The sequence below is a fragment of the Ursus americanus genome, chromosome 14 (assembly GCF_024610735.1).
Source record: "Ursus americanus isolate L20-20 chromosome 14, mUrsAme1.1.p, whole genome shotgun sequence".
NCBI classification, from domain to species: domain Eukaryota; kingdom Metazoa; phylum Chordata; class Mammalia; order Carnivora; family Ursidae; genus Ursus; species Ursus americanus.
Window position 1 is genome coordinate 50,877,175 of NC_142140.1, and position 246,358 is coordinate 51,123,532.

A 246,358-nucleotide genomic window follows, 5' to 3' on the forward strand; every position below is an offset into this window, starting at 1 on the left:
CAAGGTCCAAACGGGACACAGAATTCACCCCCCCACCCCATAGTTCAAATGAAGAGGCTTTAAGGAGGGACTGGCTTGAAGAAGTGTGGACAGAGGTAAGGGAGCCCACAAGGGCTGGGGACAGCCAGGAACTGGCAATAGCAGAGAGCCCTCACCACCCTTGAGTTGAAGCAATGGTGGGGTCAGAGCCAGGGAGAGCTGGAGCCATGGAGGAGGGGGTGCCTGGCAGGAGCCGTCATGGTGGAGGGACACCGCCACTCACCAGAGATGCGACACCAAATCAGAAAGGGAATGAGGAAGAAGTACCCTCCCCTCTTTCTCCTCCCCGCTCTGGGTTCCTGCAGGTGCCTGTTGTTCAGAGAATCCAGGGAGCCTGGGAACTGGGTGATACTCGGGAGAGAAGGGTAGAGAATGGGTCTGACAGGGGTAGAGCGGGCAAATGGAGAACGACGTTCTCAGGATGCTCGTAACGTAAATAAACAAGCAACAAATAGCCGTGAAAGGCACTCTGGGATCTACTTTAGCTCGGGAGGTCAGGGCTTGACAGCAGCGACGCTATGTAAATAGTTCTTAGAGCCGGCCAGATATCATTCTGGATCCTTTAGCTGCAGCAACTAACTTGATCCTTACAAAAAGCCCCTGATAGATACTGTGATTATTCCCCTTTCACAGATGAGGTTTTCCAAGGCTGTAAGAGTTCATTGTGGAAACCTGTGTGTGTGGGGGGGTCTCAGATGGTCCCCACTACACATTTTGTGGGGACCCTAAATCTGGCCCACTGGTTTTCAGTTGTGAAAATAGAACTACCTCATTCATTCGTTAATTCATCTGACATTTCTTGAGGGCTTACAAAGCTAAATAAAACTGGTTTTTGTACTCGAGCAGTCTTGTGTGACGAAACAGGTAAAGACAGCTTGTTCAGACCATTTCCATGTAGCAATCAAGAATTTTATTTGGCTGTATATAAAATAAAATGCTGCAGTGGCCCAAGGACTTTTTTCCCCTCATGGTCAGTCGCAAAATGGCTGCTGCAGCCCCAGACATCACATCTGCATTTCAGGCAAGAAGAATTTCAAAGGACAAAGGTCTTTTGAGACCCGTGCCCTTATGTTTCACTGGCCAGCATTGGTCACATGGCCATACCTCCCTGAAGAGGAGCCCAGGAAATGTAGTTCTGAAAGCTAGAGAAGAAGACATGAGTGAATAGTGGGTGGGCAACCAGCTGTCTCTGAGACACTCTGTCTCAGGTGTCTGTTACAATGTCTGGAACGTAACAGACACTTAATAATTAGTTGTTAAATGAATGAATAAATGAGCTACAATATGGCAGACCATTCCATGAACAATGGAAGTAGAGATAAAGACTCTAATCCAGAGTTGGCAGAGGGTAGGGGGCAAAGAGGGAAAGGAAGGGGGCTCCCAGTGCGGGGAGGTAGTTACAGTTAATCTTCTGGTAGACCGAGGAGTCCTCAGCCAGTCTGTCCTGAAATTGCCAATACCCTATTCCCACGATTACTTTGTTTTCTTGACTCCAGTCCTTCTTCGGACTTCCTTATGTTTATCTTTATGTTCAGATGATCCCCAGGCTTATAGAAGGGTAGACGAAGGAACGATAATGTTAGATTAAATAGATTCTCACACAACGCAGAGACTTCGCCTTTCTCCATATTCTCCCTGATGGCATTTTATTGGCTTTGATAGCTGTGGAAGCTTAGTTCGGGATTTTTCTGGCAAAATTCCCAGAGAGCAGGGTTTATCTAAACTACCTAATGTGCAGCATTTGCAAATAATTATTAATAGATGTTTGCATTTTCATTCTTTATGAATGCTGCTGTGGGGTGATTCTGTAATTCAAGAGGGACGTGGTAATGTGGCTCGCTATCCCCTCCCACACCGCCCCTCCCTCGGTCTCCTCCATCTTGGCTGATGGCAGCTCTGTCCTTAGGCTGCTCATGTCAAAATCCCCAAGGAGTCCTTGACTCCTGCCCTTCGCTGCCACCCCACGTCCAATCCATAAACAACACCTGTCTGCTTTGCCTTGAAAATAAATGCAGAAATAACTCTCCACAGCACTCATCTAGTCATGGCTCCCATGGTGTCTCACCTGGACCAGTGCAATTGCCTTTTTTCGGTCTCCCAGCTTCTCTTTTCCTTCTCTCTGCTCAGGCAGCCGGGGAAAGACTTCGACAACTTGAGTCAGTTCTCCTCTTTTCAGCACCCTTCATGGTCCCCACCTTCCTCAGAATAAAAGCCAAAGTCCTCACTGCAATCCAGAAGGCTCTGCACAATCTACCCTCACCTACTTATCTGTACACACCGAGCATGTTCCTGCCTCAGGACCTTTGCACTTGCTGTTCCCTCAACTTGGAATTCTCTTCCACAGATTTTTGATGGCTCCTTTCTTCACTTCCTTCAAGTTTCTGCTTGAATGTTACCTGACTAAGGAGGCTTCCTTGGCCATCCTGTCTGTAACCCACCGCGCTTTGGTCCCCATGCCTGACTTCATGTTTCTACACTACATTTGCCATATTAAGTACTTATTTCTTTATTGGCCATTTTCCCCAGTTAGAATGTCAGCTCAGTGAGGGCAGGGATTTGAGACCCTGTGGTTCAGGGCTGTGTCCCGGGTGCCTAGAACAGCTCCAGGCACGCAGTAGGTGCTCAAGAAATATATTTAATATATGAGGCAGAACGTATTTGAATAGCCAGTCAGTAAAGACACTTGGAAATATGTATCAAGGATCTTATAAATGCAGCAAATCTCCATCTGACCCAGTAATTCCACCCACGGGACAAGAGGACAATATCTTTGCCCTCAAAACACCAAGACACAATGTTATTCATTGCCCTCTTACTTTTAAAAGCATGTAGTTGGAAACACTATTAAAAGTTTGCAAAAGGGAACTAAGTAAGTAAATGTAGCCTTTAAAAGGATGCTTATAATATGATGCCAAGTGAGAAGGTGGTAGAGGAAACCTTCTCTGTTCCAGAATACTTAGTCCCGGGAAGAGCTGTTCAGAATGAACCCACTGAAACTCAGAATCCAGGTGGGACTTTGTCTTCATAAACCGAAGTTTGTCTTTCAATCATGTTGAACAAAATGTAAGTAATGATTGCAAATATGCTTTCATTCTTTTTTCTTTTTTTTAAAGATTTACTTATTTATTTTAGAGAGGGGGGAGGGGCATAGGGAGAGGGAGAGAAAGAATCTCCAGCAGACTCCATACTGATCATGGAGCCCAATGCAGGGCTCCATCCTAGGACCCTGAGATCATGACCTGAACTGAAATTAAGGGTCTGACACTTAACCGACCGAGCCACCCCTGGCGTCCCTGCTCTCATTCTTTCAATTAACAAAGAACGAGTCAACGGTCAACACATTTTTGCATCGGCGTCATTTCCTGTTGAAATTGTGTGGTCGAACAATGGACCACCTTTCATCTCATCTTTGTCTTTCGTCATGTGATCGGGCAGGGAGTCACTTTTGCACACTGATGCGAGGTCTTCCTCAGTTTCCCCAGAGGGCCTTTAAAATGACGTCCTCATTAGCTCATTCTCGTTTGAAGCCTTCCTCCCTGTCATCCGCTCGTTTTCTGCTTTGAACTTGGTAACTGGCCTCACAGGTTTGTCATTCGGCAGCGGCACCCCTCTACACTGCAAGTGGTCCCCCACATCACTTGCACTGACTTCATGAAATCCTGCCGTCTTTTGCAAAGGTTTCCAATTTTCATGTTGCGATTGATTCACGTCATTTCAAATTATATCATCGGAGTTCAGACAGCCGTCAACAATCTGAGATAAACATTGGCAAACACATCGATCTGATGGGCTCCAAAGCGATGTTTGTGCTAGTCTCTGGAACGGATCATTGTGAAGGTATCGGTTCATTAGTGAACGCGTTTATGTTAGAATGACTTTTGCTTCCCTAAGCTCCTAACTGTGTGGATATCTGGATAATGAACCATATAATGAATACTCCGATGATGAGGAACTATTGTATATAAAACATCTTTACACTATAATTACCTCTGTCCGTAAAATAAAAATATGGGGCGGGGGAGAGGGGGGGCACCAGACAGAAATACAACAGAATACCCCTAGTGTTTGTATTGGGTTAGTCACAGGACAGTGGCTTCACATATTTTTTTTATTTTATTTTTATTTTTATTTTATTTTATTTTTTAAGATTTTATTTATTTGACAGAGAAAGACAGCCAGCGAGAGAGGGAACACAAGCAGGGGGAGTGGGAGAGGAAGAAGCAGTCTCACAGCAGAGGAGCCTGATGTGGGGCTCGATCCCATAACGCCGGGATCACACCCTGAGCCGAAGGCAGATGCTTAACCGCTGTGCCACCCAGGCGCCCCGCCACATATTTTTTTTTAAACACGGAAATTACTGTACTTTTGAAAAACATTTTAAAGCAAATTATAAAAAGTTGAAAGAAAAGGCTCACGCTTACCTGGGGGTACGGGAATCTCTTTGGTAATGAACACGAGTCCAGGTTGGAGGCAGGGAGAGTTAGCAACCCCAAGATGCAGGCTCTGAGTCTGTCCAACATGCTGTGTGCATTATCTCATTTAATTCTCACAGCGGGGGCGCCTGGGTGGCTCAGTTGTTGGGCGTCTGCCTTTGGCTCAGGGCATGATCCCGGAGTTCTGGGATCGAGCTCCACGTCAGGCTCTTCTGCTGGGAGCCTGCTTCTTCTTCTCCCACTCCCCCTGCTTGTGTTCCCTCTCTCGCTGGCTGTCTCTCTCTGTCAAATAAATAAATAAAATCTTTAAAAAAAAAATTCTCGCAGCCACCCATTAAGTGTAATCGCCCCGTTTCACAGATGAACACACTGAAGCCAGAGAGGTTGAACAACTTGCTCAAAGCCACACAGCTCAACCACATCTCGTGCTGCCTTGTAAACATCTGTGAGCCCAATTCAGTCTCTTTCTTAGGGTGACTTGGGTGTTTTCTTGATCTGGGAACTCAGAACACTTTGAGACCCATTCTTTTTTTTTTTTTTTAAGATTTTATTTATTTATTTGACAGAGATAGAGACAGCCAGTGAGAGAGGGAACACAAGCAGGGGGAGTGGGAGAGGAAGAAGCAGGCTCATAGCGGAGGAGCCTGATGTGGGGCTCGATCCCATAACGCCGGGGTCACGCCCTGAGCCGAAGGCAGACGCTTAACCGCTGTGCCACCTGGGCGCCCCTTGAGACCCCTTCTTGAGCGTTCAGGTAGGAGAGTGAAGTGATTTCTGTCAGCATGGGATGAAAGTATTTTCTGCAACAAAAGGCACAGGCGAGGCCAGGGGAAGGAATAAAAAAGACATAGAAGAGAGGTTTAATGTTCTGTCAAGTCAACCCGGATGGTCTCTCTGTGGGAAAACATGCATTTGAGCAGCCTGAACTCTATGCATTTATGTTTCTCTCTGTGTGTAATTCTTAGATGGAACTTTTATTCCCTTCCAATGAGTGTTGTTGAGATCTCTTTTTCTGCAACCTTTTCTTTCTTTTTTTTTTTTTTAAAGATTTTATTTATTTGACAGACAGACAGCAAGAGAGGGAACACAAGCAGGGGGAGTGGGAGAGGAAGAAGCAGGCTCCCAGCAGGGAGCCCGATGTGGGGCTCGATCCCAGGACCCTGGGATCACGCCCTGAGCTGAAGGCAGATGCTTAACAACTGAGCCACCCAGGCGCCCCTATCTGCAACCTTTTCTTGTCTGTCTCCGATGGGCCCTTCCCTCTGTTTGCCTTCCTTTATATTTTTTTTAAAGATTTTTACTTATTTATTTATTTTACACAGAGAGAGACAGCCAGCGAGAGAAGGAGCACAAGCAGGGGGAGTGGGAGAGGAAGAAGCAGGCTCCCAGCGGAGGAGCCTGATGTGGGGCTTGATCCCAGAACGCCGGGATCTCGCCCTGAGCCGAAGGCAGACGCTTAACGACTGCGCCACCCAGGCGCCCCTGCCTTCCTTATTTTTGGAGCACCGGATGCCTCCTTGGAACACGAGATGCAATCTCGCCCAACATGCAGTAACTATCGTCGAGGAAGCCCACACTCGTTTTTTCCTCCCCTGTGCCTCGTGCAGCCCGTACGGGGCGTCATTTATCCCTTCCATGATTCCCCGGGGTGCGTCCCACTCTCATCCCCATTTTGCAGAAAAGGAAACTGAAGCTCAGGGAGAATAAGTGTTCGTTCCTCCTAATGTGTGGAGGAATGGTACTCTTACTGTTGCTGTGTTGTTCCTGAGTGCGGAAACCGTCTTCATGGCGGTGAAAGTCATGGAGCTCGGAAGTGCGGAGCTGGACACTCACCCAGACCGACGCCGTCCAACAGAAAGACAACAGCAGTCACATGTGTAACTTTCGATGTTCAAGTAGTCACGTTAGAAGAGGTAAAAGGAGACAAGTAGAGTTAGTTTTAATAATATATTTTATTTAACCCAACATATTGAAATGTCATCATTTCCACCTGTGTGGAATATAAACAGTACTAACGAGGTATTTTGAATTTTGTTTCTTGTACTAAGTCTTCGAAATCTGGTATGTATTCTTATACTTATATCTCAATTTGGATCAGTCACATTTCATATGCTCTAGTGGCCGCATGAGGCTTGAGGCTACACTGTGGAGTGAGCGAGTCCAAATCTTTTGACAAGTAGTCCTGGGATTTTTTTCTTTTTTAAGATGTTCTTTCTTTCTTTCTTTATTTTAGAGAGCGAGAGAGCACGAGCAGGGCTTGGGGGGAAGAGCAGAAGGAGGGGGAAAGAATCTCAAGCAGACCCCACGCTGAGTGGGAGCCCAATGTGGGGCTCCATCTCACAACCCTGAGATCATGACCTGAGCCGAAACCGAGAGTCAGATGCTTAACCGACTGAGTCACCCAGGCGCCCCAGTTCTGGGAGTTTTCTATTATATAATGGAGCTAGGACAGCACATATATCGGGGTTCCTGATTTGTATTCAACTTTCATCCTACAAGCCCCTTACATATTTTTTTGTAGAAGGAAAGAATGAAGAAAGAGAGAGAGGAGAAGGGGAATAAGGAGGAGGAGAGGAAGGAAGGAAAGAAAGAAGAGAGGGTGGGAGGAAGGAAGGAAGGAGCTTTCTTTGGCCGCACAATATTTGAAAGAGCTTAACAGACTCTGTCCAACTCCATTGTCTTTGGGTTCCCCCCAGAAGCAGATCTGGAAGCAGAGATTCAACTGCTTTGGGGGTAGCTCGCAGGACACACTGGCCGAGGAGCAGAGAACTGAAGAACCTGTAATGGATAGGCCATCAGGCAAGTCACCGGGAACAACTGGTACCCAGTTACCAGTGGGGACCCTAGTGGGCAGCAGAGAGCACAGTCCTCAGAGCTACCGTAGCCTAGGACCAAGGGAGCTGGGGTATTTATCTACCAACTTCCATCAGTCACGGGTTGAAGGAGGCCCCCAGGAGCATTCATTTCCCAGCATCTCAGCCTGCGGCATGGACCCTGGTGGCCAGAAGGAGCCTCCCCGCCCCCATCCGGGGCTGGCAGTGGGAAGTCAGACCTGCGTGCCCTGAAGTGGTCAGGTTCGGGCTGGACGGTGCCAGCCTCACCCATGACACACCTGCCTTCTCCTAATTCAAAAGCTCTTCTTTTTCATCACAAGCCCTCCTTAACGTTAAGCTTGTTAACTTTGTGACAGTCGGGGCGCCATATGGGACGTGAGATTATTTAGCTGTTGTCATCTCAGTGACAGAAAAGGCAGAACAGCTATGGAAGGACATCACAGATGTATGCATATATTTACGTGTAACCCTGTAGACACGTGTGTGTTCCCATTCATGTTGTCGCCAAGCTTAACTCTTACCACATTCTCTGTTGTTATGTGCGTGCTTCCTGCTCTCTTTTTCAGTCATTGGTCGAAACAGAAGAAAATAAAAGGGGTAAGTCCACGTTGCCCAGGGAAGTAATGCTGCTATGATTCTAATCAGATATAAGGACCGGATTCTTCCCATCTCTGTCCCCGGCCCCTGTCCCTCTCTCTCCCTATTACGACATTGTTTATATTTGGTCCTGGTTTATCCTTTGCTGCTTCTTAAAAAAAAATCCGGCAACTGTTTCTAAATTTTCACGTATTCTGTCTCTCTCTTATAAAGATAGTCCACATTCTGCACTTCTCCGAAACTTGCCCGGTTCACTTTTTGAGGCAATGGGGTCCGATTTTGACCTCTCTTGGTTGCTGGGGCTGGAGCAGTGAATAGGATAGGCAGGACCTGGAGGTCTCAGAACTCAAAACATTTTAGGGGACATGCTGTGACTTTATGGGAGAAAAAGTCTTGAAGGTGATTTAAAAGCAGTAGCTGTGTGTTTTGGGTACTTGGACTGCCAATCTCAGGGATGGCCGATCATTTGAAACAGTGAAGGACTCACCAGTGAGCGTGTGTTTCAAATACGAACCCACCCAAATCCAGAGCCCACACCCCCCAGCTCCTCTGTGGAGCTCTCACACTCAGGGCCACCATCCATCTGCCCTGATCGCACTGGGGCCAGGCTCTGGACAACCAGGGGCAGCCTCATGTCCCAGAGCCCTGAAGTTATTCGAACTCGCCAATCCTAAGCTTGCTTACCCCACTCTGCTTCTTTCTTCCCGAGGAAACCACAACAGAGGTCCTTGCCCACATTTTGCCTTTGCTCCTTTCCCCTCTGAGCAATCTGGTGATTCCCCCTGTGGCCTGAGTGACATGGCGACATGGCGTCCCCCCTCCTCTTGGCCTCTGTGCAGAGAATGAGCTCTCTATCCAATGGCAGTCAGCTCCTGACCGTTGGCCTCACCATATCTGAATAGTAATAAAGCCTATATTTTATTTTTATTTTATAAAGTCAGGTGCTTTAATGAGGGCACATGTGAAATGCAGTGAGAGCATTTTTTTAAAAAAAGATTTATTTATTTATTTATTTATTTATTAGACAGAGAGAGACAGCCAGCGAGAGAGGGAACACAAGCAGGGGGCAGGGGGAGTGAGAGAGGAAGAAGCAGTCTCCTAGTGGAGGAGCCTGATGTGGGGCTCGATCCCGGAATGCCGGGATCACGCCCTGAGCCGAAGGCAGACACTTAACGATGTGCCACCTAGGCGCCCCCAGTGAGAGCATTTTTTAAAAAAGTTTTATTTATTTATTTGAGGGAGAGAGGGGGAGTGAGAGGGCACGAGTGGGGGTTGGTGGTGGTGGTGGTACGGAGCAGCAGAGGGAGAGGGAGAAACCGGGGCTCGATCCCATGACTCTAGGACCCTGACCTGAGCTGAAGGCAGACGTTTAGTTTAACTGACAGAGTCATCCAGGCACCCTAGTGGGACATTTTTATTTATTTAATGTATTTGTTTATTTTTAAGTAGGCTCCACACCCAAGGTGGGGCTCAAACTCACAACCCCGAGATCGAGAGTCGCATGCTTCACCTAAAACCTATATTTTAAAATAGGAAATGTCCAACATGGGCTGACAGCCCTGTTGGCCCCATCACCTCCCTTACCTCATTCTTGTCTCCCTTTGCTCCCATCCGCGCCAGTCACCACCCTCACAGTCCTTTGCTGCTGGGGTTCCCTCAGCCTGGCCCCCTGAGGTCTGCACCTCTATTCCTTTCTTTCCAAGGGTCTCAGTTTAAACGCTACCTTCTCAGAGCTCTCTTTCGGAAATAACTCCCCTCCTTTTCTGACTCCCTACCTGCTCCATTTTTCTCCCCCCCCTTTTTTTAAAGATTTTATTTATTTATTTGACAGAGATAGAGACAGCTAGCGAGAGAGGGAACACAAGCAGGGGGAGTGGGAGAGGAAGAAGCAGGCTCCCAGCGGAGGAGCCCGATGTGGGGCTCGATCCCAGAACGCTGGGATCACACCCTGAGCTGAAGGCAGACGCTTAACCGCTGTGCCACCCAGGCGCCCCTCCATTTTTCTTCTAAAGACGATCTCTACCCGCCATTTGCTAGACTTACCCCAGTTCACTCATTTTTTCCCAGGGTTTTCCTGCCCTAAAACATGAATTTCGTATTTGTTCTGTTCATGGCTGTAGGTATCCCTGATGCCTGGCATAGGGCCTGATACAGAATAGATGCTCAGTAACCATTTGTTGCATGGATGAATTTCAACGGACTTGACCATTTTTCTCCAGTGTTGCAGGTGAAGCAGCATGTTGGCTCTGTCATCTGTGACTTTATCTCCAGATGTGGCAGAACTTGTTCTTTTTCAAGTTGAGGGGGACCTGGCTCAGCTCTCAGTCCAGAAAAACCAAGACGGGGTTTCCCTGAGCATATGTGGTTCATTTGATTCAATTTCCCTTCGTTAACGTCTCCGGGTACACATGAATATATAAGTAAGCGTTTAATCAAGCTCCTGACTTACAGAGGGGGTTAGATGCTGAATATAATTCGTAATTGCCTGAGAATATAGTAAGCTTGAGTACTTTTGTTTCCATAATTAAATGTGAGGTTCCCGTCGCAATGCGAATCAAGAATGCTTCAAGTGGTTGATAAGAAGAGTATTTTTCCTTTTGGAAAAGTTCAAACATATGCAAAAGAAGAGAGACTAGAATGATAGCCTACCATATTCCTACTACCCGTCTTCAATAATTACCAACTCACGGCTCAACTTATGATACTGTATCTAAACTTTTAACATAAACTTACTTTGCAAATTAAAGCAAACGTTTGGTTTAATTACAGCAAATTAAAGATTTGCTGTAATTTGCTTTACCATAACCCTGGGTTATGGTAAAGCAAACCTCAGACATCGCATGATCTCATCGGTAAATATTTTAATATGTACTTCTAAAAAGCGAAGGACTCTCCACCTTGAGGACATTATGCTAAGTGAAATAAGCAAGTCATAGAAGGACAAATACTGTATGACCCCACTTTATAAGAGGTCCCTAGAGGGGTCAAATCCATAGGGACAGAAACTAGGACGGCAGATGCCAGGGGCTGGGGGAGGGGGATGGGAGTTCGTGTTCAGTGGGGACGAGTTTCTGTTTGGGACAATAGAAGAGATCTGGAGAAGGATAGTGGGGGTGGTCGCACAACAATGTGATTGTACCCGACGCCACTGACCTGTGCACTTAAAAATGGTTCAGAAGGTCAATTTTATGTGATGCGTGTTTTACCCTAAAAGAAGAATGAGTCATTTGAAAAATCATGACCTTACTGCCGTTATCATATATGTGGCAGAACCAGGGTGGTATCTTTCAGTCCTTATTGGGCTCTATGGTTGGCAACATTTGACGCCGGACCCCCCATCCCTGGGGTTTTTTGGCACCACGCATCACATTTTCCTCCTGCCTCCTTGATGGTGACTTCTCAGCCCCCACTAGAGGCTTCTGCTTCTCTGCTCTGCCTTTAAATGTCAGCCCTTCTCGGGAATCCTTCCGAAGACCTCAATCCTCTCCAGGTCCATAGTCCCGAATTATTCCGCCGACTGCCAGGGCATTCATACCGTGTGTAATCTGATGGTCCCTGTGCTAGTTGCTGGCGCTGCCGTAGTTACTGCGGACTAGGTAGCTTAAAGCAACAGAAAGAGATTCTCTCACCGTTTGGGAGCAGCAGGGCCACACACTCTCCACAGGCTCAGGGGAGAATCTGTTCCTTGCCTCTCTCTCAGCTCCTGGTGTTTCTGGCAATCCTTGGGATTCCTCAGTGTATGGAGGCTTCACGCCAGCCTCTGCCTCTGTCTCCATGTGCCATCCCCTCTGTGTCTGTCTTCTCTTTCTCTTGTCTAAGGACACTTGTACTTGGGTTTAGGGCCCACCCACATAATCCAGCATAAGCTCATCTCAAAATCCTTTAACTTGATGGCACCTGCGGAGATAACTTTTTCCAAATAAGATCACATTTTCAGGTTTTGGAAATCAGGATGTGGGCATATCTTTAAGGGCTACCGCTCACCCCATGATAACCCCCAAATATGTGTCCCTGTTGCAATTTCTTTCCTGAGTCCGAAGCCATATAGACAGAAGGCAAATCTGATTCCCATGAGTCTCCCAGTCTAATCGTGAGCAAATAGCAGACAAACTCAAACCGAGGGGCGTTCTACAAAATCCCTGACCAGGTACTCGTACAAATATCAAGATTGTGAGAAACAAGGAAAGAAACCATCACAAAGAAAGGGGAGTAGGGAGACCAGATGACTCAATAGCATGTGGCATCCTGGTTGGGATCTCCAAACAGGAAAGGTTATTGGTGGAAAAACTAGTGAAATTTGAGTAAAGTTAGGGTTTAGTTAATAGCATCCTACCTGGGCGCCTGGGTGGCTCAGTCAGTTAAGTGTCTGACATCAGCTCCGCTCACCATCTCCAGGGTCATGGATTGAGTTCTGCATCAGGCTCCCCGCTCAGCAGGGAGTCTACTTCTCCCTCTCTGTCCCTCCCCCTGCTTGTGCTCTCCTATGCACACGTTCCCGCGCTCTCTCTCTTTCTCACATTGTACCGGTGTTGGTCTCTTAGTTATGGGTTATGTAAGATGTTTTTTGGGTTTTTTTTAAAGATATTATTTATTTATATGACACAGAGAGAGAGAGACAGCCAGCGAGAGAGGGAACACAGGCAGGGGGAGTGGGAGAGGAAGAAGCAGGCTCCCAGCGGAGGAGCCTGATGCGGGGCTTGATCCCAGAATGCCGGGATCACGCCCTGAGCCGAAGGCAGACGCTTAACGACTGAGCCACCCAGGCACCCCTGGGTTATGTAAGATGTTAACATGAGGGGAAGCTGGATGAAGGGCATATGGTAAAACTCTTGTACTACCTTTTCAGGCTTTTGGTAGATCCGAAATTCTCCCAACATAAAAAGTTTGTTTAAAAAAATAAAAATAGGGGCGCCTGGGTGGCACAGCGGTTAAGCGTCTGCCTTCGGCTCAGGGCGTGATCCTGGCGTTCTGGGATCGAGCCCCACATCAGGCTCCTCCGCTATGAGCCTGCTTCTTCCTCTCCCACTCCCCCTGCTTGCGTTCCCTCTCTCGCTGGCTGTCTCTATCTCTGTCAAATATATAAATAAAATCTTTAAAATAAATTAAAAAAAAACCCTATATTGAAATCAGTCTGGGTCAGTGACATTCACAGACTCAGATCCCAGGTATGGAAAGTTGACTTACAGTGATTTTTAAATATAGACTTTATTTTTTGGAGCAGTTTTAGATTCACAACCAAATGGGGCAGAAGGTACAGAGATTCCCCATATACCCGCCTCCCCGCACACACAGAGCCTCCCCCATCATCGACATCCCCGCAGAAGGTACACTCATTCCAGCTGATGAACATGCACGGACACACCGTTATCACCCAAAGTCCTTAGTTTACATTAGGGCTCACTCTTGGTGTACATTCTGTGGATTTCGAGAATTGTGTAATGACGTGATCCATCATTAGTCTAGTCTCAGAGTAGTTTCGCCACCCTAAAAATCCTCTGTGCTCCATCTATTCATCTCTACTTCTCCCCTAACCCCAGAAACCAGCGATCTTTTTACTGTCTCTGTAGTTTTGCCTCTTCCAGAATGTCATATGTGTGCAATCGTGCAGTCTTCAGCTTGTTCAGACTGACTTATTGAACTTAGTCATACGTTGACTAAGTCATACGTCTTTTCATTTCTCAAGAGCTCATTTCTTTTTAGCACGGAATAACATCCCATCGTCTGGGTGTCGCACAGTTTATCCATTCACCTACTGAAGGACACCTCGGTTGCTTCCAGGTGTTGGCGTTTATGAATAAAGCTGCGTATTGGCATCCGTGTGCAGGGTTTTGTGTGGATAGAAGTCTTCAGCTCCTTTGGGTAAATACCAATGAATGCCATTGCTGGATCCTGTGATGAGAGTAAGGTGGGTTTTGTAAGAAACCACTACACTGTCCTCCGGAATGACGGCACCATTTTGCATTCCCACCGGCAGTGAATGAGAGCCCTGTTGCTCCACATTCTCGCCAGCATTTGGTGTTGTCAGTGCTCTGGATTTGGGCCACTCTAACAGGTGTGTAGGGGTATCTCCTTGTTTTAATCTGCATTTCCCTGATGACGTATGACGTGGGGAATCTTTTCATATGCTTGTTTGCCATCTGTGTATCTTTGTCCAGGTGTCTGTTAAGGTCTTTGGCTCATTTAAAAATCAGGTTCACATTCTTATTGTTGAATTTTAAGAACTCTTTGTATAGTTTAGATAACAGTCCTTTATTAGACATATGTTTGCAAATATTTTCTTCCCTTCTGTGGATTGTCTTCTCATCCCTTGACAGTGTCTTTTGCAGAGTGGAGAGTTTTCATTTTAATGAAGTTCAGCTTTTTAATTCATTCCAAGGTCATCTAGATTTTCTCCTCTGTCATCTTTCAGGAGTTTTACAGTTTTGTATTTTATATTTAGTCTGTGATCCATTTTAATTTATATGAAGAGCATAAGATCTGTGTTTAGATCTCTTTCATTCTGTGGATGTGTATGTCCAGTCGTTCCAGCACTACTCATGGAAAAGACAGGTTTTCCTTGTATTTCCTTTGCTCCTTTGTCAAAGATCAGTTGGTCTATTTCTGAGCTCTCTCTTCTGTTTCATTGATCTTATACTGTCTTGATTACTGTGGCTTTACAGTAAGTCTTGAAGTCGGGTAGTGTCAGTCTTCCAACTTTGTTCTCCCTCAACATTGTTCATGTTGGCTATTCTGGGTCTTTTATCTCTCTCGATAAACTTTAGAATCAGTTTGTCAATATACACAAGATAATTTGCGGTAATTTTTTAAAAAAGATTTTATTTATTTGAGGGGGAGGGGCAGAGGGAGAGAGAATCCTCAAGCAGACTCCCCACTGAGCTTGACTTGCTGCAATTTTGATTAGGATTGCGTAGAATCTGTAGATCAAGTTGGGAAGGACGGGCCTTGATTATATTGAGTCTTCCTATCCATGAACATGGAATATCTTTCCACACTGGTGGTGATTTTTAAAAATCTATTTACCATTTCTTGATTGTTTATCGTGTACCAGTCATTGTGCTAAGTGCTTAGCTGCTTGATCTTCATTAATCCTTACAGCAACCTGTGGGGTAAGGAGATTTGTCTCCTTTTTACACACGAGGAAGCTGTAGTTCAGAGAGGCCAAGAGCTTTTCCAGAAACACACAGCTAGGAAGCACTATAGTTAGGATTTGAACCCAGGTCTGCATCCAGAATTAGGCTCTGTCCTATTTGTTTTTAGAAATGTGTAGGACATGTACTGCTCTGTAATGTCATGTCTGGAATGACGGCCACATTCCATCTCTGGATTCACTCTTCCTGCCTACATCATGACCCACAAATGTCTGGATAAGATTTGTGTTTTGTCATTTATACCCTCTATCTCCCAAAGATCTTGGTAGTCATTCCCCGACTGGTATCCAGACCAGAAGTCCCAGACCAAATGTCTTTTGGCTGATCCATTTTGCAACTCAACATGACTGGATTAGCTGGTAATTGTTTTAGCAGCCAAATGAATGCGATTTGCAGTTATTTATTTGGGGCACTTATTTCAGAGATGCTAGCCCTGTTCAATTGAATAACATTCTCAAAGCCAGTATGGTAATGCTGCTGCTGATTGATAAATTAAACCTCCAGCTGGCAGATGTGTTAAAGATTAGAACCAATGGCTGAGACTGATTTCTGGATGCCTGCTATTAAACTGCTTCTGTCTATGATGCTAATGAGATTCTATATCATTCTACCTGGCCAACATTAGTAATTTGGGTTAACGGGGAGCAAGTTACTACCTACTACAGTTATTTGAGGAGCCTATGAAGATTTCTTGCCCAGCCATCCCCATTTGCTAGGTGATACTAGGATTCTAATATTAGAGATTCATTCCTTTGGTAAATGAATTTTTTTGTTCTCTGTAAAGTGAATCCATAAGGATAATGTACTTGGAGCCCTGTCACACTTTAGGGTGCCCGAGTTGAGTTCTTTCCAGAAAAGGGTGATTGAGCAATTGAGGGGTTTGGAGGACTTGGGAAGATTCTGAGGAAGAAGAGGTATACTCAGACATGTCAAACTTCATAGTCTAGGTGAGTTTTGGGAATGCCATTTGATGAGAGGAAAGAGCAGACTCTTCTGCCACTTGGTGGGGAGCATTTGGAAATGTGTGTGGCTATATTTGTTTGTCACAAGATTGGGGGTACCACTGACACTTAGTGGGCATGTACAAGGCATCCTAACAGCCCACAATGCACAGGACAGCCCCAAACAAAAAAGAATTTTTCCACCAAAAAATGCCAACAATGTCCCCTTGACAACTCTAGAGAATGCCAAGATAAGGATGGTAAATCTGCCCCTTCCAGAGTAGTGACTGCCAAACCCGGCTATACCCCCAAGGACTTGCTGAATGAGAATTCGGGTAGAAGGGAGGGCCCAGGAGTCCAAATTTTACAACACTTTGCAGGTGGTTCTGATATGCAGCTGGCTTGTCTGCTGTCCAGGCATGAGTTAGAACATTCCAGAGGACCGTTCTTTGTCTTCTAGTTAAAAAAAAGAAAAGAAAAGAAAAAAAGACCAGTGTTTGTTGTAAGGACTTCACAGTCAGAGTACACAATGAGAATTACAGGTCACCATGACAAGTGGTGCCACTTGGAATCTACATTCAGAAGCATTACAAACATTTTCTTTTGAAGTATAGCACACGCAGAAATTTGCATAACTCATAGATGTATAATTCCAGTGTGTGTGTGTGTGTGTGTGTACACTGTGTGTGTATATATATATACACACCACCTCCTCTTTATCCATTTGTCTATTGATGGACACTTGGTTGCTTCCATATCTCGGCTATTGTAAATAATGCTGCAGTGAACATAGAGGTGCATGTATCTTTGCATGTGTCCATGTATGAACGATCTAGAATAAGAATTATACACTATGTTCTATGTGGGTGGCTTTTTTTGCTCAGCACCATGACTGTGAGATGGGCCCATGTGTTTGTGTGTAGCTGGGGATCACCCATTCTCGCTGCTGCGTGTACGAATGTTCCGCAGCGCATTAACCATTTTCTATCGAGAGACATTTGAGAAGTCCCCAGTTTTTAGCCAGTACGAATGTGCTGCTATTCACATTCTAAGGTGTGGCTGTCAGTGGACATATGTCCTCATTCCCCCTGGGCATGAACCCAAGATTGCCAATGCCAGACCACGGGGTATTCATATATTCAGTATTGGTAGAAATGGCCAGTTTTCCAAAGTGGTTGTACGAGATTAGACTCCACCTAACAGAATACAAGTCAGACGTGGTTTCAGATTCATGGCAGTGACCTGGGTAAGTTTTTAAACCTCTCTCAGCCTCAATGTTCTTATCTGTAAAATGGGGCTTCTGTGAAGACTCCATAGAATCTTTACCCTGATAAGGACTTTATCAATGAGAGGTCAGTCTTTCCTGAAAAACTCTGAGGTCTTTAGAAATCCGTTTAGGTAACACTTATGCCATGAAACTCAACTGTCTTCTCAGGAAAGTCCATAAAAACAAGTTATTGTAAGTTTGCTTTGCACAACACGGTCTTCCTACATGACTGGCCTTTGGCATCCACGCACCTGGGATTACTTCTTGTTTCCCAATGGCTATCATTTGCCCTTGAGATATGAAACAACATCAAGTACAAAAATCATTACTATTTGTAGAGAATCCTATACGCCCCATCTCCTTGCAACTATAGTTACTCTTGGTTTTATCATTTTGTCCATATTTTGACAAGTTAGAAAATCTTGAAAGTGCTGTAAGTAACCTGTAAGGGATGACTCATAGGCACAGAATGGGGAATTTATATAAAGATGTATCTTTTCTAGAATGTTCCAAAGAACTCAAATACTGATGTGGGGGGGGGGGAATCAACTCAAATTCAACTAGGTAAGGCTCAAAAAAAACCAAAACCAAAACCAAAACCTTTGCCTTCTTCATCCTGTTCCCCAACCCCTGCCCTCACCCCTGCCTTCCAAGTCTGTACATGGCTTTCTAAAAATTCAGTGGTTTCTTGGTACATCGATACTTTGAAAGACAGTTTGGTACCATTTTATAAACCTGAAGGTAGGCATACCCTGGGACCCAGAAATTCCATTACTAGGGCTATTCCTACAGAATGCATGCTCATAGGCACAGAGTATCTGAGGCAGGAATGTTTAAAGCCCCAACTGGAAACAATCCAGATGTCCATCAACGGGATAATGGATAAACAGAGTGTGGCATACTCTTTCAATGGAGTACTATGTAGCAGTGAAAGCGAATCAATCACAGCTACAGGTGACGACAAATGAAGTTTAAAGACACGTTAGACCAAGAAGCCAGACGTCACAGGATATATACTGTATGATTCCATTTATGTAAGAATCCAAAAAGATGCCAGGTAGAACTGTACTGTCTGGGAAGGCACAATCAGGTAGTAAAGGTATAAAGAAAAGCAAGGTTATTAACAGTAGAAAGTCAGAATAGTGATTATTGCTGGGGGAAGACCTGTGTGTGTGTGTTCCTGGGAAGCTGGCAACGTCCCCTTCGTAGCCCTGGACCTGAGTATTAGTTTCAAGAGCATTGGTTTCCCAGCAAAGCCTACGACTGTACATTTATGCTTTAGGCATTTTTCTGCGTGCTTGTTCAACTTGTCAATATGAAAAGGGGAATGGGAAATAAACTGCAGTGGTTCTGGAGGGGAAGTGAACAAACCCACAGAGGCTGGGTTTCCAGTGTGAAATATACCACCCAGAAGCCCTATCCAGCCAACTAGGACCTGGTTTAGTTATCTGCTGCTGGCCGTTAAGGTTTGCCACCTCTGGAGTCAGTGTCTCTGTGACTTGAAACTTGGACAGAAGTGCCCCCAAATCGTTCTCCTCAAAAATGTGTCTTTTGCTAAACGGACCAGATTTGTTTTGAGACCGACTAATTGCACTCTTGGACACGAATCTCCTTCTCTTTTTTATCATGAAGTTTCTTCCTCCTGACCTCCTTGCAAGATGCTTGAGAGCGTCCGGTTGTCTGCAACCGAAACGGAACCCATTGGAAAACAAGGTTTCCTCCCAGGGGAGGAAGAATCTGTCCTCCCAACTTCCCCCTCTGCCTCCCGACCATCCGGCTCTCCCCTCTTCTCCCCCACAAACTCCGCTGAGCCGGGTCCCCTCGCGCCTCCGCGATTGGTCGCGGGCCATCATGTGTCGACATTCTGGGTGGGTCTTTCTCCCGTTAAACTCATCAATCGCTCCTCTTTGGAGCTTCGCTGGCCGGTGGTTTAGACCTTTGAGCCCATTTTCCCTCTTCCTTCCTCTTCCCCCACCCCTCCACACCAGTCTTATTTTAGCAAAACCTAGAGGAGAAGGAGGAGGAGGAGGAGGCATTGGGGGTGGGGGGAACGCTAGGCATTGCAGCATCCGGGAGCAGCTACTTAGTGGCTAAGCGAACGGCGCATACCTCTCTCTCCCCCCCTCTCTCTTTTTCCCCTGTTGGGAATTTTCAGGATTTCATTGCTGCAATTTAACCCCAAGATGAGGCACGATTGAGCGAAAGGCTGCGCGCACACGCACACTCACACTCCTTCGTGAGCAGAAGAGGCAGCCGCTGGTGATTCAGGAAGAAAAAAAAAAAAAAAAATTCACCCGGACCCTGCGGCTTCAAGACTCCTTAAGAGCCCTCCGGAGCGTTTCCCTCCCCCTCCCCTTCTTTCCTTTCCCGTTAATATTCTTTCTTTTAATTTAATTTTATTTTTTGGCTACAGATCTTTCAGCCTTTTGAAGGTCTAGGAACTCAAGCAAAACAGAAAGGGGGATTTTTTTTTTTTAATTTTGGGGGCTGCCCTCCCCCCCCCCGCAAAGACCTGGGTTTTATTTTTATTTTTCAATAAAATTTTTTCCTAATGGGCCGAGCGCACTCCTTTTGCAAGATGCCAGCCTGACCCGGACCTCGGAGGAATTTGAAGCTTCCACTGCGTCCCGGGGGGGCGTCCTTTGCAAACCGTTCGCGTCTTAAAGGGGGTGTGCGTTGTGTGTGTGTGTTTTTTTTTTTTAACTGTCTTTTTTTTTTTTTTTTTTTTTTTTTTCCGGAGTGGGTGGACTGGGGATTGCCTGGATTCCTTCCTCGGTTATTTTTTGCCTCGCTTCCCTCTCCCCTCCCCCTCCCCGGCCCCCGCGCCCCGCCCCCGCACCCTCCTCCGCCCCTCCTTCTCCGGGGTCAGCCAGGAAGATGTCCCGAGCCGCTATCCCCGGCTGGGGCCGGGCAGCCGCCTTGTGAGCCCCCGACCCGAGGCGCCGAGCCGCCGCCGCCCGATGGGCTGGGCCGTGGAGCGTCTCCGCAGTCGCAGCTCCAGCCGCCGTCTTCACAGCCCCGGCAGCATCGGCAACGGCAGCGGCGGCGGCGGCGGCGGCGTCTTCCGCATCGTTCGCCGCAGCGTAACCCGGAGCCCTTTGCTCTTTGCAGAATGGCCCGCTTCGGAGACGAGATGCCGGCCCGCTACGGGGGAGGAGGCTCCGGGGCAGCCGCCGGGGTGGTCGTGGGCGCCGGAGGCGGGCGAGGAGCCGGGGGCAGCCGGCAGGGCGGGCAGCCCGGGGCGCAAAGGATGTACAAGCAGTCAATGGCGCAGAGAGCGCGGACCATGGCCCTCTACAACCCCATCCCCGTCCGACAGAACTGCCTCACGGTCAACCGGTCTCTATTCCTCTTCAGCGAGGACAACGTGGTGAGAAAATACGCCAAAAAGATCACCGAATGGCCATATCCTTTGCCCGAACCCGGCAGCGAACCCCGGCAGCTGCGCTCCCCCTCCTCCCTCCGCTTCCCCTCTTCCAGGCTGGGAGAGAGACCCGGGGGTTGATGGGAGGTGGGGGGGTCTTCCAGGGGATGGGAGAGGGGGCACCGGGGAGGAGTGTGGAGAATCTCTCCACCCCGAGCTGGGTTGAGCTACTGTGGAGGCTTGGGGTGGGGGAGCCGGGGGAGTGGATTGCTCCTAAGGACCGATTCCAGAATGAGGGCTGGGCCCTGGGGTCGTAACAGGGGCCTGGGTGGGAGCTTCAGAGCCAGTTCTGGATGGGTCAGAGTTTTCCCAAATGAGCATGGACCCGGCCGGGGCCTGGGCTCTCCGGCCAGGGCAGGAGAACCATGGGGGCTTTGGCTGGGTTTCCTTAGGTGGCCCTCACTGGAATCCACGGGAGCCTCCAGGCTGGAGCCCGAACCCAGCTCGCTGGCTTCTCCACCCCTGCCTTCCCCCGAAGAGGGGGCCGCTGTCTTAGGGCAGAGCGCTTAGGGGTTCCCAGGGCCAAGAGCCAGTGGAAGAACATGTGGCCTTCACACGGAGGGGAAAGCACTGGCCAGAGCTCGTATGCTGGGGTGGGCCACTGGCCCCGATCTGGGAAAGGCAGTGGTGGGTTGGGGCACACTTACTCTTCCCTATGCCTGCGGGTCCCATTTCCTTCAACTACTGCTCGGGGGCCTCATCATCGTTGGGGTGTAGAAAACATCCCATTTGCCCCATCTGGGCCCCTGACCTGGAAGACCCAGATGGACTATTTCAATAAGAAAGACAGGGCGAAAGGAAATGAGGTGGCAGGGCCTTCCCAGGGTATGGTGTCAGGCCTTGGGTTGGATTCGGCTTCTCCCACCCTAGGGAACCGGGAGGGGACACCAGGAGAATCAGCCTCCATGTGGACACCTCCAGGCAGGTAAATGTCTTTTTTTTTTTTTTTTAAATCAAAGATCCAGAGGAAGAAGGTGAAGACCACATTTTCCTCTATTGAGATGCTATCGAAATGCAGATCCCCTTGTGTTTCTTTAAATCTGTGCCTGCTTGAAATAAACCTTGAGGAGGGCTTAACATCTGTTGAGATGTAGGCAGGCAAGGATGGGTAATTAGTCGGGCTTTCTAGCAGTTATCTAAGCATGACCCAGATTCCAAGTGGGGGGACGCACCCTGCTCCCCAGGCTGGCTGGCCACTGTGCCATGCCCAGATGTGCTGCTCCTCCGCTTGCTTCCAACTGGCTGCCCTCCGTGTACAAGTGAACGGGGCTGGATGGGCCCCTGGGGCTCAGCAAGGAGCCCCCATTCCTTTGTGTTTGGTTTCCACTGTGATATACTCAACAGGGCTGGGCCCCAGGTGGTCCTGGGGTTGCTTATTTGAGGAGCTCTGTGGCTGGTGGATTCATTTTTAGGGGAACTCAAAATTGAGCAAGCTTTTGGCTTCTAGGTGCTGAAATTGTAAGAGGACTCTGAGGTTTTGGGGCGTGGGAACAGCCTACTTTGAGGGTGGTGAAAATTAGGAGGTTCAGCTGGGGTCTTTCTGGAGGCGCACACCTCTAAGCCTGATGTCGTCTTGATTGGTGCACGAACCAGGAGCCTGGCCTTTGCCTCCCAAGGTCCAATCTTGTGAAGACCCACTGAAATGCTCAGGGGTCTTGTGATCACTCTGCCTGCCTCCCCACCCTCCACCTCGGGAGTGGTGGGGGCTTGGAGGGTGGCAAGGTGTCCATGTGTCCATGCTCAGATAACTCCAGGGGGTGTCCAGCAGGGAATCACTGGGCCGACAGGTTTCCATGTTGAAAATGGCTTTAGTTTGCCTTCTGGAGCCTGGATTTGGAGTCTTCTAAGAGGAGAGGAAGGAGGTGGGAGTCCTAATGTTGTGTCCTCAGCTCACCCCGTCCAGACTGAATCCTGCAGATCAGAGAGCTGTTGGAAAGTGAGGGGCTGGCCAGGGGCCCCTCAGAAGGAAGACTCTCTGGGGAGGGATGCAGGTGAATTGGGAGTGTTCCGTTGGTACTTTCGGTTTTCTTTGGCTTTCTTGCTGTGTGATGAGTTTGCGCATTTTGTTCTCTGCAAACAGTTTTTATTCTCTTTTTGGCCCGAGGCAGCAAACACATTATACAGCCCCACTCTGGAAGGGAAGGCTCTCCATCCCCCCAATCTGTCACCAAGCAGGGTAATCCAGGTCTAAGCTTTCTGGGGGGTGGGAGGATGAGAGGAGAGAGGGCAGAGAACTGGGGGGGGGGGGGCGCTGGATAAGGGACCCGGGGCCAGTGCAAAGAGATGGACTGTGGAAATGCCGATGAGCCAGGGTACCAGGGCAGATGTTGGCTTCTGTATCCAAACACTTGCGCCATTTAAAATACTGTCTTTTAGTACTTACACTGAACTTTTAGAATAAAGTCTAATATATGCAGACAAAAGTACGCAAGTCAAGTCCAGATTCATACGTGTTCACAAAGTGACCACAACCATTGCAACGAGTCCCAGGACAAGAAAGAGGATGTGACCAGTTCCCCAGAAGCCCCCCTCCGGTCCCCCTCCCCCCCATTCACACCACAGGGTTAACCACTACCCTGACTTCTAAGCCCACGGGTTCCTTTTCCTCCATTTGGACTTCCCGTCAGTGGAGTCACAGGCTGTGTTCCTTTGTGTTTGGTTTCTTTTGCTCAGCAGCCTGCCGGGGGGGATTCACCCCGGTTCCTGCAAGTGGTTGTGGGGTTGCTGCTTCTCGTTGCTCTCTGCCATTGTACTCGGTGACTCTGCCACAGTGTACTTGTCCCCTCTACTTGTGAGGGCCATCTGGGTAGTTTCCAGATTGTATCATTACAAACATTCTGGTGCATGTCTTTGGCTGAACTTTTTTTTTTTTTTTTTCCCGCATTTCTTTTGGTCCGTCCCTAGGAATGACACTGCCCCTGCCAATTTTTCATGCATGTAGCAGGGCGAGTATCTGGAAACGGCATCCACTAGGGGTGCCGCTGAATATGGAAAGCACCTTCTTCACTGTCTCGTGGAGGAGGAGTGAGCGAATGTTCCGTGAACTTGGCTGTATGCTCCTAGGGCTTAAGACTGTTACTTCCAAATGCAAATTCCAGCATGGCACACTGGTGGAGGGCGCAGCCTTCGAGTCTCCATGGCCTCGGGTACTCCGCCACTACTTCGCCTTACCCTTTTGCACCCTACTCTCACGGCGCCTCCAAGCTTGAAACCAGCAATGAGAATTCAGGGTTCTCCTTCATTCTAGTGTTCTCTTCTTAAGCAAGAAAACCCAAATGGAAGTCTTTGATGTTCAGATTTACATTGCTGTCTCTTTTTCTTGGAGTGTGCTGGGCAGCGGGCCGTGTGGACCACACACCTTGGTTCCACGTTTACATTGATCGGGAGTCTCATTTCAGTGTGGCCGTGATGGGCTCCGGTGCTGGCTTCTAAGGAGCTCAAATCTGTCAGCTCAATAAGGCGCATCTGTCAACCTTACCAGAGCCCCCACTTAACGCCACTCACTCCTTCTGATGTGCTACCAAACGCCATTGTGAATGTCATCTTCCCCCAGTCCTGCTGATGCCAGCAGATCTCCCACTGAGCACGATGTAAGAATTGGGGCCGTGGCAAGAGCCGCGGACCCAGGTCTGTGTGCTGTTACACTCGGTCTCCTGAATGACACGCGGGATTCCAGCTTTTCACCCGTGTTTTTGGCAATCTGAACAAGGAGCCGAGTCCCATCACATCAGGTAACCTTCGGACATTGGCCGATTGGTGTTCCCCAGTTTTTTTAAAAGAGGAATGTTCTGTGTGGGAACCAGAGGGAGGCCTGGGAGAAGTTGGAGCATGTTATCAGCCTCTGCTCATCCTGAAAAGTAGAATGTGCTAGAAGATACTACTATAGAGGGCAAGACAGTATGACCCCTATGATACTTCTACTAGCCCAGCACGGCTGGTAATTCCAGAAGAGCAAAATTCTGGGAAGTAAGAATTAGCATGACTTTTCCATTGGGATTTTTTTTCCCCCACAAAGGTGCAAGCCCTCCTCTGTAATCCCCAAACCCCAAAAGCTCTGAAAACCAAAAGAGCAGATCACATAGGGGTAAAATCCTACCTTGAGCTGACCCGAGTTTATAGTCTTTTCACACAGTCTTCATTTAGCCCACGTGGTGTGCATTTTGATGGGTTTGCTGCAGAAATGTTCGATATGTTTGATTATGGGGTGCTGCTCCAGCTCCCCGCTGGGAGTGTTATGTATGCCTTGTAGTGTCTCCCAAACTTTCATGTGCGTGAGGATTGTCTTGTTAACATGGCAATTCTGGCCCAGCAGGTTTGGGGTGGGCACGGGGTTCTGCTTTACCAGGAGGCTCCCAGGGATTGCCCTGACACTGGTGCGGGTTCCACTGGGAGTAGCCAGGTCATATCATAAATGCATCCTGGGACCTTTTCCTTCTTTTTCTCCAAGATCGGGTTTATTGAGGTATAAATTACTGAGAGCAAAATTCACCCTTTGTGCCTACAGTACTGTGAGTTTTGACAGATGCATGCAGTCACGTAGCCACCACCAAAATCAAGATAGGGAATGGTTTCGGGGTGCCCGGCTATCTCAGTGGGTGGAGTGTGCGACTCTTGATCTCAGGGTTGTGGATTCGAGCCCCAGGTTGGGTGGAGAGATTACTTAAAAGTCAAATCTTAAAAAACAAAGATTAAACCGTTTCATCATCCCAGGCTATCCCGTAAGGCTTTCTGAGTCAGCACTACCCACGACCCTTGCAAGCACTGATCTGCTCTCCATCCTTATGTTTCTGCCTTTCCCAGGAGGTCATATAAATAGAATCATACTGTATGTAGCCTTTGGAGCCTTGCTTCTTTCATCCAGCCCTTTGAGATCCATTCATGTTGTTGCGTGTATGAGTGGTTCGTTTCTTTTTCGTGCTGAGTAGTGTTCCATGCGATGGCTGGACACTGTTCACCCATTCCCCAGCTGGAAGACATTTGGGATGTGTCCAGGTTGGGCGATTGTGACTAGGGCCGCTATAAACATTGGCAGATGGATTTTAGTGGGAACATTGGGAACGTATGTTCCATTTCTCTTGGGTAAGTAAATACCCAGGAGTCGGATTGCTGGGGTGTGCGGTAAGTATACGTTTAACTTTATAAGAGATCGCCAACTGTTTTTTTCACAGTGGCTATGCCCATTTTACATTCCCATCCTCGTTGTCCCTTTCAAAGCACCAAATTCTAAACTCCAGAGCGCGTCTGGCTTCTCGGGTTTAGGTAAAGGATTGTGGGTGTGTGTAGACAGTGCCGGAAATGGTAGCATTAAGTACCAGTCGGAGAAATGGCGAAGGGTGAGGAAGGGGGTCTCTTGCTTGGAGCGCGGTGGTTCTGCCATTCATGGTAAAAAGTCAAGCTCTGAGGCCGTGACGCTCGTGCCTGTCACCCTGTTCCCCACTGCAACCCCACCACGCCTGGCACAAAGAAAGTGCTCCAGAAATGTTCGTACAGTGAGTGAAACGCCTCTCGCCATTTATTTGCCCATCCTGTAGATGTGCTTTGGCTGCCAGCATTTTAGGGTTTCAGTGGGTTTTAGGTACAGGGGTTGTGGGGGGTGGGTTCAGGAAGGGTATGTGTGAATGAGGTTATCAGACCAGAGAAGGTCTCTGAAGTTAGAGGGCTTGGGAAGTTGGGGAGCCATGGGCCCTTGAGAGTGAAGTCTTCCTTCAGGGGCTTGGGGGGATGTCTGTTGGGTGCTGGGGGCTTGTATAACACCCCTTCCCCACTGGCCCCCCAGTAGCAAGCACACATATGCACTCCCTCAACAGTGGAAGTGCACCACTGGGAAAGTGGGTTCGAGCCAGAGGTCGTCAAAGCCCCAAAGCCCTGCAGTTAATACATTTTGGAGAATGCTAACTCAGCTCTTTGGGAAGGATCGGTGTGTTGCCCTGAAATATGACAGAGGAGCGAGAAAGTCGGCCAGGCCCAGGTTCGAGTGGCTCCCCGCCCTGGCTGTTTTGGGCATCAGAGTCTCAGTGTGCGTGGTGAGGATACCGCTTCTGATAGCCTCTCCCTCGGAGGACTCCTGGGGAGGGTATGTGGGTTCACACGTGGTGCATGCTTAGGTCAGCATCGGGCACGAAGAAGCTCCGAAACACATGAGCTGTGATGTTGGAGAGTACTTTTTCCCCTGATGGTCTTTTCTGGAAACTTTGGCTGAAAATCGGGTTCTCTGGGTAGGAGTGGGAGCAAAGGGCCCCTCCGTGACTGGCCAGTTTGGATTTGTTAATCTGAGTGTGGCACTCTTTAAAGCACCCTCAGTTGTTCTGTGTTCTCTGTTCTGTCTGGAAGCTTTAAGGGGGGAAAATTCATGCCCACTTGACCTATTTTTCTATTCCCTTCGGTCTAAGATAAAATTAATTGTCTTCCTCTCCCTTGATCCCTCCCTTTGTGGGTGACAAGGTGAGGGAGTTTTATAGCGTGTAATTAGCTTCCCTGTTCTCCCTCCCACCCCATCTCCTTCTGAGCTGGCCAAGAGTCCAGCCCAGGATGGAGACCACATGCCTTAGGACAGCTGCTGTGGTCACCCCAGGCAACTAGTGAGGGTTTAACAACAGAACCTGCTCAGCTTTGGGGTTAGAATGTGTCGTCCCCCTCAATTCCTGTCTTTCTTAATTCTCACCTCTTACCTCCTAGGAGAATAGAGAAGGCAAAGAACATACCAGGAGAGGGAACCAGGGGGTGGGCTCTGCAACTTGGGTTTCCAAAACCACTGGGCATTGGTCCTTGTCTGGATAGGATGACCAGATGTCCCAGTTTGCCTAGGACTGTCCTGGTTTTGGCATCTCAGGAAATACTCCCAGTAGTTCTGGGCAAACCAGGACACTGGTCACCCTACTGGTGAGTTCTTAACACCCAAGAAGGGAGAGAGGATGGGAACAAGAGATGGTGCCAGTATGTGGGAAAGGAGGAGATAGGTGGCTTTTCCCCTCTGAAAAGCTGGGACTTTTTACTGGAACGAACTGTGCTTTTGGAAGCCGCCTATTTAAGGCAGCTAATGCGAGAGAGATCCCGGCTCTGAAGCGAAATTTCTGAGTTAAGTCCAGATCAAGTTTTGTCGTCTCTCTTGGGTCAGAGAGGGCTTTTCTCTTCCGTTCAGACTGGGAACATCCTCGGATCTTCCGTGGAGGTGCTAAGGGCTCAGGCGGGACCTGGAATTCGGAATTAGCGGTCCCTCCCCTGAATGACACTATTCGAGAGGCAGGGCCCCCTCTCCAGAGCTGTGAGGGAAACTCAGCTTCGTCGCCCACCTGCCAGTAAATAATATTCACGCTGTTAAGTACTGTTCTCCTTTTAGGTCTGTGTGTAAAAAATATATATAATTTTAAACCAATTTCTAAAGTATTTTTATACAAGTAGCTTTTGCAGGAGGGCTAAGTCTGATTTCAAGAATAAATTGACAGATGCGTCTCGGAGGAAGCCCTGGTGCAGACCTAGAACTTGCTGGCTGGCGGGAGGGTAGGGAGGGTAACGTGGTTTCCGACCTTCTAGAACCCACCATGCTTTTACCCCATTGACCTTTATTGTTTTCCTTATTAAGGATAACGGGCGTGGGAGGCTGTGCCAACTTTCACTTGCTCCCCTGAAATGTTTGTGGCACATCATGGAGTCCATGTAGGAATGTTCCTGTCTGAGCAAGAGCATCAAAGAGTGGAGGCGGAGAAGAGGCAGGGAAGGGGAGGTGACTTAGGGTGGAGGCAAAGCATACAGGGCTGGAGGATAGGTGACCCGCGCTGCACATCTCAGCTCCGGCCCCTAGCCGTGGAGCCTCAGTCTCCTCATCTATAAAATGGGCAGAGCAGCCCTACACCCAGGGAATTCTGGGAGGATTAAAAGATACTGTGCTCAGAAACCATGTGGTGCGAATGATAACGCTGTGAAAAGAATGGCCTTCAGACCCCAGGACAGTGAGGGTGGGGTTTGTGTGACCACTGCTCTGGAAATGCTGGTGGACCAGGTACCTGGAACGGTGGTCCTCCAAGCGTGGTCCCCAGCCCTCCAGCGTCAGCATCCCCTGCTCTAGGGCAGAAGTGCTCACCCTTGAGCACGCATCAGCATCACCTGGAGGGCTGTTTAAACACAGGGGGCCGGGCCTCAGCCCCGGAGTTTCTGATTTAAGAGGTTTGGGGTAGAGCCTGAGAACTCCCATTTCTAGCACGTTCCCGGGCGGTGGTGCTGCGGCTGCTGGTCTGGGAGCACACTTGGAGAAACCCTGAGCTAAACAGGATCAGTAACGGCCGCCTGTGGTCTCCGACCTCCCTTTTCCCCCTGCTCCTCCCCCACTGCATTCCCCAAAGGCAACCACTGTCTCTTGGACGCTGTCTCTTGGATTGTGTGTCTTCCTCCCTTCCTCCTTCTTTTCTTCCTCTCTTACAGGTTTTATCCCATATTTACATACACCTTAACATAAATTTAGTTTTCCTGGTTTCTGGTTTCTGAACTTGGTAGCCTTCTGAAACTTGTACTTGCCTTTTCCACCCAACTGTATGTTTCTAAGATTCACCTGCTGTTCAGCATAGCTGTAGGTCTTTTCCTTTTCTCTGCTTAATATTGCAGTCGGTGATGCTACAACGATTTATCCATTTCCCGGGGTGATGGACGTGTGGGACGTTTCCAGCGTGCGTGTGTGCGTGAGTGCGCGTGCACGCATGTGTGCTTGCTGTTTTGAACAGTGCTGCTGTGATGAATACATGATTTTTGAATGAATGAATTCAAGGTGTCGGTTTTAGTCTGTGTACTTGGGAACCTAGCTTCACCTGGAATCAGCTGAGATTCGTTAACGTCTATGGAACACCAGCCCTCTGACAGGCTCTGGCCAAGCTGGTTCTCAGTTTCCTCCTCATTCCAAGGGCTGGGTCAGCCAGACAGCCCCCATTCCTTCCTAGAGAGTTGGGGTCTTGAACAAATTGGAATAGTCAAAAATGTTTATGGACTTGATTATCTCTGGAAGAGTTGTCAGGATGCAGAAATTTTAACAGTCTGGCCCGTTCCTAAACGCGGTGCCGTCTTTTAAGTTACGGATCACGGAGGGATGTCTGTGGCTTCTGGGAAGGAAGGTGATCCCATGCAGTTAGTATCAGCTGAGTGGGTGGATGGATGGATGGATGGATCTGTGGATGGTTGGACAGACAGGCGGATGGAGGGGTGGGATGAAAGAAGGAAGGAAGGGAAGGAGGGAGAAAGGAGGAAAGAGGAAGATGAATGATGTGGGATATCTGGGTGATCAGATGGCTAAGTGGATGGGTCAGGTGGACGGGCGAGTAGATTGCTGGATGACTGTTGGGTGCATGTTTGTGGTTGAGTAGACGGACAGACGACTGCACGGGATTGAAGGGTGGGGAGGTGGATGGGTGGACGGATAGGTGATGGTGAAGATAAGGGCGTGTGTGGCAGGGTGGTTGTCCGTGTTGGGTGTCTGGGATATTAGGGTTCTTACTGGGTCGTTAATGACCAAGTCCCTCCACTTGCCACCTTCATGGTACCTTTCTCAGCATCAAATGCATCTTGCATGCTTTTTGTGAAAAGCAGTGAGATTGTGTGTCTCCTTGAGGGTAAGGGACAGTGCTTTCCCTTCCTCATACCCCCCAACAGTTCCTGGGCTACGTCATGCATAAATGTTTGTTAACTGAGTAACGATGAGGAAAAGAAACGGTGTTGTTGACAAAGATTATGAAAATTCGGGGAACACCTGGTTTTGTTTATTTCCACACTGGGACTGGAAGTGGAATTGCTTGGATTTTACCCCATCAGTGAATAGTGGTGGGCTGGTGGGATAGCTCTCTTCTGAGCAGATTAGATAAATGCCCCCGATTCCTACTCACTGACCAGAGATTACAGATTATAGACGCACCACGGTCTGGTCGGTCTGGTCGCTGCTTTCTCTTTGTCTCATCTCTTCTATTCTCTGCCCCTTCCGCTCTGTCTCAGCTCCACTGGCCATTTTTGCCCACACCCAGCTCATTTGCATCCGAAGGCGAAGGCGTTTGTGCTGGCTGTTCTCTCCACCTGTCTCCCCGTGGCTGACTCCTCTTTATTTAGGTCTCAATGCAAGACTTGCATCTTCCAAGAGGCCTACCCTCTTCATTTATTGAACACCTGAAGTACAAAGAAGGATATAAAATATATGTATAGCCTCCTATGCAAAGGGAATCTCTGGAGACGTTTTAATGTATTTCATTCTGTCCCCTTTTATAAGCTTTTGCGAACATATTTCCATGCCTCTAGATATCCTTGGAAAGTATCAGAGCTCCCATGTACCGTTGCACAGGCTGTACATTGCACAAGGGTATCATATCTCATAGACATCATGGAGCTGTACATTTATTATTTCAATTTCCCAGCTGATGAAAGCTTAGTATCTTGTTCTAGAAAAATGAAGATATTATGACAACTTTTTGACAGATGGACCTAACAACTTGAAAAAGGGGTGTCTTATTTAAATTCACACAGTGGTGCTGTATGGGTTGGCAGCAACCCCAGAAAAGACTGCTGTTAATATCTGACAGTACTCCGCTTTAGGGACGTTTCCTACTTCCTGTAACCGCCTCCAGTTGTTTGTTTGTTTTGCTTGTAAACAACAGTGCAACGAACATCTTTGTGTCTCTGTGTCCAAGGCTCTGATTATTTTCAGAATAAAATGCTGGTTTACGTAAAGTGCTGAAGTCTGGAGACTGTCACCTGCACTGTCTTTGAATCTGTAGAAGAGATTTTGAGACCAGGTGACACCAAGTTCAGGAAGTGGATGGGGAGGGGCAGGGAAAGAACTGCTATTTGGTTTGGCATTTTTCCTAGGCTGCATGGAAAGAGTGCTTTCGAACCGGGGGTGATTTCGCCCCCCAAGGGACTTTTGGCAGTGTCTGGAGATGTTTCTGGTTGTCGTGACCATGGAGGGCAAGGTGCTACTGGCATGCAGTGGGCAGAAGCCAGGGCTGCTGCTGACTGGCTGTCCTCAAATGCACAGGACACCCCCATCTGTCCCCCCCTCACCCCTCCAGTAAAGAATCATCCAGCCCAAGGTGTCAGTAGAGCTGAGATTGAGAGGTCCTGATGTAAAAGGTGTCACAGATTTCCTGGAGGGGAGTGGGTGGATTTCGGGTTTTTGGGTGACTTAAATTGAATTTACAGTTTCTCTTCCTCGCTGGGTGTCTAAGCCAGCTTTCTGTGAACTTTAGATCCCACACGATCAGCAACAGGCTTGCTACCGCCAGATTCGTTGATGTAAATATAGATGAGTATATAGGAGGAAATCTCAGCCGGAGTTGGAAAATGTTGGAATGAAAGCTGCTGCGGCCTTTCCTTCTCCTTCCCTCTCCTTCTGTTGCCCAGTTTTTAAATCGTGTCTCACTTCTCTGGGCTCCTGGTGTGGTGGGTGCTGCTGGTGTAGACCGTGGTTCTCTATTCCCTTCGTCCCCGCATCCCGGGCTGGCCTTGTGCATGAGCAGGAGACAGAGCCTGGGACAGATTAGCTGAGAGACGAGAATGGGGAGAGGAGTGCCTTCATTCATTCATGGTGAATTCATTCCTTTATAAATGTTTATTGAGCACCTACTATGTGCCAGGCGAGTGGGGGAAGGTGAGGTCAGGAAGGTGACAGGGTATGATTCTTTCCTGAGGACAGAGTCCTGGAAATGGCACTGCTGGGGCGTATGTCAGGCTTCGGGGCCAGATTGCAAGGAGCAGGAAGGCCGTGTCCTTTCAAACACGGAGGTCCCCTTTCCTCCATTATGTGGCGCCACCGGCTCGCCCTTGATTTCGCCTTGTCACTAGATAAGCGAAAAGGGGTATCCCCCTTGGGTACAATGTGTACCTTCGGGAACTGAAGAAGTAGAACGTTTTCCAGGTCTCTGTGGGCTGTCTGCGTTTCCTTCATGACGTCCCTGGTCGCATTCTTCGCTCTGTCTTCTCTAGAGCTATTCCGCACGGGTATCTTCTGGGAGAGTGTGGCGGGTGTAGACACTGAGAGCTTCTGTGGCTCTGTGTTGGGTCTGAGGCAGCCCAGTGTCGTGGTTAAGCGGGAGGGCTGTAGAACTAGTCTCCTTGGGTTCCTCTTTCCAGTCGCATCATCCTGGGTGAGTTGCTTAACCTCCTGAGGCCTCGGCTTCCTCGTCTTTGAAACGCATGTAACGTTAGTGCCCACCTCACGGGGTTGTCGTAAGGCTTGGGCGGCAGCTAGGACAGTGCTTGGCGCACGGTGGGTGCTGAATAGGTTAGGCTGCTGTTCATGGGGCCTGGCACGGGCGGCCCGTGCGTCCGGAGATAGTGTGTGTTTCTGCGTACCTCTGTTGGAGTCTCCGGGCGCAGTAGCCCCACGTGATTTCGAGCAAGCTCTCCGAGCTCTAACGGACCAGACAGAATCCTTCATTCCCCTCCGCCCCCCACAACTTGATGAGAAGCAACTGGACCATTTTCCACATTCATGATGGGTGGGCCCTCTCCTCCCCTCTCTGCTCATTCATGTCATGGATTTCACTGGAGCTGTGGAAAAGAAGTGCCATATTCCAGGAGGACATGGGCACTGTGTGCCTTCGGGACAATGGTTAGTAGCTTCTCTTTCTGGAGAGCTTAGGAGTCTCAGGCTGTGTGATGACTCCTTTGACTGACTTAATCTCTGTACCAGCCCCAAGAGCTCAGTGGGTTTGTTTTTGCCCCCACTTTACAGAGGAGTACATTGAGGTCCAGAGAGCTAAAGTCGCTTGCCAAGGTCACACATCTAGGGAGAGGGGAAAGCTCGCTGGACAGGTATGAGCACAGCAGGGGACAAAGGCCCAGAGGGCCAAAAGCTCAGGTTGTGTCCGGGAAGGCATTCATGCTCCAGATAAGTTGGCGTGCCCGTGGGCAAGAGCTGGCACACGGGGGTAGTGAAGGGACAGTTTGAGGTCTCCCAGGACTGGGTTTCTCTCTGTCAGTGGTGTGGCCTTTGGGAAGCTACCTAACTTCAGAGATCCTTGGTTTCTTCATCTGTACAATGTCTGTGGGTAGAATAGTGTTTAAGTCCCAGGAAGGTTGGAAGGATGACATCGATGGTGAATGTCAAAAATCGTGCTTGGCACAGACTACATGCTTAGGAAGTGGCAGGAGCTCTTCATTTCCTCCTTGGTCTGGGCCCTGGGACACAGACAGACACAAACAGACAGAGACGGCTGCCCTGATGTGGCTGACTTTCTAGCTGGGAAGACAGACCAAGGACCGGATCGAGGACACTGTTTAAGTGTATTGAGTGCTGTGGTGCAGAAGTGAAGCAGGGATGGGAAATGGAGCAGGACGGTGAGGGCAGAGAGTGTTGGTGCTGAGCCAAGCCAGGAGGACACCCAGGAGGGGGTGTGGGCACGAGTCTGGGGAGCAGGGAAGGTGAGGAGCAGGTGGGGTGAGGCTGGAGGCCTGTTTCAGAGGTGGCTCTGTCTAGGGAGTGAAAGGGGTTGGGTGGAGAGACCCAAGGGAGGGCTGGTGAAAGGGACAGATGAGGGGCCCTGAGCTGGTGGGCAATGCTGGGGAAGGAAGGATGGAGAAGACCCAAGGGATTCCCTCATTTCTTCCTCTCTTGGAAAAGCGTTTCTCATTCTTAAAGACGCAGGCAAGGGGATCGGACTCTAGGTTATCTTTGTCTCTAGGTTATTTAGGAAGGTTCTAAGGCACCGTTTTTTCCCTAACCTGTTTGAGGACTCATTTCTCTCTTTCCTTGGAAATTGTATAGACCCGTGCTGCCCAGTACGGTGGCCACTAGCCACGTGTGGCTATTTTGACTTAAAGTTAATTTAAATAAAATAAAATAAAAGAGTCAGACCCCCAGTTGTAAGAGCCACATTTCAGGTGCTAGATTGCCACAGGTGGCTAGTGGCCACCATACTGGATGGCACAGATCTAGAACATTCCATCACTGTGGGAAGTTCTGTAGACATGCTGTTTAGAACCTGCGGTAGCAGCATCTCCTGGGAGCATGTTAGAAATACAAAATCTCGGGGCGCCTGGGTGGCTCAGTCGTTAAGCGTCTGCCTTTGGCTCAGGGCGTGATCCCAGAGTCCCGGGATCGAGCCCCGCATTGGGCTTCTCCGCTGGGAGCCTGCTTTTTCCTCTCCCACTCCCCATGCTTGTGCTCCCTCTCTCACTGGCTGTCTCTCTCTCTGTCAAATAAATAAATAAAATCTTTAAAAAAAAAAAAAAGGAATACAAAATCTCAGTCCCCACCCACCCCCGTAGCTTTTCAGTCCCAATCTGCTTCTCAACAAGATCCTCAGCTTGGCTAGACTCGGAATCACCTAAAAGTTTTGGAAATGCTGATGCTCTGAACCCCACCCCCACAGATGCTGGTGAGGTTGGTCCAGGGCTGCCCCTGGTCCTAGGGATCTTTAAAAATTTCCAGGTGATTCTAAAGTTCACCTTGGATTGGCAGAAAGTCCGTCGGGTGGTTAAGAACTCTTGGAAGGCAGGTAGATTGGAATTGGAGCTGTGTGACCCAAGGCAAGCCACTTATCCTCTCTGAGCCCCAAGTTCCAGGACGAGCTGGCACCTCCCTCCCGGGGCTGTGAGGAGCAAATGAGGGGATGGTTCAAAGTGCTGAGCAGGGGACCTGGGATGCGGATAGCGAGCACTCCCTACTTAAATGTGTTAATCCCTTAACATTGAGGTCAGCAGCCTTAGAGCTAATAGTTGGAGTGGAGGAAATGAAACTCTATTTTTAATGGTTTTTCAAAATTGAGTTAAAATTCACCTAACATAAAATTAACCACTCACCATTCTGAAGTGCACAGTTCAGTGGTATTTAGTACGTTCGCACAGGTGCGTGACCATCACCTCTGTCTTGTTCCAAGACATTTTCAGCACCCCAAAAGGAAACCCCAGTCCTCATCAGGCCACTCCCCACTCCCCTGCCTTCCCCCACCCCCCTGCCCTACCCCTGGCTATGGCTCCTCTGGTCCTGTCTCTTGGATTGACCTATTCTGGTTTTAGAGTTTTGGAGTCTCTCCCCTCCCCCCCCCAACCTGGCATCCAAGGGAAACTGTGTCAGGGTCTTCCTGGCCCTGGGGGTTGCCGCCCCCACCTGTGGCCTCCTCGGGCACCCTGCGCCTGCCATCAGCCCAGGTGAATGCCAGCAGCAGGCCCATGTTCTGCTCTCCTGGGGCTGCCACAAATGAGAGGTTTCATCCCAGCTGGATTTCTCCTAGTTAAATATTTCATAAAGAAGACCTACAACTTGTGACACTGGGAGCGTTTGATAGTGAAGTTAATGAGGGGGAGAGAGTCGCAGGCCGCCCACAGGTCCCTGTCTGAGACCCACCATCCCGTGTCCCCCAGCTGTGGCCTCCCTCTGTCTTTAGCACCGTGTCTGGCACGGAGCAACCACTTGACAAATGCGTGTTCAAAGGGTGTGTGTGTGTGTGTGTAGGTGGAGGAGGAAAGGGAGGGAGAGAGAGATGAGGAAGAAAGGAAAAGAAAGATGGACAGGACGGTCTGGGGGGGGGCAGAGGGATCTGAGGAGCAGAGACTGAAGTGCAGGGAGGCCATGGAGGGTGGGGGGGAGGGTCAGAGAGACACTAAGGAAGCCGGTGGGGAGGGAGAGGAATGGGAAATCCAGAGAAAGCGAAGAAAGAAACAAGAGGAGAATATTGTGTCTTGTATCTCTTCCCCTCCCCATGACCCTTGACAACCTTTTCCTCCCTCTGTCTCTCCATTTTTCATTTCCTGACTCTTGCTTTCTTGCCCAGTCTTCATCCTTTTTCATTTCCTGTGTCCCTCTTATCTTCTCATTTTCTCTCTGGGTGTTTGTCCCCTTTCCCTTTCTCTTCATAAACCATCCCTTGTGTACGTGTCTTATTGTGTCTCGTCAGTCTTTGACCGTGTGTGTGTGTGTGTGTGTGTGTGTGTGTGTGTGTGTGTGCGCGCGCGCGCGCACGCGCGCGCCTGAAAGACCAAACCTAGGGAAGAATGTAGGCACGTAAGTGGACATTTTGAAGACCAGCCATGAAGCAGACGTCCATTTTGCACGGGTCAAGAGCCGGAGCCACCGACCCCTCAGATTCCCCCATAGGCCCTTTCTGCACCACAGAACACCGGTGAGGACTGTGTGGGAATCATTAGCTTGCTTTTTCTTTGTGGTTTCACCACCTAGGTGTGCGTCCCTACGCAACGCAGTTAAATGTTTGGTGGTTTTGAACTTCGTATAAATAAACTTAGGCGATATGAATGGTTTTGTGTTTGCCTTATTGGCCTGCAATTATATTTGTAAGATTCATCCTCATTGCGGTCTCTGTGGCTCCTTCGTGGTCCTCTTTGTTCACTGACGACGAACATGTGAGGTTGGTTTCCTTCTGGGCCCCGTCAGGAGCCACATCGCTTGTTGTGTGTGCATTTTTCTGTGTGCGTGCGGGAGTCTCCTGAGGATAGAGGCCTTGGTGCAAAATTTCTGGATATTAAAATTAGTGCATCTTCAGTTTGACTAAATATACGAAAGTGTGTCGCCAAGTGCTTGTGCTCACTTACGCTCGTGCCAGCAGGGACGGAGGGCTCAGGTCGCTCCACGTCCTCATCCACACTTGCTGTTGTCAAACTTGAGCTGCAGCCCTTTTCGAGATCCGTCATTTCTGCTTGTGATTTGTCTGTGCTCCCCGATTACAAAATGGGGATTTGCCTTGTACTGTATTTATTGGGTATTCAAGTTCCTTCTCTCATGAAGAGCCCTACCCGCCATGTCTACTTTTTTATTGGGTTGATTTTTTTTTTTCATATTGGTCTGTAGATGACCCCTGGCTAGTCTAGAAATAGGTCGTTCATCGTGATATGCTGCACAGCGTCTTCTCTTGGCTTGCCTTTTGATCCTTTTTTACGAGGTCTTTTGACCACAGTGGTTCTTAATTTTAATGGGGTTGAAGTTCGAAATCTTCTCCTTTACCGTTTGTGGGTTTTGTCTGTTATAGAAGAAAACCGTCCCTACCCTGAGGTCATGGAGATGCTGTATATTATTTCTTCAAGTTTTATAGTTTTTCTCACCGTCTGTCTTCAGTCAACTTGGAATTGATTTTTGCATATAGCGTGTGGGAGAGTCCAGTTTCCGTGAGAGTCGTCCCAGCACCATTTATTCCAGCGACTCGCCTCATGGTCTGTGAGACAGCCTCGCTGACTGTTTAACTTCCTACTCCCTTTGGTCTGATCTGTTTCTGTGCTCAGCTAATCAAGCCGCAAATACATTTCGAGTGCCGGTTCTGTACTAGGCCCCTGGTTTACAGCGATTAACACAACAGATGTGCTTTCACGGAGCTCACAGTCTGGCAAGGACGACAGATGACTAGTTGTGGCTACTTAATTGACAATCACAAGGCTATAAGGCCTGCAAGAAGGGACCACTCTAGCTGGCTCTGAGAGGAGCACGTAAAACCACGCCCCCCCCCCCCCCCCCCGGGGAAGTGCGGTAAACTGAGTCCTTAGCGCAGCTCTGCTAGAGTGGGGGTAGGGAATGGTGGGAAAGATGTTCTAACCAGAGGAAACAGCACATGAAAGGTCCTGTGGCAAATGTTCAGTTTAGGAAGGTGCTATTTATGCTAAAGGCACCATCCGGCCACTGAAACAGCAGTACGAGATTTTGTCTGTGAACGGCCCCACTGGCTGCTTTGTGGAGAATGGATTGGGCCCTGGGCGAGAATGAAAAGCCAGGAGACCAGTGAGGAAACGGCCGTGGGCCTTCAAGGAAGAGACCGTGTGCCCTGGACTGCGGTGGTGGTTGTGCAGATAGAAATCGTTGATGGCACTGAGAGCTGTTCTGAGCTGGCGTGATCTTTCCCCCCTCTCTCTTCCCTCTCTCTGTCTCTGTACCTTTTCTGGTTGAGTTTTCTGGGTGAGGAAAACAGTTTGTGTTCATGCCAAGGGTATGTGCTCTGGAGGACGTATTTGCCACAGATGGTCTTTGGAATTCTAGCCAGGAGAGTAGCTGGACAGCCCCTGGCCCCCAGGGTTTTCTGGAAATAGTTCAACAATGGCCATTTATTAATAACAATGAAAACAACGAGTTTTGATTGTCTTTGCTTCAAAACACCATTTAGTTATTGCTTCATTTGTCACCCCCAACCCACCCTAGGAGATGCGTGGGGGAGAGAGACAAGGATTTTAATCTCAGTTTTATTATAGAACGAGGGGAAGTTAATTGGCGCTCTTGAGATTACACAAAAGATGTTGGTTTGGGGATTGGAATCCAGTCCTTGACTTTCGGGCCCATCCCGTTAATGCAAGGTTAACACCAGCTCCCCAAGCACACGCCTGCAGACCATTTCCTCCTGGGTGCGCCTGAGTAATTTACAAGACCTCAGTTTCCTTGACTGTAAAGGGAGCATTAAAATAAAATACCTGGTCGGAACTTTAGGCCTGACAGACAGGGAGGACTCATCACGTTTACCTACGTGAATCCATTAGTGCTTTTTGGTTGCCAGGAGCAGAAAACTCAAAGGGGCTTAAGCAACAAGAGAGGAGTTTAATAGCTCATGCACGGAAGAGACCAGGGAGTGACTGGCGTCCAGGGCCAGTCTGGATCCAGGGATCGGATGACATCATTAGGCCTTGGTTTCCGGGCTGTGCTTTCTGAAGCTGGCTCCATTCTCCCTGTGGCCAGGACATGGCTGCAGTTCCAATGGTTTGGTCCTCCCAAAATATCCAAAGTAATTCTCTTTCTCTGCAATTTTCCCAGCATTCCCAGCGCATGACTTACTGCTTTTGATTGGCTCTGCTGAGGTCATGTGCTCAGGCCTGAACCAGTCTCTTGGGGAAAATGGGAAGTGGGAAAGCGGTGCTCTGATTGGCTTAGGCTTGAGTCACATGATCTGTCCTGGTGTTGGGGGTGGGCCAACCTCCAGGACTGGGTAGGAGTCATCCCTTTAAAGGTGTATCTGTGTATGTTAAGGGCTAGAGCAGAAGTAGTGAACCTCTCTCTTCTTTCTGCCAGCATTCTCTTGGCTAGAATTTCATCCCATGGTGTATCAGTGAGGGTGTCAGTAGGAAACAGAAGGCACCCTTCAAGAATTGAATTAAGAGATGTGGACAGGGGTGCCTGGGTGGGGCAGTGGGTTAAGCATCAGACTCTTGGTTTTAGCTCAGGTCGCGATCTCAGGGTCAGGAAATCACCCTGTGTAGGGACACTGCCCTCAGCAGGGAGTCTGCTTAAGATTCTCTCTCCTTCTACTGCTCTCTCCCCCTTCAAATGAATAAATTAATTAACTTAAAGAAAGAGAGAGAGAGATGTGGGCAGTTGACCAAAACAGAGAGGAAAGAAGGAAGGGAGACAGGAGGAGAGAGAGAGAGGGAGAGATCACAAAAGCTGCCTGACTCAAGCTGTAACCCTCAGGAAATGGGCAGAATAAATATCCCAACTTCATGGCCTCCCCCCGTCTCCTGCCATGGCTCCCCATTATCCAAACCCAACTGGAAGCCAGAGGGTAGGGAGTTCAATGAGGCTGTCTCCGCAGTCAGCCCCCCCAGGCATAGCAGAAAGAGGGAGGGAGCATGAACTCTGGGTAGCTGAAGACAGCCAGCACCTGTGGCCTATTTAACTGCAGGGGAGCCTGGGACAGTTAGTCCGTGTGCGCATCTAGGAGGACAGGGTTTTGTGGACCCATCGCATTGTCTTTTTCACAAGGAGAAATCGGGTTCCTGGCTGTCAGAAATCTACTTTGCTGCTTTATGAGTGTTGTTATTGGTGGCGGTGGTGATCCCTGGGTGCTCCGTGCCCTCCTGGCTCGTTTTCTTTTCTCTCCCTCACTCTTCTCACTCTGAGTGGAAGTCTTTTAATCTTCTAAAGGAGTTCCCTTCTATGCCAGGCTTGAGTGTGGGGTCCTCTGCTTAGAGAGCTGGTCGTTGGGGTCTTGGCAGGCAGTCTGTACCCCTGGCAAGGCCCTCGGCTTAACCTGAGGCTGGGGTGGAGGGAAGTGCCTGGATGGGGCAGCAAGGGAAGCTTCCTGCCTGAAACAAGTGACCACCTCGTGGGACATGAAGCCTAGGAGAGGCCCCTCAGGCTGAGCCCGGGGAGGTGGACTCGGGTTCCATGGGCAGGAAGCAACTGGAGGAGTTGCTTCCTGCCCGCCCTCTCTTTAGAGCCTGTCTTGGCAGCCAGAAGTAGCTGCACAAATGAAATTGTAGTCTGGACGTGCTAACAATGGCTCTTGCCCATCCTTCCCCAGTCCAGTCCAGCTGTGTTAGCAGTGGCTCCCAGTATCCAGCCCCCTCCAGGATCGGCCCAGCGGCTGTAACAATGGCCTGTTCCCTCCCAGCCTTGCCTACTTCTTTGAACCCTTGTGATGATACGGCCGTCACTGGCCTGCCTTCCTCCATTCAAGTTTAACTGGCCTGTCCTCCCCTCGGCAGAGAGCGGAAGAGCAGGCCCTCATTGCTTCTGGCAGCCAACCAGCCAGGTCCCAACCTTCCAATCACCCCACTCTGCAGTGAGGAGTGCGGTGGACAGACCCACGTCCCTTAGGGCCATGTGCTGGCTCTGCTTTCATGAGCGCATGGTTCCTGGTTTTCATCACCTTCCCACTTCTGCCACATCCCTGCTTCCAGCAGGGATGGCGGCACGGGTTCAAATCCCAGCCTGACCACTTGGGCTTGACCACACAGGCAAGTGACTTCACCTCCCTGTGCCTCTGTTCGAAAGTTCTGGACAATATGCAAGAGCCTCAGTTGCATCAAATAAGTTCGTCCTCTCGGTGCCTGGAGGGGTAGGTGGCACCGTCATCATCCCAGGTGACAAAGGAGAAAACCAGGACAGAGAGCAGTTTAGTAACTCTTCTGGGGTCTCACACTCTAGGAGCAACCGATGTGGGATTTGAACCAGGCTGTTTGGCTCCAGGGTCTGTTCTTAATCAATAAGAACAATAATGATAATGACCTAATTCAGTGAGATATTGAACAGATTGAATACAATAACGTGGGCAAAAACGCTTAGTCCACTGCCCCACATAGAAGAAGCACTCAATATAGTTGTTATATTAGTGGGTTTATGATTTTATGTTATGTAGTTGTATGTTAATATATGCTATAAGGACTTAATGTGTTAATATGTAGTTCTGTGTTTTTGCTATAGTACAGGGGCCAGCAACCTTTCTCTGCATAGGGCTAGACATTAAAGATCTGAAGCTTTGTGGGCCGCAGGGCTCGATCAGGGCCGCTCAGTTCTGCTGTTGTAGCGAAGGCATCTATGGACGATAAGTAAATGAACAGGTGTGGCTGTTTTCCAATAAAGTTTTATTTAAAAAACATGCCACAGGCCATAGTCTGCCAAGGTCTCATCTAGTATATGTTAGTATGTATCAGCCATTTTTCCATATTGCTCTGTTTATAACCTTCTTTTCTTACAAAGCCAGCTTTTCTTTCCCTCCTTTGCTCCTATCTTTCAGCAAAGCATGTCAGGCCATGGGGACATGTGGGCTGTCCTAATACTAGGTTTGTTTGTCTGATAAGACATGGGGAGTGAGGGTAGCAGAGACTCTAAGCTCAGGCCTCTCTCCCTCTTCTCTCCCTCCCTTATTCCTTTATTTAGTTATTTTTAAATTCGTCTATTATTGGGCTCCTGTGTGGTTCAGTTGGTTAAGCGTCTGCCTTCAGCTCAGGTCATGATCCCAGGGTCCTGGAATCGAGTTCTGCATCGGGCTCCCTGCTCGGAGGGGAGCACGCTTCTCCCTCTCCCTCTGCCCCTCCCCCTGCTCATGCCTTCCCTCATTCTCTCTCTCTCTCTCTCTCAAATAAATAAAATCTTTTTCAAAATTTGTTTATTATTATTTTAGAGAGAGAGGGTGAGAGCGAGTGGGGGAGGGGCAGACGGAGAGGGAGAGAGAATCTGAAGCAGGCTCCACGCCCAGCTCGGAGCCCAACACAGGGCTTAATCTCACAACCCTGAGATCATGACCTGAGCCAAAAACAAGAGCTGGACACTTAGCTGACTGAGCCACCCAGGTGCACCATCCCTCCCTTATTCCTGAGCTCTGGAAGTCACCACTCTCCTTGCCCATTGCTGATTTTCTCTGCCTCGGGGAAACCCACAAGGATCTCTGGGCTCCTCTCCCCACAGTCCCCCCTCACTCACCCAGCCCCTGCCACCCTGGCCTTTCTCTGACTCAGACACACCAGGCACAGTTTTATCTCCGGGTCTCCACACTGGCTTTTCCCTCTGCCTGCATCCTCCTTCCTCAGGTAACCTCGTGGCTCTTCCCTCTTCTCCTCTAGAGCAATACCTGCACGTAGTAGATGGTCAATGAATGTGTCAAATGAGGGTGTTGTATGTGTCGGTTATTTTTACTGCTGATTGCATTCAGTGGTGTGGAAATCCCACAGTTGGCTTATTCAGTTTCCTGTTGGTGGACGTTTGGATTTATTCTCATTTTGGCCATTGCTAATAAGGCCGCTGTGAAATTCTTGGACCTTCCCCCAACTCTTCACTTGCAAATCCTTATAAATCCTTTAGGTTTTGCATGAAATGGGGCATCTTCAGTGAGCCTTTCCTGACCTCGTCCCCCCCCGCCCCCGGTGCTTTCATCATTCCTCATAGCACTTGTCACAATGTCCAATGGTGCGTATATGGTGCAGGGATGCCGGTGACGTTCTGGCCACAACTGTCTGCTTCCAGAGTGAAGCATGGAAGGCAAAACAAACCCAGAACAAAACCCCACAAAATCTGTAGAACAGCTCAAGGCAGGGGCTTAGTTCTCAGGTTTCCAAGGACAGAGAGATGAGGATTTGTCTGGGGAAGGAGTTCAGGGGCTGCCTCTTGGACAAAAGAGCTCTGGGCTCCTCATTCATCCATAAATCTGCAAGCACGGGATGGAAAGAAAACCGTCCTGAGGTCTCTGAACCCACGGAGCTCCCTGTCCGTTGTGAAGACAGTGGGGCTGACAAGTCATTGTCAAACGATGTCACGTGATGTCACATGATGACAAATTGTCATGAAAGCTGGCTAGCGTTATGGGGAGGTGGCTTAGATCACATGCCCAGTCCACGTCTCAGGGCATCTCGACCCTTGCGGCAGGGCGGCTGTCATCAGGGCCACACGTGAAGGCGGGTGACAGTTGGGGCAGGGAAAGGTTGAGCCAGGGATGATGTCACCTCCGTGAGCTCGGAGCTCTGCCTGCAATGTCCTCTGTCATATCCTTAGCACTTCGAATGCTGCCTGGCGTGTAGTAGGTGCTTAGTTCATCCGATGCACACAGCACAGATGAACAATAAAGAATACACAACAGAGAATAATCGTAGTGTCTCCCTCACAGGGCTGTACGCTCGGCTCGTGAATACCAATCGAGTGTATGCATGAGCAAGGCACTGGTCTAGACACAGGAGGCAGATGGAAGTCCTTTACCTCCTGGGCCTGCATGCTCATCGGGAGAGACTTAAGATGAACAAGAAGCAAAATAACGAGTTAATTGCGGAGTACGGTAGAAGATTATACGGGCAACGGGGAGAAACAGCAAGGGAAGGGGATGGGGAGGCCGGTTGCTGTGTTGGATAAGGCCTCCCTGAGAAGGCGGCGTTTGAACTAAGACTCGAAAGAGGGGAGGAGGAAGCCCTGGGGATGTCTGGGGGAAGAGGGCTCCTCTTCCGATGCAAAGGCCCTGAGGTAGGGTCATGCTGGTCATGGTGGAGGAACTTCGATGAAGCTGGTGTGGCTGAAAGGAAGGAGCAAAGGGGAGGTTGGGAGGGCAGGGAGATGACAGGGCAGTTGGGCAGGGCCTTGGGGACTGTGGGGATGACTTTGGCCTTTGCTGTGAGTGAGGTGGGGGCTGTGGAGGGTTCCCAGCAGAGGAGGAGTGCGACCTGACTCCGATGTTCGTAGGGTCCTCTGACCACTCCAGAAGGATTGGGGAGGAAGTGACTACTGGTCCAGGCAGGTAGGGTAAGACCAGAGTGTTGGCTGTGGACATAATGAAGAGTGTTTGGATGCTGGCAAAAATTTTAAAAATGTGGTAAAATATGTATAGCATAAAAATTGTCATTGTGGAGCGTACAGTTCAGTGGCCTTCAGTACTTTCACGTTGCTGTGCCCCCATCACCTCTAGACTCACATTTCATCCCCCAGAAATAACCGCTCTACCCGGTAGTAGTCACTCCCCACTCCCCCTCCCTCCAGTTCCTGGCAGCCACCAGTTCTGAATATAATCTGAAGGTTGACCAGTAGGATTTCTGGATGGATAGGTGGTGAAGGCTCAGTGAATTAATGTGCAAACAGCACTGGGGTGACACATAATAGGTGCTCATAACTGAAATGGCCGTGACGCATTGGCAGTGACGGCAAGTGCTTTCCAGAAGCCTTGCTCTAAAGCTAAACTGACTTACCATCTATTTGGAATTCCCAAGTACTTGCTGGGTGTGTGGTAGAGTCAGAATCTGTCCTATTTCCAGTTCAACCCCAGGGTTGGGGTGGGCAAGGAGTAGTCGGAAGGGCCAAGCCGGCACCATCCGTTCTGGAACACCATCCAGCTCTGGTCCAGGTTTCCCAGAACCGTGCAGGAATATGTCCAGGGAGGGACAGTGCAGCTGATGGGAGTCCTGGCAAGCCCTGGTCTTGGCTTCCTGGGGCTGTTGTAACACCAACCAGCATTTGCCGGACCTTCGACCTGAGCCAAGATGGCGGCTTTCAGGGACAGAACAAGAAGCATTCAGGTTCCCTTCATGGTTGTTCTCCCACTTCCCTGTGTGGCTTCATATAAATCTCCTCCCCATTCTCTGTTACTGTCAACCTCTCTGAAAGTAGTGTGAGGCTCCCCCACCCCTTTCCTGATGTTGGTGATGTGTCGTGGTTTCTAAAGATGAGACCTCTCTGCTTATGCTGTGGTGTTCACTTTCTGGCTCCTTTTAGCTCTCCCTCAGCTGGTGTATTATTTTTCCTTGCTCCTTCTCCCCCCGCCTCCACCGATCTTCCTCCTCAGTGTTATCTAAGTTTTATTCTCAGCTTCTGTCATGTGCAAGGCCGAAGCATCTAAAGAGCATGGGACCGTGTGGTCCTGACCTCTGATCCCTCATCTGCCACCTTTGACGATGCTTGACTTTGGGCAAGTCATTTCGTCTTCCTGAGCAGAACTCCTTCACCTGGCTCAGCTAATAATTCTGGTTCTTCTGTGGGCACACAGTAGAGTGTTCTTTCTCCCACCTCCTTGAAGTTAGGTGTGGCCACATGACTTGCTTTGGCCAACGGGATGTGAGGACAAGTGACCCATGTCACTTCCGGGCAGAAGGTTGAAGAGCCGTGTATGTTTTACCGTGTTTCCTTTTGCCTGCCTCTGCCATCACGCATGCACAGAAATGGAGCCTCCTTCAGACTAGGCACTGGAGAGAGGGAAGCATAGAACAGAGTCCCCATCCCACATGCAGTGGGCACATAGCATGAGCAAGAAAATAGTTCAGGGTGCTTTCAGCCACTGAGATTTGGGAGATGTTTGTCACTACAGCAGGATGTAGAATACCGGGGCTAGAATACCTCATCCTCTGTGCGCTGGGACTAATGTCTAAGCACAGTGTTCTCATAAGGGTTATGTATACTCGCAAGGATTTATTTTTTTAATTTTAATTTTTTTTTTTTTTAGAGAGGAAGCAGGAAGGGACAGAGGGAGAGGGAGAGAGAGAATCTTAAGCAGGTTTCATGCCCAGTGTGGAGCCTGACACGGGGCTCAATCCTATGATCCTGAGATCATGACCTGAGCCAAAGCAAGAGTCGGTTGCTTAACCGCCTGAGCCACCCCGATGCCCCAATGTGCATATAAACTAGCCAATAAATATTCCCCTTTGCTTTCTTTCTGTGGGGCCTCTAATTCCTCTCCCTGTTTTTCAATCTTGAAAAAAGTTATGGGAAGGAATTGTTTGACTTTTCCTTCAAGCAGAGGAGTGGTTTCTAAAGCCCTGAGCACTGATTCGCTCACCCTCAACCTCCTTCCTATGACCTTCTCTCTCTCCTTCCCTGATCCCTTAGTATCTGCCGAGCGGTGAAGGAATTCCTGTTTTAACTCATCCAAGTTTGAATTCTCACCGTCTTCATCTTCCTTTTCCCCACCTTCCCTTTGCCTGTTCTACTCCCGTCCCTCCCACTGGGTAGTTTATACTCAGGTTCTAGAACCTGCAGTGTTTCTCTGTTCTCTTTGGTTTCTTGCTTGCTTCTACCCCCTGGGAATCAGCCGTAGTAGCAAATTAACAAATAGTTCTGAAGCGCCTCAAGCTTGAAGACTTTTTCTTCTGCTCACCTAAGCAGGATCCTGGAGCAATTGCAAACGTCTCGTGCCCTACTGTAAATCTTTCTTCTTCGTTGCGAGAGACTCAGTCAGGGTCAGTGAAGACCCAAGCAGAAGGTCTTGGCCGAGGCTCCCTGATGTTCCGGCTGTGCTGGGTGTTGTCGTATTGATTAAGCTCCTGGGACCGCTGCCAGCAGCCTCTAGGATTAAATCAATAGAGTTTGCAAAAGTAAAAGCTTCTTTTGGAGGCACAGAAGATGTTGGTTTAGTTTTTTTTTTTTTTTTTTTTTTTAAAGATTTTATTTATTTACTTGACAGAGAGAGACAGCCAGTGAGAGAGGGAACACAAGCAGGGGGAGCGGGAGAGGAAGAAGCAGGCTCACAGCGGAGGAGCCCGACGTGGGGCTTGAACCCAGAATGCCGGGATCACGCCCTGAGCCGAAGGCAGACGCTTTAACCACTGCGCTACCCAGGCGCCCCTGGTTTAGTTTTTTAATGATAAAGCTTCAAGGAGAATCTTTACAGGCGACAGGGCCAGCAGAGGAAAGGGCCAAGCAGACCTAAATATTTGGGGATGTGTCCGGGGAGCATGTGAAGGAGCTGCATTGGGGGTTTGGGACTTTCTGGAAAGTCTGTTTGACTTGGTTTGGCAGTGCAACAGCCGAGAGAGCTGGAAGAGAGGGTGGAAGGTGCAGAAGGAATTGCTGCTGAGAGGTAAAGAGAAATAAAGCAGATGTGGATTCATTTGCTCATTCAACGGACATTGATTGGGGTCCTGCTAGGTGCCTGGCACTGGAAGGGTTGCTGAGAATGTAATGGGGAGCCAGTTCTATGACCAGTATTCCTAGGAGGGAAGAGAAGGGGAGAGACCCAGGAGAAGGTCATGTGAAGACAGAGGCAGAGGATGGAGTGATGTGTCCACAAGCTGGAGAACACCCAGAGCCCCTAGAAGCTGAAAGAGGAGAGGAGGAATCCTACCCTAGAGCCTTTCGAGGGGGCTTGGGCTTGCTGATACCTTAATTCTGGGGTTCTAGCCTATATAACTGTGGAAGTTGAGATTTCTGTTCTTTCAGGCCACCCAGTTTGTGGTAATTCACCATGGCAGCCCTAGGGAATGAATACAGACACTTCTGTAAGGTTGGAGGTGCCTGTCAGAAGGCACAGCAAGACACAGCCATTGCCAGAACCTGACGGTATAGTGGGGAGGATATGGGATGAAGAAATACCCCAAGTCGTCCTTCTTCCCTCCAGTCTACTGCTGGTGTTTCCCATTGACCAAACCTTCCCAGAAGGCCGGAGATGAGACAAGCACCAGCCTTGCCTCTCCCAGGACACCGAACAGAACGATGAGTGGATATGTGGGGGAAAGGGCATCAGGAGAGTGGCCAAACACATCCCAATGCATGAGGACTTTAGAAAGTGAATATGGGTAGAGAAGAGAAGATTACCTAGGGTCGAGCCCCAGAGAGACCGACGTTTAGAGATTGAGTAGAAAAGGAGAGACAGGAAGGTAGTAGGAAACATAAAAGGAAGGTGTGGCCGAGAAATCTGAGCCTAAAAAGGTGGTCCTGGGGTTTTGCAGCCTGGAGGTCTTTGGTGATTCTCACTAGATGAGTTTTGGTAAAGTGATGGGGCTAGAAGACAGCTTGGAGGAAAAGGCAGAAGAAAAAATCGAAGTGAGGAAGTGGAAGCAACACATGGAATCAACTCCTTCTTTATGAAGGGGAGCAGAGAAATGGGTTGTGACTGGAGGGAAATTTGGAGACAAGGATGGGGTTTCTAATGATGGGAGAATATTAATTTCCCTAAATTGGCTCATTCCTAGCAGTGCACCAGTATGCCCTGGTATCTTCTCCCATCTAGGATGCTACAATTCTCAAATGCTCATTTTGAGGTTTAAGATCACGAATTTACCCAGATCGTTGATCTCATTCAGAAATGTACCTCTGTGCAAGCACCTGAAAGGCCACTGGTTGGGTTCATCCAGGCTCTTTCCAGAAGGGAAGGAAATGGCAAGGACATGATAGATAGCCAACCTGTATAAGGTTGGCAAGGAAGGAAACGAAGGCAGGAGAGGGTGCCGAGAAATGGTGGGGTCAGCGAGTGGCAGGGTTTCATGGGAGGGATGTTTCCTTGGAGATGTTTCCTTTAGGAGAGCTAGTAAGCTGGGAGGAGGAGAGTGGTGGCTAAAGAGAAGGATGCTGGGAAAGGGTATTGATGGCCGGTGTTGCTTCTAGTAATGCATGGTTGGCGTGCCTTGGAGTTCATAGGGATCATTGATGAAGAGGTAGGGGTGTCTGCCAGTGATTAAGAAGGAAGGGACCAGCAAAGACAGTGGTCTTTCCAGTGGAAATTGAAGGTCATAGAAAGTAACCAGCTCCATCACTCTTACTCCCAGCTTTTGTTTTCCTGTGGGCCTCGGTATCTTGGCTGCTGGGACTGCCTTTAACTTTGGACTTCCTGCTGAGTCCATTGGCACTGGGGGGTACCTTCATGGTCTGTCTGATAAAGAAGGGGAGAATTTCTTGGGGGCCTTCTTGTCGACTGCACCTGGTTTAGAGAGGGTCTTCTTCACCTCACCTGGCTTCTTGGGTATTCTCACCATACCTGGATTCAGAGGGTCCTTTGTCTCACTTGGTTTTTTGGGGCCCTTCTCCTTGGCCCCACTGGGTTTCCTTGGGGCAATCATGGCAGACAACAACTTGGGCTGGATTTTCCTTTTGTTCTTGGGGACTAATTTGAAGCTGCCGGTGGTCTTCTTGGCCTTGGAGTTGATGGCCTTCAGGGAGTGTCCAGGTTTGAGTTTAAGCCAAATGTTGAAGAAATGCGCCGAGAAGATGCCAAGGACATGGTGGATTTCACTGACCACTGCACATAGGGTGACAGTACCACACATGGGGAGAAGGACTTGCCTGGACAGAGGGAACATCCCAGGGAATGGGATTGTGTGAGCAGGTTATTCATCACAGCTTTGCTTGTAATAGAGACGAACTGGAAGCATTTAAGGGAATATGAAATGATGATGCATTAATTCACAAGAATACTGCACAGTCTTTTAAAAGAGAGAGATCCAATGTGTCAATGGGGAAAATGGGTCCAGCGCGGTGAGAGGCATTTTCGTAAAAGGAAAGTGTGATTTCTTATGTTTGTTTTCATTCATTCGGTAGTATTTATTGAGCACTTGCTATGTGTTGGCCACTAGATGCTGGGGACACAGCTGAGAACAAGCCCCTAATGGGGCTGACATTCCAGTAAGAGATCAACGTAAGAAGATAAATAAATAAAATGCATAGTTTGGTGTGATAAGTTGCTAAAATAATTAACAAAAAACAAGCAGGGAGGAGGAATGGCAGTGTTGGTGGGGCTGAGACTTTAGACCTAGTAGCCAGGGAAGGTCTCACTGGAAAGATAATGTTTTAGTACCACCTGATGGATGCAAGGGAGTGAGCCCTGCCCATGTTTGGGGGAGGAGTAACTCAGGAAGAGGCAGCAGCCGGTGTAAAGAACATGTGTAGGGAAAAATCTGAAAAACAGCAAACTGCTAGTGGTGGTTATCCCTGGGCAGTGGGCTAGGGTAAGGGCTTTTCACTTTCTAAATGATACAATATAAATTTTAAAACTAAAAAAAAAAAAAAACCCAATAAAAGCGGTTGTTATTTAAAAAGAAGGATCTTAAGAGCTGCCTGGGTGATGTTTGTGTTCATGGCTCAGAGGAAAGTCAGTGAGTAAAGACATATAATGGGAACTCTGAGAATCAAGGAGAAAGAAAAGAAGCAGAGCCAACAACAATTTTTTTAGGAATTGAAGAAATTTTTTAGAGATTCTCTATATCATGTAGGATAATTAACCATCTTAAAGTGAACAGTTCAGAGGCATTTAGTATATTCACATGGTCCTGTGACCACCACCTCCATCTAGCTGCAAAACATTTCCTACCCCCCAAAAGGAAATCCTGTCCCCATGAAGCAGTTGCTGTTGATTTCCTCCCGTCCCTCACCTCCTGGCAAACGTGACTCTGCATTTTGTCTTTATTAAGTCACTGATTCTGGGTAGCCAAAAGGTTGAAACAGCCATCCGTGGGTGAATGGTTAAACGAACTGGAGTACATCCACACAATGGAATACTACACAGCCATAAAAAGGAACAAAGTACCTGTACACACCCATACGTGGATGGCCCCCAAAACATGCTGCTGAATGAAAGATGCCAGACACAAGAGATCCCGTGTTGTGTAATTGCATTTATATGAAATACCTGCAGGAGATTTTTGCAACATTTATTTTGAGCCTGGTATTTGTAGAACAGATCGTGTACATTCACTGCATCCTGTTTTTGGAATGATTTCAGTTTTGAGAGAAGGCTCAGTCAGCCATGAAGGGAGTAGGTGTTGATGGCCTCCAGGGAAGGAAGGGACCAAAACTTAGATGGGTAAAAAAAGAATAGAAAACGTTAATACTACTGGTAGGTGTAATTGTCATAAACATAATAATATAAGCATTGATTGCATCATCACAAGGAGATGAACCCCATCTCATGTTTTTATAAGCATGTTAAGTTTTCTTAATATTAAGTTCCATAGCAGAAACCAGAGTAAATAATAACTAAACACACATTTATGGAGTACATACTATATGCCAGGTCCTGTTCTAAGTGTACTGGGTGTGTCCATTCATTCTATTCTCCACAGCCCTATGAGGTGGGCACAAGTTTTTGTATTTTATGTATGAGGAAACAGGCTCAGAGAAGGAAACTCTTTTGACCAACGTCAGAACCATGCCTGACCCCCAAACCCTTTTAACTACTCTGCTCTACGATTTCTCTTGTAGGTATTTCCATTTTTCTGAGCAGAAGCATGATCCAGCTGCCCTGGATAGATTTATCTCTTCAGAACCAAAGTGTTGAAATGTCTTAGGTTATATTAAAAAAACAAATGACACATCACACCTATTTGGTGTCTGGTTTTTAATTTTCTTTTCATTTGATTTTCCTGGTGACATAATGAATCTTTTTTTTTTTTTTTGGTCTCTGCTCTAGATGTGAAATATAGGTCTTTATAAATGTCTCAGAGAGTGTTAATACTTGATGCTGGGTTTGCTTGCCCTGCCCCAGTCTTTCCACGTCTGGGTGGATGTGAAATTAAGCTTCACCTCTTGCTGCTGGCCATGGTGCTGAAAAGTTCCCCGGCAGCGCCCAGAGTTGCCCTTGGTTGTATGTTGTCACTGCTAGAATCTCTAGCTGATGTGCTGGTGGAAAGTTCTTTTCTAAGCTTGATTTTTGGTTGGTACGTGCGTTGGAGAGTCAAACCCCGTGTCTGAGAACTGAATACCATCTGGATTATTGGAAGTTAAAGTTGTCATTAACATAACCCACTTGGGATGGGCTTATGAGGGCGTGGATTAGCATGTAGTAGTTGCTCATTACTACATTAAATTGTGGCAGTTGGGACTCAGTTGAGGTCTACTCCATTTGGTCTCATCCATATGGTTAACACCCCAGGTGTACCCCAACTCAAATTTTTAAATAAAGACAAAACTATCCACCTTCTAATAAGGGTAAGCTGCTGAGTGGTCTTTGGGGACCACCAGCTTGCAAGCATGGATCTTGGGGTGAGCGCTAGCTCTTCCAGTATTTCCTGTGTGATCATGAGTAATTTACTTAACCTCTCTGAGCCTTTATCTCCTTATCTGGAAAATGGGGCTTGCAACCCACCTTGTGGAACTGTTGCAAAGAATTCACTGAAACGAGTGTAAAATGCTTAGCACGGTGTCTGCCCAATGAAGCACTCGATAAATGCAGCTGTAATTATGGTTGTTGTGCCTGTTAATGGCCCCATAACAGTTTATCATATTGCCGAGTTAAATGCTGGCGTTTGTTTAGCGAAGCAAGGAGTATGTCCTAAACCCATACATCTAGGGCTCTGGTACCTCCTGCTCTTTTCCTGGTAATTGTGATGAGCATGGAACTAACATGAAAATAAGGTCTGTTTGGCTTCTCTCCACAAGTTTAACTGCTTGGTTGACTCACTGAAGTATCTGTTTCCTCAGAACATCAGGCAGCCCCTATAGCAGAGAAGACGTCTTGATGAGTTAACAAACCCAATTTGATTTTCACAACAACCACAGGAAGTTGGGAATGAGATAGGATGGGGGCACCATAAAGAGAAGAATGAATTACTTAGACATTCTGCAAGGTCTTGCTAAGGGGCTGGAACCATCAGCCATGCCTACTTTGCAAACTGATTTTCCTTGATGTTCTGGATCCCAAGAGCAGTCCCTGTTAGCAGATGCAGCCCTTCTTCCTTGGGAAGAATCACTTGGTCATTTCCAGTGTCACACACAGCCCCTTTCTGGGGCCTCTGTGGTCCTGATCAATCTAATTTGGGAGGGGGGGAGCTTTGTGCCTGCAGGGCTGTTTGCTATCCTGACTTCAACAAGCCATTTCAGGAGCCAGCTTTTCCTCCCATCAGGGATGCTTCTCTCCTTTCATCTCTTCTCCCCACACTCCCTCCCCTTGGCCTCTTCGGCTGCCTGATTATTCTGGATCCCGCTGACACAGGTGCTTTCTCCCCGAACCAATCGGGGAGCAGGAAGGCTCAGCTCAGCTAGCAGAGGCATTGCTCACCGCAGCTGTGAGTTAGAACCCAGGCTTTCTAAATTGGGAGGAACAGGCACGACTCAGGGTTGGGCTGAGAAAGCCTCACCTCCCCCTGCCTGGACTACCTTTGACTTCTGCCTGGGGTGAGGCATGGGTTCTTCTTCCATGCCAAGAACCCAGTACCCCATCTTTGTGTCTGTGTGCTGACCACATCAATGCATATTTCAAGAAGTTGATTGTGTTCTTAACATGCCTACCGAGACTTGGCATGCAGCAGAGTGGGGGGACAGGATACAAAAACCAGGACCCACGCACCTTTCCTTCCTCATACAGGTGTTTATTGAGCATCTACTATAAAAACAGATGCTCTCTTAGGTGCAGAGAAAAACGCGGTGAACAAAGTAGACAAAAATCCCTGCTTGCATAGAGCTTACAGTCTAGTAGGGGAGACAGTGAACAAGATGAAGAAGGAAAATAGAGCAGATGTTTGACTGGGGACAGGGTCCAAGGAAAAAAATAAGCAGGGCAAGGGGGTAAAGGCCTCACTGGGAATGTGACCTTTGAGTAAAGACTTAAAGGGAGTGATGGAGGGAACCATGTGAGTCTGTGGGGAAAAAAATATTCCAGGAGAGAGAACAGCAGGTACAAAGGCCCTGAGGTGGGACGTACCTGGTGTTTGGGGGAGGCCGGTGTGGCTGCCACAGAGAGAACATGGGGAGACTGAGGTATGAGGGCAGGGAGGTGATGAGGGCAGGTCATACAGGGTCTTGCTGGCTGCTAGGAAGACTGGCTTTTCTTCTGAGTGACATGGGAGCCATGGGAAGGCTGTGACTCCTTCCACATCAGTTAAGCTGGAATTTTCTGCATATTTGTGTCATGCCAATTTGCTCTTATTCCATCAAGATCTCAGGTTTCTTACTAGCCCCCTTGCCTGCATAGGGCCAGAAGACTGGTCCAGGATTCCTGAAGTCTCCTTCTGGGTCAGAATGTGGAGAAGAAAGGGGAGCCCCCACCTCTCTTGAGATGACTCAAAGCCCCAATTACCTGGTCTCCTCCTACCCCTGAAATAGATCTAAGGCAAACTTCACTGTGCACACAGATCCCCTGAAGATCTTGCTAAAATGCAGATTCTGACTCAGCAGGTCCACACGGGGGCCTGAGACTTTGCGTTTCTAAAGGACGCAGCTGATGCGCCGTTCAGTAGCAAGGGTATGAAGTCAGTGTTGCAGATTCTCATGAGAGGCGGGTCTGTGGACTTCGGCAGGGTCCGTGTGTGCGTGGAGGGAGAAGGGTTAATATTTGATAGCCAGTATTGCCATCTTTGACAAGAAACAGCAATAAGGTAGGAGTGGGCAGCCTCTTTTCCATTCTTCCCATGCTAAGGCTTCATCACTCTACCTGGAGAGCTCTGGGCCTGAAATCCAGGAGACACTGGGCAATTGAAACTGATAATGCAACCCGTAAAAGTGCTGCTTGCCGCCAGTCTCCTGGGACTCTTCCTGGAACCTCAGCTCAAGTCTGATGGAGAGGAAGTCACATCCCAGCTGTTTAGGGACAGGAGGCCACACACCCCCTCCCCGCCCAGGAGTGAGCCGGCAGCTCCATACAGAAGTGAGCAAGGAGCTAGTTGGCAGGGAAGGGAAGTGAAATCATCAGATTCAAATCATGGCTTCAGAAGCCTCGGCAAGGGGAGGCCAGGGAAGGGCTTGGCGTTGCTTCTCTGTATACAAATATTGTCTCTTATTTTCTGGGCTGCGGGGTGAGGCAGAATGGCGTATTTGTGCAACATAGCCCAGCTTTGTTCTCTGTGCTCCTAATGACTGTCAGCTCGGAGGCAGGAAGCCAATCAGAGGCACTCGTCGGCAGGGCCGGCTTTTGTTGGCTCCCCAAATTGCCCTGAGTGTCAGATTTGCTTTTCAGAGTGTGCACGGAGCGCGGCTCAGCTGCTTTCAGCTGGAGGCAAAGGCCGAAGCCCGTGACAACGAAGGCCTGGTTTTCCTGGTTTGCTCCCAGGTTGTCCATTCCAGACTTTCCTTTCCCACCTGGAAAGCGTGTATGTGCTCCAGCTCCACCAGCCTGTAAGATCCCTTGGTTTTATGGAGCTTCCGAAAGGCCAAACCTAACCCTGGGGCCAAAGGACAGAACAAGGCAAGTTAGGCTCCAAAGGACAAAGCTGGAAGGAGCTCAGGGGTTTAACATGGCCACGTTCACCGAAACATGCGCTTTGATCCTTCCGCAGAACAGTGTATTCCGGTGTTCCCTGGGGACACTTAGCAATATCCGGAGGTCACTGCTGGTTGTCGTATGGTTTGGTTGTCGTGACTGGAGAGGAGGAGATGCTGTTTCTCATCACCCCCACCACAGAGAATGACCCGGCCCCAAGTTTCAGTGGTGCCGAGGTGGGGGAGCTCTACTCCAGACTAACCAGTACCCTGTGGCTTTTTCCCCTCTGACACCCACTTCTCTACACCCAGATTGACTGGGGGGGTGCCTCTGTGGGTCTGGCAGGGGGACAGGGGACATTCTGGTTCACCAGCTGATCAGCACATCAGGCCCTAATGTCAAGTGAACAGGACAGACCCTCTCCAAGTGCAAACCCTCCGGCAGGACACCCTGGCAGCCTTGGCCACCCGGAGGAGCGTTCCCAGGATTCGGGAAGGAGTTTGCACCTGGAGGGAGAGGGAATGCCACCTCTGGAAATGGCCACACAGACTACCCCTTCCCTCCATCAGATCTTGAAAGGTCAGCTTCTCAGAGGCCTGCCCTGCCCACCATATTATTTTTTTTTGAGGTGAATGTCACATAACAATATTAATCATTCTTAAGTGACTAATTCAGTGGCATTTAGTACATTCAGAGTGTTTGTTGTCCATTATCTATCTAGTTCCAAAACATTAAGCAGTCACTCCCCAGCCCCCTCCCCCGGCCCTTGGCAACTGCCCGTCTGCTTTCTGACTCCGGGGATTTGCCTGTTCTGGACTTGTTGCATACACCGAATCATGCAGCGTGTGGTCTTTCGTGTCGGGCTTCTTTCACTCGGCATCCTCCACACTGTGGCGTGTGTCAGTACTTTATCTTTATGGCCAAGGAAGATTCTGTTGTCGGATGGACCACAGTTGGTTCAGCCATTCATCCGCTGAGGGACGTCTGGTGTGTTTCCACCTTTCGGCTGTTTGAACGGTGCTGCTACGAACGTGCATTTCGGTACCTGCTTTTCAGTTCTCCGGGGTGTATACCGAGGCCATAGAGATTGCGGGATCCTATGGTAATTCCGTGGGTTTGAGGAATCACAGAGGAACTTGAGGAATCACCCAACTGTTTTCCACAGAGGCCGCACCATTTTACGTTCCCTCCAGCAATGCACCGAAGTTCCAATTTTTCACATGCTTGCCAACACTTACTGTTTTTTGCGTGGTTTTGGTTTTTCAGTTTTTGTTTGGATTCTAGTGGCTGTGGGGTGGTAGCTCGTTGTGGGTTTGGTTCTCGGTTCTCTGACAGTGGAGGCTCTCGGACGTCTTTGTATACGTTGATTGGCTACTTGAATATCTTCTCTGGAGAACTATCTACTCAGGCCAATTGCCCATTATTTAATTGGATTGCCTTTTGTCGTGGAGTGACAAATGTTCTTGATATATTCTGGATGCCAGACTTATCAGATACATGATTTGCAAATATTTTCTTTCATTCTGTTGGTTGTCTTTTCACTTTCTCGGTGATGCTCTTTGATGTACAAAAGTGTTTAATTTTGAGGATGTCCAGTTTGCCCGTTTTTTCTTTTTTTGTTCATGATTTTGGTGTCAGATCTGAACACTGTACTTTATTATTTTTTTTAAGATTTACTCATTATTTAAGAGAGAGAGAGAGCATGTGAGCAGGGGGAGGGGCAGAGAGAGAGGGAGAGAGGAATCTGGAGCAGACCCCCTGCCAAGCGCAGAGCCTGATGTGGGGCTTAATCTCACAACCCTGAGATCATGACCTGAGCCTAAATCAAGAGTTGGATGCTTAACTAACGAGCCACCCAGGTGCCCCTGACCACCCTCCTTTAAATTGCAACCCCAGCCTCCTTTCCTGCTTTTTCTCTGCATAGCGCTCACCACCTCGTAACGCTCTATACGTGTGGCTATCTCACACGCTCACTTCTCCTCCACGAGGGTAGAGATTTTTTGTTTCTTTTACTGTAAGCTGTGTCCCCAGGGCCCAGAACAGGGCCTGGCACCCAGTAGGTGCTGAGTTAATATTTGCTCTATGAACGTTGGAGGTGAGATGGGGGAACAATGTCTACATTTTCCTTAAAAAGTCACCTGCTGGGTCTGTAGAGCAGTGACACTACTCCACAGGACACTCGCACGGGGGATGCATGTTATTATACACTTGCCCAGACCTCCGAATGTTCGACACCAAGCATGGAGCATGATGGAAGCTCCGGACGTTGGGTGATAATTATGTGTCAGTGTAAGTTGATTGATTGTAACAAATGCACCACTCTGATGGAGAATGTTGATAATGGGGGGGGCTGTGCATGTGTGGGGGCGGGGTGTGTGTGGGGGGAATCTCTCTACCTTCCGCTGAGTTTTGCTGTGAGCCTAAACAAGCTGGAAAGATTTTCCTTAATTCCTCCATACTCCCTTTGAATATATGATTTTAGCCACCATCATAGCAAACTGCATCGTCCTTGCTCTGGAGCAGCACCTGCCTGATGATGACAAGACCCCAATGTCTGAACGACTGGTGAGTGCTGTCTCTCTTTCGCTTTAGAGGCGAATGGCCGTGGCTATGGGAGCAGAGGGCAGAGTGGGCTCTCAGTCTTGGAGCCAAGCGCTGGATCACGAGCCCCCCCACCTGGGAAGCCTAAATTTCACGAGCACCAATAATCTGGAGAGAGAGATGCCTTCACGACTCACCCCCCAAGACCTGGCAAACCCGATGCTGCCCGGGAGGGCAGTGGGTGACAGGTGTTCACATTGTCCGTAGAAACATCATATGAGAAACAAAATTCTTTTTTTTTTTTAACGATTTTATTTATTTATTTGACAGAGAGAGAGACAGCCAGCGAGAGAGGGAACACAAGCAGGGGGAGTGGGAGAGGAAAAAGCAGGCTCATAGCGGAGGAGCCTGATGTGGGGCTCGATTCCAGAACGTTGGGATCATGCCCTGAGCCCAAGGCAGACGCTTAACGACTGCACCACCCAGGCGCCCCGAGAAATAAAATTCTTGTGAAAGGTGTTTGACTATACATGGAAATGAAGAGAACAGTACAATGAACCCCTTCATGAACCCCTCACCCAGATTCAACTGGTGTCAAGACTTTGCCTTATTTGTTTCCTCTGTCCCCTTGCATTTCATTGGTTTGTGTTTCCCGGCCAAAATGGTTGAAGGCAAATCCCAGACAACTTACCAGCTCACTGCCATATACTTACTTAAGTCTGCATTGCTAAAAGTATGAGCATTTTCTTCCATTACCACAGTGACATTTTTACACCCAACACAACTTACGGTGGTTCCTTGGAACCATCTAAGACCCAGTCAGGAATCAGATTTTCTCAGAAATAGCATTTTTCAGTCGGTTTGGTCAAACCAGGATCCAAACCAGGTCTAGATTTTGTTATGTTGCTTAAACCATATATATATATATATTTTTTAAAGATTTTATTTATTTATTTTTGAGAGAGAGAGAGAGACTATAGCACAATCAGGGGGAGGGCAGAGGAAGAAGCAGACTCCCCACTGACCAGGGAGCCTGACATGGACCTCAATCCCAGGACCCTGGGATCATGACCTGAGCCAAAGGCAGATGCCCAACTGATTGAGCCACCCAGGCATCCCTGCTTAAACCTTTTAAACTAAAGCAGCTGTTTTCCCTCCTGCCCTTGACTTATGGCAGAAACCAGTGCGGTGGCCCTAAAGCATGTCCCACATTCTGATGTTAGCCTGGTTGCTTGTGTATGGTGTCATTTGGCTTGTTCTTCTATCTTCTGTGTCTCGTGTTATGGATGTCAGCTCTGCGGGACATACATAGTCCTCATTCAGTGTTACTCATTGGTGAAAGTCAGCAGAGCTGTAAACTAGCACTAAGATCCTTGTCAATCCCCCTATCTATCCCCAGACCCACTGGTTCCTCCCCTGGCATTCTGCCAGTGCAACAAAGGAGACTTTTTTTCCTTTCTGTCACCTTTTCAGAGCCAGCTGTAATAGCTCAAGTGTAGGTAGAGGGGGATGTAAGAATCCACTCGTTCCTAATCCACAAAGTATAGATGGTTCTCAAGACATCTAACTGTTAATAGGTATGAATTATAACATGTATTCTAAAACATATCACTAACCTATCAAACTTATGATTCCAAGTTTTGGGGGTTTTTGGGGGGTTTTTTTAAAGATGAAGCTAAGTAAAGAGAGTCAGCTAGAAAAATAGGAAGCAAATAGTAGTACCATGGCAAGCTGATAGGGAAAGAATCACGAAGGCGGAAAGGATTGAAGCTTGAGAAACTTCGTAAAAGATTGGAAACCATCCACATAGGGGCTCTGATGGAGTGGAGCTTTTAGCTTAATTTCAAATACTATAGACTATCAGCTGGAAGCCGGAAACTGTCAGGAGGTTCAGGGAGGAGTTGGGGACCAGGACACTGGCCATTTGCCAGTAAACGCGGAAGTATTTCTCCAGTATTTTAGCAACCTGAGTGGCTGCGCTGGTGCGTACCAGCTGCGAATCTTCACGAGTGTCAGATCCGGGGGTGAGGGAGGTTGGTGGACAGGGTCCAACCTCAAAGGCCTTGAGGGATGCGTGTGACAAATACACTGAATCAGTGCTTTCCAGTAGAATTCTCCGCAGTGATGGAAATGCTCTCCATCTGCACTGTCTGATATAGTAGTCACTGGAATGTGGCTAGTGTGTCTAAGGAGCTGAATTCTTATTTTATTTCATTTGAATTAATTTACAGTTAAATAGCCACATGTGACCAATGCCTGCTATACTGGACGCCAGAGATCCAAACAAACAATTCTGTTTGGCCAAGTGATATGTGAGGTTGGCCAGAAGGAAAGAAGGAAGGTGTCTTCTCCATGCTTCTGCTTCTCTTGCAAAAGCATTCAGGCAAGAGAACTCTGGAAAGGATGCATTAGGGGGCAGTGAGTGCTGGAGGGTAGGAGAGGTGAGGAAAAATGGGTAGAGATCTCTGGGTGGGCCGGGTCCCCAGTCGTGCCACCCTCTGTCCAGCCAAGATCTTGACCTTACCTTCTCTCCCTTCCAGGATGATACAGAACCATACTTCATTGGAATTTTTTGTTTCGAGGCTGGCATTAAAATCATCGCCCTGGGGTTTGCCTTCCATAAAGGCTCTTACTTAAGGAATGGTTGGAACGTGATGGACTTCGTGGTGGTGCTAACAGGGTAAGTGTCAGCGGCTGTGTTTCTTAGAATTATCTTGAACTCTGAAGACTTTGGAAACATCATGGTTGGTGTGTCCGGGCTGGGCTCGGGAAGGCTGAGTCCCCCTGTGCTTCTTCACCCTGCCTCTGCCTTCTCGCTCCCCATCTCCCTACCCTGGCTGCATGTTGCTGCAGATGCTTTGGTTACAGTTAGAATAATGGCTTATTAGAGTTGACTGCTTCCAGTGAGCTTTGTGTGCATTCTCTCATTTAATCTCACAGCAACCCGGTGAATTAGGAAATATGAATATTCCCATGCGAACACAGAGAGATCCGAAGCACAGATATGAACTTGCCTAAGATCACCCAGCTAGTGGAACTAGAATTTGAGCCTAAAATTATGTGATTCCAGAACTCGAATTTTTAACTGTTGTGCATATGTGGTCCTTTTGCCTCACTTGGGGATGCCTTTATTCAGGTTGGTCTGGATTTCCAACCGGTAAATGTTTGTTGAGGATTTCTGGGTGCAACGGGTTTTGGTAGGGCTGTGGAGAAAACCAAGCTAGATAAGGTACAGTGACTGCCTTTGAAGAGTTTTCGGATCTGTATATAGCGCACCGTAGTTGAAAGGTGAGTGTGTATGCACTTTCCGCCAAGGACCCTTTCTATAAAGTAACACTAGCTGTTATGACAATAGAATAAACTCGGTAATGTCTTACAACAGAAATTTATTTTTCACTCACTGAAAGTCCAAAACAGTTGTTCCTTGTTGGCAGGGCTCTCTCCTCCAAGCAGTGATTGAGGGAACCCTGGCCCTTGCCACATTGTGGCTCCTCATCATTGACTCACAGCTTCCAAGAACTCTGTGCTTATCTCCAACAAACCACAGAAGGGAAATGAGCATGCAAAGTGATACTAGGGAGGTTTTATGGGCCTGGCACATGCCTCTTCCTTTCCTATTCTTTTGGCTAGAATTTATTCACATGACACACATCACTGCAGGGGAAGCTGGGGAGCATTAGACTGTGCTTGGAAGGAAAGGAAGGTGGATTTGCTGAGGGGTCCCCTCTGTCAGGGACCCCAAAGTCCTATAACAGATGCCAGTGTAGACATTACCATTTCGTGCTGATTTCTGGCTCCTCTGCCCATCCACTCCTCTCCTCCAAGCTAAGACTGGCTTGTCTTCCAAGACTCCTATTCATTCCTCATAGTTCCCCTCTGTGGGGTCACAGCTGCCCTCTGTGGGGTCACAGTTCCCCTCTGTGGCATCATAGCTCCCCTCTGTGGGGTCACAGGTCTCCTCTGTGAGGTCACAGCTGTCCTCTGTGGAGTCATCACAGTTCTCCTCTGGGGTCACAGCTGTCCTCTGTGGAGTCATAGCTCCCCTCTGTGGGGTCACAGGTCTCCTCTGTGGGGTCACAGGTCTACTCTGTGGGGTCACAGCTCCCTTGTGTGGGGTCACAGCTCTCCTCTGTGGAGTCACAGCTGTCCTCTATGGGGTCATAATTCTCTTCTAGGATCAGATTTCTCCTCTAGGCTCTGTTGCTATTCCAGATCCTGCCTCTCCTGGCAGATGTCATGGGTCTTAGCACCCATGCTGTGTTGGCTGGGCTCCTGCAATTCAGGTTTTGAGCACATTTGTTGTTTCATTGCAATGTTGCTTTTCCCAAAAGGAGCTTTTTCATATTGGGCTGTTTTGGTAGAGGCATTCAGATGTGAGTGGTCTGTTGTGGGGACCCTGGGCTAGCTCTAGTGGGCTTGAGTGCTCCTTGAGGGTCCTCTGTTGGTTGCGCCCATAGTCCTGTGGCTTGGGACCTTGGCATGTTCCAAAGACATGTTGTGGTTTTGGGCACCTTTTTCTTACCTTGGTAGGAAACTTGTCTGTGAAACATTCTAATAGCTGACTTTGTTGTTGTTGTTGTTGTTAAAAGTGCATAACAAAGGGGTGCCTGGGTGCCTCAGGCCATTGAGTATCTGACTCTTGATTTTGGCTTGGGTCCTGATCATGGGATCATGGGATTGAGCCCCACATTTGGCTCCACACTCAGTGGGGAGTCTGCTTGAGATTCTCTCTCCCTCTGCCCGTCCCCACCACACTCACGCTCCCTCCCTCCCTCTCTCTCTTTAAAAATAAATAAATAAATCTTTTTTTAAAAAGTGCATAACAAAATATTTAGACATTCAAAAAGTAGAGAATAATATAACAAATATTCGTGTATTCAAATATTCATTCAATGAATATTTTTTTGTGCACCTATTATGTGCCAGGCTCTGGGACACAGCAGTGAACAAAACAGATAAAAGTCCCTCCTTTTGTGCAACAGATAGTCAAGTGGTGAAGAAAAACTAAATGAATAAGTGAATGAATAAATATCTAGTGTGTTAGGGGGCAATGAGGGCTACAGAGAAATAATCAATCAGAGAAAGGATGGGACGTGTTATGAGCAAGAGGGCTGGAAGCCAGGGAAGACTTTATCGGGAAGGCAGTATTTGAATGAAAACCTGAAGGAGGTGAGTGAATGAGCCTTGAGGATAGCTAAAGGAGGGCAGTGACAGGCGGAGGGAATAAATAGCACATGCAAAGGTCCTGAGGCCAGACTGTATCTGGTATGTTTGGTGAGCAGTGAGAAGGCCAGAGTGGCTGGAACAGAGTAAGTGAGGAAGAGGTGAGGACAGGGAATTGATGGAAAAGCAGCCTACCATGAAAATGAAATCTTTCTTTTTCTTTTTCTTTTTTTAAGATTTATTTATTTATTGGCAGGGGAGACATAGAGAACTGGTGGCGGGTGGAGGGGCAGAGGGAGAGAGAAACTCAAGCAGACTCCACGCTGAGCATGGAGCCTGATGTGGGGCTCTATCTGACGATCCTGAGATCATCACCTCAGCCAAAACCAAGAGCTGGATGCACGACCAACTGAGCCCCCCAGGCGCCCCCAAACGAAACCTTTCTCATACAGTGTAAGTCCCCTGTGTTCTCTTCCCTGGTTTTGTTCCTTTCTCTTCCCCATGCAGAAACACTTCCTGAGTTTTGTGTTTATCATTTCCTGTTATGTATTTGCCCTTTTATATATGTGTAAATAAGGGTATAAGGAATACATAGTACCTATTTTATATTTTGACTACGTAAGAAACATATATGCTGCGTTCTGGCACTGTTTTAAGTTTCTCTGTCAGCGTTTCCTTCGACAGCCTTTCTTCTGCACTCACCGTGAGATTAATGTGATTGACAGGACGAGGTCTCACTCAGCCATTTTCCCTGCTGCATAGTATTCTGCAGTAGGAATATTCTACCATGTATTTATCTCTTTGGGTCATTTCCAGCTTTGGGCTCTTTTGAACCAAGCTGTCACCTCACTCTTGCTAGTGGATTTCTCCAGGGCTTCTGCCTGGGAGTGGAACTGCTGAGTGGCGTACTCCACAGCCCCGGCTTCACGAGGCATTGCCAAATGGCTCTGCAAAGTGGCTGTGCCAATTTATACTCCGTGGGGGCTGGCTCTTGCTGGCAGGGGCTGGCTTGACCTTGCTGGCAGTAAGAAGCCCTAAGAAAATATCCCTGGTTCTTTATAACATGGTTCTTGGAACATCCAGAGAAGCACGTATACCATTTAGTAGGTAGTAAGTCTCAGTAGATGGTCATTAAGTTGAAAGGCGGCCGGGGTGGTAAGTTAGTTAGCCACTGGGCCGTTTGCATCTGCTCCTTGATTACAACAAGGTGATCTTTTCCCCTAGTTTTTTAACATCTGATGAGGCTCTAGAGGAGAAATTCTTCATTGGAGACAGATAGGTCCTAAGGATGAAAGCCTTAGAATGAATGGGATCCGTGGACCCTCTGAAATTGCATGCAAAAATGACGTGTATCTGTATATTTTTCTAGTCTGTAATTTTCATTAGATTCTCAGGGGGTCCTGCTCCTAACACCGCAAGGAGCCACCGCTGTGTTTCTTTCTTACCCCTTTTCCTATCCCTCTACATTTTTCCTGCCTTCTTTTCTCTTGCTTGTCTCCCTGTTGCTTCTCCCGTAATCAGCCACCCTTCCTTATTGTCTCCAGTTCTGTCTCCTTCAAATCAAGCACATAGCTCAAATTTCATTACTTCAAATTCCAGGGGGCTGTTTGGTCTCCTGTTGGGCTGTAAGCAAGGAACAGAGAGTAGGGACTGCAAGCCCCACAAACTCAGCCTTCTGTGTGGGGTGGCGCTGCCAGGCAAATGCTGTGTACTCTTCGTTCCGCGTTCTAGGGGGAGGGGACCTGAGTGTATGAATCTGACACTGAGATGACATGGCCTTAATGAGCACTTTCTGATTAACTCATTGTCTTCTCATATTGCTAAGCAAACCGCAGCATTAAAACACCAGTTCATTTTTCATGGATTGATAAGGTTCTCACCTTCTTGTGTAAAGTTTGGCAGAAAATATCGTACCCATGGAGTTTGGTTTGTTCTGTGTAGTTCAAGGCCTCCGAGAAATTCTAACTTTGCAATTTTATCAAACCCCTTTAGGGGCGCCTGGGTGGCACAGCGGTTAAGCGTCTGCCTTCGGCTCAGGGCGTGATCCCAGCGTTGTGGGATCGAGCCCCATATCAGGCTCCTCCGCTATGAGCCTGCTTCTTCCTCTCCTACTCCCCCTGCTTGTGTTCCCTCTCTCGCTGGCTGTCTCTATCTCTGTCAAATAAATAAATAAAATCTTTAAAAAAAAAAAACCCTTTGAAGTGTGCTTCTATTGTATTCGAAGGTCTGATCGTTAAATTGAAATCGTGTAAGAGGAAGATTTCAGAAGCTTGGCTGTATTTCTGAGATGACAGAGCTTTGACTGTAATGCTCAAACATATGTATAAACATCTGGGAGGTCGAATAATGCAATCGTGCATGTTAACAAAGGAGATTGTGGACACGACCAGGGTAGGGATGAAGACTGTTGTTTTTGTATTCGCAGGCTTAGCCCTGTACCTGGCCTAGGTGTTCAGTAAAATAAATGGCTGCAAAGCGGGAATACTTCTGAGAATCAGAGTGTTCTGGCAAATGCACTAGGCTGTTTATGGAGATGGGACCGTTGTATTGATATAGTCAAACAGCCCGGGAGTCTATGACAGATACTCTGACATCAAATAAGGCATGGGACAGAGGAACTCTGGGTCCTTGCCAACTCTGACATTTCATGACTCTGTAAAAATGATGGCTCCTTTTTGGAAGGTCCTACCAACTGCCCCAGCCGTTGGGAAGTTTTGTTGAGGATCAGAAGTGAGGAAAATACCCAGCCACTCAGGTGACATCAGGAAAGGATGTTGGCTTTGGTTTCATGGCATCACTGAATTTTAGGACTCAATGGACTCTGGCAGGTCGAAACCCTTTATTTCACTCACAAGGGAGTTAAGACACAGAGAGGCTAAGTTGTTTGCCCAAAGTCAAACTTACACTGAGATGGTGGCAAATCAGGAAACTTCCAGAATCTGAAGCTGTGCTCACATCAAGGAGCCTAGAACCCCAGTTTGGGGGCAGTGGGAGTGGTATAGATGACTAATGCCCCCCCCAACTGAGTTTTTGTCATCAGAGCCTTGCCTTTTCCTTCCTTCCATCCCCCAAGTACCCAGCCTGTGGCCCCTTTCCAGAGAGATAGAAAGGGAGCCTCAGATAGTAATCCTAGTTCCCCTTTACACAGCTGAAGAAACTGGGGCCCAGTAGGGTCATAAGGACTTGACCAGAGTCACACACCTCACACTGTCTTCCCTTTGATCAATTGAACAAACACCTGTCACCACTCTTCACTCTCTCCTCCTTCCTTCACCTCCCATGTTGCTGTTCTGAGTTGCCTGAAAATAAAAACAGCATTCTAAACACAACAACAAAAACAACACAGAGTTGGTGCTCTAACTCATGAGACCAACAACAGCTCCTATAAATACCAGCTGCATTTTATTTTAATGTCTCTCTGCATTAATTTCTTCTCCGGTGGATCAGTCACCCTTGGTTTCAGAAGAGTTCCCTACTATGGCACAAATACTTCTTATCATTCAGAGAGTTTTATCATTGAGAAAGCATTGATCTTTTTATTGTTCAAAGCATTTGGTTGTCATGGTATTTGCTGAATAGTGTTCCACCAGGAACAGCCTCACTTCCTAGCAGCGGGGGTTAGCTTCTCCATCTTGTAGTATGGTGACAGTGATAGTAATGATGTTGGCTGCCATGCTTGTTATTCCCATCATTTATTAAGCATTTACTATGTGCCAGCACTATATTAACAATTTCATGTGTGTTATCACATTTCAGTTCCACAAGCCTTTTTTAGAGATGAATCCGAGGCTCAGAGAGGTCGAGCTACTTGCAAGGGGTCCCCCAGCTAGTAAAGGATGGATCAGGATCTCAACCACTCTACTGGGATGGTGCCCTAAAACTAGGATAACCTGAGTTATCCTCAGTTAAGTTCAAAGACATATATTCAGCCCAGTATCCTTATAAACATAATACCTGTTATTAATAGCGATGGCAACATTGACAAATTAGAACTTAGAAGGCACTTACAACATGATATACTATACATGGATGTATCCTCAGTTAATCTTTACAGCCCTCTGAAATAAGTACCACTATTACCCCCACTTTACAGATGAAGAAACTAAGGCTCAAAGAGGCTAAACACCTTGCCCAATGTCACCTACCTCATAAGTGGTAGATCTAGGATTTAAAGTCAGGTCAATCTGGAGCGAGAATCCATATTCTTGTGTCCTACACTATTTCTTTAAAATAAAATTTACTTTTCTTCCCTATCTTGGACTCCACTGTAGCAGGGAAAAAAATAGGCAAAAGAGATGTCCACAAATGGGAGACTGGCATAGACCAATGATTAAGACCTGGGCTTCAGAGTCCAAGGGAGCTCTGCCAGTGATGAACTCGAGAATGTGCACGGATCCCTCCAAACCTCAGTTTTCTCACCTGGAAAAAGGGATTGTGTCTGCCTCCTCAGGCTGTGGTAGGGATTGGAGAAGGCAACATTGTGGCCGACACCATGAACCGAGCCCCTGGACTATTCTTAGTTCTTCATAAATGGGAGTTGATGAATTGAAGGAAAGGAAATTAGAACATATTCCTTTGGAGGTGTGGTAGATCCTGCAAATGCCCCACTCCATATTTGTCCCACTCACCTCCAAGTTTACCTGTGATGAGAAGTTCCCATGCAAGCTAACCTCTTTGTACCTCCCGTACTCTCATCTTTCTGCATCTGTGCTGGAGGGTCTTCTCCAGCATTGCAGGAGTTTGTTCAGCCCACATGACAGACGTTTAACACCCCCGGAGCAGCCCTTAAGCAGTGAGAGAGGCAGTCAGTGTATAAATAGGCCTGGCTTCCCCGTTGCTCAGTGAGAAGACTTGGAGGTGTGTTCTACCTCTCAAAGGGCCTTCCACAGAATTGAATTCCAGTTGCTCACGATGATACCCATTCATTAGCGCACCCTTTACTGACTTCTTGCTTTCTAGTTTATCCCTTTTAATTCCACGGATCATCTCCCAAAAGTCCTCGTCTTGGAGCCATAATAGTTAGAAGCCTAGCGGGTTAGAGATTTCAGCACCCTGGACAGCGCACAGCACGCCTCACCAGATAAAGACGTCCTCCTTTCTCCCTCCGCCCCTGACTGGAGTGGGGAGGGGCTGAGTGAGGACCAGATGGCCAGGTGACATTGCTCCGTACTGAGCTTCTTGGCCAGTTTCCTTGTGTGGCTGGAGAAGACCTTGCCATCCATCTCTCAGCAGGTTTAGAGGCTTATTGAGGTTTTGTCCTCTTGAATTGCTATGACAAACACCAGCCTGCCTCCAGTGAGGCATCTGGCCACTGCCTCTACAGTTTGCAGGGCTAAATGACTCCTCTCTTCTCACCAGGGCAGGGAGGCGGCTGCCTGGCGGGCAGAGGAAATCTCAGCGGAACGGGAAGCAAGTGGGTGCCTGGGGCTGAGGCAGAGGCTGCCAAGTGAGAGACACTGTGCTTTGCTTTATGCAGGGAGGAGATACATTGGAGATGCTCTGTTGTGACAGAGGTTGTAGAAATTGGACAGTCCCCTCTCTGGGCAGGACCTGGGCCTGTCCCAGAGACGACAAGCCCTCGCCTTTGGTGGGGTCATGTAGTAGTAGAATGGTAAAGCTGAGGTTTGGCGGGCGGGGTCTAGAAAAATCAGAGCCCCATTTTTTTGACTTCTCTGGCTATAATGAGCCCTTTGGTGATGTCCACCAATCTCAAAGGTGTAAATACCTTCTGTACTGATGTTCCCCAGACTTAAGTTTTCTGCCCGGAGCTTTCTTGCAGTCCCCGTGTGGGGAGGAGTCCACGGACATCTCACACTCAAGATGTCCAAAACTGAACTCCTGTGCCTCCTTCTCATGTCGCTCTTCCTGTCTTTTTACATCATCGGATGGCAGCTCCGTCCTTCCCGGGGCTCTGGCTAAAAATCTTGACACCTCCTCCCTCATGGTCCATCCTTTCGAAAATTCTGGAAGTTCTGTCTTCTTCCACCTCCGCTGCCACCACCCGGGCTGAGGCATCATCATCTCTCAGCTGGCTTGTTGGAGCAGGCTGTGCCCAGGTCTCTCCACGTATGCCCTCCTCCCCCACAGTCCGTTATCAACACAAGCAGCCAGAAGAATCCTTTTAACACATAAATGAGATCAAATCACTCTTCTGCTCACATCTTCCTCATGGTTCCTGTTTCGCTCAGTGTAAAAGCCAAAGTCCTCACCACAGCCCACAAGGTCCTGCATGATCTGCCCCCGTCACTTCCCACCCTCATCGGCAGCCACCCTTGCTCGCTTGGCACCAGCCGCGCGAGGCTCCTCACTGCTTCTTGAGCACTTCAGGCACGTTTTTCCACCTCGGGGCCTTTGCACTTACAGTGCCCTGTACCTGGTATGCTCTTCTCAATCCATGTCCTCATCTTGAAGACTTCACACCAATGTCCCCTGGCTCCTTATCTACAATCCCAACACTTCTGACACTTCCTGTCCTCTGTCTTCTATTTAGATTTTTTTCTGTGCACTTGCCGCTTTCTGACAAAGTAGATATTTCACTTTATTTTCTTCCAGTCTCCTCCACTAGGTAAGCTTCCTGTGGACAGGGATTTTGTTTCTTCTGCTCATGGTGCTATGCCCCCATGCCTAGAATAGTGCCAGGCACACAGTAGGTGCTCAATAGGTGTTTTTGACAGAATGACTGAATAGATGGTACTTATAACCTGCCGATGTTGAGGGAAGTCTTGGAGTACAATAAATTGAGGCACAGAAGCCCTTCCCAAGTGCCCCTGCATTTCACCTGGTATAGATCTGATCGTGCAATTTTGGAGGGCAGTTGGAAGTGTCACCTTAACTATTATATGTACTGTGGCTATGATAAGCCTGCCCATTGGCAGTAGTCCTGCCCCAGGAATTACGGCGTGTCTTATGTGTTGAGCTCTCAATGGACTAAAACTCCTCTGGAATCACCTTTTTAGCTACTTTGCACTGATAAAGTGGCACAAGCATGAACAGGTTTGTGTGTGTGTCGGGGGGGTGATATGAGCAGCAGTGTGTTCTCAGGTCTACTGTGTATGGTTATGCAGGTTGCACACTGAACCAGACAGCTGGAGTATATTTTCTAAGTGTGTAACTTGTCTACATGTAAACTTTCGGAGACATCACAGGCTGAAATGTATCAAATACTTCATGCTCGGGAGTCCCTTCCACCCTAAGAAGCTTTGATTTTAGGAGTCGTGTTTTTTTTTTGTGGTACCGAAGAGACACGGTTGGTGCCGAAGCTCCTGGGTTGTTTTGTTTTCGCTGTACACAGGCATATTTGGAGGCCACCCACAGAATTTCAGGACGTGAAACTCTGGCAGTAGGAACAGAGGCAGGAAGGAGACCTAAACCCTAAACCTCAGTCCTGCTCTGGGTACTAAAATGTGGCTGGTGCTGCTTTCCTTTGCTTCACGTTGGTATGCCAGGGACGTGACGCTGAACCGTTATAAGACTGAGTGGACAGGAGGGATCAGACTGAGAGGTCTTTGTAAACTAGACTGATGACTTTTGATTCATGGGAAATAGCCCTGAATGTTTTCAAAGCAGAAAGTGCAGAGCGTGTAGCAGAACTGCATTCTATGCAAATCTGACTTATACAAAATCATTGTTATGTAATTGGCACACATAGAAAAAGAAAAAGGATGACTATAATAATTAAATAGTGAGGTCATTTCTACCTCTCATTGCATTTAGTGAGTTTTTTCCAGGGAATGAGCATGATTCATGTTCGTCCTAGAACCCAGTCCATCAGCTGGGAATGTTTTCTCTTCAAGTAACAGAAGAGACATCTAGAAGGGACTTTATCATTAAGTAGATGTTTTTGTTACCTGACTTAGAAATCCACAAATCTGTAGACTGGGATTAGTTCAATGGCTCAGTGATGTCCTCCCACCCCCCGCCCCCATTGAGTTGAATTTCGACCTCATGATTTGTTGCCCCAAGGTGGCAAAATGGCTGCCATATCTCCTCCTCTCACGACCTCATTCAAAAGCAGGAAAGTAATGACTGGGAGAGAAAACTCCCACTGGAGGCTTTTCATTTTTATCTAGGAGAAACAAATCTTGCCTGGAAGTTCCCAGCAGATTTCCTTCCACATCTGATTGGCTTATACCAATCACATGACCATTTCCAGCTTCAGGGCAGACGAGAAACATGAGTGTCTGGTGTTTTTGCCATTTTATGGGAGGCTAGTTCTACTTGCAAGAAAGATGGGGAAGAGGGAGCTGGCTGTTGGGACAGTTAGTGGTATCTGTCACAAGAAGCATCCCATTCACATTCTTTTATATCACATATTACTGTCCAGGTTATACACGCTTATTACTGCCCAGGCTTAAATATGCAAAACTATACATATTGTACTTTATGGATGATTTAAAGGTTGTTGAGGGTGTTTTTTGAGTCTACACAATTCTTCCTTTGTGCACTTAGTTCAGAATCAGAATTTAACTCTCCCATGTAAGACAGGACATCACTTTGGGGATGTGGGTTCAATTCCTGGCTCTCCTGCTCAGAAGATGTGTGACTTCGGGCAAATGATTTACTCTTCTTAGTCTTTATTTTACTTATCTGTTAAATGAGGCTCATGTTAATACTAACCTCATTGTGTTGAGGTGAAGATTTGATAGATAATTTTTAGCAATAAAATGTAGTCAAGAGGAGGGAGTGGGGAGGAGGATTCCTGTGGTGGAGGAAGTCCTAGAATTGGGGTGATTCCATGTCTGGGATGATTTGGGGTGATAATGGAAATAGGAAGGGAGGGATGGATTTAAGGACTCGTTCCCAGAAAAAAGAACATTCCAGAACATGATAATCAACCAACTATTGACTGGTATATTGGTAGTGCCATTGCAGGGGCCCAGGGTGCTTCTAGTGAGAACTTATTTCAGTCATGCTGAGGTCCCTGCAAGACATCAAAGTAGAAATGTCATTTAGACAGATGTGGACACGGTTAAAGCCTGCCTGCCCGGTCTGGCCTTGAGAGTCATCCACAAAGAGTGTGGTTAAGGCCAGAGAGTGCCTGAGCACTGCAGGCGTGGTGGTGTAAGGGACAGGAACACAGGGTCGAGGAAGCACCCACACCAAGGGACCAGAGGGAGGAAGAGGGTCAGGGAAGGAAACAGAAGATTCCGGGGACAGACAGGTGGTTAGCAAGAGAGGCAAGCCACAGTCAGCCACGTCAGTTGCAGCTGAAGAGAGATGAAAGTTTTGGGGGCTTTGTAATTAGGGGGAAAAGAGAGACTCTAAAGGGTTGTCCATAAGGGGGATGGGGATGCGTCAAATCTTGGTGGCAAAGGTCTGATTGAAAAGCAAAGGAAGAAGGAAAAACTTTGGTAGTTTCTACCACCTGTGCCAGGGTTTGAGGGTTGGGTGACCTCATTTGGGGACCAGCTTGATTTCCTGGGTCTTTTTCCTCTCCTTTACAGTTTTTTTGGTTTTGGTTTTGTTTTGTTGTTGTTGTTTTATCGGAAGAGTGAAATAAATAGTGGGCGTGTTTAGAAAGATGAAGAAAATGGGCATTACATATTATTATGTATCTCTTCCCAAATAAAACTCTGGTTACATCATACTGAAACATCTGGACGGATCTTCATGAAAGGAGAGGGCGCGTTTGGGGTGGTTTTACCCGGTGATAATAGGAAATTCACCTGAGAGGCTCAATCATGCCGAACTAAGAGATGAGGCAGCGGGCAGCAGAAATTGAGGCTCAAGCCCGGCGTGACTTCTCGGCAGTGACATGTCTGGTGGATCTGGGTTTCAGAGGGGAGTCCTACATCAAAAGGTGCTCAGGTGGCACCTTCAAGTTGCAACCTTGCTTTGCCAGTCAGCTCCTCCTTGTGCAGGCGGCTCTGGAAGAGGGGGGAGCCAGTATGCACGGCGGCTAGGACCGCAGGCTCGGGAGTTCGAACAGTTCCAACACACAGCTCCGTTCCCCGGCGGTGTGACCTTGGGAAGGTGACAGTGTCTCCCCGGAATCTCAGCTCGCTCCTCTGGAAGACAGGCTAATGTGCCCTAGCTTGCGGAGTTGTTTGGAAGGGCTCATGAGTTCATGTCCGACATGTGGTGGGGGGGAGTTTATCGATGGTATTTCCTGAGGGATGGTTTAAAGAGAAAGGAAGAAGGGCCTCGGTGCTTTTGTGGGCCTCAGCTTGCTCATCTGTGAAATGGGAATAAGAGTTGTACCTACCTCAAAAGGTAGGATTCCAGGCGATAATCCGTGTAAAGCACTTAGAAACTGGCGCGGAATGAGTGCTCAGTGCTGTTAGCGATTCTAACGCTGATAACTGTAATTATAATGATGATAATAATTATGAGTGCTTCTCCAAGCCCAGTTCCACAGACCAGTTAGTTCGCTGGAGAGAACATTGGCTCCTGATAATTTGGCACGCAACATCTAACCCCCGCTTCCAATCTGGGGAGAACCCCCCACCCCTTAGTGCGTAGTACTCCTGGATCACAGGGCTCCACGCTCGCTCACGAACCGAAGGTTTCAGGAAGGGGGAGTCGTCCTCTCTCCACCCCTTGGTAATCAGGGCGTGTGATTCAAACTCAGCCAGTCACACGCTCCCCGACCCAGGAATTGGAAAGCAGAATGTTTCGGACACGAAGGGAGGGTTCCGGCTTCCTTCCTGGCAGCCTGCTGCCGTGGGGGCTGTGGGTCTGGCTGCATTGCTCCTGCCCACTTTCCAAGTCCCCTCCTCTGGACTCCGGCTGATTTCTGGCTAAATTTCCTCCGGCATTTCCTAAAATGCCGAAGACAGACAGCCGGTTTCTGGTGTTTGCAACCGAGAACTCAGACTGACGCTGGGACAAACATTTGAAGGCCAGTAGTTTGTCGATCCCAGGAAACAGAGATGGAGAGTAGAGGGGCGAGAGAGTGAAGAGAAGACAGCCGGTCAAGTGTATTAGCGAATAAGTTAGTGCCGTTGGCAGCTGGCGCTTGCTTCCTCTCTCGAGAACTTTGGGAGGCAAGGAGCGCACTCCCCTCAGGTTAGCTCACCTACGGAGCGAGGGGGCTGGGCTGGGAGACCCTCCTGGGGCATGAGCTCGCTGGCTTTTCCTGCTTGCCCTGCACTCAGACCTAGCATGCCTCTGTGGCCAGAACATTCTAGATGTTCAGAGTGAGTGACGGGGGACACGGGCACAGCACCCACCGTGTCTGTCTTGACGGCTACACTCAGCTGGTTCCGCCACGAGCTGTCGCTCAGCTCCTTAGCTTTCCTGGTGAAGCATTTTGGGGGTCAGTTCATCTTCAGTCTGCAGCAATGAGAGGAAAACAGAGCTCACCCTGTTGGCCCCACGTGGGAAGTGAGAACGGCTGCTCTGTAGGGAAGGGATAAAGGAGGGGCAGCTGAAAGCCAGACCCTAGGCCTTTGGGGAGTTTGGGCTCCATTGATATTCTGAAGGAGAGGACTCTCTCCATCCCAGCCTGAGGGGCGCCGGACTTCTGCGCGGAGAAGAACAGGTCAGAGCGAATAAAAGGCATAGAAAGTTGAAGCAGAGGAGCCAGACAGGATCCTGGTGGGATCCAGGGCCCAGGATTGGGGATGAGTTAGCAACATTTTGCATTGTCTTTGGCTGGCGGCAATGAGTAGCATTTGTTCCAGAAAGGGAGAAATGAGCAAACTTGGGCTTCTCTTACTGTGAGGTGAGAATTGCATTAGCGGGGTAGTCTCTCCACGGAGGATGGCACGGCAGCCCATGTGTTCACACCTGGGTAAGGGAGAAGGGCGGTTCCTACGTTCCTGTTGCGGAGTCTTGTGTGGCTCAGAAATGGCGAGTAACAGAAGAGCCAACCTGTGCTGGCTTAAACAAATGGGGGCTTAGTTTTTGCCATGTTACAAAAAGTTGGCAGTGGGTGTTGGTTGGCATGGGCTGGCATCTCTTGGCCAATCTTTTGGCTTTCTCTTGGCCTTTGCCTCATGGTTGCAAAATGGTTGCTAGAGCTTTTAGCATTGTGTCCACTTCCCAGGCAGGAATAAGCAGGGACAAGATGACCCCATGCAGCTCTGCCAACTTTTGCATCAGGCAGAGCAAAATCTTTCCCAGAAACTATCCACCAAGCTTCTACTTACATCTCATGGCCCGAAATAGGCGCATGGCCACATCTAGCTCCGAGAGAGCCTGGAAAAGTGTTTCACTTTTCTAACCATTCTAGACAGCGTTCTAACTTTTGATTTTGTATATGGTTGAAGGGTATATTTAAAGTCAGAGCATTTTATTTTATTTTATTTTATTTTATTTTATTTTATTTTATTTATTTTTTTAAAGATTTTATTTATCTGTTTGACAGAGACAGCCAGCGAGAGAGGGAACACAAGCAGGGGGAGTGGGAGAGGAAGAAGCAGCCTCCCAGCGGAGGAGCCTGATGTGGGGCTCGATCCCAGAACGCCGGGATCACGCCCTGAGCCGAAGGCAGACGCTTAACGACTGCGCCACCCAGGCGCCCCAAGAGCATTTTATTTTAAAACTGACTTCGTTCACCTTATCATCACCTCTTCTGTATGCTTCTTCGTATCAGTAATATATTGTCATGATAGCGCCATGTGACAAACAGTGCCAAAACCCAGGGCCTTCAAGTGATGGCATTTATTTAGCTTATGGTTCTGAGGGTGGGCAGTTCAGCAGGGTGCCTCACCTGACCTTAGATCAGCTCGTTCATGCATCTGGGGTCAGCTCCAGGGCAGTGGGGTGGCTCTCCTGTTTGCGTGCTGGCTGTCCGTAGGCTGGTCTAGGATGGCCTTGGCTGGGACCACTGTGCTCCACTCCACGTGGTCTTACCCTCCAGCAGGCTAGTGTGGGCCCGTTCAGATGGCAGAAGCAGGGTTCCTAGGAGAAAGAGGGAGTACACAGGCCTCGGGAGGGCTGGTCCCAGGAATGCGACGTCCTCACTTTGGCCACTGACGGGCAAAGCAAGGAGTGAGGCCAGTCCAGATTCAAGGGCTGGGGCAAGAGATCCCATCTCTTGGTGGGAGACGTAATACATCATATTGCGAAGGGTGTGTATCTAAGAAGTTATTCACTGGGACCATTGAGACCCTGATTTTTGTCCCCTGAGGACTTCTGCCCTGACTTCTGGTAGTCATTGGTGCCACACCTTCCCCTTCCTTTTAATTCCTGACTCGTAGCAAGAAACGGGGATGACGTGTTGTTATTACCATGTCAGTCACACAGTGAAAAGGAGAGAAAGTGTCAGCAGAGGCTCTGTTGAGAGCCCAGGGCCCATCATACGGCCACCTGGGAACTAAAGGTGGGGAAGATCACACAGCTTTGATCATCCCGACTTGGTATCTGAGTTCTGAGCCCTCATGGGCAGTTGAAGCGAGGGAACAGATTTCTTGCCTGCTATGTACGCCCGGCACGGTTCACAGCCACGCAGCCTGGCAACTTGTGTCAAATGGGCTTTTGATTTCCCCTCCCTCCCTCCCTCCCTTCCTTCCTTGAAATACCACCAGCTCCTGATAAGGGCTGGATGGAAACCTTCTCCAATTCTATCAGCTCAGGAGGGCAGAGGCCAGACAGGCGGGCATCTGTATGGAGACCTTTTCTCCAGCCCTTCTTCACGCCCTAACTCTGTTTTGCTTCTGCCTACTTTTTATGCATTCCCCCACCTGTCTTCCCTCCTGAAACTCCGGCTTGATGAGAACCCAGGCCAACAGGGGAGGTCAACCTCAGAGAAAGGAAATTGGCCTTAGTTGAGCACCTGCTATGGGTCATGCCCCTTACACACCTCATCTCCTTCAAGCCTCCCTACTGCTCCATGAATATTACCGCAGTTGAGGAAAACTAGATCCAGAGAGGAAGAGTCACTTGTCCGAAGTCACACAGATGGGAAGTTCGAGACCAGGACTCGGATACAGATCCACCCCGCTGTAGAGCCAGACTTCCTTCTGTTCACAGTTGCATTTTAGAGGGAGAAAATAGGGAGAGGGATGCCAGCCTCCTCCATCAGCAGCATCTGCTGACCTTTGCAGATGCTGTTGCCTGTATCTAGAATGTGCTCTCTCCTCTGACTCAGATGTAATATTTAACGTATTTAACACTGGAGTGACATGGGCACTGACCAGTTAGAAAGGAAGCTCCCCTTTTGTGCCAAGTGTAAACCTTTAGTTTGTTGTACCGTAGGAAGGTCCAGGGGACTTGGAAGGGGACTGAGGTGCCACAGGGGGCATTCATGGGACTCAAGGGAGTACATATTTACTGATACTAACTGTCTCTTCCTCTGGAAAGCCTTCCTGACCTCCCTACACCATGCCTAGTATCAGGCCAGTGTAGGTCCCCTCTTTATGGGGTCTGGTGACATCTGTGTACTGAGTTAATCACCTATCTTCTTCCTCTGGGGAGCAAAGACTGAACTCAGAGTCTAGTACAGAACCTGAGAATGGTGTTCAGTAAGCATCTCTGGATGGATGGATGGATGGATGGATGGATGGATGGATGAATGAATGAATGAATTAGTAGCTGGCGGTAGAAAGAACCATGCCCTTTGGCAGATTTGCCCAGGCGTAGCTGAGGGAAGGACAGCAGGAAGCGCGGGACATCTTTAATTTCGGTCGTGTTGTTCTGAAGCCCAAGAGAATGCCGAAGACGCAGGAGCAGCAAAGGTTCCGCTCTCAGTCTGGCCTCACACGGGGGTGCTGTGCCGGCCAAGGGCATCCTGGGGTTCTGAGAACGGAAGGGGTTGGGAGAACAGCCCCTAATTTTACATTTCCTAGTCATTTGTAAAGGAATGGACAATGCTTGCATGTTTTTAAACTGTAGGTTCAAAGCAGAGCCGTCATCGAGAGCTGGACCCCAGAGTCATCCTGACATGGGCTTCCTCGGTGTCCATCTTAGGGACCTGGGGTCGTTAGAGATAAGCACTGACATTCACTGAGAGCTTCCCATGTGCCCAGTGCTGTCCTCAACATTGAGTAGGTTACCTCATTTAATCCTCCAAGTATATCCCTCTCGGTAGGGGCTGCCCTTGTCCCCATTATACAGCTGGCAAAACAAGAACAGGCCGGAGGAGGGCGCGTGGCCAGGCAGGAAGCAGAGTGAACCTGGGCAGCTGGGTCCTTCGCGCTCGCCCCCACTGCTCTGCTGGCCTCTGGCGAACCTTCTTGTCTCTCTGAGCCTCAGCTTCCGCATCTGTAAAATGGGGCTGGCTGTACCTCGTTCGCAGGTGTCAGTAGTAATGGTGACCACAGGTGAAGTGCTGGCTGTGGCTGTGCTCTCTGCTGCAAGGACCTTTACAAGGACCATCCCATTCAGTCCGCACATCCCATGAGGTGCAAGCTCTCATCCCCATTTCACAGATGAGAAAACAGAGGCTCGGAAAAACTAGAGGATTTGCCTCAGGCCACATGGCTGGGAAGTGGAGGCATTGGGATTCAATGACAAGCCTGACTCTTAAAGCCACAGTCAATAAACGGAGCAGAGGATGTGGATTCCAGGATTATCGGATGCCGGAATCAGGGAGGTGAAGACTGCTTCCAGGCTGCGTGACTTGTCTCCAAGAGGTCGCGGCTGGTGGACCTGCCAGGGCGAGTTTAGCTAGATACCGGGCAACATTTTTCTTGCAATAATAAGAATTCCTCTAATTTACTGTGCATGTGCTCTGTGCCAGGGGCCGCCTGAGCCCCTTGCATCAGGCTTGTCCGCTCCCCTGTTTGAGGAGGAGACAGCAAGTTCCGGGCGGACGATCTCATCTGCACCCTTGGCCAGACCAAGGCCACCCTTAGCCCAACTCAGGCCCTGAGCCAAGGCTCTTGGTACAAATCAGTTTCCATGGCTCTAGGGGTCCATCTCGAGCTGACACGTGAGGTGCTGAGTCAAACATCACTCCTACAAAAAGCTTTCGTCATCGTTACCCAGACCTGCAACCCTCTTTGTCTCAGAAAAATCCATCCAGGGGCACCTGAGTGGCTCAGTCAGATAAGCATCTGCCTTTGGCTCAGATCATGATCCCAGGGTCCTGGGATCGAGCCCAGGGTCGGGCTCCCTGCTCAACAGGGAGCCTGCTTCTCCCTCTGCCTCTGCTGCCACTCCCCCTGCTTGTGCTCTCTCTCTCTCTCTTTCTCTCTCTCTCTCTGTCAAATAAATAAATAAAATCCTTAAAAAAGAAAAAGAAAAATCTGTTCAGGTGCTGGAGCCCCAAGCCTCAGGGTCTCTCCACGCCTCTTTTTCTCAACCCCCCACACCCAGTCTATTAGCGAATCTTGTTGGCTCTATCTTCAGAATCCACCAGAAGTCCACCCGCTTCTCACCACCTTTGTGGCCCCCTCTGGTTGGGCCCCTGTCAGTGCTCTCCCGGTGTCCTGGTCTCTTAACTTTCCCCCCTTGCCCTCTCCCCACAGTCTGTCCCCCTGACAGCAGCCAGAGGGCGCTTGTGAGCACCCGAGGCAGGCTGTGTCCAGCCTCTGCTCCTAACCCTCCATGGCTCCCACTTCACTTGGAGAAAAAAACCTAAGTCCTCCCTGTAACCCACAAGGCCCCGCAAGCTCTGCCCCATCCCCTGCCTGCCCCCATCTCCCCCTGCTGTCCTCCTCACTCACTGAGCTCCAGCCGCATGGCCTCCTCGTTGTCCCTTTTTTAAAAATATTTTTAAAACTTATGTATTTGAGAGAGAGAGAGAGAGAGAGCACACAAGCAGGGGGAAGGGCAGAGGGAGAGGGAGAAGCAGACTCCCTGAGCAGGGAGCCCAATGCAGGGCTCTATCCCAGGACCCTGGGATCATGACCTGAGCCAAAGGCAGATGCTTAACTGACTGAGCCACCCAGGTGCCCCTACTTGTTTTCCCTTAAACACATCAGGCACAGTCCAGCCTCAGGGCCTTTGCGCAGGCTGTCCTTCCGCCTGGGACGCTCTTTCCCCCACATCTTCGCCTGACTCTGTCCTCATTTGCTTTGCTCAAATATTCTTCAGAACTATAACTTGCTCGCTCCTCTCCTGACATTCCCACTCCCGCTTCTCGGCTCTATTTCCCTCCACACTCCTGTTGAGAGGCTCCTGGACCACATTTATTTGTTATTGGTTGGTCATTGTCCAGCTCCGCCACCAGCATCTCAGCCCCATGAGGGCAGGGACTTCTGTCTGCGTCCCAGAGCTAGAACTGCACTTGGCGCATAGCAGGTGCTCAGTAAATAATCCATGACATGAATTTTCCCAGTAAAATGCTCCAGGGGCTTCAAGCCCCTGCCCCAATTAGTGCCTCCGCGGCGCTCGCCCTTCTGTGCCCACATACGCTGTTGTCTCCTCCTGGCTACCTTGTCTCATTGTTCTTCCTTAAAAAAAAAAAGTTTAATTGCGGTGAAATACACCTAACGTAACACGTACCCTTTTAGCAATTTTTAAGTGTCCAGCTCAGTGGCATTAAGTACTTTCGTATTATCATGCAGCCATCCCCACTCTCCACCCCCCAGATGTTCTCATCTTCCCAAACTGAACATCTGTCCCCACAAGAAACACTGACCCCCCTCCCTCCCTCAGCCCCTGGCGCCCACCGCCTGCCTCCTGTCTCTATGGTTCTGACTCCTCTAGGGACCTCCTGTGAGTGGAATCACACAGTATTTGTCCTTTTGTGCCTGGCTTCTTTCACTCGGGATGATGTCCTCCGGGTTCACTGATGCTGGAGCAGGTGTCAGCATTTCCCTCCTTTTTAAGGCCGAGTCACACTCCATTGTATGGACATACCACATTTTGTTTATTCATCCATCAGTGGGAACTAGGGTTGCTTCTACCTTTTGGCTACTGTGAGTAATGCTGCTGGGATACTTGCATGAGTGTGCGAGTGCCTATTTGAGTCCTCGCTTCCGGCTCCTTGGGGTGTAGACCAGAAGTAGACTTGCTGGATCGTTGTTCTTCCGTTGTTTAAAAATCAAGATTGAACTCACTGTGGCCCCGGAGGTTTCACTGGCTACAGCTTTTCTCCGACCTTTTGGAACTAGAAAGAGGGGTGGGGGGCAGAGAGCTCTTGCTTCAGCTGTTTTTCAACATACATGGGGAGGAAGATGGGTGAAATCCTTTCCTCCCCACCCCACCTGCTCTGGTATCTCAGGGTACCCCTTGTTTGGGGAAGCGGCTGTGGCATCTGAGACACAGTATCACAAGTGGCTGGGAGCCCAGAGAAACCAGGACAGGCACGCTGGGGACATGGACTGGAGATGGAGCTAATTTTAGTGGCTGGAGAGGCTGCAAGAAGAGAGAGAGAGAGTGTGTATGTGTGTGTGTGTGTGTGTGTGTGTGTGCGCACGCATGCGTGCACGGTGACAGAGGCCTCGTGGGGGAGGAGTTCCTAGATAAGTCAGCTTGGACAAAGTAAGATAATGGGCAGGAGACCAAGACCCAGCCCAGGGGGTGGTGAGCACGTCTGAAGGCGTGAGCCCCAGGATCAAGGTGCAGGGTTAGTGCTAGTTGACATTCAGAATACAATCGATTGTATTTAGGGAGGCTTGATCTGCGGGAGGCACTGTTCACCCATGTCATCCTGACGGCCATTCTGTGGGAAGGTTATTGTTACTGTCTCTCTTGTATGAGCAGGGAAACAGGCACAGAATTAAGTACCTTCCCCCATTAAAAGCAGGGAATGAGCCAAGCAGAGAGGTGAAAGTACGGGGTCAAGGGAAAAACAAAGACATATAAGTAAGAAGGCTCTTAGGGCGTAGGAGTTGGCTCCGAAATCCTTGAGGATGGTCAGGTTGAAGGAAAGAATACAGGTGGCAGAAAGTGGCTGAGCACTGGATTTGGGAATCAGGGTAGACGTGGGTGAAAACCCTGGCTCTTCTACTCACTGGCTGTGGGGCCGCTCTGACCCTCAGTTTCCTCATCTCTGAAACAGGATGATACCACTTGTCTTTCAGCATTGTTGTGAGGATGTAGTTGCCCAGTAGGGGGGCTGCTCCAGGGTAAATTCTCAGTATATGGTCATCATGGTTTTCCTTATGCTTGGGGACAATATTGGCAAGTAAAGGGAAATGGGGGGGGAGGGGCAGCGGGAGAGGGAGAGAGAGAATCCCAAGCAGCCTCCACGCCCAGCGCAGAGCCCAGTGCAGGCCTCAATCTCATGCCCCTGAGATCATGCCCTGAGCCGAAATCAAGAGTCGGACGCTTAACTGATGGAGCCACCCATGTGCCCCAATGGGGAAATTTTTTATTCATTCAGAAATTGCTTACTGAGTTCCTGTTGTATGGCAGGCCCTCAGGATACAGTGGTCAACAAGACAAGCCTGGTTCCTGCCCTTTGTAGAGCCTCGGTATAGCCATACCTCACGCCTCAGCTTAATCATTCTCTGAAATTGTGCGAACACCAGCAACTAGCACTTCGTATGAGCCAGGCACTATTCTGAGGCCTTTTAAAATAGTAGCTCATTTCAGCTTCACAAAGAGCCTGTAATGTAAGAGCACAGAGAGGTTAAGGAACTTGCCCAAGGCCACACAGCGAGGAAGCAAGCGGTGGAGCCGAGAGTCACATGCAGGAGTGTGGTTGCAGAGCCTGTGTTCCTTACCACTGTGCTTTCCTGCCCCACTGATAGAAATAACCATTGGTCACATCGAACATTTGCTATGTTGCCATGTCCTTCACACACACCTCACTGGGCCTTTGCAACAATCCAGTGAGGCTGATTTTTAATGATCCCCGTTTGATGGAGAGAGAAACTGAAACACAGAGAGGCTCTAAGTACCCTGTTCAAGATCCTGCAATGAGCACTCGGGGGTTGCAAATTTGGGGTGGCCTTGGACCCCACATCCCAGCCTCCAGTGGCTTGTAGAGGGAAGGCTTTAGTCGGCGCCCGCATTCTGTTTTCTCCGCTTCTCTACGAAGATGAACACCCTAAGCCCCTTTGCTGTAAACTGCGGGATATAATTAGTTAATGGAAGGTAAATGCTTCAGAGATGGAAATTGCTGGGCTTTTTTCCCTCTCGGCATTGTTGCCTGCATGCTAACACAGCACCATGTGTCTTCTGTCAGACATTTTAGACAAATTCTATTTTCCTCAAAATATTTTGCCAAAGAAAGTAGCAGGCGGGAAAGACAGTCGGAGACACAGGCAGGGAGAAGAAATCCTTCTCTTGGGTGTAACTCGAACAGCAGAGTGGTTCAGAGCACGCATCTCAAGTTTGGCAGGTGATAGTTGGGGACTGACTTCTCAGCAGGCTGTGTGCCTCGGTTTACCCATTCGTCACATGAGAAGGATAATCAGATCCGCCTCTCACCGGCTTCGTGACTCTGTCGCTAGCTGTCTCATCTGCCGTCAGCCACGCCCAGCCCGTTGTCCGTCTCAGGGATTAGATTTCTCATCCCCGCGAGCCCTACCTGATCCTTTCCAACCGGCTGCTTCTCTTACAGTGGATTGTTTTCCCGCAGCAGGATTTCTCCACCTCAGGGCTGTTGACATTTTGGCCTAGAGAATTCTTTGCTGTGCGGGGCTGCCCTGTGCCTTGTGGGATGTCAAGCAGCATCCCTGGTCCCCACTCGGGAGATGCCAGGAGCACCGCCCGCCTCCCCCAAGTGGCGACAACCAAAGATGTCTCTAGATACAGCCAAATGTCCCCTGGGGGTCAGAGTCCTCGTGTTGAGAATTGCTTTATAGATATTTTCAGGCCTGTTTTATACTTTCTTCAATGTAACATGCAAAGAATTCTTTCATAATTAGTGTCTCATAACTGAAATATCTAAATTCCTCGTGGCTTTTCTTTCCGTCTCGTTGCTTGGAGTGTTTCCTCTTCTTGGTTATGAAGCTCCTTCTCCTTGCGATGATGTTGGGGAGGATTCTCTGGGGCCCGAGATAAAGGTGTAGCCTCCCTGGAAGATACCCATTACTTCCTTCCAGGTGTCTGAGGTGCTCCCCTCCCAAGGCCATCTTCAAGTTTGGGATCCCCCACATGATGAGAATTTAGGGCGCCGGTGTTTGCAAAGCCAGCTTCTGGTTATAAATTCGCAGACTTTTCTTTTTCTCCTTCTCTGCTGAGAGCCAAAGTAACTGTCTTGAAAATCTCTGGGGACGAGAGAATGGAGTAAATTGGCTCCAGGTTTCTTACCCTAAAGCGGTAGCTCCTTGGGGCCCCATCCTAATTCCGGGGGGGTCTCCTTTTAGATTCTCAGCCTCTGTGGGCCTTGGGCTTTGCCTTTCGCCCCTGCTCCCCAGGAGGCCGTGAGCCCTGAGGCGGCGGTTTTCTGGGTGAGGCAGGTGCTCTCGGAGCAAAGTGGTTTGGATGCTCTGTCTGCCTGCTTCCCGGAGGCTGCTGGATTCGCTGAAGTTTGAGGCTGGTAAGTATCTGCTGAAATTGTCGGGCCTTCTGTGCTTCCACACAGGGGTCTTTAGATTTTGTGCAGGATTTGTGATTGTTTTCGGCAAGAGGGCCGGGTCGCCTGCGGTGTGACCAGGAGCAGAGGTCTGCCCTGTGGATTGTATGCAAGAGCGGAGCCTGGAGCGCGGTCTTGGGTGGCCGTGGCTGTGCTGAGTGCTGCCGAGAGGGTGGCTGAAAGGGAGGGAAGAGCAGTGGCATCTTGGTTAAGCGCATTCCCTGTAGGACAGGGCGAGGCGGCTGTGCGGTGGAGAAGGCCGGGGAAAGGGGGCAGGTTTTCTTGGGTGGTGTTTTAGATTTTAGCCAATAGTGGCCCAAAGCCTCATTTCTTTCTTGGGGTAGCTCTGAGTACCCAAAACTCCACATTGCTCCACGTGGAGTTTCTAAAAGGAAGTTCTCTTTGGGACTCAGTTTTGGCCTAGGCAGCCCTGACTGCTCCATTTCACCTCCTCCCCCATCCCCCCCCCCCGAAGATACACAGTGCATGCGCGCGCGCGCGCACACACACACACACACACACAGACACACACACACACACACACACCCAGCCCCATCGACTTAATCTATGAGCTTAGGTGCTAAAACTTGTCCCCATTCCTGGCCAGACAGTAAAGAAACGAACTCTCTAGCCTTCCATCACACATTCTGCCATTAAGGTGCGCCGCATACTGACTTGCACTCCTTTCTGTCTTGTCCTCCATTCTCTGAGCTGCTTGGAGACAGGGACCAGCTGTGTCTGTTTCTGAATTCACTGTGACAAGCAGGCAGGACATCTGAAAATGGGATGAATGGAGTTGCTTTCTCTTAAGATGTAACTAGAACAGGAATCTTATCAGCCTAAAGCAACTTCAGGGTCCCCAGGACCACCTTCAGATTTGATGATTTGCGAGAGGGGCTCCCAGGACCCAGAAGAGCTGGGATTCTCACAGTTACAGTTTGTTACAGGGAAAGGATACAGATTAAAATCTTCAAAGCAGGAAGAACGAGGGCAGAGTCTAGGAGAGACCGGGCGGGAGCTTTGTTTCCCGCTCCAGGGGAGTCTGAGTGCTCATCAGCAATGATGGGTGGCAACATGTATGGTGTACTGCCAAACAGGGACCCTCACTCTAGCCTTGGTGTCCACGGTTTTTCCTGGGGCTCAATCACAGAGGCAGGGAGCACCCATGTGATGGACTTTAACTGCTCGACCACCAGCACCCCTGGGGATCAAACAGATACAGCACGCCCCACGGCCCCAAAGGAAGACAAGCAGGCATTCACCATACATCACATTGTCATCATGGACTACCTGGCATGGCCCAAGGCCCCAAAGATGCAAAAACACTCACATCAGGCAGGATATTCCAAGGTTATCCCCCAGGAGCCAGTCAAGGGCCGGTCCTTTGGAACACACATGGTTTGGATTATAGAATGTAGATCTTACCAAGTCACTCGCCTCATACAGTCCTCCCAGGGGGATCGTTGCTCGTAGGAGTGTACTTGAGACCCTGTGTCGTGTGGCTTTTGCCCATTTTGCCAGTGTCCTCTCTCCTCTCCAACACCATCAAACTGCTTTAAGATCTTCTAGTACCCTGTGCTGTCTCTCACGGGCGGCCTTGAGCGTATTCATCCTTCTCTGCAGAATACTTCCTCCTCTTCCTCTAACTCTCTTGCCTTCCGGTCCCAGAATCGGCATCATTTCCTCCAAAATCCTTCCCTGAGCCTCCAAGTCCGTATTAGGAAGCCTCCTTTTTCTCTGAGAATACCCTTCTACCAGATTTCTTATCCTGTTATATTACCACGGAGATTTTAATGATCTCCTTTCTTCCCATGAGACTGGGGTTCTTGAGAGCAGGGTCCTACCTGATCAGTCCATTGTCACATCTCCAGTGCCTGGATCACCCTAGGTACACAATGTTTCTAATATTATGTGGTAATGCTATGTTCCTGTAACAAGAGTTCTCAAAAGAACAGTGGCTTGAAACAATGGAGGATGTCACTTCTCCCTTCCAGAATAGCTCTGAGCTGAGCCATACAGATTGGCAGGGAACCTCTGACGCACAGAGTCATTCAGGGATCCGGGTTCCTACCCTCTTTTTGCTCTACCACCACCAAGGGTGTTTGGCCTCGTTCGCACAAAGCTGATGGGCAGAAGAAAAGGTGGAGGGGTGGGTAGCCCCATCTCTGAAGTCTCAGACCCGGAAGTGGCCTGTGTCACTTCTGCTCACAAACCATGGCTGGAAACTTGGTCATGTGATCACACCTTGCTGCCAGGGATGCTGGGAAATGTAGTTTTGTTGGGTGGCTAAGGGCCAGGCTAATATTCTACCACCATAGAAGACAGTAGGGAGGGGTGGTTTTTGATGGGTATTCAGTGGTTAATACCATATTATTTAATCACCCTGTCAAACAGGATGTATCTCATATGGAGTTGCTTCAAAATGAATGGACAGTATTGGGGGCAGAGGCACCTCACCTCATTTTTCTCTGCCTCTGTTGGTTTCCTAGAGCTGCTGTGACAAAATACCACAGACTTGGTGGCTTAGAACAACAGAAGTTTATTTTCTCACAGTTCTGGAGGCTTGAAATCTGAAATCAAAATATCAGCGGGGCCGCGCTCCCTCTGAAGGCTCCATTTTTTGCCTCTTCCAGCTTCTGGTGGCTGCAGGCATTCCTTGGCTTGTGGTCACGTTTATAAGTATACATGTGGCTGCATTTAGCGCCGCCCCCCCCCCCCGATAATTCAAGAACAAATTCCTCCTCTGAAAGCCTTTAAAGTAATCACACCTGCAAAGACCCTTTTTCGCGATGAGGTCACATTTACAGTTTCTGGGGATTAGGATGTGGACTTGTCTTTTGAGGGGTCGCCATTCAGCCCCCTATGCCCAGAATGCCCTTTGGAACACAACTTCTGACCTCTGGGGGCCCGCCTTATATTTAATGCCAGGAACACCCTGCCCCCAGCATTGGCTGGGGAAGGTGACTACCTGGGAAAGGTGACTTTCTGGAGGCTTCATTCTACTTGCAACGTGCCAATCACTGTTTTACAGACTTTACAAGACTTAACCGATTTCATTCATGGTTTTATCCACGGAGAGATTGAAACTCTGTGCGGTTAAGTAACTCACCCCAGGACGCACAGTAAGTGACAGAGACAGGATTTGAAGGGGTGTGATCTAACTCTACGTGTGTGTTCTAACACTCACCACTGTTGTCCCCAATACTTTCTGAGCTTCCTCTGTGCTAAGTGCCAGGAAGGAAAAGAACACGGGACCAGGAGAGCCTGCAACAGAGCTGGGGTGGGGTCTGCACCTTGGTCTAAAACGCCCTGGGTCTTGTTTAACTCCTTGTGCTGAATTTGCTAGAGAAGCCCAAGCCAGTTCAGTCCCAGAAAGCCGGGCATTTGCAGGCCGAGCTGAACAGGAGCAGAGACTCCACTGCTTGGTTGTATGGAGCCTGCCTTGCTGCTTCCAGAATGGGCTCCGGGTGGACTGTTCCATTCGGGGAGCCAGGTGCCTCCATCCTGAGCCCTCAGCCACTCTCTCCTGCTGTCGTCACAGCCATCGGGCATGCAGAAACCCGGGCGTGACAGCTTTCCTTCCCTGTCCCTGCCCAGTGGAGTGGAAACCCCCCCGGGACCCGGACGCCGAGCGTGTGCAGGCGGCACAGAGCACCGCTAACGCAGGGCTTCTCTCCAGCCCTCCGGAAGCAAGCGGACAGACCGGCATCTGGCTGCCCGCCAATGTCCAGCGCGTTCTTGGCAGTTGCTTTCTGACCTGGACGAGTGGCTGCCCGCTCAGGGAGGGGACGATGGTCTCTTCTGAAAGACCATGAGCTTTGAGGTGGTCATCGAAACCATCCTTGGAAACATCCTTAGCGCTGCGCTGTCGGTTCAGTCACCTCCAGCCATATGCGGCTACATGACACAAAATTGAACATTTTAATCCTGTCTGGATGAACAGTTCAGTGGCATCCAGTCCCTTCACTCTGTTGTAAACCGTCACCACCATCCATCTCCAGAACTCTTTTTATTTTGCCAAACTAAAATTCTGTCCCCGTTAAATATTAGCTCCCTGTTCGCCCTCCCCCAGCCCCTGGCACCCTCCCTTCTCCTTTCTGCTTCTGTGAATCTGACGACTAGGGACCTGGTGTAAGTGGAATTATACAGTGTTTGTTTTTTTGCGAAGGGTTTCTTTCACCTAACGTTATGTCCTCGAGGCTCATCCATGCTGTGGCAGGTGTCAGAATTTCCTTCCTTTTAAGGCTGACTAATAGTCCGTTGTATGGTTATCCCACATTTTGCTTATCCATTCCTCTTCTGACGGGCACCTGGCTTGCTTCCACCTTTTGGCTGCTGCAAACAATGCAGCTATGAACACGGGCGTACGAGAATCTGATCGAGTCCTTGCGTTCGGTTCTTTTGGAAATCTACCCAGAAGTGGGCCTGCCGGATCATACGGTGATTCCATGTTTCCTTTTTTTTTTTTGAGGAACCACCATTCTAAAATTTTAATTAACGAAAATAAGTTAAATCTAAAATTTGGTTTCTCGGGGCACCTGGGTGGCTCAATTGGTTACGCGTCTGCTTTTGGCTCAAGTCATGATCCTGGGGTCCTGGGATTGAGCCCCGCATCGGGCTCCCTGCTCAGTGGGGAACCTGCCTCTCCCTCTCACTCTGCTCCCCCCATTCCGGGTCTCTCTTGCTCGCTCTGCTCTCTCAAATAAATAAATAATCTTCAAATAAAGTAAAATAAAATTCGGTTTCTCGCTCACACTAGCCACATTTCTAGGGCTCAGTAGCCACACATAGGCGGTGGCTATGGGGTTGCACAGCGCAGAGAGAGAACACTTCTGTCCCTGCAGGAGGCTCTTTCAGCCCTGCTCCCGAGGCCCATGGGAACCAGCACAAGCAGGAGAAAGTCACAAGCCAGACTCCTCGCACCTGCCAGGATGGCTGTCACGGCACAAACAAAAGACAACGAGTGCCAGCGTGGCTGTGGAGACTTCGGAGCCCTTGCCCCGGCTGGCAGGGATGCAGAAGGGTGCACCCGCTACGGAAAACAGTGTGAAAGTTCCTCAAAAACTTAAAAATAGAACTATCATATGATCCGACGATCCCACTTCTGGGTATTTATCCACAAGAATTGAGATCAGGATCTTAAAGAGATATTAACACGCCAGTGTTCATTTCAGCCCTGTTCACAGCGGCCAAGGTCTGCAGCAACTGAAGTGACTGTTGACAGCGGAGTGGGTCGAGGAAACGTGATCGACGCATACAGCAGAATATTATTCCGCCTGAAAAAAGAAGGAAAATCTGCACTAGGCAACCACACGGATGAATCTGGAGGACATTGTGCCGAGTGCACTAAGCCTCGGACGGGTGGTTGCCAGGGGCTGGGGCGGAGGGGGGGGGGGTGCGGGGAGTGGCTAGTCAACGTGCCGAAAGTTTCAGCCAAGCGAGATGAATGAGCTCCAGGAATTTGCTCTACAACTTCGCGCCTAGAGTCCACAGTAATGCATTGTACACTTAAAAATTGGTTAAGAGGGTAGACCTCGTGTTAAGTGTTCTTACCTCAATGAAAATAAAATAACAACAGCAACAAAAAGAATTCTTAGAGCAAACCAGAAGGACACGGGCCAAGCTGATGAGAGACTCATCTTCTAGCTCCAGAGATCTGTCGCTCACTTGCGAGGTGACCTGGGACAGGCTTCTCAGCCCCTCTGGAATTTTTTCCTCATTAGTAAAATCAGGAGACTGGGCTCCGAATGCCGAGGCCCCGTCCGGTTCTAAATGTATCGCTCACCGGCTCTGGACACAGAGAGGAGAACCTCTTCGGTCCAGCTCTGACCTGTAGGCACTTCTGCCTTCACCTTGGAGGGTTCAGAGGGAGCTTCCAGGGGCCTTCTGCGATTGTGTCAGTGCCATTCCTCACGCGCCTTTTAACATCTGTACCACCTGCCTCCACCCCACTCCACACCCTCTCTCTGTCTCAGAGAAAGAGAGAATTTTCCGTGCCCCCAATTCTGTCCTTACGCCTGCTTCCCTCTCTAGCCACTGTCCTGACTCTCTCCAGCTTCCTGAGAATGTGGCCCACATTCTGTGTCCGTGTCATCCCAGCACCCTGTGTTCCCACACTCCCCAAAACACTTTGGGATGGAGAAAAGTCCCCGGTGTGTAGGCCAGTTGTCTTATTCAGGCATCTCAGAACTTCTCGTTCTTGAACATTCAGAGGCGTGCTGACACTCTCTCTTTTCAGCTCAGTGATGTTTCTTGGCTTGCCTTTCTTCTTTTCTAACGACTCCTTCCCAGCCCCCATCATGGGGTCATGAGGGTCTTTTGTCCACCTAGGGGACACCCTTCTCATAGCACACAGATCCCCAAGCCATGTCTGACAGCCTTAGGGTTTAAACCCTTCATTACCTTCAAGGTACGGTCCACAAACTCCTTAGCGTGGCTCCCAGAATCAGCCTTACCTGGTCTCCACCTGCTCTTCCATTTCCCTCCCGTTGCTTGTTCCTTGTGTTCTCTCCCATCCCCCACACACGCAGCCTTCTCATACCTCCAGGCATGTGCTCATGCCGAGCCTGCCCCCTAGGTCACCCTCCTCACTTCTTCGTTCAGGGGTTATTACCACTCCCCGGAGTTGAGCTCCATTCCCTTCGTCATGGCCCAGAGCAAGTGCTCCATACACAGAGCAGAAGTTAAGAGCCCATACTCAAGCCAGGCTGCCTGGGTTCAAATCCCAGCTCTGCCACTTACCACCTGTGTGTCCTTCAGCAAGGTACACTCCTCTTTGGGCCTTAGTTTCCTCATCTGTAGGATGGACATAAATAAGAGTAGTTTCCTCATAAAGTTCTTTTGAAGATGAAATGAAACAATGTGTGGAATAGTATTAGCTATTATTAGTATGACGTTTAATACAGGATTTTGAAAGGAAAGGAACTACGTCACATTTCTATTTATAATCTGTGCCCCTGATACTAAGAAAAGTGACCAAAAAAAGAAAAGAAAAATGACTAACAAGTAGTCGGTGCTCAATATAAGTTAATTAAATGAAACTGGATTATCACCTGTATGCTGACGACACCTGTTAGGGTAGGCTAATGGCTGTAACAAACCACCCCCAGATCTCAGTGGCTTGAAGGATTATTCCTTGCTCATGTCATAGTTGGATCAGAAGGGAGAGGTTGGGCTGTGCTCCATGTGGTCACGCGGGGATCCAGGTTCTATCCACCTTGTGGTTCTGCTGTCCCCAAGGGCCATGGAGTCCTTCTCTCAAATCTTCTACAGTTGGATGCAGATAAGAGAAGAGAGAGTAGAGGGTCTACATGTCCTTCACTTCCATCACTTCCTCCCACATCCCCTTGGCCACATTGTCTTATCACCCTCTCTTGATGCAAGCAGTGGTGGGAAACATAACCTAGCAAGAAGCCCAGACAGAAAAGAATGTGAAAACCAGAGAACATCTAGTCAGTCTGCGTTGTGACCCCCGTCCCCAGGCCCGTGCTTAGTTTTCTCTGGGGAGCTCCATGGCTGAGCAGCAGGCAACTCAACTCACTTAAATCCCCAGCCTGTTTTCCTTCCCCTTCTACTCGGAGGCACCACACCCAACCCACTCACCCAGACCAGGAACTTGGACACCATCATTGCCTTCTTTCTCCCCCTCTCTCGCCTCGTCCATATGAAATCTATCAAGCCCACCTCCTCAATGTGTCTGGGAGGCATATGTCCATTTTCCTGCATCCCTGCCCTTCCTGAGTTTGGGGTTTTCATCCTTCACCTGGACCACCTGGACCTGTGCCCACCACCCCTTTGGGCTTCCACTGACAACATCCTTCCCCCTTCCCCCTCCCCCACTGTCTGAACTTCCGGCCAAACTATTTTCATCTAATATTTAAGTTTAGTCAAATCACTTCCCACTTCAGAAACTGAAATCACAGTCTTCAAACCCTTTTAAATCAATGGAACCCTTTCTACCAAATTAATCTTATCTTTAAATAAACTTCTAATTTTAGGGGCGCCTGGGTGTCTCAGTCCGTTAGGTGTCCAACTCCTGATTTTGGCTCAGATAATGATCTCAGGGTCATGAGATCGAGCCCCACGTCAGGCTCCCTGCTCAGCACGGAGTCAGCTTGGGGTCCTCTCTCCTCTCCCTTTGCCCCTACCGCCTCGCTCATGCACACATGCGCTCTTCTCACTCAAAATAATAATAATAATAATAATAATAATAATAAAAAATAGGGGTGCCTGCATGGCTCAGTCATTTGGGTATCTGACTCTTGATTTTGGCTCAGGTCATGATCTCAGGGTCACGAGGTCAAACCCTACGTCAGGCTTCTGGCTCAACACAGAGTCTGCTTGTCCCTCTCCCTCCCCCCATTTGCATGTGCTTGCTCGCTAGCTCTCAATGAAATAAATAAATAAAATATTTTTAAAAAATAAAAAAATAAACTTTGAATTTTAGAATAAATTTGGGTTTATGGAAAGGTTGCTGAGATAGTACAGAGAGTTCCTGTCTACCCTTCCCCTGGTTTCCCCAAGGTTACCGTCATACATTATTGCATATCCTTAACAAAACTAAGAAATTAACTTCAGTTCATTACTATTAGCTGAACTTCTGAAGTGTTACTTGAATCTCAATAGGTAAAGCAATAAAAAAGGAGCTTTGAAGCAGAAAAGGATTTCCAGAAAGTTCCACCTGCCCAGTCTACACCTCACTTCCCCTTGCCCACGAGGTGGCCCCTGAGGTACCTTTGAGGAACCCAGTTTGAAGTCAGTAACCTCGGGACAAAAGACAAAAGGCTTCATCGTGGCCACACTGGCCCTTGCCTAACTCACAGCCTTCTTTCGCACTGTCTTCCTTCTTTCAGTCATTCAGCAAATACTTACTGACCATCTGCTCTGTGCAAGAACTTTTTCTAGGTGCCAGGAACACAATACAGTTTCCAGAAATCGTGAAGCTGATAATCTGGTAGAGGGGAGAAAAACCATGGACAATAAACTTAACAAATGAAATACAGAGGAAATAAATCATGATGAGTGCTATAGCGAAAAATATAGCCAGGAAGGAGCGGAGGGAATGTTGGGGTAGGGGTGCAACTTTGATTAGGATGGGCTGGGAAGCCCTGACTGAGGAAGTAAAAGTATTGTGCCACCTGCTTCGGTGTCAAGAATAGACTGAAGGGATTGTGGAGGCGGGGACACTCATTGGGAGGTGACTGGGAGGATGGATTTGCCATTGACTGTGGTGGGAAGAGGGTGGGGGGGCAAATGAGGAGCTGAGCTTCGGACATGCTGAGTTTTCCTTGCCTATGAATGAGGGGAGCTGTTGTGTTGGGGTTGAGTATTTGGAGTCTGAAGTCCAGGCAGAGAAGACAGGGCTGGAGATACAAATGTGAGAGTTATCAGGGCCGCAGAGGTTTTTAGCTGTGAAAGTGGATAAGGAAGTGGATGTAAGGGGCACCAAGCACTGAGCCCGGGCTGGCTCTCCATCGTTAAGGAGGCTGGTGAGACGAGGACAGAGCAGCACAGGAGACAGAGAAGGAGCAAAGGAAGGGAGTGCGGATCCTGGACACCACAGAAGCGAAGCGTGAAGGCATTTTGAGTAGGAGGGAATGATCGATAGCCTCCACCAAGGCCAATGGGTGGATTCAGATGAGAAATGAGAATCGCCCGATGGGTTTAGCAGCATGGAGGTCTTTGGTGAGCCTCGCCAGAGCTGCTTGGAGCAGAGGGAGCAGCAGAGGCCCTTGGAGGGATTACTCATGGTTCTCTTAAAGAGTTTTGCTGTGCTGGGGCGCCTGGGTGGCTCAGTCGTTAAGCGTCTGCCTTCGGCTCAGGGCGTGATCCCAGCGTTCTGGGATCCAGCCTCACATCAGGCTCCTCTGCTGGGAGCCTGCTTCTTCCTCTCCTACTCCCTCTGCTTGTCTCTCTCTCACTGGCTGTCTCTGTGTCAAATAAATAAATAAAATCTTAAAAAAAAAAGTTTTGCTGTGAAGGGGAGAGGGGGAGAGGTGGGGTGTTAGCTGGTGGGAAAACTGGAGTTCAGGGGTTTTCTTTTCCAAAGAAAAGAGATCTAACAGCAGATTTTTGTGCTGTTGGGAATAACCCAGTAGGAAGGAGAAACACAGAGATGCCAGAAAGGAGAGTGTTGGCGGGAGGGCGATCTCCCGGTGGACCGGAAGGGATGGCATTTGGTGTGAAGGGTACACAGGTCATCTGTAGCCACCCCAGGGAAGGCACTGCGTGGTTACAAGTGTTGGGGCTGGGGAGGAGACGTAAGGTGGGGGCCCATGGCAGTTCTGTTCTAATGCTTCTATCTTCTTACAGTTTATCAAGGAAGGTTCTTTTTTTTTTTTTTTTTTAGAGGGAGGGAGGGGGAGGAGGGGGAGAGAGAGAGACCCTTAAGCAGGCTCCACCCCCAGCACGGAGCCTGACATGGGGCTTGATCTTATGACCGTGAAATCCTAACCTGAGCTGAAATCAAGAGTCGGACGTTTAACCGACTGAGCCACCCAGGTGCCCCTCAAGGAAGGTTCTTAAACAACAAAGTCTAGTTCGTTCAATAATTATTTGTGGGGTGGGTACTCCGGATCAGGCTGGCGCTGGTAATACAGCTGCTAACAAAGGCACGGCTGAGCGCCTGCTGTATTCCTCGTTCAAGTCCAGCAGAGATGCCACATGTGGATGCCTGGGACAGTTAGACCAGCCACCACGAGCAATGTTCATTTCTTCCTCTCCCCCGTCTCCCACCACCTCATCTGCCTCTTCCTGGATTTTAAGTCTTTTGACCCCCCACTCGTTCCAGAACTCTCTTCACCCCACTCCCTACCATGATTGCATCCCCACCCCAAGGCCAGCACGCTATCTATCATCCGGGAAAGCAAAGTTCCAAAGAATCAAGATTGTATCAATGGGCCCGTCTCCGTGGCAACAGTCATGAATGAGCCAAGCAAGGTAACCCTGGAGATGGCGTGAATGAGAAGTGGTCCGTTGCCACAGAGACGTGCTGAATGGAAAGGCCCCCACTAGCAGGGATACGTCACTGAGACGGAACAGTCGGCGTGAAGTCGGTGTGCCTATTTTCAACTCGGAGTTACAAAAATACATTTTTAAAAAGCTCACGATCCACCTCGTTCCTCTCCTGTGCCTCCCACCCCTTCTTTACCCTTCATCCTACCGCTCAACCTGGGCTCACCAGGCCTCCTTCTAGGCCCTCGAGGACACCCTGGGCATTGCCGCCTCACCACGCAACTCCCTCCCCGGGCCAAGTCTGAACTCCTTTGACCAATCCCATCTGACCTTTTGAGACCACCAAGGTCCTCAGAAGCCAGGAGCTGACGAAAAGAACATGAACTATATTTGGGGGGCAAGAACAGTCCATAAACTGGACCAATTCAGCCCCCATCTGTGAAAGTTACCTCGTTGGTTAGACCGGTTCTCCATCAGGGAGCCAACCTCCTACCCCCGCATAGAGGTGCAGTCTGATCCCGCGGGCGATGTCCAGCACGCCCTCAGCACCGTGTGGAAGGAGCAGGAGACACAAATCATGGAGGTCGCCGCTGTAGACCGACTCAGACACGTGGCAGTCGGTGTCCAGAGAAAACTTACCGTCCGCAGCAAATGCACTATGGTTTCCTGAATCGCGTACTAGGTGCGTACGTTCTCTTCCGCAAAACCAGCAGAGAACTGTCCTTGTCTTAGCCCATTCAGGCTTCTGTGACAGAATCCCGTAGACTGGGTGACTTATAAACAACAGCAATGGATCCTTCACAGTTCTGGAGACTGGTTAGTCCAGGATCAAAGCACTAGCAGATTCGGTGCCTGGTGAGAGCCCTCACCCTGCTTCACAGATGGGTCCCCTTGGGGTCTCTCCGTCCCCGTGACCTAATCACCTCCCAAAGGCCCCATCTCTAAACACCATCACGTTGGGGGTTAGGATTTAGAAAAACGCAGGTGAGCAAAATATTTTCCTGATGGGAAACATGAGGCCCAGAGAGGTTACGTGACTCACCCAAGCGGCAGAGCCGAGATTCAACATCACGCAGTCTGGATGCAGAACTTAGGCAGAAAAAACAACGTGACCAGAGCTGTGTGCGTGCACGTGTGCGTGCGTGCACGTGTGCATGCGTGCGCGTGCGTGCGCGTGCGTGCATGAGTGCACGCGCGTGTGTGCATGTGCTTGTGTGCTGGCAGAGGAGAGCAGCCAAAGAAGATCTGCAGGTCAGCGGGGACCAGTCCATGTTTTGAGGGGTTGGGACTTCAGCCTTAAAGCGCAAGGGAGCCATGGAAGGGTTCAGACAAGGAGTGGATGGGGTCAGATCTTTATTTAGAAGGGTCACCCTGGTTGCAACGTGATGGCGGGAATGCAGGTGTATGGAAGGAGTCCCCCTGCCTAGGTACAGGGATGTCTACTCACCTTCTCTGCCCAGCACAGTATCGAGGGACAGACTGACATGGCCAAGTCGAGAGGTCCCACTTAGAGGTCAGACAGCAGATATGGGATCAGCCTCTTGTCCTGCTCAAACCCCGAACTGAAGTGGCCCCACTAATGTAGGGGTCCGTTTCCCTGCTGTGTAAAGCTATCTTGTAGAAGACGTCCGTCCGGTGGTGCTGGTGCGGGCAGTGAGAGAGGAGGGCAGTGCAGATGAATCCTGACTCTGCCACCTCCTGCCCGTGTGACCACGGCCAAGTCAGCAGCCCTTCTGTGCCTCAGTTTCTTTTTCTATAAAATGGGCCCAGTAATAGCCTCAGGGGGTTGCAAATGTTGTCAAATACGTAGAAATCATTATAACGGTGAGGATGATGACGATTCTGTTTCCAGACCACCTGGGCTCAAATCAGCTCCCTTTCTTTGCAAGCTGTGTGACTTGAGGCAGGTTCCTGAACCTCTCTGGGTCTCATGTGTTTCATTTCCTCAATGGGGATAATAACACTCCTCCTTCCTAGAGTTCTGAAGAGAATTAACTGATATAATCCATGTGAAGCTCTTAGAAGAGGGCTCGCCTCCTTGTAAGTGTTCAATAAATATTAGAGAGTGTTCATGACGGGAATAATAATGCCTTCAGATCACCCCCATCATCATCCCTGAGGGCCTCTCTCTCCCTGCCTCTCCATGTCATCAGTTTTCTTGGATGGGATTCCACACATGTCCCCTTGGGGTGGCCACGTTTAGCGTCAGCAACCTGCCCCTGGGTACCGTTAGCTCATTTCTGGAAAGCACTTTGGAGCTGCACGTGCTTTGCAGATTGGGGGGATCACTGGGCTTGCACGATCTCGAAGCCAACATTAGATCCTTGTGCCGGGCAGGTGGAGGGCAGGCAGGGTAGAGCTCGCGTGCTTTCTTCCCCGACCGCCTCTGCTTTATGCTGGGCCGTTACCTGTCCTGTTTGAGGCAGCCTGGGCCCCTTCCCGCTTTCAGCCTTCTTGAGACAGGACGTCTTTCTGATGGAGGCAGACGCCTGGCGCTGTCATTTCAGCACAAGAAGCTTGTCCTCAAAGTCAGCAGGAGTCATCGGAAGGGCACTGTAGCTCTTTTTTTTTTTTTTTAAGATTTTATTTATTTATTTGACACAGAGAGAGACAGCCAGCGAGAGAGGGAACACAAGCAGGGGGAGTGGGAGAGGAAGAAGCAGGCTCCCAGTGGAGGAGCCCGATGCGGGGCTCCATCCCAGGACTCCGGGATCACTCCCTGAGCCGAAGGCAGACGCTTAGCGACTGAGCCACCCAGGCGCCCCACCGTAGCTCTTTGGACCCCAACACGCGTTTCCGCAGGTGGCGTGAGCCTGGATCCGGTGCGGGGCTCAGCTCTGCCCTCAGGTGGCCTGCCCATCCTCCTGAGCTTTAGGCGGGAACTGTGATGACTCCTTCTTTCTCAGACACATATGTAGTACTTACTGTGAGCCTTACCGTTTGTGCATAAATGTGTGAGCCTGCGAAGCTGTTCTGAGCACTTTGCAAATATCAACATGTTTCATCCTCCTGACAACCCATTGGGTAGATGATAAGACTGGGGCACAGAGAGGTTAACTTACCCCGCTTCCCCAAGATCACACAGCCGGGGAGTGAAGGGGCCAGGATTGATCACATGTACCTTACCCCCCCCTTCTAACAGTCACCAGTCCCAATTCTGTGGGCCCGGCAGTGTTCACGCACCATAGACAACACGGTGTATGTTTCTGAAACAGACTAAATGAACAGCTTTGCTTTAGGACCCCCTTACCCTTGTCCAGGATACGTCGACCCTGTGATGTGGGCTTGGACAAAACAAATTCCAGGGACGGATGGCCTGGGTTCAAATCCTGGCTCTCCCACTTCCCGTCTGAGCGCCTTCTCTGAACTTACTGTTTTATCTGTAAGGTGGGGTTAATTATGGTCTCCACTTTGCTGAACTGCTCTGAGTGCTCAGGTGGGTTTATACACATAAAGGTTGTAGGATTTTCTGGGCACAGAACAAGCACTTGACTCAAATCAATCCCTCCCTCTCTGTTTACCTATCTGTTGATTTACTGAGCAGCTGCTGTGTGCCAGGCACTGTTCTAGGTGATCGGGAGACCTATGACCTTATGATCTGGCAGGGTGGGGGTCACAAACAACAGCGGTGTGCTAGAAGGGGAAGGGCGCCACTGGAAAATGGTAAAGTTGGGTAAGGAGGTTGGCAGTGTTGGGCGGGAGTGCAGGATGCTGTGTTCACTGGGGTGGTCAGAGTAGGCGTTACTGGGAAGGTGACATTTGAGCATTTGAACAGACTGAGGTGTTGGCACATATTACTACCATTTGGAGGCACTAATATGAGTTTGAATTTAATGTAAGGCAAGTCTCACTCATTTCTTTCTTTTTTTCTGTTTTTCTTTCTTTATTTCTTGAGAGAGCGCGTGTGTATGCGAGCAGGGTAAGTGCAGGGGGAGAGGGAGGGAATCTTAAGCAGACTCCGTGCTGAGTGTAGAGCCTGACGCAGGGCTCGGTCTCATGACCCCTGAGATCACAACCTGAGCCGAAACCAAGAGTCAGGCACTCAACCAACGGAGCCACCCAGGCGCCCCCTCACTCACCCCATGTAGTTGTCCTGAGATCCAAAACTTGGCTAAGGAGCCTGGTCTCTTGGGCTCCTTCTTGTTCCTGCATCTCACAGATCTTTATTAAGACCCCGGCCTGGGGAACCCACCCCCATTGGGAGAAGGGGCTTTCTCCCCTGCCTGTCTGCCAGATTGTGGGGAAGGTATGAAAGAAAGGATTCAGTCATCTTGAAGCTGGTCAGAGGGTGAGGAGCTGACGATATTTGCTTGCAGGGAGAACAAGAGCCGTGCTGAGGGAAGAGACTGTGTTAGTTAACACCAGCTGCCATAACAGATAAAACCCCAAACCTCCAGCTTAAGAAAATACATGAGAGAAAAATAAACTTCTTCTAAAGTGCAAGTGGTGAGTGATGGGTTAGGGTGGAGGGGTAGGTGGGCCAAGTATGGCTGTACTCCACAGTCGCTCAGGGATCCGGCATGATGGAGGCTCTGCCTTTTTCAACGTGTAATTTCCAGTGTTGCTCTAAGAGTCTGCTCCCAGCCAGCAGGTTGGGGGAAAGGGAGAGTGGAGTGAGAGGTATTTGTGGGCTTGGCCAGGAAGTGATGAACCTCCCTTCTCACCCCATTCCATTGGCCAGAATTTAGTTACATGGCCCCACCTGGACGCAAGGGAGACTGGGAGATGTAATTCCTGGCCTGGCAGCCATTTCCCAGCCACCCTACGGAAGGAGAATGTGAATCTTCCCTCAGCGCTCCGTGCTTGTACCATGTTTGTACCAGGAATTGAGGCCACTTCCCACCCACCCTCCAACTCTCTATGTACCAGGCACTGTTCTAAGTAGTTTGCACATACCAGCTCATTTCGTGCAACAGCCCTATTCAGTGGGCACTATTATTAGCCACACTTACAGGTGATAAAACTGAAGCCCAGAATAGTTATGTAACTTGCCCAAGATCACACAGCTAGGAAGTGGCAGAGATGGAACTGGAATCCAGGCAGTCTGGCTGCAGAGCCTCAAGCTTAGCATACATTTATTATAGTTAGAAGGAGGCTGAGGGGCCCAAAAGACATCATCCACTGTTTGGTCACTAAGAAATCAGCCACTTGTAAAAATGAGTTCTGACTCAAAATATCTCACCCCAGGGCGACCATGGCCCACTGGGTCCACATCCTGTTACTCAGGTTCTAGATCAGAGTTTCTCAGCCACAGCACTCTTGACATTGGGACCGGATCATTCTGTGTGTTCTGTGCGTCGTAGGGTGCATAGCAGCACCCCTGGCCCCCGCCCGCTACACACCTGCAGCACCGCCCCCACCCCGTCCCGATCATCAAAAACGTCTCCAGACATTTCCATATGTCCCCTGGGAGATGAAATTACCCCTGGTTGAGAACCACTGTTCTAGACCGTTACATGCTATCCTACAACGTAGTGCGAGTTCAAGGCAGACCCACTTTGAAATTGCCAACCTTGTAAAACAATAGGTAGGGTTTCATAAAGCCAGTGGTGGCAAGCTGCTGAAATCTCACCCCAAGACTTGAACAGGCAGGACCTGGGTGGTGGTCATCTGGTTAAAAACTGACGAGGACAAGGACTCCACCAGCTCTGTGAAAGAGAATGGTTTGAATATCAAAGGCTCAAGGCAGGGGTGATTGGTGAAACCCCTTGAGAATTTGAAAATAAAAATCATCCTCCTGAAAATTCATGGCGCGGAAGTCAGATGTGAAGTGCGGGCTGTTACGTGCGCTCAGGCCGTTTTGCGGAGGAAACTGCACGTGTGCACACACAGCACATCCCGCTTGAGTCCATGCTGCAGCTTCTGTGCGTCCTGCTGACCTTAGGGGTGAGGCAGGAATCCCTGGGTTACGTTTTTGTGGTGAATATCATCACCGCTCACTTGTCGTGGGTCCTTACCTCACCGTCACCACACTGTGACTAGGTGCTTCTATTATCCCCATTTCACGGAGGAGGAAACTGAGGCACAGAAAGACAGACTAACTCTTCCAGGGCTGTGCAGAGCCACGATTCAGACCCAGCCAGGCTCCATGGCCACCCTGACCCTGAGGGGCCCCCACTCCTGGAATCTTCCATTTGCCCCCGCCGGCCCTTCGCTGTTGACTAGAGGCAACATGGCTCCCCACTCTTCCGTTAGCTTGGGAAACGTGATCATGGTTTGTGAATTCACAGGGGAGCTTGGGGCTTTGTGGGAAAAACGAAGCGGAAGGGTGGAGACTGGAGGAGAGTTCTGGCATGATGAGGAAACTGCCTTTGCCAGAAGGAAGTAAGGAAGGAGATTGCTGGGGCTCGTGTAGAATGCAGGGTGCCGTGAGTCTGTGTAAAACAAGAAACAGAGGCGTGCTCACTAGGGGGTTGGGCCGATGCCTTGGAATGAGAACTTGAGGACTTGTTTTCTGTTAAGACAAAGAACGAAGTGACTCAGGTCCGCCCTGCTCCTGCTTCCCCCAAGCCCCACATCTCTTCTGCTTTTTTCCCTTCTCGCTTTTGGATCCGGACTTCTGCTGACTCATCTCTCTGAGCAAGGAAGGAGGGAGGAAGTCAGAATTGTTCATTGACCGTTTTCTTTCTTCAGTGACTCAGCTGTGATTCACATTTTAATTAATGGGGGAGAAAAATCTGATCAGCCTAAGGCATGTGTCCAATAACCCATACCTCCAGGCTGGTTGTAATAAGAATACCCCCCAAACGTAGGATGCCCTGAATTAAACTATGGCTTGTTTCCTCCGTGAGTCCTGAGGACTCCTCCAAGGTCTCCAAGCTCTGGGTCCCCAGTGGGGGCCCCTGATCCAGAGGCAGCTGCTCTGAGTCCCGAAGCAGCGGGTCTCATTCCTGCAGAGTTAGTCTGAGGTCAGGATGAGAAATGGAGTCTCGAGCCCTCCTGGGACAGCAGAAGGATCATGGGAGTGGAATAGCATTTCCTGAGTTGGTCTTTGGCTATAATCCCAGGCTGAAGCCCTGCCTCTCCCTTCCCCCACCCATACCTCAGGGCCTGAGATTTGTCAGACCTAATGGCAGCGACAGTTTCAGAGTTTGGTTTGCCCAGAGAACACGAAATGTCCAAATCATCGTGGCTCCTACTTCCTGAGGGCTTACCATGTGCCAGGCCACGTGCTCCACACATTTCACGAATGGCCACATTGAATCCTCCCACTGTCCGCAAAAAGAAGAAAGCTTTTATATAATCCTCTCTCCTCCCTATGAGGAAACTGAGGCTTGGGAATTTGCCCCAAGTAGACAATTAGTAAATAATTGGTCGGGATACAAACCCAGCCCCTTCCCACCTGAGAGCCAGAGCTCACATCTGCTCTACTCTTCTGCGTTCCACTCAGCTGAAAAGAAAAATTGAAGCTGACAGCTCAGTCAACAAATACTTGCTTATGAAGGCCTAGCATGTACAAAAGGTCCAGCAGGGAGCAAGAAACAGATCTGTGGCCTCATGGGGCTGACATTTTAGCTGCACAAGTGTGTTAGTCACTGTGTATTAGATAAGTTAAGATGCTAATACGTGTATTGGGTAAGTGCTGGCTGCTGTCACAAAGAACTCCCGAGATGCAGAAGAGCTCAAATGTGATAGAAGTTAGTTCTTGTGCGCTCAAAGTCCAAAATCTGTATTTGTAAACAGTGGGTGGCTCTCCTCCAGGCAGGGAGGCAGAAGCCCAGGCTCCTTCCATATTGTGACTCCTCATCTTCAACCCAGGGCTCCCAGGGTCTCTGTGCTCCTTGCATGAAGCCACAGAAGGGAAAAGAGTGGAGGAGGGCACCCAGGGCTTGTTTCTGGACCTGGCCTAGAAGTAGTCCACATGGCTTCTGCTCTCCTTTCACTGGCCAGAACTTAGTCACGGGGCCATGTCTACTGCAAGGCTGGGCTATGCAGTCCAACGGAGTGCCCAGGAAGAAGAGACCGAGAACAATGGGAACTGAGCGCCACATCTTCCTGGATCTTCCCCTCATGAGTCCTACCTTAGGACAGCTTTCAGATACCCCTGTCTTCTACTTCCTCTGTTCCTTGGGCTTCCTGCGGTGAGGAATTGCTCTTGCTTTGCAGTGCGGGAGGCAAGAACCTGGTGGTTGTCTTTCCCGCAACTTGAAGACTTACTTGGAAAAGGCAACAGAGTATCCCTGCCCCTTGAGGTTAGGAGACCTAGCATCAAGTCTTGCTTCTCCAGAAACCTTTGTCTCCGAAACTGGGGGATTTCAGAACACTCAGATAGGCGGCCTTCTTGGATCATCCATTCTTCCCACCTTTTAATGGTCAAGGTCTCCCCAGGAAACAGAATTCACCCACCAGATGTTTCAAATGCAGAGCGGGTCATGAAGAAACTCCTTAAAGAGGTGGGGGCAGGTAAAGGAAACCAGTAAGGGGTGTTGAGATCCCATGAGGGAAGCCGTTGCTGTCCCGACATTTTTGGAACTCAGCCGAGGCAGGGCCACATGGGAAGGACGAGGCTCAGAAATGGGGAGGGAGGGTGGAAGCAATACTCCCGCCTCTCTCCCTCACCTTCTGCTGGTGCCTCCCATTAGCAAACCCAACCGGGAACCAGAGCAAAGCATTCTGGGAGATAGAGTCCACAGGGGTCAGCCTTGCAGGACACGGCACAAGCTGGAGAACGGACCTGGGGGGCAAACGGAGTAATAAGCGTGCGCCGGTGTGTGACTGACTGCATACGCGTGTTCGTGTAGTCTGCTCTATCACGCGCCTCCGAGCTGCACAGGACAGCACAGTAGCCAGTAGCCGCATGTAGCTATGGTATAAAATATGAATGTAAATCAATTAAAATTAGCTCAAATGAAAAATTCAGTTGCTCAGCCACATTTTAAGTGCTCACTAGCCACATGTGGCAGTTGGCTGCCCTATTGAACCGCTCAGAATAAAACGTTTCCACCATCACGGCAAGGCTCCCATGTACCCTGAGCCCCTGCAGGTTGTGGGACAGAAGAGGAGTCAGGGGTGAGGCTGGACAGTGAAGGAGGCAGTTCTGAAGGCAGGCAGGGCTGTGGGTCCGTGGGGAGGAGGTTCTCTGAATCAAGGAGTGGAGGGAGGAGCAGGGAGGTTGAGCGAGCTGCTTGCCAGGATGGTGCCTTACCCCGTGGGACAGGGTCGAGTCAGAAAGCTTCAGTTCAAGGTCGGCTCTGACACTTAGTGGTGTATGATCTCAGAGAAGACACTTGGCCTCTTAGAACCTCGGTTTGCTCATCATCGAAATGGGTGTCAGCCTACCTGCCATGGTGACGATGCCCATGAACGGGGCTATGGAGTAGGACTGTATAAGGTGTTAGCTGTCGCCATGTTGGGAAATGATCAGTGAGGTCAGAATGGCCTCGAGAGGACCCGAGGAGGTTCCTTTCTCTCCTGCATGGTGGCTCTTATTCAGATCTTCAATATCCCTCAACATGTCTTCCTCTTTAGTCACTGTCTTATTAAATTCACCCCACATCTGCTTCCAATCTTCTTCTGATTCCTTGAGATCTTGCCAGCTTTTATGAACTCCCTTCCTTTCAATTTCCTCAGGATCATCAACTTTTTTTTTTTTCCCTCCTCCTCTGTCTTAGAGAAATCCAGGGCCCTTTACTTTTCCAAGCCTGGGGTGTGTTGCAGAGTAATTAGAAACGTATGGGAGGTGGGATCAAAACCCAGCTTGGCCATGTACCAGCTGTGTGGGCTTGGAGCAGTGACTCAACCTCTCTGATCTGGAAAGTAGAAGGAATGACAGGCCCCACTTTATAGGGTCGTCACGGGATTGATTAAAACCTTGCACACTCCCTGGCCCCCAGCAAGTGCTCCGTCAACGCTACCTTCCTTCTGATTCTGCTTTTCCAGCTTTAGAGTGAAGTAGAACATACCTGCAGAAAAGCGCACATACCCAGGTACGGCTGGAGTGATTTTCCAAAACTGAGCACATGCATGTAACCAGCACCCAAATCAAGCAACAGAATATGCCCAACCTCCAGAAACCCTCTCTTTGCCCTCCAGTCTCCGGTCACCCCACCCTGACATGGGACAGCGTGGATTAGTCTCGCTTATTTTTGAATTGTAAACACATGGGATTACGTGGCGCACTCGTTGGCTTCCTTCCCCGGCTGTTGCATGTGTGAGATCCGCCCATGTTGTTGCCAGAGCGGAGCAGAGTTCAGGGTCACGGCTGCGTGTGCTGCGCCGTGATGGGCATGTGAGTGCTGTGCGCTTTGCAGCTCTTACGGAGAACTGTTGACGCTCTCATGCTCGTCTTTGGCAGGAGGTGTTCCCGGGACTGGGGTTTCTGGGTCATGGGAGGAGTCCGTTTAGCTCTGGCGGAATCTGCCCGAACGGTTCTGTGCAGTGGTGGGACCGGTCTCAGCTCCCACCAGCCGCGGGCGGGCATTGAGCTTTTGTCTTTATTTTGATCTGGGAGCGCCTCTCCCTCCGGAGGTGCTCGCTGAATGTCTGGGAATTAAATTGAAAACGTACTCGTCCATTTCCTCGAGAGCTTTACTCCATCAAATGTCTCATTTGGACCTTCAGGCTGTCCTTCCGTGCAGACTTGGTACACTTGGCTTGCAAACTTGGACAGATCCCCTCGATGGGGAAGGCTCCTGGCCCCCTTGAGTCACCACGTTATCTTCCCTGCTCTCGTTCCAGTGTCTCGGGGCCAGGTTTCCCTTCCACTGCTTCCTCCAGCCTTGCGATCCGGCAATCGCGACGGTGCCCTTCAGAGGGCCCACGAGCTGCCAATCCTCCGAACCCACTAGTCTCGGCTCAGCCACCGACCCCTTCCCCTCCCCAGCAAACTCTTCCCTCTGGAGGGCCCATCTTTTCTAGAATCACTTACCTCTCTCCTTCTGGGGTTTTTACATCTGCTCCTGCTCCTTTTTATTTAAGAAAACACTGCACTTTAAGAGAGCTTCAGGAATCACCCAAAATAGAAACGTGTCCTTTTGTGTAATCTTCTACTTTAAAAGACAAATAAGTGGAAGAACGGCTCTGTGCGGAGGTTAAGGTGCTCAAGAGAACCTTGCACTGGCGGTCAGAGCTTCCCCTTCACGGGAGAAAACGCAGGAGAATATCTGTGTGGCCTGGGGTAGGGGAAGGACTTCCTTTTTTTTTTTTTTTTAAGACTTTTTTATTTATTTATTCGACAGAGATAGAGACAGCCAGCGAGAGAGGGAACACAAGCAGGGGGAGTGGGAGAGGAAGAAGCAGGCTCATAGCGGAGAAGCCTGACGTGGGGCTCGATCCCATAACGCCGGGATCAGCCCTGAGCCGAAGGCAGACGCTTAACTGCTGTGCCACCCAGGCGCCCCAGGGGAAGAACTTCTTAAACAGAACATTAAAAGCACAAACTCTAAGGCAAAATAATACTAATAATAATGGACTCAATGAAAACTAACATTCTGTTCGAATAAAGACATCACGGGGACAGTTCAGGAACCAAACTGCCCGTATCCCAATCTTGCTTTCCCATTTCCTGTGAATCCATGGGCAAGTTACTCAACCTCTCTGTGCCTCTGTTGCCTCATCAGTAAAATGGAAAGAAAAGTATCTACCTACGGGGTTGTTAGGACTTTTAAACAAGTTAATATTAAACCCTATAGACTAGCCCCTGGTGCGTGGGAAGAACTAAAGTAGGATTTGTAAATAGTGCCTAGGGTAGTGGAAAATAACTGATCAGAGTTTAATATCTTACTGCTGTCTATTACATGACCCCTTAGCCACGTGCGACTGTTTTCAATGTGAGTGAATTAAAAGTAAATACAATTTAAAACTCAGCTCCTCACTCCCACCGGCCACATTTCCAGTGTCTGTAGCCACATGTGGCCAATGGCTGCCATATTGGGCAGTACTGATTAAGACTATACGAGGCAGTGTCTGCAAGTCAACAAGAATAACGCACAACCCCAATAGGAAAGCAGGCAAGAACTGTGATCAGGGAGATTAGGGAAGAGAAGTCTGAAAAGCTAATCAGCATATGACGTGGTACTCAAAATCATTTGTAATCAGAAAGAGGAAAATTAAAACAGCGAGTGTTTCTGTATGCCTCTCGTAGTGGGAAAAATCAGCACGGTGGTGAAGCCAAGGGTCAACGGAAAGTGGGGACAGAGGAGGCTCCTGCCCCGCTCCTGGGGGTGTGGCCTGGGGGGGGGTCATGTGGAAGGTCATCAGCTGTACTAAGCTGGGTTAAGTCAGACTCACCAGCAGTTATGCTCCCAGGCACCCACCCCAGGGAGATTTTTGCCGGGTCTGTAAGGGGTGGTGCAAGGGTGTTCGTTATAGCGGCATCTGTGGAGGGGGAGCTGGAGGCCGCCTGGTGTCCACCCCTGGAGAACGGGATGTGGCGGAGGCACCTATGGAGAGCCCCAGGCCCAGTGAAAGCTCCAGATGGCACATCCAATAGACCACCCAGGATAGGGCTTAAAAACATGGTTCTGGGTGAAAACAGGAAACAACAGAATATGCTTTAACTTCGTGCCGTCAGTGTAAGTTAAAAATACAAGCACTCAAAATAAAGCACATGTTTTGCAAGAATGCACTCCAATAAGACCAAATTAAACATTATATTGGTTGTCTCTCTCGGGAGAGACGAATGAAAGTAGGGTTTGGGGATAAGAGGAAGTGAATGAATGAATGAATGAATGGATGAACTAATGAACAAACAAACAGAGAGAGGCATTGCACAGACCAAAGGTGGAAAGATGCCATGAACTGAGGAAAGCGATTAACTTGAGTTGAAGATTTTTTAAAAAGGAATTTTAGAAATACTTTTCCCAAGAGGAGGTAAAAGCCAAGTGATATAAAAATAAACTTGAAGAGGATTTGCACAATCTATGAATGGCAAGAATATAGACTGCATGAGAAGCAGTTATGCTTCTAAGTATCCGTCTCAGGAAGATTTGACCCTGTCAATTTTGGCAGGTGCTTCTTCTAACCTGAGGTCAGGGGTCCAGAGTAGCCCCCATTCTCTGTCCTGCTTTCTGACTGTGCTGACATCTCCTTGTCGCTCTTCTGTCTTCTGCTGCTCCCTCTCAGCCAGTAGCCTCACCTTTTACCATGAGGTCTCTCCAGCCCCAGGGCCTTTGCACATGTTTCCCTCCTCACCCACCTGACACGAAGTAGTTGCTCCTCCACAAATATTTATTGACATCCTGACTTCCAGCCAGTGGAGAAAATCTAGCTCCTTTCTATACTCGGGTGAGTGGAGGCGTGAGCTTGACTGAAGTCCTGGGAGAGAATAAATGGGGTGGTGGAGTTAACCAGAGGCAGCACGGTGCGGGGTGGCACAGCCAGACTCAGGAGCCAGGCACCATATGTTAGCTATGTGACTGTGGACAAGTAGCTCTCCCCCTGGGTCTCAGTTTCCCTGTCAATGAAATGAGAGTGGAACACTCACCCAGTAAAGATACTGGGGCATAAAATGGGATCTCAGTGTGTAAAGCAGCAAGGGTACCATCTGACAAAGGAAAACACTCAATGACTTGCCTTTATCAGTGGGTTCTGGTTTCACTTAGCCACAAGTAACACAAGAAGAATAAAAATGATGATGGTGAAGAAAAAAGCAGACATTTATGGAGGACTTACTAAATTCCGAGCGCAGTTCCAAGCATCTTGCATAAACCCCTCCACCTATGAGGATAAGCATAATTGTCATCACCATTTTACATTCAGGAACCTGAGGAACAGAAAAGTTGAGTGACTTGCCCAAGGTCACACCGCTAGTGATGGGAGGAGCAGGGGTTTGAATCTAAGCTGCCTGGTTCTTATCCACTAGAAAGGATGTTTGTTATCCACATTACAAGAAGTCTGGAGGCTGGGTGGTTGGTTGCAGGGTTGGCTCCCCAGCTTGCGATGTCCCCAAGGAATCCCTCCCATCTTTCCACTCTGTCATCTCTAGGACTTTCCTGGTAACCAAGGAAAGTCATGGTCCCAAGATGGCCGCCTTCTTCCAAAATGTCTACAAAAGTGTCGGGCCAAAGAAGAGGAGGGGTTGTCTCCTGCCATGTTACTCTTCTCGGGGGAGGGAAACTCTTCCCCAAAAGCCCCCAGTAGGCTTTCCCTCAGGGCCTGTGAGGCACGTGACTGGGTCATGTGACCAGTGCTCCCATCAAAAGAAATCCTTGGGAAAAGAGACTATTGGGTGTTTTCTGACTCTTTGATGGAAGACGGACTCCACTGGCAAGGGAGGGGGTAGGATTGGCTGTTGGATAAACAACCATCAGTGTCTTCCATGATTCTTTTCCTAGTTTAAGGCAAGTTCTGTCTTCTACCCACCCTTCCATCTCTTCTAGAATATACTCTATTAGTTATCGCTAGGCTTTCTTACGTTTCACTTCCTTTTTATTTATTCAACAAGCACTTATTGAGCACCTACTGTATGCCAGGCACCGTTTTAGGTACTAGGGATACAGCTGTGAACAAAACAGATGACAATTCCTGCCCTGGTGGGGTGGATATGAAAAAGCAGTGCCATCCAGTGGAAATTCTCTCTATGATGGAAATCAGCTGTCCACATGTGGCTATGGAGCCCTTGAAATACGTCTAATGCAACTGAGGGACTGAATGTCTAATTTAATTTAATTTAATTATATATTTAAACAGCTACGTGTAAGTGCAACTAATGCAACTGAGGAACTAAACGTCTGATTTAACTTAAATTAAATTAAGGGTATATTTAAATAGCTGTGCGTGGCTAGTGGTTACCATATCGGGCAGCCGAGCTCGAAAGGCCAGGGGATACATTATCGACTTCTCTCTCTGGACACTTAAGCATATTTAGTGTCTCCCACCCTGAAAATCCTCCTTTTTCATATCCAGGCTCTTGTTTCTGCTTCATCTTCTCTTGTTCTGTCCAGCAGTCAGCCACGGCAAGATTCCCCTGTGACCTGATGCTGCCCATCCTTTGCACCTGACTCATCCATGGGCTGCTCTGGAGACCATGGCCTCGCCTTTCTCAAAACACTTTTGAACTTGACCCCCAGGGATGACCCTCTCTGCCAGGTCTTCTCCCATCTCCTCGATTTCCTCTCTTTGACCAAACTCCTTCCTCAACACCTTGTCTCTTAAAATGTTGCCCTTCCCCAACATCCCACTGGGGCTCTTGGCTTTTTTCACTTGACCTATCTATCCTAGGATATCTGGTCTACCATAACCCTGTTTTGCACCACTCTTTTCTCACTTACCAGATTTTTATTGAGTACCTGCTAGGCCATAAAAGGTGCTACAGGTACTACCAAAAAAAAAGAAAAAAAAAGAGAGAGAGAGAGAGAGATCTTTGTCTTTGTGGTGCTCACATTCTAGCAGAAGAGGTAAATAATAAATACAGCTTAATAAGCAGTATTCTGGAGAGTGAAGGATCTCCTTACCTAGAGGGACCAGGGAGATCCTTTCTGAGAAGGCAAAATGTGAGCTCTGAAGGATTTGAAGAGGGCCAGCAAGGCAAAGAGGGAGAGAGTTGAGGGGACGGGCATTTGCAGTAGAAGAAATGACCAATAGAACATTCCCATGGTGGGAAGGAGCTTTTCCTGTTGGAGGAACAGAAGGTCAGAGTGGCCAGAGTGTGGTGGGACAGGGCAGTCAGTGGGAGTCAAGTCATACAAGGTCTTGTGGGCATGGTAGAGTTTGGCTATATTCTAAGCCTGATGGAAGGTTTTAACAAGGGAGTTACAGAAAACTGGCATCTCAAACTCAACATATCCACAACCCAGTCTGATCTTCCTCCAAACCTACCCCTTTCCTATCTCAATTTACAGCGACTCCATCTTTTAGGTAGCTCAGGCCAAAACCCTGCAGGCATCTTTGAGTCCTCTCGCTCCCATCCCATCACACTCAGTGTCTCCATGGGGAGCCCTGGTGGCTGCCATATTGTTCTCCACAGCACTTCCCACCATCTGAAATATCATGTGTTTTCCCATTGGCTTCTTGTGCGTGGCAGTGTCCTCGAGCACCTGTAGTAGATGCTCAGTAAACCATCATTGAGTAAATGAACGGCCATTGCTTAGTGTCTCATTCAGAACTGGGAAGCCATTCTTCGATTCCGTCTTTCCCAACACAGCCCCCACCCGATCCAACGAGCCATGTGAGGTGGAGAACTGGGGTTCTGGAGTCCTGGCGTCCTGGCGTCCTGGCTTTGAGTTCTTGCTCCATGGTGTGGACCTCCATGCATTAGTAACTTCTCTGGGCTCTGGTTTCCTCTGGAAAATGGGACTCATCCTGCCGACTGCTGGGATGCAGGGAGGATTTGATGAGCCCAGGCAAGCTCCCTGATGCCCAGCAATCAATGGCAGCTATATTTAAATTGGGGCCTCCTTTGTACTCCCACTGCCTTTGTCCTAGTTCCAGCCCTCATTACGCTGGCCTGCTCTCACCGCTCCCTCCTCGCTCTGCCTCCATCACTGCCCATCTGTCCTGTCAGCTGTCAGCCTTGTCTTCACCACGCCAACCCTAATCAGATCCCTCCCCTGCTCCGAAACCTTACATGACTCCCACCGTCCACAGGATAAGACCCACCTCCTCAGCCTCCAGTTCACAGCCTCCAACACCAGCCCACCCATTTCTCCCCACCAATATCCTGAACGAAGCTTCTGTCTCTGTGGGGTTTTCTTGGCCACAGAAGCCTTCCCCACCCCCACCCTGTGCCATCCCCTCCTAATTCCTTCTCATCCTTCCAGGGTGTGGGATGAAAAGTAGTACATCTTAGGGTGCCTGTTAGGACTGCACTGGGCCAGGGGGAGGTTGGATTATCTGCATTTCTGAGGCTTGAACAGGTTAGGACAAAGGCCACAAGATGAGAAAATGCAGGACCACGATTTAACTCTGGATCTGAGATTTGGGGCTGTGCTGCCTCCTCGTCCTTGGGCTCCATGTTGATGTGTCCCCAGCCCTCCTGTCTGTATTCAGGTCCTCCTCATTCTCCTGCAGCCTGGGGCCACAGGGACTCACGCTTGAACCTCACCCACTCATGAGGTTGGTCACCTGAGGGCGGGGTCAAGTTCATCTCAGTGCTACCACTGTGTCCAGCACAGCCAGGTGCAGACCCACCAGGGTTCACCTGGAAGTGCGGTGCCCCCTCCCCCCCGCCATCTCCCAACTTCTGGCCTTGTCCCACAGGGGGCCTTCTTGTAATACAGGTCACGTCCTATCCCTCCAGTGCTCAGAACCCTCCGTGGTTCCCACGTCACTCAGAGAAAGCACCAGAGTCTGCACCGTGGCCCACGGAGCCCTGCACGATCTGCCCGTCACCACCCTGCCCTCACCTCCTCCCTCTGTCACCCTGGCTGGCTTGGCTCCAGCCACACTGGCCTCCTCGCAATCCCTCAGCTGCACCAAGCCAGTCCACACCAGCAGAGCCACACTCATTGTTTGGTTTGGTTTTCTGTGGGTTTTTTTTTTTTTTCTTTTCATTAATTTCCGAGTAGCTTAGCCCACTTCCTGTGTGCCGGGCACCACGCTGACCGCAGCACATGTTCTCAGTCCATTTAATCCCCAGACCCTTCTGAGGCGTTGTCAGTACTGTTGTTATCCCTGTTCAACAAAAGGGGAAACAGGCACAGAGAGGTGTGCTGGCTTGTCCAAGGTCACCCAGCTGGGAAATGGCAGAGCCGGGATTTGAACCCCACGCAGGCTGGGCTCCTGATACTGAACCACTTTCCTGCCAGTTGGTAAAGAGCGCCAAACCCCAAAGGGTCTGCCATTCTCCCTGGCCCCTCCCCGGGACCCCTGGGCTTCCCCACGATTCAGTCCAATTGTCCGATTGTGCGTTGTGAAATATGTTGAACGTCACCCCGACCATGTGCAACAGGAATCTTCTATTCCTCTCAATCCAGTGTTTATTACCACCATCAACCATACACCTTGTTGGGGTCCTTGTAAATCACCTTTTTTCCTGTAAGGCAGGTACGGTTAGCACGGGGGATGAAACTGAGGCCAGCAGTGTAAAGTCACCCACCTGTGGTCACCTAGCCGATAAATGACATCAAATCCCACTCCCGTCTGACCCTGAAACCCACCCTCTGTTTTCCACTCTGGCTTCTTTCTTCCAGCATCTTGGCGACAGTTGGGACGGAGTTTGACCTACGGACGCTGAGGGCAGTTCGAGTGCTGAGGCCGCTCAAGCTGGTGTCTGGAATCCCAAGTGCGTGAGTTTCCGACCCTGGCCAGGGGTCTGTGCAGGGGTGCCGGGAGTCCTCAGTTTCCCCTCTGCAGAGCATCTCAGAAGCGGCCCCTGAGTGCTTCCCAGCTTGTGCTAGGGCAGCCTTCTCTTGGGGGGAAGCTCCCAAGGGACCCCCAGGAACCTGGCAGCAGGTCTCTACGAGCTTCTGAAAGCAAGCCAGGAGCCCCACCTGTAAGCACAGCACCAGTTTCTTGGGCACCTGCTGTCTATCGGGAGCCAGGCTGCTACATCTCAGTCAGTACTCACGACTCTGTGAAGGTGGGAGAGAGTGCTGATATCTCCATTTTACAGATGTGGAAACTGAGGCTTGGAGCGGCTGAATAGTTTGAGCAGGGTCATGTGGCTGAGAACGGCAGGACTAGGAGTTAGCAATCGTGACCCCGAACCTGGCCAGTAACACTGGTGGCAGTGACTGTGACCATCTACTGAGCGCCTGCTGCATACCGGACACTGTAGAGAGAACTCTACGTGCATTGTCTTAGTGTGTCCTCCCAATCGCCCAATGAACCCATTTTCCGGATGAAAAGGCTGAGGCTCGGACAGGTTAAATTCTGCCCCTGAGCTCTGACAGCTTGACAGTGATGAGCTCCAGAGCCCATACTCGTCCCGCCTGCTTGCTTTCTCCCCCTCCAGCGGTCCTTCTGCCCCACCCTTTGGGCGCAGCTGCCATCTTCAGGGTCAGACGGAGGTTCGGCTGCCAAAAACCAGAACGAAACAGGGCTGACCTCCTTCTGTCCCACTGTCTCAGTTAGTACTACTACTACGGATTTTAAAAGCACGTACTCTATGCCAGGCACTGTTCTAAGTATTTACCATTTAAAAAATGCATTTGTCCTCACAACGAGCCTGTGAGGTAGGTGCTGTTATCGGTTCCATTTTACATCGCGTTGACTTCGGTTGTCAGGTTCATTGCCATCTGGGTTTAAAGAGTAAGATCTCCCAGACGACCACCAGCAGGGTCTTTTTGTAGGAAGAGGGCACTTCTGCCTAGGTGTCTGTAGGATTCCAGGAGCTGCCTGCATTGCATTAAGGGTCATCCCCAAGCTAATACCAGCAAGAATGTCGCCACCTCTGACGGTACGTGGCCAGATATGTGCTCTGTCATTTAACCCTGAGAGGGAGGTGCTATTCCAGTCCCCATTTACAGATGAAGAGACCACGGTTCAGAATGGTGACCTGACTTGCTGAAGGTCACGTCGCTAGTAAGTAGATGACTAGGTCGGGTCCCCTGGAGGCAGACTTAGCTAGGTGCTCAGCTGGCCCTGCTCTGTCTGGGGAGCGCCGTCAGGAGAGCGGGAATGAGGGCAGCAGGATGGGATGGGAAAGATGCTGAGCGAGGATGCGGTCTTGGCCTGATCCCATGGGGAGCTCTGGAGTGTGAGTAGCACCAGAGTTCTCCTCCAACCTGAGGCAGAGACACTGATGGCCTTTCGTTCTTCTCTGGTCACTTGCTGGGGGCGGGGGGTGGGGGATGGCGAGAAGACGATGTCTGCTCAGGTAAGGCAGCTCTCGATGACCACGGGCAGTTGTATAAAGAGGAGGGGCAGCTGGAAGCTGGGAGCAGCTGCCACCCGCAGCAGCGGGAAGGGGGCTGGGCCGAGGCGGAGGGTACCCAGCCCGGGCACGCACCGCATCCCGTGTCCAGAGCCTTAACCACCCTGCCACACCACCTCCATTAACATCACCCTTACATCGCGGGTCCCTGTGGCTTCCACCCATCGGGAGGGCCCATCGTGAGCCATGAAAAGCTCTTCTAATCAGGAAGCAAGGCCTCAGGCTCCTTGTTTGAACCCGAATTTTAACCATAGACTTTCCTGATAGCACAGTGGCCACAAACATATGATCTGACATCACTCAGACCTGGGTGTAAGTCCCCGCTCTGTTATTTCTAATGCCCTTGGATGCATCCCCTCTCGCGGACTTGCTTCCCACCTCTGCAAAATGGGGATAGTTTTACACGGGTGCCCACTTCATGGGGTTGTGCTAGCAACCAATGAAATATATCTGGCTTCTCGGGACTGGAACTGGGACAGTGACTGCTTTCCCCGTGCAGAGGGAGGTGCGTCTAGCCTAGCTGCTGCCTGTGCATGAATTAGGAAAAGACGCCCCCTCTTGGTGGGAAACATTAGGAAAAGGCGCCCCGCTCTGGGTAAAAGCTTCCCAACACCCAGGAATATGGCTCAGAAAGGATTCGATTTCCACCCCTTTCTTGCCTTAAACGTCATCAAATGACAGTGTATGTCAAATACTTTAAAAATATTTGAAAATAAAAAGTGCCTTCAAATATTAGGAGGGCTTGTTCCCGTTTTATGACGACCAGCCTTTGTGGTCCCTTGTCACTGCCCCACCCCCAGCCTCGCGTGTATTTTGGGTCCCTAGGGTTTGGGGTGCTTGCTCACAGAGCCGTGGGGCTCTCTCTGTGTCTTCTCAGGTTTACAAGTCGTCCTGAAGTCGATCATGAAGGCAATGATCCCCCTGCTGCAGATTGGCCTCCTCCTATTTTTTGCAATCCTTATTTTTGCAATCATAGGGTTAGAATTTTATATGGGAAAATTTCATACCACCTGCTTTGAAGAGGGGACAGGTAGGTCCAAGCAGCATGATGTGGTGTTTTTTTGTTTTTTTTTTTTCCCCCAAAACCTTCCTCCCTTGGGGACAAGCTCCTGGAGGGGATATGCAGGGCTTTGCTTCTTTCTCCTGGCAGCTGAGAGAACTTCCTTCCAAAGAGCTGCAGGCAATGCTGGGGGTGAGATAGCCCTTGGGGTCTTGGTTGTTCTAGGGCCTTGCATTGGGGTCCCCCGGAAGCTGTCCCAGGGGTATGTGGTTTATTTGGGACTGATCCCAGAAAGTGCCAGCGGGGGAGCGGGGACATGAGACAGGGCAGGAAGACATCTAGGAAAGGGGTGTAGTGGTATCAAGCAGGCTACCATTGTGGGCAGCTGGGGTTCAGTCCCTATAGCATCGGACGCGCGCCTCTGAGCCATCCCAGCCAGGGGGCAAGGGAGCCGGGGTGTTATCCACCAAACTCTGTCCGATACTGACAAGGACTGTCCCTGGGTGGGCATTAATGCCCCGGCGCGGCTGGCTGACCTGCACCCTGGGCTGGAGCAGGCATGAAAGGTGTTTTGAGGTGGGAGTGTGTGGGGCCAGGCAAACAGCAGGTTATAGACAGAGTGCCATCAGCTTCCGCCTTGTAACCTTGCGGGGACCACAGTGCATACTGTGTTCTCAAGCAGGAAGAAAAGGGGCAGCCTGGTCAGGGAGGAAGAGTTCTGACTGCTCTGTGGGGGGCAATCCCCATAACCTGGAGAAAAGGCATAGAGAGGGTGGTCCTCCTGGCCTCCTCCAGAATGTGCCTTGAAGACACCCCAGCTGGGAGGCGTGACACCAACAGTCAGAACCTAGCACAAGCAGGGTCCTGATCCAGCAGCAACCCCTCCATGGTTGGGTCAAGAAATGGGTTGCAGGACAGGCAGAGAAAAGCCAGGAAGGCAGGAGGCTCACCTGTGGGTCTCAGCTCTGAATCAGCAGTGGGGCAGGGCTGTGTCCCCCATTATCCACACACTCGGGGTACCCGGTAGCTTCCAGATACATTTTCCGCTAAATCTGCTGCTCTCCAAGCTCATTTGCTCTCTGAAGCACAAGAACCAAATGGAACCGGATAAGGAGAGAAGTCTGTATGTCAGTATTGGGACCACCGGCCATCTTGGTGCAGACGGGCGGGCTGTCAGCGCTAGTCCTGGGACAAGGGAACCATGAATTCCAGGGATGGGCAGAGTGCATGGTAAAGCTGAAGGGGAACCCCTGTGAGAAATGAAAGGGGCTTCGGGCCTGTCTCGCTGGGAAGAAGATTCTGTCCGGAAGTGGCTCCCCACCCACCGTCTCCTCCTGGTGACCCCCAAGTGGTGGGGCCCTGGCCCCAGACCGCTCCAGAGGGAAGGAAAACTCAGTAGGGACGTTTATTCAAGATGTCCTTTTTCTTCCTCCTTTTCTCTTGCTCCTCCTGACTCCTTCTCTCCTGGGCTTGTGAAGTTTGCTCAATATGGGATGTCCTAATTATTTCTTTCCCCGATGAAGAAGGTGTTAATTGAGGCAGAGCTATTTCTGCACCTGGCCTCGTCACCCGGGCGGAAATGCAGGAGGGAGAGATACAGGGCAGGGCCCCTCGGAAAAGTCAGCCAAGAGCAGAGAAACCAGGACTCCTGGAGCCTAGGTTTTGGGGGTTTGTTGAGGTTGGGGTTTTTTGGGGTTTTTCTTTGTCTTTCTAGCCAAGCAGACACACAACTGGCTTGGGTCTGAGTGGGGTTGTGAGGGGGCAGATGTGGGGGGAGCAGCTGGGGGTTAGGAAGCCTCATTTTAGGAGGATGACTGAAAAGCTCGCGATTAAAAATATAAGGCGTGTGAGTAAGAGACAGATATATACAGACACCCAGGCAGCAGGTTAATTTTAAAATATATTTATAACCAAATTCCTCAGACTCTCTGGACGGTTGCTTTTCTAGAAGCAGCCCTCAGAGTGTTTCGTGCTGGGGGGGCGGAGGGTTGAGGGGGGATTGAAATCAAGAGAACCACTGGGCCAAACTGCTAAGGAGAGACAGGTTTTCAGCTGCGTTCCTTTATCCTCGGCACCCCGGGTCCTGCGTGCCCAGAACCGTGCCAAACACTCCGAGAAATGCAAAGGTGAAGTGGAAGGCGTTCTGCTTTCCAAGAGCCTCCAGAATCGTTGGAGGAGACAAGATTCCTCGGCTGCAACGGGTTTGTAGCAATGAAAGCCGACGAGTGTTTTCATCTCCCCACCAAATAAGGACAAACATTGGGGAACTCTTGTAGCCCTGAGAAAAAGGATGGACCAGTGTTCACCGGCTCATGCGGGGGGCCGCTGGGCGGCTGGGAACCGAGCCAGACTTGGCCGAAGGGTGGAGACGGAGAAGGTTCTGGACAGAGGTGACCTTCCCAACAAACAGTGGTTCTCATTTCTCATAGGAGCCTGTGCATTTTCTTCGCCCTGCTCTGAGCCTTATGTTTAAAAGATTTTGCCCTCCGACCTGTATTTGTTAAATAACAGCCCCCTGTACCAAATGCAGCGTGAATGAGGAAGGCACTTCCGGCCACTTAAACCAGGGGCCGATGTGGTTGTGGTTTCTTGAGCAGTGGGTGTCACTTCTGAGAGTGGCGGGTGTCACTTTGCATGACCTACAGTTTCTATTTAACTGAAGCTTCAAAGGCCAGTAACGTTCACGCTGTCCGTGCTGGTTTCTTTCCCTCTGCGGCGTGCCGAGTGGGGGTTGGGAATGTGGGCCCATAGCACATACATGGATAGATATTTTTGTTTTGTGAAGAGCATGAGTTTGCACACTTGGCTGTTTGTTTTCTTGGTGGACAGTGTTGCTCTCTGAAAACCTTCAAAAGTGTGACTCACTGAATAGGGTCCTCTCATATCCACTACTCTGGTCCAGCTGGGGACACCCTGGGGTCATTCTGTGTCCCCCTGATTCTATGTGTTCCTGGGGTGTCTCCATTAACACCTTGGAATTCAGACCCCACCTCTGGCTTCCAGCTCAGCTTCACCAGGGAGCTGTCTTTGGTTACCAGCAAAAGGGACATCTGTTGGCATGTGTCTCTTTCCTTGTGGCATTTTTGCAATCTGCCTCTTGCTGTTTGGGGGGAAATCTTAGCTCCTGTGCCTAAGGGTAAGTACTGTGTGTACTGGCCTCCCTCGCCCCCAGAACAGCTCCCTGAACCCAGTACATCCCAAAAAAAAAGAAAGGAAGGAAGGAGGGAGGAAAGAAAAGAAAAAACAAAAGAAAAGAGAATAAGGGAGGGAGGGAAAAGGGGAGAGAAGAGGGGAAGAGAAAAAAAGAAAGAAAGAAAGAAAGAAAAACCAGGCTATGGAAGAACAGCATCACACAATTCACATATTTGTCCTAATGGAAGTCTGGAGAACACTGCACCCAACCGCCTCACGATGTGCATGGCATCATCACCAAAACCGTCTGTATTAGGGAACATAAAGCACATTTCAACAGATCTTAAAGGACCAAATGACACAAAACATATCCTCTGACCACAGTGTAATTAAGCTGGAAATTGGTAACAAAGGGATAACTCAGAAAGTGTTTGGAAATGAAGAGGCATGCTTCTTATTTGTGGATGACGTGATAGGGTATCTGAGATTTGCTTTAAAAATATTCTAGTGCAAGGCAAAGTGTGGGGAGGGGGTAAAGATGAAACAAGATTCACTCTGAGTTGATAAGTGTTGAAATTGGTGACAGGTACATGGGAATTCGTTATACTATTCTATTTTTTTAAGATTTTATTTATTTGAGGGGTGGCGAAGGAGGAGCAGAGGGAGAGGGACAAGTAGACTCCACGATGAGCAGAGAGCCTGACACGGGGCTTGATCCCACAACACTGAGATCATGACCTGAGTTGAAATCAAGGGTCAGACACTCAACCGACTGAGCCACCCAGGCACCCCCTATACTGTTCTATTTTTGTAAATATCTGGCAAGTTTTTTTTTTTAATAAATGCATCTTGGTTATCCATGGGTCAAAGGAGAAATAATGGAAATTGCCAAATATTTTGCTTGAGCAATAATGATAATAATGCATGACAGATGTTGTGAGATGCAGCTAAAGCTGCACACAGAGGGCAGTTTATAGCCCGAAAAGAACGTGAATCCATCTCAAAAGTTGAGGAAATACACAGGAAAAGTAATAAAGCTTGGAGAAGAAAGTAATAAAACGAAACAGTGAATAGATCAATAAAGCCAAACTTAAAAAAAAAAAAGACTGATAAATTCATTCCAATAGTCATTTTTTCCCAACATTATTGAATCTTTACAGCCCCTATTTCTCAGAGTTGGTTTTCCTAGCCCCTTCCCCTGACTTTTCTCCCCTTCCCTTTCATAGATGACATTCAGGGTGAGTCTCCGGCTCCATGTGGGACAGAGGAACCCGCCCGCACCTGCCCCAATGGGACCAAATGTCAGCCCTACTGGGAAGGGCCCAACAATGGGATCACTCAGTTCGACAACATCCTGTTTGCAGTGCTGACGGTTTTCCAGTGCATCACCATGGAAGGGTGGACTGACCTCCTCTACAACGTAAGTGATGCAGGTTCCTGGATCAGCTGATGTCATAGGCTGCATTGGAGTGACTCTGAGCTGGCGAGGTGGGGCGGGGGGCAATGTGCAGGGGGAAGGAGATGCGAGTCATCAGAACTTTAAGTAGAGGAGGTTCTTCGGGACATGGAAATCTAGAGGACACACAGATGCTGAATCACTTTTCACTGTGCAAGTGTTTGAATATAATTTTAGATTTTTTAATATGTAAAGTTGTGTGCTTCAAAAGCCCACATGGATAAAAGAGTAATATCCTGGGATCTATACAAAGGGGCTCTGTGCTGGGACCCTCACTGGCCCTCTGCCAGCCATGCTCCCTCCCTGTAGGGTAAGGAGGCCATGGGGCTCAGGGGACATGTCTACCAGAAGCTGGCACCATCTACTCCACTTTCTAGATCGCTGTCGAATTATCTGGGATTCTGGAATTTTCTGCCCAAGCCCAGATTCCGGGAACTTGCATGAGATTCTTCTGTGGGTCTGTTCTCCAGCTGTGCCACGTGTCCTAGGAGCATCTGTTGGCACAAATGTGCTGGAGCTTAGACATGCAAGCAGGAGTGCCCATGCATGTGTGCATGCAGCCCCCTGTCCCGGGCTGGACAGAGCCATGCGTGGGGGTTCTGAAGGCAGGCTATGCGTGGTCCGGGGGCAGGGCTGGCTTTGCTCACATCGTGATCCAGTGCAGACGTCTAGGTTCTAAATTCCACCCTGACCTTCCCAGTGCTTATGAAGGTATGTTTACAAGGAGAAGCATACAGCATATTTTATTTAGTAGCTTTTAAATATTTACACAGAGTATGTGGGCCTCCGTCGGTACTCTTGTCTGAGATCTTGAAAACGTTAGGGACAGGTCCACCTGCCCCACTTGCGTCCTGTTTCCTATCCCCCCACCATGTGCAAACCCTTCACCTCCTTGCTGGATGCTCTCAGTGTTTATGCAACTGTAAGTGTAATCAAATCTATATCCTCCTCTCTCTTTCTTACCCCAAAGCGTACCATTCTATACCTGTCGTTGTATTCGGTGATTTCTTGGGGGCACATAACAACATATCCTGGAGATCTTTCCGTGGCAGGACATGGAGCACATCCTCGTTCTTTTGTACGGCTGCGTAGCACTCCATTGTCAGTTCCCCAGAGACAGATGCTTGGATGGTTCCCCATCCTCTGACATTGAATCGGAGCTGCCACGAGCACTGCTGCATTTATGTCTTTCATCCTTGTGCAGATGTAGTTGGGATTGGTGGTGTCCATTCCCAGAAGTGGGATCGCTGGGTCAACAGCTGAAGTGTATTTATAATTTTGATAGATATTTTGATGTCTGGATCCCCATCCCGACTCCACCAGCTTCCTTGCCGTGCAACCTTGGGCAAGCTTTCTCTGTGCTAAACATAGCACACCTTCCTCACCCACCTGTGCATGTGAGAGGCCCCCAAGCCAGTCACCCATCGACAGCTGGAGATGAGTGGAGTCAGGGACTCAGGATCAAACACAGGACGCCGCAGGTGTAGTGACCTCACGAGCATCCCCTGGGGCTGCTCCACACACATACCTCCGTTGACTCACGGAGGTATCCTCTCTGCCTGCCTAAGTGCTGAAATTGCCAGTTAAGGTTCTGCCCATATGAGTCAGGGCTTGGCCTGCTGAGGAAGCAATAACCAGCCTTCTTCCTGCATGCGGGGTTGCTGAGCTCTCCTCCTGGTGGCAGTTTAGGTTTCTTAAGGAAGGTTCCCCGTGTGGGGGTGGAGGGAGAGTTGCAGAAACCTATCCTTTTGATCAGTAGCTCATTTTAGGGTGGGGTTGAAAATACAGCCTGGAAGTGGACTGCAAAAGTGCCATGGACAGTTGTGCATGTCACGCACTGCACAAGCCACCACATCTCTGGAGTGTAATTCGTATTGTAGACTACATAGATGTCCACCATTATTACAGTTTTTTGACAACTGTAAAGAATGTAGGAAGGAGACATGGTGTTCTAATTTGTATGAAGACCTTATCAGCATAACATCTCTAGAAACAGACTCTCTGGGGCCTCACTTGCAAACAGCTTGGACAAAAGCTTACACCCAGTTGGCAAAAGCTTGCTTGGGAATTTTTATGGATTCTAGGTTTTTGCTTTGCAAGGTGGTGTGAGAGGAGGCTGCCGGGGGAAATGAGCCCTCCTGGGAGTGAAACAGAGCTGGGGGCCGGGAAGGAGAGAATGGGACTAAGGAGCAGAAGCTAAGAAAATTGTGAACATGGGAAAGGGTTGTGTCATGGAGTTGGATGTCCAGAGAAAGTGTCCAGAGTTTCAGAGGAAGACACTGAGGATGTTCTTAGTGGTGGGAGAGGAAGCATGAGCAGGACCACAGATTTCCAGAAGACTCTCTAGTCACATGCACCATTGTTGGAAGAGATATTTGTCCTGGAAGCTTAGAGCTGAGCTGTCTTGGGGGAAACAAGCTCAGGGGAAGTGGTGAGAGCACAGAGTCAGACACCGGACTGCCTAGGTCCCCATTCTGACTCCACCAACTTCCTTGCTGTGCAACCTTGGGCAAGTCACTTGGCCCCTCTGTGTCTCGTTTCCACTTGTGCAGTATGAGCAGAAGCACGGTCCTACCTCACAGGGCAGGAGGATTGAGTGGGTACATGTGAAGTGTTTACAACAGTGCGTGACCCTCAGCGAGCTCTGTGCAGGCCGAATTCTCCACCCTGGTAGGCACACCTCTCGGAAATACATACGAATTTTTCATCCTAAAAACTCCTACAGCACCTGAGGGAGTAGAGTGGGCTGTGGGGTCCCCCTTTATTCCCTACACTCACCCCACTGGTAGCTACTACTAACTCTGAGTAGCCTTCTAGAACTTTCCATGTACTTACATTCCACCGTCCTCCTGCAGGTAGAAACCCCAGCAGTGATCTGGGCCTGATGTGAACCTCGAGCAGTAATTAAGTACCACAGAGGGGTGACTAACACAACAGACGTTCGTTGGCTTGCAGTCTGGGTGCCAGAAGTGCCCTGTCGAGGCACTGGCAGGGCCAGGCTTCCTCCGAAGGCCCTAGGGGAGGAACCTTCTTGGCCTCTTCCAGCTTCTAGTGGCTGCCAATAATCCTTGGCGTTCCCTGGCTTACACGTTCTCTGCCGTCCACTTGCACATCCCGTCTTCACAGGGTTATCTTCTTGTAAAGACACCAGTCGTGTTGGATTAAGGCCCACGCTACTCAGCACCATCTCGTCTTAACTCATGACCTCGGCAATGACCTGATTTTCAAATAAGGTCACATTCTGAGGTCCTGGGCGTTAAAGCATAGCTTGGGGGGGGGTGCGGAGGAGGGAATATAATTCAATCCGTAACACCTCCCAAATAAACGACTGGACCTGAACCCTTGTCTGGGGCTTCTCAAATTCACACACACACACACACACTACAAGCACTAGATGCTCTCCTTGCCAAAGGCAGGGGCGAAGGTGACTGTCTTTGAGCTTCTGCTGCTGCGGGCAGAGCTGTTGCTTTTCCAAGCCTCTGGGCCCTGCTCCTGTGTTCTGCCCTCTGCCAGCCCTGCCCCCTCCATCCATCCGGCCACAGGGTCCGGAATCTTTGTCCTCTGTATCTGTGCTAGAGCCAAGGCCCGTGGGCATGGCCTCACTGGCCCCTGGCAGGTGAGACCCATGGGGAGAGAGGCCAGACACACCAGCTCCAAGCGTCTTAGAATCCATGGGCTCAGAAGCCAGATGGGTGCCGCCTGCCTGGGTGGGCAGTGCTTTTTGATCCCAACATCTTGTTTCTTTTCTCAACATCATTGAAATCCATTAGTGTATTCAGTCACTGTTGAGAAACTACTGCGTGCTGGGAAATGGGCAGGTGATGGGTGGCAGGAGGGGCGGGGGCAGGGGACGGGACCCGCCATGAAGAAGACAGACAAAAATCCCCACTCAGGGGAGATGGACACAGCAATAAACATGATAAATAATACATCGCTCCTACAGTGGGACGTAGACAGTAAGCAAATGCGTAACAGGGGGCGTGGTGACCTGCCCTGTGACGAGAAAACAGCACAAGAGGAAGGCGAGGCTAGTCTAGGTCAGGCAATCAGGGAGGGCTCCTCAGAGGAAGTGGCATTTCCACAGAGAAGGAGAACGCCAGGCAGATGTTTGTGGGAGAGCATTTTTGGCAGAGGGAACAGCAGCAGCCCACCTACACGGCATGTTCAGTCCCCTTCCAGGTTTTCCCAATCTTAATTTGTTCCTTTTCTTTTCTGCTTGGCTTCCTGGTTAAATAAAGTGCCTTCTGGAAAAAGCCTAACCTCAACTAATCAGCAGTGCTGTCAAAGGTTTATATCAGGATGTGCGTCTCAGCATTATTTGTAAAAATAGAACAAAAGTGGAAGCAACTGGTTCAGTACCTTATGGTCCCTTCTTATGAGGGAATATTACGTCGTCATTAAAAAGCATCTGTTGGGAGAATATTTACGGGTGCGGGGAAATGCTCACTGTATAATGATGAGAATTGATTTTTTTTTTTTAGGTGAGGTAAACCTTCTGTCTTAGCTCTGGCTGCCATTACAAAATAGCATCCAGGGGGCGCTCCAATAACAGAAACTCATTTCTCACGGTTCTAGAGGCTGGAACCAGGGTGTCAGCACGGTGAGGGCTCTCCGCCTGGCTGGCGGAGGGCCGCCTTCTTGCTTCCTCCTCACACGGTGGGGAGAGAGACGGCTAGCTCTCCGGTGTCTCTTCCTATAAGGACACTTACCTCATTGTGGGGGCCCCAGCCTCGTGACCCCATCCAACCCTGACCACCTCCCAGAGGCCCCACCTCCTAATACCATCACGCTGGGGGTGAGGGCTTCCACATATGAACGCAGGGGCCGCGATCCGCTTCAGCCTGTAACACCTGATCTCAAGTGTGTGCATTTGGAAATACACGTTAGGGAAAGAAAGACTGGAAGACGTTGTACCAAGATGGCCTCTAGGTCGTGGGGTCCAGGAATCTTTATCTTCCCGAACTCCTCTGTATTGTCAATTTTTCTACTGTGAACACAATTTCCTTTTACAATCAGGAAAAAAGTATTTAGACTTGTCTTGTTATAGATTTAAGAGGAAAAAACGAGAGCTTTTGGGGTGTTATGACACCAGGAAACGGGGGGGGGGCGATTATTTTCCGAGTGTGTCCACGGTGTGCTGGCTGTCCTCATCTACGTCACCTGTCCAGAGAGAGTCCACACCAAAGGCTTGATTGACATAGCAATAATCAATGGTCGTTCTTGTTGTTTTACGGTTAAATAAAGTAAGTGAAGAAAAGAGAAATCTTCCTTATGGAAGAATTCCATTTAATATATGCAGACACTCCCCCTTCAGAAGCAGAGCTGTCTCCGCATTGGAGGGTGGGCTAGACTTAGTGACTCCCTTCCAAAGAGGAGGGTAGGGAAGGGGGAGATGACGTCATTTTACAGTGGGGAAACCTAGCCGACACCACCTTAAGCAAGCGACCAAGTTTGGCCGCCCACCTCCCCCAGTGAATGTGTAATCGTGTGACCCTTGGCAAAGATGTGATGGGCAGGGGACCTCACCTCTGCTTTCCTTCCCCAAGACTCACAACCCCTGTGTAATCACAAGCAGAACATCAGACAAACCCAGATTGGAGGGCCTTCTGCCGGTCCTGTCCCAGACTGTCAAGGTCAGGATCTATACAAGGGAAGGCTGAGAAACTGTCACAGACCAGAGGAGCCAAAGGAGCTAAGACAACTGGGTGTGATGTGGGGTCCTGGAACAGAAAGGGGACATTAATAGGAAAACTGATGAAATTCAAATAAAGTCAGGAGTTTGGTTTATAAATAAGCCAAGGGGGAAAGATTACTATCCCCCATTTTACAAATAAGAGTCAGAGGTTGAGAGCATGGCCTGAGGTTGGCAGCCGGGGAGTGGTGGGACCAGGTGCCCTGAACCAAACCCCGGGAAAGAGGTATGGGGGAGGGGAGGGAGAGAGGGAGCGAGAGCAGTTCCTTTTTTTTTTTTTTTTAAGATTTCATTTATTGATTTGAGAGAGAGAGAGAGAATGTGAGTGGGGGGAGGGGCAGAGGGAGAGAGAGAAGCAGGCTCCCCACTGAGCACGGAGCTCAATGTGGGGCTCGATCCCAGGACCCCGAGATCATGACCTGAGCTGAAGTCAGCCACTTAACCAATTGAGCCACCCAGGTGCCCAAGAGAGCAGTTCAATTTGTAAAGGAGTAATTTCGTAAAACTCTCTTTAAGGTCTGGGGCGGAAAAGGTGGATTAGGAGCGGAAGAGCCTTCTTCAGAGACTGCAGGGATTCTTTTGGGTTTTCGTGTTATTGAGATACAAGTTTGGGCTGTACAGGGTAAGATTTGACAGACGTATATTGTGCAGTGAGTTTAGTTAACATCTGGCACCGGGTGGAGTTCCCCAAACTTGGTTTTTCGCCCCTGGTGGTGGTGGTGGCATGGGGAAGCTAAGGGGGGCTGTGCTGGGCCAAAGCAGCCTGGAAGCAGCACGGGGGTGAGGGACCTGCCCTGTCTTGGTGGATACCGGGGGGGTGGGGGGGCAGGTGGAGAGGCAGGGGTCCTTTAACAAGGACCTGTGGTGAGCAGCAGGGGAGTCCTGGCAGGACCAAGTCTTCCTGAGTTCATTTTTGGCTGCCATTCCCTGAATTTCCCGGTTGCCACACATCTTCTTGTACTGTCAATCAATCCATGAGACAGACTTGTGCAAGAAGCATTTTTAGACCCATCTTCCAGATGAGAACCCCAAGGCCCACAGGGATAAAGCAACCTGCCAAGGCCCTATAGCCCAGCGTGGCGACATCGGAATTCGAACCCAGCACTGGGAACTAATCATCCCACCTCCTCCTCTGTTTGACTCTCCCCTGCTCTTCCTTCTCCCCCTCTGTCTTTGTGTCTCTTACGTCATGTCTGTCTCTGTCTCCTCCTCCTGTCTTCTCTTTCTCCCTCTCCCTCCCCACCTCTCTGCTTTCCTCTGTGTTTGTCTCACTGTTTCTCTCCTTCAGTTAATGTCAATTAGGAAAGCAGCGAGACTGTGTCTGGTGGATGATTATAAATGTGTGTCCCTTGACAAATGGTTACTCGTGCTTGAAACGATCTTTGACCTAAACCCTTTTTTTATTCATAGATGCTTCTTTTATTCAATATCAAAGCATCGAAATCAGGGGGACTTTGGATCGCGCATTCATTCAACAAACATTCCTTGAACACCTCCTACGTGCATGCGCTCTTCCAGGCACCCAGAATATGCAGTGAACGGAAGAGACAGAAATCTCTGTTTGGGGGGAGTTGACATTTTAGTGGAGGAAGCAGGTGATCAACAACATAGTTAAGAGATTATATATGGATGTGTAAAGGGCAGAGAGTATGTTAAATATCTTAGGCTTGGCGGCCATACAGTCTCTGTCACAACTATTCAATCTGCTGTCATAACACAAAAGCAGCCACAGAAAAAAGACATAAGGGAGTGGGCATAGCTGTGTACCAATAAAACCGTAATTTACAAACATAAGTGGCTAGGCCATGGGCTGAACTTTGAGGACTCCCGTGTAAGAGAGCTTAAGGAGAAAAATTAAGCAGGAGATGGGTTGTGGATTGTCAAAGTGAGGGGTTACAGTTCTTTTAATAAACCCCGAAGGAGGTGGGGGGGTACCATGCAAGTATGTTAGAGGGGAGAGGCCCAGGCAGACAGGGTAGCCAGTGCAAAGGCCCTGGGGCAGGAACATTCCTGGCATTTGTGAGGAGCAGCAAGTTGGCTCACGTGGCTGGTGGGCAGTGGGTGAGGGCAAATGAGGGAGCCAGTGAGGCCAGAGGAGCTGATGGGACTACGTAGGCAGAGAGGCTATATAATTTATCATCCAAACCGGGACAATTTTGAGAGCAAATAGGAAAAGGAGGACTCAAAAAATAATTAACAGGCATTGCACGATCTACAGTGGGTATAAACAGGGACATACGACCTCCGTCACGGCCACTGTGGGACCTTGGCTCTTTCACGGTCAAACCCACACCATTTTTATCCAGTATGCTGGGGAATTGGGTGTTCTCCTGAGCTGAGCATTTTTTTTTAACATCCTCTATACTTTTTCTGAATGAACCATGCTCAAAAAATTAGAGGAAAATAAACCATAAAACAGAAGGCACTTAAGAATTTTACTGGGACTCAGCCATTAATTTGTTTGATGAGTATTTATCGAACGCTTGCTAAGCACCAGGCGCCACACGAGGCCCCGGCCGTGCGGGGATGAATCAGTCTCTCCTTTAAGGCTCTCACGGGCCAACCGTTATAAATATAAAATACTATGTGAGTGCAGCGAGAGGTGAAGTAGAAAAAAAATTGCTCTGTGGCAAGCCAGAAGGATGGTTCTAGCCCCAGCCGTGCCGTCCACACCCTGTGCGAGCTGGCGAGTCACATTGTCTTCCTCAGCCTGGTTCCCCCATCCACTGGGTATGGAAATTGGGGGAATCAAGGGGTATTTCGTTGGCTCAAAAGTGCTCTACTAACGTGACAGTGGCTGTCTTGCCTGTCTCTTTGTTCCCAGGGAAATAGCCTGATCATTTGGACCTGAGATAAATACAGTCTCCTGTCCATGGTATTATTTTTTTTTAAGATTTATTTATTTATTTGGGGAGAAGGGGCAGAAAGAGAATCTCAAGCAGACTCCCCACTGAGCATAGAGCCTGACACGGATCTCCACCTCCTGTCCCTGAGATCGTGACCTGAGCCGAAATCCAGAGTCGGACTCTTAACCAAATGAACCACCCAGGTGCCCCTGTCCTTGGTATTATTGAAACAACCCACCCCAGGGACCTCAGAATTATGTGCATTCATCATGTCACCAATGCTTAGTAAGCACCTACTGTATGCCAGGTGCTGTTCTAGGCACTGGGGAGGTGACGTTTTAGGGACAAAGACAGTTTACAAACAAACAAATGTATAAATTGAAAAGGTGATTCAGAGTACGAAGAATGCCAGGAAGAGAATGGATGTCTGGCAGTGCTGGGGGGAAGGGCTAGCCCTTTGGGTCAGGAGGGCTGGGAAGGTTCTCTGAGCCGGGCACCGTGGAGCTGAAGGCTGAGTGATGAGAGGAATCAACCACACCAAGATCGAGGGGACACTGGCTTCCAGGCCGAGGCTCAGAGAACAGAAACGAGAGCATGGTAATCTTGGACTTTACCTTTCGGTGTACCGATTTCTCCATTGCACATACCAGAGATGTTCTTTTCCCCCCACCTGCCTCATGAGATCCAGAGAAGGGTCGATGAGGAAGTGGCATTCGAGAAAGACCTGAAGGAGGTGAAGGAGCAAACCGAGGAGGTATCCGGGTGTGTCGGCCAGGAAAGCTGTGTGATACCACGGTAACAAACACCCCCCAAAGTCTCTGTGACATTAACAACAAATCTCTTTTCTTGTTCACATGCCACGTCCAGTGTAGGTCGGCAGTGGGGGAAGGGGGCTGTCACCATCATCCCTTGGGAGCCAGCTAATAAAGCAGCTAGGACATTGCCACTTGCTGTCCCAAATAGCAAGCCCCGAGGGTCCCACGCTGACAGTTCAGGGCTCCAAAGTGGCACAACTGTCTCCACTCACTCCTTATTGGCCAGCACTCATGTGGCCCTCAGCCAACCACAGGGGACCGGGACGAGCCATCCCACCCCATCACCAGAAATATTTAGTGACAGCACTAATAAGAAATAGTGTTCCAAGCACTGGAACTCTTTGAGCCTTTGGGAAAAAGACAGGACTCTTAAGAGCCCGTCCTTTTCAGTATTACTGATGATGACAGGTGAGCAAGTTTCCATCCTCCTTCGTTTCCTCGAGCCCAGCCTCCTGCACACACCCGCCCTTTGCCTGAACTGCCAAAGGAGGTCGGACCCAGGAGGGGAGGTTTGGGCCCCGCACATCCTCTGCTATCAGAACAGCCGTGGCAGTTCCAGCCGTTCTTCTTGGGAGACATAGTTCCCAGTTTGCTCCCAAGCAGGCCCCAGGGAAAGCCCACCTCCTAATCAAAAGTTGGACCCACCCCTCCTCCAATTTCTTCTCCATGAGTTGTTGGCTCTAGAGCATGGAACTGAATAAGTTGGACCAGATTGAAAGGAGAACAAGTTCTCCCCCAGTCCCAGGGAAGAAAGCAGACAAGGGAGGTGGGGGAGGGGGAACAGCTTGGGAACTGAGGATGCGGGCTACGTGGGGAACTTGGACCCACCTCTCCTTCAGTCATTCTACAAACATTTATTGAACACTGCTTGCATGCCTGGCATTGTGCTAGGGAATACAGCAGCGGACCCCCCAAAAAAGAAATCCACAACGTCCTTGCCCCTTGTGGAACTGACATTCCAGCTGGGGAGATGGACAGTGAACAGGAGAAATATGTAAAGTGTGGAGAGGATGAAGGGCAGGAAATGGGATTAGAAATGAAGGGCCATCAAAGAAGACCTCCCGGAGAAGGTGGCATTTGAGCAAAGACCTGAAGGAGAGTGAGGGAGGAGCCATGTAGGAATCTGGGGGAAGAGCCTTCCAGGCAGGGGAGCAGCAGGTGCAAAGGTCCTGAGGTGGGGCTATGCCTAGTGCACCTGAGGAGCTGAAAGGAGCCCAGGTGGCTGGAGAAGAGTTACTCAGGGGCAGAGTGACAGGGGCATTGGGGGGTGGGGACCTCTGCCATTCAGTAGCTCCGGGACTATATTCATTTTCTGTGGCTGTCATCACGGGGAGGCTAGAAGTCAGAGACTAAGATGTCAGAAGGGCTGTGCTCCCTCTGAGACTCGGTAGAATCCTTCCTCACCCCTTCTGGCTTCTGCGGATGGCTGTCGACCCTTGGCTTTCCTTGGCTTCTCTCCGTTCTCTGCCTCTGTAGCCACGTAGCCATCCCCTCCCCTGCGTGTCCCTGTCTCCACCTGGTGTTTTCCTCTTCTTCAAAAGGACGTCTCATATTGGATGAGGGCCCCCCATCGTGACCTCACCTTAACTTGATGCCAGCTGCAGAGACCTATTTCCAAGTAAAGTCACATCCCCAGGTTCCAGGGTTATGACTTCCAACACATCTTTTGAGGGGACCTATTGCAACCCAGAATGGACTTAGGGTGTGGAACTTTACCTCTCTTTACCATCCCAGGAAGATGGGAAGGATGGTGTACCCTCTTTTGGGGTCTGTGAGAGGATTAACTGAGCTCAGGTCAGCTGAGTGCCTGGTGCTGAATGTGTCTTACTAGGCTGGGCAGGATGTCATGGCTCAGAGGGTCCTAAGCCTGCTGGGGAGCTGGGGTGTGGGCAGAGTCTGAGATTGAGGGGCTGCCTCAGTTCTGAGGGGCCTCTGCTGTTTCTCCCTGTTCCATCCTGCCTCTCTCCCCCCACCCGCCGCTCTGTCCCCATCCCAAACCTGTTTCCTGAGATGGCCCAGACTTTTTCTTGTGTTGGCTGGTGCGGGCTTTCTCTCCCTGGACTATATTTAGCCTAAGAAATAGGCATGAGAAGCCTCAGCTGCCGCAGCACTGGAAAAGAAAAGCACAAAGCCGGTCTTGCCTTCTGTCCAGCCCTGTTCTGCTGACTCCATTCTTTCTTTCAGAACGTTCTAGAAGCAAAGCATCAGAACTTCGGGTGTTTGTTGGAAGAAGGACATGAGCTAGGAGCCCTGACATATTAATTGTCCCCAGAGCTTGTCCATGTGTCCATGATGAACGTTGACTTTGTTGGTTGGTTTGCCTTGTTCTCCATTTTTTTGTTGTTGGTAAAATACACAGGACATAAACTTCACCATCTTAAACCATTTTTAAGGGTCCAGTTCTGTGGCATTAAGTGCATTCTCATTGTTTTGCAGCCGTCCCCACCACGCATCTCCAGAACTCATTACGTCTTGCAAATAGACTGTGTCCCCACCGAACACTGACTCCCCGCCCCCTCCCCCAGCCCCTGGTGCCCGCCGTCTACTTCCTGTCTCTGTGACTGTGACTCCTGTAGGGAACCTCATAGAAATAGAATCATACAACATGTGTCTTTTCTTTTTAAGAATTTATTTATTTATTTGAGAGAGAGAGTGCACGAGAGAGCACAAGGAGAGGGAGCGGCAGAGGGAGAGGGAGGAACAGGCTCTCTGAGCAGAGAGCCCCATGTGGGGCTTGATCCCAGGACCCGGGGATCATGACCTGAGCCAAAGGCAGATGCCTAACTGACTGAGCCACCCAGGTGCCCCCAGCATTTGTCTTTTTGTGACTGGCTTATTTCACTCAGCATAGTGTCAACATTCATCCACGTTGTACCATGGGTCAAAATTTTCTTCCTTTTTAAGGTAAAGCTGACCCCCAAAATGTTTAAAAAGTGAAGTAAAATAAGCATACAGAAAACACCCAGATCTTAAGGGAGGAGCTTGATGAATTTTCACAAACTAGACACAACCATGTGACCAGCACCCAGATCAGGAAACAGAACCTTCTCAGCCCAGGAAGCCTCCTTGTGTGGAACCAAAGGGTGCCCCATCAGGACTCAGGCACGGTTGACTGGTTTGCCTGCTTTTGTATTTTGTATAAATGGAATCTTCCATATATGTCCTTCTCTGTCTGGCTTCCTTTGCTTGACACTAACTCTGTAAGGTTTCATGGGACAAGTGGCAGTCATTCATGGCATGACATTCCATTTATGTGTCCTCTCTCTTGTGGATGAGGATTCAGATCATTTCCAGTTTGGGGCTATTATGAAGATCCCCACTATGAACAATCTTCTGCATGCTGTTCACATTTCTGTTGGGTAACTATCCGGGACTCAGGAGTGGAATTTCCAGGTGGTAGTGCAGGTATGTGACTTAATTTTAGTAGAAATTCCCAATCCCTTTTCCAAAGTGGTTGTACCATGTGTTATAGATTGAATTGTGTCCTCCCTCCAATTCATATACTGAAGTCCTAACACCCAGTACCAGGAAAATGTGACCTTAACTGGACATGGGATCATCGTGGAAGATGAGGTCGTTAGTGTGGGCACTAATCCAATATGAATAACATCCTTAGAAGGGGGGGGAAGGATCTGGACAGAGAGATGGACATGCACACAAGGAGAATGTCATGCAAAGATGAAGGTGGAGACCAGGGTGATAGATCTGTAAGCCCAGGAACCAACCAAAAAGATTGTCCGCAACCCCCCAGACACCAGGGGAGAGGTGTAGGATGGATTCGCCTCAGAGCCTCCAGAAGGAACCAACCCTGTTGACACCGTGATCTCAAACATCTGGCCTCCAAGAACCGTGACACAATCAATTTCTGTTGTTTTAAGGGCCGTGGTTGCCGTTCTTTGTTACACCAGGCACAGACCCTTCATACACCATGTTACCACCCCCTCCCCCAGGCAGCATGTGGGGATTCCAGGTCTTCCACAGAGTCGCACACACCTGGTAGAATCAGTCTTTCTCATCCTAACCTTTCCGCTTGATGGCAACAGCATCGGATGTGCAGCTAAAGGTGAGCTTTTAAAGCCACGCATGGGGGCTCCTCGTTCTGCAGGTTCCACAGGGCTCAGGAGCCGCCATAAGGCTCTCTCTGCTCCAGCTGCTGATATCAGGGCTTCCCGGCACGGAAGTTAAGTGTCCGTGGACTCTGGGCCCCCATCTCCTGATTCCAATCCCATATCTACACTAACTGACTCTGTGACCTTGGGCTGGCACTTTTGTCTTTCTGGGCCTCAGTTTCCCCAGTTGTAAAATAGGCATGATGATAAAATAGGGTCATCATGAGGATTAAATGAGTAACTAAGGTAACATAGCTAATACACTTAGAGCGTCTGGCACAAGTAAGTACTCCGTTAGCACCGGATTTTATATTTCTCTCTTCCTCTCCTTGATTTTCATCCCACCCTTACTTCCTTCTTGGCACAGTGTTCGGTTCTCTCCAGAGAGGAATGTTTGACTTGTCAACGTCTCCCCCGCCCCTTTGAAAACTGAGCTGGGCACTTCTGAGAATTTTTTTGTGGTTCACATTGAGGCTGCAGTGCACAGAGGAGGGAGACACCTGAGGAAAAGGCTCCCAACCCTGCGGTTTGCCTTGGTGACTTAAACCCTGGCAGTCAGACCCTGCGTTCGTGCACCTCCCCTAAAGGAAGACTGTGGCTGTGAGGGGGACCAGGAAGGAACCAGGGGATCATTTCTACATTTTGATTAGGCTTTTTTTTTTTTTTCCTTCTTTTCTCCTGGAGTTTGGTCTGGGAAGTTCTCTAGAGTTTCATGCTGGTTCCTGGGTCCTTTGAGGGCTACATGATTAGGAGGGGGCTTTGTCCTTCTGGTGGTACCTCTGGGGTTTCCCCCACTAATTGATCTTGTTTCATTTCCCTGTCTGGGCTTCCAGAGCTCCAGGACTCCACAGGCCAAGGATATTTGAGGGCAGAGCTCCTTCTTCTCTCACCTGTCAGGTCGTACCTGAGTCCCATGAACGCTCACCTCCTTTCCCTCTTCACCTCCCACAGAGCAACGATGCCTCAGGGAACACTTGGAACTGGTTGTACTTCATCCCCCTCATCATCATTGGCTCCTTTTTTATGCTGAACCTCGTGCTGGGTGTGCTGTCAGGGTAAGTCTCTGCTACTCTCCCCACCCCACTCCCCCTTGCCATCTTCTGACATTAAAGAGGCCATTAAACCTTTGTTTTCATTCTCTAGGCAGAGAATAGGTCTTCCCTTGTCTTGAGTTAGCTAGAAAGTTTTTAGCAAGTCAGGTACAGGTGCACAGGTTGTGCACTGCTGTGAGCGCCCAGTGAAAGGACTCATGGGGGCTGAAATCCAGCCCAGCCTCAGCTCACAACCCTGTCCCCCTGGCATTAAACAACCTCCAGCCAGGGAAAGGGGAGCTTCTTTCCAGTACAGACCCCTCATTCAGAAGTCTTTCCCAACCCACAACCCACAACCCAAGAAACTTCTATAGAGCTTTACTTTCTATAATTTACATTTTTTAGAAAATTAATAGATTGGGTTCCCCCTTCCCCTGTTTTCCAAATATACTGTATATTTCAGTATACAACCAAACATGCATTTTCATGACACGTTTTATCCCTTATCCCCAAGATTGAAGGTGCGTTTGGGGTTTGGGGGCTTAATTATAAGTAGGTTTTATTTTTCTCATCACAAGAAGTCTGGGGACTGGAAAGGTGGCTCCACGGTGCTGTCAGGGACCCCGGTTCTGTCTGGCTTTCTAGTCTGATGTCCTTACCAGGCAGATGCTTTCAGCTTCCTGGATACCTCATGGGCTTCATATGGCTGCTTCACACTCACAAGAGGGCCACTGCACATTCCAAACATGAAGAGGAGGGAGGGAACAGAAAGGGGAAGGGTATACATCAGGGAAAGGAGGCTACCGCAGAAATCTTCAGCTTATGTCTCATTGGCCTAACTTAGAAGAGCATTGAAGATACTCTTCACCCGAGAGTGCAGAGAATCCGAATGGGGTACACAGCCAGTGGCGGTTGGCATGGCCTGGGTCTGTGGTTTTGCTTTTTTCCTCTAGCTGGGTGCAATTATTGGATAATGTGGGAAGCTGGCAGAAATACCCCCAACCCCTACGGTGTTCTGACATCCCAGGAGACCTCATTCCTCATGTTAAAGTCCATTGCCTGCCCTCCAGGGGTTTCTGAACCCCCAAACACGCACACGCGCGTGCACACACACACACACACACACACACACACATAGTCCCTAAAATGTCGACAACAGCCAGACCTGCCTCTTTCCTGCTTCTGCAGGGAATTTGCCAAAGAAAGGGAGCGGGTGGAGAACCGGCGGGCTTTTCTGAAACTCAGGCGGCAGCAGCAGATCGAACGAGAGCTCAATGGGTACATGGAATGGATCTCAAAAGCAGGTGAGGCCCTCTCGTCCTGGGAGCGTCGGAGCATACGAGAGTCCTGCGTGCAGCTCGCGGGTGGGCGAGGGGAGGGCCCCAACGGCGGCAGAGAGAGGAGCTGGCCGGGTGGCCCCGTGTCTCCGCAGCAGGAATCTGGAGCAGGGTAGAGAAACTTCCGGGGCGACACCAGGGTAGGATGTCACCTAACGGCTGAGGAGCTTTGGTTTACATGCCAGCTCTGCCACCTCCCAGCTGCGCAGCTCACTTCCCCGCGCTCCAGTTTCCTTCGTCATGAAACGGAGATATGATAGCGTCTCTCTTGCAGGGCTGTGTAGTCTGCAGTCAGAGCGTCCAAGCTAAGCCACCGAGAAAGAGCCGTGCCCGACACACAGTGGGCACGTGTTTATTGGTTCCGTCATTCAGCAGACACTTATGGAGCGCCCACTGTGTGTCAGGCACTGTTCTAGGCACTGAGGGATATGGCAGGGAACAAAAGACCAGATCCCTGCCCTCGGGGCTCCAGTGTTCTACTGAAGGAGACAGAAAATAAACAAGTACATGGACTGTTGAGTGCTCCCCAATGCTGAGAGGAAAAATAAAGCAGGGTAGGAAATGGAAAACAGCTGGAGGAGGTGGCGTGGTCAGAGAGGGTCTCTCTGAGAGGTGACATCAGAGCAGACCCGACAGAAGCCATGTGGATGTCTAGCGAAGGGGGTTCCAGGCAGAGGGACTAGAACAGCAAGTGCAAAGGCCCTGAGGTGGGAGTGGCCTTGAGTCATAGCAAGGAAGCCAGTGTGGCTGGAGCAGAATACGTGCAGGGGGAGGTGAGAGGAAGCGAGGACTGAGAAGTGACAGGCACCGAATCAGGCAAGGCCTTACAGGTCACGATGAGGAGGCTGGGTTTTATTTTGAGGGAAGTGGGGGTGGTGTTCGCTCTACACTGTTGCTGAAGTGAGGCTGGGAGTCAGGAAGGACAGAGCAGCACATGTCTGGCTGGTTGAGCTGCCACGATCAGCAAGAGGAGAGCGGAGGTGGCCGGGCAGACCCTTCTCATTCCTGGTCCAAGGGAACCCAGCCCAGGAGAGGCCTGCAGGCGCTGGGGCTTACCTGTGTGCTCTTCCTCCTCAGAAGAGGTGATCCTCGCAGAGGATGAAACCGACGGGGAGCAGAGGCATCCCTTTGATGGTAACTGCTCTGAACCTGGCCGGGGGGGTGGACCCCAAGGGAGACCGCAGCAGCCAGTGCTGGGAGAACAGACTGTTTGGTGCTAAGGGGCCTCCAGGGGATGGATGCTCAGAGCCCAGGTGACTCTGAGAACAAACACAAGATCAGGTCAGGACCAGCAAGATACAGGCATGGCACGAATCTGATTTTGGGGGGCATTTCAGGACTGTGGCACAGTTCTACATTTTCTGACCTTCCCTTTCTTCTTTAACCATGTGCCTCAGTCTTCCTCATCCATAAAATGGGCACGGCGGTAATAATACCCACCTCACCGGACAGTTCACGGACATTGCGTTAATACTTGCAAAGAGAATGCCTACGGCAGTGCCGGGCTCAGGGTCAGCACCATCCGTGTTCACCAAATAGCTCAGTAATCAAGAATCCAACTTACTATTTAGGACAGTTGTCTCACATGTTAGAAATTTGGCTAGACAGAGCATTGACTTTGGATTGAAAAATACCAGGATTGAGAAGGAAGTAAGGGGCTGGGGCTTTATCTCAGTAGATTCCAAAATGGATTTTACTGTTTTGGGGGAGGGGAAGAGCCAACCCATGGGGTGTCTGAATCATTTTGTGGGAAGCGTGTGCCTGAACTCACCGTCCCCTGGAGAGCTCGTGGGGGAGGAATAGAAATATTAAGGGAAGTCGTCCACAGTCCTAGCCTGAAGATCAAGGGTGGGCTGCTTTCGTAGGAGTCCCTGTGCATCCAGTCCCAGTCATCCCAGAGGGGAGAGGGTGGCTGAGAGCCTCGACTTAGAGTCAGACCGAACAGGACTTGACTCTTGTCTTTACCCCTGGGGCAAAGTCATGTAGCCTCCCTGAGCCTCAGTCTCCACGTTTGTAAAATGGGCGTACTCTTACTTCCCACCGACCCGGATGGCCATGATGGTTAATTAACCCCACAACACGTAGCAAGTCCCTGGCACCAAGAATCCAAGGACACCGAGGTCCGGTTCTTGTCTCAAAAAGGGTAACGTCTTTTTCTCTTGCCATGTTTCCATTGTTGGAGCTCTGCGGAGAGCCACCATAAAGAAGAGCAAGACAGACCTGCTCAACCCTGAGGAGGCGGAGGACCAGCTGGCAGACATTGCCTCTGTGGGTGAGTCCCTCCTGGCCCGGCCTGGCGCCCCAAGCTCACTGATCCCGCGAGAGGGGGGAGCTGATGGCCTGGGAACCTCGTTGCCTCAATTTGGGTCCCCGCTTTGCCCCTTTCCACCTGTGCGTCCTGGAGCAGATGACCCGGTGATGGGAGTAACAGCAGTGCCTGTCTCCTAATCCCGTTGTGAAAGTTTAACCAAAATAATCCGCAGTCAGCATTCAGAAGGGCGCCTGGCGGAGGATAAGCTCCAGTCGTGGTGTTAGGATTGCTTAGTACTCACTGAGGGGCTGCTGTTATTAGGCGCCAGTTGTGAACAAGACAGGAACCAAATCCGTACCCACGTGGAGCTTGCCGTCAAGTGCAGGACACGGATGTTGAACAGATAATTCCCAAAATAAACCTGTCGTGATCACGGCGCTGCAGAGGAGATGCCCCGGGTTTGGCCTGCTCTGGAAGAGTGGGGTGTGATCAGGGAAGCCTTCTCAGAGGAGGTGGTGCTGAAGCTGAGAACTGAAGGATGGATAGGAGTTCGCCCTGGCAGTGAAAGCAGAGAGAACCATGGGGAAGGCTGTACTCCATCTGTTGTTGTTGGTTACCGCAAAGGGCAGCGTTTGAGGGGGAGGGGACATTTACCCTCCCCCTGCCCACCCCTCCTGATTGAGACTGAGCTGCTTTTGACCTTCTCTGAAAAGAACATATTATGTTTTGCTTTGTTTTTGATTTTTTGTTTTCTTTAATTACACCAAAGTGCCCTTTTATTTTTTCAAATGGGTTTTTAAACATCCCAGGAATGAAAGTGGGAGAGCATCCGGGCAGGGGAAATAATGCATGACTCTGAGGGGAGAAGTCATTTAAACTGTGCGGTCAGAGGAAGAAAGGCTGGAAGAGAGAAGGAAAGGTGGAGGAGGGAGAGAAGACGGGGGGGGGGGGAGGAAAAGAGGAGAGAAGGAAAACCTAGAGGCAGAGAAACAAAAAGGCAGGGGGATCCTGGGTGGCTCAGTCAGTAGAGTGTGCATTTCCTGATGTCGAGGTTGTGAGTTCGAGCCCCACATTGGGTGCAGAGATAACTTAAAAATAAAATATTTTAGGGTTGCCTGGTGACTCAGTCGGAAAAGTGTCCTGCTCTTGACTTCAACTCAGGTCATGATCTCAGGGTTGTGAGATTGAGCCCCGGGTCGGGCTTCACACTGAGCGTGGAGACTGCTTGAGATTCTCTCCCGCTCCCTCTGCCCCTCCCCACCAGAAAAAACAACAGAAGGAGGGAAGGGGAGAAGGGAATTTCTCATATGCACGTGGTTCTAGTCCACAGGCACCAACTATTTTATCCTCTGCTGTTTTCACTCCACCCTAGTCTTTGACCTGCATGCTAAGTTTCGACGTTGTTCCCCCCCGCAGTCCCATAGTCCGTAAAGGGTGGCTGCGGTTTGCTTGGCCGCGGCTCTATCATATGGCGTTGGAGTTGTTGCCAGTTTTTGCCCTAACGAGAAACACCGCTGCGAACATCGATATACAATTACTCCCCCCACCCTTTGGGCGTGTTTCCTTGGGGATAATTACAGGATCAAAGATATTAACAGCTTTTCAACTCATTATTCACAGAGCCATTCTGAGTTCCCAAAGCACTGAACCCATTTATAAACCTGCCAAGTACTCATACGATCACGGATTCCCCCACCCCGGCCACTGCATATTTCTTGTTTAATTTCCTTTCCCAGTGAAGTAGGTTTGTAATGATACCTTAAAGCTTGTTTTAATTTGCATTTTTAATTTCTAGCCAAAACACTCTCTTCCTTGGAATGATGAACTAGTCCTATTTCGACTTGTGGTTACATCTGTTTCCCTCCTTCCAGCAAGTTCGAGAATGGGAGCGCTCTGTCAGTGCTCTGTGTATTTGACGGGATCTGTCTGGCCCACACATTTTTCCAATTAGGTTGCTTCCATTTTTTTTAATGTTTTGTTTTATTCAGAGAGGCAAACATTTTTTGTTCAAGCCACATGTTTTAAATGCCAGGCACTGAAAAAAAAAATTGGCTTACTCAAGTCAGGATCTCCCCTATGGATAAGATTGGGTACCTGCTCTTAATTGACGGAGAAATTCTTTTTCGTCAGTCATTCTAGAAAAGGTGGAAAAGTGATACTACCCAGTGTTGGCAAGGATGTGGGGAAATGAGCATTGTCATAGGCTGTTGGCAGGAGTGTAATTTGCAGTGTTTCCAATATATGGCTTGGTATTATTTAATTATAGATGTTTATATTCTTTGACTTAGCATTTCCACTTCAAAACCATGTCTTCCATGTATGCAAAAGGTCTATGCCTCTTCTCAACAGCGTTGTTTCTGGTGTTCAAAAAAAGTGAAAACCAGGGGCGCCTGGCTGGCTGTTAGTAGAGTATGTAAATCTTGATCTCAGAGTCGTGAGTTCAAGCCCCATGTTGGGTGTCGAGCTTACTTAAAAATAAAGTTTTGTTGTTGTTTTTTTTAAGTGAAAACGATGGGGCACCTGGGTGGCTCAGTTGGTTAAGTGGCTGCCTTTGGCTCAGGTCGTGATCCTGGGGTTCTGGGATTGAGCCCCACGTCGGGCTCCCTGCCCAGCGAGGAGTCTGCTTCTCCCTCTCCCTCTTCAGCTCCCTCTGCTCATGCTCTCTCTCTAGCTCTCTCCCAAATAAATAAAATCTTTTTTTAAAAAAGTGAAAAACCAGAAGCAACCCACATGCCCAGAAATGGGGAGATGACCAAAGAAATTACAGTATTTATACACGATGGACTATTACGCAGCCTGGAGAAAGGACGGGGGTGCTACCGGCATGGAAAAGTGTTTGAAATCGATTTCTCGGTGAAAAAAGCAAGTTGCACAGCATTATATAAAATGTATGGTCCCGTTTTAAGAACAATATTAAGAGTAAGAGCTGCTTTAAAATGTGGAAATTGGAGGGTTGCAAGGGATTTCCACTTTCTACGTGACATTTTTCTAAAAGGTACAAATCAGGGATGGGCATTACTTTTGAAATCAAAAAAGTAATTAGATAAGTTTAAGTTACTTAAAAGCAACAAAGACCAATTATGAGGAATCTCATGGCTGGCTGTGTGGGCCGGGAGGAATCTGGTGGATAAGCAAAGAAAGCTTCATGCAGGAGGCGTTTTTAAACCGGGCTTTATGCAGAATGGGGTGCGTGTATCCACTTATGAGGTCTGACATAACACAGTAGCACAGACTGGGGGGCTTAACAATGGAAATCTAATTTCTCACAGTTCTGAAGGCTGGAGGTCTTAGAGCAAGGTGTCGGCAGGGCTGGTTGCTTCCGAGGCCTCCCTCCTGGGCTGGTCAACGGCCGTCTCCTCCCTATGTCTTCACATGTTCTTCCTTCTGGGCGTGTCTGTGTCCTAATCTCTTCTTTTTTTTTTTTTTTAAAGATTTTATTTATTCATTCGACAGAGATAGAGACAGCCAGCGAGAGAGGGAACACAAGCAGGGGGAGTGGGAGAGGAAGAAGCAGGCTCATAGCAGAGGAGCCTGATGTGGGGCTCGATCCCATAACGCCGGGATCACGCCCTGAGCCGAAGGCAGACGCTTAACCGCTCTGCCACCCAGGCGCCCCCCCTAATCTCTTCTTATAAGGACTCCAGTCCTATTGGATTAGGGCCTGCCCACAGGACCTCAGTTTCCTTGAATTACTCTTTAAAGACCCTGCATCTGCAAATACACTCCCTTTCTGAAGTCCTGGGGGTTGAGACTCCAGCGTGTGAATTTGGGGGAGTCAGTTCAGCCCATAACGGGGGCGGGGGAGGGGGCGAACCAAGAAGCCAAGAGAGACACTCACAGCTTCTCCCCGCCCTTGAATTTGTGGCTGACGGAAGAAACGGTGCGCCGACTTCGAGAAGCCCAAGTAGGAAGAGGTCAGGTTAAGAGCCGCGGCTGTCCCAGGGCGTTTCTGCGAACAAAGCAGGTGACTTTCCGTTTTCTAAACGGATCCAAAACACACGCCAGCAACTTCGTCTCCCGGGGCCAGGTTTGCCACAGGCCAACCCACCAAAACCCAGCTCAAAAACACACAGGAAGGGCTCCCCACTCCACCTCCCCACACCCCACCCTAAAGGAGACCTCTGGAACTTCAGTTCTGACCAGGAAATGGCTTTACCTTGCTTTCCGTAAATAACAATTCAAAATAAGGCAGGAGCCGGGTGGCATTTGCCGTCATCCACAGTGAGCGAAGTCTTGTGTGATTGGTGACTCCTCGCGCTGCCCAGTCCGCTGACAAACGCATGGTAAAGGGGTCTCCTCCACAGTTGATGAACATACTGCGGAAGTGTGGAGCTCGAGTCGTTTCTAGGAAATGCTGAGTCGCGCATGGACGCTGTCATCACGACACCAGCGCCTTAGGAAAATCAGAGTCCGTCTAGTGACTGCAGTGGGACGAGCTCCGTGGGGGCCGTCTGTGTTTGCTCGGGCTGCTGTAACAAGCACCACAAACTGGGTGGCTTCTCACAGCAGAAATCTATTTTCTCACAGTTCTGGAAGCCAGAAGTCCAAACTAAAATCAGGGTATCGGCAGGGCCGTGCTGCTTCTGAAGGCTTCAGGGGAGAATCTCTTCCCTGCCCCTCGAGGCTCTGGGGGTGTTGGCGAGCCTCAGCTTCTGTGTCCATCATCACTCCAGTCTTTGCCTCTGTCCCCCCGTGGTCTTCCTGTGCACCTCTGTGGCTCTTCTCTTCTTATAAGGACACCAGTCTTGGGATTTAGGACCCACCCTAATCAAGTATGACCTCATTGTAACTTGATTACGGCCACAAAGACGCTACTTCCAAGAAAGGTCACATTCACAAGGACCAGGTGTTAGGACTTGAGCACGTCTCTCTGAGGGACACGGTTCAACCCACAACTTAGGCAGGACCTATTTCCATTTACAGAGAATTTTAAGGACCTACCAATTGCCCCAAGTCCCCAGATTAAACCTGGGTGGTGACAGACTGCTATCCTCACCAGAGAACGTTCTAGACTGCCACTGGCCACCTGTGACTCTTGATCCGTGCGTATAGCTGGTGTGAACCAAGATGTGCTTCATTCTAACACATCAGATTTGGAAGTCCTAGTACCAAAAAAAAAGTGTAAACTATCTCTTTAACATACATTTATACTGATGCTATGTTGAAATGATAATATTTTGGATCTGTTGGGTTTCATAAAATCTCTTATTAAAATATTTTTAAGATCTAGAGATTGCCCGCAATTGCAGTTCCAGACCAGAGAAAAATCAGAGAGAAGGGTGGTCAAGGTGGAGCATGAAATATAACACAGATGACCATTCACAGCTCATACGGGCCTAGCATGTAGTAGGTGTTCGCTAACAGTTGCTCCCTTTCCCTTCCCCGTGAGTGCTGTGCTCGGGGATGTGTCTCCGGGCCAGTGATCAGGAAAGACTTGCTCCGTAAGTTGGCACGTGAGCTGGGTCTTCACTGTAGCTCTTGGGTTACAGGAGAAGATTGTCATGGCCAACAAGCACAATGTGGCAACATCGGGCTAAGGTGTATTCCTCTCCATGGCCCTGCGAGGTGGGGAGTGCGGTTGTCCCCGGTTTACAGATGGAGACACTGGAGCCCCAAGATGCAGGGTGACTTGCCCAAGGTCATTTGGTGGTTAGCGATAGAACCAGCTTAGCAGGAGTAGGGGTGGGGAGCCTCCTGCCCAGTGTCTGAGCTCTGCCCCAACTCTCCCCCTCTCCATCTCTCCCTCCTTCTCCCCACGGAGCATCCCAACTTGACCTGAGATCTTCGGAAGTCTCGTTCCTCTCTGCCGTGCCTTATGGACGCTTGTGGGTCTGGGCACATCTTCGGGAGCTGCAGAGACTGGGGCCTGAAATGCCCCAAGTGGGAAGGGCCATGAGGAGCCATCCTGGGGTTCTCAATGCCTGTGAGGTCAGGCAGGTGATGGACATGGGCGGGGGGCGGTCCAGCCACCAGGCCTGGCCAGCAGCTGCTGAGAAGGAGTGCGTTTAGAATTTTGTGACTAGGAAGGAAGTGTGAGATGTCCACTGTATCCCGGGCCTGGCTGGTGGGATGGGCTGGTGCACAAGCTGTGACTGGACAAATCAGCTAATGGATGCAAGAGTCAATGAACAAGCTAGGGAATAGGTGAAAGGGTGAGTGAGCCAAAGAACAATAAACGAATGAGTGCAACTGAAGGTTTTCAAGAAGCGATCATTTAGAAGATAAAATCAGTCCATCCAGAACCGATCTCTGAACCACCCCACAAACCTGTCCGCTCTCATTGGATGGCAGCACTGTCCCTCAGGGGATCAGGCCCAACACCTTGGCTCCTCCCTCCGTCTCACACCCACACTTGATCCAGCAGCGGGTGCTGACATCTCCCTTAAGTAACACATCCCAGATCGGCCCACTCTTCTGCTTTCTTCGCCGCTGCCGTGGAGTGAAGCAGTGTCATTGCTGGCCTGGACCCCTGCAGTCGCCTCCTCTCTGTTCCTGCCCTGGCCTTCCACAGTCCGTTCCCCCCACGGCTGCCAGGGGGCGCTTGTGAGCACCTGAGTCAGGGCCCGTCCCTCCTCTGCTCAAACCCCCGTGGTCCCCATCTCATTCAGAGCAAAAGCCCAAGTTCTCCCCGTGGCCCATAAATCCCTGCTTGTTCCACACTGTCCCCTGTCTGTCCTCACCAACTCCTCCTCTTCCACTCCCGCCATACTGGTTTCCGGATGCCATTCCCCAGATATGCCAGGCAGGCATATTTCTGCCTCTAAGTTCTGTTAACGCCTCCTACGATATTGAGATGACTTGGGTCAACACCTCCTTGATCACCTGACTTAATATGGCAGCCTGTCCCATGGCCCCTCCAGGGGCTCCCCATCCCCTTACACTACTTTTTCTTTTTCCCAAAGTACTTTGCACCTTCCCTCACACTATTAATTTACTTTTTTTTATTATATTTGCTGTCTCTCTCTGAATGGAGATTGGGCCCAGAAAGGCAGGGCTCTGTCTGTTAACTAGTATATCCTGAACACCTGGAATAGAGTCTGGCACACCCTAGAAATTCCACAAGTAAAAGAATACGCAGGCAGATTCTTTGGTGGCTCATTCCTTGGTGATCATGCCTAAAGGGAGGTGTCCATGGAAACTAGGGTCCTATTCACACCTCTTCCTGGAGGCCTCCCAAGCATGCAGCATGCAGTTCTGCTGCTTGCCCCTGCACCGAGGGTCCTGAGCTCCTTCCTCACCCCACCTGGTGGTTTGACCCCCAGAATCATGAGATGTGGCCAGGAGAGGGAGACAGAGACCGTTGACTCCATCAGTGGAGAGCCATCTGCCTCTCCACTGACATCCAGAGCTCTCATGGTTGTTTCCAATACTATTATGTTTGCCTTCTCGTCAGCTCCATCTCTGGAAAACTAAGCCCTGGGTCATGATGGTTCCCTCAGGCCAGAGGACTCGCCGGGTAGGCTAATGAATCCCCTGGCCAGATTCCGTGCCTGGACCGCACATCAGTTAATTTCTTCCACGGGAACAACCTGACATTCTCCATCCTTTCCTTGGCAGGGTCTCCCTTCGCCCGAGCCAGCATTAAAAGTGCCAAGCTGGAGAACTCAACTTTTTTTCACAAAAAGGAGAGGAGGATGCGTTTCTACATCCGCCGCATGGTCAAAACTCAGGCCTTCTACTGGACTGTGCTCAGTCTGGTAGCCCTCAACACGCTGTGTGTTGCTATTGTTCACTACAACCAGCCCGAGTGGCTCTCCGACTTCCTCTGTGAGTACCACCTGGCCCTGCCCCCACCTGCTCTCCGATCCCTTCCTCACACCCTTTTCCCTTCTCCTCCTCTGGTGGTGTGTGTTCCTTCCTTGGCTTTTTTTGAATCTGTCCTATCCCCCTGGATGTGTCTGTAACTGCTACCACAACAACAGAGCCCAACTTCTTTGGGCCTGGGGGCTGGAAGCTGGAATTCAGGCCATGAAATACTACGTGATGCTTTTTTAAGAGAGAGGCATGGGGTGCTGCTGAAGGGGGTGTTGGAGCGAGACAGAAAAGGGTAGAGACCACTAAGGACAGCCATATAGAGACAGAAACACACATCTAATTAATAAATATATCTCTGAGAATGTTAAGTAATTTGTGGTTGAGAGATAGGGATGCTTTCGGGACAAAGAATAGCCCTTATGTGGTCCCCATTTTCTCTGCTCATCTCTGACATTCTGTGCTTCTCCCATCTTTCAAATCTTCCACTTTTTCCCCCTTTCCTCACTTGCCCTTTTTGACTTCTTAAATCTGGAATTCATTTCTAGAAGATCTCCTCCAACAAGTGTAAGAACATCTTGCTCCCTCAGTGGGTACCAGGACCCCTAAGGCTTTGCCCTTCTGGGCTTATTCCCAGATTCCAGGAGTTAGCATGAGACAGTATCAAAATTGATGGCCAGGTGGGGGTGAGGAGAAGCAGTGAAAGGTGGGGAGACTTCTGACCAAGATTTAAAAAATAAAGAGCTATGAGAAATCAACAAGAGTAGTGTCTCAGCAGCGAGGAAGGCAAGCCCTGGCTCTGGCTTGTGGGCCCCGAGTGAGGATTTCCCTAAACCTTTTTGCCTGCTGGCTGCCCTCCTCCTGCATATACTGATTTGTCTGACTTAGTTCTGGAGCTTCTTTCCCCTTCTGAGCTGGTTCAGAATTGACCCAGACAGCCACTAGAGATAGTCGAGTCTTTAGCCTAGAGAGGCCCGGGAGCCTGGTCCAGGTCATTGTTTCCTTGTAACCTTCCTTGTTCTCGATCACATTGGTTGACCCCTCAGGACACCCCCCAGAGACCAGCTTGCCTTCTGAGAGCCTTGACCTAGTTCGAACCTTAGTAATTGCATTTGGTCCCCCCGGAGTCTTACAAATGAGGACTCTTTACTTCTTGTCTTAACCTCCTCTGTAGTCTATTTTTAATCTCCCATATTCTCCACACTAATCACTTTGCTCTGTCTGTCCTGGTTCAGGAACAGGGGGTTGGGACTTCCTGCCCTAGGCCTCTGTGTCTGTAAAGTTCCTTTAATTATCCCCAGTTGAGAAAACTGAGACTCAGAGAGGTTAGGTAACTTGCCCAGGGTCACACAGCTAGCAAGTGACAAAGCCAGGATTTGAACCTAGAATCCAAGCTGTGTCTGATGACAGATCCCTTCCCTGGTCACCAGGTGACCTGGATTCTCAATGTCTGCACTGCTCACAACGCATCATGTGACCCTGGGCAAGTCACTCCCATCATCCATCAGTCGAAAGCATCTTCATTTATAAAGCACCCTTTTGTTTTATTTCCCACTCAGAAATAAAGCAGTGTTGCCATCTTAAACTAGGACGTGTCCGTTTTAAGATACACCCCAAATTCACAGATGTCAAACTGAACAAAAGTGTTGTCTTGGAATCAGTGAAGTGTGGTAGTTTCTCGGGGTCTCAAATTTCACATCTGGAAATTGGAGTTGATGGCCCTGAAAGTTCTTCAGACCCACCAGTGCTGCAGACAGTTCTCTCTTGTGCTTTGCCGGCTTTCAGGTTTCCATGGTAACGGGGAAGCAAGCATCTCAGAAACTCTTAAGTACTCCCAGAGTTGTTTCTGGTGGTTCTTAGAATATACCAGATGTTATAGACAGATTTCCCTTGCTGATATTTTGGCCTGACAATCCTGGAGACCCTGATTTCCTTCAGGCACTACAAGCTCCTTGGGGGCCAAAAAACTAAGGGGAAGTTTCAGTCAGGAATGAGTGTGAAGGACCTTGATGGTTCAAACCATCTCTTAAAAGAATGATATAATAAACACCCTTGACTTTCAAACAGAATTCGTTATGTGACCAAAATTTACATTCTTGGAAGTTTGCATCCACCATCTTCCTTTCTATATGTTTTCTTCCCCTCAGACAACCTCCATATCCCCCCTTCCCATCCACTGGGTGAGTATCCATACCCTTTCTAATGCCTCGTCTTCCTACCCCACCGAGAAAGCTCTCTAAGAAAAGGTCCTGAAATTAGCCATGTCTTTGCTGGAGCAAACAAATCCCCGTATGCTACCTCTCGCCCAGGCATTTACACCATTATGCTTTCTCACCAAAGAACAAGAGTGCTTTGTCTTGTTCAAGACCTTTGGACATCAGCAAGACAGGATTTTGCCAGAGGACATCAGATAGGTTTTCCAAATTGGGAGAAAAGCTGCGGGTTGCCCCTGAATCTCCAGCTAAGTCCCTGACACAAGGATTATTTTTTTTTTTAATAATATTTATTTTGTTATATTGGTCACCATACGACACAAGGATTATTAAAAGGACACCATTATGATTTCTATTTCTATTTTTCTTTCCAAGCTCAGGCTTATAAAAGTGGATTAATCTTCTTTCTTAGATTGTGACACACTGGCATCCTGGGGTCATTGCTATTTTGTTAGTTAGCCAGGCAGTTTGTTAGCTCATTAGTTTTAAAAACATGGTAAGCCCCCAGGAACCCACCAGCCGGCACAAAACCTGGGACCTTGGCCATGACCCACATCCAGCCCTTCTTGCTGAACCAGGGCAAAAAATACAAGGTGGAAAGCCACGGAACTTTTTTTCAGTCCTTTTTAAGATTGGTCAGGAGACGGTGGGTTGGAGGGTGGGGAGTAATTGTTCCTCCCCTTTAACAGAGGAAAAACTGAGGCCCACGGAAAGGAAGCCTTGCATAATCTTTGGCCAAGGCCACCAACAACTGTCCTCTCTCCCTGCCTGCCAGGCCAGGGCAGGGCGGGATTGCTATTAACAGGAAAATCAGAGCTTCCTGGAACCATCCCCACCCCCCAAACATAACCTCCTCTCTGTTTCCCCCCCTCTCCCTTCTAGACTATGCAGAATTCATTTTCTTAGGACTCTTTATGTCCGAAATGTTTATAAAAATGTACGGGCTTGGGACGCGGCCTTACTTCCACTCTTCCTTCAACTGCTTTGACTGTGGGGTAAGTACTCTGGTGGGTAAGGAGTTCATTTCTCCAGCGCTTGCCTAGCAGGGCTGAGGCCTGGGGACTTCAGAAAGGGAACAGTAGCGCTCACCCCTGGATGCGAGAAACTCAGCTGAATGCGGAAGGAATGAGAGGGCAATCCCAAATACCGGTGAGGATACAGAGCTCCCAAAATTTTAGCCACTGCCAGTGGGAGGGAAGCGTGCAGACCCTCCTTTGCAGGGGGGATTTGGCGATTCCCCTGCTAGGGCTTCATGCAAGAGCAGCTCACAAGAATACCCTGAGCGGCTTTGCTTGTAATAGTCCCAAACCACACGAGCCAACGTCCCTTTGCAGTAGCACGGGTAAATGAGTTGTGACATAGCCACATAATGGAATTCTCGTAGCAATGAGAGGCAGCCAACGACAGCCCCGCCCAAGAACTGGGTGGATCTCACCTGCATGACATCGCACGAAAGGAGGAGGACACTGACAGAAATCAGTCCGTACAGCACGTTTCTGCTCGTGGAAGTGCAAATGGATAAAACCAAGCTAGATTGGTTAGGGACGATGCTTGAAAACGTTAAAAAGTCAAGAACCTCAAAAACATTATGCTGAGTGAAAGAAGCCAGACCCAAAAGGTCACATACTGCATAATTCCATTTAAATGAAATGTCCAGAACGGGCAAATCCGTAGAGACCGGGAGCAAATTAATGGTTGCTGGCGCGGTGAGTGGGGGAGGGGGGCAGTACTCATGGGGTTGGGCTCTCTTTTGGGGGTGATGAAAATATTTTGGAACTGGAAGAAGGTGAAGGTCACACAATGCTGTGAAAGTGCTAAATGCCACTGAGTTGTACACTTTAAATGGTTAGTTTTGTCTTATGTGAATTTCACTTGAATTTTTTAAAAATGCAAGGAAATGGTTATTACAAAATCCAGGATGGTGGTTATCTCTAGGGGTCCCTCAAGGCTTCTTGGGTGCTGACATGTCCTCTTTGTGGATGAAGGTGGCAGCTACATGGATCTTCACTTTGCAGTTATGCATTTCAGGAATTCTTTGCTGTGCATGACCTGTTCATCAATTTTAAGAAAGGGATGAGAGGAGTCTGAGGCCCTCACCCTGCTTGCATCTGGGGCAGCTTGGCTGGATTCCTGCAAGGGTCAGGGTCAGGGCCGGGGTATGTCTTCAAGGTCCCCGGACACGAGAGCAGGCTTGCTGTTCCAGGTTATCATCGGGAGCATCTTCGAGGTCATCTGGGCCGTCATAAAACCCGGCACATCCTTTGGAATCAGCGTGTTACGAGCCCTCAGGTTATTGCGTATTTTCAAAGTCACAAAGTAAGTCCTTGGAGTTCCCTGGCATCCCAGCAGTGGCGGGGAAGGGGACCAGGGTGGAGCCCCCCGCAGCCCACTGGGAAGTGGGCTCAACTGGCCCAGCCTGACCACCCCTCCCCCACCCGGCCTCTGTTGGCAGGTACTGGGCATCTCTCAGGAACCTGGTCGTCTCTCTTCTCAACTCCATGAAATCTATCATCAGCCTGTTGTTCCTCCTTTTCCTGTTCATTGTCGTCTTCGCCCTTTTGGGAATGCAGCTCTTTGGCGGCCAGTAAGTGCTCAGCAAATTCTGCTTCCCTGGGGTCAAGTGCCCCCAGACCCAGGTCCGATGCATCCAGAGACCCAGGCTCACCTGTGTCCTGCAGACCACCCTCCTCGTGGCCCGGACACCCAGTGCACTCACCTCGATGGGTGGGGCCCCGGGTACCAATCAGGGGGTCTTTCTGGGGAACAGCGATGCTGGAGATGTTGCCCTGGAGACAGGATGCCGAGCCAAGCCCTCAGAGCACCTGGGATGGGGCCAATGGGAAATGCTTCCGTCCTCCCTGCAGGTTTAACTTCGATGAAGGGACTCCTCCTACCAACTTCGACACTTTCCCAGCAGCAATAATGACGGTGTTTCAGGTACGGTCTTCACCCGGCCCCATGGGTGGACGGACACCCCTGAGTGTCAAAGATGAAAGCACCCGTTCAGTGTATGAGGGGCTTCCTTGAATCCCTCTTTCTCTGCTTTGCCTTGCCCCTCTGTTTTAAAATGCTGGTTTTATTATTAATTCACATATGGCGAGCCCAACAGATCAGTGGATAACTGCTGTTGGAAAGACAGTTTGTTACACTCGAAGATCTCAAGAGAGGGCGTACGTGCATCCCAGGCAGGGCACCTGCAGAAGCACCAGGGTGGGTCAGGAGGCAGAGGGAGGGGGCTTTAACTGTGGTTTCTGCAGGAAGGATTAGAGAGGCAGGGTAAGCAGATCTAGAATTGGTTGGTTTGAATGATTTCAGTGGGCTCCCAGCATGAGGCCTGCCTCGGGTTGGCTGGGACCTGCCCTGGAGTGACTAGGGCAGGGGATTTGGGGCTCTGAGTGTAAGAGCCCACAGAGGTGGTGGTTGGGAGTACGGGCTCTGGATCGGTCGGTTTGCATGTGAAAAGTGTGCTCCCTGGCAAGTTGCTGACAATTTGTAGGAATTGGCTAGCCCTGACTCCCTCTGGGGTCAGCAAGCCCCGCCCCCATGTCAAAGCATCAGAGTAAATAAAAAACACAATTGCTAGACCCGCCCTCTCCAGATTGGAAGACACCCTGATCCCACACTCTAAGGCAAACAGACCTTGGGTGGTCTCCCCAAACCAACTTCTGCACCTGTGTGGACATATGCCCTGAGCTTTGGGACTGACCTCGCTGGGACCACCAGAGCCTTTCTGGTGGGTTCTGTCTCTTTAGGGTGGGGGGGACAGGGGAGTATATGGAAAATGTGACTTCACTCTCTCCCTCTCCTGGGAGGGTAATTTCGAAATGAGACCCCCTAGACCAGGGTATGGAAAGGGAAACCAGCCATGAAGTTCTGAGCCCCCACATACATGATCGCTAATAGTTGTAATCACCACGCATATATCTTTAGCACAGGGCTTCTTGTCCAAGAGCGATTCTGTCCCCCCAGGACACTTACTTGGAAGTTCTGGAAGCATTATTGGCTGTCACAGCTCTGGGAGAGGCGTGCTGCAGGCCTCTGGTGGCTGGAGGCCAGGGGTGCTGCTCGGTACCCCACCGTGCACAGGACGGCCCCGCCACAGAGAGTGACCCAGCCCCAAATGTCAGCAGTGCCGAGGCTGAGAAACCTGCATTAATGAATTGACATTTTTGGAGTTCTTTCACATTTACTTTATCCTTGTGAAAATATTACAAAGGAGGGAAGCTGGGGTTTTTTTCTTCTTTTTTTCAATGAGCACGCCTGTCCCTTCAGGGCGTCCCCTGGGCATCGGGGCAACTTGTACTTGCCAGCACCTGCACCCCTGTGCCTGACGCCTTCTCTGGTCACTGGCTCCCGCCCTGCCCCCAGCCCCAGCAGTCCAGAAGAACCAGTGAATATGTGGCTTAAGCGACAGGGCTTGGGAGGCTGGAAGTCCATGACCAGGGTGCTCACAGGGTCGGTTCCTGGGTAGGACCCTTCCTGGTAATGGATGGCCACCTCCTTACGTGGCACAGAGAGAGAGACAGACCACGTTCTCTGGTGTCTATTCTTAGAAAGGCGCCGATCCCATCCCGAGAGACCCACCAGCGTGTGACCTCATCTAACCCATCCCCAAATACTGTCACATGAGGGCTGAGAGCTTCAAGCAATGAATTTAGGGGGCACAGCTCCATCCGTAGCAAATCCCCTTCTCGCACCAGGGAAGACAGAGTTGCAGAAAGATGTGTGACTCCCCTGGGTTCACCTTTTCCTAGAAGCCGAGCTGAGAGCCCCTTAGTGCAGGGATGGCCCTTCCACTCACAACCGAGGTGAGACCCCCCCCCCACCCCCAGAGACGAGGGTCCAGGAGGAGCCACCGCAGGCAGGTTCCAGCCCCGCAGCTGCGTCTCCGTGGGGCCCGTGGCTGAGAGGGGTTGGCTGTGTGTTTCTCTGTCCCCTTTCAGATCCTGACGGGTGAAGACTGGAACGAGGTCATGTATGACGGTATCAAGTCTCAGGGGGGCGTGCAGGGCGGCATGGTGTTCTCCATCTACTTCATTGTGCTGACGCTCTTCGGGAACTGTATCCTCCGTGGGGGAGGCGGGGCAGGCCCGGGCAGCTGGCGGGGCAGATGGGCTGGGGGGCGGCGAGGGAGGGTCCGGGAGGCCCCGGGAGCCAGGCTCCAAGTGGCGGTGCTTTCCCTGACTCCGGCGCCTGCAGACACCCTCCTGAACGTGTTCTTAGCCATCGCGGTGGATAATTTGGCCAACGCCCAGGAACTCACCAAGGTGGGGTTGGTGGGAGAACGTTTCTCCCTGTGGCACAGTTACCACCTGCTCGTGGCAGATCAGGACCGGGCTGGGTGTGGGGGGTGGGGACAGGGTCAGAGCTTTTGTCCCGGATGCACCGGGCCAGGGAGGAGGCATCCCCTCCCCCTGAAACAGACTGTCCCTGACCAAGCGGATTCCACAGCAGAGGAGGTGGGAGGCGGTAAGGCAGCGGGACTGCCACAGGAAACAGATGGCAGACTCCACCAAGTGCCCATTTATAGGGAGTGGGCAGCATCAAGGGACCTCCAAGGAAAGTGTAGCCCCCAGGCTAGAGCCGAAAGGACCGGACAGATGGAGTATAACCCACACAGGGTCCTGAGGCTCAGCGCGTGGCCCCGTGAGCTCGGGAGTTGGCCGGACTTTGCCTCCAAGTGGCAGCAGTAAAGAATTAATTGCTGCTCACGGTGCCAGGCATTGCTGCCATCTCCCTTTTGCAGAAGGGGAAACTGAGGCTCAGAGAGGCAAAGTCATTGGCCCCAGATGGTAGGATAATAGCAGCTACTATTTATAGCATCACACAGTGCATGTCAGGCACTCAGCACGGTTCTTGCCATACAGTGAGTGCTCAATAAAGAGAGTCCGTGTTAGTCACTAGGCATGACCTGGCCCTAGAGCTTTCACTGGACAGAGCTGGTCAAAGGAAGGCTGGGAACCCAGGCCTGGCAAGCTCCAGAACCCGAGTTCTTTACCTGCGCGCTCTGCTGGCTTTCACTGGAGCCCCAGCTGAGCAGGAAAAGATACAAAGTAACAACCACAGTGAAACAGATGGGGATTTACCGTTCTCCCCATTTCACAGATGGGAAAGCTGAGGTCCAAAGAGGTTAAGTGAACTTGCCACACGACTAGGAGCTGAAAGAAAGAGATGTGATCCCCTCAAGGAGCAGAAATGAGAGAAGAGCCGAGGAAAATGAAGTCAGGAAATAATTTGGGAGAGGGGGCTGAGAACCATCCATGTGAGGAGAAGCCCAGTTATCACTCCGGCCAGTAGTGTTGAATTACCCGGGCGAAACTTGCTGGCAGATACCCCTTAGAGCAGCCTTGGACTCCCTGGGACTTGGGTCCAGGTCAGGGAGGCATAGAGGAGGCGACATTGCTTTCAGTCACACCGCTCACCCCCCGGGATAGCCCACGGGCAGGGCCGCGGGGAATGGTTGTGCAGGTTGTGAATTGCATGAAGGAAGCCGGGCACCTTTTTCTGCAATTTGAGAAGAGGGTGTTGGGAAAGAGCCCCATCGCATTAAGAGGACATGTGCAGAGTCTTCCTGTCGGCCCAGGAGGGCCAGGCCTAGGGCATCCCTCCGCTTCGTGGCCCCATCTCTCGAGCCTCGAGGTGTTGAACCGAACTGAGTGGACGCTGCCAAACCCTCCATCTGCTGGCCCTGGCAGGAGGGAGAGAGAGTTTCCCGGGCCCCACTCCGACTGGGGGGAAACGGAAGTCTCTGCTACCCCCAGCACACGGCCCCGGGCCTGGTCACCATGGAGCTGGCTGGCTCCAGGGGCTGATCCAACCGTGTTCTCATCCAAGTTCCAGGAGCCCATCCTTAGAGGCTGTCGCCGGGGAGAGGGTGCGCCAGGAGGGTGGGAGAAGGGGAGGGAGAGAGGCAAGTTCGTCTGTGAAGGATGGGCATTCTCCTCCAGACCCACACTGTTTCCTTCATTTCTTCTACGAGCGTTTCTTGGGCATTTCATACGAGGCAGGTACCCTGCTAAGCCCCTCGTGTGTTTTCATCTCATAGAATCTTCACAGAAACCCCGAGAAGCAAGTTCTCTGAGCCCATTTTACAGACCGTGTCTTTCATCTAAAAGCATTTATTGAGCACCTACTGTGAGCAGAGCGTGGTCTAGGAGCCAAGGACAGGGCAGTGAACAGAATAGGCAGAAATCCCTGCCCTCGTGCAGCTGACACTCGAGTGGGAGAGATAGACGAGAAATAAATTTGTCAGATGGGGAGAAGTGCTGGAGAGAAGAGCGAGGGAAGGAAAGTCCGGGAGAATGGAAATTTTAGGAGAGGATGGTGAGGCCCCGAGACGTGAGGCAACTCGCCTGACATCAACAGTAAGTGGGGGAGCTGGGATTTGAAGCCAGGTGGGTCTAGAACCTATGCTCTTAGCCTCGTTCGCTGCTGCTTAAACTTGACCCATGCTTGATACTCAGCCCAGTGCTTGCTGAAGAGGCAGATTCCAAGGCCCAGCTCGGGCTCTCCCCGGGGCCTGGGAGTCTGCATTTGCAGTGCTGCTAAGGCAGCTGGTCCAGGGGCTGGGCTCTGAGAAATGCTGGGTGAGGTGCCAAGGAGGAAGGGGGGCCTCATGAGAAGGGGCGGCCGGCCGGGTCCCACCTCCGTGTTGTCACTGGCAGAGGGTCCTGGTCTGACCACTTCCGAGCTGGTAAGGTTGCTGCTTGCCCCAGAGATCCCAGCGCAGGGGGAGAGGTGGCCTGCCGTAGCCTGACTTCTTCTGGGTGGGTTCATCTCTGGCCATTTCTTTCTCGTTGCTTTTTCTTTGCTTTTTCTTTGTTGGCTTTTCTGTTTTACGAATGAGGCCCTGCATGAAGGCTGAAGAAGGATTTAAAGCCCCCAAACATCTTTTTCTGTATGTATTTTTAAAACATCTTCCCCCATCCTCCTCCTCTCTGAACCTAACCGGCTGAGAATATATGCTCCTCTCCTGATTCCCCTTCTGGAGGCTGTTGGCAGTGCATGGGATGGGGCGCCAGGTTTCCTCTGCACGTGGGGGCTCGTCGGTGTTTTTGAAAAGTCTTGGTTCAGAGAGCACAACCCAGAAAGTAAAGTGAGAGGGAAATCTTTGCATTAATTTCCGGCTTATTGAGCCAGGGCGCAGAGAAATCTCCATTGGGGGAAAGGAAAGGAGTGGGAAAGAAAAAAGGAGTCTCTTTTCCTTCTGCTTTCTTCCGGCTGTGTGCTAAAATCGGGTTAATAATGAGCTGGCTAGCGAGGCTGCGCATAAAAGGCGTGGCAGGGCATGTGACCAACACTGGGCACCTGTGCCCTTCTGCGGCCTCGGCTCTGGTCGGTCAACATCCTGGCCACACCTGCTTACAAATATTCCACAGGTTACCCCTCATTAGCAGTAGGGTCGGAGGTGAGGCCCCAAGGCCTAGTTCACGTTTTGTGAACGGAACTCCGTGTGTCTTTTAGGATGAGCAAGAAGAAGAAGAAGCAGCCAACCAGAAACTCGCTCTGCAGAAAGCCAAGGAGGTGGCAGAAGTGAGTCCTCTGTCGGCGGCCAACATGTCCATAGCTGTGTAAGTGCCCCCGGCTCCAGAACGCTGTCCGGGCTCCTCAGCCTGTACCCCATCCCGTCAATGATGTTGGGGGCAGGGAGCCGTCCCTGACAGCGCTGAGCTTTAGGGCGAGGTACTTCTGCTCTCCCACCCCCTTTCACTTGATAAGTAGTTCATAAGCACCTTCTATATGCCAAGCACTGTTCTAGCTGCTGGGGATACAGCATTAACAAGAGGTCGAGGGGTGCAGGGAGATCTAGAGCTGGAGGGAGTTGGGCTTTTAAATAAACTTCTCAGGGAAGGCCTCACTGAGAAGGTGTAAGACCTGAAGGAGGGGAGGGAGGAGCCATGGGGGGATCTGAGGGAAGAGTGTAGCAGTCAGCAGGAACAGCATATACAAAGGCCCTGAGGCAGGAATGTGCCTGTTGTGTTTAGGGAACGGGAAGGAGGCCATTGTGACTGAAATGGAGGGAGGGAGGGTGGGAGGGAGGAGAGCGGGAGGAAGTGAAGACAGGTGACAAACAGATCATACAGGCCTTTGTGGGTCATGGGCGGGACTCAGAGTCAGGTGGAAGCTGTGGAGGGTTCTTTAGCCCAGGAAGGGCAGGACCTGACTCGGGTGCTCACAGGCGCCCTCTGGCAGCTGTCAGGGGAACAAACTGTGGGGAGCGAGGGTGGAAGTCGGGACCAGGCTGAAGACTGCATTGGTCCATGCAAAAGAGATAGTGGGACCGGAGTAGGGTAATGGACGTAGCTGAATTCTAGACGGATCATGAAGGTAGAGCGGACAGAGGTTGCTGGTGAAGCAGAGGCGGTAAGGCGGTGGGAGCTGAGGTGTCTTAATTAAAGGGAGGTTCGTTGACACTGATATTCCCGATGGTGCCTGTGTCGGATGTCCCAGGGTTTTGCACACTGTGGGGCAGCGCATCATGTGACGGTGGGGAGGGGGCTTTCTTTGCCAGAGTGGAAGGAGGTGGCTGTGAAAGGGGAGCCCAGGAAAACACAGAATCAGACCAGTGAGTTTCGGAGGACAGTCTGTTTAAGGGGATAGTCTGTCTAAAACTATCAATGCACACAGAAACCCTGGAAAAGTCTGTGCACTCCGGGCTGGGCTCCAGCCTTACCCAGCCCTGTGGCTAAATAGCAGTGGGAAAAGAGGCACAGCCCCCAGGCTCCCAGGTGCCACCCCGGCTCTCCCTGGGACCACCCAGCCCTCCCATAACCCAGAACTAAAGGCTCGCGCAGGCACGGTGGGCGATTTCAGAGCCCGCTCCAGGCCAATGTCCCTTATGATTGGCTGTCTCAGGGGTTAAAGTATTTTGAACGTCAAGGCTACATCCCCCAGGGGGTCATGTGCTACAATTTGAAAAGAGTAGAGAGGACAACAGGGACACCCGTCTGGGCAGAGACCCCCCCATTAGACAAAATAGGCAGTCAGACCGGGACGCCTTGCTGGATCGAGACACCAGCCTGGGCCAAGACCACCTGGGCTGAGACACCCCCTGGGCTGAGACTCCCGTTAGTCCCAGGCCTGAGCAGGCCACGGTGCCCAGCGGTGCTCTAAGCCACGCACCCTCCCCTTGCAGGAAGGAGCAACAGAAGAACCAGAAGCCCACCAAGTCGGTGTGGGAGCAGCGGACGAGCGAGATGCGCAAGCAGAATCTGCTGGCCAGCCGGGAGGCCCTGTACAGCGAGATGGACCCCGACGAGCGCTGGAAGGCCTCCTACGCCCGGCACCTGCGGCCGGACATGAAGACCCACCTGGACCGGCCGCTGGTGGTCGATCCCCAGGAGAACCGCAACAACAACACCAACAAGAGCCGGGCGGCCGAGCCCACGGTGGACCAGCGCCTCGGCCAGCAGCGAGCCGAGGACTTCCTCAGGAAACAGGCCCGCTACCACGACCGGGCCCGGGACCCCAGCGGCTCGGTGGGCCTGGACCCCCGCCGGCCCTGGGCGGGCAGCCAGGAGGCCGAGCTGAGCCGGGAAGGGCCTTATGGGCGCGAGTCGGACCACCACGCGCTGGAGGGCGGCCTGGAGCCGCCGGGCTTCTGGGAGGGCCAGGCCGAGCGAGGCAAGGCTGGGGACCCCCACCGCAGGCACGCGCACCGCCAGGCCGGCAGCAGGGAGAGCCGTAGCAGCTCGCCCCGCACGGGCGCCGACGGGGAGCCGCGCCGCCACCGGGCCCACCGCAGGCCGGCTGACGACGGCACGGACGACAAGGCTGATCGGCGGTCCCGGCACCGTGAGGGCAGCCGGCCGGCGCGGGGCGGCGAGGGGGACGGCGACGGGCCCGATGGCGGCGAGCGGAGGAGAAGGCACCGCCACGGCCCTCCGACGGCGTACGAGGCAGACGCGCGGAGGGAGGACAGGGAGCGCAGGCACCGCCGGAGGAAGTAAGTGGGGGCGACCCCTCAGCTGGCTAGTGACCGTCGTGGTCATAGTGCTGAGAGCCCAGGGGGCGCCGGCGGGAAGCCGGCCCCTGTTGAGCATCTCGGTGTTCGAGACAGGCTCCTGCGACAGACTCCACTGTCACAGATGCGGAGCGCAGTGGAGAGGCTGGCCCAAGGTCACACGGGTACTAAGGAGCCTGAACCAGAGGTGGCAGGCTCACCATTTCACCCTTGTGCGTCTCAGGGAAAATCAATGAGAAATTCCCCCACCCCCACCCCCATCCCCACCCCCACCGAATTCTTCAGCTGTTCCATGTACTTGCTGTGTGACCTTGGGCAAGTAACTTCACATCTCTGGGCCTCAGTTGTCTCAATCTGTAAAATGGAGATCGTGGGATCAAATTGGGTCATTGCAGGAATTCAAAGAGATAATTCATGCAAAAGGCCCGAAGAAGAGCAGCTGACACGTAAGTGCTTGGTAAATGTAGGCCATTTTTAGCTGTTAATGAGTCAACCATCTTTTTACCTGATGCTATTCCTGAGGGATTTGAAAAGCTACCCTGGGCCCTCAGAATTGAAAGGAGAGCAGGGTTGAGGCTTTTGGAGGCCTCTTCCGGGGCAGCGCCCTAGCCAGTAGGAAACAACATCCTTGTTTTCTTCATATTTTTAACAGTCCTGTAGTAATTCTGCATATAGGAGCCCGACCATGGTGAAACAGACATTTTCTTATAGTCACTGATGTTCTGTTAGTCTTCGTTTATACCACCACGAGGGCATCATATTGATTTTTTAATGATGTGTTTAAGTGGCTCTGTCATATGACAGAGGCACTAAGCCAGCACTTACCAAAATTGAACATGTACGTGGATCCCCAGGGATCTTATTAAAATACAGATTCCAAATCGGTGGGTCTCGGGTGCAGCCTGAGACTCTGCATTTCTAAGGAGCTCCCGAGTGAAGCTGATGCTGGTCCGGGGACCACACTTTGAATAAGGAGGGTCTGGAGGGCAGAGTGAACTGACACGGGGCACTGTTTGCACAGGCACCGTGAACATGACCGCTACCGATGCCGGCTGGCTCTTGGTGGTGTGGGCAACTCAGGTGACATGAGGGAGTTGCCACCAGTGCTGAGATTTTCCAAACTGGAGAACACCTCTTGGCGAAGTTTCCTACGAAATAGAGTCTAGTCTTCCTTCAGTGTATCCAGTAGTTGCATTCCGAGAAAATGGGGTGTGTATTTAAAACATACAAGGGGTGGGGGGGGGCTCAGTCCATTAAGTGTCCGCCTCTCGGTTTTGGCTCAGGTCATGATCTCGGGGTTGTGAGATCGAGCTCCACGTCAGGCTCTGTGCTCCTCGAGGAGTTGGCTCAAGATTCTCTCTCTCCCTCCCTCTGTGCCCAGGCCAGGCTCCCAACAGGAGCAAACTGAGAAGGGAGTAGAGTGTTCTAGGCTAAGAACAGCATGTGCAAAGGCCCTGAGGTGGACCAGAAGGAGGCCTGTTTTCAGTTTGGAGGGTGAGGAGAGAGTGGCAGACAAAGAAATGGGAAGGACAGTGATGGATCAGTAGGACCTCGAATCCTCTCGGGGCAAGGAGAGGCCACAGAAAGGATTTTTAGGTGAAATACAGTGTTTAGAACATGACTGGATAATTAAGAACCCATGATTCACCAATGCTGTTCTTCTCACTACTGCTAACATTACTATTATTGTCATCCTTGTTGTTACATTACTCCTGTGATTGAGGGAGGCCGAGTGACAGGGACAGAATGTCAGCATAGCCTGGTGGTGACGGGCAAGAACTCTGGAGCCAGAGGTCACACTCCTGCCCGTCACTTCCTGCCTGTGTGACTCGTAGCATGTCCCTTCCCCTCTCTGGGCGTCTGTTGGCTCATCTGTAAAGTGGGGATGAGAGCAGTACCTACCGCCTAGGGTAAGAGGACAGTCCAACTGAGTTAATAGATGTAAAATGCTTTGAACCGTGCCTGGTGCATAAGTACTCAGTAAATGGTAGCTGTTATCACTGTGAAGATGATTACTGCATTCTCAGTGTACGCTAACCGTGTGTAGTGGTGGTAACAGCAAGCAGTCAGGAAGTGGTAGCTATTACTATTATCGTTATCATTTATACTGTTAAGATTTTCTCATCGAGCCACCCGGATGGCTCAGTCGGTTAAGTGTCCGACTCTTGGTTTCGGCTCAGGTCATGATCTTGGGGTCGTGAGATCCAGCCCCACGTTGGGCTCCTCTCTCCGCATGGAATCAGCTCTGGAGTCCCTCTCTCCCTCTCCCTCTGCTGCACCCCCTCCACCTCTCTCCCTCCCTCTCTAAAAAAATACCTCTATATTTTTCTCATCAACAAACAAAAAACAACTTATATCCTTTAGAGTGACCACTCCAGCTCCTTCCTTTCACAGATGGGGAAACTGAGGCCCAGAGAGAGGAAGGCATTTTCCCCAAAGGCAGCTGGCCGATACCAGCAGTGTGATAAGAATGCAGCTTTCCCGCATCCCACAGATGGCCTCTGTTCCCCCTCCCCTCCAGAGATAGAAACGGCCTCCCCCCTGCCACTCCCAGACCCACACCAGGAGGGCACTGCTGTTCCCTTGTTAATGGACGCACCCAGGGAGGCATTACTCTCCTGGCTTATGAAAAGGTTCTAATGCTCGTTGGAAATAAAACTTCATGAAGATTCAGGCACTTTTAGAGAAAAAAAATCCAAGACGAGGCATTCATCTGCTTTAAAAAAAAAATGGCCAAGAGAAAACTTTATTCACGAATATAATATACTAAAAAGACATTTCAGTTCTCTATGGTGACAAGCCATTGGCCCTGCTTAAGGGGTCTGCCACCTGCATCTTTCCTTTTTGTCATTGCTTAGGCCTTTTCCCAGACCCACACTGTGTTTTTCATTCGCCAGAACGTTGATAAAATATATATATAATTATTCTCTTTCCGTTCCCTCTGCCTCTCCCCCAATTACACCTTCATCTCCTCTCCAGCTTTAAATGACCCCCCGAAGCTCTCACAAGCTCACCCCAGTGAAAAGTGGACAGAAGCACATTCTTTTTCACTCATTCTACATCACTCAGTGGCCGCTGACCCCAGAGCCCCCACCCCAGGCGGCTGAGCCCAGTGGCACCCCAGGGTGACCAAAGCAAAGGTAGAGATTTCCTCAACTCCCAGGAAAACGCTGCGAGTCACAGAGCGGCTGCCGCTCCCCGGTAGCCAGGCAGTGCTCCCTGCTGGATGTGGCTGAGCAGGGCAGCTCTTGCCAAGACCGGCGCCACCCCAGAATTAACACCTGCTCCCGTCACCATGAAACCCACTCCCCAGAAAGAGCAAGAGGAGATCCTGGACCTCTGAGCCTCACAGAGTCTATGCTGCCTTAGAATCTGTAAGACCGGAGTCCAGCCCAGCCCTTTCCCAGCTGGGTGACACCTGGCAACTGCCTTTGCCTCTCCGGGCCTCAGTTCCCTCATCTGTAAAATGGGCCTGATCCTAATCCCACCTCCAGTGCTGGTGGCTGCAGGGATTAAATGAAGTAAAACACATAGGTCCTTAGGACATGGTGGCACCAGGAAGCAGTCCCATCCTCTGCATCTGGGAGCCTGAGCACACCCCGCTCAAGGTGTCCGTAGCCCTTGGCGAAAGGACACTGAAGTGATCAGCTGGCTGAGGGATGCGGTGCGGGACAGGGTTATGCAAGCAGCTACCTATTCCAGGCAGGGGATGCACATCCCCAAGGGGGAAGGGGCCTGGCTTCCAAGTTTTCTGCCCCTTTTGCGTTCTCCTTGGAGACGCTTGGCATCGGAGCCTCCTGGAGACTGGTGTGCGGCCTCTGCAGGCCCAGCTTCCTCCGGCTCCCGCGGCAGACAGAGCCAGCAGACGGAGCCAACGGGCTCTTGGTCCCCAACGCGAGGCTGACGTCCCCTCGAGGAGCGCCCTGGTCTCCACTGCTGTGCTCTTTAGTATAACCTCTTCACGTGGTGGCCGAAGGATCTGGGTTCTGTTTGCAGTAATAATTTACCCGAACCTGCTTTGTGCTAGGGATAGCTCTCCCTTTGACAACAACAGTCTGTAAAAACAATGAGAAAACCCTCCCAGCCAGATTTCCATCTCATGGACAGCTTCTCAAAAAGGACCAGGCGCGGGTTCAAATTTGGAACCTGTTTGTGGGCCGTTTGGGGGAAATACGGTGTAGACTCTATTTACTCACATCGTTACAGCTGACGCTTGCTGTCCAGGCACCGTACGAGGAGCCCAGGGCTGTTGGCAGGTTTGAGGGTTTGGTCCTCCTCTGCGCCACTGCACACCCTGCCTCTGGCTTCGCACCAGGCCCCTCTGAGTCCTCTCTCCTTCACTTCGCTTCTAAGGACTGCATTCAGGGCCCACCCTGATCCAGGATGACCTCATCTCACGATCCTTTTTTCTTTTTAAGATTTTTTATTTATTTATTTGAGAGAGAGAAGGAGAGAGAGAGCATAAGCAGGGGGAGTAGCAGAGGGAGAGGGAGAAACAGACTTCCGCTGAGCAGGGAGCCCAATGTGGGGCTTGATCTCAGGACTCTGGGATCATGCCCTGAGCCACCCAGGTGCCCCTCATCTCATGATCGTTAACCTAATTACATCTGCAAAGGCCCTTTCTCCAAATAAGGCCACATTCACGATCTCCAGGTAGACACATCATTCGAGGGGCCACCATTCCACCCATTACAGTCTGCCCTCTGGCTCCTCCCCCCAAGATGTATGGCCAGCTCGTGTGCAGAATACACTCACCCCATCCCAACGTCCCCAGAAGTCTTGGCCTCTTGCAGCATCAGCTCAGAAATCCTACATCTCATCATCTAAGTTGGGTATGGGTGAAGCTCTAGGTATGATCCATTTGGAGGCCAAATCCCCTCCCATCTGTGGCCATGAACTAGAAGACAAATTCTCTGCCTCCAGAATACAGGGGTGGGACAGGCCCAGGGTAGACAGTCCTATTCTAAAAGGGAGACGCTGGGAAGGATAAAGGGTCCTTGGTCCCAAGAAGGTTCTAAACCAGGCAGGCAAGATCCCATCGGGTTTCCGGGCCTGGGAGTCATTATTACACCTGACCCTCCCAGGGACCCAAGGAGGTTACCATGCCCGTGTAACAGATGAGAAACAAGGCTGAGTAACTTGCCGGTGTTACATAGCCGCTCAGCTCCGGGATCCCCACTGTGGTCTCCAAGTTATAGGGACGGTTCTGCTACTCTCTCCCCAGTTTAAAGACAAGGGACTTAGGGTTCAGAGAGGTTAATCAAACTACAGAGGGTCACACAGCCAGTGAGGGGCTCTGCTGAGACTCAGAGCCAGGTCAGCCTGGCCCACTCACATGACTGAGAAGTGAGGAAACCAGCCGGGCCTGCCCTTCTCCCCATGCAGCCTCAGAGAACCAAGTCTGAAAATAAATTACCTCGTCTCTCTTCTGCTTCCTAAAAACACCGTGGACTTTGGCGAGTTAAAATGCAAAATAAAAATGAGGACGTGCTCGGTGGATTTAGGGTGCCAGGCGGGGCGTGGGCTTTGGTGTCCGCGATCACACCTGAGCTCCCAGCTGGTCGCTGAACGTGTGCAACCTGAGAAAATCGTTTTTTACTCTGACCTGGCTTCTGCAGGACTCAGTTTCCTCATCTGCATAATGGGACTAACAGTACTGCCCACGTCCCACAGCAACCCTAAGGCTTAGAAGAGCTGGCGCGTGTGGTCCGGCGCACAGCAGGTGCTTAGTACATGTGAGGTCTGACGAGCTGGAGTGGAGGGTCTAGGAGGCAGAATTGGGGTTACCTTTAAGAAGAGCCAGAGAGACAAGTTTCAGATTGCAAAGCCCTCCAGAGAGAAACATCATAGAGAGTATAAACCACAAATGTCCTGGGGTTTCCAGGGAACAGACTGGCCAGGGCTGGGGCCAGCGCCCAGGAACTAGGGCAGGATAAGGACCCTCATCTGAGGACTGAGGGTCTAGGGGGTGTCTGAAAGCAAACAGAGCAAACTTGGGGGCCAAACTCCCAGGGAGCTGACTGGGAGCCAGGTCCACTCGGCGTGGGCAGGCGGAGCCGGGGCCAGCAGGGGACGGACGGACGGACGTGCAGCCAGGGGGCAGCAGACAGGCTCCGGACCCCAGCCACCCTCACTGGGGCCACAGCTTCCGGGGTGTCTGGCAAGCTAGGGGTGAGTGTGTAGATGGGAGGAGGCAGGGGTCGATGGGAGGTCTGGGCCTGTGGGACTTCTGGGCTTCAGCGTCCTCATCTGAAAAATGGGGGCATTTGCTTATTATTTGATAAAAAGTGACTGAGCATTTGCCATGTGCCAGGCCCTGTTCTGGGCACTGGAATCACAGCTGTGAACAGAAAGACAAAAATAAACCACTTGCCTTTGCAGAGCAGACGTCCCAAAGGGTATTGAGGCAGAAAAAGCTCAGCAGGACCCTTAACATTTTTCTCTCCTCCCCAGTTGCACTGAACACTCAGACTCTTTTCTTCTCTTGTCCGTTGGCATGGTGTTAATTATTTGAGTAACCAAGGCACCAAACTCCTACTCACCTTGTCTCCCCCCACTCCCCATCTCCAGCCACACCGGCCTCCTGAAACTCAACAAACTTATCCCCATTTCAGGACCTTTGCACTGGCTGTTCCCTCTGCCTGGAATGCTTTGCCCATCACACTTGTATTCCCGTGAAAAATTATCGTGTTCATTTACCAGCTGTGTGGCCTTAGACAAGAGACTTAACCTCTCTGGGCTTCAGTGTCCTCATCTGGAAAATGGAGCTAGTAATTGCACCTCTTGGGGCTGAGGATGAAGGGGTTATTAGAAGCCGAGTGCTTAGAGCAGCCCCTGAGAGCTTTGTTACTGAAGTGTTGGCTGTTATTACTTTTATTGTTATTTATTATGTTTACTTGCATGTATTGCGTGCTCCCCCGAACTGGAATATTGGGAAGGGACATAAATGCCTCCAGCACGTAAAGCCACGAGGCAGTTCTACCCCTAAAGAGATGGTGTCCCTGGGTGCTTTAGCCACCCCTGAAAACACTGTGTGCCCCAGGCCCGCCCAGGACCTCTCGAGGGCCTGTAGGCAGAGGCAGGGAGCTCTGGGTCGGAGAGATGTAGGCTCTGGCAGAAAGTTCTTTTACCCTCTGGTTTCTCCCCACGGGAGTAGCCTCATGCCCTGCGAAACCACAGGAGAAGCACCACACTGAAACCCAGGAGGCCGGGCCATTACACTTCCATGGGGTCGTGATCTCCAAGCAGGAGTAAGCCGGGCCCCTCTCGTGCCAGGCCCTGGGGAGCTCCGGGACACGGCCTCTCCAGGTCCAAGCGCGCCCCCTGAAGGGTGGCAGCTGAGGCAGGGTCCAGAACGTTCGCTCTGTTATTCTAACTCAGTTATGGGTCCTTTCTCCTTGGCCTGCCTTCCGCAGAGAGAACCAGGGCCCCGGGGTCCCCGTGTCGGGCCCCAACCTGTCGACCACCCGGCCAATCCAGCAGGACCTGGGCCGCCAAGAGCCGCCGCTGGCCGAGGACATTGACAACATGAGGAACAACAAGCTGGCCACCGCGGGTTCGGCCAGCGCCCATGACAGCCTCAGCCGCCCCGGCCTGCCCCAGAGCCCCGCCAGGACCGGGAACAGCACCGACCCCGGCCCCGCGCCGGCCCCGCCCGCCGCGGCCACCAACCCCCAGAATGCCGCCAGCCGCTGGACGCCCAACAACCCAGGGGACCCATCTGACCCCGGCCCCCCCAAGACCCCCGAGAACAGCCTTATCGTCACCAACCCCAGCAGCACCCAGACCAACTCAGCGAAGACTGCCAGGAAACCCGACCACACCACGGTGGATATCCCCCCGGCCTGCCCGCCCCCCCTCAACCACACCGTCGTCCAAGGTGAGACCTCACCACCACCCCCCTCACCAGGCGGGGCACCTGGTGTCCCTAGGGCCAGTCCTTGGAGGCTTGGCTGGGTGACCCTCAACAGTCACCCTACCTCTCTGACCTCAGTTTCTTCCTCTCAAAATGGGTACAGATGTGGTTCCTGCCCCACGGGACTGCGGGGAGGGTTAAGCGAGATAATACGCGCCCGCAGGGCCTGGCACACGGCCGGCCGCTCGGTAGGTTTCGCGATGTTGCCTGCATCCCAGATTCCCAGAGCGAAGCCAGGAAGCCGCTGTATTTGACAAGCAGTGGATCCTTTTAACAGAAATTGAGGGTGCATCCGATGATTCCCCAGACCCATGCTGTCCAAAAGAGATGCGACACTGGCCACATATGTAGTTCTGAACTTTCTAGTAGCCATATTAAAAGAAAGAAAGGAGAGAAGGGGGGGGAGGAGTGATTTAAGAAAAGAGGGGCGCCTGGGTGGCTCAGTCAGTTAAGCATCCGACTCTTGATTTCAGCTCAGGTCATGACCTCAAGGTCGTGAGATCGAGCCCCGCACCAGGCTCTGCTCTGGGAGTGGAGCCTGCCTGGGATTCTCTCTCTCCCTTTCTCTATGCCCTCCCTTTAAAAAAAAAAAGTAATAGGTGAGGGGCGCCTGGGTGGCTCAGTCGTTGAGCGTCTGCCTTTGCTCAGGGCGTGATCCCGGCGTTATGGGATCGAGCCCCACATCAGGCTCCTCTGCTATGAGCCTGCTTCTTCCTCTCCCACTCCCCCTGCTTGTGTTCCCTCTCTCGCTGGCTGTCTCTGTCTCTGTCAAATAAATAAAATCTTTAAAAAAAAAAAAGAAAAGAAAAGAAACAGGTGAGATAAACTCTAATCTCAGTGTTATTTATTTGTATTCAAAGTGCTACCATTTCAACATGTAATCAACGTTTTTAACATTATTAATGAGCTACTTTACATTCTTTGTCTTGCACTCTTAGAAATTCGGTGTGTTTTACACATACAAGTGTTGGATGGTGCGGGTCTAGGCCCTGGAGGGATTGGCAGTTTGTGACCTCCCTCCAAGCCCCCAACCATGTAAGACTGGGGTCAGAGAAGCAGTGAAAATTTAGAAATGGCCCACTGAGCTAATTGTTTCCGAAGATGATTCCAATAGCCCAGTTTCTCTGGTGCCCGTTCTATGCAGGAGATTTCCATGAGTCTGCTTGATAAACGCTCACCACAGTCCTACAACGTGGATTTCATCCGTGTGCCCATTTTATAGATGAAAATACTGAGGCTCAGAGAAACTCAGCCTGCCCAGAGACACATAGCAAGGTTAGGCTGCGGAATCAACGCTCAGGAGTGTAGTGGCCCTTGCCATCGAGAGAGAGGTATTCTTGGGGGAGACGATCCAGTTTGACAAAGGGAGAGCTCAGTATTACCATCTGTAAAGTAGGTCTATCGGGTCTCATGCTACCTGCCTCCAAGTGATGGTATGAAGGTCCAACGGGATGGGGGCAGGTTTGTGTGAACATCCTGTGAACGTCCCACCAGACTCAAGGCTATCGAGTGGTTGAGAGCAGGCACTCTGGGACCAGGTTCAAATCCCCGCTGTGTGACCTTAGGCCAGTCACTTCACCTCTCTGTGCTAGTTCATGCTCTGTAAAATGGAGATCATGAAGTGGCAGTTCTCACGGGGTCATGTGAGTACCAAATGGCCTAACGTGCTGCCTGGTGCATTGTCGGCACTTTATAAACGTCAGCTGCTTATCGTCTGCTCTGGGGAGCGGACGGGAGCCCAGAGGCTCATGGGAAATCACGGAGGGAGCCCTGTGTCGGTTCTTGTCCCCACAGTGAACAAAAACGCCAACCCAGACCCACTGCCAAAAAAGGAGGAAGAGAAGAAGGAGGAAGAGGAAGACGACCCCGGGGAAGACGGCCCCAAGCCCATGCCTCCCTACAGCTCCATGTTTATCCTCTCTACGACCAACCCGTGAGTATGGCCTGTGGCTAGGGCAGAGGGCCTGGGGCTCCCACTGGGGCACTGGAAGTCAAGCCAGAGGGCAGGCCCACACAGAGGGTAATGGGGAGAGTGGCCTCCAAGATCACTGTTAGGACATACAGGATTTTTGAGCAAATTAAAAAACAAGGCCCTTTTCTTAAGTCCTGTAAGAGAGAAATTTCTCATAAACTACTGATTTTGGGGGGAAAGACCCCTTCCGGTCATCAGATAGAAATCATTATCATAAATATTCAAATCTACACCGTCTGTCATGTGAGAGGCACCCCTAAGAAATGGTGCCTTGTGCAGTGCGCAACCTGTACAATCATACATGGCAGCCCTGGTCCCTGAGCCCTTGATCCTAACCTCTGCTCTGGAAGGTTTGGATTCTAGGCAGATGTCTTTGAGTTCCATAACCCTTTGTCTTGGGCATCCTTGAGGAGGATAGACTATTTAGGAGAGAAATTTATTACATGTGTCTCACCGTGGCTTGTTTGAGGATTACATTTTTCCAAAGGATATTTCTTGAAACCTTAGTCCCTCAAAATGGCTTCCTGACAAAGAAAAATCATGTCAAACAAGCTGGGTGGTAACTACTTTCTATAACCTGGCCTCTTGAGACTCTTGAATCTCATCCTATGTGCTTCCTTTTTATTTGGTTGAAAGTATCTATTTTACTAGGAAAACTTTTATGTGGTATTTAGTGCCAGGCACTGTTGTGTTTTACCAATGAAAAAAAAAAAATTCACCTAATAACCCTATGAGATTGGTACTATGCTTATGCCCATTCAACAGATGAAGAAACTGAGGCCTAGACAGGTGAAGTTACCTGTCCAAGGTCATACAGCAAGCAAGTGGGAGAGCCCAAACAGACGGATGCCAGTATCTCTGTTCTTAACCACTCAGCCCTGCTGCCATTCACACAACTTTATGACATATTTATAAATATTATTAGCTCCACTTAAGAGGTTAGGTACTTATGTATTATCCCATTACCACATCAAAGGCTTTGATAAGGCCTGCAATTTATAATGTCAATAACTTTCTGGAGCCCCTACTATGTGCCAGGCATATATTAACATTTTTGATCTTCACATTCTTGTAAGGTAGCCACCATTATTATGGCCATTTCACGGATGAGAGCACTGAGGCACAGAGAGGATAAGTAACTTGCCTAAGGTCACTCAATCAATTAAAAAAAATCCATTTAACCCAGAATTTCCCAATTTTATTTGACCATAGGACATCTTACGCATGAAAAACCTTTTCGTCTCCTGCAGAATCAGGGAAAATATTTCTTCAACTCAGTTTAGGAATCAAGATTTTCCAAGAGGGTTGTTTGAAAGTGATAGGAACTTATCAACAGGGCCTGTGAATATCTTCCCTGGCTGAGAGGCTCCCTACCTTCTTGGCATTCCGTGACCCCCAGGAGGGCCCCCAGTTGGAGGATCTTGATACTTTCCTGGGCGTGGGATCTTGGGCGTTAGAGGTCTCGGGGGGTGGTAGGTGACATCAGGAGGTTACAGAAGGAAAGGGTTTATGAGTCCACAGTCTGAGTGGACCCCTGCACACCCACCTGTCCCCACAGCCTGCGCCGCCTGTGCCATTACATCCTGAATCTGCGCTACTTTGAGATGTGCATCCTCATGGTCATCGCCATGAGCAGCATCGCCCTGGCGGCCGAGGACCCCGTGCAGCCCAACGCACCGCGGAACAACGTGAGTCCCGCCCAGCGGGCCCCTTCCTGGCGGGGCTCCTCTGTTACAGGTTCCTGTGTCCTGCACCCTAAAAGCTGATTGCCACGGTGGAAGGAATGTCTGGGGTACCCCTGGGTACGGCCCTGGGCACACCACGGGGAGGGGAGGTTCTGATTCCCTGAGGACACGCCTGGGGGCAGGCTGTTCCTTGAGGGCGCAGCGGCTCTGTGCACTGGCAGGGGAAAAGGTGGCCTAGAGCTGTGGGGCTAGAAATTGCTGGAATCCCTGGTGGAGGGAGCGGGGCTGGCATTATATGGGGAGATGCACGCTGTGCATGGCAGGTAGGGAGGCCTCAGGTGGGGGGTGCTGTATAGTCAATCCCCTTGGCAGCCGGGTCTCCCCAAACAGGCTTCTGGGTGTGGACACGCGCTTTGAAAGAAAGGACTATTTTGACTCAGAAACACAGCCTACACTTTTAGCCTTTTGGAGAGCTAAAAACCTCTCCCTTCAGGAGTCCAGGGTCTGCTAGCGGTTCCTGTTAATTGAGTGCTTGCTGTATTCCAGGCACAACCCCAGGCACTTGGCACGTAAGCTCTCCCAGGTATCCCCACTTGACAGATGGGGAAACTGAGGCTCAGGAAGGCTAAGTGATCCGACCAAGATTACACAGCACAGTTCCAGTTCTGCCTCCCCGGGGCTCCTGCTGCTTCCCTCAACTCTCTCTGTTTTTTGAGCACCTACTGTGTGCACGGCTCCCCTTGAGTCCTGCCAAGCAAGAATGAGTGTGTGCCCATGGTTGAGAGGGGGGAGCAAGAGATTGACAGACGGGGGCGTGGCAGACTCTGGACTGGCAGCAGCACCCCTGCCCCAGCTCCTTCCTGCCCCCCATCCCTGCCCCCCTGCCCGGAGCCAAAGGTACATTTTCCGCAGGGAGCCGGGCCCTGCCGCCCTCACTAAGTAGGTTAGGAGCCTGGCGAGGCTGGCAAGCCCCATAAATCAAGCCTGCCCGACAGCAGCTTACCTTGCACTTTCCCTTCCTCTGCAGGCCTGGCAGGGCCCCTGGGGACCCAATGGGGGGAGTCGGAAGGAAATAATTAGAACAAGGCTCCTGGAAGAAACTAGGACCAGGGCAGGGCTGAGGCTACGCTCTGTCCTTTCCTACTGCCCGCTCTCCCCTAGGGACGCCAGGGAGCCAGGCCCTGGACGGGGCACCCCGAGAGGGGTCAGCAAACCCCCTGCCGACTTTAGGCGATGGGAGAGGTCGCTGGCTGGCCGGGGTGCCGCTGCGGTGCGTGCAGGGGCTGAGGAAACCCAGCCGGGCTCAGACCAGCCCCATGGAGCATTTGCAATGCGTCGGACCCCAAGCCCTGCCTGCTGCGTTTTGCCGCTGAAACTTCTCTCCTCCAGCTCCCGCCCCCTTCAAGGACACTGTGGCCCTGCACTGCCAGCTGATGCCTGGGACCGCTCCCCCCGTTCTTTTGTTGGCTGAACTAGAACAGACCTCAGAAAAGTGCAGGAAACGCGCATGACCCATGTCTCAATGATTTAAAGCGCCCACACCCCACCTCCCCCCCGGGATGAGAAGTAGAATGAACCACCTGAGACCATAGCCTCTGTAGTAGCCCCCTTCTTCTCTCTGGAGTTGGGGTTCCCCAGCGGGGACAACGCCTGCAGACACGTTTGGTTGTCGTGACGCGGGGCGGTTGGCGGGGAGCCCCTGGCATCTGGAGGGCGGAGGCCGGGGTGCTGCTCGGCCCCCTAACGGTGACCTGGGCGGCCGCACCGCAGAGAACAACCCTGCGCTGAGTGTCATTAGCGCTGACCTTGGCAAACCCACCCTGGAGGCAACTGTGACCCCTCCCCTTCTGGAATGAGCTTAGCATCTCTAATTGTCCCACCGGCTTGTGCATCCGCAAGCACTAGAATTCGGTTTTGCTCGTTTCTGACCCTCAACAGATGGCGTCCTTCTATGCCTCTGTCACCCAACATCGTGTCCCCCGCGAGATGAGCACGTAATGTTGCGGGGAGGGATGGCCATCCTTTTTCACTGCTCTTTCATATTCCACTGTGTGGCATGACCTATTGATGCCCGTTTGGATGTTTCCAGTTGAAATCGCTGGCCACACGCCCCCTACCCTGCGTGTGTCTCCAGGGATGCTGGGCATGAGTTCCTCCAGCGTAGAAAGCCATAAGCAGAGTTTCTGGAGCAGAGAATGTGCGTGCGGTCAGGCTTACTAGGAGCAGCCCGCTGTTGGCTGGGTGATACGGTGACATTCGCGCAGGCAGCGTGGGGGCGCCCACTGCTCCGCGGGCTCGTCAGCTCTTGGTGCTGGAGACTCTCGCGCTTGGTGGGCCTGGTGGGGTAGAGAGTGGAATCTCTCTGCGACTTTGATTTGCATTTCCTTGGGATAAATGCGTCTGAGAACATGGTCGAATTCAACTGAACCACAGGAAACTGTCATTCGTAGAGGTCCGAGGAGCTCCATATTCGATAGTCAAACCTAATTCGTTGGTCTCTTGATTTCCTCTTGCCCGACTAGTTCATTCAGTTCTCCAGAATTAGATTCCCCTGACCACCGGGCCTGCCCTTTCCCCACTCCCTGCCTTCCATTTTTCCTCTCTGCTTTTCATCTGTTGCTTTGTTTCGTTATTACTAAATGAGCAACGAGTATGTGCCATGCACAGAGCTAAGTGTCAAGGATTGACCCGGAGTGAGAGGGTCCCTGCCTTCCCAGAGCTCACAGAGCACCAGGCCTGGGCCATGCCGAGCCCGCCACCCCGTGCGCCTGAAATGCTTTCTCTGCCAGCCCCTTGCACCTGTCGCCCCACCTCAGGAAGCCAGCCATCCTGGCCACTCTGGTCCCTGCTGGCCCTGTGAGCACCACACATAGCAGGAATGCGAGTTGCGACCACACGGATCACAGAGCCCAGCGCCCACAGGACCCAGTACAGTTCCAGCTACTCATGCATTCATTCAGCAAACATTTCTTGAGCGCCAGCTGTATGCTTGGGCTTGAATATTGAGCCAGAGACGCTACAGGGACAGGCGAACATCCGTGCCTTCACAGGGCTGATATCGGGTCAGGAACATGAATGATGAGATCACTAATAACTATAACAAATGATAACGAATAGTTTACAAGGTAGGTGGTAGACTAGGTAAGGAAAATCGCAAACACCAGGAAGTAGGACTTGAAACAGGCGGTAGGGGAAGGCGGCACTGAGAAAGTGATGTGTGAGCCAAGCCATAAAGGAGGAGAGATTGGCAATCCGGTGGGATGTGGGGAGGAGCATTCCAGACAGAGGTAGCGTCCTGTGCAAAGGCCCTGAGGTGAAGACAGGGCGGCAGGAGCAGAGATAGCAAGGGGGAGTGAGAGGAGGTGAGGGCGTAGAGGTGACCCGGCAGAGGTCTCAAGGCCCTGGGGGCCCCCAGGAGGACTGTGGCTTTTACCTCAAGTGCGATCAGAGCCACAGAGGATTCTAGAGCAGAGAAGGACCCGAACCTGACTCGGGTGCTCCGAGGCGTCCTCTGGTGGTGGGGCTCAGTAAATATCAGCTCCTTTCTAACACGAATCCGATGGAGTCAGCCCCCTGTTTGCCACCTACCCGATGCGGTGCCGGCACAGTCACATCCTCACACGAAGGTCGTACCAGAGGTGTGCCACGACATGGCCTGGGAGGGGCCAGGCTGCAGGCCGTTGCTCATCCAGGCAGAAACCACCCGGTCCTGGCCCTGTGTAATGGGGGGGGGGGGGGGGGAACCACCCCACCGTGGTGAGGATGTGGCCGCAGAGTTGGGTGGGAGACCACAGTGGTGAGTTGGAGCCCCAGGGTCCGACTTAGACGGTTGGTCATGTTTAAGAGACCTTACGATTTATCACCTAAGAGGCCCAACAGGTCAAGGGCATTGGGAGGCCAGACTCATCACCAACAGGGATGCAGTCCTCCCTGAACTTCCCCAAGACCACCTTTACTTTATATTTGAGCTTCGGGCAAATAAAAAAGAAGCCCTTCCTACTGGTGAGCCAATGGTCCTGAGTGATTTTGTTAGGACTTTGCTGCCATCTGCTGGACAGTTTCATACACAACATACAAAGCTGTACTCTGAGACAGGATGGGAGGGGCCTTGGGCAGTGCACATCCTGCTCAACTGTATGGGGCAGCCGTGTTTCCTCCTCTGCTCGTGAGAGTGTGTTTCTCGGGAACTTTGCTGGAGACCACACACCCCAGTGGGCCATCACTAGGTTCATGGGGACTCTGCTGGAGCAAGCCAGTGATCTGCTGCCCCCTTGCTTTTATTCCCTACAGGTGCTGCGATATTTTGACTACGTTTTTACAGGCGTCTTTACCTTTGAGATGGTGATCAAGGTGAGTGCTGAGAGAGCCAGGGATCCAAGGGACTCCACCCTCAAGAATGCCACCCTGCGTAGGTGGCTTCCCCAGGGGATTAGAAATGTTTGGTGTGTTAGAGCAGCAGCAAGGACTGGAAGGAGTGAGCGAGGAGCGTGGGGAAAACCAGGGCAGGGAGATGAGAGCAGGGAGGTGACAGGCATAGATCCTGCAGGGCCTTGTGGGCCACGGGGAGAACTTTGACTTTTACCCCAAGCGAGGTGGGAGCCATGGAAGGTTCTGAGCGGAGGGGGGACTCGACTCATGCCCATGCCTGTGGGCACCCTCCGGGCTCGTTGGAGAGGACAGACTCGAGGGAGGGGCAGGGCGGGTGGGAGCCAAGAGAACTAGGAGGGGGCGGCGATGCCCCCTCCTGATACCCCTCCCCCAGAGGCTGGAAAGGTGGGTCTCGCTCCCCAAGGTGGGATGAGGGTTCTGACCACCATCTCTTCTCACCCCTAGATGATCGACCTGGGGCTCGTCCTGCACCAGGGTGCCTACTTCCGCGACCTCTGGAACATTCTCGACTTCATAGTGGTCAGTGGGGCCCTGGTGGCCTTTGCCTTCACGTAAGTCTCCTCCTGAGGCTTCTACTTGCCTCTTTGCCCCCCGCCCCTGGCGTGGGGCTGCCCACTGGATCAGGGAATGTGTTCTCAGGGCGTAGAGATGGGGAGAGTGGGCTCTGGGGGGTGGGAACATCCGCATGCCTCCAAGAAGAGCTTCGACTGGCTTTTGCATGACGACCACTGTGGAGGAAGAAGGAGAAGGAACCCCACCTTCTGCCTCCTCACACAGCCGCGTCACCGACCCCTTGCTCTGCTGCTTTCAGTAGAATAGCCCCGCCGGGACATCTCATCTTCCTTCTGCTCTACAAGCTCCACCCCAACCGCTGTCTCTAAGAGCCCCTAAAAAGAAAACCAGGAAATGAATGTGCATGAGAATTCAGACCCCCCACCCTGTGCCTGAAGGCCCTGTGGTTGTAGACCTGTGACTCCCTTTGTGTGTCTTTTACTTCTCCTGGCAGTCCTAGGACCCTCTCCCTCCTGAAAGGCCATGCATCATTGTGCAACTCCAAGATGGCACCTGGGTTGTGGGGTCCCGGTCCAAGATGGCACCTAAGTTCTGGACAGCATTTCAAGATGGCACCCAAGGGCTGGGCAGCCACTAGATCTTAGGGCCTTGATAGCAAACTTAGCAATACATTCCTCAAGGTACAGATGTTTGGAGCAGTTTGAGAAGACCTAACCAGCTCATGATCCAGAAACAAATCTTGGGGACCCTGTCTGTGCCCACCACTGTGGGTCATTCCCAGAAAGGAAAGTCTCAGAGGGGCTCTGACCCACCTCACCCCCATAGTGAGAAATCAGAGGCTTCCTTTGTGCCTCTGCCCCCTAGCTTCCATCTCAGCAGAACTTCAGGGGTTCTTGAATGGCCCCCCAACCAAATAACAAAGACCTGGTTTGTCAGGAGGCCAGAGTGGTGGCTCGTTTCCAATTTAAGGACTAACTTGGGCCACTCTCGGATTTTTCTCTGGGAACAACACAGTGAGGTCAAGTGTGTCAGAACAGCCAGAAAGCTCCAGGGTTCTGGATGCCTCCAAGCTGGTGGAGAGGTACCATGAGGGTCAGGAGGCTGATCTTATTTCTGACCCTGGCCAGACTTCCCACCCCCCCCTTTCTCTTTCCCTTCTACTTTCTTTTCCTCTTTCTATGTCTGCTCTCCTTCCACCTTGTCTCCTTTCTTTCTCCTTCCTTACTCCTTCCTCCTCTGCGTTCCTCTCTGTCACCCTTTTTTAAATGATTGAGTATTTATTTACATATTAGAGCAATGGAAAACACTGTAAAGCAACAACAACAACAACCCTAAATTTTGGCCATGTTATTAACGTGTCCCGAAGTTTCAAAAAATAAAGTCCACAGTGAATTAGAGGAGAAAGATGGCCACAAATAAGACAAATAATTGTTGGCCTTCATATATAAAAAGCAATTACAAATCAATAAGAAACATGAAACTCAGGATATAAATGGGCAAGGGATGTACACAGAAATTTTTCAGGATGCTGACAATTAATAAAAATGATTTAAAAAATCAGCCTCCTGGGAATTCAGAGAATTGTAACATACAAATAAGATACAATTTGTTTCCTACCAAGGAATTTCTTCCAAAAAGTTTTTTTTTTTAAGATTTATTTATTTATTTATTTATTAGACAGAGAGAGCCAGCGAGAGAGGGAACACAAGTAGGGGGAGTGGGAGAGGAAGAAGCAGGCTCTTAGCGGAGGAGCCTGATGTGGGGCTCGATCCCGGAACTCCGGGATCACGCCCTGAGCCGAAGGCAGACGCTCAATGACTGAGCCACCCAGGCGCCCCCAAAAAGATTTTTGAAGTGTATGTGAGAATGTCATGAAATATGCTCCTCCCTCCCTCCAGCAGCTATTTGAGCGACTCCTACAAGGTGTCTGGTAGGCGCCATATTAGGACCCGAGCAAATCTCAGCTCTGAAGAGCCAAAACGTTTTACCGCCCTCAGCCTGGAGTGAATCCATCTCCTGTGGAAATTATCTACATACTGTGTGTCTGTCTGTTTCTATCCCAAATCCCCTTCCCTCCCTCGCTCCTGTTTCTTTCTCCTTCTTTCTCTTTCTCCTTTTTTTTCTTCTTCCCTCTGACTGCCTCTCCTGCTCTTTGTCCTTCTCTGTTTCTCTCCCTCCCTCCTTCCCTCTCTCTTTCAGTGTGTCTCTCTCCTTTTTCCTCCCTTTTCCCCAACCCTGCATTTTCTCTTTTCTGTTTATCACCTTCTGTGTCTCTGTGTCACCTCTGTTTCTCTTTACCCACCGAGCCCACCCTAGCACGTGTGTGTCTCTGCCTCTGTCCCTCTGTCTGGTTCATATCCTCTCTCCTCTCCCCTCTCTCTCTCTCTCTCCCCCTCTCCCTCCCTCCTCTGACCTTGGCCCCGTGGGCCTGACCATCTACCAAGCCTGTGGGGGCTAGAGAAAGGGGACACTCTGCCATGTGCTCTGGCATCAGGAGACCCAGCCCCCACCATATTCTGACCAGGGACGGTCTCTGCGACAAGGGAGGGCAAGCTCTAGCAGGCACCTTGCTCGTACTTCCTCAGGCCTTCCAGGATGATGTCCTCCCAAGAGCCCCCAAGTCTCCTAGAGCTGAGGAGGTGATGGGTCGGGGGGGACCTTATCAGCCACATCCATCTGTCCACACACAACCACTGCTTTGCCAGCTCTGCCCGGGGTGGTGGGTTTTGCCCTCTGTGGCCACCACTGGGTGTGGAACAAAAGGAGTGGTGCCCGAGGCCCATCAACTCGCCCTTGGCCCTGGTGCTTTCCTCCCAGACCTCCGTCAGAGCCAATATGCTTCAGTGAAAAGGAGGACCCCCAATTCCATTGCCCTGCCTCACCTCCATCCCCCAATTTGAACTCACGATTTGGGGAAGGGGTGGCATTCCAAAGACGTGGGCCTTTCAACCAGAGAACTTTTGCCATAATGAGCTATCGTTTACAATATGCTGTTTCTAGGGTCCCTGGAGCTACAATTAGGCTCTACTTGAAGCAAACAATGTGCAAAATCAAAATTATTTTTCCACCAAAAATCAATCAGCAGAATGATTCTTTGTGTTGCAAAAGAATCTGCTAGAGGGAGCTGATTTTTTTTTTTGAATTTTCATTTTATGTATGAAGTTATACAAGGGCGTTCAAAATGCGCCTACAACCCACAGAAGTCTGGCAGCATAACTAGTCTTTCAAACTGCTTCGATGAAGTTGCTACAGGCATAAAGCCAACCAGCCCATGACCTTGAAAATCCCCGTTTTGAATGGGTTTTGTTTTTTTTTTTAATTCCTATGCAAGGAAAAGGTCCAGACTGGGATTTAAGGACATCCTCTAAGCCTCAATGGGCTTGTAGATCTCACAGGAACTGGGGGATGGGGGAGGTGAGATTTTGCCAACGGGATCCTGACAAGTGCCAGCAGCTCTCAAGGGGTTTTGGAAGAGCGGACAGCCATGGGAGCACCTTTATATCATGGTCACAAGGATAGGAGAGGTCGACCCTGAGACACCCCCCCCCCCGCCAAGACCCTCCCTGCCTTGCTGCAAAGAATACATCTGGTGCTGCCACCTCTCTTTCAAGGCAGGGCTGTAGGCCTGGCACAGCTGGCCAGGCGCCTTGATCAAGCCGCTCCTGCATGCCCAAGGCTAATCTGTCCAAAAGCCTGAGAAGGAGCCCTCAGGCTGTTACTTTTCTGCCCAGAAAAGTCTCCAAATCCTGCCCCCTGGTTGCAGGTTTCTGGCCTCTTTCACCTGAGAACGTTTCTCACCCTATAAGGACTGCGCTTACTGTCTTCTCTTGTTACCACATGGTTGTCGCATTGGCAGGAGCGAGGGATTCTCTGAGGGTCTCGGCCTGAGTGCCCAACCCCAGGGTCCTTTGCATCTTTCCTTTCTGGTCCTTTAGCTCGATTTATCAGTCCTGTGCCCATCTCCTCATCGACAAAGCCGAGAACCCCGAGAGGTGTTAGATTAATCTTATTGCTTTAGAAAGAGGCTCCTATAAGTCTATCTGATTTGTCTCTTACACGCAACTCCCTTAGCTGCACTGTGCCTCAGTTTCCCCATAAAGCCAAAAAACTTGACTAGGTGGTAACAGTGACAGCTTCCATATATTTAATCCCCACCAACAACCTCCGGTGGGAAGTTGTCTCGTTCTCGTTCTATAGGTGAGGAAACTGAGGCCCAGAGAGACTGAAGGGAAGCGACTCTGGCAGGTTCCCTGAGGTGGGGCTCAACCATCAGATTCAGGGGTGCTGCCCGTCTCCCAGCCGTGAACGTGGAAGCCTTCACAAAGCAGCAGAAGGACACTTGGTAGCTTAGCCAGCCTGGGTCCCCCAAAAGCCGGGGGAAAGGGTCACGAGGCTGCTCCCTTCCTCGCCGAAAGGAACCTTGCTGTTCTGGCCTTTGGGGTGGAGGCAAGGATTCTGCCGCAGTGCTGTGGTCGTGGCCCCGTCTCGGGTGTAGGAAAGCTATCCCTATGGTCCTCCAAGGGATGCGTCGAAGCTCTGCTGACAGTTTCCACCCCTCCTGCACCTCACCCGAATCTGTGTGTGTGTGTGTGTGTGTGTGTGTGTGTGTCCTGTTCCTTCCACGGACTGTGCCATGTCCACGCGAGCACCATGAAACACCATCCCATGAGCCATCGCCCATGACAGCACGCTCTGTGCCCACGCATTGGGGCGGCCGACTGACATGTCTCGGCAGCTGGCGGATCGTGACCCTGCCCTCCCTGCCAAGAGTCCATCTGGCGCTGCCGCTCCTCCAGCCAGGCAGGCCAGCACAGCTGGCGGAACGCCTTGGTCAAGCCTTTCTTGCATGCTCCGAGCCGAACCGCCAGGAAGCCAAAGAAGGAGCCCTCAGGCGGCCACATTTTTAATCCCATCCTCAACACAGCCCCTGCACTGAAGGCGTTATTTTTCTTGTGTGGGATAAAATGGACGAGAAGATTTGAGCGCAAGAGACACGAGCTGGGGTTTGAATCTCAGTCTGCTGCTTCCTAGCTGTGTGACCTTGGGCAAGTCGCTCTCCCTCTCTGGGCCTCAGCTTCCTCATCTGGAAAACAGGCATGATGGTGCCACCTTCCCCACAGGCAAACGTAGTGACATTCAGAAGGCTCACATCTTACAGCTAAAGTCAGCAGGTCAGGCAGAAATCACTGTCCTTGAAAGATCTGTCAGTAATCCATAGAGGAGAATCTACGTGATTCTATGAATGAGAGAACTAGACACACTGAGCTTTGCCAACCACTAAGATGAAATAAAAAGGTGGGGGGAGGGGAATCCAGTGGAATATTTGTAGACATTTAAGCCATTCTGGTTTTAGAAATATCACTAACTTTGAATAAAATATTAAAGGAGAGGAAGGGAGTGAGGGAGGGAAGGAGGGAGAGAGGGAGGGAAGGAAGGAAGAAAGGAAAGTTCACTCACTTCGAAAGAGGCAGCAGGTAGGGAGTTCCGGAGCGTCCCTGCCTGGCCCTCGGGTTTCTCTGGCCTTGACCTCCAGCCATGGTTGGAGAGTTGTCATGAGACCAAGCCTGATTCCAAAGACGAGCTGTGCGAGGGCTGAGCCAGACCCCCAAGAGCTGCTCTACCTACACCCCAAATTGGAGCTCTTCGCTGACCCCCTCTCCTTCACATCTTAGGGGGTAAAGCCAAGGCCATAGCTACTACGGATCAAGCGTCGGAGGTCTGGTTTACAGATGAGGGCTACAGTGAGGGGCGGAGCTGGGATTCAAACCCTGGTGGTCCAACTCCAAAGCTCACAGCTTCCAAGCCATTCTAAGACCTTCCAGCCGCAGAACCTCTGGAGCAGAGGGGTTTCTCTGGCTCTGAGCAGTGACCTTCCGTGGCGATTTCGCCTGTGGTCATTGACGACTTTCTGGCTGTCATGCTACTTGGAAATTTGGCTTTCTTGGTGCTGTCGGGCAGTGCCGGGAGCCTGCCGAGGGCAGGGGACCGAACGGGGGGCTTCCAGATGGAAGGATGGACGTCGGCCAGAGCCGCAAGCCTGAGGCTGCCCCTCCTGGTGCCCGGGCAGGGCAGGGGGCGCTCAGGTGTGTGTGCGTGTATGTGTGCGTGTGTGTTCTGTGTTCTTTCTTCTGAGGCCACTTACGATCTGTCTCTCCCTCCGACGCCACGTCACCAGGAGCAGTACACGGTAAAGTTCTCTCTCTCTCTCTCTCTCTCATTTTGTCTCTCGTTCTCCGTGCCCTGGTGCAGCTGTGTTGGTTCTGGGCCTGGCTCCATGGCCTTCTGTTTTTGCTGCCATCCGTTGCTTGCAGTGACCAGAGCCGCCCTCATTCTCGCCCCAGGGAGGAGGAGCCCTGAGGGGTCTTGGCCACCACCTCCCACCATGACCCACCAAGAGTCCAGTTCTTGGCAAAGGATAGAAGAGACATGGGGGAGCAGGGCCTCTCCAGGGTCTGATTTCAATAAAGCAGCCGGGTGTGGTGGGGTGGTTCCCAGAGGAGTGTGTCCAGACCCCAAGATGGGAGAAGGGCAGACAAGCTACACAGCCAGGACTTGGGCTCTAAAAGGAGAAATTAGCCTCCCAAGGAGCATCTACTCTTTCAGCGAAGTGGGTCAAAGTCGGATTGTTTTCTGTGAGAGTGATCAAGCCGCTCCTGCATGCTTGGACCCAGTCTGCCAGGAACACTCCTCACTGCCTCAATAAACAAGATTGTTTCTCAGCCTCGCCCAAGGGCAAAGTACCTCCTGGGGGAGAGGTAGGGAGTCCTTTTCAGAGGAGTGGATTTGCCCGTGGGAGGCATGTTTCCAAATGTCAGCCGTTCAGCACTTCAAGATTGTAGCCGGTTCCACATACAACCTAGATGTCCACTTACTTGACATTTTTTCCACCAACTTGTAGTCTAAACTTTGCTTCAGTTTTTGCCGGGAAACTAGATCGTCCCCTTACAACCAGTATTGACAACCTCAGACAGAACCGCGGCTGGAAAGGTGAATCCCACAGGCACGAAACAGTGGCATTGTGGCTTGTCACATTCCAGCTGGGTTCTAGGAATTCCAAAGACAGGAGTGCTAGGGAAGCATTACAGACCTCCTAGCACATCTCGGAGACCTTCCACTCTTACCAAAGCAAAAGGCCTGAAAGATGCTTGAAGAAGAAAGAGCTGGTTTCCCTGTGTGGTCCAGTTACTTAATCGTGTCCCTGTGCTGCCCCAGATTATCTCAGTGACTCTCTTGATGTGTGTCGCCAGCTTCAGGGGCACAGCCTTGAGATAACAATGATGACTTTGGCTTTAAAAAGGGCAAAATATGTTCCAGCTGAATCCCGGAGCACAGCTTGTGCCCTGCAGGGTAATGTCCGGTTCCCCTCTTCATTGCCCGACAAATGAGAGAAAGGAGACCTAAAGGAGGAATGTTTTTGTGCCCCGATACCCAGACACACCATGGTCGGGGTCCCTGGGATAGCTCCCCACATGACCCACGAGGTAACTAGAAATGTTCCCTGGGAGAGCCTCAGAGAACTCTGATCTGGATCCATTCACGTGTGTCCTGAGGCCACACGCCAGGGGCATGATGGGGGCTGGGACAAGAACCAAGAGTAAAGGGAACATGGAGACGTAAAGGAAGAAATCACAATTTAAGCCTTTGAGGGGTTTTCTGTCTAAAGCCTGAAGCCAAAGGCAGAAACCAAGATGACTATGGAACAGCAGTAGGGGCTGGTCAACCCCCCCCCCCCGCGGCAATCAGGACAGGCTTTCAGATAAAGGAGCATCTGACTTGGCTCTGGGGGCTGCAGGGTCCTGTGAATGGAGAAGTGGAGGAAGGGCATTTCTGGCAGCAGGAACAGTATGTGCAAAAGCAGAGGGAGGCAAAAGAGTGTGGCTGGGGTTTGGGGTGTGTTGCAGTCAATGGGAATGCAAAGGTAAAGGTAAGCTGGGCTAGATTTCCAAGAGCCTTGAGTGCCGTGCCCAAAGTTCGCACTTCTAGGAATTCAGATGATCCAGAAGGATTCTGAGAGGGAGAACAGCATGGTCATTGGCGTGGGTCACTGTGCGCAAAAACGATCGAAGGAGAGAGAGGGAGTCGAGGGAAGCTGGGAAGTGGGTAACGGGAATCCAGTGTAAGCTGGTGGCCGGGGACGATGATGGAGATGTTAGGGGGGGTAACCCATCGGGGGTGGAGGACAAGAAGCTGAACGTGACACTTGGGTTTCTGGCTTGGGTGACTGGGTGGGTGGTGAGTTCTATTAACCACCATGCTTTGATGGCTGCACCCAATGCCCTTCTCTTGGGGGACCTGAATCATGGTTGGCTAAGGGTAGCAAGGCATCTGCGGGGGCCGCACTACTGAAGCTCGGGTCCAGCAGACCCTGGACTGAACTTCTATGCCGCTCTCTGCAAAGACGGGCTAAGGGACCCTGGCAGAGGTTCGACATCGGCATCTGATCTCCTGGTTCTTTCCTTTTGTGTGGGCTCAGGGAATTCTGGGGGAGAGCCACGTTAAGTATTTCCTGAATCCTGTTGGAAGCGGGGCAAGGAATCCCATTTCCTAAGAGCCCACCAAGACCACCTCCAGTGAACATACGGGGACAGCCAGCTCCCCTCTGCTGGGTCTGAGCTCGCCCCCAGCTGCTCAGGCCTGGCCAAGTGGTGGAGGGCCCTTAAGGAATCCAGAGACCAGAACCACAGAAGGCCATCTACTGACTACCTCTTCAGCTCAAACATAGCAGAGGTGCTCCCCACTCTTCCCCAGCAAGTGCCAGGCTCACCCCAGACTCCTAGTCCTGAGAGGGTGGGGTCACATAGAGTTGTGGGCCACCCACCACCCACACTGACTTCTGCTCCCTCTCTTCCCGTCTCCGCACCTTAACATCCCTCCACAGTGGCAACAGCAAAGGAAAGGACATCAACACAATTAAATCCCTCCGAGTCCTCCGGGTGCTACGACCTCTTAAAACCATCAAGCGGTTGCCAAAGCTCAAGGTGAGATTGGGGCATGTGGGAGGCCTATCAGGGTTGCCATGTACAGTTGGGCAGGTTGCACGCTGCTCAAGGACACTACATTGAAAGGGATGCTGATAACATCACATCCGTCATATATGGATATATTTATTACAACTTTCCAGCAGATGGCAGTAAAGTGAGTTGATCTAACAAAATCTCTGTATTATGACAGTTTTCCATTAAATGAAACGTCTTAAATGGGGATCCCTTTTCCTAATTCACAGGAGGACATCATATGGATAAAATAGGGCACAACCGTAATGTGAGAAGCAGGAAACCAGGTTTCTGCTCCCACATAACTTTTGACTCTTCACCCACCTGTTCTAGGCTCTATTATCTCCTGTTCCAAAATAGCGTGAACCAGCATTTCCCAAAGCTTGTCATTCAGGAGAAACAGGAGAACAGAAAAGGAAATGCAACCTAGTCACTCAAACACACCTTTTTCACTGATTTCCACCTTAGGGCCACCTGTATTATCTCCTAGTTAATGTTAAAGTCATCGCTTTTTAAAATTTATTTAAACGAACGTATTTTATTTTTTAATTTTTTTATTTTTTATTATGTCATGTCAGTCACCATACAGTACATCATTAGTTTTCGATGTAGTGTTCCATGATTCATTATTTGCATATAACACCCAGTGCTCCATGCAATACGTGCCCTCCTTAATACCCATCACCAGGCTAGCCCATCTCCCAACCCCCCCCAAAACCCTCAGTTTGTTTCCCAGAGTCCATAGTCTCTCGTGGTTCATTCCGCCTTCTGTTTACTCCTCCTTCATTCTTCCCTTCCTTCTCCTACCGATCTTCCTCGTTCTTATGTTCCACAAATGAGTGAAACCATATGATAATTGTCTTTCTCTGCTTGACTTATTTCACTCAGCATTATCTCCTCCAGTCCCGTCCATGTTGCAGCAAATGTTGAGAACTCGTTCTTTCTGATAGCTGAGTAATATTCCATTGTATGTATGGACCACAACTTCTTTATCCATTCGTCTGTTGAAGGGCATCTCGGCTCCTTCCACTATTTAGCTATTGTGGGCAATGCCGCTATGAACATTGGGGTGCATATGGCCCTTCTCTTCACTATGTCTTTATTTTTGGGGTAAATACCCAGGAGTGCAATTGCTGGATCATAGTACCTCAATTTTTAACTTTTTAAGGGACCTCCACACTGTTTTCCAGAGTGGCTGTACCAACTTGCATTCCCACCAGCAATGTAGGAGGGATCCCCTTTCTCCACATCCTCTCCAATTGTTTCTTGCCTTGTCCATTTTTGCCATTCTAACTGGCGTAAGGTGGTATCTCAGTGTGGTTTTGATTTGAATTTCCCTGATGGCTAATGATTTCGAACATTTTTTCATGTGTCTGTTAGCCATTTGTATGTCTTCATTGTAGATGTGTCTGTTCATGTCTACTGCCCATTTTTTGACTTGATTATTTGTTTTTTGGGTGTTGAATTTGAGAAGTTCTTTATAGATCTTGGATACCAGCCTTTTATCTGTAGTTTCATTTGCAAATATCTTCTCCCATTCTGTGGGCTGCCTCTTTGTTTTAATGACTGCTTCCTTTGCTGTGCAGAAATTTTTTATTTTGTTGAAGTCCCACAAGTTCATTTTTTCTTTTTAAACGAACGTATTTTAAAAGGAAATTCTATGCCAAGGTTCTCAAGCTGGAAAACCAGAACCCAATGTTAATAGAAGGTAAAACTAAATACATTCTCCCCAAAATAAGATACCATTAGTAAAATCTAGCCAAAAAGGTTGCCTGGAAAAGGCTTTGGACATGGGTGCTCGCTCTTCCTGGGTTGAAAAGGAAAAGTATCAGGATTTTGGTGTTAACAACGTGGCAAGAAAGCAAGACTTGCTCCTTCACTCAAAAGGATTGAAGGGAAAAGTGGAAAGTGAATAACTTTGTGACCGCGCGATTCAGCAGTACTTAGTGTCGGGCTCCTGCAGGACCTAAAGGAAAGTCCTCTTGTCACCTGGGCGTGCCCCTCCCCCGTGACTTTGGCACCCTCGCTCGCCATATGTGGCTGCCCATTGGACATGAGAGCAAGCTTGCTTGCGTTGAAATCCGTGGAAGTCCAGCCGTATTCAGTGCTGCGGTTCCTCACCCATTTCTGGGTGGCAGCCCCGTTCCCGAGCCCCCGGGAAAGCTGTGCACTCCCCCACCCCCCGCCCGGGGAAAGCTGGCAGAGCTGGCCTGTCATTACAGTAGGTTCGAGGACCCTTACCCACTTGTGGTTAGGACCCACCGTGGTTAGAAGCAGGACGGGGCGGGGGACGTTGCCGGCGGGACCCCTGCCGCCTTTGGGAGTTGGAGGAAAGAATCCATCTGACCCAGGACGGAATCTCCTGGGTCCGTGCCATCGTCTCTCCAAGCCAGAGCGCCCCCTACTGCTCAGTGGGCAGAAGGGAGGGAAAGCACAACTCCAGATGGAGGGGAAGGGGCAGGGCGAGGGCAGGGGCGGGGGGCGGGAGGCAGGGACACAGAATCAACGGGAAAGGCCTTGTCTGTGAGACAAGTGGCAAATCGGCAGCACGTCGGTGCCGCGCTGCTGGAGGCAGAGGCCGGGCGGCCCCAGCCCCTCGTGCCCTCTCTCAACTCCGCGCCCCCCCAGGCCGTGTTCGACTGTGTGGTGAACTCGCTCAAGAACGTCTTCAACATCCTCATCGTCTACATGCTGTTCATGTTCATTTTCGCCGTGGTGGCCGTGCAGCTCTTCAAGGGGAAGTTCTTCCACTGCACCGACGAGTCCAAGGAGTTCGAGAAAGACTGCCGGTGGGTCTCTGCTCTCGTCGATGTCCCCGTGGGGGCTGGCGGCGGGGGGCGGGGGCGGCAGAAGCGCCCCTGGGCTTGCAAACGGGAGCGTCGGGTCCTGGGCATGACCCAAGCGCAAGCAGCTTGGGCCGGAGTCGGAAGGAAAGGTTCGGTGTTGGAGTTGCCGCGCGTGGCTTCCGTCCCCACCTTTGTCAAGTGGGGGTTATTCATACGCGCCCACTTATTGGGAATGTGTTTCCAAGAGTCAGAATATTTGGGGATTTTAGGAAGATTGTATAGCACGTGTTCCGCCTAAGACGTCAGTCCCCCTCAGCTGGGGCTAAGGCATCCCTGTAATCAAACCGTTTTGGGGTTTTGGATTGGGTTTTTTTGGTTGTTGTTGGGAAACAGGCAAGTATTTGCACCAAATGGGACAAACGTCCAGTGTGAAGAGCCTCCTGTCCAGTCAGGTCAGGCTTCGTTGCCAGACTCATTAGATCAGAGATGGACGAACTTGGCCTGCCAAGGGCCAGATCCTACCTACTTTGACCTCCGTGGGGCCTGCAACCTCTGGGGCAGCTCCTGTCTGCTGCGGGCTAACACAGGACAGCCGGACAACTCGGAGACGAATGGGCGAGTCTGTGTTCTCATTTCTAGAAACGAAAATGTGAACGTCGGATAAATTTAATTTGTCACAAATGTGTTCTTTTGATTTGTTTTCAACCACTTAAAAATGCAGACCACCGTTCTTGGTTTGTGGGCCACACAGAAGCTGGGGCACATTTGGTCTGTGGGTCATAACTTGCCGTCCCCTGACTTAAGAGAAAAATGTTTGGTTTTCGGAACTGTCTAGATTTTGGAGTCGTGGATGAGAGGTTGTGGGCCTGCAGTTGCCCCCTCTTCGGGTCATCCCGGTGATAGAACTTGCTAAGCCCTTAACTAGCGTCCCCTAAACACTGGCGCTGGTGTAAAGCGTTAATATGCAGGAAATGGCGGCCTGCTACTTTGGTGGCTGTGTCCTGACACTGGAAGGACCCCAGACACTTGGCCATGTGTGTCTGGGGCTAAGCCTTGTGTCCTGCCCTGAAAAGGAACAGCAGCCTCCCCCTCCGGCCTGATGAACCCAGAGATGTGCCTGTCTCTCTCCCTGCTCTCAAGCCCCTCAAGCCTGAGGCTCCCACCCTTCTCGCAGGACTAGAAGTTTTCTTGTTGCAAGAGAGTGCTTGGTCCTGAGTCGGCTGTTGGCCCCGAGTCAGGCGTCATCTGAGGATTTGTCTCCAAGCGAATGCGCACATATGTCAGGGAGACACAGAGGGGCCGCCGCTTCCTGGGCTCAGGGATGCCGTGGGGGCTGGTGGGCCCCTCCCTCTTCCTCCTGTCTCCGCCTGCCGAAGATGCGTGTCCCCTTCTTCTGTTTACTAATGGCCCCCATTTTCTGTGGCAGCGGCAAGTACCTGCTGTACGAGAAGAACGAGGTGAAGGCCCGGGACAGACAGTGGAAGAAATACGAGTTCCATTATGACAACGTGCTGTGGGCCCTGCTGACCCTCTTCACCGTGTCCACGGGAGAAGGCTGGCCACAGTAAGTGGCCCGCCACAGAGCCCCACAGAGGAGTCAGGGGGACCCCGGGGAGCAGGGTGGGAAAGGGTCTGAGAGCCCAGTGCTGAGAAAGGCCTGGCTAAGGGGAGGCTGGCTCCTGGCTTCCCAAGGTGGAAACCCCGCTGGGCGCACGAGGGGCCATCACCGGGCAGCAGCCTGTCTGTGCGCCTGGGCCTGCAGGGACAGAAACCCAGCCCTTATCGGGCTCCGTCTGCCAGACCCTGAGTGTCAGAAGGGCAGCGCTTCTAATTTGCAGAAAAGCTCCCCAGACCCAGGCAGTCACATCCTCTTAACCCTTTCTGCGCCGGTGAGCGCAGATCTCCAAGACCAGGGTGCATGGATGTGGCATTTCCCAAGTCCCTTTGACCACAGGACCATTCGTTGCCCAGAATAGGGCGAGGGCTGGGGTGAGGCTGAATTGTGCACGAGTCCAGGGCCAGACCCGTCTTTACTTAAAATGTTGATTTTTTTTTCATCATGGGTTTTTTTGGCATTTGTTGTGATTATTTAAATATTGCAGTAAAATACTATTTCTCTTGACAACAGAGAGGTTTGGCACCTCCTTAATTTGTGTCCAAGGCAAGTGCCTCACTCTCCTCACCCTGGTCCCAGTCCTCCTCCTAGAGGTCTCAGAAATGCAAGCTGATTCCAGGGTGTGCCCCCGGCATCCTCGCCTCCCTCCCTCCCACTCTCAGGAAGCACACCAACCCTCGTGTGCCTTTCCACCCACCCACATGCACACTCAGTACCCACGCCCACTCACGTGAGGCCAGTGCTAGCCCACGGCACCTTTGAGCAAATTTTTTAGACAGCCCTTCCTCGATGGACTTCACTTCCATCTGTCAGAAAATCACTGTAATATACTTAATGATTTTATTCAAATAAGGTACTTCATGGCCACCCGCCCAAAAGTTGTCATCATAAATACACAAATCTATCACGTCTACAGTATGAATGGCACCCTTTAGACACAGAACCCTTGAGCAGTGCACAATCTGTACAACTGTTCAGAGCAGCTATGCACCTACATACTGCCATGTTCATCCCCACCACCCCTTCTCAGCTCCCACCACCCGCTGTGCTTAAATGGCCCCCCACATGCTTCTATCTGCCTCCATGACCCCATACACCCTCCCATCCATCACCACCAACCTGGTTTCCCATCCCAGCTTGGCCAGGCCTTAGTGGGTGAAGTTCAGGAAGTCACTTTAAATGGCTAAACCTCAATTTCCTCGTGCGTAAACGGGGGCCAGTGATAACGTCCCCGAGAGGGTGGCTGAGAAAATAAATAAAATCACGCCCAGCACTTAAGAACCCTCAACGCGCAGTGGTAGAGATAACTGTGGTCCACGCTGCCCACAGACAAAGGCGGTGGGAAGGCTTCTGGCTCCGGGAAGTAACCACAGCAATTAGAGTCAGAAAACAGCGACCACTTTCATTTCTTTGCTGTTTTCTCTTAATATTTCCCTCCATTCCTGCTGCCTGCCCCACTTTCCCCCGCTCCCCGCCCCGCCCCTCACAGGGTCCTCAAGCACTCCGTGGACGCCACCTTTGAGAACCAGGGCCCCAGCCCCGGGTACCGCATGGAGATGTCCATTTTCTACGTCGTCTACTTCGTGGTGTTCCCCTTCTTCTTCGTCAATATCTTCGTGGCCTTAATCATCATCACCTTCCAGGAGCAGGGGGACAAGATGATGGAGGAATACAGCCTGGAGAAAAACGAGGTGCCACCTCCCCGGCCTTGTCCCTCATTGAAACATTGATGACACCCCCACAACACACACGTGCACGCACGCGCACACACCCAGGAGACAGCTTTTGGGGGCATCTGGGGAGGGCACAGCAGCCTTGTGCAGGCAGAATTCAGTCTGCAGGGCAGCCCTTTGTGGGGTTCCCAGAGGCGAGCGCACCGACAGAAGATGTCTGCGTCGGTCAGTTTGGACCAGGTTATGCCGCAGTAACAGGCAGCCCCAGCATCTCAGGGCCAGATACCTGCACAGGGATTGACTGATTTCAGCTCAGCTCTGTCCAGGGGGCTCCAGTCCACGTCATCTTTATTCTGGTTCCTCTCTGAGACACTTCGGATCAAGAAGAGAGAATGGCAAACCCCAGTCCAGTTCTTGTGGTCTGTGCCCAGAAGTGACACGTGTCCCTCCTGCCTGCCTCTCATTAGACAGAGCAGCAATGTCTCATGTCAGTCAGGGTGATCTCCCCGAGGGCAGGGTGGTGAATATTTATGAATGAAAATCCAGTCCTCCAGAGAGTACAGACATGGCTCTTTGCCCTTCTAGAATCGTCCAAGCTAGGTGGAGGAGCTAGAATTCATCCTTCCTCTGCTCTGTTGGCCCCTAAGACTAAGTAGCCATTATTCCTCCCTCCCTCCCTCAAAGAGAGAGAGGAAAAGAAGCAAAGGATTCATAGGAAAGAATGGTTAGCCTTCAAGTCAGAATTTGGTTCAAGTGCAGGTTTGGCCCCCTCGGCAGCTGTGCCACGTCAGGCAAGTGGCTTAACCTCTCTGAGCTTCTGTTTTCCTCCCCTGCAAAGTAGGGTTATTGATAGTACCCACCTCCTACGTTTGCTGAGGGGATTCAGGGAGGTCATGAGGAACGTGCTAGCACAAGATCTGGCAGACGATGACGTCTCAAGGAGCCAGAGCTGTTGGCAGAAGAAAGTCTTCGTGGTGAAGGGCTTCCGGGAGTGAGGAATCCCGAGTGGGGACAGGCTTGAGCAGATGTGCCAGAGAGCCGTGGCCAGTGAGATGGGGGGTGCTCAGGGTCCAGCCGCCTCTCTCCTGCCCCCGGCCCTCACACCGCCGGCCTCTCTCCCGCAGAGAGCCTGCATCGACTTCGCCATCAGTGCCAAGCCGCTGACCCGACACATGCCCCAGAACAAGCAGAGCTTCCAGTACCGCATGTGGCAGTTCGTGGTGTCTCCGCCCTTCGAGTACACCATCATGGCCATGATCGCGCTCAACACCATCGTGCTCATGATGAAGGTGAGCCCCCAGCACTGCTTAACCCCCACGCGCGCCCTCCTCTGGCCAAATGGAGCCATGCGCCGCAGGTTTCTCCAGGCAGACCACACTCCGTCACTGCCACCGAGCCTCTGCTCCAGCTGTTCCCTCTGCCTGACACACGGTTCCCGCCCCTCGGCCTGGCCAACTCCTTCCAGCTGCATCTCCAGGAAGCCTTTCCTGACCTCCCATGACCGCACGAGGCACCTGTCTTTGCAAGCACCATCGGTGATCCCATATGTCATAATATCAGCGCCGGGTTGCCCGGCGTTCTCCCCCACCAGCCTGTGAGCTCCTAAAGCCCAGGCAAGTCGCAGTCACCCCCGAATTCCTGGGGTTCAGCGAATCCCTGGGTCTGAGGGCACTGGAGGCCCTCGATAAATGTTCGGCGGTTGAACTGAGGAAGGAGGGGCAGGCGGGGATCTTGCAACGCCTGGGGCCCCGGAGCCTCTTCGGGGTGTAAAGTCAGAACCTTTCACCCTGTGGTTTGGAGACCAAAGGGTGGGATGTAAGCCCAGCTGTGCTGTTTATCTCAGCATTTAACTTTGCGCAAGGGACCAGCAACTCTTGGGCCTCAGTTTCCCTGTCAATGAAATGGGGACGATCATAAGAGCATGTCCCTCCCATCCCCAGGCGGGGACAAGGATTGAATGAGGACGTTCAGGCAAAGACATGAGCACATTTCTCGACACTTCAAAAAACACCCGATATTGAAGCTGCCAATTTTTGAATTGGCAAAAAAGCAGTGCCTATTTTTGCTTGAAACGCTTCTCCATAAGCAAGTTCTTTTATCTTTTCATTGTTAGAATCATGAGCAGTTTCAAACAGAAAGGAATGGTAGAGCACAGCGCTTCCCAGACAGCCGTGTGTTCTCGGATCATCTGGGGACCTTAACATGCAGATTCCGGGGTGGGGCTGGGACCCTGACATTCCAAGCAGCATCCCCCGGATGCCGGGGCTGCAGTTCCCTGGACCCCAGCCTCGTGAATACCGGGTCTCCAGCACCCAGAAGTGCCCGTTGTGGGCACGGACTAGGTTTGCCTCATCTACTCTGTTCCCCCCTTTTTCTTAATTTGAAATTCGCATAACATAAAATTAACAGTTTCAAAGTGTGCGGTTCAGGGGCGATTTAGTACCTTCACCATGTTGTGCAACCAGCTCTCCCCACTTCCAGAACATTTTCATTGCCCCAAAAGGGGCATGAGCGGTCATCGCCCTGCCCCGTCCCCCCCCAACCCCTGGCAACCACCAATCTGCATTCTGTTTCTATGGATTTACCCATTCCGGACCCTTCATCTGTTTTTTTTTTTTTTTAATTATTTTAAATTATAGACATCACCGTATTTTGCCCTTAAATCCTTCAGTGTGTATTTCTAAGAAATAATAAATTTTCCTACATATTCTTTTTTTTATTTTTTATTTTTTTATTTATTAGAGAGAGGGAGCAGAAGCAGGGGCAGGGGGAGTGGGAGAAGCAGACTCTCTGCTGAGCTGGGAGCCCGAAGCAGGGCTTGATCCCAAGATCCTGGGATCATGACCCGAGCCAAAGGCAAACGCTTCACAGACTGAGGCACCCAGGCGCCCCTTCCTACATATTATGCTCGACTGGATGAGTGATAATTCTCTAAGATTCATATTGAATTGTCCCCAAAATGTCTTTTACAGCGTGAGTTGGAGGTTTTTTTGTTTTTTAGAAGTGGGGAAGGGCAGAGGAGGAGGCAGAGAGAGAATCCCTGCTGAGCGCAGAGCCCGACACGGTGCTCGATCTCCTGACCCTGAGATCATGACCTGAGCCAAAATCAAGAGTCAGACCCCTAACCAACTGAGCCACCCAGGCGCCCCATGAGTTGTTTTTTGAGCCAAGATCCAAATGGCTACACATGGTCTCTGGTGTTTATCTTTTAAGTCTCTGTCTTCCCCATTACCTTTTTCCCCCCATACTGTTGACTTTTTGAAGAAACCAGGTGGTCCCGCTTCCGGGTGCACTGGTTTTCTCATGGCATACTGTAACCTCTTCTTCCCCCTGCCGTGTCTCCTGTAACCTGGTACTCAGGGCTAAAGGTTATAAACTTGAGTCTAATTAAATAGTTTTGGCAAGAAGAGTTCATTAGGAGTCAGAAAAGGAGTGACCTCTGGGACGGGTTGCTGACTGGAAAAGGGTGCAAGGAGACTTTTGGGGGTGCTGGACTTGTTCTAAGTCTTAGTCTGGGGAGTGGTCTTATGGGAGGGCACAAGTAAAGATTTAAAGAGAGAGAGGGAGAGATCTGAAAAAAAAAAAAAAATCCCGCAAAGAAGATACCGTAGACATCCTCCTATATCCCTTCAGGAGCGTCGTCAGGCAGGCAGGCCTGGGACCCCGATGCCAAGGCAGGACTCAAGAAAGCGCTTGTTTGGGTGTGAAAAGATTAGTCCCGCCCACAAAGGGCTTGCTTGGGTCCCCTCCACAGGATGTTGGGAAGCCCAGTGTCCAAGTCCCACCTTCCCCCAGGACAGGATAGTCGCAAAGCCGTCTCCCCAGTCCTCACCCTGCCCGCTGACCCCACTGTCCTTCCTCCTCCCTACTCCAGTTCTACGGGGCCTCGGTGGCTTATGAAAACGCTCTGAGAGTATTCAACATCGTCTTCACCTCCCTCTTCTCTCTGGAATGTCTGCTGAAAGTCATGGCTTTTGGGATTCTGGTAAGTACGGCCTTGGGACTAGAGCTGCGGGTTGGGGGGCGGGGGAACCCGGAGGGGCACTGGGTGCTGGGCGCTGGTCTCCCCCCCGGCCCCAAGACCCCCAACCCCAGCAGCTGAGCATCCCTCCAGTGCCCACGGACCCTAGTAGGCGTTCACGCGCTTGCCAAGTAACACCAACGAGACCCAACACCTGTTGAAGGTTACTGTGTCCCATGCGTGTCCTGGTGCAGCCATTCCTCAAAGTGACCCAAAGGGTGGGAGTAATTCCCATCCACTGTTAGGAAACTGAGATCCAGACAGGCCAAGTCCACGGCAATTCTAACCGCAGTCTATAGTAAGACATACATTTTGCAATGGAGGCAGCACGCAGACCTGCAGACACAGCTGAGATGTATTGTTCCCAGATCTGTGTCTTCCCTTGTCGTGTGTCCTTGCTCTGAAGCCGTGTGTTCTACTGATGGCCTTGCCTTTCTTTTTAAATGCAGTCCAGGACCCACTAGCTTGCCTTCATCTCCCACTAATACAAGCATTCTTAACCGGAGGCCCATTGATCCCTGAAGGGATCTGTGGATGCGGCCAGGGTGGGGGTGGGGGAGTGTCTGTGAAATTAGATGTGAAAAAAAAACACCACATCTTTATTTTTCACAAGCCGCTAACCAGACTTTCACATCTCCTCCCATCTTGAAGGCAAACAGCCCCCTGCAGTGTTACCAGTACAGCCTGGGTCGCCGATAAAAATCAGATATTTTCCTGGTGCGTGAGAGAGATCTCAGGCACCTCCCAGTTCCGTTTGTGTTCATCCTTGCTTCAAATGCTGGTGACTCTCAAACCAACAGCGAGGAATTATTTAGCGTGTTAATGAAGAAGTGTATTAATCATTAGATCATTGGAAAAAATATTGTGATAAGCATATTTTAAGATAACAGGGGCCCTTGCAATCCTGGGTATTTTATTTTATGCATTTACAAAGCTTCCTCTAAGAAGGTCTTCCCAGGTGGCCAAGGAGGTTCACAGCCAGGAAAAAAAAAAAAAGTGAAGAAGGCTCGAACTGGTGGGGTCGTGTGTTGGGGTGATTCCGAGAAGATCCCCAGGGAGTGGCCAAGCTCAGGCTTGACACAAGATGGCTTCCCTGCTGACCACCCCCTGAGTCCACCTCTCTGAGGAGATGGCCTACAGTCCGTGGCCTCAGCCAGGCTCACAGTGGGGTGGAGGCTGGCTTCTCACCTTGGCTTCCCGAGGTGGCAAAGGGTGTCAGCACTGGCGCCAGAGAGCCCTTGGTTCAAATCACACCCCGGCTGTGTCACCTCACCTCTCTCCATCGCAAGGGCCTGTCCTCTGCCTCTTCCTCAGAAGGGCCCGTGCGGACTCCAGCACAGGTCAAGTGCGTCTGGACGAAGTGAGGGTGAAGCCTGACATGGAGGGCCCCGTCGATGCCAGGAGGGGCCATAGGAAGGCTCCTCACCCCACCTTTCTCCTCCAAGGCAGTGGCTCCCAACCCTGTTACCCATCAGGAGCGCTTGGGGAGATTTCTTAGAACTGAGTGATGCCCCAGAGCCAAGCCCAGAAGTTCAGATTCACTTAGTCGGGTAGGGGCCCCTGAGTCTGTATTTTTAATGAATACCCCAGGAGAGTCCAAGGGACAGCCTGGGCCGTCAGGGCCGGCGCTGAACATCAGGCAGGCGGGGGTGGGGGGGGCGCCCTGCATCCAGAGCTGTGTCACCAACTCAGCATTTCGGTCCTGGTGGTGCCACCCGGATGGTGGCAGAACACATATGGGGAGTGGGGATCAGTCCCCGGCGAATCCTGCCTCAGCGCCTTTCTAGCTGCGTGGCCTCAAGCAAGGCACTTGGCTTTTTTCTGCCGTTTCCACATCTACAAGATAGGAGGACCATACAGCCAGCTCCGGGGCTGAGGGGAGAGTAGACTCTGGCACGGGACCTGCCCAACACAGCTGCTGTGTTAAATCCCCAGTCAGTCTGCTGGTAATAGCGTGGTTCTGCCTGAGGGCTGGCCTCGAACTCTCCCACCCCTGACCATCCCCCAGGGCCCTGCCTAGAGCCTCCCTCTCCAGTTTAGATGAAGCCCCAAGGTCACCACATGCAATTTAGGTGATGAGGGGAGCTTTCTAATCCAGGGGCTGGAGGCTTATGGCCAGACACCTAGAAAGTTGCCTGCATTGGGACTCTCCAGAACACAGCCTGAGATAAGGCTTGAGTGCAAGGAATTTATCTGAAAACGCAGGAAGCTCGGTGTGGGGGAGGGGGGGTGAGGCCAGAGCCAGAAGGCGGCCAGTATGGGGTGTGTTATGGGGCACAGTTCCATGGAGGGTCAACAGGAGGGAGCAGAGAGCACATGAGTCCAGAGTCCTTCCACTTGAGGAGAGGAGAGAGCTGGGGTATTTATCCTCCAGGGCCCATCAGTCAGAGTTAAGGGCTGCTCCCAGGGGAGCTGTGAATTCCCCCAGCAAATCTGCCACCAGAGGGCGCCCCTGGGCAGAGTAACTGAAGGTGTGTAGTCGAAATCTGAGGGGGTCTGGACAGCGCCCAGCAGCATCTGCTAAAATACCGAAAGTGCCAGTGGGACACAGATTCCTTTTAGCTGAGTGTAGAATAGTAATCCCTTCATTGAGCGCCTACTGTATAACCGAACTCCTCGCCTAGATTCACGTTCACGATCTGATTGCTGTTATACCCCTGTCTTCCAGAAGAGGGCTCTAAGGCCCAACCAGTCCAACTCCGAGGACATTTAACTCACACATGCTGAAAGAATTTGATCCTGGAAAGCACGGCTCCACAGCCTGGGTTCTTCTCTGTGAGGCAGGGGGGCTGCCACAGGGTCAGATGCTCAGGGGAGGAACTGACCCCTCAGAATGGGACCCGAGCCCCATCCTGGCCTCTGCTTTGTGAGGATGCCGAGAAGGCCTGCGTTTGGTGTGGGTGGCACTGAGCCTTGAGGGCGGGCTCTCTCTTGGAGCCAGACCCTTGGATTCAGACCGAGGCGCTGCTCAGTGTGAGCTCAAACCGTGCGGAACGCTTCAGGATTTTCACAGCAGTGTGCTGTGCCTGTGTGCCCCGATCGAGCCAGCCAGCCCAGGGGCGTGCCAGTCAGGGAAGATCGGGTTTAGGTACGGTCACAAACAACCCCCACATCTCAGTCACCTAGGTCAACAAAGCTTTTGTTGACATTCGGTGGGGGGCGGGGGCCTCTTTGCCTGGTAGTCACACAGGGACCCAGGCCCACAGAGCAGCCGCCACCTGGAACATCGATGGTCACCAAGCCCAGGGTTAAAGGAGTTCTGGTGAGTCCCATGCTGGCCTTGAGGTGGCTCACATCGTCTCTGCTCAAAACCCATTGGCTGTAACTAGACACGCGGCCCCATCGAACCCCAAGGGGGGCCAGGAGGTGAAGCCTGGCGAGTGCCCGGGAAGCCTTTGTGCCCCTGTTCCTATCCCCCTTCTTCATATTAGGTGGGGGAAGAACAGAGAGGTTAAGTCACAGGCCCACAGCCACACAGCAGGATGGTGGCAAAGCAGGGATATGAACCCACAATCCACTCTCTTAGCGAGCGTGCTGTAACAAGTGGGGTCTTGAACATAAACTCCGGACTCACCCAGGCCTGGGTTCAAATTCTGACTCTTACATCCATGCTGCACGCCTCAGATGGGCGAGTAACATCACTGTCTGAGCGTCAGCTGCTTCGTAAAAATGGTTGATAATTTGCTCCAAGGGTCTAAGTGAGGATCCCAGTGACATCATTCATAAAGCCTCTGGGGTGTCAGGGAGCCCTCAGATGTGTCAGAGAGACAGGCAGGCCCACGGGGTAGCCGTCTGTCTCCAACAGAGCTGAATCGGGCTGTGGAGGCCCCCTCTGGGGCCGGGAAAGCCATGGGGTCCCAGGGAGGGGAACTCAGAGCAGATGACACTCAGTAGCACACACAGCAGCGTTTTGCTACTTGAATGACCGTGAGTGTTGTGGGCACCCGGAATGATCGGCACCTGAGCCCCTAATGCACCCCGGGGCCGGCCGCGGCAGCCGGGCGTGGAGCCCTGCGTTGGCATCCCTGTCTTGTGGGTCCCCATTCTAGAATTATTTCCGCGATGCCTGGAACATCTTCGACTTTGTGACTGTTCTGGGCAGCATCACCGACATCCTCGTGACTGAGTTTGGGGTAAGTTTCCCGCCAGCTTCTCTCTGGGTCACTCCTGGCTGGGTGGAAAATGGGGGGGAGGGGGTCTTCCAGAAGCAGTGGTCCCAAAAGCCACAGCTGACTTGGGCCAGCCCTTGACCGTGACCAAAGAGGGAGAAGCGGGGACCCCAGAGGCAAGGGCAGCCCCTCAGGAGGGCAACTCAGGGAGACGGGGGAGCCCAAAGCCGCAGCTGTGGGGCCAGCTCTGCAGTGTGAATTCCCCTGCCTCTTGGCTGTTGACTTACAAATGTATAATATGGATTGAGACAATTAAAGGACCCCAAGGCTGAGCCCTGCCCCCAAACACCACACAGTGTTGGGGACCCAGAAAGAACCAGTTTCAAGTCCATTCTGCTTGAACTAACCACCTTCTGGTTCATGGGGGGAGGTTCAGGAGGGAGCCATGGCCCTTGAGCCAACAGGGGACACCACTGCCAGGGCCTTAGCAAGGTCTCCAGGATGTCCACCCTCTTCCATCCCCAGGCTTGGGAGGCTTGTGACCTGGGGGGGTGTCTCTGGACCCCTCTGTGGTGGCCCCACAGGCCACATTGTCCTTCACCCTCATCTGAAAGACTCAGGGCCCCAGAGCTCCTATCTCAGACCCCCTCCTTGGCCATTTGCGAGTGAGCCCAGGCTTGGGAGCCGTCAGGAGACTGGGGGGAGGGCAGGAGATCCTCACAGGGAGAGCATAAGGGCAAAGACTGTTGGAGCCAAGGGCAGGAGGGGTTCTCAACCTCATCATAATAGCAATAAAAATAAGAGCAATAAAAATAATGCCCGGCAAGAATGGTACAACTCAATTGCATGACAGGCACTGTGCCAAGCGGTTCACATGAATTAGCTCGTGGTGCAGGTCGGGTCAGGACAGAAAAGAATTCCCTTGGAGGGTTCAACTGAAGGGACTGGAAAGCAGAGACCACTCACGGAAAGGAGGGGAGGGGGACAGACCAGGATGGCAAAGTGCCCAGCACCCTGCCACCATGGGGAGCTGTTACCTGCCCAGGTGCTGAAGCAGGGAGGAAATCTGAGCTGGAAGGGGGAGGGGCCACTTGGCAGGAGCCATGGACCTGGAGGGACAGAGCCCCTGCCCGAGAGGAAGGCCAAAGCAGGCCCAGAACACTGGGAGAAATACCCAAGCCCATCTCTTCTCCACCCTTCAGCTCCTGCCAGTTCATCCCCTTGGCCAAGCCTAGCCAGAAGGGAGTCAGAAGGCCAGGGAGCCCGGGGTGGGGGGTATGGGGAGGGGAATGCCCAAAATAGGCGGAGAAAAGTGGAGAATAGATCTGGTTGGGGTGTGGCCCCATTTCACAGATGAGGAAGCTAATGCTCGGTACTTGAGCAAGTGAGGGACCTGCCTAAGGTCATGCACCCCGACCTCTTGACCCTTGAGAGCTCACTGGTGGCCCCATTGGAGCCCCCAGCAGAAAGGGACCAGCTGATCCATTCTTCCATCCTGGAAGGCTGGTGGGGCTGAGGAGCTCCACAGAAGAGGAGGCCATTCTCGAAGTGTCCCCCGACACCTCCATCCCAAGAGGTATCCTGGCCGTACCTCTGCCTTCAGCTGCACTGAGCTGAAATTCTCCCTTCCCTTCATCCCATGCCTAACACCTTCCTCTGGAGAGGCCGGGGCGCTGTCACCATTGGGCTTCCCCCCCCAGCCCCTGTGCCAGAGCCTCGGCCTCATCTCTGTCCTAAGTTTCTAAGGGATCCGAAGTTCCAACTGGCAGTCAAAATAACCCACCATCCCGCTGAGCACATGACAGTTTTGAACCAGCAGCCCTCTGGGTGGTCGGTCAAGAGGTCAGAAGGGTGGCCCGGGACCCCAGCCGGGCAAGTGGAGGAAGTTGGTTGAAACCTCCAGTCACCAGTAAGAGATCCATAGGGCTGGACCCCAATGGCCCATTCATTGTCCAGGCTGGCAGGGTAGGGAAGGGCAGGAGGGTGAGGCACAGGGCCCAATTCAAGGACATCGGGACTATTACAGCACCCAAACAGCCCTCCCCACAAGCTGTTTGACTCTGGGTGGCTTGCATCAGCTCCTGTCATGTAGAATGGGGATAACTGTTGGAATGAACCTCACCGGATCCCTGCAAGCTCCACGTTCACTCATGCATTCAGTAGGCATTCACTGAGCGCCTGCTGCATGCCGGGCATTGCTGTACGTGCCCGGAGACTGAACAAAGCAAAAAGAGACAAGCATGCCTGCCCCCACAAGGCTGATGTTCTAGAAAGGGAGTCGGCAACTTTTCACAAGTGTGAGCGATCCACGTGAAGGGTTTGGCACAGAACCTGCGAGGGGATAGATCGTTCCCGGATGAAGGTTACTATTATTGCTATTGTGACCACGAAGGCACGTGGGTCTGCACTGTGTGCGCCAGCCACCTCCCCCGCCCCCGGCCCCCGGGGCCCTGAATTAGAATCATTTGGAGGGAAAGATAGAGGGTGGGTGTGTGGACCCTTTTAGGATTTATTTCCCAACTGCCAGGCAAGGGGCCCACAGCCCCCCCTTTCTGCCTCCCAGGTAAGCCCTCTAGCTCAGGCCAAGAGCTCAGCCAGGCTGAGGCAGGGAGAGCCAGACCCTTGCGAGGGCAAGTCCCCAGGGTTTGGGGGGGGGGAGGGCTCGGGGGGGGGCGCCCCCTGGGCCTCAGCTGCCGCCCCCAAGTGGCCGGGTGACGTGGGTTTGCCCTGCGTTCAATGGATAATGACTGTGTTTCTTGTCTTGTCTCTTTTCATGCCTGCTCTTTAAACTGTATATTGGCACAACGCCGTCTGAAAAACTCATCCAATCAAAATGCACTATGAAATTCATTTGTTCATCCATGACGTGGTCTGTGTGTTCATACACCAATGACTATCTCCCAACCCACCACCCCCACTCCCCGCCCGGGAACCGAAACCCATTGGTTTTTTGGCACTGGTTACAAATCAACCTAAAAAACGCTGAACACGCGTCCCCAACTGCCCCCGCCCGCCCGCTCCCCCTCCATCTTCAACATCTGCATCTAGAATCCGGTTGGTCTTACTTCTTTCTGAAGTCTAAATGCTTTACATTAACTGTGAACGCATCTTCTCGCGTCAGCACTGCATGTCCTGCCCTGGGCTTTGGACTTGGGTTGCCTGATGCCCCTCCCCTGCCCCCCACCCCGTCTGTCTGTCTCCCCAGCCCAGTCCCACTCCCTCCTCACTCCTGCAGACCCTCCCTCCCCCTCCTCTCTTTCTCTCTTCCCCACCCCCATTGTTTTTATTGGGTTCTGAATGGCGGTTTTCTGCGTGGGTTGGTTGGCCTCTTTTGCAAAGAGAAGACTGGGTTTGCCCTAGGTATGCACCCCCTGCAAGACGGTTCAGCTGGCTGGGTCTCCCCCCCCATCCCTTACCCACATCCCTACACTCGGAGCGCTCGGCCACCTGCTCATTGCTCCTGTTCCGTTTGTCTTCCTGGAGCCTGGGCGCCAGGATAGCTCAACCCACTCTAGCCCCATGGGTTTGACTGGCTAGAGACGTCAATCTCGAAGTCCGAGGAGGAGGTCCGAGGGCTGGGCAGCAGGCAGCCAAAGACTCTCAGAGGAGAGAAACTCAGAGCAGGCCAGACAAGGCCCTCCCTTGGAGCTCTGGTCTTCACATGCTTGTGTGCCCCCACGTACACGCAGTCACTGAACCCATGTGCCCTCTCCTCTCCCCACCAAACACACCCATCCATACCTGTCCCTCTCAATTTCATCCATCCACCCTGCACACCCAGGCTCCTGCCCCAGCACACACCATCTCCATCACTCCCACCTCCTTTACTCGGCTCCTTGCACACTTCTCACTCTGGTAAATTCCATCTGCCCCCGCCTCACGCCCACCACCTCTGCCCCCCTTTGAAGGACCCCCTGAATGGCACCTCTGCACCAGGACCCCTCCCGCACCAGCAGCACCACGTGGACTCATCCACCAGACATTTCACGATCCCACGTGCAGTGCTGCAAGCGGAATGGTGGGCCGAGGTGGCCACCATCACTGCCACCCCCTCACCTAAACCCAGAGTGGGGAAGCCAGGCATTGGTCAACTAGCCGCTCTAGAACCCACCTGAAATTGCAACTGTGTGAGGAACTAAAGGATAAGCATTGTTAACAAAAGAGGGGAGAAGAGCATTCGAGGCCCAGAACAGCACGTGCAAAGGCCCGGTAGCAAGAGGAATCCTGCAGGGGTCTGGGTCTACAAGTGAGGGGGTGTGGCCAGAGCAAAGAGAGGGAAGGCCGGCTGACCCAGAGAAAGCGAAAAGGGCAGGAGGGGTCTTGCAGAAGTCTGAGAGGAGCTGGAGTAGGGGCAGCTTTGGAAGTGTCATTGGACAAGATGGCTAGGGGAGCAGCCAGGCAGGGGGCTGGGCTGGGAGGGAGCACCAGGATCCCCGTGAGAGGGGCCTGGCCACCTGAGCAGGGGCTTCTCTGGGGACCTGGGGTTGGGTTGGGTCTAGGCTGGGGGAGAAAGGTACCTGGAGGGAGCGGAGTCTGGCTTGAACTGGGAGACGGAAGTGAGGGAATGCCAGAAGAGGGCCAGGTTGGGGCACTAGCACAGGTACAGGCAAAGAGGGTTGGAGGTGCCGTAAAGGGCTCCCCGGAAGGAGTCAAGGAGGCAGGTGGTTTTGAGATCTGGAGCATGAGGGCAAGGTCTGCTGAGGTGGGGTGTGCAAGTGGCAGGATTTCTCCAGAGCCTTCAGGTGGCTGGATCTCACGTCTTTCTGAGGGTGAAGAGCCTTCCAGGGCCTGTGTCCCACCCCGTCACCCTAGAACCAGGAAGCACAGGGCAGGCTTAAAGGAGAGCACAGCTGCTCCTTCTTGGGCTGTGGATGGAAAGATGGAAGCTAGGAGAAGGGAAGTCACCAGAAGTTCTGCGAGCACGTGAAGGACTCCATCCAGAGCCATGAAGAAATGGAGGGGTGGATGAGGGCAGATGAGTACTTTCCCCTGCCCTGTCCCCTGGACTTCTCATCTCCTCCCCCTCCCTCCCCCATGTGTCTCCTCCCCCTGCTCCAAAAAGGGCAGCATGCTCTCTGCACGTGTCTCCCTGCGAGACCCCCTTGCTTCTCCTGCATGATGGCAGGCTCCCCCCCTCCCCCCGCTCTACCCTGAGTCCCCAGAGGCTCCTCAAGGCCCGCCTGCCTTTGCATGCTGGGCAGAGTCCACATGTTATGACCCGCCCCGTGAAGGGATGGCTTGTACTCTGGGGATGGTCGGGAGGGGCCGGGGACACCTGGGCCATCGGCCTGTCCCCAGGTAGAGCTGGGTGGCCAGGCAGGGCTGGGAGTCAGGTCAGCTGGGCACAGGGGGTGACTCTCAGCTGAGCTGGGTGTGGGAGCTTGTTCGAGGCCCCTGGGACATTCTCACAGTGGTTGGGCCCAGTATGGTCAGGGCAGGATGTCCCAGCCCCCTTCCCCATCCTAGAGGCCTAAGGGCCAACTGATGGGTCCCAACGAGCATCCTAGACTTTGCCAGCAAATCCAGAGGCCTCTTGTCAGCCCCAGAAATTCCTTGAACTCCCATCCCTGCCTCTCAGCTCCCAGGCCAGACCCGGTAGCTGGATAGCCCCCCAGGAGCCACCAAGTAGGATGTCACATAGAATTCATCATCTGAACTTTTGAGAGCAAGAGGGGTGCTGTGACTGCCACGGCAACCTGCACGGTCACCCCTGCGCCATTGGAGGGGTGAGGGCTGGGCCAGTGGAAAACTTGCTACATGGCCTGTGTCTAGGGCTCTTCTAGACCCCCTAGAGCAGAGCCCCGTTCGAGCTCCTGTGCCTCCAGCCTGCTATCCGACTGACTGGCAGGGCTTTCCTTGTCTGCCTGGGGCAAGGGTGTCGGACCCAACGCCTCTGGCATCCAAGCACGTACCGTAAGGCAGGAAAGCGGGTGCCACTTCTAGAACGTGGGGGACCTCAGCAAACTGGAGGCCACATGGCCTGCTTCATGGGGCAGCTACATCTAAGCCCCAACTAACTTTTGCCAACCTGGAGGCAGGTCCAGAGTTGCCAGAATCACCAGATTTGGGGGAGACACCTGATTTTTAAACACTGGCAACTTGTTTTAATCAAACAAAACTGCTCAGGCCCTACTAGATAGCTTCGTCAGCCAGATTTGGTCCGCCTGTGACTTTGAGCCACCTGTCCCCCACCAGCAACCCTGAGGCCCCAGCTGTCAAGCGCCCCGCCCCCCCCCCCAGGGCAGCCAGCACCCACCTCCCGCTGCTCTCTTGGCTCCCCTCCCAGCTGATCGCCCCCTTCCCTGGGGGGTTCTCCCGGCTTGGGCGGGAGGAGGTAGAGGCAGTGACTAGTCAGGGGGTCTTTGACTAGAGGCAGGGTCCACGCAGGGAGGTCCTGGGGGCAGGGACGGCCCCACCTCCAGCACCGGCCCCTCGGTGGGCCTGGGCTGTTTGCGAGCTCACCCACCCACGGGCGCTGCGTACTTCCTGCTTCCCGCAGGCCTGGTCCCGTGCTACTCCACCCAGCCCCAGAAGCTGAGAAGCCATCCCTGAGAGGGGGGAAAAGGGCCCCAAATGCATCTTCTCCGACTCAGCGGGCAGCGAGGACTCGCCCTGCAGCCGACCAGCCCCAGCTCCCTCCCGTCCTCCCCATTCCCGCTCGCCAAGGGGGTAAGAAAAGATGCTCTTCCGCTTCTCCGATTGGCTTGAGCCGCTGCTCCTCTTGGCCGTGGGGTGAGGTCAGGGCGGGCAGGAGTGGGTGGGCAGCTCGGCAGGGCAGGGCAGGGTGCCCGTTGAGTCCCACGACAGATGCATTTCTGGCCCGGAGCGTAACATGCCCTGGGAACCCGCACATGTCCACCAGGCCTGCGTGCGCTGGCTACCCCCACCCCGCCCTGGTGTTTGTGCATCGTACACGTGTGATGGATTCGGCAACTTGACCCGCTTGTGTCCTATCGTCTCAGTGCATTTGGTTGTTGGGAGAAACAAAAACCATCTCGATTTTTTTCCTGATTGGATGATTCGGATATATTTTCTTTTCCTTGTTCTTTTGTTATTTCTTCCCCACCCCCACCCCACCCGGTTCCTTTCTCTTCCTTCCTTTTTCTTTCCTTTTCCCCATTGCGGGTGGGGCTGGCAGGGAGGGTTTATGCTTTTGAGTTGCCTTTTCCTCCCTTCCACCCTCTCCCTCCCCCCCAACTTTGTTCCTTTTTCAACGTTTTTCCTCCGAGCCATTGCATTAATAGTGCTTTCTCTCCCTCCTTATTTGGGGTCTGGCTTGCTTTTCCTGTTGGTTGGCTTCATGTAGGGGCCTCTGTGAGTGGTGACGGCTCTGAGCCCCAGGGGTGGGTGGATGGTCACCCTTTTCTCTCCATCTCCCCAGAATAACTTCATCAACTTGAGCTTCCTCCGACTCTTCCGAGCTGCCCGGCTCATCAAGCTCCTCCGTCAGGGTTACACCATCCGAATCCTTCTCTGGACCTTCGTGCAGTCCTTCAAGGTGAGCCCCTGGTGCCAGCCTAGGCCTGACAAGATCCTACCCCCACCCCTGCTCTGGCTGAAAGGAGCAATCAGATGGAAATGCCTCTGGTGCACTTTGCTGGGAGTCTGTGACCTGCATGGCTCTTCTTTAGATTGCCTGCCCCCGGTGTGGCTTGAGAGCTCCAGGGGGATTACCCCTGATACTTTGAGGCCCACAAAGCCCTGGCACCACTCTGGCACAGCATGGGGCCACCCAGCCCCGTGGGGCAGAGCACTGCAACAAGGGAGGGAAATGGTGGAGGTAAGAGGCCCCCCCTGACACTCTCCTTCATTGCCTTCCTTCCCACCAGGCCCTGCCATATGTCTGTCTGCTGATTGCCATGCTTTTCTTTATCTACGCCATCATTGGGATGCAGGTGAGTGCCGCCCCCCTCGCGTTCCTAGAGCCCTCCCTGCAAGGGCCACCGTCCTTAGGCAGGGGTGGGTGAGGGGAACCCAGTTCGGAGAGACAGCCATGACGGTTGAGTGGTTTTCCTGAAGCCACTGGGGGTGTGGCTGCCCCGGATGATCACCGTCTGATTCCCCAGGTGTTTGGCAACATCGGCATCGACGTGGAGGATGAGGACAGTGATGAGGATGAGTTCCAAATCACAGAGCACAATAACTTTCGGACCTTCTTCCAGGCCCTCATGCTTCTCTTCAGGTGAGAGGGGCACTGCTCTCATGCGCCTCTTCTGGTGGGGGCGTGTCCTCTTCCTGTAGGGGGCGTGTCCTCCCTGTCTCTTCCTGTAGGGGGCGTGTCCTCGTCCTGTGGTGGCGTGTCCTCGCCTTCCTCTTCCTGTAGGGGGCGTGCCATCTTCCTTTCTTTCCAGTGAGGCTGGGGATGGGCTGGTGGGGGCCCAGGGACCCTGGCTGGGTAGAATCTGAAGGCCCTGGGACACAAGCATAGAAAGCATTTTCAGGCATTACCTCATTGAATCCTCCTAACCATCCAGTGAGGTGGGGATTCCTGGCAACCCCATCTGACAGGTGAGGAAATTGAGGCTTATAGACCGTGAGGCTCGATTCTTAATCCTGGCTGCACCTTAAAGTTCCTTCTAACGAAAGTTCCTTCCTTCCATTCAGCGGAAGTTTGTTGAGCACCTACTGTGTGCCAGGCATCACTGAAGGGTAAAGAAAGCAGAAAGAGCTACTCGGTGCCCTCCAGATGCTTCTGTTCCTGTGGGGGAGAAAGGCAATCGTAAGCTAATAACGGAGAGTGCAAGAAGGGGATAAAATTCAAGGTCAAGAGGGAAATGGAGGCACAAAAGAACAAATAATGTATGATTCCATTTCTATGAGGTGTCCAGAAGAGGCAAATTCATAGAGAAGAAAAGGTGGAGAGGAGATTGCCAGGGGCTGCGTGAGTGGACAGTGGGGAGCTAGTGTTTAACAGGTAGAGTTCCCGGTTTGGGATGGATGAAAGATTCCAGAGGTGGACAGTGGTGATGGGTGCACAGCATTGTGAATGTACTGAATGCCACTGAACTCTACCCTTAAAAATAGTTACAATGATCAATCATGTACATTTGGGGATGAGAAAAAAAATTTTTTTTAATTTAGCAGCAACATCTAAAGGAATGGAGGGCTGGTGGGTCACGCTGCCCTGGAGGCAGGTGACACGTGAGAGAAATAGGTGAGGGAGGATGGATATCTGTGTGGATATCTGAGGAAGGGCAGGCCAGGCAGAAGGTAGAGCAAGTGCAAAGGCCCTGAGGCAGGAGCATGGCTGGCATGTTTGGGGACAGTGAGATCCCAGTGTGCCTGGAGCAGAGAGCCCTAGGGAGAAGGTAGTAAGAGATGATTATCACCTGGGGGAATAGAAGCTTTGAAAACATACCTCCCTATACCCCCAGACCCCACCCCGGACCAATTGAAAGCAAGTCTGTGGGAGTGGGCTTTGGCATCAGCCTTGTTTAAAGCACCCCCACCCCGCCCCAAGGAACTTTAATGCACAGCCAAAGGATGAGAATCACCTCTCGGAGCTCCCAGAGACAAAAGGTGGCGTACCTGGAACTTGAACTCAGGCCAGTCCAGCTCCCAAGCCCTGTGCTAATATCCCCAAAGGATGTTAGTGTCCAGGGCTGGGTGGCCGGGTCCCTGATGAAGCCCCCTGTCGGTTCCTCAGGAGCGCCACTGGGGAGGCTTGGCACAACATCATGCTCTCCTGCCTCAGCGGGAAGCCGTGCGATAAGAACTCCGGCATCCTGACGCCCGAGTGTGGCAACGAATTTGCTTATTTTTACTTCGTGTCCTTCATCTTCCTGTGCTCATTTCTGGTGAGTCTGTGCACATGGGGGGGCCGGGGGAGCTCCCTGGCCTGGCTCCTACTCTGGGCCATAAGTTTCTCTCGCGCACGGCTGTGTCACGGGCTTGCTCCCTGCAGAGCGTCTCTGAGCCAGCTGGCAATTAGGTGACCCAGGGATTCTCAGCTGTTGATGGGGGTCTGGCTCCTTCTCGGGGGGCGGGGGGTTGTCCTGGGCGTTGCAGTGTGTTTAGCAACATCCCCGGCCTCCACTCTCAGGTGTGATAAGCAAACATGCCTTCCGACATTGACAGTGACCCCCCGGGGATTGGGGGCAGGACAGAATCTCCCCCATCTGAGAACTGCTGGGTATCACTGAGCTGAGAGCTGGTCCCCCGCCAGCCCAGTTACACAGGACACAAGCTGTGCCCCCCCCTCTTCTGGAGCAGTCAGAGCGAAGTCAGAGGAACGCAAACTCTCTAGATATCTTAAGCTGAGGTAATGCAAGGATTGGCTACGTGGGGTTGAAAGAGAACTAGAGGACCCTGGAGCCACCTGGCTGCGAGAATTGAAAAGAGGGAGGATCAACACCACCCCCCCCCACCCCCGCTGCCCGTGGCACCATGCTGTCCGCAGCCCCTGGACACTTGCAGATGGTGATGGCTTCCTGTGCCTGCTGTGACTAAGTACCATAAACGTGGTGGCTTAAAACAACAGAAATTGACCCTCCCACGGTTCTGGAGGCTAAAACCGATCAATGTGTCAGCAGGGCCGTGCTCCCTCCAAAGCCTCTTGGGGAGAGTCCTTGCCGGCGTCTTCCAGCTTCTGGGGGTCCCAGGCATTCCTTGGCTTGTGGCTGTGTCCCTCCGGTGTCTACCTCCATCTTCTCCCCTGTGTGTCTGTGTCCAGATTCCTCTTTTAGGGGAATAGCAGTCAGATTGGATTTAGGCCCACCCTAATCCAGTATGACCTCATCCTAACTTGAGGACATCACGAAGACCCTTTTTCCAAATAAGGTCAGGTTCACAGATACCGGCGGTTAGGATCTGAACATGTCTTTGGAGGGGGACACAGTTCAACCCACAAGACAGACCCACACTGGAGGCAGGAGGGGTCCCTTCTCCTGTCCTCCCTGGTCTGGTTTCCTGACCATGGATCCCACCATCAGGATATAGGAAGCCAGCTGCCAAGAGAGCCTGAGACAGGTGCAGACCCTGGCCAAACGCCGGCGTCTATCAGCGAAAGCCGAGCACCCTCACCCCCTTCAGAATAGTGGCCTCACCCTGAGAGAATCGCAGCCTCTATCTCTGAACCCCCCCCCCCCCCGTCCAGCAGCGTCCACAGCTGCCGACCCCGAAGCTCCATTCATTGCCCAGTTCCAAATGCCTAGGAGAGAGAGTCTGAATGGGCCAGCCCAGCCCCTGGTCAAACGGCCACCATTGTCCAAGCAGCTATGGGTACATGTGGGGACAAGATCTTATAATACAGCCCAGCTGGGAAGGGAAGGCACCCCAGAGGACGTCTTCACTTGACCATCAGCCCCCCAAGGGCAGGGATTTCTTTTTTTTTCACTGCCATATCCTCAGCACCTAGGACAGTGCCTGGCACACAGCAGGTGCTCAGTCGATATCGTGAAGATGAATTAAAAATTGAGTCCTGAAGTTAGGGACGCCCAGGATTACAGGTTATTTGTTAAGCACCTACTATGTTTCTATCTACACATTTGTTGAATACCTACTATGTGCCGGACCTGATGCTAGGCACTGGGGTACAGGGACAGACCACGGTTGTCTCAGGCTGCAGGGGCAATCCGCTGACGAGTCGACAGGTAATAGCCATGTGGCCTGATACGTGCTGTGATGAGGCGATTCAGACCAAGGGAAGGAAGATTTCAAAGAGTGGCCTGCAGGGACCATGAGCAAGAACTAGAGCACGTTTGAACCAGATTGGTTGCCAGTAGCAGAAACTTTGCTGACGTAAGCAGCATATATAGTTCACGGACTTGTGTACCGGAAAGGTCCCAGTGAGGCTGGATGCAGACAGCAGACCCCATCCTCCCTGCTCTTCCTCACACTGGCTTCGTTCTCAGACTTTCTCCTTGTAGAGGCAAAATGGCGACCGGGGTGTTAGCACAAATCCCAGGGAAGTCTCTCATCAGCCACCCTGGGTCATGTGCCTCTCCCTAACCAATCACAGCCCTGGGTTATATGACCACTGTCTGGGGAGCCAGAAAGTGGGTGTCAGCCACATCCAGCTACGACCTGTTACCTATAAAGGAGGGGGGTTCCCCAGATGCTGCTACCCACGGGGAGACAAATCACGATGTTCGGTAAAGGAGCAACATTTGCAAAGGCTTGGAGGCAAATTGATGCAAGCTTCCCATGTGCTGAGGGCTAGAAGAACACGTGAAAAGGTGCTACGAGGTGCAGATGAGGGCAGGAAAATTAATTCATCTGTCCGTCCATCCTTCCATCCATCCATCTAGGAAATACTTGCTGATTGCTTACTTTGTGCTGGGGCTGGGGATACAACCCACATGGAGTGCTGACTTTGGCCCTGTTGGGGGGCTGGTGTGGGAAGATTTGGGGTCATGATGGTCCCTTGGGGTTGGCCCCATTTCACGTAGCCTCTCCCCCCCCCCTCCAACTCTGTCTCTGTCCATCACTGTTGGTCTCTGTCTCTTTGTATTTTTCTGTCTCCATCTTGGTCTCTGTCTCTCTGTCCCATCTCCATCTCTGCATCTGTCTCTGGGGCTCCTTGTGTGAGTGTGTGTCTCGCCTCCCCGTCCCCCCCATCTTTTTCATTCTCTGTCTCCCTTTCCCCATCTTACCTCTCTCCCTCCCTCTCTCTCTGGGCCTCCGTGTATGTGTGTTTGCGTGTGTCTTGCTCTCCCCCACTCCCTCTCGGCCCCCGGGGTCCCCACAGATGCTGAACCTCTTTGTCGCCGTCATCATGGACAACTTTGAGTACCTCACCCGAGATTCCTCCATCCTGGGTCCCCACCACCTGGATGAGTACGTGCGTGTCTGGGCCGAGTACGACCCCGCAGCGTGGTAAGGAGTCACCCGCATCCTCCAGCCACATTGCCCACCTTTCTCTGGTACTAGAGCCCGCGAGGCTAGGTCAGGCCCCAGACTTTGCGGCATGGGGTCCCTGGGGAGGTAGCTGGGATCTCCGAGGGGTCAACCTGGAGGAAAGAGATGAGAGTCAGCGCCCCCACACACTATAGGTGAAATGGTTGGGGACCACCCCTGCCCAAGGCCCAGGCTTTCTGGGAGATGAGGGAAGGAATCAGGCACTGAGGATTTTGCCTCCAATACTCTCCCCCTCACTGAGAGGCCTCCAGATGGTGAGGACAAGCTAGCCAGGCCCCCGGGGAGGAAGCCAGCGGTCTCTCAGCCTCTGCTGTCCCGGGAGCGATGGGAACGGGGCCGGCCTAGCTCCCTTGGCAGAGGGGATTGGCCGAGAGATCACAGTGGCGCTGGACAGTGATCACAGGAGGCCAGGGCAGAAGACACAGGGCCTCAGGGTCTCTCACATTTCCACGGTCGCAAAGGGAGCGAGCTCTCCTACCCTTGGGCACCAGAGTGCTCCCGACGGACTGACAGGCGAGGGTTCCAGAGGGTCGTCTCCACCCTGTGCACGTGGGAAGCAGTACGAAGCTGCTCAGAGGAACCATCCCAACCCTCAGCCCCCACCGACCGCTAACTGGACAGTCTAGTCCAGGCTGGGCCTGGGGCCTGAGAAAACATTAAACGGGGGCCCTCAGCAGCCGGGGTGCTGGAGGGGAGGCCTCAGGAGGAAGGTGGGGAGGAGCCCAGCTTTGCTGTTCCCACAGCCCTAGACAAGTCCTCCCAGAGACCGAGAGGCTGGGGTGAGCCATGGGTCTGGGGGCTTGACTTTTGGCTGGTTCCTAACTCTTCCTCTTTCGATTTTAGGTCATAGCAGTTGGATGCTGTCCCCCTGCCCTCTACTCCTCGAGCTCCCCCTCCCTGCAGTGTAGCCCCTGTAGATTGTGGAGAAGGGAGATACAGAGATAGCCCTGGGGGAGGGCCCCCCAGCCCCCAATCCCACCCCCACCCTGGCCCAGAGTTTTCGCCCACCCCAACCGAGACCCTCTGCCCCCAGTCTATCTGGGAACAGCTCGGGGACCCTCCCTCGTCCCTGAGTCTCCCCCACCGCTTCAGAGCCAGGGGGTCCCCAGCCCCTGGCGTCACGACCTTGCTGCGTGCGCGGGGAGCAGCCTGAGCCCCGCCTTCCACTAACCCCTGTCTTCTCCTTTCAGTGGTCGGATTCATTATAAGGATATGTACAGTTTATTGCGCGTGATATCTCCCCCTCTCGGCTTAGGCAAGAAATGTCCTCATAGGGTTGCTTGCAAGGTTTGAATTCCACTAAAACCTGCTAGCATCCATGGAATGAGTGTGGCTTGGGGTTCTTCAATATATATATTTCATATATATATATATATATATATAAAAAACAGAGCCATCTCTCTCTCTTGCATTAAACTAGAGAATTCTTAGGCAACAGAATGCAGTCACGTAGACTCGATGAAGCATGGGACATAGTCTCTCTGTTCCCTTCAGCCATTTCTGCTTGCTGTTAGCTGAAACTGCCCATCCCAGGGTCTCAACGGCACCCCAAATCAGACACATGGGGGGGGTCGGAACTGTACATTGACCCCCCCATCACCTCCACTCTCTCCCCCTCCACCCTTCGCCTCCCAAAGCCCGCAGCCCTCCTCCCGCCGCCCCGGCCCCCTCTCCCCGTCTAGGCCCCCTCAGAGACCAGCCTCAGCCAAACCAGAGAACTTGACCCAACTTTTAAAATAACATTGAGCCAGAGCTGTGCCAGGCCCTCCACAATGAGAACCCGCCTTTCCTCCAAGTCCCACCAGAACCATAGCTCAGAGTCAAAATTGAAGCTGACTTTTCTCTTTTCTCTCTCTCTCTCCCTGCTCATGAGCAGTGAAATAATCCTTTTTTTAATGACCTTTTCTTCCATTTTTTTCCTCCTGTTTTCCATTTATTTGAAACACCTATTTTATTGTTCTCTGCATCTTTCTCTCTCTATTTTTTCGGCTCGTGTGGTTTTTTTGGTTTGGTTTTTTGTTTTGTTTTGTTTTGTTTTCTGGTTTGGTTTTGGTTTTGGGTTTTTTTGGTTTTTTTTTTTTTTTTCTTCCGTTTCTCCCTCTCCCTCCACCCACCCCTTCCTTTGGTTCTCCGTTCCCACCCTGTTTTGTTTTCGGTGCTGCCAGGGGCCGCATGCCTTACCCGGACATGTATCAGATGCTGAGACACATGTCTCCGCCCCTGGGTCTGGGGAAGAAGTGCCCGGCCAGAGTGGCTTACAAGGTAGTCTACCCTGGCCGAGCACCGGCGTCGGGCACTGGGGATTTTTCAGCGCTGACCAGGAGCAACCAGCCGAGTCTCTTTTTCCGGAGTTACTCTTCCTTTTTTTTTTTTTCCTCTTTTTCTTTTTTTCCCTTTCCTCCTCGAGTAACTGGATCATGACCGTCCCTTGACTCTAAGCAGCACACTGTGTCCGTCTTTTCTGATGAGTGTGTCTTGGTGTTTTGAGACTCCATTATGGCCGACACGCCAGGGGGGAGGGGGAGGGGAGCCCCCAGTCCCCTTGCACCTGGTCCCCTGGGAACCAAATTGGACATAAACATGCTTCAGAGGGAACGCCACCTCGCCTCCTTTCTGCCCACCCAGAGCGGCCCCCACACCCACGCCCAGGCCGGGGCAGGTACCTCGAGGCCCAGGGGGGAGGGGCTTTGGCCCCAAAAAGGCGAGGCCCTGCCCCACCATCTTTTGTAGCTTGAGCCCCCAGGTCCAGCGGCCCCCCACATACACCTGAAGCTGATCTCTGACCTAGGGCCTTGGGGGATTCGAGACCTCCCAAGGAGTACCCAGAGCCTCTCCTCCCTCCACCTCTCCGTCCCCCCCAAAGTTGCTTCCCAAGCCCCCACCCCTATGCCACCCATTCTCCCCCAGACACCCCAACATGCCTCTCCATTGTTCCAGAGTGGGCAGGCAGGCCGCAGCTGGACCCCTGGACCGTGGCACCCTGATGCAGGCCATGCACGCTGCCTTGGCGGGGGCCTGGGGCGGGCAGGCACCATGGCCGACCGGGGGATGGTGCATGCTGGCTGAAGGAGCAGGGGTCCTGCCGCCAGGCGGCTGGGCTGGGCCACCCCTCCAGACCCCTGTCCCGGAATCTCCCTTGGCACCCAAGGACAGATGCTCTGTTCCCTCCAGCTCATCCACGAGAAGTTTAGGGATAACCTTAAAAATTGCCGCCCCCTCTCCCAGAAAATTTCCCCATCATCCTATTCTCCCATCCACCTTGACCCCCCCCCCCCGTGTCTGTGAGAGTCCTCCCTCCTTCCTGCCTCAAGTAGCCATCTCCCTGCGACCTCATTCCTCCTCTTCCTCCTCGTCCTCCTCCTTCCCAGTCAAGGCTGGGAAGAGCTTTTCCCACCAGCATCTCTGACAAGCCTCTCCCAGCACCTGTCCTTCCTTTAGCTTTCCTTTTGTACCTTCTCTTGGCCTCTGCTTGGCTGCGTGTGTGTGTGTGTGTGTGTGTGTGTGTGTGTGAGAGAGAGAGAGAGAGAGAGAGAGAGAGGGAGAGCATGCGCATGAACCCCCTTCCCGGTCTCTGTGCAGGGCCACCAGGAGTCCATAAGGCACCTTTGTGCAAATTTGAAAAGGACACCCTTTCCACAAAACATTTTGTCTCTTGGAAAATTGTTGTAATCCATCCATGTGGCAAGAACAAGAAACTTCTTTGCTATAGGCTGAAAAGTTGTCATTTAAATATACAAATCCATGATTTCTAAGACGGTGAGCCCTTTGTGCAGTGCACAACCTGGACAGCTGTGCACAGTAGCCCAGTCTGTGTGTGTTTCTCTGTCTACCACCTCCCTCCCTGCCCCACCCCAGTCCCTCTCTTGTGTTCTGTTCTGGGTTTGCCATCCCTCTCCCCATCTCCAGCTCTGTGTTTCCTGCCGACACGTGTCTGAATCCCCTAGTGAACGCCTAACTCACCCTCAACCCCCATCTCCATGCCACCTTGGCCTGGTCTGGTGCCCACCAGTCCAGCATCCTCTCCTACATCACCAAGCATAGGGGACAGAGCCCCTGCTTGGGACATGGGGAGTCTTTTCTTCCCTGGGCCACGGGAATGCCCCCTCACCCTTCCCCCTGCCATCGCACAGAGCCAAGATCTGGACATGCCCCTGAGAAACACTTCCCACGGAGCTATGAATGAGTCTCGAGATTCCGTCTGCATGTGCACCCCTGTCTGCTGTTCTGTGTGTCACGGCCTCGCTGCATGTCTGCGAGGGGCCGCCCCGTCAGCGGGGGGGCCGCCAGCCTGCTGCTTCTCAGAGGAATGATGTGGTCTGTGCCCATCTGGTCTGGTCGGGGCCGAGCCGGGGGTGGAGGTGGGAGCCGGCGGCCCCCGGCGGCTGTGGCCGTGGACCCCTGTGCCTGGCTGCTGCATGATCTGCTGCAATTCGCCTTGCGCTCTTCTTCTTTGGGGTCAGAATGGCACGGAGCCATCCAGAAGAACTCTGGGGCAGGGCAAGGAAGGGTCTGGGCCACCCCGGGAAATGCCAGCTTTGGGGTCCAGCGTGCGGTAGAGGGGAGGGCGGGGGCTGGTGGCCTAGGAGAGCCCCAGAGCTCTCCCTGCAGGCTGCAAAGGGAAATCGGTAAAGGGAGTGCAGGGGACGGGTTACCTGAGGGTGGGGAGCGCCTTAGCCACTGCCTTCAGAGTTCTTCCCGGGCTCCCCGGGTAGTGTGGGTCTGGCTCACGGGGGACCGGGAGGGGTGCCTGGTAATGACTGCCCCCGCCTTTGGTTTTCTGTAGAGGCTCCTTCGCATGGATCTGCCCGTGGCCGATGACAACACCGTCCACTTCAATTCTACCCTCATGGCTCTGATCCGCACGGCCCTGGACATCAAGATCGCCAAGGGTAAGGGCAGGGGTGGGAGCAGAGAGGTAGGACAGAATTGAATTGGGGCCTGGGAGGGGAGAGCCATGGGCAGCCAGGGCTCCCACTCGCCCCCTGAAATCAGAGGAGCCACTGCTGCATCCTGATCTCCACGACCCAGGCACTCCCTCGGCAAACACCCGGTGCATGCTTCCTGCGCCGGCACTTCCGCTTCCAGTGGGAGGGGCTTTCCAGGAGGGTCCGGAGGAGTCATGTGGACACCTAGGGGAGAAAAAGCTCCAGGCAGAGGGACCAGCAGGTGCAAAGGCCCTGAGGTAGGAGGCCGTCCACCGGTGTGTTGAACCGACTTGCCCTCTGAGCGAGGGGGTGCATGACAGACTCACATGTGAACAGGCTCCCTCCGGCCACAGGGCAGAATGGATTGGGACGAGGTCTCAGTGGAGGCCACTGGCATAATCCAGGCACACGCAGTATGGCTGCCTAGACTCAGGGGATATGGAGGGTTTGGGTTCTGGATATCTCTTGGGAGCTGACCCAGCCAATGGCTGATGTAGGGTGTGAAGGAAAGAGAGGAATCAAGGCCACCCCCAGGGGTTGGGGCCTAAACGCAAGAAGGACAGAGCTGTTGTTGCCTGAGACAAGGGAAAGGTGGGAGGGGTAGGTTTGGGGTGAAGGAAGGGCAGGAGGTGGGTGTCGGCCTGGAGACACAGGAAGCAGGCGACTCTCCAGCTTATACGTCCTGTGGGGGACGCCTCCCCAGGAGGGTTCTGAAGGAGGCGAAGGAATGGGTTTTCCTGGCTGGGCTGAAGGTGAGAAGTCAGGAGGCATCAGACGCTGACAGGAGACTGGACAAGCTCTCCAGGGAGATGAGTGTGAGCAGAGAGACACCCCCCCCCCGCCCTGCAAAGACAGCCCGGGGCCACCGCAGGGTTAGAGGCGACTGAGAAAGGGTGACCAGGGAGGTGAGTGAAGGCCAAGGTGGCATGGGCTCCTGGAGGGTGTCTCCAGCGTGTCAGACACTGACAAGGACCAAGAGTGACCCGTGGATTTTGTGACAGGCAGTTCTGGGGGAGGGGCCAAGCCCACCCCAACGCCTGGAATGGGGTTTGGAGGCCTGCCAGTAGCCCCAATGTGACTTGGCAGCTGACGGGACAGCAGGGCAGAGAGAAAGGTGCACGCAGGTCATCAGGGGGCCCAGGGGCTGGCAGAAGGCTGAGTGCATCGTCCAGCACCAGGCAGGAAATCGGGGGGCTAAAGAGAGGGGTCAGGGTTCCACCAGCTGAAGCCACCGGGAGGTCAAGAGGAAGGAAGACAGAACTTCAGGGACCCACGTTCATTCCAGGATCCCGAGGGGAAGTGGGGGAGGAAGAGCTAAGGCCAGCAGTTGCTGGAAAGGTGGAAGGTTTCCAGGAGGGAAGTCAGCGGCTTCCACTGGGACATGCCCAGCAGAGGAGGGTAGGTTGAGGACAGACAGACTTAGCCAGGAAGTGTGCAGGTGACGGTTCAGAGAGCAGAAGGAGCCCCCCCCACCCCATAGCAAGAGAGAATCAGAAAGAGCAAAGATAAGGCCCAGGGGAGGGCAGAAGTGGGGGCGGGGGATCAGGCCCTCGTCCAGCACAGCCTGGAAACTCTTTCTCATGCAGTAAGTCAGACGTGAGCGGTTCAAGCCTACCAGGCAGCTTGGTGCCCGGCAGAAGTCCGGGCCCAGGTTCTGGCCGTTTGTGGCTCTGCACTCCCAAGACTGTTATCACGTCATTGTGGTTGAAACTGGTCCACGTCCCAGCCCAGGGAGGGGAGGAAGCAGAAGGGCAGGCAGCAGATTTCTTATAATCAAGTGAGAGAGTTATGTTCTGTGGGCTCATCTCGCCCACCTGCCCTGCCCTGTCCTCGCCATAAACCTGAGCAGGTGATCTCACCCCCTCCAAGCCTCAGTCCACGTATTAGCTACCTACGCCACGTAACAAACGACCACAAATGTAACAGCTTAAAACACCCACTTAGGAGCTCTCGGTCCTGTCAGTCAGAAGTCCAGGCGGGCCCAGCTGGGCTCTCCAGGGTCCCACAAGGCTGAAATCAAGCTGTCGGCCAGGCTGGGCTCTTCTCTGGAAGCACTGGGGGGAAATGTTACTTCCAGACTCATTCAGGTGGGGGCAGAATTCAGTCGCTTGTGGCTGTGGGACTGAAGGCCTGTTTCATTGCTGGCATTTAGCCAGAGGCTGCACTTAGCTCCCAGGGGTGCAGTGCAGCTCATCTTTTGTGTACTCCAAATCTGTCTGACCTCTCCTGCCACAAGCTGGAGAAAGCACTCAGATTTGCAAGGGCTCACCTGATTAGGTCAGGCCCACCCAGATAAGCCCTGTATCTTACAGTCGGCTGACTTGGGACTTTAATTACATTTGCAAAGGCCTTTCCAGGCAGTCCCTAGGGTAGCATTTGATCAAATAACCAGAATCTTGGGGCAGGAGGCGGGGGCAGCTTTAGAATTCTGCCTGTCATGCTTCTGTCACCTATAAAATGGGTCTAAGAGTGCACCCACTCTTGGTCTGCGATGCCTTTGTGACCCAGCTGCTGTTTCTCTCCGGGGACCTGTTCAGGGGTCCTGAGAGAACTCAAGACTCGAATTCAGTGATTCCCTAGAAAGACTCAGAACCAAGAGGCACTGTTGGACTCACAGTTACGGTTTACTATGACAGAAGGATACCGGTTAAAATCTGGAAAGCAGAGGCACAGGGGTCAGGGTCCAGGGGAGACCAGGTGCAATCTTCCAGGTGTCCCCTCCCAGTGGAGTCTCGTGGGCAGCACTGATGCCCCCAGAAACAGGGCGTGACAGCCCAGATGAAGTGCGGCCAAGCACGGAAGCCCACCCAGCTTTCGTGACCAGAGTGTGTGCTGGGGGTGGGTCGTGTGGGCTGATCTTAGTCCCTGAGACTCCAGCCCCTCCAGAGGTCACACTAACAGTGGGTCACACGGCCCAAGGCCCCCACGGTAAATCCCATTGTTGGGGTAAACTGTGTGCCCGAGGCCCTCAGATAAACAAAGACACTTTCATCCCACAGGACACTCTAAGGAGTTAGAGGGGACCTCCCAGGAGCCGGTCAGGGAGCAGTCCTTTCTTATGGAACGTGTAGGGTTTGGACAACCTTCTGAGTTGTCCTTTACCATGAGGACACCTTCTGTGAGACCCCAGTCAGGCCAGACACTACGACACCCACCAGATTCCCCACCTGAGGATCTCAAAGGCTCCTGGGAATGTGCCTGAGTTCCGCTGTTGCCGTTGGCACTCCCACGCAGGACGCTACTCAGTTCCCGGAGGGTCATGCCCCCGCGTCTCGGAGCCAGGCACCTCTCCTTGTCCTGACCTTGGTGAGGGCACCAGGCCCTGCTGGAGCTCCACGGGGAGCAGCTGAGCCAGTCTCCGGGGTTCAGGAAGTGCTTGGGGAACAGTTACAACAGTGATGACAGCCACAGCCTTTTTGGCTGAAGTGAGTCTCAGGCAGGCTGAGAGTGTAACACTTTCTTTTTCAGCAGCTCGATTTACTTCTAAACACACTGAGCTCGTTTCCAGCGGGCAGGGGGCAGTGTGGGAGAACGGATTAACCTCGGTCATTCAGCTCCTCCAAAAACCGGGAGGCCATTCTTAGCTAGATACTTGGGAGAGAGGGGGCAGCTCCCTCTGCTCGCCTCTGTGTCCCCTCTCTGTCCGTCCCTCTCCGTCCTCTGTCTGTCTCTCCCTCCTCCCCACCCCTCTCTTCTCCACACCCAGCAGAAGCTCATCTTTGGGGAAAGTCCTTCTCTCTTCATGTTTCTCTTTTTCCTTGATGTCGTGTCTGAACCCCTGAATTCTTCCTCCAAGGGACTCCGTCTGTGTCCCTTCATTGCCCCCCTGCCCTCCTGCTTCCCCTGGCCAGGCACTGAGGGCAGAGCCAAACACCTGAACAGACGGAAACCCAGTTAGCAGACCCACACCCCCAGCTGCACGCTAACGCTCCGACTTCCAGGGGGAGCACACAGAGCTGTATAAACACGGAGCCCCTGTGCGCTACTGGCTGGAAAGATAAACCCAGAGCCAACTAGTACCAGACATCTCTGTGCCTGCCTGGCATCCCCCGTGTCTGCGTGGTCTCAGCCCTGACATGCCACTGGTTGTAGGGGGACCTCAGCTTCCCAAAACAGGAGTGCCTCCTGCCATTGTCTTAGAAAGGGCCACAGTGTGGTCTAACCCCACCCAGGGCCATTCAGGACTCCACATGGCTGACCGGCCAAAAGGCCACTGTCCTGCCCTTTAATCCCCCCCCCCCAAAGACCAGACTCTCTCTGCAGGTGGGATCTGCCATATTCTGGAAGGTTCTGGGATGGGCCTCGTGGGAGCTAAAAGGCTTTTGCCCCGCGTGCACCAGAGAGGGTGACCTCCTACCATGTTGGCCATGGCTTACTGAAGGAGAGCATTCATTGAGTGCCTGCTGTATGCCCAGCCCTGTGGTTGGTATGTGGGACACAGCCCTGAAAGACCAATGAACCTCCAGCCCTCCTGGGGCTGCAGACAAACAGGCGACAAACAATAACATGATGAATGCTCAGAGTATGTACCGTTGGAAGGTGAGGCATGCAGTGGAAACAATAGGGGGGGCAGGGGTGTGGCCTGGGGATTCCGGTGGGGGAGGGGTAAACCCTAGGTCAGCAGGGCGCAATCCTGCCCCCAAGGCACATGGGCAAGGTCTGGTGACATTTTTGGTTGTCACATCTAGGGGGGTGTAGAGGCCAGGGATGCAGCCACATGTCTTGCAGGGACAGACTCTGAGACCAGCATCATGCAGGGTGGGATGGGGGAGGGGAGGACCCCAGAACGATAAACCCTGGGACACAACTGGTTTGTGGGGACTGTTGTCTGCATCCAGGAGGACTTGCTTGTCCTGCCCCCACCCCCCACCCCGGGTGTTGTAATTCTGTACCTGGGGGAGGAATAAGACTGAATCAGTCTGGAGGGAACCCCAGGACCCCAGCTGGAGGCCACCTTGAAATCCACCCCCCTCAAGAATTTTCCCTTTGTTTAAATGTGAATGACAGTCCTGAATGGGAGACTTCCCAGTGAGTTGAAGCAGAAACAGTGGTTCTCAACCAGGGGACACTTGGCAATGTCTAGGGACAGTATGGTTGTCAGGACTTGGGGAAAGAGGTGCCACTAGTACCTAGAACGTGGAGGCCAGGGAGACCGCTCTCCACCCTACGGTGCCTGGGATGACCCCCAAACCGAGAATGATCCAGCCCCAAGTGTCCACGGTGCTAACTAGGTTGAGAAACCCTGCGCAGACTCCCTTACCTAACTCGCATGCCAAGAGCGGGCGCAGCCGTCTGCCCGGGCTGTCGTAACAAAATACCAGAGACGGGGCGGCTTCCACAATTTATTTTCTCACGGTGGGAGGCTGGAAGTCCAAGGTCAAGGTGCCAGTGGGGTTGGTTCCTGCTGAGGCCTTCCCCTCGGCTTGTAGACGGCCACCTTCTTGCTGTGTCCTCACATGGCCTGGTGTCTCTGTCTTACAGGGACACCAGTCCTCTCAGATCAGGAACCACCCTTATGACCTCATGTAACTTTAATTACCTCTTTAGAGGCCCTACCTGTGAATGCAGTGACATTGGGGATTAGGGCTCCAACATGAATTCGGGGGGGGGACAAAATTCAGTCCTTGATGGCAGGTGTGTTCCTTTTTTTCACGAGGAACAGGAAACATAATAAGCTGGAAGGAGAAAGTGACTTTTAATAGAAAATGCCATGTTCTCTTTTTTCCCTTCCTGGGTCTCTGAGAAGGAGCCACACAGCCCCCGGGCATCTCACTTGGCTACAGCGGACAGCAGACAGCTGTTCATTCCAGCTGCTTCCCATAAGGAAAGACAAGCTATAGGTTAGGTAAAGGGTCTTGAGAGCTTAACAGCACAGGGGACTTTCCTGCAGGGTCTCCGAGGATAGTCCTGACTTCCCAGCCTGAGTCCTGACCCACGAATCAGCCCCACCCCATGCGGCTTGGCCCCAGTGACCACAGCCCCCTGCATCACCAGTCGTGTAAAGACCAGACCATGGAGTTCGCCCTCTAGTGGGTGAGATGGGGAACAACAACATGAGGTGATTTGTAGGAAGAGAAATAAAGCAGGAGAAGCGCCTTCAAGAGGATGGGGGAGGGCTGTTTCAGGGAGGAAGGCCAGCTTGACCTGTCTGGGTTTGGGCAGGGACCTGAAGGAGGTGAGGAAGGGAGCCACACAGACATTCGTAGAAAGAACGATCCTGGCAAAGGACATAGCCTGAGCAAAGGCCCTGAGGCAGGACCGTGCCTGGCATGTTTGAGAAACAGCGAGCGAGCTTGGTGTGTCTGGAACCGAGTGCGCAAGGGAGGAAGTAGAGGAAATGAGGCCGGGGGGCCTTGTGGGCTCCGGTTGAGGACTTGGGCAATCACAGGAGCGAGGGAACGGCAGAGCGCCGAGGGCTGGGAGCAGAGGCGGCACGGGACTGACTCGGACGGCCACAGGCGCCCTCTGGTGGCGGAGGCGGGGAGCGGACACGGAGCCCGGAGCAGAGGCTCCTGTGCTAGTCCAAGCCGGTCCGTCCCGCGTGGCCTCGATATTCTCGCTCCAGAACAGGTTCTGAGCTTTCCCTGCGCAGTAGCAAAAAGGCCCTTCTGAAGGATCTTTCCCACATAAAGACACCCGTGTCCAGGGTCACAGTTACACGGGCGAAGATGAGTGAAAACTCCAGACAGTGCCCGGCAGAAGTCTGTGCTTTGATCCACGGTTGCGGAGGAGGAGGGGCTCGAGCGGCGGTGCAGGGGGCGGGCGGGGGAAATGGAAGGGCCGAGAGGGCAGACGCTGGGCAAGGACAGCTCCACAAGGAGTGGAGGCAGAGCGGGATGATGGGGGTGCTGAGGCCAGGAGCAGCTAAGCAGCCGGCAGGCCCCAGGGGATGGCTGCAGCACCCTGAAACACTTCTCTGCTGGCTGGTACCGGCCCCTGCCCCTCCCCCCCCCGGAATGCCCCCCACCCAATTCAGCAACTACAGGGTTAATATTTGGCCCAACAGGGGGCCTTCTGACCCTTGCTCTAGCTCTGTCCCTCCAGACCTGCTGGTAGAAGTTTGGGCCGGTGTCCCTGTGCCCAGAGTTGGGGCATCTGAAACGGAAGTAGAATTGGCGGCCGGGTTGGCATAGCAGCCAAGATGGAGGAGAACGTGTCCCTGCAACAGCCCCGGGGTCTCCAGCCCACTAAGATTTGCTTCCCACTCCTGTTCCATGCCCTTCCTGGGTTGGCAGTGGGCTCTGTTCACCAGCCACCGTAACAGAGTTTTAGAAAAAGAACGCAGGAGTGTCCCTTACTGGCCACTAAATGCCCTGGCCCCGAAGGGGCAGCTCCCTGTGCCCGCGCTCACGCCTCATTGGCATGGCCCCCGGCCAACCACAGGGGCGGGAAGTCAGGCTCCCGCGCAGTCAGGCAGGATGGACCAGGAATCACTGGCAAAGAGCCTTAATGACCACGGTGGCCGGGGTGAGGGATCAGGGATCGTCTGTGGCTAGGGGTCACGTCCATGGGAGGGGACACTTGGTTGAGGGCGAAACATCCCCCATCGGGACAGCTCTGGGACAGCCTGGCCTCTCCGGGGCTTACCTCAGGCCCCGCCTCAGACCCATGGGCCGCTGTCGCAGTAATTCTATGGCAGACACTGTCCTAAAGCTACACACGTATGAACTGCTTTGATCGTCAAACGTTCGGTGAGGTAGGGCCTACTGCTGTCATCCCATTTTGCAGATGGGAAAACTGAGGCACACAGTGGTAGACTAAGACCTGGGCCGCGCAGTCGGTAAGTGGGAGCCAGGCTAGGACCTGTGCCGTCCCACTCCTCCTGCTGCTGACTGTCCCCCACACAGCAACTCCACGGCCCTAGCCCTGACACGGACCGGAGCCCACATGGTGATTCCTCCCCTGGGACAAGCCCCCAGGGAACTGGTGACCCGTGGGAAGCCTGAGCTGGCAGGAGTTGCCGGCTTTCCAGCTGCCCCGGAGGCTGGCTGACACCCAGGCAGGCAGTCAGGGCCTCTCTGTGCCCACGTTGCAGGCGGAGCCGACAAACAGCAGATGGACGCTGAGCTGAGGAAGGAGATGATGGCCATCTGGCCCAACCTGTCCCAGAAGACACTGGACCTGCTGGTCACCCCTCACAAGTGTAAGAGCCTCGCCTGGCCTGGGCTCTGCCCCTCCAGGACGGACGGGGGTGGGGAGAGAGGAGGCGGGTGCAGGGGCTGGGCTGGTGCCTACAGAGCCCGCACCCACGGTGAGCTCGCCCTCTGCCCGCAGCCACAGACCTGACCGTGGGCAAGATCTACGCGGCCATGATGATTATGGAGTACTACCGGCAGAGCAAGGCCAAGAAGCTGCAGGCCCTGCGCGAGGAGCAGGTATGGCCCTGGGCCCTGGCACCCTCCCCTCTCGTGCCCTTTGCCCTATGGGCCCCACAGTGACAAACCAGAACAGCGGGGAGTGGCCAGGACCCAGGACAGGTCACCGGAAAGTAGGGCTGTGCCCAGGAGGTGGCCTGGATAAATTCATCAATTCAGCCAACACTTATTGGACACCTACTGTGTGCCAGGCACTGTTCTCAGCCCTGGGGATGCAACCGTGAGCAAAACAGACCAGAATCCCTGTGAAGCAGACATTCCAGTTGGGGAAAATGACTTACATGGCAGGAAACAGTAAATGCCATGAGAAGGAGTGCTGGGGGAGAGGGATGCAGTTTTGAAACAGGTGATCAGGGAGGCCTCCCTGAGGAGGTGATGTCCAGAGACCCGAAGGAAAAGGATAGGGAGTGAGCCACGTAGATATCTGAGGGAAGAGCACTCCAGCAAAGGGAACAGCCCCCTCAGAGGCCCTGCGGCAGGACTTTGAGTTTGGAGAACAGCGATACGGCCAATGGCCAATACGGCAGAACACAGTGAGCAAGAGTGGCGGCGAGGGGGCGCCTGGGTAGCTCAGTCAGTAAAGCGTCGGACTCATGATCTCAGCTCCGGTCTTGAACTCAGGGTGTTGAGTTCAAAAAAGAGTGGAGACAAGGGTGGGGAGGTGACAGGGCAGACTAGGTAGAGCCTTGGGGGCCCTGGGGAGAATTTTGACTTTTGCTCTGGGTCAGACGGGAGCTCCTCGGGGCTCCTCTTAGAGGAGGGAAGTGAGCACACGCTGGTGATCGCTGGCGCCCCCTGGTGGCCATGGCGGGTAAGGGCTGGAGCAGGGAGCCCTGGGAGGGCCAGACCTGGGTGAGAAGTGATCACATTCTGCGTGGACTTGCAAGGAGGAGCCTAGCGGACTGGCTGCTGGATGGAACCTGAGTGTGAGTGTGCGTGTGTGTGTGTGTGTGAGTGTGCGTGTGTGTGTGTGTGTGTGTGTGCTGGGGTGTCAAGAATGTCTTGGGCTAGGGGGGCTGGGGGAGTGCGGGAGTGGGGAGCGTCCTCTGCACAACATCCCAGCTCTCTCTCAGCTGCAGCTCTGGCCGGACCCTGAGCCTTGAACACCCTCCCCAGCCCGCTCCCTGCCTTTCCACCCTGTGCCCACACATCGCTCTCTGCCTCTCCAGAACCGGACGCCACTCATGTTCCAGCGCATGGAGCCCCCGTCTCCAACACAGGAGGGGGGGCCCGGCCAGAACGCCCTTCCCTCCTCCCAGCTGGACCCAGGTGGAGGCCTGTGAGTGTGGCTCTGGCCAGGAGGTGGGGATGGGAGGGCAGGGGGTGCCATTCTCCCACGCGGACACCCCTGGGGTGCCCCCCGCCACCCTGCCCTCTGTCCCCCCACACAGGATGGCTCATGAAAGCAGCATCAAGGAGAGCCCGTCCTGGGTGACCCAGCGAGCCCAGGAGATGTTCCAGAAGACAGGAACATGGAGCCCAGAGCGGGGGCCTCCCACTGACATGCCCAACAGCCAGCCCAACTCCCAGGTACCTCTGTCCCCCACCACCTCCCAGGCCCAAGGAGTACAGGAGGAACAGGTGCGGGCCCCACAGCCGCAGCCACATACACACCAGGCCACCCCCGGGGCCCAACGGTTGGGCCGCAGGACTCACCTGGCCTCTCACTCTGTCCCACAGTCCGTGGAGCTGCGAGAGATGGGCAGAGACGGCTACTCTGACAGTGAGCGCTACCTCCCCATGGAAGGCCAGGCCCGGGCCGCCTCCATGCCCCGCCTCCCCGCGGAGAACCAGGTGAGGGCTTTCACCCACCCCCGGGGCTGGACTCGCGCCCCTGGGGTCCAACACACAGCCCAGGGCGTCTCTGTCCTCTGGGACCCAGGCTTGGGTGAGGCCACCTGCACCCTTGGCAGCAGGGGGCAGGCCCTGCCACCCTTCCTGGCCACACTGGGGTGCCCGAAAGACCTGGCCCTCTTACCTCCTCCCTGATGGAAGGCAGAGAGGGGAAGGGGCTCCCCCTGGGGCAGGATACAGCCGTCACTGCCAAGTGCTTTCCCTCCACCCAGTTTGGAGGTGCCCAGGCAAGAGGATGCGGAGGGCATGTAGGGGTGTGTGGGGGGGTTGTCGGGGCCAGGTGAGCTGCAATCAAGAATACACACACACACACACACACACGCACGCACACACACTACACGTGCATATGTGCTCATACTGCACACATGAACGCACACGCGTGCACACGGGTCTGCTATCGGGAATTTGGCGGGTCCTAGGACCCGGTAGCAGAGTGTGGGGTGGGCCTGGGGGCAGCTGGGGTTTGTATTTCCCATCTGGTCTTTGTGGGGGCCGGCGAGGAGGGACAGGGGCGTGTGCCTGGTGCGTGTCTGTGTGTGGCTGCTTTGCCCAGCTGCGGCGCCCACTGGGTTATGGGGGGGCGGGGGGCGTGATCCCACTGCCCCAGGCTCGCAGGGACGGGGGCACCAGAAGCCAGAAGCATGGCTGGCTGCCCGCCCAGCCTGGGAGGCAGGGTGGCGTGTCTGGCTGTGGCGGGCTTCCCGTGTGCTGTGCCGTGGCGTTTGCACGGGGTTGAAGGCTGTGCTGGGCCGGGGTGGCCCAGGGACCTGGCCTCTGGCTGCTGAGAACTTGGGCACCTAGCTGCATGTGGCTGCCAGGCCCCCTGTCCGCCCCCAGGATGGAGTCGCTGGGCCCCAGGAGAGGGTCGGGACAAGCCGGCTGACGGCCCCCCCTCCCCAAGCTTTGAGTGTCAGCCAGAGCCAGGGCCGGGCGCATTGCATGAGGCCGAGCCCAGGGCCAGGGGCCGTGGCCACGCCATCCCATCTGTCGGTCTCGTGCCTCTGCCATCTGTCTGTCTGTGTGGTGTCTCCTGTCTGTCTCCTCTGTGCCCGAGAGACGCTGGCCAGCCCGGCCTGGGGTCACCCACGCACCAGGGACTTTAACCCCTTTCTCCCTGCCCCCCCACCCCCGCCCAGGTTCCTGTCCCCAACCCTGGCATCTCCATGTAGCACTCCTCACTCTCCCTCCTGGCTTTTATATTTATTTTCTTCTTTCTGTTTTTCTGTGTGCACCATCCCGTGGGGCTGTGACAGAGGAGAAGGGGCCGGCCACGTGGGAATAACCTCAGTGTATGTACCGCACCGCCCGCCTCCCAGCTGGGCTCCGGCCCCCTCTTCCCGCCCACCCCCCCTCGTGGGAGTCCTGTCATCTACTCCACCCCTTGGACCCCACCCTTTCTTTGCAGACTGCGCCCCCTTCCCCTGTGAAGCCCCATCCTTGTGTGTTGTGTCCTCTGTGTGCCCTCCCGGGATGGGGGGGAGCTGCCCCCCAACCCCCACCAGCCAGGAGGTGCCATCCTTCCGAGAAGCCTGATCTGCAGCCCCGCCTGGCCCACTCCTTTTCAGAGCCTCGTTCCCCTGACACCCCCCCACCCCAACCCTCTGGTGCCGAAGCCCTATGTCCCTTAAAACTGCAGTGCCACTGGCCACTCGGCTGGGCCAGCCCTGGGTGTCGTCTTCCTCCTCTCCTCTCCCAGCGCCAGAGAACCACAGGTCCCTCTCTGGGGTCTGACCCAGGAGGCGCAGCTCGTGCAGGCTCCCAGGCTGCAGGCCAAGAGGAGCAGTTCCCCCCAGGGCCTCAGATGCCAGAGCAGCCCCTCAAGGGCTGGGTGCGGGAACCAGACTTGGGCGATCAGGAAAGCCTGGTCCCAGCTAGCCCGAGGAAAGACAGTGAGGGGGGATGCTGGGCACCTGGCCCTGAACACGTAGGAGGCCTGACCGCCGCTGTGGGAGGAGAGTAGGCAGGAGTGAATGCAGGGCGCTGTTGCCCCGTGCCCCCGGATGGCTCTCTGGATGGGGGAAGCTGTCCCATTCAGCGCACCTGCCTGTCCCTGGCAGGTACCCCCCAGGGTGGTCCTGAGAAGCAGCAGTGGGGGATCGGATGGGGCCTCCGGGCCAGAACCCAGGATGGGCCTGGGAGGAGGCAGAGGTGTCCTGGGACCCTGGCGTATGAGAAGCCGAGCCCCATGGCCCACTCGTACTCTGCCCCAGATGGTCACAACTGGTCACCGAGGGCTGATGGGGCAGGACAGACCAGGACCACTTGGTGCGGGCCGCTGACCCTGGCCCGCTGGCCTGTCCACCCCCCCAGACCATCTCAGACACCAGCCCCATGAAGCGCTCGGCCTCCGTGCTGGGCCCCAAAGCCCGGCGCCTGGACGACTACTCCCTGGAGAGGGTGCCGCCGGAAGAGAACCAGCGGCACCACCAGCGGCGCCGGGACCGTGGCCACCGAGCCTCTGAGCGCTCCCTGGGCCGCTACACAGACGTGGACACAGGTGGGCTACCCCGCGGGACCCAGGAGACAGGAGGGCAGGGGGAAAGATAAGGCAGAGCAGGGCAAACATTGAGGGAGAAAAGGAGAGGCCTGGATGGGGAACAGGACACTCAGGACAGGACCGAGGGGCCCCAAGTTGGGCCAAGTGCTGCTCAGAGCCTGGGGACCAGACCCCCGAAGCCCACCAGGCCCTCCTCGGTCCAGGGGAAGAGGCCCCTCTCCAGAGCCAGCAGACCCCCTGGGTGACCTCCTGGGCATACATCCCACCCACCTACCCCTCCTTCACGGTATCTCTTTGTCTGACCCCCCCCCCACTTGGCCCAGGCTTGGGGACAGACCTGAGCATGACCACCCAGTCCGGGGACCTACCATCTAAGGAGCGAGACCAGGAGCGGGGCCGGCCCAAGGACCGGAAGCATCGGCAGCACCATCACCACCACCACCACCACCACCCCCCACCTTCCGACAAGGAGCGCTATGCCCAGGAGCGGCCTGACCATGGCCGGGCCCGGGCCCGGGACCAGCGCTGGTCCCGCTCGCCCAGCGAGGGCCGTGAGCACATGGCGCACCGGCAGGTGGGTGTGGCACCAGTCGCCCCTGACCCGAGGCCCTGGGAGACCAGTGCGGGTGGGGGGAGGTCATGGAGGGGCACACCAGATAGCCACTCTAGGCAGGGTCCTCCCTCTCCCCTCTCCCCGTGACCTCTGACCCTGCCCACCATTGGGGGTCCCCAAGCCCCAGGGGAACCGGGCAGGGGTAGGCACTGCCCCCAGCCACTCTGGCTCCCCACTCTGCCCCCCCAGCCCCCCTGCCCGCCTGCCGCCCCCTCCCCTGCCCCGCAGCTGCTTCCTCTTTGGTTGTGGATCACGTTTGAGTTTCTGGCCAGCGAGGTCCTCACGGCTCACGCCCCCGCTGGCTGCCTGCTGCCTTTTGCTTTCCTTTAACCCGGCTTCCGTTTTTGTTTCGATTATGATTTCTGTCCTCTGGACGCCTGTGAGTAATTTTTGAAACTTCTGCTATTTAACCCCGGAACTTACAAAACTCCATTTCTCATTTCTCTTTTCACTTTGTTGTGTTGGTTTTTGACTTCCCCTCCCTCCTTGTCTCTCCCTCCTCCTCCTCCTCCTCCTCCTCCTCCTCCTCCTCCTCCTCCTCCCCCTCCTCCTCCCTGTGGCTTGTTGCTTTTCTCCTTTTTTTCCATTCAAATGTCCTGTGTCCCCCCCTCCTCTTCCCGGTCCCTCCCCTGTCCCCTTTGGTTTTCCTTTGCCCCCTCCCTCTCTCCCTCTCGTCCTCTGTGTCTCCTCCGTCTCCTTCTGGTTGATTTTGTTGTATCTTTTTTTTTGATTTCCTTTGTTTCAATTTTCGTGTAGGGCAGTAGTTCCGTAAGTGGAAGCCCAGCCCCCTCAACATCTGGCACCAGCACTCCGCGGCGGGGACGCCGCCAGCTCCCCCAGACCCCCTCCACCCCCCGGCCACACGTGTCCTATTCCCCCGTGATCCGTAAGGCCGGCGGCTCGGGGCCCCCACAGCAGCAGCAGCAGCCACAGCAGCAGCAGTCGGCGGCGCGGCCGGGCCGGGCGGCCCCCAGCGGCCCGCGGAGGTACCCGGGCCCCGCGGCCGAGCCTCTGGCCGGGGAGCGGCCGCCCGCGGGGGGCCACGGCAGCAGCCGCTCGCCCGCGATGGAGCGGCGGGGCCCGGCCCGGAGCGAGTCCCCCAGGGCGTGTCGCCACGGCGGGGCGCGGTGGCCGGCGTCGGGCGCGCACGCGTCCGAGGGGCCCCCCGGTCCCCGGCACCACGGTTACTACCGGGGCTCCGACTACGACGAGGCCGATGGCCCGGGCGGCGGTGGCGGGGAGGAGCCCCGGGCCGCGGCTTATGACGCGCCACCCCCTGCGCGACACGCGTGCTCGCCCAGGACTCCCCGGGCCCCGGGCCCGGCCTGCGCCTCGCCTTCCCGGCACGGCCGGCGACTCCCCAACGGCTACTACCTGGCCCACGGACTGGCCAGGCCCCGCGGGCCGGGCTCCCGGAAAGGCCTGCACGAAGCCTACAGCGAGACCGACGACGACGACTGGTGCTAAGCCCGGGCGAGGTGGCACCCGCGCCCGCCCGGCCCCCCCACGCACCCCACGCACACGCCCCACGGGGAGGAGCCGCGCACAGGCCGCGGGGCCACCTCGCTGCCACCTGCCCAGCACACAGGGGAGGCCCGGGAGGGCCCAGGAGAGGACCTGCCGGACGACCCCGGACTCTGGAGGGAGTCCCCAGGACCCGGACACACCAGAGTGTCCCGCAAAGACCCTCGGCCGGAAAAGCCGCTCCTGGGCAGTGATGCGCCCCCCACCCAACCCCGACTCCCCCACCCACGACGGGGGCCCTCGGGGGCAGACAAACCACACAGCCAAGGGATTCGAATTAACTCAGCCATTTTTGGAGAACCTTGGGGAAATGGAAATTAAAAAAAAAAAAAACATTTTTAAAAGAAAAACGGGGAGAAAAAAAATCGCTTCTATTGATGAGTTTTATCATCTCAATCGAATCTTTCCTTTCCCTGGTGAACGCGAGCTGGTGGCCCGTGTGTGGCGGAGAAGCCAGAAGTGAAGCCGAAACCCAGCGTCCCACACAGACCTCCACCAGACACTCACACCCCACACACGTTCTCAGACACACACAGGAGTGCTTGCTGGTTATACCAAACCCTACTATTACTGCCTGCAGAAATCAATTTAAAAAAATAAACAATTTTAAAAAGGACAAAAAAATTAATGATTGAGAAAAGAAGCATTTTTTCTGACATTTGGTCCTGCTTGAAGTAACAAAAGAAAAAAAAAAAAAAACCACCACCACCGATTTCCTTTGCTTCTTTTTTCCTTTTTCCTACCTTGTTTGAAAACTGTGGGCTTGGGACTGTGAATTACTGCATGACATTCAAAAAGAAAAAAAAAAAATAAAAAAGTTGAATCAAAGGGCTTTTGATTGGACTGGTCTTTATCCTTCTGCAAAGTGCTCCCCGGGCCTCTTTGGGGGAAGGTGGAAGAAGACCCTTTGAAAGTGTTTGAAAGTAGCTAAGAAAGCTGTGACTCTCTAGTCATCCAGTCTTTGCGACGTCTGGGTTGCTCCAGAGCCAGCAAAGAACAAGGCGGACAAGCTCTGTTCCTCACCGCGCTTGGTGGCCAGAGCTCTAGAAATCCTGGCTGCCTTAACAAGCCCAGGAAAGCAAAGGCCAAAGATGTTAGCCAGGTCCTTGCCAGCTGTCCTGGCTGGAAGGCGGAGCAGTCCCCCCACCCCACTGTCACCCCCTGGCGTCCACCCTCGGGCATCCAGGTCTCCGGCTGTCAGCCTGCCCATCAGGTTCTACCTAAAAGTAACCATTCTGGAAGATCAACCATCCTGCATGACCATCCTGCGTGATGGGGCCAGGGGGACCCTAGGCACCACCTGTGAGGCCCCAAGCAGAACTCCTATTGGAAACACCCTGGCAGTGGGGAGTGCTAGAGGTCAAAGGTCAGCGCAGTCCCCCCATGGGGGCAGGGGATGGTCCCTGGCCAGCTCAAGACGCAGGCAGCCGAGCAGAGGTACAGGTGGAGGTGGGGTTCTTACACAAGGGACTGACAGCCTTCCCTCTGTCCCCCTTCCAGCCCACCCAGGGCACCTGCCTGTACACCCCCACTCCAGACTTCCGGAAGCCGGCCCCACAGACGAAGATGCAGACGACTCCCAGCCTGCCCCCATCCCCAGGACCTCACCTCCCTGCCTAGTCCGTGAATGTTTCCGTGAATACGGGCAGAAGCTACAAAACTAGAGCCAGTGGGATTAGGAAGTCAGAGGGCTGTGTAGATTCAGGGGAGCAGAAGGCCAGTTATAACCCCTTGTTCAACTTGAGCTAAGAGGCCTTTCTTTGGTCTGAAAGAGCAGCTCCTGGTATCCCTAGAAAGGGCTTCAGAGAATCCCACAAAATCTATAGACACAGAGAGGTGGGTGGTCCTCGGGGAACATCAGGGTACCAGAAGAAGGAAAATCAGAGGCCAGGCAGTGGGAGACTAACCAGACATCTACCACACCCCAAATTTTGGGTCAGTCATTGGACCCTGAGAAGCTTGGCACCACCACCCTCCCTAAAACCACTCCCAACTCAGCTCCAGCCTCACTGGCTGTGTGACCTTAGGAAAGTAACTTAACCTTTCTGTGCCTCTGTTCTTCCATCTGTGAAATAATAAGACTATTTATGAAAATTAAATGCATCATTCTACATCAGCCGCCAGCAAACTTTGCCTTAAAGGATCAGAGTAATATTTTCAGCTTTGTGACCCAATCTCTGTTGCAACTCTTCAACCCTACCCTTGTACTAGGAAAGCAGCCAGAGATAACATGTTAACAAGTGAATGTGGCTGTGTTCCAATAAAACTTTATTTATAAACACAGGCAGTGGGCCAGATTGGGCCCTTGTCCTACATCAGTGGTTCCCAAACTTTTTGGTGTCAGCACCTCTTTACATTCTTCTTTTTTTTTTTTTTAAGATTGTATTTATTTATTTGAGAGAGAGAGCGAGCGAACAGGGGGAGGAGCAGAGGGAGAGGGACAAGCCAACTGACTCCATGTTGAGTTTGAAGCCCGACATGGGGCTAGGGCCCACGACTCTGATATCATGACCTGAGCCGAAATCAAGAGTCTCATACTTAACCCACTGAGCCACCCAGGTGCCTCCCTCCTTCACATTGTTTAAAAAATTACTGAGGGCCCCAAAGCATATCTATTTATGTGGGCTATGGTTACTGATATTTACCACTTAGGAATTAAAACTGAGAATTTTTTAAACTATGTATTAGTTTTTAAATCACAATCAATAATAAACCTACTAATCGTAAAAAAATAAAATAAACCTAATAGTAACAATATTTTTAATGAAAAATAACCACATTTTCAAGAAAAAAAAATCCATGAAAAGAGAGGCCTTGTTTTACATTTTTGCATCTCATTCATGTCAGCTTACAGAAGACAGCTAGGTTCTCACATCTGTTTCTGCATTCAGCTTGTTGCAATAGCCCTTATCTTCTGGAAGCTCGACCACACACATGTGAGAGAATGAAAATATTACAGGCACAGAACATCTTAATACTATTATAAAAATAGTTGGCCTTATGGACTTCCTGGAATGATCTCAACAGCCCCCAGGGGCCTCGACCCCTTTGACAACTGCTGGTTTCAGAACCTCACCTGTCCCAGAGCGAGCAATTGTTCACCACTGACATTATTACCATAGCACCAAAGCAGGAAGTTTGACATGTCTTGCTCCAGACCCCAAGCCTTGAGCTTACCTTGGGCGAAGAAGGCTGAGAGACTCCAGATGGCAAGGCAGGCAGAGTTCCTTCTATAATCATGGCATCTAGGAAGTGACCAGTCCAGCAAAAAGCAAAATAGAGGGTTTTGACTTCCTACCCAGGCAGGTTAGCCAATCACAACCCCTGCAGACTTCTAGACCAGCTGCCTGCCCAAGGCAGGGCTGGCCTCTGGCGGAGGTCCACCGCCCCTGGTGCTGAAGCTATTCAGGAGCACGCGGGCCCATCTGGGGCCAGGGAAGCCACAGCCACCTGTCCACGAGGGAACAAGGCCCACTGCCAGAGCGCCCCACAACCCCTGGACCCAAAGGCCAAACCTGTGGCTGAGTGCTGGGAAGCTGGACCCCAGGCCCCCACCTTCAGGCTGGAGCAAGTGTAAACTCCCCAGGAGACTCAGAGTGAGGGAATCAGGAGAGGAAGAAGCAGGGGGCGGCTTGGCTTAAGCCCTGCTCTCACATTCCCAGTCCCCGGCCTTAGCTACAACATCTGGAAAGTTGAGGAAAGGGCAAGGAAATGGAGACTCTGGAAGCCAGGCCTGCCATGCAAATGCCCTGGGCAGCTCTCCTCCTGGGAGAAGTAGTCTGAGAGACCCAGGCTTATGACAGGTGTGCCCTCAGGGCTTCAAGGAACTGCTTCCCTGTAATCCACAGATTCCAGTTGCTATCTCTCTGAGCCTCAATGTTCCATCTGTGAAATGGGGACTTACCACTGTGTCAGGGAGGCGAACATTTCCTCTACGCTCTTAGATTCAGTGACTGGAGCCTGTGAATTAAACTAACAAATGACAGATTAATAGGGAAAAAAGGCTCACAATTTTTATTAATATTTACATGCATAGAAAATCAGTGAAATCCAAAGACATGATTAGACCCAAGGGTTTATATACCATTTTAACAAAGAAAAGGGGGTTTGGGGGGCGCCTGGGTGGCACAGCAGTTAAGTGTCTGCCTTCGGCTCAGGGTGTGATCCCAGCGTTATGGGATCGAGCCCCACATCAGGCTCTGCTAGGAGCCTGCTTCTTCCTCTCCCACTCCCCCTGCTTGTGTTCCCTCTCTCGCTGGCTGTCTCTATCTCTGTCAAATAAATAAATAAAATCTTAAAAAAAAGAAAAGAAAAGAAAAGAAAAGGGGGTTTGGGCTTCCAGGGATGATAAATTGTGGGGAAATGACTAGGAAATGTCTGGTGGAAACAAATGGAAGACAAGGGTTATTTTCATAAGGTCTGTTGATGATACAGACTCATCTTGGTGCCTCTCCCATCTTCAGTGACGAGTCACTCTTCTCTTCCTGATACAGGAGAAAAGGGGACACCTTCAAAAAGGGAAATTTATGTCACCTTCTTAAAAGGAAACATATGCCGTGCTTTTAGGTAGAAAAGGGGAGGACAGAGACCTCTTCTGCATCTCACTTGCCTTCAGCTCAAAATAATCCTTTTACTAAAGTGGCATATTTGGGGGTGGCACATCTGACCCCCTTCAGCTGCCATCAAATGACTGGCGGGGTGTGGATGGGTGACAACGCTTGGCTCGAAGACTTGTGGGAAAGCCATATCTCTGTGTGGGCGCCAACCAGAGCACCCCAGGATGGGAACTACTGGTTCCTCAGGAACTCTGTGCAGCATTGAGGTAAAGGCCTGATTTTAGGGAAGCAACCAGAAGGAGGACGGGAACAAGACACCCAGCATTGGAAAAGCCTCACCAACACAGCGAACCAGCTATCTTACAGAGACCGGCGCTTAGAGGGATAAAACATATAAGTTAAAAAAAAGTAAAAGGAAAACAAACGGCTGAAAAAAAATTAAAGAAATAGTAGCAATATTGCTCTCCAAAGACCGATGTAACAAGTTACCACAGACTGAATGGCTTAAAACAACAGAAATGTATTGTCTTACGACTCAGGAGGCAAGAAGTCCTGAAATCAAGGTATCGGCAGAGTTGGCTCCCACTGAAGCCTCTGAAGGAGAATCTGTCCATAGCTCTTGTCTAGCTCCCGGTGGCTACTGGCAATCCTTTGGCGTTCCTGGGCTTGCGGCTGTGTCACCACAATCTCTGGCCTTGTCCCTGTGTTTGTGTGTGTCCTCTTCTGTCTCTTATGAGGACACTTCTACTGGGTTTAGCACCCTCCCCAATCCAGTATGATCTCATCTCTGTCCTCACCTTAATCACATCTGCAAAGATCCTATTTCCATATAAGGTCCCTGTGGTTTAATAAGTACATTTGGGGGCGCCTGGGTGGCTCAGTCGGTTAAGCATCTGCCTTTGGCTCAGGTCATGATCCCAGGGTCCCAGGGTCCCAGGATCCAGTCCCGCATCGGGTTCCTTCCTCGGCGGGGAGCCTGCTTCTCCCTCTGCCTGCCACTCCCCCTGCTTGTGCTCATTCTCTCTCTCTGACAAATAAATAAATAAAATCTTTAAAAAACAAAAAAAGATGTAAAGACATATGATTGTCCCCAGTTCCTGGTACAGATCTCCTAAAACCCTTGGAATTTCCTAAGTCATGGGAGTATCTTCTATCAGTCATTAGCCCCCCTCCCCTTTTTTAAGATTTTATTTTTAAGTCACCTCTAAACTCAACGTGGGGCTCGAACTCACAGCCCCGAGGTCAAGAGTCACATGCTCCACTGACTGAGCCTGCCAGGCGCCCCCATAAGGAGGCCCTTTAGATCACAGTTGAGTTTATGTTAATGAGATGACTTAGAGTGGGCCCCTTAGGTAGCTTCAAGATGGGGCTGGTCCCCAGACAGACCAAATCATTAGAGGGGGGAGCTTTGAGGCCCACCCCAACCTCTGACACCGTCTGTGTGTCCTACAGGAGCTGACTTCACCAGGAGCCTGTGTCTCAGGAACACAATTACTGAGATGAGGAGTCACCATACACTTGCCAATGTTGGCCATGGCTATGGACTGAATGTTGGTGTCCCCCCCAAAAAAATTCATGTATTATGATCTCATGACCAGTGTGGTGGTCTCTGGAGGTGGGGCCTTTGGGAGGTGATTAGGTGATGAGGGCGGAGCCCCCATGAATGGGATTAACGCCCTTATAAAAGAAACCCAGGAGTGCTCTCACCCCTTCCAGAACGTGAGGACCCAGCGAGAAGGCGATGTCCATGAATCAGGAGGCAAGCAGACCCCGCCAGACACCAAATCTGCCAGCGCCTTCATCTCGGACTTCCAGCCCCCAGAACTGTGAGCAATGACTGTTATTTATAAGCCACCCGGTCCCCAGGATTCTGTTGCAGCGGCCTGAACACCTGCTGAGGGCCCAGTGCATATCGCTGTGGAGGATGAGGGGACAAGGACTGCTGGCCGGAGGAGCGTCTTCAGAGGGGGTGGACACAGAACCACTCCCATTCCACCCCTGCCCTGGATCTGCCATGACAGCCCCATCTGCTAAACGTGACACCCACATTCCATCTGGCCTCCTGTCCCTGCCCGGAATAGCAGCCCGAGCCCCTCTGCAGTCTTCCCAACGTGCCCACCACCTCGGGCCCTGTGAGCTTCCCAGAGCTCCAGGCCCCCTCCCAGCCTCCCACACAGTTCTGCCCAGGCCCAGCCTCCCCTCCCCCCCACCACCCTGCTCCAGCCCTTAAACACGAGAAAGGCCTCACCACGCACAACATATCCTCCAAGACTATGTTTCCTCTGTAGAAAATGAGCTGGAGGGGGCCGTCCGGGTGGTTCAATCGGTTAAGCATCTGCTCCTGGCTCAGGTCATGATCCCAGGGTCCTGCGATCCAGCCCTGCATTGGCTCCCTGCTCAGAGGGGAGCCTGCTTCTCCCCCTCCCTCTGCCTGCTGCGCTCTCTCTCTCTCTCTGTCAAATGAGTAAATAAAATCTTTAAATTAATTAATTAATTAATTAATTAATTAAAGCACCCAGATTCCTTCTTCTCCAAAAAATGCTTCGTGAGCCCCACATTTCCCTGTAGGATCAAAGACCATATTGTAATAATCAGCCGATTGGACAACCAAATGGGACTCAGAGCCCCTCAAAACCGAGGCCTGGACCTTGTTCAAGGTGGTATCCCCAACTCCAGCCCCACTCCTGGGCCCCGAGGCGGCCCAGGGGAGCATTTGGTTGAGCTAAGGTTGCACCCGCAGGACGGGTCAAGGTGCACCTGATAGGCAGCGCCACCTAGAGGCCAGAAAGTGAATGGCTAAGGGGTGAAGGGGGTAACTGACCGGGGAACCTGGGGTGGAGCTAGGAGTAGAGACAGGGTTGGGAGTGAGGGGCTTAAAAGTACCCCTACTCCCTGCTCCAGAGACAGAAGCTGCACCAGCGGGGACATCACGGATGTAAATGCCCGGCCGCTCTATGGGAAGAACTTTCTAATGACTACTCAGAACAGGGCAGATGGCTCAGGAAGATCAAACATTCAGGAGCCAGAGAGGCTGGCTGGAGTTGGAGGCCCAGTGGGTCTCCTTGTTTCTGCCTCCACTTTCTCAGGAAGAGCCCAGGGGAGGTGGGAGGGCAGGAGCAGAGCTCTGGGAGCACAGTGGGAGGAGGCGCTGGCTAAAAGGAGAAGTTGAGGAAGACACCTGCAGTTCAGAAAACTAAGGGCCAGAAACGTTCAATCACTTGTCCAAGATCTTGCCCAAAGTCACACAGGGAGATAAAAGGATGAACCTTAAAAACACACCCAGCTGATTTCCCTCCAATGAGCCCTTTTGCCTCCCACAGGGTGACGCCACGCCTCTCCTGGCTGGAACCTAGTGACCTCTTGCCCTGTCCATCATGCTGTGACCCCTTTTCTGGTTCTCTTGTCCTCTCATCCTAAACCGCTCCCTCCCAAGTGCTACCTCCCTGCCCAGGACCACTGGGCGTGCAAACCACTAAGCCACCAACCAGGAACAACAGTCTCCAGGTCTTTGAACTTCAGGTCGCCAAAAGTCCAAGGTGGCTCAAGCTTCGCACCAATCTCTATCCACCACCCCTCCCCACTGGCCAGGGACAGCAAGGTCTTGCTGCCTCAGGAACAGAACACAATCAAACAGAACACCCAGGGGCACCTGGGTGGCTCAGTCGGTTAAGCGGCTGTCTTTGGCTCAGATCATGATCCCAGGGTCCTGCGATCAAGCCCCACATCAGGCTTCTCCCTCTCCCTCTGTCTGCTGCTGCCCCTGCCTGTGCTCTCTCTCTCTTTCTCTCTGTCAAATAAATAAATAAATAGAATCTTTAAAAAATAATAAGACTTATTTAAAAGATTAACCATTTCAAGTGTTCAATTCCACGGCACATTGTACATTCACAATATTATGCAACCTATCACCTCTGTCTAGTTTTGAAATCAACCCTGTCCCCGTGGGCAGTCACTCCCCATCCCCCCTCTCTCAGCCTCTGGCAACCACCAATCTACTTTCTGTCTCTATGGAATTGCTTATTCTGGCATTTCACATGGATGGGATCATACAATATGTGACTTTTTAGTCTCGCTTTTTTCACTGAGCATAATGTCTTCAAGGCACACCCACGCTGTGGTATGTATGGGGACTCCATTCCTTTTTATGGCTGAAGAATATTCCATAGTCGGGATCCACCACATTTTGTGTATCCGTTCATCTGTTGAGGGACATCTGGGATGCTTCTACCTTTTGGCTGTCGTGAACCATGCTGCTGTGTACAAATATTTACCTGAATGACTGTTTCCAGTTATTCTGGTTATATACCTAGGAGTGGAATTTCTGGGTCCTAGGATAGCCCTTTGTTTAGCTTTTGGAGGATAGTGAAATTATTATTATTGCTATTATTTTAAGATTTTATTTTACTTATTTGACAGAAAGAGAGAGCGCACAAGCAGGGGGAGCAGCAGAGGGAGAGGGAGAAGCAGGGAGTCCGACGCGGGGCTCGATCCCAGCAACCCAGGATCATGACCTGAGCTGAAGGCAGACACTTAACCGACTGAGCCACCAGGCGCCCCGGGGGATGGTGAAATTATTTTAAATAATACATTCATTTAATACAACAAATCCAAAATATAACCACTGAAACATGTAACCAACACAAATAATACTACGGTCTTTTACATTGTGTTCTAGTAAGTTTTTAAAACCCAACCTGTGTGTTTTGCGCACCAGCTATGCTTCAACAGTGCTCAAGAGCCACATGTGGCCCATGGCGACTGTCGTGGACAGCACAGGTGCGGTCTCGCACTGTTGGGATCATGCCTGGGGGCTCACCCCCTCCATGAGTGGCCTATCTGTGGGCTTGGCCTGGGGTAAGTCAGTGATGCCCGCACAGCTGTGGGGGGGGGCCAGACTGTCCTCCAATCCCTGTTCTGCTGCATCTAGCCCACACATGCACACATCCTGCTGTGAATGTGTCCCCACCCCACCCCCAATTCGTACGTTGACGCCCTAACCCCCAAGGTGATGCTATTATGAGGCGCGATTAGATCCTGAGGGAGAGCCCTTGTGAATGGGAGCCGGGCCCTTATAAAGGAGACCCCAGAGAGCTCCCTCGGCCTCTCTGCCTGGTGAGGGTGCAGTGAGAAAACGCCATCTCTGAGCCAGGGAGAGCGCTCTCACCAGATACGTCACCTGCTGGCTCCTTGATCTTGGACTTCCAGCCTCCAGAGCTACGGGAAATCAAGGTCTGTTGTTTAGAAGTCCCTTGGTCCCCAGCATTTTGTTATAGCAGCTGGAGCTGACGAAGATACACCCCAACCTGGGGGATCAACACGATGGGAGTAAAATAGGAAGGACGTGAGGGCGCGTTGCCAAGCACGGTAGCACGTGATGACGTTACAAAGCAAGAAGATGGGCTGTGTGCCCCTGGGAGGAGGCAGGGGCCTTGGGAATCCCACAGAAGTTGCAGGCTGCAAAGGCCACTGCGGAAGGCCAGGGAGCCACCGTGGGCCTTCGTCAGCTGCCTGTGCATTCCCGAGTCGGGGGTCGGACCCGGGGCTTTGATGCGAAGCCCGGCCAGGGAGACCTCAAGTCAACAGGGCTGCTAGGGGATTGCTTCCTGGGGAGATGTCCCCAGCTTCTCAGGGCAGACCCGGCCAGCCCTCGGGGCCACACCAGGCCTCCTTCTGACTCATTCATCCTGGTGAGGACCCCGCAGTGGAGGCGGAGAGAGCAGCCTTTAAATATAGCTCGGCACCATCTGATGCTTCGGGGACTGATGGAAGGAAGCCAGGGGCCGCCCCTGACCCAGCCAGCCTCCCTCCACGCTGGGTTCAGACATCCCTGCCTCTCCGCCTTGCCGCCCCTTCCCTCGCGGGCTCAGATGTTTGAGGCTCCCTGTAAATGTGAGATATAAAAAGAACCGTGGGGGGGGCGGCCGGGGTGGGGAGGGGCCACTGGCTTGCTAAGAGATGCCGCCCCCATACTGCCCCTAGCACTGCAAACACACCCCCCGGAGAGGTGCAGGCGGGTGCCTGCTGCACACACTGTGACAAGCCAGCATTTAGCATCAGGCATAAGGAGGCCAGCCAGTTGGGGGAAAGCCAAGTCTGACTTTAAACAGGCCTCTCTCCTTGGCCAAAGCTGAGCCCCAGAAATTGCAAATTGTGCAAATGCCCCCCCCCCACCCAGCGAGGTGGGTTGAGGCTGCCCCAGGAACTTACCTCGAATTGAGGACACGGGGACATCCTGATAGGGCTCCAGCCCGGCACTGGCCCCTCACATGCAGGATGGCCCCGGATACAACAGCATCGTCCATCTGCTTTCCCAGTCCCACTGCCCCCAGACTCCACTTGCCAGCTACGCTTCTGCCCAGGGGGTGGGGGGGGCACCTCTCCATGCCCCCGGCTTCTCCTCTGCTTCCTCCACCCAGCCAGCCCCATTCTCTGCTCATCCACCCACCCATCCTGCAGCCCATGAGCGCCCCACACCCACCCAGAGCCTCCTGGCATCCACCTCCCGCCTCAGTCTGCCCACCACCCTGGGCAGCCGACCACTCCCTCGGCCCTCCCGCACCAGCACTTTCTGCCATTCCTTCTGCTCTATGTTGAGCACCAACTATGTGTCAGGCCCAGGCCCAGGAGCCCGGGATGCACGGTAGCGAGTAAGACGGCATTGCCCATACCGTCCAGTCAGATGGAGGAGGCAGAGAGCACATCCAGAGACCTACATCAACAAACTAAAGGAAAAAAGCATGGAAATAATGAATTATAACGAGGGTATACGCTGTGAGGAAGCAGTCCTAAGCACTGTAGAAAGGTCGACCTTCCTCAGAAGGGGAAGGGCAAGTGTCCGTGAGACTGAAAAGGAGCAAATTGAGAGGACCAAGATGCAAAGTGCATCCTCCTGGGGACTCTTTGGTCTTTATCCTGAGGGTGGTAGGGAGCCACTGAAGGCTCAGGAGAGCTGGCATGATCAGACTTCCATTTGTAAAAGCTCACTGACTTACAGACAGAAAGTGGATCAGTGATTAGCACAAGCTCAGGGAGGGAAAGGGGAGTTAGTGTTTCATGGAAACAGAGGTTCGGTTTGGGAAAATGAGAAAGTTCTGGAGATGGATGGTGATGATGGCTGCATGACAACGTAAATGTCTGCAAAGCCACTGCACCTTCACTTAAGAATGGTTAAAATGGTAAATCTTATGTGTCTCGTATGACAATTTTAAAAAGTAAAAATAAATGGTTACAATGGCAAATTTTTTTTTAAAGATTGTATTTATTTGACACCGAGAGAGGGGGAGAGAACACGTACAAGCAAGGGGAGTGGCAGGCAGGGGAGAAGCAGGCTCCCTGCAGAGCAAGGAGCCCGACGTGGGGCTCGATCCCAGGACCCTGGGATCATGACCTGAGCCGAAGGCAGCCACATAACTGACTGAGCCGCCCCGGCGCCCCTACAATGGTAAATTTTATATTATATATCTTTTAACACACGCACATACACAAAAAGGTCATTGGCTAAAGGGAAAACAAAACAACCCGCATGTCCATCAATGGACGAACGGCTAGACAGACCGCGGTCTAGCCGTACGACAAAGTATTCAGCCAGAAGAGAAACGTTTTGATTCACACTACGACGTGATGAATCTCAAAAACATGCCAACTAAAAGAAGCCGGACGCGGAAGACCACATGTCCATGATCCCACTGATACGGCATGTCCTGCACGGGCAAGTAGCCTAGAGACAGAGAACACACTGGGGGCTGGGACAGTGGGGACCAGAGTGGCGACTGATGGCTACAGGGTCACTTGGCGCGATGGGAATGTTGTGGAGATGGATGGGGGGGGGGGGGTGGCTGGGCAACAGAGTGAAGGTGCTACACGCCAGGCCATTGCTCACATTAAAATGGTCAAGTTAGGGGCGCCTGGGTGGCTCAGTTGTTAAGCGTCTGCCTTCAGCTCGGGTCATGACCCCAGGGTCCTGGGATTGAGCCCCGCATCGGCTCCTTGCTCGGCAGGGAGCCTGCTTCTCCCTCTCCCACTCCCCCTGCTTGTGTTCCCTCTCTCGATGTCTCTCTCTGTCAAATAAATAAAATCTTTTTTAAACAAATTTTTTAAATAAAATAAAATGGTTAAGTTAGGGGTGCCTGGGTGGCTCAGCCAGTAGAGGTTCTTGAGTCTTGATCTCAGGGCCATGAGTTCAAGTCCCACACTGGGTGTAGAGCTCACTTAAATAAATAAATAAACAAACAAACAAATAAAGGTTAACTTAGTGCTACATGTATTTTGTTGAAAAGGAAGAAAGAAGGAAGGAAGAAAGGAGGGAGGGAGGGAGGGAGGAAAGAAGGAAGGCAGGGAGGGAGGGAGGAAGGAGGGGAGGGAGGGAGGAAGGAAGGAAGAGGGGCGCCTGGGTGGCTCAGTCGGTTAAGCGTCTGCCAGCTGGGGGCAGAGCCATTACCCTGCGCCCCAGCTGTGCCCACCACCAGCCGGCCCATCCCAGTGCTCAATCCCGCTCCACTTTGAAGGCCCAGATGTCCCCTGCCCCTGGGGACCATCCTCATCCTCCTCTTCCCAGTGTGACTGCTGGTCCCCTGTGTGTCCCACAGCCACTCCACGCAGACTCCAAATCCCGGCCACCTCTTCACTGAGGAAACACGGCAGGAAGCCCCCAGTCCGAGGCAGGTTGCTGTTGGGGTCCCAGGCCCCGTAGGGCAGAGGGATCTGCAAACTTGCCAAAAGGGCCAAGCAGGAAATATTTTCTGCTTCATGGGCCAGGAAGTCCCTGTGGCAATGATTCAATTCTGCCACTTGGAATAAAAGCAGCCAGAGATGACAGGTGAATGAATGAGCACAGCTATGGTGTCAATAAAACTTTATCTGTGGACACCGAATTCTTCCATTGAGAGATCCTTGACATGCAATGTTGTGTGAAATCAAGGTGTACAACAGGCTAATTTGGTATATTTAAATATTGTAATACGATTGCCGTTGTAGTGATAATTAGCACCTGTATCACATCCCATAATTATCATTTCTTTTTAGTAGCTGGAATAATTAAGACTTCCAGTCTCTTAGTAAGTCTGGGGTTATAATACGATATTGTTGTCTATAGTCACTCCACTGTGCGTTAGCTCTCCAGGACTTATCTTCTACTCCGAGCCAGTTTGTACCCTTAAACAACATCTGTCCTGTCCCTCCAACTCCCTTGGACACCGAAATTTGAATTGCATCTAATTTTCACATCGTGGTTTTTCTTCCCCAACCATTTAAAATTGAAAAGGCCATTCTCAACTTGCAGGCTGTGCAGAAACGGCAGCGGCTGCATTTAGCAAAGCAAGGCTGTGGAAGGTTCCAACACCACCTCTCGCCCCCCATCGGCTCCTTCTAATACCGTATCAGGGAGTCTGGAAGGATGATCCAGGTTTTTATTTTTATATTTTTTTAAAGATTTCATTTATTTATTTATTCATCAGAGAGAGAGAGAGAGAGAGCACAAGCAGGGGGAATGGCAGGCAGAGGGAGAAGCAGGCTCTCCACTGAGC

At 51.7% G+C, this 246,358-nt stretch overlaps 1 protein-coding gene and 1 long non-coding RNA gene across 6 annotated transcripts; one reads left to right on the forward strand and one right to left on the reverse strand.

Annotated features, from left to right (window-relative positions):
• Positions 1-20,239: 20,239 nt before the first annotated feature.
• On the forward strand, positions 20,240-233,109 carry CACNA1A (calcium voltage-gated channel subunit alpha1 A). Of its 5 annotated transcripts, none has more exons than XM_045811947.2 (47): positions 20,240-20,664; positions 58,116-58,221; positions 60,738-60,877; positions 113,683-113,774; positions 116,245-116,397; positions 120,726-120,919; positions 135,369-135,472; positions 136,637-136,752; positions 137,863-137,919; positions 138,968-139,057; positions 146,594-146,803; positions 149,884-149,996; positions 151,205-151,317; positions 151,454-151,585; positions 151,866-151,938; positions 153,945-154,062; positions 154,201-154,268; positions 157,465-157,571; positions 159,137-159,946; positions 167,380-167,843; positions 169,674-169,812; positions 171,410-171,539; positions 175,827-175,886; positions 176,370-176,476; positions 185,317-185,416; positions 188,060-188,220; positions 189,644-189,781; positions 191,322-191,523; positions 192,630-192,794; positions 195,380-195,490; positions 199,576-199,659; positions 207,017-207,133; positions 207,465-207,530; positions 207,702-207,817; positions 209,282-209,432; positions 212,324-212,451; positions 213,684-213,780; positions 217,277-217,382; positions 225,454-225,561; positions 225,693-225,793; positions 226,963-227,072; positions 227,185-227,323; positions 227,474-227,587; positions 228,901-228,936; positions 229,958-230,144; positions 230,468-230,718; positions 231,514-233,109. In XM_045811947.2, exons 1-47 carry the CDS (start codon positions 20,372-20,374, stop codon positions 232,222-232,224), a joined length of 7,488 nt encoding a protein of 2,495 aa, XP_045667903.2. In that variant the 5' UTR covers positions 20,240-20,371; the 3' UTR covers positions 232,225-233,109. The 5 variants fall into 5 exon arrangements, with proteins under 5 accessions (XP_045667903.2, XP_087723354.1, XP_087723351.1 ...); XM_087867228.1 differs by lacking the exon at positions 213,684-213,780 and adding an exon at positions 214,659-214,755; XM_087867225.1 differs by lacking the exon at positions 20,240-20,664 and having other exon boundaries at positions 58,121-58,221.
• Positions 233,110-234,226: 1,117 nt separating this feature from the next.
• On the reverse strand, positions 234,227-241,463 carry LOC148108982 (uncharacterized). Its single transcript, XR_015726708.1, has 3 exons — positions 239,086-241,463; positions 236,186-236,253; positions 234,227-235,526 (listed from the first exon to the last, which is right to left on the reverse strand). It is a non-coding gene; the product is annotated as an uncharacterized LOC148108982 (long non-coding RNA).
• Between the last annotated feature and the right edge of the window lie 4,895 nt (positions 241,464-246,358).

Bases quoted from the DNA above. Each gene is read 5' to 3' on its own strand.
- CACNA1A (XM_045811947.2), top strand. From the start codon at position 20,372: ATGGCCCGCTTCGGAGACGAGATGCCGGCCCGCTACGGGGGAGGAGGC. The intron at 151,318-151,453 runs GTAAGTCCTTGG...CTCTGTTGGCAG, and splicing joins CGTATTTTCAAAGTCACAAA to GTACTGGGCATCTCTCAGGA. The intron at 227,324-227,473 runs GTACCTCTGTCC...TCTGTCCCACAG, and splicing joins ACAGCCAGCCCAACTCCCAG to TCCGTGGAGCTGCGAGAGAT.